General features: G+C 51.3%; 9 protein-coding genes, 3 non-coding genes and 3 pseudogenes across 34 annotated transcripts in view; 11 read left to right on the forward strand and 4 right to left on the reverse strand.

The window, feature by feature from the left end:
* Positions 1-22264: 22264 nt before the first annotated feature.
* Positions 22265-43396, reverse strand: LOC120360684 (histo-blood group ABO system transferase). 2 transcript variants are annotated; one of them, XM_039461241.2, is made up of 7 exons: positions 43101-43396; positions 29914-29983; positions 29172-29228; positions 27667-27714; positions 25847-25882; positions 25166-25300; positions 22265-23042 (listed from the first exon to the last, which is right to left on the reverse strand). In XM_039461241.2, exons 1-7 carry the CDS (start codon positions 43126-43128, stop codon positions 22352-22354), a joined length of 1065 nt encoding a protein of 354 aa, XP_039317175.2. In that variant the 5' UTR covers positions 43129-43396; the 3' UTR covers positions 22265-22351. The 2 variants fall into 2 exon arrangements, with proteins under 2 accessions (XP_039317175.2, XP_074250654.1); XM_074394553.1 differs by lacking the exon at positions 29914-29983.
* A 15230-nt stretch (positions 43397-58626) lies between these two features.
* LOC120360707 (histo-blood group ABO system transferase) lies at positions 58627-85443 on the forward strand. Of its 4 annotated transcripts, none has more exons than XM_074394555.1 (8): positions 58627-58710; positions 74258-74327; positions 75013-75069; positions 76531-76578; positions 77934-77969; positions 78516-78650; positions 79688-80332; positions 84912-85443. In XM_074394555.1, exons 1-8 carry the CDS (start codon positions 58683-58685, stop codon positions 84952-84954), a joined length of 1062 nt encoding a protein of 353 aa, XP_074250656.1. In that variant the 5' UTR covers positions 58627-58682; the 3' UTR covers positions 84955-85443. The 4 variants fall into 4 exon arrangements, with proteins under 4 accessions (XP_074250656.1, XP_074250657.1, XP_074250658.1 ...); XM_074394556.1 differs by having other exon boundaries at positions 78519-78650; XM_074394557.1 differs by lacking the exon at positions 76531-76578.
* Positions 85444-87170: 1727 nt separating this feature from the next.
* On the reverse strand, positions 87171-103927 carry LOC120360689 (surfeit locus protein 6-like). Of its 9 annotated transcripts, none has more exons than XR_012516496.1 (6): positions 103763-103927; positions 103035-103244; positions 102364-102452; positions 101024-101236; positions 93234-94047; positions 87171-92135 (listed from the first exon to the last, which is right to left on the reverse strand). XR_012516496.1 is itself a non-coding variant. In XM_074394554.1 (5 exons), the coding sequence occupies exons 1-5, from the start codon at positions 103854-103856 to the stop codon at positions 93679-93681; spliced, it is 975 nt and encodes a 324-aa protein (XP_074250655.1). In that variant the 5' UTR covers positions 103857-103927; the 3' UTR covers positions 87171-93678. The 9 variants fall into 9 exon arrangements, 2 of the variants coding, with proteins under 2 accessions (XP_074250655.1, XP_039317267.1); XR_012516493.1 differs by having other exon boundaries at positions 87171-92966; XR_012516492.1 differs by having other exon boundaries at positions 87171-92975.
* A 1709-nt stretch (positions 103928-105636) lies between these two features.
* LOC101053490 (mediator of RNA polymerase II transcription subunit 22) lies at positions 105637-113660 on the reverse strand. Of its 3 annotated transcripts, XM_039461336.2 has the most exons (6): positions 113562-113660; positions 112831-112970; positions 112217-112377; positions 110780-110860; positions 109770-109978; positions 105637-107382 (listed from the first exon to the last, which is right to left on the reverse strand). In XM_039461336.2, the coding sequence occupies exons 3-6, from the start codon at positions 112337-112339 to the stop codon at positions 107193-107195; spliced, it is 603 nt and encodes a 200-aa protein (XP_039317270.1). In that variant the 5' UTR covers positions 112340-112377; positions 112831-112970; positions 113562-113660; the 3' UTR covers positions 105637-107192. The 3 variants fall into 3 exon arrangements, with proteins under 3 accessions (XP_039317270.1, XP_039317269.1, XP_039317272.1); XM_039461335.2 differs by lacking the exon at positions 112831-112970; XM_039461338.2 differs by lacking the exons at positions 110780-110860; positions 112831-112970.
* Positions 113661-113812: 152 nt separating this feature from the next.
* Positions 113813-117513, forward strand: LOC120360690 (large ribosomal subunit protein eL8-like; annotated as a pseudogene).
* On the forward strand, positions 115044-115117 carry LOC120360745 (small nucleolar RNA SNORD24). Its single transcript, XR_005577171.1, has one exon. It is a non-coding gene; the product is annotated as a small nucleolar RNA SNORD24 (small nucleolar RNA).
* On the forward strand, positions 115830-115901 carry LOC120360736 (small nucleolar RNA SNORD36). Its single transcript, XR_005577164.1, has one exon. It is a non-coding gene; the product is annotated as a small nucleolar RNA SNORD36 (small nucleolar RNA).
* On the forward strand, positions 116191-116263 carry LOC120360738 (small nucleolar RNA SNORD36). Its single transcript, XR_005577166.1, has one exon. It is a non-coding gene; the product is annotated as a small nucleolar RNA SNORD36 (small nucleolar RNA).
* LOC120360740 (small nucleolar RNA SNORD36) lies at positions 116576-116642 on the forward strand (annotated as a pseudogene).
* A 52-nt stretch (positions 117514-117565) lies between the features above and the next one.
* Positions 117566-121829, reverse strand: LOC101028214 (surfeit locus protein 1). The gene is made up of 9 exons (XM_039461522.2): positions 121754-121829; positions 121617-121668; positions 120491-120624; positions 120327-120409; positions 119443-119625; positions 118424-118496; positions 118181-118343; positions 117820-117901; positions 117566-117742 (listed from the first exon to the last, which is right to left on the reverse strand). Exons 1-9 carry the CDS (start codon positions 121805-121807, stop codon positions 117673-117675), a joined length of 894 nt encoding a protein of 297 aa, XP_039317456.1. The 5' UTR covers positions 121808-121829; the 3' UTR covers positions 117566-117672.
* A 3866-nt stretch (positions 121830-125695) lies between these two features.
* LOC101028538 (transcriptional regulator Kaiso-like) lies at positions 125696-127991 on the forward strand (annotated as a pseudogene).
* A 14281-nt stretch (positions 127992-142272) lies between these two features.
* On the forward strand, positions 142273-154406 carry LOC120360702 (lipocalin-1-like). 5 transcript variants are annotated; one of them, XR_012516497.1, is made up of 8 exons: positions 146681-148427; positions 148537-148791; positions 149247-149377; positions 151294-151364; positions 151907-152017; positions 152868-152969; positions 153170-153859; positions 154246-154406. XR_012516497.1 is itself a non-coding variant. In XM_039461440.2 (8 exons), exons 2-7 carry the CDS (start codon positions 148702-148704, stop codon positions 153193-153195), a joined length of 531 nt encoding a protein of 176 aa, XP_039317374.1. In that variant the 5' UTR covers positions 146681-148427; positions 148537-148701; the 3' UTR covers position 153196; positions 154246-154406. The 5 variants fall into 5 exon arrangements, 4 of the variants coding, with proteins under 4 accessions (XP_074250661.1, XP_039317374.1, XP_074250662.1 ...); XM_039461440.2 differs by having other exon boundaries at positions 153170-153196; XM_074394561.1 differs by having other exon boundaries at positions 153170-153196; positions 154251-154406.
* Positions 154407-167990: 13584 nt separating this feature from the next.
* LOC101054092 (odorant-binding protein 2a-like) lies at positions 167991-171960 on the forward strand. The gene is made up of 6 exons (XM_074390174.1): positions 167991-168197; positions 168735-168868; positions 169138-169208; positions 169751-169861; positions 170509-170610; positions 171848-171960. Exons 1-6 carry the CDS (start codon positions 168126-168128, stop codon positions 171958-171960), a joined length of 603 nt encoding a protein of 200 aa, XP_074246275.1. The 5' UTR covers positions 167991-168125.
* Positions 171961-180482: 8522 nt separating this feature from the next.
* LOC104652636 (odorant-binding protein 2b) lies at positions 180483-185741 on the forward strand. Its single transcript, XM_074390178.1, has 6 exons — positions 180483-182321; positions 182779-182900; positions 183192-183262; positions 183540-183650; positions 184330-184431; positions 185566-185741. Exons 1-6 carry the CDS (start codon positions 182238-182240, stop codon positions 185739-185741), a joined length of 666 nt encoding a protein of 221 aa, XP_074246279.1. The 5' UTR covers positions 180483-182237.
* A 21346-nt stretch (positions 185742-207087) lies between these two features.
* The window catches only part of GBGT1 (globoside alpha-1,3-N-acetylgalactosaminyltransferase 1 (FORS blood group)), a 12947-nt gene continuing 8666 nt past the window's right edge, over positions 207088-211368 (forward strand). For 4 of the 5 annotated variants that reach the window (XM_010346403.3, XM_010346407.3, XM_010346406.3 and 1 more), the window contains exons 1-3: positions 207088-207251; positions 208768-208935; positions 209517-209582. In XM_010346403.3, coding sequence (XP_010344705.3) covers positions 208865-208935; positions 209517-209582 — 137 coding nt within the window. In that variant the 5' untranslated portion in view covers positions 207088-207251; positions 208768-208864. Of the gene's footprint in view, positions 207252-208753; positions 208936-209516; positions 209583-211368 lie in introns of all 5 variants that reach the window. The other variant, XM_010346404.3, reaches the window with a different exon arrangement.

Below are 211368 nucleotides of genomic sequence, written 5' to 3' on the forward strand. Positions count from 1 at the left end.
TCTTTGTCCCTGATCCCGCTGCAGAGCCTGTGTCTGCCATGGATTTACTTATGAAACAGGGTCTCTGTCACCCAGGCTGGAATGCAGTGGCACAGTGTTGGCTCACTGCAACCTCAGCGTCCCACACCCAAGTGATTCTCCTGCCTCCGCCTCTGGAGTAGCTGGGACTACAGGTGCATGCCATGATGCCTGGCTAACTTCTGTATTTTTAGCAGACACAGGGTTTCACCATGTTGTCCAGGCTAGTCTTGAACTGGCCTAAAGTGATCAGCCCACCTTAGCCTCACAGAGTGCTGGGATTCCAGACACGAGCCACCACACCCGGCCTAAAGCTCCCTTCTGAGGGACATAATAGTTTAAAATTGTTGTCTTCTTGATTAATTTATCCCTTATTGTGAGATGATCCTCTTGAATACTCTTTGCTCTGAAATCCACTTTCAGTGATTTCACTGAAAATGGCGTCACTGGTAAACCAAAGACCTGTGACCAAGGAGTCCACACAGGAGCCTGGCTGGACTGGCTGCGGATGCTCCGGTTTCTGCCCCACTTGCCCCAGGATGTGGGGGCTCCCTGTACCTAGTAGTATTACCTGAAAGGAGTCCCAATCCTGACCCCAGGACAGGGTTCTTGGATCTCAACTGAGTATATTTATGATTATTTCTTGATTATATACTAAACAAGGGGTGGATTGTTCAAGAGTTTCCCAAGAAAGGGGAGGGGATTTCCCTTAAATGGGCCCCTCTCTGTTTTAGACAGAGTCTAACTTCTGGACATTGCCATGGTATTTATAAACTGTCATGGCGCAGGTGGGAATGTCTTTTAGCAGCTAAAGCATTATAATTACCGCATAATGAGCAGTGTGGAGGACTGGAAATCACCTTTGTTGCCATCTGGGTTTCGGTGGGTTTCTTCACTGCATTCTGTTTGATCAAAGGGGTGTCGGTGACTTGTATCTTGTGATACCAATCCTGCCAACCTCCTGTCTTACCCTGTGACTAAGAATGCCTAACCTCCTGAGGATGCAGCCCCGTAAGTCTCAGCCTCCTGTGACCCAGCCCCTATTCAACATGGAGTCGCTCTAGTTCAATTGCCTCTGACAGTGATGATCTATCCTTCCCTGGGGCTCAGCCTTCACCCACTGAGGGGCCGTAGATGGGAGAATGTGTTTGGTTGGTGGAGATAACAGCTGAATTTCCCAGCCCCTGTGATCCAGAGGCTCCTTCAAGACACTGGGGCAGGAGAGGAGTGGGGGTCTATATGGGGGTGGGCAAGAGAGGCTGACGATGGCCTCTTTTTCAAGAGGGGAGAGGCACGCTTGCCAGGAAGAGGCTGAGTGCAGGAGAGAGCAGCGGGACTGATGTTTGAGGCAAGGTTCCCGTGGAGGGAGGAGGGAAGAAGCTGGGGGTGATGCCTGGAGGCCAAGGTGGCACCACTGGGCCCTTCCCCAGCTCCTGGGGGGAGCCCAGGATGGGCCCAGGTGAGCAGGAGGGAAGGAAGGTCCGGCGTGGGAGTGCAGGGTGGGTGCTGGTTTGGGGTGAGGACCTGGGGAAGCAGGCTAGGTTAGGAAACGCCCACGCTGAAAGTGAAACCGCCTTTGCAAAAATTCTATCAATGAGAAAAACCGAGTGAGTGAGCTGAGCTAACACACCCCCGGCTTTCCTTTCCCTTAATGATTCCTGGGCTTTTGGGCTGAGCTAACTTTTGAGAGACATTTAGTTCATAGTTTAAATAACAGGCCTCCCCCGACACTCTGCTGCCTGCGTAAAGCTAATGACAAGCCATGAGGCTAGAGGGAGGAGCCAAGGTGTGGACCCCTCTCACAAAATACGCCATTTCCCCAACGTCGATTGGTCTTGGAGACGTATTTCTGGGTTTTTTGCATGTCTGATACCCATGGTTCTACCTGGACCCACCAGTCTTGTTCCTGTGGTGCCCCCTAAGAAGCAGGAGGACAGCTTTGAGCCACTATGAGTTCATGTCTGCCCAACCAATCGCCTGTTACCTGGCCACCCCAACCCCCTAAACTGCCTTGAAAAACCCCTGCCTGTTGGGTACCAGCCCCAACCCCGTTCATGGGTGTCCCAAGCCCTGGTGGTGAGGAGGGATTGAGAAAGGAAATAAAGACAAAGACACAGAAATAGAGTGAAAGTGTGGGTCCAGGGGACCAAAGTAAAGTGCGAGGGCCACGTTCGCCCGAGTTCTGCTGTCTGCAGGTTTTTATTAGGGGCAATTACTGGTGAATTGAGGGGTGGAAAGCAGCGGGGGGCTTAAAAGGGGAGGCCTTGAAACTACTGTGGGGCAAGATAGCCGGGGGAGAAGCATGCATGATTACAATACACAACACAGCTGGTGTTTCTAAGAGACGCTGACGCAGTATGCCAGTTTTACCGCTGGTCATTAATGCGCAGCCGCAGCGGACACGGCGGGTGGGGGTGCCACCAGGTCTGACCACACACAGTGCGTCAAGGGGCTTTTGTCTCCCGGGTACTGTGGACACGGGGCAGCCATGTTACCTCGTATTCTGAGAACGCAGGCAGGCAGAGCGGCAGGTGTTCCCCTATCTCCACCCGCAAGGCCTTCCTGCCTTGCCAGCTCCCGTCTGCAAAGACCCTCCTGGATCCTGTGAGCAGGGGTCGCTGACGTTTCCTGGGTGCTTACACAAGCCCCCTTTATGTAACCGGGCGTAGACCCCATGTTGGAAAGGAGTTCCTGGGACCAAGGCGGTGTTTTCCTGCCCCGCGATCACACCCAGGATGTGCCATGCTTCATACGGCCTCCCCTTACCGCTTCTGCTCCTGCTTTTGCAAGCTACAGGCTGTTCCCTTTCGGGCTGTGCTTTTCATTCACTATTATTTCAGGGTATAAACCTCAGTGTACCGCGAACTCTATAATAAGCAAAATCAAACTGACATTTGTTTAATCAGTAACAGTAGAGACAGCGTATGTCTGCCCCTGGTCATCTGGGCCCACACCTACCTATGAGCCTTGGATGAGATGATTTGAGTTCAAACTCTCTCCTCCATGTGGCGTGGCCAGCCTCCTGTCTATTCAACGCTTTCTTTACTGGAATGCCGTGGTCTTTATTTTGGAGGGGGCAGGAAGAACCCCTTGGGTGGTTATCAAAAGGCAGGATGAAATCCCTTTGAAATAAGCAGTACAAAACTCCAAAGGAAGAGGTGGGGTCAGTGTTTCTTCTGCCACCTGAAATAATTGAAAGGCCCAGAATCCAATTTGATAGTTCATTCTGACTTTGAGGACCACCACTCGGAACACCCAGACTCCACAGGACTGGGCTCAGTGCTCTGAGGTGGAGGGGTTAGGGCTTCGCTTATATGGGCGAACACAAGGAGGTTTAGCATAATGACAACATTTCCCACATACGATTGGCTTCTGACTGGCAGCAATTTGCTTGGTTACATCTCATTCCCTTCAGGAAAAGTATATTTAACATCCGTCTTATGCAATTTGATAGTCGTGGGTCTTTTGTGTCATCTGGCCTGAGTTGGGGACAAGAAAAGTAAGAAGGAAGCTAATCCGTAACAAAAGGTCAGTTACTCCGGGAGGGGCGGGGTCTCAGAGCTGGTGCCATTTCGTCTTTCATAACATTTTACAAATCAGGAAAGGAAGAGGGTTAATGTATAACTGGAGAGGCAAAGTTCACAGCAACTCGCTGCTTGACTAGGGTCTCAGAATCACATTCCTTCAAGGCTCAGAGTCATTTAAAGTTCCAACAGCTTTAATTTGATCAGCCTATTGTCAACCAAAGGGTCAAACTCTAAAGTATTTCAGGAGGTTTTTTCTGTGACAAATCTGAGTGACCAATGGCCCGTGACCAAGCCCTCAGGAGGTCCTGAGCACAGGTGCCCAGGCGATCTGGGCACAGCCTAACTGTATACATTTTAGGGAGACATGAGGCATCAATCAAACACATGCGAGCTACCCATTGGTTCATCCAGACAGGTGGGGCGGGGAGCTTCCAGGTTATAGGTAGATTCAACAATTTTTTATTGGCAATTGGTTGAAAGAGTTATCACTAGAAAGGAAGGTCTAGGTTCTGATCAGGGGTTGTGGAGGCCAAAGTTACATCGCACAGATGAAGCCTCCAGGTAGCAGGCTTCAGAGAGAAAGGACTGTAAACGCCTCTTATCAGACGTAAGGCCTGTGTTGATGTTCAGTGCTGGTCAGCTTTTGCGGAATCCCAAAAGGGAGGAGGGTATAAATGAGGCATGTCCACCCCACCTTCTCTTCACAGCCTGAAGCAGTTTTTCAGGTTAACTTTGGAGTGCCCTGGCCTAGAGGAGGGGTCCATTCAGATGGTTGGGGGAGTGGGCTTAGAATTTTATTTTTGGTTTAGACTATTTTCAAGCTTCTAACATCATCAGCCATCTTCTGCCAGGTGTGGCCTGGGGAGGGGTCCCTTACCATGTGGGGGGAGGTGCTATCACAGCTAGGCAGCTGCCCGTCAGCAGGTCACAGGAGAGCCTCTTGGATCTGGGGAAGGACCTGTGAGAGTCTGTGAAGAGGAAAAGTCAGGTTCAAAACACTAGCTTTGAGTCAAACGCATTTCATAAATAAGAAAACTAGAAAACTCTTCTGGGTTGTGGGAAGAAGGGGACCCAGGGCACCTAAAGGCCAATTCTTGCTGGAGTCCTTTAAATTTTGACTTAGATTTTTTTTTTTTTTTTTTTTTTTTTTTGAGGCGGAGTTTCCCTCTTGTTACCCAGGCTGGAGTGCAATGGCGCGATCTCGGCTCACCGCAACCTCCGCCTCCTGGGTTCAGGCAATTCTCCTGCCTCAGCCTCCTGAGTAGCTGGGATTACAGGCACGCACCACCATGCCCAGCTAGTTTTTTGTATTTTTAGTAGAGACGGGGTTTCACCATGTTGACCGGGATGGTCTCGAACTCTCGACCTCGTGATCCACCCGCCTCGGCCTCCCAAAGTGCTGGGATTACAGGCTTGAGCCACTGCGCCCGGCTGACTTAGATTTTTTAAATGTTGAGAATAGATGTAATTCTCCATTCACAACTTTTTTTTTTTTTTTTTTTTTTTTTAGACAGAGTTTCGCTCTTGTTACCCAGGCTGGAGTGCAATGGCGTGATCTTGGCTCACCGCAACCTCCGCCTCCTGGGTTCAGGCAACTCTCCTGCCTCAGCCTCCTGATTAACTGGGATTACAGGCACGTGCCACCATGCCCAGCTGATTTTTTGTATTTTTAGTAGAGATGGGGTTTCACCATGTTGGCCAGGATGGTCTCGATCTCTTGACCTCGTGATCCACCTGCCTCGGCCTCCCAAAGTGCTGGGATTAGAGGCTTGAGCCACCGTGCCCGGCCCACAACTTTTTAAAATGGCTAAACATGGCCAGGCGTGGTGGCTCATACCTGAAGTCCCAGCACTTTGGGAGGACAACGCGGGTGGATCACTTGAGGTCAGGAGTTTGAGACCAGCCTGGCCAACATGGTGAAACTCCATCTCTGCTAAAAAATACAAAAATTAGTCGGGTGTGGTGGTGGGCACCTGTAATTCCAACTATTCAGGAGGCTGAGGCAAGAGAGTCGCTTAAACCTGGAGGTGGAGGTTGTAGTGAGCCCAGATTTTATCACTGAACTCTAGCCTGGGTGACAGAGTGAGACTCTGTCAACAACAAAATAAAGGAATGACTAAGCATTTTTTTTAAATCAAAGCCATTTTAAAACCCTCTTCTCACTGGATTCTCAGCCAGGGCTGCCCACAGAGCAGAAGGCAGCTGTGGGAAGCAGATGGATGGTCCCACCTTCACCTGGAGGGTTCCTGCTTAGATCCTGGGTCACCTGCCCCACTCATGACACCTGAGCTGCTCCTGCTGGAAAACGGTACCTGGAACCCCCTTGGGTCTGGTCCCCACTCCACCCCCAGCACCCCTAGGGCAGTCACATGGGAGAATGGAGCCCCCGAGGCTGCAGGGGCAGAGCGGGGCAGGTCAAGGCTCGCCTAGTCCCACCCGCAGGTGTTGGTTTTTTTTTTTTTTTTTTTTTTTTTTTGAGACGGAGTTTTGCTCTTCTTACCCAGTCTGGAGTGCAATGGCACGATCTCGGCTCACCGCAACCTCCGCCTCCTGGGTTCAGGCAATTCTCCTGCCTCAGCCTCCTAGGTAGCTGGGATTACAGGCATGCGCCACCACGCCCAGCTAGTCTTTTGTATTTTTAGTAGAGACGGGGTTTCACCATGTTGACCAGGATGGTCTTGATCTCTCGACCTCGTGATCCACCCGCCTCAGCCTCCCAAAGTGCTGGGATTACAGGCTTGAGCCACCGCGCCCGGCTGGTTTTTGTTTTTTTTTACACCAAACAGAGCAGAGAGGGGCCAGGAAGTAAAAATAACTCCAATTCCAGGTGAGCCAGAGCCCACAGAGGCTGCAGCTCTAACCGTGCTGGGCACACACCCAAGGCTGGTTTTGGACAAAGAATTATCAAAGATGGCACTAAGGCTGCCCTCTCCCTGCCCCTCCTGGGCAAAGTCTGTGCGTTTGAGGAGTTAGCCTGGACTTGAACTTCTGGAACCGCAACTGCCGCTTGCCCTGATGCTGGGACTCTAGGGGTGCAGGACACAGGGAGGAGCGTGGAGGGGGAGAGCAGCTGGACTCCGGCCACGCTATGTAGGTGCCTGCCTCGTCTGTGGTCCGCACAACCCCGCTCACTAAGCCGCGGAAAGCCCCAGGGAGGCGGGGACCCGGGATCTCAGGGAAACCCTGCGCCCAGACCGGGTGCACCCCACCTGCAGTTATTCACTCCAGTCCCTGTGGGCTGGTCCAGGTGCAACCACAGGAGGACGCAGGTCGTCTCCAGGGAAACACAGAGGGAGGAAGGCTGCCCTCCCTCTTCCTTCTCCTCCCTCTCTGGGAGGGGAGGTTGCCCTGAGCAATGTGGCTCCCACGTAGGATACTGGAAGTCTCAGCTTCCCCCTTCCCTCCAGGGGCAAGGGGCTACTCAGAGCTGTCAGACCTCCGCAGCAACACACGAAATGTTCTGGAAACTGGGAGGAACAGCACTGCTATACAAAGGTCAGGAATAGCCATCCTGTCCTCCTGAGTCCTGGATAAAACCAACTTCTGGGAAGGAGCACAGGATGGGGCCTGGCCTTTGGAGTCAGGAAGAACCAGGCGTAAGTAACAGAACTGCCTGACCTCCCGTTTGTCACTTCAGCTCCCGGTCCGCGCCCGACTTGGGATGACTGGGTGGGCACATAAGAGGCTACGTGACTCATTCTTTCCTGCACCTCAGACTTCCTGTGCACTCGGGGCGCTGGGCGCTGTTTCAGGTCCCCGTACGCAGGACAGAAGGAAGAGAGTACCTGATTGCATGGTGATCGCTCTTAGTGGGGACATCTAGACACTAAACTAGTAGTTCTGTCATGCCAGTTGGTGATAAATTGGCTTGAAGAAGCTTCTGCTTCCAGGCAAGGTAGAGTAGATGCACCTGTCCCCATGCCCGACACTAAAGACAGTTGAAATCCCCGTACAGTTCCCTGGATGTGACACATACATCAACGAGCACATACAGAACTGTATACGTACAAAACACTGAAAGCTGGAGAGAGGAAGGCAGACCCGGTAGGGACCTTGGGACCTGAGGAATGACATGGCAGGAGTTCCCTGGGTTTTCTTTCTGCCTCATGTATCTGTGACTGGGTGCTGGAGAAGCCAGCAACACAAAACACAAGGGCCCAGACAACAAACCCAACAAGTCGGCTCTCAGCCAAAGCAGTTAGGCAAGAGAAAGATATACAGGCTCTCCAAATTGCAGAGGAGGACGTTAAATTGTCCCTGTTTACAGATGACATGATCTTATAGAAAACCCTAAACATTCTATCAATAAGTGGTTAGAATAAATGGAATCAGTAACGTTGTAGAATATAAAATTCACATAAATCAGTAGCATTTCTATACACTAACAAATCAAGAAAACAATCTTCTTTGCAATAGCTACAAAAAATAAAATATTTGTGAATAAATTTAACCAAGGAAGTGAAAATCTGTATACTGAAAACTAGAAAACATTTGCAAAAGAAATTGACGATATAAATAATTAGAAAGATATGCCATGTCTGAGATCAGGTGTCAAAAAAAAAAAAGACATCCTATATTCATGAATTGGAAGAATTAATATTGTCCAAATGTCCATACAGCCCAAACAATCTACAGATTCAATCAATCCCTGTCAACATTTCAATGACATTTTCCCCCAAAATAATCCTAAAATTCATAAAGAACCACAAAAGACCCTGAATAGCCAAAACAATCCTAAGCAAAAAGAACAAAGCTGGATCAATACACTACCTGACTTCAAAATATACTACAAAGCTATAATAATTAAAACAGCATGATACTGGCATAAAAACAGACTAATGGAACAGAATACAGAGCCCAGAGGTGAATGTATGCATTTATGCTCAACTCATTTTCAACAAAAATGCCAAGAATACACAGTGGAGAAAGGACTCTTCAATAAATGGTGTTGGTGCAGGTGTAGTGGTTCAAGCCTATAATCCTAGCACTTTGAGAGGCTGAGATGGAAGGATCATGTGAGGCCAGGAGTTAGAGACCAACCTGGGAAACATGGTAAGACCCCTATCTCTATTTTAAAAAAAGAAAGGAAGAAAGAAAAAAAAAAGTGGTATTAAAAACTGCATAGCTACATGCAGAAGAATGAAATTAGATTCTTCTATCACATTGTGGCAAGCCAGGTTTCCATTAGCAACCACAGCAATACGTTTCCACTAATTCTTTACTATGACTCTGATGAATGTATAAGTGAAATATAAAAGAACTAGAGAAACTGGTGTTTGAGTATGAGAGCTGAAATGTGGAAACAAGCCCATTAAGACCCCTCGTGGGTGTTTGCAGATCTTAACTACAATTCATCTGATAGAAGAATATAAGAATTCTGGCCTGACGAGGTGGCTCACACGTATAATCCCAGCATTTTGGGAGGCTGAGGTGGGTGGATCACTTGAGCTCAGGAGTTTGAGACCAGTCTGGACAACAGAGCAAAACACCATCTCTACAAAAATATGAAAAATCTGGCATGGTGCCATGCACCTGGGGTCCCAGCTACTTGGGAGGCTCAGGTGCAAGAATCAGTTGAGCCTGGGAGATGGAGGCCGCAAGAATCTGAAATTGTGCCATTGCACTCCAGCCAGGGAGACAGAATGAGAGCTTATCTTAAAAAAAAAAAAAAAAAAAAGGCTAGTCATGGTGGCTCACGCCTGTAATTCCAGCATTTTGGGAGGCTGAGGCAGGCAGATCACCTGAGGTCAGGAGTTCAAGACCAGTCTGGCCAATATGGCAAAACCCCATCTCTACTAAAAGTACAAAGAATTAGCCAGGCATGGTGGTGGGCACCTGTAACCTCAGCTATTCAGGAAGCTGAGGCTGGAGAATCACTTGAACCCAGGAGGTGGACGTTGCAATGAGCCAGGATTGCATCACTGCATCCCAGCCTGGGCAACAAGAGCAAAACTTTGTCAAAAGAAAGAAAAGAAAAAGAAAGGAAGGAAGGAAGGGCTGGGCACGGTGGCTCATGCCTGTAATCCCAGCACTTTGGGAGGCTGAGGTGGCCAGATCACCTGAGGTCAGGAGTTCAAGGCTAGCCTGGCCAACATGGTGAAACTCCGTCTCTACTAAAAATACAAATATTTAGCTGGATGTGGTAGCAGGAGCCTGTAATCCCAGCTACTCAGGAGGCTGAGGCAGGAGAATTGCTTGGACCTGGGAGGTGGAGGCTTCAGTGAGCCAAGATCATGCCATTGCACTCCAGCCCAGGCAACAATAGTGAAACAACCTCCGCCTCCTGGGTTCAAGCAATTCTCCTGCCTCAGCCTCCTGAGTAGCTGGGATTACAGGCACGCGCCACCATGCCCAGCTAATTTTTTGTATTTTTTTTTTTTTTAGTAGAGACGGGGTTTCACCACGTTCACCAGGATGGTCTCAATCTGTTGACCTCGTGATCCACCCGCCTCGGCCTCCCAAAGTGCTGGGATGACAGGCTTGAGCCACCACGCCTGGCCCTTAAGTATAATTTTTGATGCCGCCAAAGAAGTAGCAGTTGAATGTAAATTTCCTCAGCAAGTCAATTTACTTCTCTAGAAGGGTGTGGCTCACACATGGAGCAATGGCAGGTGCACACCTGGACGAGGAGGGGAAGGGGTACTTATGCCCCGACAGAGGTCACCCCTACTGCTGTGTTGTTCTTCTATTGGCTAGGGTTAGACGGCACAGGCTAGTCTAATTCTGATTGGCTATTTTAAAGGGAGCAGGGGTAGGAGCTGAGTGTCGGGGTGGGTAGTTTGGTGGGAAGGACGGTTATGGGCAGGTCAGAGGAGGTGACTGGCATGAATCAGGGTGGGGCAGGGGATGGGGAACAGATGTGAACTACTGATTAGAACTGGTGGAAAAAGTTGTTTACTGAAACTACAAGGGAATTAAACTTTAAAACAGAGAAAGAATAAGAGAGCTGAACATACTGACATACTGATTCTTTGAAGAGAAATTTGAGGTTCATTATATTTAACAGCTCACCTAAGATTAAGAAGTTTACCAAGAAAAAGAAAGAGGCATCCTTTTTTTTTTCTTTTTTTCTTTTTTTTTTTTTTGTGAGACAGAGTCTTGCACTGTCACCTGGGCTGGAGTGCAGTGGTGCAATGTTGGCTCACTGCAACCTCTGCCTTCCAGATTCAAGCAATTCTCCTGCCTCAGCCTCCTGAGTAGCTGGGATTACAGGCGTGTGCCACCACGCCTGACTAATTTTTTGTTTTTTTTTTTTTTTAGTAGAGATGGGGTTTCACCATGTTAGCTAGGCTGGTCTTAAACTCCTAGCCTCAAGTGATCCACCTGCCTCTCTCTGGCCGGGCGCGGTGGCTCATGCCTGTAATCCCAGCACCTTGAACTTCCAAAGTGCTGGGATTACAGGCATGAGCCACCATGCCCAGCCAGAGAGAGGCATTCTTATACATCTCGTACCAAGGCTCACTTAGGATTAAGAAACTTGCCCGGCCGGGCGCGGTGGCTCACGCCTGTAATCCCAACACTTCAGGAGGCCGAAACGGGTGGATCACGAGGTCAAGAGATCGAGACCATCCTGGTCAACATGGTGAAACCCCATCTCTACTAAAAGAAATACAAAAATTAGCTGGGTATAGTGGCGCACGCCTGTAATCCCAGCTACTCAGGAGGTTGAGGCAGGAGAATTGCTTGAACCCAGGAGACGGAGGTTGTGGTGAGCCGAGATCGTGCCATTGCACTCCAGCCTGGGTAACAAGAGTGAAACTCCATCTCAAAAAAAAAAAAAAAAAAAGAAAGAAAGAAAGAAAAAAACTTGCCAAGGCTCAAGAGAAAGCTTTCCAGACCCCAGACCCTAGTTAGATATAGAGTGAATGAAACACACCTCCTTGTAAGTGCACACGCAGGCATGGATCTTAAAATGTGGATAAAAACCGGTAGAAAGCTTGTGACTTTGAGTCGATCTGGTGAGTTGCTCTGACCTCCCTGAAACAGGTTTTGCAGAAAAAAACTCTCCTCTTTCCCAGCCTGTCTGTGTCTCCTGATTGGACCATGGGAACAAGTAGCCAGACCTTATTCCGTGTGGGAACATCCCATTCAAAAGTAAGCTCAAAATGGATTGAAGACTTAAATGTAAGACCTGCAAAACTACTAGATGTAGTCTTTAAGTCTTTACATAAACTGTAAAGCTACTAGATGAAAACACAGAGGAAAAATTCCACAATATCAATCTGGACAATGATTTGTTTTTGGCTATGGCCCTGTTGACGAAAAGAGTCAAACTCTGTCAAATATTTGAAGAGATTTATGGCCCGTGACATAGCCCTCAGGAGGTCCTGAGAACATGTGCCCAAGATGGTCGGGCATGGCTTGGGTTTATACATGTTAGGGAGGCATGAGACATCAATCAATCAAATATATTTCAGAAATACGTTGGTTTGGTTCAGAAAGGCGGGACAACCCAAAGCAGGGGCTTCTAGGTTATAGGCAAATTTAAATATTTTCTGATTGACAATTGGTTGAGTTTGTCTAACGACCTGGGCTCTATAGAAAGAAAATGTTTAGGTTAAGATAAAAGACTTGGGGCCGGGCGCGGTGGCTCAAGCCTGTAATCCCAGCACTTTGGGAGGCCGAGGTGGGTGGATCACAAGGTCAAGAGATCGAGACCATCCTGGTCAACATGGTGAAACCCCGTCTCTACTAAAAGTACAAAAAATTAGCTGGGCATGGTGGTGCGTGCCTGCAATCCCAGCTACTCAGGAGGCTGAGGCAGGAGAATTGCCTGAACCCAGGAGGCGGAGGTTGCGGTGAGCCGAGATCGCGCCATTGCACTCCAGCCTGGGTAACAAGAGTGAAACTCCGTCTCAAAAAAAAAAAAAAAAAGATAAAAGACTTGGAGACCAAGGTTCTTTTGAAGTCTTATAGCGGCTGCCGTAGAGACAATAGATGAAAAATGTTTCCTATTCAGATCTCTCTTTTTTTTTTTTTTTTTTTTTTTTTTTTTTTTTTTTTTTGAGTCAGAGTCTTGCTCTGTCGCCAGGCTGGAGTGCAGTGGCATGATCTCAGCTCACTGCAACCTCCGCCTCCCGAGTTCAAGCGATTCTCCTGCCTCAGGCTCCTGAGTTAGATGGGATTACAGGCATGCGCCACCATGCCCAGCTAATTTTGTATTTTTAGTAGAGACGAGGTTTCTCCATGCTGGTCAGGCTGGTGCCAAACTCCCGACCTCAGGTGATCTGCCCACTTCGGCCCCCAAAAGTGTTGGGATTACAGGCGTGAGCCACCGCGCCCGGTCTCTTATTCAGATCTTAAAAATGGCTAGACTCTTAATTAATCTCCTCAGGATTGGGAGGGCCTGGAAGCAAAAGATCTAGCTATGTTAATATTAAGATTCTTTTTTTTTTTTTTTTTAAAGAAGAGGAAAAAAGAGAAAGAGAAAGAGGGAGAGAGGATGGGGGTATTGCTTTATTGCCCAGGCTAGAATGCAGTCTAAATATGGGTATGCCTATAATTGTCTTTAATAATGGAGACATGAAAGAAAATGTGGGAAGAGAATAACAAACAAGGAGCCAACCAAGATTTCATTTAAACTTCTAAATTGATATGATGTGGTACTGATAAGAGTGTATATTTTGTGTATTTAAAGTGGAGAGTTCTATAAATGTTAATTACATTTACTTGTTCCAGATCTAAGTTCAAGACCTGAATATCGTTGTTAATTTTCTGTCTCATTGATCTGTCTAATATTAATGTTGAAGTCTCCCACTATTATTATGTGGGAGTCTAAGTCTCTTTATAAGTCCTATATGTCTAGGTATTCCTGTATTGGGTGCGTATATATTTAGGATCTTTAGCTCTTCTTGTTGTTGCATTGATCCTTTTATCATTATATAATGTCCTTCTTTGCTTCTTTTGATCTTTGTTGCTTAATTGTAACTTCTGCTTTTTATTTATTTATTTTAGCTCTCTGGTTGGTTGGTAAATCTTTCTCCATCCCTTGTTTAGAGTCTTTGTGTATCCTTGAATGTGAGATGGATCTGGATGCAGCATACTGATGGGTTTTGGTTTTTTATTCAAATTGCCTGTCTTTGGATTGGGGGATTTAGTCAATTTAAATTTAGAATTAATAATAATATATGTGAGTTTAATACTGTCTTTAGCTGGCTATTTTGTCCATTAGTTGATGTAAATTCTTCATTATATTGATGCTCTTTTTGATAATTTTTTTAGAAAGGCTGATACTGTTTGTTCCTTTCATATGTGTAGTGGTTCTTTCAGAAGCTCTTGCAAAGCAGGCCTGGTGGTGATGAAATCTCTGAGTGCTTGCTTATTCACAAAAAACTTTATTTTTCCTTCACATGTGAAGCTTAGCTTGGCTGGATGTGAAATTCTGGGTTGAAAATTCTTTTCTTTAAGGATGTTGAATATTGGCCCCCACTCTCTTCTGGCTTGTAGGGTTTCTGCTGAGAGATCTGCTGTAAGTCTGATAGGCTTCCCTTTGTGGGTAACCTGACCTTTCTCTCTGGCTGCCCTTAGTATTTTCTCCTTCATTTCAACCCTGGTGAATCTGACGATTATGTGCCTTGGAGTTGCTCTTCTTGAGGAATATCTCTGTGGTGTTCTCTGTATTACCTGGAGTTGAATATTATCCTGCCTTACTAGGCTGGGAAAATTTTCCTGAATAATGTCCTGAAGCGTATTTTTCAGCTTGGATTCATTCTCTTCGTCACATTCACGTACACCTATCAAGCGTAGATTAGGTCTTTTCACATAGTCCCATATTTCTTGGAGACTTTGCTCGTTCCTTTTTATCCTTTTTTCTCTCGTCTTGTCTTCTTGTTTTATTTCATTGAGTTGATCTTCGACCTCTGATATCCTTTCTTCTGCTTGATCAATTCGGCTGTTAAAACTTGTACATACTTCACGTAGTTCTCGTATTGTGTTTTTCAGCTCCATCAATTCACTTATTTTCCTCTCTAAATTTTGTATTCTTGTTGACATTTCGTCAAACCTTTTTTCAAAGTTCTTAGTTTCTTTAGATTGTGTTATAACAAGTTCTTTTAATTCAGAGAAGTTTCTTATTATCCACGTTTTGAAGCCTGCTTCTGTAATTGGAACCCACTCGTTCTCCATCAAGCCTTGTTTCGTTGCTGATGAGGAACTGGGATCCTCAGCTGAGGAAGAGGCGTTCTGATCTTGGGTATTCTCAGCCTTTTTTGACCGTTTTCCTCCCTTCGTTGTAGATTTATTCATCTGTGGTCTTTATAATTACCGTCTTTGTAATTGGGTTTCTGAGTGGACGTCCAACTTACTGATTCTCAGCGCCGAAATCTGAGCAACCCACTGCGCCGACTAAATCAGCGGCGTTAAGATTGGTGGTGCTTTTCCGACTCTGCACCGAGAACCGATGCTCCGAGGCGCCGGCAAAACCGCCTCGCCGGTCACAGGAGTCGCGCTGGCGACCCGTGGGGCTCCTCCGCTGGGAATCTCCTGGTGCGTGAGCAACAAGAATTCATGTGAAGGTGTGGCGTCCTCTCCTTCTTTGCGCTTTCAGTGGGAGCTACAATCCCGAGCTGCTAGTGATCAGCCATCTTGGATCTCTCTCCAATATTAAGATTCTTAACAGATGCCCATGTTCCCCCGCAAAGGACAGCTTTGCAGGACCAAAGAAACATGTTTTGGGGTAAAATATTTTTATTTTCTTCCTTGTCCTGCAATGTAAGTCATGATATATAGTGTTAAATAAAACCCATCTGATGAGAATTCATGGTTTTTAGGGCATGAACTCCCAGATCCCTTAGACGGGAATTTGGGTAAGATTAAAAAATCAGAGTTTAGTCCTCAGCCCCAAAGCACAGTCGACACAATTGAAAACAGAGAAATAAGATTACATCGAACTAAAAAGGTTACATGCAGGAAAGAAATCAATCAACAGGGTAAAGAGACAGCCTACAGAATGGGAGGAAATATTTGCAAATCTTACATCTGATAAGGGCTTAATGTGATAACCTGCTTTTTGTTAGCTTCAACTGACTCTCTCTTAGCTGACAGCTGCTCAGGCCTCATGTTAGCTTCTCCAGCCAGACAGACTCCATCTCAGCTTCGTCATTTTAGGTACTCCCCTCGTTAAGTATGTAACTGTAGTATGCAGCTGGGGCAGGCTGACACTGGGCGCATCCCGGAGTGCCTTTGCTGATAAGATGCCAAGTTAAGTGGCACCAGCAGAGCCTGGGAATGCAGGCGCTATCCAGTGCCCAGAGCCCTCCTATCTATAAGTTGTATGTCTTTTTATGACAGCTCTAGCCTTCGTGCCTGGTACTGTTTTATTTCTCATGTACTGGCTTATCTTTTAACTTTTTGCTTACTCTGCTTCTGTGAAAAAATGGCTTCAGCTAGGTTCCCCCTCCCTTTTCAAGCTAGGGTATAAGAAGCCTCTTAACTCTTTCTTCCAGGCCGAGAGAATTTGGGGCGTTAGCCACCTCTCGGTCGCCAGTTAAAATGAAGGACTCATAATTCAATCTCAGAGTGTGGCCCATTCCTTGACTCGCTCGGGGATAATATTAATATCCAAAATATATAAGAAACTCAACTCCATAGCACACCATCACTCTCAGCTTGTTATCTTTCTGCTATTAATTTCTACTTTGATTCATTTTAATCAGAAAACACTTTCTGTTAGTCTGCTGGGTAGAGAGAGCAGGGTTTAGGTGCAGTGGCTCATGCCCGGGATCCCAGCTTATTTTCTCAAGCTCAACATAAAATTGTATTTTTTTAATATGAGAAGCATTGAACATATGGAGAGCAAAACTTACAATATCATTTACAATTGCTTTTTTTGAAATGAAAAGACTGGCCGGGCGTGTTGGCTCATGCCTGTAATCCCAGCACTTTGGGAGGCCGAGGCTGATAGATCGCCTGAGGTCAGGAGTTTGAGACCAGCCTGGCTAAAGTGGTGAAACCCTGTTTCTACTAAAAATACAAAAATGAGCCGGGTGTCGTGGTGGGCGCCTGTAATCCCAGTTACTTGGGAGGCTGAGGCAGGAGAATCAGTTGAACTTGGGAGGCAGAGGTTGCAGTGAGCCAAGATCGCACCATTATACTCCAGCCTGGGCGACAGAGCAAGACTCTGTCTCAAAAAAAAAAAAAAAAAGATAGACTAAAAAACAATAGGTTCTTTTTTAATCTAATAAACTATGTATAGTTGTATGCTGTACATGTAAACTGTAAAGTGCTTATTAAAAATATCAAAGATCGAAATGCATGGAGAAAGATGTTGTGTTCACGGATTGCAAGACTCAACATAGTGTGAAAGGAAAAGAAAATCTCTGGACACCAAGTTCACTATGCCGAGGGGAAAAGTTAGGCTTGGAAACTGAGTCTCAGAAAAAAGCAAAAACCCCTGCATGTCCTTCTGTTCCTAAACCGGTAGTTACAGATAGAAGGAAGGCCATGTGTCTCCACGGGGCCCCCCCAGCCCTGGCAATGTAAATTAACAGTTTGTCTTCATGAGTATGGGATAGGAGGGCACTAGAAATGGTCCCCACACACGCCCACTCCAAGATGAATGCATATTGACTGACTCTTCTCTTTTTTTTCTAAGACAGACTCCTGCTCTGTCACCCAGGCTGGACTATAGTGACACAAACACAGCTCCCTTTAGCCTCGAATTCCTGGGCTCAAGTGATCCTCCTACCTCAGCCTCCTAAGTAGCTGGGACCCCAGGCATGCGCCACTGCACAGGGCCAAGTTTTTAATTTTTGGTAGCAATGGAGTGTTACCGTGTTGCCCAGCTGGTCTCAAACCCCTGGCCCCAGTCGATCCTCCCATCTCAGCCTCCCAAAGTGCCCAGATTACGGGCATGCGCCACCCTGCCTGCTTCCTCTAATCCATGTTCACTGTATCTTTTGTAAAGTGCAGATTGACTGAGCGTGAGACAAACACACATGGACTGTTCCCGCTGCTTCCTTGTTTCCACATGCTGTGGATTCACGAGAACATGGCCATACTCTCTGTTTTCTCTTTCCACTTTCCCCTCCTATCTACTTTTTCCCATTTAATACTGAAGCCCTCAAAATCCTCTTCAGCAAAAGTACCAGCCACAGATCCTCCTGTATTCGGGTTTCTTTTTCCAGGCCCTTCCTCAACCATGGCCACATCAACTTCTAAATTGAGACCTACCTGTCTCAGATACTTTTTGGTTTACGATGGTAAAGAGAATCCGTTCTCCCCACATTGGTCTATTAAAATCTCAGCATGATTTAAATTTGACATAAACAAGTTTTTTCTTTTTGAGATGGAATCACTCTGTTGCTCAGGCTGGAGTGCAGTGGTGCAATCTCAGCTCACTGCAATCTTCACCTCCTGGCTCAAGCGATTTTCTGTGTCAGCCTCCCAAGTAGCTGGAATTACAGGCACGCACCACCACACCCAGCTAATTTTTATAATTTTAGTAGATACGAGGTTTCACCATGTCGGCAAGGCTGGTCTTGAACTCCTTACCTCAGGTGATTCAGCTGCCTCAGCCTCCCAACCTGCTGGGATTACAGGCGTGAGCCACCACGCCTCACCATAAACAAGTTTTTTTTTTTGTTTTTTTGTTTTTTTTATATTTACTTGGAAAGGCCAAGGAATTAGAATAGGTGAAACACAATACTAAAAGAGAGTAATACAGTTGCAGAAACCGCTCTACCTACTTTTTGTTTTGTTTTGTTTTGTTTTAGAGACAAGGTGGTTGTTCTGTGGCCCAAACTGGAGTGCAGCGGTGCGATCACAGCTCACTGAAGGCTCTGCATCCTGAGCTCAAGTGATCTCCCACCTCATCCTCCCAAGTAGCTGGGACTACAGGTACACGCCATCACACCCAGATCACTTTTTTATTTCAATAAATTTTGGGGAACAGGTGGTGTTTGGCTACATGAATAAGTTCCTTAGTGGTAATTTCTGAGATTTTGGTGCAGCCATCACTGATCAGGGTTCCCTGCACCCAGTGTGTACTCTTTCAGCCCTCTCCCCTCCCATCTCTTCCCCCAAGTCCCCAAAGCCCATTGTATCATTCTTATGCCTTTTATGTCCTCATAGCTTAGCTCCCCCAGCTAATTTTTAATTCTTTTGTAAAGACAGTGTCTCATTATGTTGCCCAAGCTGGTCTTAAACTCCTGCGTCCAAGTGATCCTCCTGCCTCCCAGTGTGCTGAGATTACAGGCGTGAGCCACCACACCTGGCCATACCTAATTTTTTACTTGTATTTCTCATAGAAAAAAAAAATCCCATAATCGAAAACACCATTTTCATCCTTGCCAGGTGTACAATTATGTGATTTTTAGTATAGTCACAATTCAGCACAGCCATCACCACTGTCTATTCTGAATATTTTCATCACAGAAGAAACTGCTGACTGACAGTCACTCCCCAGTTCCCCTATGCCCAGCCCCAGCGACCATTCATTTACTTCCCATGGATTTGCCTGTTCGGGACGTTTATCATAGAGATACAATCATACGATCCTATGATGCCTTTTGTGCTTGGTTTCTCTCACTTAGCATAACAGTCCCAACTTTCATCCCTGTTATAGCATGTATCAACATCTCATTGCTTTGAACAATTAAATCCTATTCCATGCTATAGATAGACCACAACTCACTTATCTAGCCGTGAGTCGATATCCATCAACTCATCCATTTGGGTTGGTTTCACTTTACTCAACATATATGACGTGGAAAAGGGTTTTTTTCCTAGATTTCTACATATAACATCATGTCATCTGCAAACAAAGATGGTTTTACTTCTTCCTTTCTCATCTGGATGTGTTTCATTTTCCTTGCATAACTGTCCAGGCTGAAACCAACACGGTGTTGAGTGGAGGTTGTGCCAGAAGACAGTGTCCTTCAACAGGTGGACGGGCACACACTGTGGGTCGCGGACATCCAAGATCGTGCTCGCTAGTCAGCAACACAGAGGAGCTGGGACTGCGGAACACGCACCACAGAAGGCCCCGTACCGAATGGCCCCGTGAACAGTCTCAAAATGACGAACCAGAGATGGAGAACAGATGGTGAGCCTGAGAACAGGCATGACTAATGGTACGGCACTGGGAGCTCTCTGTGCGGACGGTCCTGTATCCTATCAGGGTGGCAGTCACAGGTATCCACGCTTGGGACAAGATGGTTCAGAACTGTATGCACTGGGCCGGTGTTAATTTCCAGATTTTCATAGGGTGCTATTGTGAAGTAAGAGGTGATGAATGGAGAAAATGGGTGAAGGGAACATGGGACCATTCTCTGTGCTCTTTCCTTCTTACTCCTTTTTTATTGTTTTTAGAGACAAGCTCTTGCTCTGTCATCCAGGCTGTACAGTGGTGCGATCAGAGCTCACTGGAACCGCAAACTCCCAGGCTCAGGGGATTCTCCCACCTCAGCCTTCGAAGTAACTGAGACAAAAGGCACGTGCCACCACACTCAGCTAATCCTTTTACTTTTTGTAGAGGTGGAGTCTCCCTGTGTTGCCCAGGCTGGTCTCAAACTCCTGGGCTCAAGCAGTCTTCCTGCCTTGGCTTCCCAAGGCACTGGGGCCGTAGGCGTGAGCTACCGTGCCTGGCCTATGCTCTTCATTCACCTTCTTGTGAATCTATCATGATTTCAAAATAAAAATGTTTTAAATGCTATGCTGAAAGACAAAGCGTACCCAAGGCAGCAGCATGGGGCAGGGCTGCTGGTCCCATCTGCCGGTGGCTGGCCGGAGAACTCTGTGACTCGGCCACATGAGCACAGACCTGCGGAAGTGTGTGTGATCTGGGGAAGGGCCTCTGGGCAGAGATGATGGAAAGGCCTGGTGCAGGAGTATGCCAGGGACTGGAGAAAAAGCTGGCACCCCAGGCGCTGGTCGCAAATTCCTGTGTCCAAGCAATCCTCCTGCCTGCTCCCAAAGTGCTGAGATTATAGGCGTGAGCCACCGCACCTAGCCATACCTAATTTTTTTCTTGTATTTTTCATAGAAAAAAAAAATCCCATGATATAAAATTCACCATTTTCATCCTTACCAGGTGTACAATTATATGATTTTTAGTCACAATTCAGCACAGCCATCACCACTGTCTCTTCTGAACATTTTCCTTATATGTTCACTGGTGGGAGGGAGAGCGTGCACCTGTGCTTCCCATTCTTCCCTCTACCTTCACACCCGAGACGGAGTCTCACTCTGTTGCTAGGCTGGAGTGCAGTGATGCAATCTCGGCTCACTTCAACCTCCACCTCCAGTGTTCAAGTGATTCTCCTGCCTCAGTCTCCCGAGTAGCTGGAACTACAGGTGCATGACACCATGGCCAGCTAACTTTTGTATTGTTAGTATCGACAGGATGTCACCATGTTGGCCAGGATGGTTTTGATCTCTTGACCTCATGATCTTCCTGCCTCGACTTCCCAGAGTGCTGGGATTACAGGCGTGAGCCACCACGCCCGGCCCTGTCTTTCCCATTCTATGTATTCAGGTTTGTAACTAAATTTTTATCCTTTCCTTAAAAAGCCCCCCAAACTGTAGCCTCTCATGCAACCTGGGCCATCCCTGAGTGGGAAGGAGAATGGGGAGGAGGTGGGAGGCTGGCCCATGGGGCCACGGGAAACACTGTGACTCCAGGTGGTACCTGGGCCCCCAGTGTTCCCAGCAGAAGAGCAACTTCACAGGGGATTAACAGGATCCCAGTGGCTGCAGAGGGGAGTGTGAACTACGGGGGCCCAGTGCGAAAGTGGGGCCAGGGGAGGTGATTCCACCATCCAGGCAAAATGACGCTGGCTGGGACTGGGTTGGAAGAAGTGCAGGTTGATTGAAAATGGCTGGGGAAGGCAGAGCCGGCGGGGTTGTGAGCAGTCTGAGATAGTCTCAGAGAGGTCACAGATGACTCTCAGGGTCTGGCTGGAGCATCTCCTGAGAGGCTGGGGCTGGGGAAACTCAGGGAGAGCAGGGTGGGGCAGTGCAGGAGCTCTGAGAGGAGGGAGCACCCTCGGGACTGTCCTTGCCTCCCTCCAGGCTCTCTCCAAGAGACCTCCTCCATGATACCCTGTCTAAGCGGAAGGTGTCCCAGGAGCTCACCATGGGGGCTGAAGGTGGCAGCCCCTCCAGGAACTTATGCCCCAGGCCCTGAATTCAGGATGCCTCAGTCTGTGTGCATGCATCTGTGTTTGTACGCATGTCTGCATGGCTGTCTGTGTGTGTGCACGTCTGTGTATCTGTGTATGCATGTCTGTATGTCTATGTGGTCTGTGTGTGCATTTCTCTATATGTCTTTCTCTGCATGTTTGCATGTGTCTCCATGTGTCTCTGTGCATTTCTGTGTGTCTATATCGATATGTTTCTGTCTTTGTATCTGTGTGTATGTGTCTTCGTATGTCTGTGTCTTTGTGTGTGTCTTTCTATGTCTGTGTGTCTGTCTCTGTGTGTGTCTCTGTGTGCATGCCTGTGTATCTGTGTGTCTACGTGTCTGTGTGTACATTTCTAAACATGTCTGTCTCTGTGTTTGCATGTGTGTCTCCGTGTGTCTCTGTGCATGTCTGTCTGTATTTCTGTACATCTTTGTGTTTGTGCGTCTGTGCATCTGTGTGTCTGCATGTATGTTTTTCTGTGTATGTCTTTGTCTGTGTGTATGTCTGTGTATGTAATGGTGTGTCTCTGTGGTGGGGAGGCGGGGTGTGATTTGAGGTGGGGGCAGGGCCTAGGCTTCAATTGCTCTCAACAGGAGGGAAAAAAGAAGCAGACTTTACCCATTCTTCTAAAACCAAGGGTGGGAGGGAGAGGGGGCTGCCAGCAGCCCCCCAGAGCCCACCCACTCATGGGTTCCGGATTGCCTGGTGGTTCTTGGGCACAGCCACAAACCTCAGCTTCTTCAGGATGGGGGGCCAGCCCAGCAGCTGCTGGTCCCACAGGTACTCGGGGGACAGCACCTTGGTGGGTTTGTGGCGCAGCAGGTACTTGTTCAGGTGGCTCTCGTCGTGCCACACGGCCTCGATGCCATTGGCCTGGTCGATCATTATGGCCTGGTGGCAGGCCCTGGTGAGCCGCTGCACCTCTTGCACTGATCCCCCGAAGAACCCCCCCAGGTAGTAGAAATCGCCCTCGTCCCTGGGGATGTAGGCCTGGGACTGGGGCCGGCGCTCGTACGTGAAGGCCGCCCTGCTGCTTCCGTAGAAGCTGGGATGCAGGGTCCCGAACAGCGGGGACAGGATCTCCACGCCCACGTGGTCGCTGAACTTCATGTCCACGTCGGTGCACACCAGGTAATCCACCTCGCGGAGGAAGCGCCGCTCGCAGAAGTCGCTGATCATCTCCATGCGGTGCATGGACACATCCTGCCAGCGCTGGTAGGCGGGCACCTCGAGCACCGACAGCTGCCGGCCAGCCCCCAGCGCCACGTGCGGCACCGCGGCCGCCTGGTCAGTGAAGACATAGTAGTTGACCCGGTGGCCCACCATGAAGTGCTTCTCCGCCGTCTCCAGGAACAGCTTCACGAAGGCCACGTATCTGCAAGGCAGGAGGACAGGGCCTGGGGGAGCGACCGGCCGTGCACCTCTGGACTGCAGGAGGCCTGCCCTGCGCGCTCCCGCCAGCGGCCATTAGAAGGCTCAGAGGAGCAAAGGCACCACGTTCTCCTGCACTGTCCTGAGCGAGTCCTCGGGCTGCGACTCACTTCATCATCTTCCCAGGACAGGCAGGCTGGTGCCAGCTCACTTGTCCTCAGCCTGAACTGAGCCACCAGACAGCTGCCCCTCTTATGCCCGGGCCAGCCACGTGCCCCTCATTAGAAGCTGCGCTTGGGGCCCCACACACCTGCCTCTGCACCCTAGAACTTCCTCTGTCCTAGGCTTGAACCGCACATATTCCTAGGAGTGGGTCATTCCTGGACTCCACCACTGGATCAGGAACCAGGCCCACCATGTGGGGGAAGGCAAAAAGGGGACCCCAGAAAGAATAGGGGTAAAGGTTTGTTGAGGCCACAAACCCCGAGTCCAAAGGTAGAACCTCTAGACCCAGGTCTGGCATCCCCACCACCCCAGGATGTTTTTTCCAACTGCCTCAGATGGTTGGCCCCTCCTTCAGGTCCCTCAGGGCCGTGTGCCACCATCATGGGGGAGGGGGCCGCGTCTACCCCCATTCAGCAAGTGTGCCACGCCCCCTGAAGCCCCGAGTTTATGAAGCAGGCACCATGGCTGCTTTGCTCCATCTGGCTCATTGGTAAACCACTCACAAGGGCCCTACAGATACCTGGGGGACACCCATGTCCCAGGGAGCCAGCGAGCCCAGTGGGGAGCCCAGGCATGGCAGTCAGGCTCTGGGATGCAAGTCCAGGACCAGCTGTGGGCTCAAGGCTCAGCTCTGTAGGGCTGCTTCTCCCCACAGGCACTGGGGGTGTGGGGACCACCTCAGGGTCCAGAGAGGACACAGCCAGCCAGCCCACAGCAGCGAGGTGGTGCCCTGACACAGCCCCCAGGGGCAACTCCCCAGCCCTTTGTCCCTAGGAACTGGAGCGTGAATTATCTGGCTATCCCCATGCCCTTATCAGTCCCTGCAAATCAGGACACACCATCCCAGTGGCCTGACTCCCATGCCTGGGTGCCTTGCTGGGTTCACTTCCTCCCAGGGCGTGTGTGTCCCCAGGTATTCGTAGGGCCTGTACCCCCTTGTGAGAGGTTTGCCAGTGAGCTGGGTATGGCAAAGCCGCCACGGTGCCTGCTCCATAAACTTGGGGCCTCGAGGTCACAGCACACGTGCTGAATGGTGGGAAAGCCTATGTCCCACGGTGGTGGCACATGGCCCTGGGGGACCTCAACGAGGGACCAGCCATCTGTGGCAGTTGGAGAAAACGTTTTGTGGTTAGGGAGACACCTGACCTGGGTCTAGAAACTCTACCTTTGGATTCAGGGTTTGTGGCCACACCTCTCCCACATCTGATTGTGAAGGCCACAGGGCCGTCCTGCAGGCTGCACACTGCGGGGAAGGATGCTCTTCCTTCCATGTGCAGATGCCGCTTACATGCCTTCCATCTGTGCCCCACAGAAGTCCCAGAAGCAGTCACTGTCACTGGCTCCTCTGCCCACAGGTGCTGAGAGGTCAAGTACGTATCTGCGTTCACCTCGTTAGCTCCCTGTGAAGCTGGCCTGGCCCAGAGTCCAAGGGTGTTATGGGTCAGCCACTTCCCTTGAGGTCTGGGGCCAACTGCCTTGCCTGCTTCACCTCATCTGAGGACACAGAGTGACCACGGCTCTGCCAGCATCCTCTTTCTAGGGTCCAAGGACAGTAAACAGGTGTCCCCCTCCTACCATCTCTGGTCAGTGAGCAGAGTCCACCTGGAGCCTTGTATGGAGGTGGTGGCTCAGCAGGAGGGAAGCCACAGGCACAGAGAGGAGGGGGCAGCAGGAGCCGCCATCCCTGGGTGAGATGCAGCCTCTGGAGAAGGAGCTCAGTTTTATCCCCAGGGAGCCCACGTGAGCTCAGTAAGATGCTGTGCGAATGGCCTTTCCCATCTACCCTCTGGGAGGACAAGGCTGGCTGCCCCCCTACTCTGTCCTGAACACAAAGAGAGACCTCGATGTTCCCGGCCATTCCCCACAGCCCAGTCTCTGCCCTCGGCCCCCTCACTGACTTACTTCTTGATGGCAAACACAGTTAACCCGATGGTGGTGTTCCGAAGCCTGAACTGCTCGTTGAGGATGTCGATGTTGAAGGTGCCCTCCCAGACGATGGGAGCCAACCAAGGGGTCACCACAAGGACGTCTTTCCTACTGCACATGGAGAGAGGCGTGCAGTAGCATGGAGCTGGCAGGGCGCCACCCACACACACCTCTGGCACACGGCCATACCCACCTGGAAACCCCAATCAGCTTCCGCCTCCTCTGACCACCCTTCCAGAGGCAGCCTCCATTCCCCCGAAACCAACCAGAGGCAAATGCAGACTCCAACTGGGCCAGTCATTCCCAACCCTCCCTCAACATCGGATCTGCCGGACCACAGAGGGAGCTGAGCTTTGTTGGCAAAGAGACAGGAACCCCCCTCCCCACCGGCACCCTCCCCCAGCCCCCTCCCCAGGAGGGAGGTACCTATCAGGCCTCTGCAGGGGCTTTGGTGAACAAAGACAGAAAACAAGAGACCAAGTCAAAGTAAGCAAACGGAGTGAGAACAGCCACGTGGGCCTCCGAACTCAGATGTCAGGGAACCTGAGAGGAGAGAATGGCGAAGCAGCCCCAGCTGAGATTTCCATCAGGGAAACCGCCCTCTAATGCCCTCAGAACAGCCCCTGGAGCCGCGTGCAGCTTCAGTAACTTACTCACCAGGGTGTCAGCGTCTTTGGCTGGGGGTAGACCATCCTGCAAGCACAAAGTGCCATCCCGTGAGTTTGGAGTTTGCATGGGAAGCGTGGGATGCAGTAGGCAGGGGGCGCGTAAAGCTGCTGCCCCGTGACCGGGCGTCCACCCTCCCGCCAAGGCCACCCTCCCAGGCTGGAATCGCTGTGGCTGCTCCGGGCTGTGTCAGCCCACAACCCCAGGACCCCCGGGCAGGGCTGAAGCTCAGAGTCTCCGATCCAGCACTTGTAGACTGGGAATAGGGACGAAGTGACCTCAGGCCCATTGCTTTCCACTTCACTTAAGGCTGGGAGGGACGTAAGGGTCCTGTCTTAATTCACTGTGAGCAGAGAGGAGGCTGCGTGTGTGGCCTCTGTCCCTGGTCATTCCCAGGGAAAGGGCCTGAGACGTGCAGACGCCCCACCTGGCCCTGAAGCCTGCTGGGCCTTTGTGGGCTGGTGGCGTCCACAGCCCGGCTTCCTCTCTGAGAAGTCGGGGAGTAACACCTGCTCCAACAGTGACACAAAGCACCATCAGATGCCACACACAGCCTGTGGGACGTGCGGGCCACAGTGATGTCCCACCTAAAGTCCTGGAGAGGTCCAGGACACATGAGCCGGGGCCATTTTAACTGTCAGTAATGGCCCCAATTTGTTTTTGTTTTTTTTGAGACAGAGTCTCACTCTTGTTGCCCAGGCTGGAGTGAAGTGGTGTGACTTCGTCTCACTGCAGCCTCCGCCTCCGCCTCCAGTAATCAAGTGATTCTCCTGCCTCAGTCTCCCGAATAGCTGGGATTACAGGTACTTGCCACTACACCAGGCTAATTTTTATATTTTCAGTAGAGACAGCGTTTCACCAGGTTGGCCAGGCTGGTCTCGAACTCCTGACCTCAGGTGATCTGCCCACTTCGGCCTCTCAAAGTGCTGGGATTACAGGCGTGAGTCCCCACGCCTGGTAATGGCCACAATTTTAATATCCCATGATGGCCTCTAAAAGCAGGTAATCAGCCGAAATAGGAAGGAAATTCTGACACATGCTACAGCCTGGATGGACTGTGAGGACATCATGCTCGTGAATTAAGCTCATCATAAAAAGACAGCTACCAGCCGGGCACAGTGGCTCACGCCTGTAATCCCAGCACTTTGAGAGGCCGAGGTGGGCAGATCATGAGGTCAGCAGTTTGAGACCAGCCTGACCAACATGGTGAAACCCTGTCTCTACTAACAATACAAAAATTAGCCGGGCATGGTGACAGGCACCTGTAATCCCAGCTACTCAGGAGGCTGAGGCAAGAGAATTGCTTGAACCTGGGGGGCATAGGTTGCAGCGAGCCGAGATCACGCCGTTTTACTCCAGCCTGGTGGCAGAGTAAGACTCTGTCTCTAAATAAATACATAAGTAAAAATAAAAATAAAAATGATTAAAATAGCAAATTTTATGTTAAGTGTATTTGAACAAAATTTAAAAAAACAAAATCAAAGCAGTGTGGGCAGCGTGGCCTTGGTTGCCTGGACTCCCACAGTCTGAGCACTGATAAAGGCCCACATCCCGGGAAACAGCCCCCGAGGCCCAGACAGAGCAGACCACTGGTCCTCCTCTTTCAAAGCCAGTGACAGGCAGCTGGTGAAAGCTGCAGCCCCGGCTGCATCGTGCTCTCTGAGTGGCTGCAAGACCAGGGCAGAGTCAGAGCAGAGATTGGCGAAGGAGGAAAGAGGAGCGGCTCCCACACGCCTCTGCCCACACACACGCAGGTACCCCGCTGCAGGACAATTCTGTGACATGGGAGCCACTGAAGGAAGACACTGTACCTTGGCAATGTGACACTCTGCAGACCGCCCGGTTCCCTAAGAGGTGTGCTGCAGAATGAGAACACAGGAGATGAAGTTTACTCCAGCAGCAGGGATTGAGGGCACAAATATATGGAAGCCAGCAGAGGGTCCCAGTGGAAGGGACACAGCGTCAGCCTGGAGCGCGGAGCAGAGTCCACCAGAAACAGCCACAGAACAGCGATCACTATGCTGATGGGCCTGGCGTGGGCCCGTGTGCCAGACCCCGTAAGGCCAACGCTGCTGTCTGAGGTCTGCATTTGGGGGACCGCACAGCCCACAGGTTCACCAGACACGTCGAAGCCAAGGCTGGGCGGAGTGGAGTTTCAGAACATGTCTGCAAACCCCAAGGCCCCTCCCATCAAGAGATGGGGTCTGATACTCCTGTTTCTATGAAAGAACATGTGGCAGAAGTGACACTGGGTGACTTCTGAAGCCAGGCCCTAGAAGGCCATCTGGCTTCTGTATCTTCCTTCTTGGGATATTGGTCTTGGAGCTTCCAAACCAAGCTGAGCAGGAACCCAGGCCCCAGGGAGAGGCCGTGGGTAGGTGTCTCAGCTGACAGGCAGCATCAACTGCCAGAGATGCAGGGAAGTCCTTGCGATGACCCCAGCCACCCACCATCTGCCCACAACTGCCTGCGGCCCCGAAGTGAACCAGCCAGGTGAGCCCCGTGCACCCCGGGAAGCCCAGGGACAGCTGTGGTCAGTGGCTGATCATTTCCCATGGATGGGGTGGTGCTCTGCAGCCAGGGGTCGCTGACACGAGTGGGAATTAGCAGACACAGCAGGGGGCACAGCACGGGCACAGGCCCGGAGTCAGGACCGCACGGCACGTGGACGAGCCACAGGCCACTCTGAAGCACAGAGGGCGAGGCAGAGGTGGGAGAGATGAGGCTGGGGAGGTCAGGCAGGCAGGATCAGACCGTGGAGAGCCTCCTACCTCCTGTTCTGGAAAGATCACTCCAGCTACTGTGAGGACGCGGGGAACAGCGCTGATGGGGATGGGGAGACAAGCCTGAGGCTGTTTCAGAGCTGAGGCAGCCCCACCGGACCGATGGAGCAGGGCTGCGAAGGCAGAGGCCGGTGGGCGTGTGAGCGGCTGAACAGCAGGGCTGGCGGGACTTGAGAACCCAGCGTAGGGCTGAGGGCAAAGCGAGAGTTGAGGATGGCAGGTGGAAGGCGACTCAGGAGGAGGGGCGTGGGCAGGGAGCAGAGACCATGTGTGCGAACTCTAAGCTGGACTCGGGGACTGGAGGTCAGAAGGAGGGCAAGGCTGACTCCAGAGATGTGGAGGCAGACGTGTCAGGTGACCCTTCAAGGCCACAGAGCTGGCCACATCGACGCTGGGCATAGGATAAAGAGGGGGCCCAGGCCAACCCATGGGTGTGCCCGGGAGGGACAGGGGGAGTTCCCAGAGTGGGACCCCAGCCAACAGCCAGCACCCTGGCCAGCACAGACGGTCCGCCTGCCCTTCCCCTCACTCACCGGGCCTCCAGTTCCAGGCGTCCTGGCGTTAGGCTTCTGGGGCTTAGGACCCCGTAACTGCAGGAAGGAAGTGTGTCAAGGTTCAGGACACAGAATCAAGACTGCCCATCGATCCCTTCCTCCAAACTGCACGTGCTGGGGCCAGCCCTGAGCACAGGAGTCCCCGATGAGCTGCAAGGCCTCCAGGCAGGCAGGAGACAGTCTCAGCAAAGCCCTGGCGCCTCCCACATACCACACCAGGAGGTGGGCAGGAGGGGGTCCCTGGGGATATTGCTCACGTATGGGCACCTGCAGCAGCTGCAGAAGGCCCCCCGCCCCCATGCCTTTGTCAGTGCAGCCCCCGAGGCCACCTCAGGGAGCATTCCAGGCCATGTCCACAGATGCCCCACTCTGTGGTTCTGGGACCTTCTGTGTCTGGAAGCGGCTAACAGCTCGGAACCCAGGCTTGCCTTCCCCAGCCCCAGCCACGCAACTGTGGGCAAGGGGCTCGCTCTCCCAGCCCAAGACGCCCCACTTATGAAAATTTTAAATGGGAGAGTGAGGAGCCCATTGCCCGGGGAGACTTAAATAAGGGAGCAAGTAAACATGCCTCCCCCACAGCCGGACGTGGGCAACAGCTGTCCTCAGGACCCTGATGGCTACTGTGATGCCTGGTGGCTGACAGGGTCCCCATGGGTCTGAATAGCTGCTGTGGCCACTTCTCCCCAAACCGGGCCAGCACCAATGGGCAAATGCGTCTTACCCAAACAAGACCAAGACAAGCATTGTTAGGAAAAGGATCATGGGTAGAGGTGCGGAGCATTTTGGTTTTCCTGGAAAACAGGTGTGGAAAAATCACATCACTCACCCTCCTCCGCTCACCTGCCCCACTCTCCGTGTCCCGTCTTGTGATTCAGGAACCAGACCCTGCGAGGGCCCTTCATCTGCCAAGGCCGTCCCTCTGCCCACAGGGAATGTTCTGAGACCCCCCTGAGCATCTGCAAACCCAGTCCAGACCCGGCCCTCCTCCCGCTCAGAGAACAGGGAGGTGGTCTGCTCCTCCCAGCTCATCAGCCCGACTGCTCCCACAGACTCTGAGCGTCACGCTGGCTTCCTAATGACGTCCTTCTACGCAGCACCCTCTTCCCATGGGAGACCGAAGGGGGCCACACTGAAATGAGCACCTCACTGTTGAACCCATGGGGGAGGCCAGGACAGCCTCACGGCCAGGCTGAGCCAGGAGGCCAGACCAGTTCCTGCCACGGAGAGGAGCCTCCAACCTCCCCCGGTGTCTCCCTGCCCTCTCAGAGGCCCGTGTCCCGGAAACAATCAGTGGGGTTTCTGTTAAGGTGATTTTGATGTATGTTCAAGTCACGTGCTGTAGTTCCCCGTTATCCACGCCTTCCCTTGCTGGAGTTTCAGTGACCCGTGGTCAACCAAAGGCCAATAATAGGTGAGTGCAGTGCAGCAAGGTCTTTTGAGGACAAGTCTGGGGGCTCATGCCTGTGATCCCAGCACTTCGGAGGCTAAGCCAGGAGAACTGCCTGAAGCCAGGAGTTCTAGACTGGCCTGGGCAACATAGTGAGAGCTCACTTCTATCAAAGAAAAAAAAATTAGCTGGGCATAGTGGTGCACCCCTACGGTCCCAGGAGGCTGAGGTGGAAGGATCACTTGAGCCTAGGAGGTCAAGGCTGCAGTGAGTCACGAATGCACCACTGCACTCCAGCCTGGGTGACAGAGCAAGACCCTGTCTCTAAAAAAAAAAAAAAAAAAAAACCCACAAACTAAATATGTATATGTATATGTATAGTTTTGAGAGCGATCACATTCACATAACCTTTATTACAGTATACTGTTTTGTGTTGCTTTTGAGATGGAGTTTGCTCTTGTTGCCCAGGCTGGGAGTGCAATGGGGCAACCTTGGCTCACTGCAACCTCCCGGGTTCAAGCGATTCTCCTCCCTCAGTCTCCAGAGTAACTGGATTTACAGGTGCCCACCACCACACTCAGCTAATTGTTTGTATTTTTAGTAGAGACAGGATTTCACCATGTTGGCCAGGCTGGTCTCGAACCCCTGACCTCAAGTGATCCGCCTGCCTTGGACAATATATTGTTATAATTGTTCTATATTATGATGATGGTTGTTAGTTCCATCCTGTGCCTAATTTATAAATTAGACTCTGTCATAGATATGTGTGGATAGGGGAAGACATAGTCTGTATAGGGTTTGGTACTAGCTGTGGTGTCAGACATCCAGCAGGGATCTCGGAACGTATCCCCCGCAGGTCAGAGGGGACTGCCATTTTCACAAGGTCAAGCCTAGAAGGCTTCTGTCTTCCGGCCCGGTTCCTATTCCTTCCCCTGAAATCAGTCCCTTTCACCTCATTGTTCTGCTGCTTCTTATCCCATAAAGCTCATCTGTATTTACCTCCACCCTTCTAAATCCTGTGAGCATGGAACAATTTATCTCGAATAGCTTCCTGAAACAGAAACGTGGGAGGCAAAATTTCAACTTTACACGTCTCAAATTATTTTTTCCACTTTTGCGGTCGGTAGATTGTAGGGAAATCTAGATGAAAATAATTGTCCTGCAATTTGGCAGAAATTATTCCATTTTGAAAAACTTTGAAAATCAACTTCATTTGAGGGATAACTTACATCCAGTAAAATCTATGCTCTTCAGCTATACGGTTTTGAGGCGTTTTGAACAATGCACACATGTAATCACCCCCGAAACAAGTTAGACAACATTTTCTTCACCCCAATAAGGTCCCTCCTGACCCCGGATCTGGTTCCCTGGTGTTTCCCATAAACAGAGTCGCCTGCCACGTGCTCTTTTCTGTCTGGCTACATCACACAGCAGGACGTTTTGAAGATTCACCTACACTGTCTCGTGTATCAGGTGTTCGTTCTTTTTTATTGCGGAGAAACGCCATTATTAATACACCACAATTAGTTTATCCCAGGTGTCCCCAAACTACGGCCCCCGGGCTGCATGCGGCCCCCTGAGGCCATTTATCCGGCCCCCCGCCACACTTCAGGAAGGGGCACCTCTTTCATTGGTGGTCAGTGAGAGGAGCACAGTATGTGGCGGCCCTCCAACAGTCTGAGGGACAGTGAACTGGTCTCCTGTGTAAAAAGTTTGGGGACGCCTGGTTTATCCTGTCTCCTATTGACAGATATTTTGGTTTTTACGGTTTGGGGCCCCTAGCAACAAAGCTTCTATAAACACTCGTGTGCAGGGATCTGTGGACCTTTGTTTTCATTTTCCTTGAGTAAATACCAAGGAGCAGAAAAGATGAATCTTACGGTAAGCATGGGTTTAACTTCTTTCCAAAGCGGTTACTGAGCTCTCCATTCCCACCAGCAATGCCAGAGAGCCACGGTGCTCCACACTCCTGCAGACACCTGATGGTCACTCCTTTACGTTTTAGCCTCCTAGTGGGTGTGTAGTGGTATCTGATTGTGGCCAGTGACTAAGCAGGACAGTCATCTTTTCATGTATTTATTGGCCATCTGTTTGCTTCTTATGAAGCCTGTCCAAATGTTTTGCTCATTTTATTATTTTATTTTATCTTATTTTGAGACAGAGTCTTACTCTGTCACCAGGCTGGAGTGCAGTGAAGCGATCTCGGCTCACTGCAACCTCCGACTCCCTGGTTCAAGCGATTCTCTTGCCTCAGCCTCCTGAGCAGCTGGGATACAGGCAGGCACCACTAAGCCCAGCTAATTTTTGCATTTTTAGTAGAAACGCGGTTTCACCATGTTGGCCAGGATGGTCTCCATCTGTTGACCTCATGATCTGCCTGCCTTGGCCTCCCAAAGTGCTGGGATTACAGGTGTGAGCCACCACGCCCAGCCCATTTCATATTTATTTATTTACTTATATATATTTTAGGGGACACCGTCCCATTCCAGTTGCCCAGGCTGGAGTGCGGTGGCAGGATCCCAGCTCACTGGAGCCTCCACTTCCTGGGCTCACATGATCCTCCCGCCTCGGCCTTTTGAGTAGCTGGGACTACAGGAGTGCACCACCATACCTAGCTAATTTTGGGGGATTTTGATAGAAATGGGGTTTTACCCTGTAGCCCAAGCTGGTCTTAAACTCCTGGGCTGAAGCAATCCACCTGCCTCAGCCTCTCAACATGCTGGGACTACAGGCATGAGCCACCTCACCCGGACATTCGTTTTTATTTTCTTTTAGAGACAGGGTCTTACTCTGTCACCCAGGCTGGAGTGCAGTGTCATGATCACAGCTCACTGCAACCTCGAATACCTGTGGTTAGGCCATCTTCCCCCCTCAGCCTCCTGATTAGCTGGGACTACAGACATGCACCAACGTATCTGGCTAATTATTCTACTGTTTGTAGACACTGGGTCTCGTTTTAAATTGAGTTGTTTCTGTTTTATTATTGAGCAGTAGAATTTACTTTTATATTTTGGATATAGGTCCTTCGCTAAATACAAATATTACAAACATTTTCTCGCCAGGCACAGAAAGACAGACACCGCATGTTCTCACTTATGTGTAGTATCGAAACATCAAAACAATTAACTCATGGAGATAGAGAATAGGAGGATGGTTAGCGGAGACTGGGAGGGGCCGTGGCAGGGGTGGGAGGGTATGTGGGATGGTTAATGGGTACAAAAGAATAGAAGGAATAAGACCTAGTATTTGATAGCATAACAGGGAGACTATAGTCACTAATAACTTAATTGTACATTTAAAAATAACTAAAAGAGAGGCTGAGCACAGTGGCTCACGCCTACAATCCCAGCACTTTGGGAGGCTGAGGCAGGTGGATCACCTGAGGTCAGGAATTTAAGACCAGCCTGGCCAACATGGTGAAACTTCACCTCTTCTAAAAACACAAGAACTAGACAGGTGTGGTGGTAAGTGCCTGTAGTTCTAGCTACTCAGGAGGCTGAGACAGGAGAATCACTTGAACCTAGGAGGTGGAGGTTGCAGTGAGTTCAGATGACACCACTGCACTCCAGCTTGGGTGACAGAGCAAGACTCCATCTCAAAAAAATAAAATAACTAAAAGAATATAATTGGATTGTTTGTAACACAAAGGATAATTGCTCAAGGGGATGGATACCAGTTCTCCGTGATGTGAATTTTCCATTGTATGCCTGAACCAAAATATCTCATGGACCCTGTAAATATATACACCTACTATGAACCCATAAAAATTAAAAACCAAATACTTCTTTAAAAGCAAATATTTTCTCTCTGTGGCTTGTTTATTCATATATTCATTTTTCCTTAATTTTTTCCTTTTTTTTTTTTTTTTTTTTTGAGATGGAGTTTCACTCTTGTTACCCAGGCTGGAGTGCAATGGTGTGATTTTGGTTCACCGCAACCTCTGCCTCCTGGGTTCAGGCAATTCTCCTGCCTCAGCCTCCTGAGTAGCTGGGATTACAGGCACGCGCCACCATGCCCAGCTAATTTTTTTTTTCTGTATTTTTAGTAGAGACGGGGTTTCACCATGTTGCCCAGGATGGTCTCGATCTCTTGACCTTGTGATCCACCCGCCTCGGCCTCCCAAAGTGCTGGGATTACAGGCTTGAGCCACCGCGCCCGGCCCTAATTTTTTCTTTTGAAAGGAAGTGTTAATTTTGATAAACTAATTTATCCTTATAAAAATGAAATCATTTTATGGTTTGAGCTTTTTTGTCTCATGTATTAAATTTTTGCCTGCCACAAATTTATGAATATTTTCTCTTATTTTCTTCAGAATTTCATAATTTTTATACATGGTGTGAAAGGCTAAAGTCCCCTTTTTCCCTCGAATGCATATCCAGTCATGTCAGCCATTTGAATTGAAAATATTTTCCTTCTCCATCACATTATCTTAGCACCATTATCAAAAAGCAACTATTTAAAAAATCAATTGACGATCTGTGTGGGTTTATTTCTAAACTCTGCATTCTATTCCATTGAGCTATCTGTCTATCCTAATCAGCCTATTCTGATTACTGTAGCTGTGTAATCTACCTTGAAATCCAGCTTGGAAGGTAAGTCTTCCAACTCTGTTTCTCTTTTTCTAATTGTCTTGACTTTTCTGAGACCTTTGCATAGCTATATAAATTTTAGAATCAGCTGTCTGTAAGCTTTACAAAAACTTCTTCTGGAGTTTCAAGTTAGATTATGTAGACTCTACAGATTCATCTGGGGAGAAGTGACCGTTTAGCGGTATACGTCTTCCAATCCATGAGCATGGTATATCTCTCCATTTATTTGTGTCTTCTTTAATTTTTTCAGTAATATTTGGCAGTGTTGGTTTTTTTGTGGCTTTCTTTCCTTGCTCTGCTCTGCTCTGCTTTGCTTTGTCATGGTCTTGCTCTGTAACCCAGGCTGGAGTGCACTGCAATCTGTGCCTGCTGGGCTCCAGGCATCCTCTGACCTCAGACTCCTGAGTAGCTGGGATTACAGGCATGAACCACTGCACCTGGCCTTATTTATTCATTGACTTTGAATCTTGAGACCTCCCTGCTAAGTTGACTTAGTTGATGAGCTCATAGTGTAAATATATGTAACATACATGGCAATAATAGCACAAAGGAGCAAGGAGGAAATGAAGCTATTACATATACCAGAGCAAGGTAAGGCCACCAGACAATAACTTGAATATACAGGAAGAAATCAAGAGTAAAGTCAATGGTAAATACACAGTGTAATATAAAATACTTGAAAAGTATTTTTCTCCTTACTTGTCTTACTGAATTTAAAAGAAATAAAATTGTGTGAAACAATAATTATGACACAGTATTGTTGAGTTTATAACATATATAGATGAATATATATGACAATAATACCACAAACAAGGCGGTGGGGGGGGAGAATGGAATTATATTAAAGTTTCTGTATTTTACTAAAATTGGTATTAATCTGAAGTACATTATGATAAATTAAAATGCATATTGTTATCCCCGAAGTAAACAGAAAATAACTTTTAAATATACACTTATAAAGGAAAAAGGAATCTAAATGGCATACTAGAAATATTTAATACAAAAGAAGGCAGTAAAGGATTAATAGAAGAACAAAAAGGCACGAAAGAGAAAACAAACTGTGAGCTGTCAGATGGAAATCCAACCACAGCAACAATAACACTGAATGTGAATAGACTGAACATGCCAATCAAAAGGCAGAGATCATTAGACTGGATTTTTTTTTTAAAGCTTTGACTATAAGCTGTCTATGAGAAACATACTTCAGAAACAAAGATACAAATAGGTCAAAGCAAAAAGTAGATTTGCTATGCAAACAGTAACTGCAAGAGAGCTTGAGGAGCAATACTAATATCAGACCAAATAGATTTTTTTTTTTTTTTTTTGAGACAGAGTCTTGCTCTGTTTCCCAGGCTGGAGTGCAGTGGCGTGATCTCGGCTCACTGTAACCTCACCTCCTGGGTTCAAGCACTTCTCATGCTCAGCCTCCTGAATAGCTGGGATTAGAGGTGTGTGCCATCATGCCTGGCTAATTACATGTGTGAGCCACTGTGCCCAGCCAGATTTTTTAAGATGAAAAATCTTACCAGAGAGAAAGAGAAACATTCTGCAATGATATAAAGTTAATATATTAGGAAAATACAGTAAGTAGACATATATACACACCTGACAACTAGTCCCAAAATATGTGAAACCAAAACTCACAGATGAAGGAAGAAATAGTCAACCCAACAATAATGGTTGGGCTGGGCACGGTGACTCATGCCTGTAATCCCAGCACTTTGGGAGGCGGAGGTGGGTGGATCACTTGAGCATAGGAGTTCGTGACCAGTCTGGGTAACATGGCAAAACCCTGTTTCTACAAAAAATAGAGAAATTATCCAGGCATGATGCTGCTTGTGTGCAGTTGCAGTTAGGAGGCCGAGGTGACCTGAGCCTTGGGAGGTGGGGACTGCAGTGAGCTGTGATCACACCCCTGCACTCCAGCCTGGGTGACCAAGTGAGACCCTGTCTCAAAAAAAAATCCAAAAAAACCAGTAATGGGACACCAAAATCCTACCCCACTCTCAATAATGGAGAGAATAATTAGAAAATCAGTAGATAGAGATGACTTGACATCACTAGACCCCAGCTAGATGTAACTGATGTGTTTAGAACACTCCACCTAGCAAGAGCTGAAGACACATTCTCCTCAAGTGCATGTGGAACAGTCTCCAGGATCGATCTTATGCTGGACCAGAAAACAAGTCCTGAGAAATGCAAAAGGACTGATATCCACAAAGTTTCTTCTCTCACCATAAGGGAATGAAATTAGAAATTAACAAAGGAAATTTGGGAAATCTATGAATACGTAGAAATTAACACACTTCTACATAAGCAATGGGTCCAAGAAGAAACTCAAAAGATACTCCGAGCTGAATGAAAATGCAAACACCACATACCAAAATTCATGGGCTATAACTAAAGCTCTGTTTCAGGGAAAATTTATATCTGTAAATGCCTAGATTAGAAAAAACTCAAATCAGTGTGTAAGCTTTCATTGTAAGTAACTACAAAAAGAAGAAACAGAGCAAATTAAACCCCAAATGAGAAGAAGATAAATTAATAAATATTAGAGTGGAAACCAATGAAATAGAAAACAGAAAGAAAAACAGAAAGAAAAAGAGTAAAAAAAAAACAACAAATGTCAGTACTCTGAAAAAATCGAGAGAGAGAGAGAGAGAGAACACAGATAACTAAAATCAGAAATAAAAGAGGAGACACCAGCTCCAATCTTACAGAAATTAAAAGAATTTCAAGGAAATACTATGAACAAGTGTTTGCCCTACAACTTACGTAACATGGACAGATTCTTACACATAAACTAGAAAGAGGTTAGAAGAAAATATGATTCAATTTTTGTGACATTGGATTAAGATTTCTTAGATATGATACCAGATGCACAATAAAAGAAAAAATTAGTAAATTTGAATGACTTAAAATGTAAAACTTTTGTACTTCAAAAACACCAATAAGAAAGTGTTAAGACAAACTCTTGATGGAGAGAAAATATTTTCAAATCATATATCTAAGCGCATATTCAGAACATGTAAAGAACTGTCAAAACTGAACAAAGGAGACAACTCAGTTTTGTTTTGTTTTTAATTTTTTTTGAGACAGAGTTTCGTTCTTGTTGCCCAGGCTGGAGTGCAGTGGCAATATCTCAGCTCACCACAACCTCCACCTCCTGGGTTTAAACAACTCTCCTGCATCAGCTTCCTAGGATTATAGGCACCATGCCCAGCTAATTTTGTGTGTGTGTGTGTGTGTGTGTGTGTGTGTGTGTGTATGTGTGTGTATTTTTAGTAGTGAAAGGGTTTCACCATGTTGGCCCAGCTGGTCTCTAGCTCCTGACCTGATGTGACCCACCACCTCAGCCTCTCAAAGTGCTGGGATTACAAGCAAGAGCCACTGCACCTGGCCCAATTCAATTTTTTTTTTTTTTTTTTTTGAGACGGAGTCTCGCTCTGTTGCCCAGGCTGGACTGCAGTGGTGTGATCTTGGCTCACTGCAACCTCTGCCTCCCGTGTTCAAGCAATTCAATGCCTCAGCTTCCCAGGTAGCTGAATTACAGGTTCCCACCATGATGCCCATCTAATTTTTGTATTTTTAGTAAGATGGGGTTTCACCATCTTGGTCAGGCTGGTCTTGAAATCCTGACCTCGTGATCCACCCACCTTGGCCTCCCAAAGTGCTGGGATTACAGGCGTGAGCCACCACGCTTGGCCCCAATTCAATTTTTTTTTGAGACCAAGTTTCACTCTTGTTACCCAGGCTGGAGTGCAGTGGCACGATCCCGGCTCACCACAACCTCCACTTCCTGGGTTCAAGCAATGCTCCTGCCTCAGCCGCCCGAGTAGCTGGGACTACAGGTGCGCACCACCATGCCCTGCTAATTTTTTGTATTTTTAGTAGAGACAGGGTTTCACCATGTTGACCAGGATGGTCTCGATCTCTTGACTTCATTATCCACCCGCCTCAGCCTCCCAAAGTGCTGGGATTACAGGCATGAGCCACCGCGCCTGGCCCCAATTCAATTTTTAAAAAGGCAAAAAGTTTGAACAGGCATTTCACCACAAAAAGATATATAAATAGCTAACAAGCACAAAAAACACTTGCCATCATTTGTCATTGGGGAAATGTAAATCAAAACTATGAGATACCACTTTATACCCACAAGACTGGCTATGTGTTGCTGCAGATGTACAGAAAGTGAGACCCTCACCCAGGCACAGTGGCTCACGCCTGTAATCCCAGCACTTTGGGAGGCTGAGGCAGGCAGATCACTTGAGCCTAGGAGTTTGAGACCAGCCTGGGCAACATGGCAAAACCCCATCTCTACAAAAAATACAAAAATTAGCTGGATGTGGTGGTACACACCTGTAGTCCTAGATGCTCAGGAGTCTGAGGTGGGAAGATTGATTGAGCCCAAGAGATTGAGGCTGCAGTGAGCCAAATCATGCCACTGCACTCCAGCCTGGGTGACAGAGCAAGACCTTGTCTCAAAAAAGAAAAAGAAATAAGAACCGTCATACAATGCTGATGGGAATCTAAAATGGGGCAGTCACTCTGGAAAACAGTTGGCTAATTTCTTTTTTTTTTTTTTCTTTTTTTTTTTTTGAGACGGAGTTTCGCTCTTGGTACCCAGGCTGGAGTGCAATGGTGCGATCTTGGCTCACCGCAACCTCTGCCTCCTGGGTTCAGGCAATTCTCCTGCCTCAGCCTCCTGAGTAACTGGGATTACAGGCACGCGCCACAATGCCCAGCTAATTTTTTGTATTTTTAGTAGAGACGGGGTTTCACCATGTTGACCAGGATGGTCTCGATCTCTTGACCTCGTGATCCACCCGCCTCGGCCTCCCAAAGTGCTGGGATTACAGGCTTGAGCCACCGCGCCCGGCCGGCTAATTTCTTAACATGTTAATGCTGCATATCAACCCAAGAGAAATGAAACATATGCCCACACAAAGTCTCATACACAAATGTTCATAGCAGTGTTGTTCAGTTCAAAATAGCTAAAAAAGTAAAAACAGCCATAATGTCCATCAGCTGATGAATAAACAAAATGTGGTCTATCCGTACAGTGGATTACTCAGAAATAAAAAGGAATTAAATACTGATACATACTACAACACACAGGAGTCTCAGAAACATTATTCCAAGTGAAGGAAGTCAGATGCAAAACACCATGTAACACGGGACTCTATTCACATGAATTGTCCAGAAAAGGCAAAACTCCGGAGCTTCTATACCTTCTAAGCTATATGTCTACATGTATGTGCACATTCATCTAAAGACATAAGTGATGCCGGGCGCCGTGGCTCACGCGGTGGTGGCTCCCAGCACTTTGGGAGGCCGAGGCAGGTGGATTCACAAGGTCAAGAGATCGAGACCATCCTGGCCAACATGGTGAAACCTGGTCTCTACTAAAAATACAAAAAATTTAGCCAGGCGTGGTGGCACGCACCTGTGGTGCCAGCTACTTGGGAGGCTGAGGTGGAAGAATTGCTTGAACCCAGGAGGCAGAGGTTGCAGTGAGCCGAGATTCCGCCACTGCACTCCAGCCTGGTGACAGAGCAAGACTCCGTCTCAAAAAAAAAAAAAAAAAAAAAAAAAAAAAGACGTTTAAGTGGTTAACTTCTTTCAAACTATTAACTAAGGTCTGAGTCCTTTCTCTAGAGCTTCTGTCAATTTACTTAATCTAAATGGGTCCAGGTGCTGGACCCCTTAGCCTTATCTTTTCTCTTTCTGTGCAGCTGGCAGCACAGGCCTGCTTGTTCTCATCAGCGTTCAACCAGCATTGATTGGGTGACTCAATCAACATGCATGAATGTCAACAACCTGAGAATGGGCACTCGTTTGCCAGGTTCCTCAAAAGACCTAACTTCTTCTTCAAGATGTTTGTCTTGGAGCCAGTCGTGGGCCACACCCAGTGCCAGAACCCCAGGGGTGTGGAGACCACTGCCAAGTCCCTGGTCCAGACGGACTCCTGGGGTGGCAGCTGTGTTCATAATCTTGACTGGGGGACCATTCCACAGGTGTGGACATGGGTCAAAATGTATCCACCTGTGCCTTTTATGTGCCTTATTGTATACATCTGTTGAGACATATTAAGAAGACAAAAGGGAACAACAAAAACAAAAAGAATGGAAAATAAAAAACCACAAAGGAGGAACAGGGAAGAACCCGGAAGGAGTTGGCAGCACAGGGCAAAGGCAGGTGTTCTCAGTCAGACCTGAGTCCCAGCCCCACTCAGCCCTTCCTGCCTGAGACCGGAGCAAAATCACAAAATTGCAGTCAGACCTGAGTCCCAGCCCCACTCAGCCCAGCCTGCCTGGGACCAGAGCGAAGTTTCTTTTCCCATGGGTGAAAGAAACACCTGGGAGGTATTTACTGTTCCTTCCTGAGAACTCAGCGGTACTGAACCCAGTGCTGCCTCACAGCAAACCCTGACAAATGGTGAGGATTGCTGAGGGCAGGGCCACGACCTACCACACACCCACGCGGTTTTCTTTATGAATTTTCCACTTCTCTCCCTCCCGCACCTCCGGGGCTGCACCTCCCGGGCAGGACCCTCACCAACTCCGGCCTCGCCAGGCCTTATCCCCCACCTGACTGCGAGTCAAAGTCAAACATTTCTCTCCCCAGACGTGTGCGCAGCAGTCCTCTAAATTAAAGGACTGTGTGACAGCTCTGGGCGCCCCACTTGGCTCCCCCTGGCCTTTGGCACTGGGGTTCACTGGCCTGCAGCCGACGCCCCATGCCCTGCCTCCTGTGTCCCTCCCTCTGAAGCGACGTCCTTGTCTGGGGTGAATTTGTTTTCTGGCGCCAAGAAAAGGACAGGGACATACACAAGGAATGAGTTTAGGAGCAGAGGTTTAACAGGCAGAAGAAAGAGAAAGAACAGCTGTCTCTCTTGTGAGAGGGGACACCCCAGTGGGAATTCAGGCCTGGGGCGTGTGCACTGGATTTTATAGACAGGCTTGAGAAGCGGGTGTCTGAGTTACATAGGGCCCAAGCTTGGTTGGACCGGGTGTGACGTGTACATAGCATGGGGAAGGCTGGCCACCCCACCCTAATTTTATTAGGATCAGGGATTTTCCACGTGGCCCCGCCCTGTGGTCTGCTCCTTACTGTACACCTGGCTGGCAAGGAGAAGGGAAGATGGAACCGCTGTGTTGAACAGGCCTAGTCCCAAACAGCCTTTTCCTGTTGGCGTAGGCCCCCCATTCACCTGTCCAAAATTCCAGCTTGCTTCTGCAGCTCATTGTTACCGGCTGCTCATTGTTAGAACAGAAAATGATTTGGGGGCTGCTTTTCATTAAAAGGAAAACATTACCAAGGACTCCAGTACCCTCACTATCTGCCTCAATTATTTCTTCTTAACTCCTACATCACCTGAGCGCCTGGGGCACAGGCCCCGGTCACGCTTGGCATTGAACTTGCCCACCTCCTTCCGGAGGCGCCTCCGCGTTTGGGGTCTGGAGGCTGTTCCCGGCTGACCCGGCACCTGGTCACCGTGCCCGAGGGGAGGGCTGGGGGGCGGGCAGGGCAGCCCCGAGCCTCGTCCTCGTCCAGGGTCCGTCGATCTGTGCTGAAAATCGCAGCTCAGGGAAGGCGGGGAGCGTGGAGGGGCGAGGAGAGGCCGGAGACCGCACGGCGTCGGGGGACCCCGCCCTCCCCAGGACCCGGGCACCCCGGAGACGAGCCCCCCGCCAGGCAGCGCCACCGCGCCCACCCGACCTGCGGGTCCCGACATCGCGGCCGCGCCCACCTGCCGCCGGCTCCCCAGGGCGCAGGGTCTCGGAGGCTGGGGCGGCGGCGGGCCCGAGTCCTCCCAATCCTGGGCGCCCCCTGCCCCCGACGCTCGCCCCGGCCCGGCTTTCGGGCGCACCCCTGATTCCCAGCCGCAGCGCCTCCCTCGCTGCACCCGGGGCCGAGGCCGGCACTCACCCGCCAGCGTCCGCAGCAGCTCAGCCATGGCTCCGCGCCTGGTCTCAGCCGCCGCCTTCCGCCAGCCAGGCCGCCCTGGGGCGGGGTCAGCCCGAGGCGCCTCCCGGCCCGCGTCGCTCGACGCCCCGACTTTCCGAGGCCAGACCCGGGAGGGGACAGTGGGGCGCAGGAGGCGGCCGGGATCCCCAGGGACCGCCGCTAGGAAAGGACGGCGCGTCCTCGCGCGAGCCACCGATGGCACCCACGCCCCTGGCAGCCCTGGTCCCCTGGGGCCCTGTCCCTACATCCCGCCCGGGGCCAAGCAGCTCCAGGTCCTCTTAAAGCCCCGCCCCCGGGGGTGACCCCGTGACACCCTGTCCTCGAGCAGGGGTGAGTGGGGGCGACCCCTTGATATCCTGCTCCCAGAGAGCAGGGGAGACGAAACCCTGAAGCGCCGGCCCCAGAACCCACGACCCCCGGCCTCCGGGTTTGCGCGCCGCAGCCTGTAGCCCTCCAGCCCCGCAGGACCCTGCGCCCTGCGTCCGCGACGTCCCCCGGTGGACAGAGTCGCCTCCCCAGCTCGGGCCCACGTCCCCACGGAGCTCCGCGCCCCGCAGACTGAGAAGCCTTCGCGTCCTGCTTGAGATCGAGTCCCCTCCGGCGCCCGCCCCGACCCTGAAGCCTCTTCGCTGTTCCGCGGGCTGAGCCCTGCTCGGCCCCGCCACGACCCCCGCCCCTGCTTGGCCTCCGCCCGAGGAAGCCCGGGAGCCGGCGGCGGCGGCGGCAGGGACTCGGGACACCGCGAGGAGGAGGAACCTCCCGAAGGCTCCAGGCGACGTCCCAGAGGCTTCTTCCCCCCTTCCCTGGTATCGCTCAGAGGGTATTACACTGATATCCCATCCACAGGACCCTGATCCCCTCCCACCCTCACGGGCCCGTTCTCATCTCAGTGAAAGCTGGGGGCATCTTCAGTGTTTTCCTCTTTTTATAAAGAGCCCCAGCTGGAAACCTAAGAGGAGCAGAGGGAAAGTTTCATCCCCTACCGCAGCACAGTGGGCTGCCATGTTCAGGGCTGGGGGCTAGTCTGGGTTCTCATACCTTTCGGCTGACTTTCTAGCCCCCACTCCTCTTCCCATCAGCTCACTGTTTCCATAAAACATTTGTCATGGCGATGTGCAAGGAGCTCCCTCCGCTGCCCTGAACTTCTTTCCTGAAAACAGCCAGCCATTGCTCAAGGGAAGGGAAGGAATGAAAGGCTCCGAAAAGGAGAGCCCAGTCAGACCAAGAGGTGTGAGCATGAAACCGATGTGTTACTCACAAGCGGCTGGGCCAGGGAAGGATGTGGTTCAGAAGAGGGAACAATCTTGCCCAAGGTCCTGCAGAATTCAGGGCAATGCTGTAGCCCAAACCCAGGTCCAGGGAGAGCACCATTCTGGTTTGCATGGGACTATCGGTGTCCATAGGACAGGAAACTTTTAGTGCTCACACCAAGACAGGCTTATGCACATGGGGGTGAGTTGATCACCGTCCCAGGTCCCTGACCTTCAGACCAGGGTTGTTGCTGCTGCCTGTGGAATTCTAAAAAGAGGGGTCCTCCTGGGAGGGGGGCAGGTTGGAAGGCCAAACTGTGGCTTCCAACCTTGTCTTCTTTGGGACACTTGGCATCAGAACCAACACATGCCCTGTGGAAGTCAACAGCTCGGAGGAACGGCAAGAGATGAGTGGGCCTCCCCCATCTTAAGAAAACTTCCAAAAAATAAAATTTCTGCATATCCCCCATTCACCAGAACCTGGTCACATGTTGAGACCTCACTTTATGGGCGGTTGAACAATGTAGCATACATCTAATGTGACCATATACCGAGCGAAAAATTGGAGGGTTTATTATCAAGGAAGGAGAATGTGTGGAGAGTTAACTAGCAGCCTCTACCGCCCCATCTATTCGTAGTTTATTAGCAATTTCGTTTTAAAATCAAGAAGAAAATCAGGCCGGGCATGGTGGCTCACGCTGTAATCCCAACACTTTGGGAGCACCAGGCGGGCAGATCACTTGAGGTCAGGAGTTGGAGCCCAGCCTGATCAACATGGTGAAGCCCCGTCTCTACTAAAAATGCAAAAACTAGCCAGGTGTCATGGTGGGTGCCTGTAATCGCAGGTACTCGGGAGCTAGAGGCAGGAGAATCACTTGAATTCAGGAGGTGGAGGTTGCAGTGAGCTGAGATCATGCCACTGCACTCCAGCCCAGGGAACAGAGCAAGACTCCATCACAAAAATTAAAAAAAGAGGCTGACAAATCCAGTTTCTCAGAAAGAAACATCTAACAGGGACTTAGGAACAGAAGCTGTACAGGTTCTGGGGTGGCAGAGATGAGATGCTGCAACCCTGGCGGTTAGACGGTAGGGGAAGGGCACACTGGCTGCAGGGAGAATGGGGAGCAGTTTGCCCGAAGGGCAGGATTTATGGTAAGTACTTGCTCTTACATAGGAACAGTAGATCAACTGGAAATCTCAGAGGCCTTTCCCGAACCAGCGGTAAGCAGAAACCAACGCTGCAGATCAGCAGACCCTTCAGCTCGGCAGGCCAGGTGTGCAAGGCCCTGTGATTGTCAGCGAGGCTGGTGTGCTGAACTAGACAAGCCGACCCCTAGGGATCTTTGCAGACAGTGGTCAAAAAGGCATAGGTCACCAAAGTGACGCTTGGTCTCCACCACACTCCTCTCTTTCTGTCTCTCTCACTTCCCCCTGCTCCGGTCTGGAGAAGGGGGGCTTCACTCGAGCCACCCCATTGGTCACAGCCCCTTGCTGCATCCCTAAACATGTATTAGTGTCGCCAGATAGAGGGATAAGAGTCTTGGTGTGGTGAACAAAGAATTGAATAAAATGCACAAAGTAACAAAAGAACAACGCGACCAAGCAAGGAAAGACCTGGAAGGCACAGCTTTATTGAAAATAATTCACAGCGTGGAGGGGCTGGAGGAGATAGCTCAAGAGCCTCCTCAATTAGGGTTTTTATTAAGCTAAAGGAACCCGGCAACACCCCCTCGGTGCCCTTTAGAAGCCCCTGATTGGCTGCCATCTATCTTGCTGCTATGTCATCAAAATATGTCTTATTTTAACAAGAAGTGGAGTATAATCTCTTTATGCAATCGCCTCATGCTGGACTTTGAGGATATTTTTAAATTTTTTTAAAAAATTGTTTTTGTTTCGTTTTGCTTTTTTTTTTTGAGACAGTCTGGCTGTATTGCCTAGACTGCAGTGCAGTGGTGCAATCATAACTCACTGCAGCCTCCAGCTTCTGGGCTCAAGTAATCCTCCCATCTCAGCCTCCCAGGTCACTGGGACTATAAGGTATACACCACCAGACCCGGCTAATTTTTTTGATTTTAAGTAGAGACGGGGTCTCACTATGTTGCCCAGGCTGATCTTGAACTCCTGGCCTTAAGTGATCCTCCTACCTCATGCTTGTGAGCCATCGTGCTCAGCTGTTAGAGGTTCTATTAAAAAAAAAAAAAAAAAAGTCACATAGTATTTTCCCAGAAAGTTCATTGGCACCAGTAAGCTTCTGGGGTGTTGGCAAACTCTGATTGGTGAGTGATGGTGGTGGGTAAAGTTCTGACTGGTGAGCAATGGCGGCCAGTAAAGCTCTGATTGGTGGGTGATGGTGGTGACTACAGCTCTCATTGGTGAGTGACAGGGGTGGCTAAAGCTCTGATTGGTGAGTGATGGCAGAGGGTAAATCTAGTCTTAAGAGTTCCCACATGTTGTAATGAAGCAGGAGCAGCATTAAGAAACAGACCTGTCAAACACGGAACTGGGAAGGAAGCCAGGTGACAATTTGTTTATTACGGGCTGGGAGCCAGGTGACAATTTGTCGAAATGACCCAGCTCCCCTAACAAAGAGAAGCTCTGCCTTTATATAGGCTTACACTCCAGATATTACACGTGAAAGGTTTCTGGTCTCCAGATGGAGCAGTTGGGTGGGGGTTTGATCTTGTTTAAGTAAAAGCAGTGCCTTCTGGAGAGATTCCCCCACACCGTGCCTGCTATTTACAGGAAGGTGGTTTAGGAGGCACCAGTCGGCCAGCCTTTTCTTCTATTGAAATGTGGTGTGGAAGTCAAGGGAGAGGTGATCCTAGATGCCTGGGTCTCCTTCCTCAGTTTCAGTAGCCATAAGTTAAAATTGGCTAAACCCTATGAAGGATGGGCCTGCGACCAATCAGAGGCTGAAGTAGAGAGTTGGGCCACGGTCATTCAGAGGCGGAAGTGGAAACTTCTGTCTTGTTATCACAAGGGTGCGGATGTGGCCTGTATGCTGCCTAGAACTTTGTGGGCAAGTGGTTAAATCTCAGTCCCTCTGGCTGACAGCTGATTGAAAGGCACAGTGGGTAGAGGCTGGAGGCCAGGTAGGAGGGTTGCGTGGAACCCAGATAAAGGTTATGTGTATATTCGCACCCCTGGGCTGTGAGCCTGGCACCTATAGATGCCTATAAACCACCAGGGAGCAGAGTACAGTGCTGTCTGGGAGCCTGTGTCCCAGCCCTGCCCCGTCGAATGATGTGACCTGTGGCCAGGAATCATCACAGCCCCTCAATTTCCTCATCTGCAAAATGGGGATAACAATGCTGGCCATTCCTTCTCCCAGATCAGTGATGTAGTCCAAAAGTACTAAACAGTGTTACTAAGTTAGATGAAGTCTAATAAGTCATAAATCCTAGCCTGCCATAGGGACCTACAAGCTGTCCCCCTCCACCTTCCCTGTGGAAGCCAGGACACAGCAAGGAGCAGAACCAGACATAGGAGGCATAGCTGGAAGGCAAAGACAGATCCCCAAAATTAGGGTGCCATTTTATATATATCCTGGATCTTTAAAAGGAGGGAAATACTGTGGGAGAAGACAGTGCAGTGCTTCCAACGCACATGTCATTGCAAGGCCACCCAAAGCCAGTCAGCCCGTTTTGTAATCAGCCCCTCCTCTGTGGGAGTCTCATCTCTTAGTGGGGGTTGGGGATGCTTCCATATCTTCCAGTTGGCCAAGAGCATGTTTCTCTCATCCAAGCATGCAAAGAGCTAAGTATGTCTTCATAACTGACATTAGCCCTTTCTTAAAGTATACGTATTTTTTTTTACCTAGTTATTTATCAAGGCTAAAAGCTCTCTTATAATGCAAAGTAATTTTTTATATCCCCAAGACTCAAAACCATTAGATAGCGCAATGCAAAACAACAGAGACTTCGATTTTTTTTTCAGACGGAGTCTCACTCTGTCGCTCAGGCTGGAGTGCAATGGCATGCTTTCGGCTCACCGCAAACTCTGCCTCCCAGGTTCAAGCAATCCTCCTGCCTCAGCCTCCCAAGTAGCTGGGATTACAGGTGTGTGCCACCACGCCCAGCTAATTTTTGTATTTTTAGGTAGAGACAGGGTTTCACCATGTTGGTCAGGCTGGTCTCAAACCCCCTGATCTTGTGATCTGCCCACCTCAGCCTCCCAAAATGCTGGGGTTACAGGGGTGAGCCACTAGGCCTGGCTGAGACTTAGATTTTGAGAGGGACCTATCTGCTTTTAATTCCTGGGGTTTTATGAGGGAAACAGAGGTTGGTTTGTTTTCCTAAAATGGGGTCTGTGGTGCCTCCTCTGTTTTTCTCAAGAAATCTTAGGCTACCAGAAGTTATCTTAGGGCCTTTCATGTGTGCATTAAGATTGGCAAGAAAAAACAGAGAAAAATAATTTAGTCTACTGAAAAGAAAAAAAAAAAACCTTTTTCCAGAAAAACAAGATCCAAGAAGAGAAAAATATAAAGGCCTTTTCTTTTTCTTTTTTTTTTTTTTTTGGAGACGGAGTTTCGCTCTTGTTACCCAGGCTGGAGTGCAATGGCGCGATCTCGGCTCACCGCAACCGCCGTCTCCTGGGTTCAAGCAATTCTCCTGCCTCAGCCTCCTGAGTAGCTGGGATTACAGGCACGCGCCACCATGCCCAGCTAATTTTTGTATTTTTAGTAGTGACGGGGTTTCACCATGTTGACCAGCATGGTCTCGATCTTTTGACCTCGTGATCCACCCGTCTCGGCCTCCCAAAGTGCTGGGATAATAGGTGTGAGCCACCGCGCCCAGCCCAAGGCCTTTTCAATATGCCTATAGCTTGCTTATGAACTTTTAATTAAGTTGACTTTTAACCAAGTGCTCTTTAAAAAAAAATCCTTTCAAATCTCTTATAACCTGACTTTATTCACACAGCCAATATTTCTGGCTTTTGAACTTTACCAAAAGTAACCAGCCTCCCAGGTGCTCCAAAGACATGGCAAACAGTTTCTTTTTTACAAGATTTAGAATCTTCCCAAGGTAGTTCAGAGGAAGAAAAATTCAATAGCAGAAATCAGAAGCTACCTATAAAAACCGCAATAAATGGCAAAGTTACACAAATAACAAACCAGAAAGGAATCATTCCAGAAGCCAAGAATTGAACCCAGGCCACCACTGTCCCAAGATAAAGTCTTAGTTACTGAACTGTACAGCACTGAGCAGCTTCTATTGCTGTTTCCAGAAGGAGCCTAGCGAAGCCAATTTTGAGTTTGAGAAGGCTTTCAACTGCTAAAGAGAATTCTTAGGGCTAACTGTGACACCAACCTCAAAAATTTCTGTCCTCTGGATGGCAGAAACCAAGAGAAAGTATCCCCACATGGTCACAAAGTTAAGCTCTTAAGGACAGAAAACAAGACCAATCTTATCCAGTATTGTTTTCAGGGACTGTAGCATAGTTTGTAACTGATCAGGCTGCTGGGTTGGCTTGAAAAGTGGGCTTACAGGGGTCCTAAACCCACATTCTCTCCTGTGATACAGAAAGACAAATTCTTAGTACAAAGCACATCAGATTTGATACAGCCTAAGACCAGTCTCACAAATCCATTTTTCTATTAATCAAACCCTTGCAGAGGAGACAAAAAGTGACATTTATCATTTATGCAGACAGAGAGAGAGAGAGAGAGAGAGAGAGAGAGAGAGAGAGACCAGAAACTTGGCTGGTAAGAATTTCTTACCTTTTGTGTTGGCATACCAGGTCTCTGGGTTCCCTTTCTCAGCAGCCTCCAGAAGAACAGAGCAGCTTCTGATGACCCTGCTCGCTGTGCCATAGCTGTGGGGTTCAAGCCACTTTATAAAAGAAAATCCCCCTTTTCTATTTTATGGAACCACAGGCAAAAGATTCTGAATTTTGCAAGATGTTGCCCAGTGGGCAGCATGGGGGACCAAATGAACATTTTCCGTCCCAGCAAAATACAGAAAACGAAACAGACACTAGTCACCTCATTTGGTACCCAATATCAACCTGGCAAAGCTCAAACTTTCTCCGGATGGTCCCTGTTGTCTTTGATCCATTCCAGGTGGGGAGGGACAACCTCCAAATGATAATTCATAACAGGGTCTCTGAGCAAGGCAACGAGCCAATAGTCACAGCAAGACAGGCCTACTGAGCTTTCTTCAGGGCTCACCAAATGTGACCAGATAAATAAGGAGGATTCTCCGAGTTAGGCCTGCTGGACTTCCATCAGCAATTTCTTCTGAGATCCTCTTCACATGTACAAACACACACCAAGACAAGATGGACAGAAGGCCTTCCAAATCAGGTCCTCAGTGAGAACTTGAGTATCCCTCCCAAACCATCCTCCTATTATCTGTCTGAGAAATCTCCCCAACATCTTCTTGATTGAGGAGAAGACCCCCCAACCAAGACTCTTCCTACTAGTTAGGGAGAGCCAACAGAGACCTCCCTAGGAGCCAAACTGAGACAGACACCCCACAATGGGGCTACAGATACCCCACCCCACCAGGGGGCTATAGACAGACACCCACCCCACCACGTGGCTACAGATACCCCAACAAGGGGGCTACAGACACCCCACCATGGAGCTATAGACAGACACCTTGTGATAGGGCTGCAGTTAAGGGACGTCTCCCCAAGACTATTTTTCCATTGCAATTAAATCCATGCACATTGGGTTGGGAGTGCCCTGCCGGTAGAGAGTACCAGAGTCAGCCCCTAGTCCAAGAGATCTAGGCAGATGCTCGGACTGGCCTCTGGACCCATCGCTGGAGGGGGGCTACCAAACCATGGGCAGGTAGCTACAAGGGCTATCCCGGATGAGCCTCTAAATTTGTAACCACCCAGTGGGTTTCCCTTGCCCACTGCCCAGACAGAGTAGATTTATCAAGACGGGAATTGTAGCAGAGATAGAGCAATTCACACAGAGCTGGCTGTGTGGGACACTGGAATTTTATTATTACTCAAATCATCTCCTGGAGCATTCAGGGATCAGAGTTTTTAAGGACAACTTGGTGGGTCAGGGGAAGCTAGTGAGCCAGGAGTGCTGATTGTTTAGGTAAGAATGAAATCGTGGGATGTTTGAAGCTGTTCTCTTGCACTGACAGTTCCTGGGTAGGGGCCACAAGATCAGATGAACCAATTTTATTGACCTGAGTGGTACCAGCTGATCCATCAAGCACAGGGTCCACAAAATATCTCAAACACTGACCTGAAGAACAATTTAGGGAGAGAGATCCAAGATGACTGATCACTAGCAGCTCGGGATTGTAACTCCCAGTGAAAGCACAAAGAACGAGAGGACGCCACACCTTCACATGAATTCTTGTTGCTCATGCACCAGGAGATTCCCAGTGGAGGAGCCCCACGGGTCGCCAGTGCAACTCTTGTGACCGGCGAGGTGGTTTTGCCAGTGCCTTGGAGCATCGGTTCTTGGTGCAGAGTCAGAAAAGCACCATCAATCTTAACGCCTCTGATTTAGTCGGCGCAGTGGGTTGCTCAGATTTCGGCGCTGAGAATCAATAAGTTGGACGTCCACTCAGAAACCCAATTACAAAGACGGTAATTATAAAGACCACAGATGGATAAATCTACAATGAAGGAAAGAAAATAGCCAAAAAGGGCTGAGAATACCCAAGATCAGAACGCCTCTCCCTCAGCAGGGGATCACAGTTCTTCATCAGCAACGAAACAAGGCTTGATGGAGAACGAGTGTGTTCCAATTACAGAAGCAGGCTTCAAAATGTGGATAATGAGAAACTTCTGTGAATTAAAAGAACTTGTTCTAACCCAATCCAAAGAAACTAAGAACTTTGAAAAAACGTTTGACGAAATGTTAACAAGAATACACAATTTAGAGAGGAATATAAGTGAATTGATGGAGCTGAAAAATAATACGAGAACTACGTGAAGTATGCACAAGTTTTAACAGCCAAATTGATCAAGCAGAAGAAAGGATATCAGAGGTCGAAGACCAACTCAATGAAATAAAACAAGAAGACAAGATTAGAGAAAAAAGGATTAAAAGGAACGAGCAAAGTCTCCAAGAAATATGGGACTATGTGAAAAGACCTAATCTATGCTTGATAGGTGTACGTGAATGTGACGAAGAGAATGAATCCAAGCTGGAAAATATGCTTCAGGATATTATTCAGGAAAATTTTCCCAACCTAGTAAGGTAGGATAATATTCAACTCCAGGTAATACAGAGAACACCACAGAGATATTCCTCAAGAAGAGCAACTCCAAGGCACATAATCGTCAGATTCACCAGGGTTGAAATGAAGGAGAAAATACTAAGGGCAGCCAGAGAGAAAGGTCAGGTTACCCACAAAGGGAAACCTATCAGACTCACAGCAGATCTCTCAGCAGAAACCCTACAAGCTAGAAGAGAGTGGGGACCAATATTCAACATCCTTAAAGAAAAGAACTTTCAACCCAGAATTTCACATTGAGCCAAACTAAGCTTCACAAGTGAAGGAAAAATAAAGTTTTTTGTGAATAAGCAAGCACTCAGAGATTTCATCACCACCAGGCCTGCTTTACAAGAGCTTCTGAAAGAACCACTACACATAGAAAGGAACAAACAGTATCAGCCTTTCTAAAAAAAATACCAAAAAAGAGCATCAATATAATGAAGAATTTACATCAACTAATGGGCAAAATAGCCAGCTAATATTAAATGGCTCTATTAAACTCACATGTATTATTATTAATTCTTTTTTTTTTTTTTTTTTTTTTTTTTTTGAGACGGAGTTTTGCTCTTGTTACCCAGGCTGGAGTGCAATGGCGCGATCTCGGCTCACCGCAACCTCCGCCTCCTGGGTTCAGGCAATTCTCCTGCCTCAGCCTCCTGAGTAGCTGGGATTACAGGCACGTGCCACCATGCCCGGCTAATTTTTTGTATTTTTAGTAGAGACGGGGTTTCACCATGTTGACCAGGATGGTCTTGATCTCTCGACCTTGTGATCCACCCGCTTCGGCCTCCCAAAGTGCTGGGATTACAGGCTTGAGCCACTGCGCCCGGCCTTATTATTATTAATTCTAAATTTAAACTGACTAAATCCCCCAATCCAAAGACAGACAGGCAATTTGAATAAAAAACTAAAACCCATTGGTATGCTGCATCCAGACCCATCTCACATTCAAGGATACACAAAGACTCAAAACAAGGTATGGAGAAGGATTTACCAACCAAACAGAGAGCTAAAATAAATAAATAAAAAGCAGAAGTTATAATTAAGCAACAAAGATGAAAAGAAGCAAAGAAGGACATTATATAATGATAAAAGGATCAATGCAACAACAAGAAGAGCTAAAGATCCTAAATATATACACATCCAATACAGGAATACGCAGACATACAAGACTTATAAAGAGACTTAGACTCCCACATAATAACAGTGGGAGACTCAACATTAATATTAGACAGATCAATGAGACAGAAAATTAACAACGATATCCAGAACTTGAACTCAGATATGGAACAAGTAAATGTAATTAACATTTATAGAACTCTCCACTTTAAATATACAAAATATACACTTTTATCAGTACCACATCATATCAACTTAGAAGTTTAAACGAAATGTTGGTTGGCTCCTTGTTTGTTATTCTCTTCCCTCATTTTCTTTCATGTCTCCATTATTAAGGACAATTATAGGCATACCCATATTTAGACTGCATTCCAGCCCGGGCAATAAAGCAATACCCCCATCCTCTCTCCCTCTTCCTCTTTCTCTTTCTTCCTCTTCTTTATTCTTTTTCTTATTTAAAAAAAAAAAAAAAAAAGAACAATTTAGGGAGGGTCAGAGTCTTGGTGCCTCCAACTATGTGACTCCAAAACCATACATTCTAAACTTGTGGCTAATTGATTAGTTCTATAAAGACAGTGTGGTCCCCAGACAAGAAAGAAGTTTATTTTGGGAAAGAGCTATTATTGTCTTTGTTTTAAACTATAAACTATAAACTAATTTCCTCTTAAAGTTAGTGCAACCTACACCCAGGAAGCAATAAGGACAATTTAAAGATTAAAACCCAAATAGAGTCAGTTAGGTTAAGTCTCTTTCACTGCCTCAATCATAATTTTGCAAAGGTGATTTCAGGATCAACTCAAAGAGAACACCACCAAGACTCATTAAAGAATCAAACTTTCGAAAGGCAAAGTCAAAGACAGTCCTGAAAGCTGCATGAGCCCTGTTACTTCTCACATGTAAGTGATCCTCAATAAGATTAACAGCCAATTTCCTAGCAAAAATCATGGGGTTCAGAAGGCAGTGGGATAACATATTTAAAGTGCTGAAATTATTATTATTTTTTTAACTATCAACCAAGAATGCTACATTCGGAAAAGCTAGCCTTCTTAAATGAAGGATAAATTAGGACATTGATAAGTAAACAGAAGCCAACTGAGTTCATTGCTGGCTGACCTGCCCTGTAAGAAATGTTAAAGGAAATTATTTGGACTGAAATGGAGAAGAACAAACAGTAACTCTAAGCCATAGAAGAAGATAAAGAACACTGGTAAAAGTAGCCACATAAATAAATATAAAAGCCAGTATTGTTGTACTTCTAGTTTGTAAGTCCTCTTTTTAAAATACGATTTAAAAGACAAATGCCTTGCTTTGCTTTTTATATATAAATAAAAAGAAAGAAAGACAAACGCCTTCAGGTGTGGTGGCTCACGCCTATAATCCCAGCACTTTGGGAGGTGAAGGCTGGTGGATTACTTAAGGTCAGGAGTTCAAGACCAGCTGGCCAACATGGCAAAACCCCCATCTCTACTAAAAATACAAAAATAAAACAGCTATGGTGGCAGGCGCCTGTAATCCCAGCTGCTTGGGAGGCTGAGGCAGTAAAATCTCATGAACCTGGGAAGTGGAGGTTGCAGTGAGCCGAGATTGCACCCCTGCACTCCAGCCTGGGTGACAGAGTGAGTCTCCATCTAAAAAAGAAAAAAAAAAAAAAAGACAAAAGCCTAAAACAATGATCATAAGGCTATGTTTCTGGGCACAGAACGTAAAAAGATGTAATGTGTGATACTAACAATGTAAAGGGGGAAGGACAGAGAAGTACAGGAGCAGAATTTTTGTCTACTGTTGAAACTAAGTTGAAATTAATTTAAAATAGGTTGTTACTAATTTAAGTGGTTAATTGTAATCCCCATGGTCACCACTAAGAAAATAACTTTAAAATATACAGAAAAGTCAATGAAAAGGGAAACAAAATGGCACACCACCAAAAGACACTTCAACACAACAGACCACTGAAACACAACAGACCACTCAACACAACAGACCACTGAAACACAACAGACCACTCAACACAACAGACCACTGAAACACAACAGACCACTGAAATACAACAGACCACTCAACACAACAGACTACTGAAACACAACAGACCACTGAAATACAACAGACCACTCAACACAACAGACCACTGAAACACAACAGACACTCAACACAACAGACCACTGAAACACAACAGACCACTCAACACAACAGACCACTGAAACACAACAGACCACTCAACACAACAGACCACTTCAACACAAAAGACACTTCAACACAAAAGACACTTCAACACAACAGACCACTGAAACACAACAGACCACTCAACACAACAGACCACTTCAACACAAAAGACAGTTCAACACAACAGACCACTGAAACACAACAGACCACTCAACACAACAGACCACTTCAACACAACGGACCACTTCAACACAAAAGACACTTCAACACAAAAGACACTTCAACACAACAGACCACTGAAACACAACAGACCACTCAACACAACAGACCACTTCAACACAAAAGACAGTTCAACACAACAGACCACTGAAACACAACAGACCACTGAAACACAACAGACCACTAGACACAACAGACCACTGAAACACAACAGACCACTTCAACACAAAAGAAGGCAGCACTGGAGGGTTAGAGCGGAAAACAAATACCTCATGCACACGGGCAGAATGGATTATTTTATTTTATTTTATGTTTTTGAGACAGAGTTTTGCTCTGCTGCCCAGGCTGGAGTGCAGTGGCACAATCTTGGCTCACTGCAACCTCCACCTCCCAAGTTCAAGCGATTCTCCTGCCTCAACCTCCTGAGTAGCTGGGATTACAGGCACCCGCCACCACAGCCAGCCAATTTTTGTATTTTTAGTAGAAATGAGGTTTCACCATGTTGGACAGGCTGGTCTTGAACTCCCAACCTCAGGTGATCCAGCTGTGTCAGCCTCCTAAAGTGCTAGGATTAGAGGTATGAGGTACTGCACCTGGCCTAATTTTCTTTTTTGAGACAGAGTCTTGCTTTGTCACCCAGGCTGGAGTATAATGGTGCTCAGCTCACTGCAACCTCTGTCTCCCGGGTTCAAGTCTCCTGCCTCAGCCTCCTACTGAGTAGCTAGGATTACAGGTATGTGCCACCACTCCCGGCTAATTTTTTTTTTTTGAGACATAGTTTTGCTCTTATTACCCAGGCTGGAGTGCAATGGCGTGATCTCGGCTCACCACAACCTCCGCCTCCTGGGTTCAGGCAATTCTCCTGCCTCAGCCTCCTAAGTAGCTGGGATTATAAGCACGCACCACCACGCCCAGCTCATTTTTGGTATTTTTAGTAGAGATGGGGTTTCACCATGTTGACCAGGATGGTCTCGATCTCTTGACCTCATGATCCACCTGCCTCAGCCTCCCAAAGTGCTGGGATTACAGGCTTGAGCCACCGCGCCCGGCCTCCGGCTAATTTTTTATATTATTTTTGTAGAGATGGGGTTTCACCATGTTGGCCAGGCTGGTCTCAAGCTTGTTCTCCAGCACTGTTGGGCAGGGCTAAAGCAGCGGTTCTAAGGCTAATTTGGAACAGCTGAGGCTATACTCTTTTTTTTTCTGATTACCCAGATACTGTGAGATGTTTCTAGGCTGGCTGGTGGAACTATTTCCAGCCTTATGGAAGCACTGAGTTGTTCTTCCTTCCTGCTCTTGTCTTGTGGTCCTTTCCCTGGCCTTCAGTATTTTTTTTTTATATCAAGCTTGTTGGGAAGAATCAAACCATTGACAAGTAACTTCACTGCACTCAGAACAAGAATATTTAAAGAAAGGAGAAAATATCAAGCAAGGTGAAATTCACAATGCCTGGCATCTAATCCAAAATTACTAGGTGTGGCTGGGGGAGGCGGCTCACGCCTGTAATCCCAGCACTTCGAGAGGCCAAGATGGGCAGATCATTTGAGGTCAGCAGTTCAAAACCAGCCTGGGCAACATGGTGAAACCACATCTCTACTAATATATTTACTAGGTGAAAAAGCAGCAGGAAAATAAGACTCCTAACAAGCATAAAAATCAATTAGTGGTGGGGTGCAGTGACTTAACACCTGTAATACCAGCACTTTGGGAGGCCAAGGCAAGCATATCACCTGAGGTCGAGAGTTCGAGCCCAGCCTGGCCAACACGGTGAAAACCCACCTGTACTAAAAATACAAAAATTAGCTGGGTGTGGTAGCAGGTGCCTGTAACCCCAGCTCACTGCAACCTCCACCTCCCAGATTCAAGAGATTCTCTTGCCTCAGGCTCCCAAGCAGCTGGGATTACAGGCGAGAGCCACTACTCCCGGCTGATTTTATTTTTTTTATTTTTTTTTAGTTTTTTTTAAGATGGAGTTTCACCATGTTGGTCAGGCTGGTCTTGAACTCCCGGCCTCAGGTGATCCACCCGCCTCGGCCTCCAAAGTGCTGGGATTACAGGCGTGGGCAACCCCGCCCAGCCTCGTATGGTCATTCTAGGCTTGATACTCTGAGGAATTGCCACACTGTTTTTCCTGCGCCTCCACCAGGGACACGTCTGGGAGCTGGTGAACTGGACTTGGGGTGGGAGGGAAAGGCAGCATTAAAGATGCCCCCAGCTTTCACTGAGATGAGAACGGGGCCCCAGGAGGGCAGGTCAGGATCAGGGGCCCGTGAACCAGACACGAGTGTATCAGGTTGTCAAGGGGTCACCCCCGGGGGCGGGGCTTCAAGGGCACCTGGGCGGGATGCAGGGTCAGAGCCCCAGGGGACCAGGGCTGCGAGGGGCGCGCAGGTGCCATCGGGGGTGCTCGAGAAGAAGAGCCATCCCTTCAGAGGTCCCTGGGGATCCCGGCCGCCTCCGCGCCCCACTGTCCACTCCGGGTCCGGCTTCGGCAAGTCGGGGCGTCGGGCTGCGCCTGCCGGGAGCGGGGGCCTCGGGCTGACCCCGCCCCAGGGCTACCGGGCGGGCGGAAGGCGGCGGCGGAGACCAGGCGCGGAGCCATGGCGGAGCAGCTGCGGACGCTGGCGGGTGAGTGCCGGCCTCGGCCCCAGGTACCCGCGAGGGAGCCGCTGCGGCCGGGAATCCGGGGTGCGCTCCACAGCTGGGTCGGGGCAAGGGGGGCGCCCAGGACTGGGAGGACTCGGGCCCGCCGCCGCCCCAGCCTTCGAGACCCTGCGCCCTGGGGAGCCGGCGGCAGGTGGGCGCGGCCGCGATGTCGGGACCCGCAGGTCGGGTGGGCGCGGTGGCGCTGCCTGGCGGGGGGCTCGTCTCCGAGGTGCCCGGTCCTGGGGAGGGCGGGGTCCCCCGACGCCGTGCGATCTCCGGCCTCTCCTCGCCCCTCCACGCTCCCCGCCTTCCCTGAGCTGCGATTTTCAGCACAGATCGACGGACCCTGGACGAGGACGAGGCTCGGGGCTGCCCTGCCCGCCCCCCAGCCCTCCCCTCGGGCACGGTGACCAGGTGCCGGGTCAGCCGGGAACAGCCTCCAGACCCCAAACGCGGAGGCGCCTCCGGAAGGAGGTGGGCAAGTTCAATGCCAAGCGTGACCCGGGGCCTGTGCCCCAGGCGCTCAGGTGATGTAGGAAATAAGAAATTATTGAGGCAGCCGGCCCCGAGGCTCAGGCCTATAGTCCCAGCACACTAGGAGGCCGAGAGTGGATCACCTGTCCTTAATTTTCTTGGCGCCAGAAGACAAATTGGGTATTTACCCAGAAAACGGCGTCGGTTCAGAGGGAGGGACGCAGACCAGCGAACGCCGCCGCCGAAGGCCGGGGAGAGCCAGAGCCCAGAGCCGCACACAGTCCTTTAATTTAGAGGACTGCTGCGCACACGTCTGGGGAGAGAAATGTTTGACTTTGACTCGCAGTCAGGTGGGGGATAAGGCCTGGCGAGGCCAGAGTTGGTGAGGGTCCTGCCCGGGAGGTGCAGCCCCGGAGGTGCGGGAGGGAGAGGAGTGGAAAATTCATAAAGAAAACCGCGTGGGTGTGTGGTAGGTCGCGGCCCTGCCCTCAGCAATCCTCACCATTTGCCAGGGTTTGCTGTGTCAGTACCGCTGAGTTCTCAGGATGGAACAGCAAATACCTCCCAGGTGGTTCTTTCGCCCATGGGAAAACAGGTTTGGGGCAGTGCTCAGTTCCCAGGCAGGAAGGGCTGAGTGGGGCCGGGGACTCAGGTCTGCCTGTGAGCACCTGCCTCTCAGCGCTTTCCAGCTTCTTCCCTGTTCCTCCTTTGTTGTCTTTTTTCCTCCCCCCCCCCCCTTTTTTTTCCTCAATATGTTTCAACAGATCTATACAACAAACGGCACATAAAATGTACAGTTGGATACATTTTGATCCATATAGACACAGCTGCCATCCCAGGAGTCAGTCCTGCTCCAAGGGTTTTGCTGTCTTAGCTGGTCTCATGTCAGGGAGCCTGGGAGGGCCAGGGACTCGGCAGTTGCTCTTCATACCGCTGGGGTTCTGGCACTGGGGCTGGCTCATAACTGAACCCAAGACAAATATCCTGAAGACTAAAAAGTTAGGTCTTTCAAGAAACCTGGCAAATGAGTTCCCGTTCACAGGTTACCCACATTCATGCATATTGATTTACTCATCCAACCATGCTGGTTGAACGCTGATGAGAACAAGCAGACCTGTGCCAGAAGGTGCCTGCAGCTGGGGACTGCAGAGTGGGTGTCCTTAGGGACACCAATGGCGAGGGACACAGTGTGTGGAAATCTGGGAGAGGAGCATGTCAGGGAGAATAGCTTACATGGGGAAGGCCCTGCTCCAGAAATCAGTCAGGCTTGTTGGGAAGGGCAGCGTGGCCCCAAGAAAGCTGGGAAGAGGACATGAGAGAGCCTCGGAGATGACCGTGAGGCTGTGGTTGGTGGGCGGTGAGCTGGGTGTCATGTGCTGGCTCCTCGGAGAACGCTCAGCTCCTTTACACCCATCAGAATCCCTGGAGGATTGAGATCACGTGCCGTTCTGGAAGCTGGCAGTGCTCTGGGTCCCAGCTCTCCCTTCTGGTGGGTTTCACCAGTGATTGGCCAGGAAGAGATCAAACCGTTCCTGGACCAAACTGAGGGTTGGGCTGCGATTTCTTGTGGCCCGATAACAAGATGTAGATGAACTGAAGAGGAAGAAAGTTTTTATTTCTGTAACTGGTTACAGGGAGAAGGCCTGGAAATTATCTCCAGACCAACTCAAAATTACAAAGTTTTCCAGAGCTTAGATACCTTCTAAGCTATATGTCTACGTGTAAATGTGCATTCATCTAAAGACGTTAAGTGATTGACTTCTTCTAACCTATAACTAAAGTCTGAGTCCTGAAGACCTTCCTCTGGAGCCTCAGTAAATTTACTTAAACTAAAACCCTTATCTTGTTTCCTGCTAAATCATGGGGGTTTGGGGAGTTCCTTCAGACCCCCACTAAACTTACTTGTGGAGGCCTGGGAAGTTTCTGTGAACCCCCAATAAAATTTGTTTAATCCTAAATGGGTCCTGTTAAGAATTCCTTCATTATTCTGTCATGCTTTAAGGCCTAGGAAAGGTCTAGGCAAAACTCTTGGTGGGCTTTTGTTACATTCCAGCCTTTGTATAAGAGCACTGGCTTTTAATATTTAAGTTAACCACATAGTACTGAAACAGTCGTTACGGAGGCCTGCGTTATAGCGAGACCTGGCCTACCACAAAACATCTTACTCAGAATGGTGCCCTTAACTTCAAACAATCAGCTTTGACAGAGCACTCCTGAGTACACCCAACATTTCTTCCTTCAGCTTAGGGTCACAGGGCTGGGATTTATGGCACTGTTAAAAGAAACAGCCTTATTGAAGTGTCATTGATATGCCATAACATTCACCTGTTTCAAGTGAATTATTTTCTGTCAGTTTAGAGTTGGTTTCCATCCCCAGGCCCCAATACTCCCTGGAGCTCCTTTGCAGTCACTCCCCATTCCCAACTGGCCTCAGACAACCACTTCTGTCTCTCTAGTATGAAAGTTTTACATTTTGATCCATTTATTAATTTTTTCTTTTATTAATTGTGTGTCTGGTGTCATATCTAAGAAATCTTAATCCAATGTCACAAAATTTTAATCTTATATTTTCTTCTAACCACTTTCTAGTTTATGTGTAAGAATCTGTCCATTTTACCTAAGTTGCGTAATTTGTTGGCCAACAGTTATTCATAGTAATTCCTTGAAATCCTTTTAATTTCTGTAAGATTGGAATTGGTGTCTTCTCTTGTATTACTGATTTTAGTTATCTGTGTGTTCTCTCTCTCTCTCTCGTCAATCTAACTAAAACTTCGTCAATTCTGTTAATCTTTTCTTAGAACTGACATTTGACATTTTTTATTTTATCTTTTTCTTTCTGTTCTCTATTCTTCCGCTCTAATATTTATTAATTTCCCTTCTTCTTATCACTTTGGATTTAATTTGTTCTGTCTTTTCTTTTTGTAGTTATTTACGATGGAAGCTTACCGACTGATTTAAGATTTTTCTTTTCTAATCTAGACATTTACAGCTATAACTTTCCCTTGAAACAGAGCTTTAGTTATATCCCATAAATTTTGGTATGTGGCGTTTGCATTTTCATTCAGTTCAGAGTATCTTTGGATTTTCTTCTTTGACCCATTGCTTATGTAGAAGTGTGTTAATTTCTTTTCTTTTTTAATAAGAAAAAGAATAAAGAAGAGGAGGAAAGAGAAAGAGGAAGAGGGAGAGAGGATGGGGGTATTGCTTTACTGTCCGGGCTAGAATCCAATCTAAATATGGGTATGCCTATAATTGTCCTTACTAATGGAGACATAAAAGAAAATGAGGGAAGAGAATAACAAACAGGGAGCCAGCCAACATTTCGTTTAAACTTCTAAGTTGAAGGCCGGGCGCGGTGGCTCAAGCTTGTAATCCCAGCACTTTGGGAGGCCGAGGCGGGTGGATCACGAGGTCGAGAGATCGAGACCATCCTGGTCAACATGGTGAAACCCCGTCTCTACTAAAAATGCAAAAAAATAGCTGGGCATGGTGGCACGTGCCTGTAATCCCAGCTACTCAGGAGGCTGAGGCAGGAGAATTGCCTGAACCCAGGAGGTGGAGGTTGCAGTGAGCCGAGATCGTGCCATTCCACTCCAGCCTGGGTAACAAGAGCGAAACTCCGTCTCAAAAAAAAAAAAAAACAAACAAACAAACAAAAAAAACTTCTAAGTTGATATGATGTGGTACTGATAAGAGTGTATATTTTGTGTATGTAAAGCAGAGAGTTTTATAAATGTTAATTATGTTTACTTGTTCCAGATCTGAGTTCAAGTCCTGGATATCATTGTTAATTTTCTGTCTCATTGATCTGTCTAATATTAATGTTGAAGTCTCCCACTACTATTGTGTGGGAGTCTAAGTCTCTTTATTAGTTTTGTATGTCTGGGTATTCCTGTATTGGGTGTGTATATATTTAGGATCTTTAGCTCTTCTTGTTGTTGCATTGATCCTTTTATCATTATATAATGTCCTTCTTTGCTTCTTTTGATCTTCATTGCTTTAATGACTATTTTATCAGAGGCAAAAATTGTAACTTCTGCTTTTTATTTATATATTTTAGCTCTCTGTTTGGTTGGTAAATCTTTCTCCATCCCTTGTTTTGAGTCTTTGTGTATCCTTGAATATAAGATGGGTCTGGATGCAGCATACTGATGGGTTTTAGTTTTTTACTCAAATTGCCTGTCTTTGGATTGGGGGATTTAGTCAATTTAAATTTAGAATTAATAATGATATATGTGAGTTTAATACTGCCATTTAATATTAGCTGGCTATTTTGCCCATTAGTTGATGTAAATTCTTCATTATATTGATGCTCTTTTTGGTATTTTTTAGAAAGGCTGATACTGTTTGTTCCTTTCTATGTGTAGTGGTTCTTTCAGAAGCTCTTGTAAAGCAGGTCTGGTGGTGATGAAATCTCTGAGTGCTTGCTTATTCACAAAAAACTTTATTTTTCCTTCACTTGTGAAGCTTAGTTTGGCTCAATGTGAAATTCTGGGTTGAAAGTTCTTTTCTTTAAGGATGTTGAATACTGGTCCCCACTCTGTTCTGGCTTGTAAGGTTTCTGCTGAGAGATCTGCTGTGAGTCTGATAGGCTTCCCTTTGTGGGTAACCTGACCTTTCTCTCTGGCTGCCCTTAGCATTTTCTCCTTCATTTCAACCCTGGTGAATCTGACGATTATGTGCCTTGGAGTTGCTCTTCTTGAGGAATATCTCTGTGGTGTTCTCTGTATTACCTGGAGTTGAATATTATCCTGCCTTACTAGGTTGGGAAAATTTTCCTGAATAATATCCTGAAGCATATTTTCCAGCTTGGATTCATTCTCTTCGTCACATTCAGGTACATCTATCAAGCGTAGATTAGGTCTTTTCACGTAGTCCCATATTTCTTGGAGACTTTGCTCGTTCCTTTTTATCCTTTTTTCTATAATCTTGTCTTTTTGTTTTATTTCATTGAGTTGGTCTTCGACCTCTGATATCCTTTCTTCTGCTTGATCAATTCGGCTGTTAAAACTTGTGCATACTTCACGTAGTTCTCGTATTGTGTTTTTCAGCTCCATCAATTCACTTATTTTCCTCTCTAAATTGTGTATTCTTGTTGACATTTCGTCAAACGTTTTTTCAAAGTTCTTAGTTTCTTTGGATTGGGTTAGAACAAGTTCTTTTAATTCACAGAAGTTTCTCATTATCCACATTTTGAAGCCTGCTTCTGTAATTGGAACACACTCGTTCTCCATCAAGCCTTGTTTCGTTGCTGATGAGGAACCGTGATCCCCTGCTGAGGGAGAGGCATTCTGATCTTGGGTATTCTCAGCCTTTTTTGGCTGTTTTCTTCCCTTCGTTGTAGATTTATCCATCTGTGGTCTTTATAACTACCATCTTTGTAATTGGGTTTCCGAGTGGATGTCCAACTTATTGATTCTCAGCGCCGAAATCTGAGCAACCCACTGCGTCGACTAAATCAGAGGCGTTAAGATTGATGGTGCTTTTCTGACTCTGCACCAAGAACCGAAGCTCTGAGGTGCCGGCAAAACTGCCTCACCGGTCACAAGAGTCGCGCTGGCGACCCGTGGGGCTCCTCCGCTGGGAATCTCCTGGTGCATGAGCAACAAGAATTCATGTGAAGGTGTGGTGTCCTCTCGTTCTTTGTGCTTTCTTTCTCGGGAGCTACAATCCCGAGCTGCTAGTGATCAGCCATCTTGGATCTCTGTCCGCATTTTTCTCAGAAGTGTGTTAATTTCTATGTATTTGTAGATTTCCCAAATTTCCTTTGTAATTTCTAATCTCTTTCCCTTGTGGTGAGAGAAGAAACTTTGTGGATATCAGTCCTTTTGCATTTCTCAAGACTTGTTTTATGGTCCAGCATAAGATCGATCGTGGAGATTGTTCCACGTGCACTTGAGGAGAAGGTGTCTTCAGCTCTTGCTAGGTGGAGTGTTCTAAACACATCAGTTACGTCTAGCTGGGGTCTAGTGATGTCAAGTCATCTCTATCTACTGATTTTCTAATTATTCTCTCCATTATTGAGAGTAGGGTAGGATTTTGGTGTCCCGTTATTGGTTTTTTTGGATTTTTTTTTTTTTTTGAGACAGGGTCTCACTTGGTCACCCAGGCTGGAGTGCAGGGGTGTGATCGCAGCTCACTGCAGTCCCCACCTCCCAAGGCTCAGGTCACCTCAGCCTCCTAACTGCAACTGCACACAAGCAGTATCATGCCTGGATAATTTCTCTATTTTTTGTGGAGACAGGGTTTTGCCATGTTACTCAGGCTGGGCACGAACTCCTAGGCTCAAGTGATCACCCACCTCTGCCTCCCAAAGTGCTGGGATTACAGGCATGAGTCACCGTGCCCAGCCCAACAATTATTGTTGAGTTGACTATTTCTCCCTTTGTGAGTTTTTGCTTCCTGTATTTTGGGGCAAGGTTGTCAGGTGTGTGTATATTTCTACTTTTTATATTGTCCTCATGGATTGACTTTATATCATTGCAGAATGTTTCTCTTTATCTCTAATAAGATTTTTCATCCTAAAAAATCTGGCTGGGCACGGTGGCTCATGTAATCCCAGCACTCTGGGAGGCCGAGGAGGTTGGATCACCTGAAATTAGGAGTTGGAAACTGGCCTGGCCAAATGGTGAAACTCTATCTCGACTAAAAACACAAAAAATTAGCCAGGTGTGGCGGCACATGTCTGAAATCCCAGCTACTCGGGAGGCTGAGGCATGAGAATTGCTTGAACCAGGGAGGTAGAGGTTAAAGTGAGACAAGTGGCTCATGCCTGTAATCCCAGCACTTTGGGAGGCCAAGGCAGGCAGGTCACCTGAGGTCAGGAGTTCAAGACCAACCTGGCCAACATGGTGAAACCCCATCTCTACTAAACATACAAAAAAATTAGCCAGTTGTGGTGACTCGTGTCTGTAATTCCAGCTACTGTACTTGGGAGGCTGAAGCATGAGAATTACTTGAACCCAGGAGGCCGAGGTTACAGTCAGCTGAGATTGTGCCACTGCACTCCAGCCTGGGTGACAGAATGAGACTCTCTATTAAAAAAAAAAAATCTATTTGACCTGATTGGTATTGCTTGTCAAACTCCCTTACGGTTATTGTTTGCATAGAAAATCTATCCTTTTGCTTTGACCTATTTGTATCTTTGTTTCTGAAGTATGTCTCTCATAGACAGCTCATAGTCAAAGCCTTAGAAAAAAAAATCCAGTCTAATGATCTCTGCCTTTTGATTGGTGTATTCGGTCTATTCAGATTCAGTCTTATTATTGCTATGGCTGGATTTTCATCTATCAGCTCACAGTTTGTTTTCTATATTTTGTGTCTTTTTGTTCTGTTAATCCTTTACTGCCTTCTTTTGTATTAAATATTTTCTAGTATACCATTTAGGTTCCTTTTTTCTTTTTTCTTTCTTTTTTTTTTTTTTTTTTTTTGAGACGGAGTTTCGCTCTTGTTACCCAGGCTGGAGTGCAATGGCGCTATCTCGGCTCACCGCAACCTCCGCCTCCTGGGTTCAGACAATTCTCCTGCCTCGGCCTCCTGAGTAGCTGGGATTACAGGCACGTGCCACCACGCCCAGCTAATGTTTTGTATTTTTAGTAGAGACGGGGTTTCACCATGTTGACCAGGATGGTCTCGATCTCTCGACCTCGTGATCCACCCGCCTCGGCCTCCCAAAGTGCTGGGATTACAGGCTTGAGCCACCGCGCCGGCCCCTTTTTTCTTTTTAAGTGTGTATTTTAAAGTTACTTTCTTCCTGTTTGCTCCAGGGATTACAATGTGTATTTTAATTGATCACGATCTACTTCAGATTAATACTAATTTTAGTAAAATACAGAAACTTTAATATAACTCCATTCCCCACCCCCACCTTGTTTGTGGTTTGTAGTGTTATTGTCATATATATTCATCTATATATATTATAACCTCAACAATACTGTGTTATAATTATTGTGTCCCACAATCTTATTTCTTGTAAATTCAGTAAGACAAGGAGAAAAATACTTTTCAAGTCTTTTATATTACACTGTGTATTTACCATTGGCTTTACTCTTGATTTCTTTCTGTACATTCAAGTTATTGTCTGGTGGCCTTTCCTTGCTCCGGTATATGTAACAGCTTCATTTCCTCCTTGCTCCTGTGTGCTATTGTTGTCATATATATTATATATGTTTATGCTATGAGCCCATTAATTAAGACAGCTTAGCAAGGTCTCAAGATACAAAGTCAATGAATAAATCAGGCCGGTGCAGTGGCTCACGCCTGTAATCCCAGCACTTTGTGAGGCTGATGTGGGCAGATCACTTGAGGCCAGGAGTTTGAGAGCAGCCTGACCCACATAGCAAAACTCCATCTCTATAAAAATACAAAAAAAAAAAAAAAAAAAAAAAAGCTGGGTGTAGTGGCACATGCCTATAGTCCCAGCTACTCGGGAGGCTGAGGCACAACAATCACTTGAACCGGGAGGTGAGATTGCAGTAAGCCGAGATCACGCCACTGCACTCCAGACTGGGTGACAGAGCAAAACTCCATCTCAAAAAAAAAAAAGAAAGAAAGAAAAGAAAGAAAGAGAATAAATCAATAGTTTTTCTATAATACTTGCAACAATCAATTGAACAATGAAAAATTTAAAATACCATTTACAGTAGCATCATAAAACATAAAATACAGAATAATTTAGCAAATTAGGAGAAATGCATATACAATTAAAACTGCAATACAGGCCAAACACCGTGGCTTATGCCTGTAATCCCAGCACTTTGGGAGGTCAAGATAGGCAGATCACTTGAGCCCAGAAGTTTGAGACAAGCCTGGGCAACATAGTGAGACCCTATCTCTTAAAAAAAAAAATTAACTGGGCATGGTGGCATGCTGGCACCTGTAGCTCCAGTTACTCAGGAGGCTGAGGTGAGAGGATGGCTGGAGCCCAGGAGACAGCGATTGTAGTCTACACCAGCCTGGGCTACAGAGTGTGACCCTGATGAGACAGAGAGAGAGAGAAGAGCGGGAGAGGAGGAGAAGAGGAGAGGGGAAGAGGGAGAAAGGGAGAGGGGAAGAGGGAGAAAGGGAGAGGGGAAGAGGGAGAAAGGGAGAGGGGAAGAGAGAGAAAGGGAGAGAGAGGGGGAAAGAGGAAAAGAGGGACAGAGGGAGACAGGGGAAGAGGGGAGGGGGAGGGAGGGAGAGAGGGGGGAGGGAAATAGAGGGACGGTGGGAGGGAGAGGGAAAGAGGGAGAGGGAGAGGGAAAGAGGGAGAGGGAGACAGGGAGAGAGAGAGAGGGAGGGAGAGAGAGAGGGAGAGAGGCCAGGCCGACAGGCAGGCAGTCCACAAAAAACCATGTGAGACCCTGTCTCTACAAAAAAAAAAATTAGCCAGGCATGGTGGCATGCACCTATACCCCAGCTACTCAGGAGTCTGAGGTCAGAGGATGCCTGGAGCCCAGCAGGCACAGATTGCAGTGCACTCCAGCTTGGGTTACAGAGCAAGACCCCGACAAAGCAAAGCAGAGCAGAGCAGAGCAAAGCAAGGAAAGAAAGCCACAAAAAAACCAACACTGCGGCCGAGCGCGGTGGCTCAAGCCTGTAATCCCAGCACTTTGGGAGGCCGAGGCGGGTGGATCACGAGGTCGAGAGATCGAGACCATCCTGGTCGACATGGTGAAACCCCGTCTCTAACTTGAAACTCCAGAAGTTTTTGTAAAGTTGACAGAGCTGATTCTAAAATTTATATAGAAATGCAAAGGTCTCAGAATAGTCAAGACAATTTGAAAAAGAGAAACAGAGTTGGAAGACTTACCTTCCAAGCTGGATTTCAAGGTAGATTACACAGCTACAGTAATCACAATAGGCTGATTAGGATAGATAGATAGATCAATGGAATAGAATGCAGAGTTTAGAAACAGACCCACACAGATAGTCAATTGATTTTTTTTAATAGTTGCTTTTCAGTAAGGCTGCTAAGATAATGTGATGGAGAAACGAAGGTATTATCAATTCAAATGGCTGATATGACTGGATATCCATTTGGGGAACAAAAAGGGACTTTATAGCCTTTCACATGATACACAAAAATTATGAAACTATGAAGAAAATATGAGAAAATACTCATAAACTTATGGCAGGAATTTAATAGATGAGACAAAAAAGCTCAAACCATAAAAATGGTTTCATTTTCATAAGGATAAATTAGTTTATCAAAATTAACACTTCCCTTCAAAAGAAAAAATTAAGGAAAAATGAATATACGAATAAACAAGCCACAGACAGAATATATTTGTTTTTTAAGAAGTATTTGGTTTTTAATTTTTATGGGTTCATAGTGTATATATTTATGGGGTCCATGAGATATTTTGGTTCAGGTATACAATGGAAAATTCACATCATGGAGAACTGGTATCCATCCCCTTAAGCAATTATCCTTGGTTTTACAAACAATCCAATTATACTCTTTTAGTTATTTTAATTTAATTTTTTTCTCAGACAGAGTCTCGCTCAGTCACCCAGGCTGGAGTGCAGTGATGTGATCTCTACTCACTGCAACCTCCACCTCCCAGGTTCAAGCAATTCTCCTGCCTTAGCCTCCCGAGTAGCTGGGACTACAGGTGCATGCCACCACACCTGGCTAACTTTTGTGTATTTAGTAGTGATGGGGTTACACCATGTGGACCAGGCTGGTCTCCAACTCCTGACCTCAGGTGATCCACCTGCCTCAGCCTCCCAAAGTGCTGGGATTGTAGGCGTGAGCCACTGTGCCCAGCCTCTCTTTTAGTTATTTTTAAATGTACAATTAAGTTATTAGTGACTATAGTCTCCCTGGTATGCTATCAAATACTAGGTCTTATTCCTTCTATTCTTTTGTACCCATTAACCATCCCACATATCCTCCCACCCCTGCCACGGCCCCTCCCAGTCTCCGCTAACCATCCTCCTATTCTCTATCTCCATGAGTTAATTGTTTTGATGTTTCGATACTACACATAAGTGAGAACATGCGGTGTCTGTCTTTCTGTGCCTGGCGAGAAAATGTTTGTAATATTTGTATTTAGCGAAGGACCTATATCCAAAATATAAAAGTAAATTCTACTGCTCAATAATAAAACAGAAACAACTCAATTTAAAACGAGACCCAGTGTCTACAAACAGTAGAATAATTAGCCAGATACGTTGGTGCATGTCTGTAGTCCCAGCTAATCAGGAGGCTGAGGGGGGAAGATGGCCTAACCACAGGAATTCGAGGTTGCAGTGAGCTGTGATCATGACACTGCACTCCAGCCTGGGTGACAGAGTAAGACCCTGTCTCTAAAAGAAAATAAAAACGAATGTCTGGGTGAGGTGGCTCATGCCTGTAATCCCAGCATGTTGAGAGGCGGAGGCAAGTGGATTGCTTCAGCCCAGGAGTTCAAGACCAGCTTGGGCAACAGGGTAAAACCCCATTTCTATCAAAATCCCCCAAAATTAGCTAGGTATGGTGGTGCACTCCTGTAGTCCCAGCTACTCAAAAGGCCGAGGCGGGAGGATCATGTGAGCCCAGGAAGTGGAGGCTCCAGTGAGCTGGGATCCTGCCACCGCACTCCAGCCTGGGCAACTGGAATGGGACGGTGTCCCCTAAAATATATATAAGTAAATAAATAAATATGAAATGGGCTGGGCGTGGTGGCTCACACCTGTAATCCCAGCACTTTGGGAGGCCAAGGCAGGCAGATCATGAGGTCAACAGATGGAGACCATCCTGGCCAACATGGTGAAACCGCGTTTCTACTAAAAATGCAAAAATTAGCTGGGCTTAGTGGTGCCTGCCTGTATCCCAGCTGCTCAGGAGGCTGAGGCAAGAGAATCGCTTGAACCAGGGAGTCGGAGGTTGCAGTGAGCCGAGATCGCTTCACTGCACTCCAGCCTGGTGACAGAGTAAGACTCTGTCTCAAAATAAGATAAAATAAAATAATAAAATGAGCAAAACATTTGGACAGGCTTCGTAAGAAGCAAACAAATGGCCAATACATGAAAAGATGACTGTCCTGCTTAGTCACTGGCCACAATCAGATACCACTACACACCCACTAGGAGGCTAAAACGTAAAGGAGTGACCATCAGGTGTCTGCAGGAGTGTGGAGCACCGTGGCTCTCTGGCATTGCTGGTGGGAATGGAGAGCTCAGTAACCGCTTTGGAAAGAAGTTAAACCCATGCTTACCGTAAGATTCATCTTTTCTGCTCCTTAGTATTTACTCAAGGAAAATGAAAACAAAGGTCCACAGATCCCTGCACACGAGTGTTTATAGAAGCTTTGTTGCTAGGGGCCCCAAACCGTAAAAACCAAAATATCTGTCAATAGGAGACAGGATAAACCAGGCGTCCCCAAACTTTTTACACAGGAGACCAGTTCACTGTCCCTCAGACCGTTGGAGGGCCGCCACATACTGTGCTCCTCTCACTGACCACCAATGAAAGGGGTGCCCCTTCCTGAAGTGCGGCGGGGGGCCGGATAAATGGCCTCAGGGGGCCGCATGCGGCCCGGGGGCCGTAGTTTGGGGACACCTGGGATAAACTAATTGTGGTGTATTAATAATGGCGTTTCTCCGCAATAAAAAAGAACGAACACCTGATACACGAGACAGTGTAGGTGAATCTTCAAAACGTCCTGCTGTGTGATGTAGCCAGACAGAAAAGAGCATGTGGCAGGCGACTCTGTTTATGGGAAACACCAGGGAACCAGATCAGGGGTCAGGAGGGACCTTATTGGGGTGAAGAAAATGTTGTCTAACTTGTTTTGGGGGTGATTACATGTGTGCATTGTTCAAAACGCCTCAAAACCGTGTAGCTAAAGAGCATAGATTTTACTGGATGTAAGTTATCCCTCAAATGAAGTTGATTTTCAAAGTTTTTCAAAATGGAATAATTTCTGCCAAATTGCAGGACAATTATTTTCATCTAGATTTCCCTACAATCTACCGACCGCAAAAGTGGAAAAAATAATTTGAGACGTGTAAAGTTGAAATTTTGTCTCCCACGTTTCTGTTTCAGGAAGCTATTCGAGATAAATTGTTCCATGCTCACAGGATTTAGAAGGGTGGAGGTAAATACAGATGAGCTTTATGGGATAAGAAGTAGCAGAACAATTAGGTGAAAGGGACTGATTTCAGGGGAAGGAATAGGAACCGGGCCGGAAGACAGAAGCCTTCTAGGCTTGACCTTGTGAAAATGGCAGTCCCCTCTGACCTGCGGGGGATACGTTCCGAGATCCCTGCTGGATGTCTGACACCACAGCTAGTACCAAACCCTATACAGACTATGTCTTCCCCTATCCACACATTCCTATGACAGAGTTTCATTTATAAATTAGGCACAGGATGGAACTAACAACCATCATCATAATATAGAACAATTATAACAATATATTGTCCAAGGCAGGCGGATCACCTGAGGTCAGGGGTTCGAGACCAGCCTGGCCAACATGGTGAAATCCTGTCTCTACTAAAAATACAAACAATTAGCTGAGTGTGGTGGTGGGCACCTGTAAATCCAGTTACTCTGGAGACTGAGGGAGGAGAATCGCTTGAACCCGGGAGGTTGCAGTGAGCCAAGGTTGCCCCATTGCACTCCCAGCCTGGGCAACAAGAGCAAACTCCATCTCAAAAGCAACACAAAACAGTATACTGTAATAAAGGTTATGTGAATGTGATCGCTCTCAAAACTATATATATATATATATATATATATTATATATATATATGTATGTATATATATACATATATACGTATATATATATATATATTTATATTTAGTTTGTGGGTTTTTTCTTTTTTTTAGAGACGGTCTTGCTCTGTCACCCAGGCTGGAGTGTAGTGGTGCATTCGTGACTCACTGCAGCCTTGACCTCCTAGGCTCAAGTGATCCTTCCACCTCAGCCTCCTGGGACCGTAGGGGTGCACCACTATGCCCAGCTAATTTTTTTTTCTTTGATAGAAGTGAGCTCTCACTATGTTGCCCAGGCCGGACTAGAACTCCTGGCTTCCAGCAGTTCTCCTGGCTTAGCCTCCGAAGTGCTGGGATTGCAGGCATGAGCCCCCAGACTTGTCCTCAAAAGACCTTGCTGCACTGCACTCACCTATTATTGGCCTTTGGTTGACCACGGGTCACTGAAACTCCAGCAAGGGAAGGCGTGGATAACGGGGAACTACAGCACGTGACTTGAACATACATCAAAATCACCTTAACAGAAACCCCACTGATTGTTTCCGGGACACGGTGTCCCGACCTGCAGGACGACAACAGGAGCCCAAAGGGAGGGAGTGGGGATGGATGGGCAGGAGACGCGAGAAATGGAGACAAGACAGGAGTCTGATCAAGTCTCGTTTATTGTTGCTGAGCTCACAGCTTAAATAGGCCAGGCAGGGGGGCGGGGCAAAGGAAGCTTGCAGTTGGGAAATTGCGGCCAGGTGTGCCTCGTGCCGTTACCAGCCTCGTGCCGCCTCGTGCCGTCCACGGGCTGGACCTGAATCATCAGGACTTGAGCCTTCCACAAGCGGCACCTGGGCTCTCTTGGCCCCAGGATTTGGCCTGCTGCTCACAGCCTCCCACAACACGGGCCTCTGAGAGGGCAGGGAGACACCGGGGGAGGTTGGAGGCTCCTCTCCGTGGCAGGAACTGGTCTGGCCTCCTGGCTCAGCCTGGCCGTGAGGCTGTCCTGGCCTCCCCCATGGGTTCAACAGTGAGGTGCTCATTTCAGTGTGGCCCCCTTCGGTCTCCCATGGGAAGAGGGTGCTGCGTAGAAGGACGTCATTGGGAAGACAGGGTGACGCTCAGAGTCTGTGGGAGCAGTCGGGCTGATGAGCTGGGAGGAGCAGACCACCTCCCTGTTCTCTGAGCGGGAGGAGGGCCGGGTCTGGACTGGGTTTGCAGATGCTCAGGGGGGTCTCAGAACATTCCCTGTGGGCAGAGGGACGGCCTTGGCAGATGAAGGGCCCTCGCAGGGTCTGGTTTCTGAATCACAAGACGGGACACGGAGACTGGGGCAGGTGAGCGGAGGAGGGTGAGTGATGTGATTTTTCCACACCTGTTTTCCAGGAAAACCAAAATGCTCCGCACCTCTACCCATGATCCTTTTCCTAACAATGCTTGTCTTGGTCTTGTTTGGGTAAGACGCATTTGCCCATTGGTGCTGGCCCGGTTTGGGGAGAAGTGGCCACAGCAGCTATTCAGACCCATGGGGACCCTGTCAGCCACCAGGCATCACGGTAGCCATCAGGGTCCTGATGACAGCTGTTGCCCACGTCCGGCTGTGGGGGAGGCATGTTTACTTGCTCCCTTATTTAAGTCTCCCCGGGCAATGGGCTCCTCACTCTCCCATTTAAAATTTTCATAAGTGGGGCGTCTTGGGCTGGGAGAGCGAGCCCCTTACCCACAGTTGCGTGGCTGGGGCTGGGGAAGGCAAGCCTGGGTTCCGAGCTGTTAGCCGTTTCCAGACACAGAAGGTCCCAGAACCACAGAGTGGGGCATCTGTGGACATGGCCTGGAATGCTCCCTGAGGTGGCCTCGGGGGCTGCACTGACCAAGGCATGGGGGCGAGGGGCCTTCTGCAGCTGCTGCAGGTGCCCATACGTGAGCAATATCCCCAGGGACCCCCTCCTGCCCACCTCCTGGTGTGGTATGTGGGAGGCGCCAGGGCTTTGCTGAGAATGTCTCCTACCTGCCTGGAGGCCTTGCAGCTCATTGGGGACTCCTGTGCTCAGGGCTGGCCCCAGCACGTGCAGTTTGGAGGAAGGGATCGATGGGCAGTCTTGATTCTGTGTCCTGAACCTTGACACACTTCCTTCCTGCAGTTACGGGGTCCTAAGCCCCAGAAGCCTAACGCCAGGAAGCCCGGAACTGGAGGCCCGGTGAGTGAGGGGAAGGGCAGGCGGACCGTCTGTGCTGGCCAGGGTGCTGGCTGTTGGCTGGGGTCCCACTCTGGGAACTCCCCCTGTCCCTCCCGGGCACACCCATGGGTTGGCCTGGGCCCCCTCTTTATCCTATGCCCAGCGTCGATGTGGCCAGCTCTGTGGCCTTGAAGGGTCACCTGACACGTCTGCCTCCACATCTCTGGAGTCAGCCTTGCCCTCCTTCTGACCCCCAGTCCCCGAGTCCAGCTTACTCAGAGTTCGCACACATGGTCTCTTCTCCCTGCCCATGCCTCTCCTCCTGAGTCGCCTTCCACCTGCCATCCTCAACTCTCGCTTTGCCCTCAGCCCTACGCTGGGTTTTCAAGTCCCGCCAGCCCTGCTGTTCAGCCGCTCACATGCCCACCGGCCTCTGCCTTCGCAGCCCTGCTCCATCGGTCCGGTGGGGCTGCCTCAGCTCTGAAACAGCCTCAGGCTTGTCTCCCCATCCCCATCAGCCCTGTTCCCCGCGTCCTCACAGTAGCTGGAGTGATCTTTCCAGAGCAGGAGGTAGGAGGCTCTCCACGGTCTGATCCTGCCTGCCTGACCTCCCCAGCCTCATCTCTCCCACCTCTGCCTCGCCCTCTGTGCTTCAGAGTGGCCTGTGGCTCGTCCACGTGCCGTGCGGTCCTGACTCCGGGCCTGTGCCCGTGCTGTGCCCCCTGCTGTGTCTGCTAACTCCCACTCGTGTCAGAGACCCCTGGCTGCAGAGCACCACCCCATCCATGGAAAATGATCAGCCACTGACCACAGCTGTCCCTGGGCTTCCCGGGGTGCACGGGGCTCACCTGGCTGGTTCACTTCGGGGCCGCAGGCAGTTGTGGGCAGACGGTGGGTGGCTGGTGTCATTGCAAGGACTTCCCTGCGTCTCTGGCAGTTGATGCTGCCTGTCAGCTGAGACACCTACCCACGGCCTCTCCCTGAGGCCTGGGCTCCTGCTCAGCTTGGTTTGGAAGTTCCAAAACCAATATCCCAAGAAGGAAGATACAGAAGCCCGATGGCCTTCTAGGGCCTGGCTTCAGAAGTCACCCAGTGTCACTTCTGCCACATGTTCTTTCTTAGAAACAGGAGTATCAGACCCCATCTCTTGATGGGAGGGGCCTCGGGGTTTGCAGACATGTTCTGAAACTCCACTCCACCCAGCCTTGGCTTTGACGTGTCTGGTGAACCTGTGGGCTGTGAGGTCCCCCAAATGCAGACCTCAGACAGCAGCATTGGCCTTATGGGGTCTGGCACACGGGCCCACGCCAGGCCCATCAGCATAGTGATTGCTGTTCTGTGGCTGTTTCTGGTGGACTCTGCTCCGCGCTCCAGGCTGACGCTGTGTCCCTTCCACTGGGACCCTCTGCTGGCTTCCATGCATTTGTGCCCTCAATCCCTGCTGCTGGAGTAAACTTCATCTCCTGTGTTCTCATTCTGCAGCACACCTCTTAGGGAACCGGGCGGTCTGCAGAGTGTCGCATTGCCAAGGTACAGTGTCTTCCTTCAGTGGCTCCCATGTCACAGAATTGTCCTGCAGCGGGGTACCTGCGTGTGTGTGGGCAGAGGCGTGTGGGAGCCGCTCCTCTTTCCTCCTTCGCCAGTCTCTGCTCTGACTCTGCCCTGGTCCTGCAGCCACTCAGAGAGCACGATGCAGCCGGGGCTGCAGTTTTCACCAGCTGCCTGTCACTGGCTTTGAAAGAGGAGGACCAGTGGTCTGCTCTGTCTGGGCCTCGGGGGCTGTTTCCCGGGATGTGGGCCTTTATCAGTGCTCAGATTGCGGGAGTCCAGGCAACCAAGGCCACGCTGCCCACACTGCTTTTGACTATTTTTTAAAATTGTGGTCAAATACACTTAACATAAAATTTGCCACCTGGATCATTGTTAAGTGTTCAGTGGTGCTAAGTCCATTCACGTTACTGTGCCGCCGTCACCAGGACTCTGTTCATCTTACAAAACTGAAGCTCTGTCGCCATGAAACAACCACTGCTGTGTCCCCTCCCGCAGCTCCTGGCACTCAACGTTCCATGGTCTGTGGCTCTGAGTCTGACCGCTACAACTACCTTTTATGAGTGGAATCAGTGGTAGCTATGTTTTTATGATGAGCTTAATTCACTGAGCTTGATGTCCTCACAGTCCACCCAGGCTGTAGCAAGTGTCAGAATTTCCTTCTATTGTCAGCTGATTCCCTGCTTTTAAAAGCCATCATAGGACATTCAAATTGTGGTTATTACTGACAATTTCAGTGGGTCCGGCTCATGTCTCCTAGGCCTCTCCAGGACTTTAGATGGGACATCACTGTGGCCCGCATGTCCCACAGGCTGTGTGTGGCACCTGATGGTGCTTTGTGTCACTGTCGGAGCAGGTGTTACTCCCTGACTTCTCAGAGAAGCCGGGCTGTGGATGGCAGCAGCCCACAAGGAGGCCCAGCAGGCTTCGGGCCCAGGTGGGGCGTCTGCACGTCTCAGGCCCTTTCCCTGGGAATGACCGGGGACAGGGGCCACACACGCAGCCTCCTCTCTGCCCACAGTGAATTAAGACATGACCCTTACATCCCTCCCAGCCTTAAGTGAAGTGGAAAGCAATGGGCCTGAGGTCACTTCGTCCCTATCCCCAGTCTACAAGTGCTGGATCGGAGACTCTGAGCTTCGGCCCTGCCCCAGGGTCCTGGGGTTGTGGGCTGACACAGCCCGGAGCAGCCACAGTGATTCCAGCCTGGGAGGGTGGCCTTGGCGGGAGGGTGGACGCCCGGTCACAGGGCAGCAGCTTTACGCGCCCCCTGCCTACTGCATCCCACGCTTCCCATGCAAACTCCAAACTCACGGGATGGCGCTTTGTGCTTGCAGGATGGTCTACCCCCAGCCAAAGACGCTGACACCCTGGTGAGTAAGTTATTGAAGCTGCACGAAGCTCCAGGGGCTGTTCTGAGGGCATTAGAGGGCGGTTTCCCTGATGGAAATCTCAGCTGGGGCTGCTTCGCCATTCTCTCCTCTCAGCTTCCCCGACATCTGAATTCAGAGGCCCACGTGGCTGTTCTCACTCCCTTTGCTTTCTTTGACTTGGTCTCTTGTTTTCTATCTTTGTTCACCAAAGCCCCTGCAGAGGCCTGATAGGTACCTCCCTCCTGGGGAGGGGGCTGGGGGAGGGTGCCGGTGGGGAGGGAGGTTCCTGTCTCTTTGCCAACAAAGCTGAGCTCCCTCTGTGGTCCGGCAGATCCAATGTTGAGGGAGGGTTGGGAATGACTGGCCCAGTTGGAGTCTGCATTTGCCTCTGGTTGGTTTCGGGGGAATGGAGGCTGCCTCTGGAAGGGTGGTCAGAGGAGGCGGAAGCTGATTGGGGTTTCCAGGTGGGTATGGCCGTGTGCCAGAGGTGTGTGTGGGTGGCGCCCTGCCAGCTCCATGCTACTGCACGCCTCTCTCCATGTGCAGTAGGAAAGACGTCCTTGTGGTGACCCCTTGGTTGGCTCCCATCGTCTGGGAGGGCACCTTCAACATCGACATCCTCAACGAGCAGTTCAGGCTCCGGAACACCACCATCGGGTTAACTGTGTTTGCCATCAAGAAGTAAGTCAGTGAGGGGGCCGAGGGCAGAGACTGGGCTGTGGGGAATGGCCGGGAACATCGAAGTCTCTCTTTGTGTTCAGGACAGAGTGGGGCAGCGGCCAGCCTTGTCCTCCCAGAGGGTAGATGGGAAAGGCCATTCGCACAGCATCTTACTGAGCTCACGTGGGCTCCCTGGGGGTAAAACTGAGCTCCTTATCCAGAAGCTGCATCTCACCGAGGGATGGCGGCTCCTGCTGCCCCCTCCTCTCTGTGCCTGTGGCTTCCCTCCTGCTGAGCCACCACCTCCATACAAGGCTCCAGGTGGACTCTGCTCACTGACCAGAGATGGTAGGAGGGGGACACCTGTTTACTGTCCTTGGACCCTAGAAAGAGGATGCTGGCAGAGCTGTGGTCACTCTGTGTCCTCAGATGAGGTGAAGCAGGCAAGGCAGTTGGCCCCAGACCTCAAGGGAAGCGGCTGACCCATAACGCCCTTGGACTGTGGGCCAGGCCAGCTTCATGGGGAGCTAGCGAGGTGAACGCAGACACGTACTTGCCCTCTCAGCACCTGTGGGCAGAGGGGCCAGTGACAGTGGAGGAGTCCAGAAATGACCTACTCTTAGAAATATGTGCAGTTCAAGCCTGGGAGGGAGGTAGCTGTAAGGTGCAGAAGCGGGCATGTGGAGCCCCGAGCACATTTTATGTGAGGGGGCACCTAGCTGATCCGGGCATAAGAGGGGCAGCCGTGTGGGGAGGCATGGCTCAGGCCATGCTAAGGGTGAGTGAGCTGGAGCCAGCCTGGGGCCCGCTGGGAGCCTCCAGCCGCCTGCCCTCAGCCCTCCTTACTATGAGGGGGTACTGGTGGTCCCTGCATTGCTGGGAAGATGATGAAGTGAGTCGCAGCCCGAGGACTCGCTCAGGACAGTGCAGGACAACGTGGTGCCTCTGCTCCTCTGAGCCTTCTAATGGCCACTGGCGGGAGCGCGCAGGGCAGGCCTCCTGCAGTCCAGAGGTGCACGGCCGGCCGCTCCCCCAGGCCCTGTCCTCCCGCCTTGCAGATACGTGGCCTTTGTGAAGCTGTTCCTGGAGACGGCGGAGAAGCACTTCATGGTGGGCCACCGGGTCAACTACTACGTCTTCACCGACCAGACGGCCGCGGTGCCGCACATGGCGCTGGGGGCTGGCCGGCAGCTGTCGGTGCTCGAGGTGCCCGCCTACCAGCGCTGGCAGGACGTGTCCATGCGCCGCATGGAGATGATCAGCGACTTCTGCGAGCGGCGCTTCCTCCGCGAGGTGGATTACCTGGTGTGCACCGACGTGGACATGAAGTTCAGCGACCACGTGGGTGTGGAGATCCTGTCCCCGCTGTTCGGGACCCTGCATCCCGGCTTCTACGGAAGCAGCAGGGCGGCCTTCACGTACGAGCGCCGGCCCCAGTCCCAGGCCTACATCCCCAGGGACGAGGGCGATTTCTACTACCTGGGGGGATTCTTCGGGGGATCAGTGCAAGAGGTGCAGCGGCTCACCAGGGCCTGCCACCAGGCCATGATGATCGACCAGGCCAATGGCATCGAGGCCGTGTGGCACGACGAGAGCCACCTGAACAAGTATCTGCTGCGCCACAAACCCACCAAGGTGCTGTCCCCTGAGTACCTGTGGGACCAGCAGCTGCTGGGCTGGCCCCCCATCCTGAAGAAGCTGAGGTAGGTGGCGGTGCCTGAGAACCACCGGGCAGTCCACAGCCTGTCAGCGGCTGCCAGGGGCTCTGGGAGGGCTGCCAGCATCCCTGTCTCCTTCCCTCCCTTGGTTTTAACAGAACTGGCAAAGTCGGCTTCCTTTTTCCATCCTGTTGAGAGTAACTGAAGCCTAAGTCCTGCCCCACGTCAAATCACACACACCCCCTCCCTGCCACAGAGACACACCATTACATACACAGACATACACCAACACAAAGAGACACAGACACGCGGACACAGATACACACACAAAGACACGCAGACACAGACACAGATACGGAGATACATGCAAAAAAGCAGAGACAGACAAGCATATAGAAATGCACAGACACACATACCACATATTCACACAGATATGCATGCAGATATACAGACATGCACACACACAGACAGACATGCATACAAACACAGATGCATGCACACAGACATAGGCAGCCAGAATTCAGGGCCTGGGGCATAAGCTTCTGGAGGTGCCACCACCTTCAGCCCCCACGGGGAGGTCCTGAGTCACCTTCTCCTTAGACAAGGGATCACGGAGGCAGTCTGCCAGAACCTGGAGGGAGGCCTCAAGTGGTCCTTCCACCTCAGCCTTCCAAAGTGCTACGATTATAGTCATGAGCCACTGCACCTGGCCCCAATATCATTTATTGCAGAGATTGTCCATTCCCCGTTGTATACTCTTGGCATTTTGGTTAAAAATCAGTTAACCATAAATGCATGGATTCACTTCTAGGCTCTGTATTCAGTTCAATTGGTCTGTTTCATGTCAATACCATGCTGTTTTGCTGTTTCGATTATTATAGTTTTGTAGCATACTTTGAAGTCAGGTACTGTATTGTCTTCAACTTTATTCTTTTGCCTAAGATTCCCTTGGCTATTCAGGGGTCTTTTGTGGTTCTACATGAATTTTAGGATTGTTTTCAGAGAAAAATGTCATAGAAATTTTGATAGGAATTGCATTGAATCTGTAGATTATTTTGGGTTGTATGGACAGTAGAACAATATTAGTTCTTCCAATTCATGAACATGGGATGTCTCTTTTTTTTTTTTTTTTTGTAGCGGGGGAAAGGTGGGGGTGCGGGCACATGGGATCTCTTTCCAGTTATTTGTAGCTTCAATTTCTTTCACAAATGTTTTCTAGTTTTCAGCATACAGATCTTTCATTTCCTTGGTTAGATTTATTCACAAGTATTTTTTGGTAGCTATTATAAATTAGATCGTTTTCTTGATTTCTTCGCTAGTATGTAGAAATGCTACTGATTTTTGTATGTGAATTTTATATCCTGCAACGTTACTGATTCCATTTATTCTAACCACTTATTGATAGAATGTTTAGGGTTTTCTATAAGATCATGTCATCTGTAAACAGGGACAATTTAACGTCCTCCTCTGCAATTTGGAGAGCCTGTATATCTTTCTCTTGCCTAACTGCTTTGGCTGAGAGCCGACTTGTTGGGTTTGTTGTCTGGGCCCTTGTGTTTTGTGTTGCTGGCTTCTCCAGCACCCAGTCACAGATACATGAGGCAGAAAGAAAACCCAGGGAACTCCTGCCATGTCATTCCTCAGGTCCCAAGGTCCCTACCGGGTCTGCCTTCCTCTCTCCAGCTTTCAGTGTTTTGTACGTATACAGTTCTGTATGTGCTCGTTGATGTATGTGTCACATCCAGGGAACTGTACGGGGATTTCAACTGTCTTTAGTGTCGGGCATGGGGACAGGTGCATCTACTCTACCTTGCCTGGAAGCAGAAGCTTCTTCAAGCCAATTTATCACCAACTGGCATGACAGAACTACTAGTTTAGTGTCTAGATGTCCCCACTAAGAGCGATCACCATGCAATCAGGTACTCTCTTCCTTCTGTCCTGTGTACGGGGACCTGAAACAGCGCCCAGTGCCCCGAGTGCACAGGAAGTCTGAGGTGCAGGAAAGAATGAGTCACGTAGCCTCTTATGTGCCCACCCAGTCATCCCAAGTCGGGCGCGGACCGGGAGCTGAAGTGACAAACGGGAGGTCAGGCAGTTCTGTTACTTACGCCTGGTTCTTCCTGACTCCAAAGGCCGGGCCCCACCCTGTGCTCCTTCCCAGCAGAAGTTGGTTTTATCCGGGTCTCAGGAGGACAGGATGGCTATTCCCGACCTTTGTATAGCAGTGCCGTTTCTCCCAGTTTCCAGAACATTTCGTGTGTTGCTGCGGAGGTCTGACAACTCTGAGTAGCCCCTTGCCCCTGGAGGGAAGTGGGAGGCTGAGACTTCCAGTATCCTACGTGGGAGCCACATTGCTCAGGGCAACCTCCCCTCCCAGAGAGGGAGGAGAAGGAAGAGGGAGGGCAGCCTTCCTCCCTCTGTGTTTCCCTGGAGACGACCTGCGTCCTGCTGTGGTTGCACCTGGACCAGCCCACAGGGACTGGAGTGAATAACTGCAGGTGGGGTGCACCCGGTCTGGGCGCAGGGTTTCCCTGAGATCCCGGGTCCCCGCCTCCCTGGGGCTTTCCGCGGCTTAGTGAGCAGGGTTGTGCGGACCACAGACGAGGCAGGCACCTACATAGCGTGGCCGGAGTCCAGCTGCTCTCCCCCTCCACGCCCCTCCCTGTGTCCTGCACCCCTAGAGTCCCAGCATCAGGGCAAGCGGCAGTTGCGGTTCCAGAAGTTCAAGTCCAGGCTAACTCCTCAAACGCACAGACTTTGCCCAGGAGGGGCAGGGAGAGGGCAGCCTTAGTGCCATCTTTGATAATTCTTTGTCCAAAACCAGCCTTGGGTGTGTGCCCAGCACGGTCAGAGCTGCAGCCTCTGTGGGCTCTGGCTCACCTGGAGTTGGAGTGACTTTTACTTCCTGGCCCCTCTCTGCTCTGTTTGGTGTAAAAAAAACAAAAACCAACACCTGCGGGTGGGACTAGGCGAGCCTTGACCTGCCCCGCTCTGCCCCTGCAGCCTCAGGGGCTCCATTCTCCCATGTGACTGCCCTAGGGGTGCTGGGGGTGGAGTGGGGACCAGACCCAAGGGGGTTCCAGGTACCGTTTTCCAGCAGGAGCAGCTCAGGTGTCACGAGTGGGGCAGGTGACCCAGGATCTGAGCAGGAACCCTCCAGGTGGAGGTGGGACCATCCATCTGCTTCCCACAGCTGCCTTCTGCTCTGTGGGCAGCCCCGGCTGAGAATCCAGTGAGAAGAGGGTTTTAAAATGGCTTTGATTTTAAAAAATGCTTAGTCATTCCTTTATTTTGTTGTTGACAGAGTCCCACTCTGTCACCCAGGCTAGAGTTGAGTGATAAAATCTGGGCTCACTACAACCTCCACCTCCAGGTTTAAGCGACTCTCTTGCCTCAGCCTCCTGAAAAGTTGGAATTACAGGTGCCCACCACCACACCCGACTAATTTTTGTATTTTTTAGCAGAGATGGAGTTTCACCATGTTGGCCAGGCTGGTCTCAAACTCCTGACCTCAAGTGATCCACCCGCGTTGTCCTCCCAAAGTGCTGGGATTTCAGGCATGAGCCACCACGCCTGGCCATGTTTAGCCATTTTAAAAAGTTGTGGGCCGGGCACGGTGGTCAAGCCTCTAATCCCAGCACTTTGGGAGGCCCAGGCAGGTGGATCACGAGGTCAAGAGATCGAGACCATCCTGGCCAACATGGTGAAACCCCGTCTCTACTAAAAATACAAAAAATCAGCTGGGCATGGTGGCACGTGCCTGTAATCCCAGCTACTCAGGAGGCTGAGGCAGGAGAATTGCCTGAACCCAGGAGGCAGAGGTTGCGGTGAGCCAAGATCGCGCCATTGCACTCCAGCCTGGGTAACAAGAACGAAACTCTCAAAAAAAAAAAAACAAATTGTTTTGGGCGGGGCACAGTGGTTCAGGCCTGTAATTCCAGCACTTTGGGAAGCCAAGGCAGGAGGATCACTTGAGCCCAAGAGATGGAGACCAGCCTGGGCAACACAGTGAGACCCTATTCCTACAAAAAAATTTTAAAATTAGCTGAACGTGGGGGCCTGCCCCTGTGTCCCAAGTACTCAGGAGGCTTAGAGAGGATCGCTTGGCCGGGCGCGGTGGCTCACGCCTGTAATCCCAGCACTTTGGGAGGCCGAGGCGGGTGGATCACGAGGTCAAGAGATCAAGACCATCCTGGCCAACATGGTGAAACCCCGTCCCTACTAAAAATACAAAAAATCAACTGGGCATGGTGGCACATGCCTGTAATCTCAGCTACTCAGGAGGCTGAGGCAGGAGAATTGCCTGAACCCAGGAGGCGGAGGTTGCGGTGAGCCAAGATCACGCCATTGCACTCCAGCCTGGGTAACAAGAGCGAAACTCTGTCTCAAAAAAAAAAAAAAAAAAAAAAAAAAAAAAAAAAAAAAAGTTGTAAATGGAGAATTACGTCTATTCTCAACATTAAAAAAACCTAAGTCAAAATTTAAAGGACTCCAGCAAGAATTGGCCTTTAGGTGCCCTGGGTCCCCTTCTTCCCACAACCCAGAAGAGTTTTCTAGTTTTCTTATTTATGAAATGCGTTTGACTCAAAGCTAGTGTTTTGAACCTGACTTTTCCTCTTCACAGACTCTCACAGGTCCTTCCCCAGATCCAAGAGGCTCTCCTGTGACCTGCTGACGGGCAGCTGCCTAGCTGTGATAGCACCTCCCCCCACATGGTAAGGGACCCCTCCCCAGGCCACACCTGGCAGAAGATGGCTGATGATGTTAGAAGCTTGAAAATAGTCTAAACCAAAAATAAAATTCTAAGCCCACTCCCCCAACCATCTGAATGGACCCCTCCTCTAGGCCAGGGCACTCCAAAGTTAACCTGAAAAACTGCTTCAGGCTGTGAAGAGAAGGTGGGGTGGACATGCCTCATTTATACCCTCCTCCCTTTTGGGATTCCGCAAAAGCTGACCAGCACTGAACATCAACACAGGCCTTACGTCTGATAAGAGGCGTTTACAGTCCTTTCTCTCTGAAGCCTGCTACCTGGAGGCTTCATCTGTGCGATGTAACTTTGGCCTCCACAACCCCTGATCAGAACCTAGACCTTCCTTTCTAGTGATAACTCTTTCAACCAATTGCCAATAAAAAATTGTTGAATCTACCTATAACCTGGAAGCTCCCCGCCCCACCTGTCTGGATGAACCAATGGGTGTCTCGCATGTGTTTGATTGATGCCTCATGTCTCCCTAAAATGTATACAGTTAGGCTGTGCCCAGATCGCCTGGGCACCTGTGCTCAGGACCTCCTGAGGGCTTGGTCACGGGCCATTGGTCACTCAGATTTGTCACAGAAAAAACCTCCTGAAATACTTTAGAGTTTGACCCTTTGGTTGACAATAGGCTGATCAAATTAAAGCTGTTGGAACTTTAAATGACTCTGAGCCTTGAAGGAATGTGATTCTGAGACCCTAGTCAAGCAGCGAGTCGCTGTGAACTTTGCCTCTCCAGTTATACATTAACCCTCTTCCTTTCCTGATTTGTAAAATGTTATGAAAGACGCAATGGCACCAGCTCTGAGACCCCGCCCCTCCCGGAGTAACTGACCTTTTGTTATGGATTAGCTTCCTTCTTACTTTTCTTGCCCCCAACTCAGGCCAGATGACACAAAAGACCCACGACTATCAAATTGCATAAGATGGATGTTAAATATACTTTTCCTGAAGGGAATGAGATGTAACCAAGCAAATTGCTGCCAGTCAGAAGCCAATCGTATGTGGGAAATGTTGTAATTATGCTAAACCTCCTTGTGTTTGCCCATATAAGTGAAGCCCTAACCCCTCCACCTCAGAGCACTGAGCCCAGTCCTGTGGAGTCTGGGTGTTCCGAGTGGTGGTCCTCAAAGTTAGAATGAACTATCAAAAATTGGATTCTGGGCCTTTCAATTATTTCAGGTGGCAGAAGAAACACTGACCCCACCTCTTCCTTTGGAGTTTTGTACTGCTTATTTCAAAGGGATTTCATCCTGCCTTTTGATAACCACCCAAGGGGTTCTTCCTGCCCCCCCAAAATAAAGACCACAGCATTCCAGTAAAGAAAGCGTTGAATAGACAGGAGGCTGGCCACGCCACATGGAGGAGAGAGTTTGAACTCAAATCATCTCATCCAAGGCTCATAGGTAGGTGTGGGCCCAGATGACCAGGGGCAGACATACGCTGTCTCTACTGTTACTGATTAAACAAATGTCAGTTTGATTTTGCTTATTATAGAGTTCGCGGTACACTGAGGTTTATACCCTGAAATAATAGTGAATGAAAAACACAGCACGAAAGGGAACAGCCTGTAGCTTGCAAAAGCAGGAGCAGAAGCGGTAACGGGAGGCCGTATTAAGCATGGCACATCCTGGGTGTGATCGCGGGGCAGGAAAACACCGCCTTGGTCCCAGGAACTCCTTTCCAACATGGGGTCTATGCCCGGTTACATAAAGGGGGCTTGTGTAAGCACCCAGGAAATGTCAGCGACCCCTGCTCACAGGATCCAGGAGGGTCTTTGCAGACGGGAGCTGGCAAGGCAGGAAGGCCTTTCGGGTGGAGATAGGGGAACACCTGCCGCTCTGCCTGCGTTCTCAGAATACGGGGTAACATGGCTGCCCCGTGTCCACAGTGCTCGGGAGACATAAGCCCCTTGACGCACTGTGTGTGGTCAGACCTGGTGGCACCCCCACCCGCCGTGTCCGCTGCGGCTGCGCATTAATGACCAGCGGTAAAACTGGTGTACTGCGTGAGCGTCTCTTAGAAACACCAGCTGTGTTGTGTATTGTAATCATGCATGCTTCTCCCCCGGCTATCTTGCCCCACAGTAGTTTCAAGGCCTCCCCTTTTAAACCCCCCGCTGCTTTCCACCCCTCAATTCACCAGTAATTGCCCCTAATAAAAACCTGCAGACACCAGAACTCAGGCGAACGTGGCCCTCGCACTTTACTTTGGTCCCCTGGACCCACACTTTCACTCTATTTCTGTGTCTTTGTCTTTATTTCCTTTCTCAATCCCTCGTCACCACCAGGGCTTGGGACACCCATGAACGGGGTTGGGGCTAGTACCCAACAGGCAGGGGTTTTTCAAGGCAGCTTAGGGGGTTGGGGTGGCCAGGTAACAGGCGATTGGTTGGGGCAGACATGAACTCATAGGTGCTCAAAGCTGTCCTCCTGCTTCTTAGGGGGCACCACAGGAGCGAGACTGGTGGGTCCAGGTAGAATCATGGGTATCAGACATGCAAAAAACCCAGAAATACGTCTCCAAGGCCAATCGACGTTGGGGAAATGGCGTATTTTGTGAGAGGGGTCCACACCTTGGCTCCTCCCTCTAGCCTCATGGCTTGTCATTAGCTTTACGCAGGCAGCAGAGTGTCGGGGGAGGCCTGTTACTTAAACTATGAACTAAATGTCTCTCAAAAGTTAGCTCAGCCCAAAAGCCCGGCAATCATTAAGGGAAAGGAAAGCCGGGGGTGTGTTAGCTCAGCTCACTCACTCGGTTTTTCTCATTGATAGAATTTTTGCAAAGGCGGTTTCACTTTCAGCGTGGGCGTTTCCTAACCTAGCCTGCTTCCCCAGGTCCTCACCCCAAACCAGCACCCACCCTGCACTCCCACGCCGGACCTTCCTTCCCTCCTGCTCACCTGGGCCCATCCTGGGCTCCCCCCAGGAGCTGGGGAAAGGCCCAGTGGTGCCACCTTGGCCTCCAGGCATCACCCCCAGCTTCTTCCCTCCTCCCTCCACGGGAACCTTGCCTCAAACATCAGTCCCGCTGCTCTCTCCTGCACTCAGCCTCTTCCTGGCAAGCGTGCCTCTCCCCTCTTGAAAAAGAGGCCATCGTCAGCCTCTCTTGCCCACCCCTATATAGACCCCCACTCCTCTCCAGCCCCAGTGTCTTGAAGGAGCCTCTGGATCACAGGGGCTGGGAAAATCAGCTGTTATCTCCACCAACCAAACACATTTTCCCATCCACGGCCCCTCAGTGGGTGAAGGCTGAGCCCCAGGGAAGGATAGATCATCACTGTCAGAGGCAATTGAACTAGAGTGACTCCATGTTGAATAGGGGCTGGGTCACAGGAGGCTGAGACTTACAGGGCTGCATCCTCAGGATGTTAGGCATTCTTAGTCACAGGGTAAGACAGGAGGTTGGCAGGATTGGTATCACAAGATACAAGTCACCGACACCCCTTTGATAAAACAGAATGCAGTGAAGAAACCCACCGAAACCCAGATGGCAACAAAGGTGATTTCCAGTCCTCCACACTGCTCATTATGCGGTAATTCTAATGCTTTAGCTGCTGAAAGACATTCCCACGTGCGCCATGACAGTTTATAAATACCATGGCAATGTCCAGAAGTTAGACTCTTTGTCTAAAACAGAGAGGGGCCCAGTTAAGGGAAATCCCCTCCCCTTTCTTGGGAAACTCTCGAACAATCCACCCCTTGTTTAGTATATAATCAAGAAATAATCATAAATATACTCAGTTGAGATCCAAGAACCCTGTCCCGGGGTCGGGATTGGGACTCCTTTCAGGTAACACTACTAGGTACAGGGAGCCCCCACATCCCCGGGCAAGTGGGGCAGAAACCGGAGCATCCGCAGCCAGTGCAGCGAGGCTCCTGTGTGGACTCCTTGGCCGCGGGTGTTTGGTTTACCAGTGGCGCCATTTTCAGTGAAATCACTGAAAGTAGATTTCAGAGCAAAGAGTATTCAAGAGGATCATCTCACAATAAGGGATAAACTAATCAAGAAGACAACAATTTTAAACTATTATGTCCCTCAGAAGGGAGCTTTAGGCCGGGTGTGGTGGCTCGTGCCTGGAATCCCAGCACTCTGTGAGGCTAAGGTGGGCTGATCACTTTAGGCCAGTTCAAGACTAGCCTGGACAACATGGTGAAACCCTGTATCTGCTAAAAATACAGAAGTTAGCCAGGCATTGTGGCATGCATCTGTAGTCCAAGCTACTCCAGAGGCGGAGGCAGGAGAATCACTTGGGTGTGGGACGCTGAGGTTGCAGTGAGCCAACACTGTGCCACTGCATTCCAGCCCGGGTGACAGAGACCCTGTTTCATAAGTAAATCCATGGCAGACACAGGCTCTGCAGTGGGATCAGGGTCAAAGGGCAGCATCTGGGACCTCAGATGTGTCACATCGTTGCTCATGATGGCATCATCATTGACCACACAGGCAGTCATTCATTTAAGAGACAGTTGCTGGCCGGGAGAAGTGGCCCACACCTGTAATCCCTCCGGCTCACCTTGGGAGGCCACCTCCCAGCTTCAAGCAATTCTCTTGCCTCAGCGTCCCAAGTAGCTGGGATTACATGCACCCGCCACCACGTCCAGCTAATATTTGTATCTTTAGTAGATACGGGGTTTCACCATGATGGCCAGGCTGCTTTCAAACTCCCGACTACCGGCTGAGTCATGAGACTCCCACCCAGGCGGGCCGAAGGTATTTGAGAGGCAGACACCCAGAAAGAACAGAGCGGATGTATCCTGGGGACCAACAGCCCGAAAGCCTGTCGGGCTGACAGCTCTCCAGACTGAAGGTCCCGAGCAGATTTTCATCCGTGTATTTACTCTTTGGCAGGTGATTCTCAGTAATACACAGGTGTTCTACATAGACACATAGCTCAAGAATCTACCAAGTAGGCAGCTGTTACCCCCCTACCACTAGTTACAAACGAAAAGATCTTCCGCAAGGGAACCCTGGGGCGGGGGAACAGTGTTCCTCAGTATCTCCCCATTTCAAAGCTAGGTAAGCAACACAGCTCTAGCTTGGTGGACCATTTCTCGGACGCTTCTGGATCCATACTTGCAAACCACACAATAGCAGACTAGTAACATCATCACAGCAGCAATCACACGTGCTCCAAGTGTTTTCATCTCAATTTTAGGGCTGTTAATCCATCAGTAGCTTCCTCAAGCACCCCGGAACCTGACTACCTACTCTTACATTTCTTAAGGAGTTGGGACCCAGAAATCTTTTGGGAAATAGGCCGGAGGCTGTTCTTCTGTAACTACCTCCTGCTGAAAAGGGGCATCCTCCTTGCTTGCCATCTAAAGGCCTTTCCAGGTGCTGTTTTATTCTCTCCCAATTATGTTCAGTCTCACACCTTTTAGACTTACTAATTTATGACTCTGCCACCACCAAAAGTTTTGGGGGGTTTAACACAGCTCTCAATCTAACGAGTTTACTTAGGAACTTCTAATGAATAAGAATTGGGGCCTGATTCCCTGTTATATTGTCCTTCCCAGACTTATCAGCTTTAGGGCCATAGGTATTTTTCAAAGTTCCTTTTTATTCAGCTCTTAACGTTGGCCATACTATTTTTGGTCACGGTCCTACTAGTTCCCCATCTCTCCAAACAAGAGAGTTGTTAATGACGGTATGTGTAAGTTCTCAATTGTAGTTTTTTATCCGCCATCTGAATTCCACGTTACTACAAGAGGACTCATTGGTACAGTCGATGCTAAGTGTCCCCTTAGGGGACCAATAATAATCACGTAAGAATTCTTGCGCAGCACCTCAGCCTCTACCACAACACAATCTCTCCAGGTTCACGTTTTTAACTTAGGGACCGTTCTTTTATTTGCATGCAAGTTTTGATGGCCAAAACATTGTTACTTTATTTTCTAAATTACAGAGAATACTAAGACCAGAGATCATTAAAGGAAGGAAAGAGTATATGCCCAATGTGTGAAACTTTTACTTCTATCCCAACTCCGGAAACACTCACTTTAATCGTGATAGCCATCACCATCACTACCAAAAGCTGTCCTGCTTTCTTCGGGTTTTCCTCTGCTATTTGTGAAAGCTTTAGTTTGACCCCAAGTCGGTGGTGACGTCCGGCGCTTTCTCTGTGGGAACAGTACGAGCCCTTGATGTTAGTCTCGTCATCTCTGCAATTGGGGGTTCCTCTGCAAGTCTATTTTCTTCATCTGGCTCCTAGTGCGGCTTTACACGTCTGGATGGTACCCACAGCGGTTGTTGATGTGGATCTGCAGAAACACAAGCAAAGCCTCTCCCCAGGTTATTACATTACCTCTTTCCCGATTCTTTGCAGTAGATCTCACCACCAGATCAATTGCCTTAGTTTCTTCGCTGGATTGTTCATTCAGGTGTTGTTCAGTAACCACGTTTTCTAAAGCCTCCAGTTTTTCTTTGGTCAGCTGCCATGGCTCTATCCATATAGGTTTGTCATCCATTTCGAAACAATAGGCTCTGGAGGCTTCACAATGGCTGCCATCAAAAAGAACATCCTAAATCCTGGCAAGAATTTTGTCCTGTAATTTCTGAAGTTTCCCTTGGGCTCTGCAAATTTTCTTCCAATCCCATCCCAGGCACATAGCCCTTGTCCTGCATCATTTGGTGGTCTGGGGGCTATGATTGTTCAAGTGTGAAAACCTCAGCTCCCCACTGCTGTAACAAATCTCTTCCTCCACAAGTTATCAAGGATTTGCATCACAATAGGCTGAGTAGGTCCAAGCTGTCCCTCATGCCCTTGCCAGGTTAAAATGCCACTACTTTGATACACTTCAGAGGTCTGCCCTACTCCAAGCACTTTGAGTATTTTCCAGGGGCCAAGAAAGTGGCCAATGTTGGAAAGAAATCATAGAAACATCTGCTCCGGTGTCTACCAACCCGGTAAATTTCTTTCCTTGACTCGTCATCTCACACGTAGGATGTTTACCTGTAGTTTGACTTACCGAATATGCTGCTGTCTCATTTGTTTGTACCTCCAAGCCCTGTCGTTCCTGTAGTGTCACTTTTTCCGGTTTTGTCACGTGGTTTAACTAAAAGCTGCGCGATGCTTCCCCAGGCTCAGCACTGCAGGGAAGAAAGTAGAGACTACAGTTTTAAGTTTCCCCTGTAAAGTCCGCATCAGTAACTCCTGTGTGAACTCCATCTCCTTGAGCAGTGAGACTACGTCTTCCTAGAAGCCAGCCCGCAGTTCTGGGGGTAAAGGGCTCAAACTCCTGGAGATAATTTTTTGCGGTGGCTCTCCTGGTAAAATGATTACCCTTTGAGAGCTGCACAAATCTACTGCTGCGCTCCCAGCTGTGGCAGGGAAGGAGCATTGCATAGGGATGAGGGACTAGGTCCTACTGGATAGGCCCCGGTTTGGATCAGAGCCTGAGAAAGGCCCCCAACCAGCTACCCAAAATCACATCTATTGGAATCAAGAAATAAGCTACGGTCAGAAATAGCTACGTTCTTTAATAGTCCAAGCACAAATGGATCAGGCCCATGCTGACTGATGGCCTCTTTAAACTCCTTCAGCTGTTTGAAGGGAAGGGGTTCAAAAGCAACCCGTCCTTGCCCTTGCTGATCTTGAGGGTGTACAACAGCGGGAAATTGCCCTGCCTCCAAATCTTCCTCCTTTCTCACTTGCTGAATTCTGGCTTGGGCGAAACCACTTACTGTAACTCTGGGAATACAAACGCATGAAGTGGTTACCGTAGCTCTAGGAATAGAAACGCCACCAGAAGCAGAGGTAGAAATATCGCGAGTACCTGCCATCCCTCAGCAAGACACTGGGAGGGGGAGCTGACGGGCACACCTTTTCCTCATTTGGCTTTTCATCTTTTTTGCTCTGTAATTTCTTTACATACTTTATCACACTCCTCCTCTCCCGAATCATCTTCCTTCTCATCGGGTCTGAAACAGCTCCAGCGCAAAACACATCAAAGCCCAAAGAGACCAAATAAGCCCCGTGTGCACTTGATTTTGTCCCATGTTACCCCAATATGACCGAGCTCCCCCAGCTGCCACCCTGGGAGATCTTTTCAAAGGTTCTCGGGCTAATCCCGAGCTCCCCCAGCTAACCCCGGGAGACTTTTTCTCTAGCATTCTCGGCCTAAACCCAGGTTCTCCCTAACTCACCCGGGAGTCTCCCCCGGGTTCCCTGGGCTCCCCCTAACTCACCTGGGGGAGTTTTTCAAACATTCCCAGGATTCCTTCCGAGCTCCTCAATTTGCCCCGGGGATTCTTTCCAAATGTACTCAGGATACCTTCAGCTTAGCCTCTCCTTTCTCCGTTGCTCTGGCAACTCTTCATCCTGGGTTTGAGTCCCCACACTTGGGTGCCACTTACCGAGAACCAGCTCAGTCAGAAGACTCCCACCCAGGCGGGCCGAAGGTATTTGAGAGGCAGACACTCAGATAGCACAACACAGTGGATGGATCCTGGGGACCAACAGCCTGAGAGCCTGCGGGGCTGACAGCTCTCCAGACTAAAGGTCCTGATCGGATTTTCAGCCACATATTTATTTACTCTTGGAGAGGTGATTCTCATTAATACACAGGTGTTCTACATATACACATAACTCAATAATATACCAAGTAGGCAGCTGTTACCCACCTACCACTAATCACAAACTAAAAGTATCTTCCACAAGGGAACCCTGGGGGCAGGGTAAACAATGTTCCTCAACACCCAACCTCAAGTGATCTGCCTGCCTCAGCCTCTCAAAGTGCTGGGATTGCAGGTGTGAGCCACCACGCCCAGCCAATTCTTCCTTTCTTGAATGCCCTTTCCTGCCATCCCAATTTTCCCATTGTTCGGGGTCAAGGTTGATGCTCACCTTCCCCGGTAAGTCCTCCACTATCTTCTCCGAATTCTCGTGGGGTAAGCAGGGCCGCTCAGTGGCTGGAGGGACAGGCCTCATAGCCAGGAAGCCCCGGCTTACGCTGTGACCCCGCTGCTTCTGGCTGACCCTGGAGAAGCCGTCCACGCTGAGCTGCAGAAGGGCCACAGCATGAATAGGAAGTATGAACAGTAGGTAACCACCAGACCGAAAACATCCGGCCTTCCTAAAAACCAGAAGAGCTACATTTTTAAAAAGCAAAGAATGTAGATCAAGTAGTCACTACGTGTAGTAAATGTGAAATAAAACACTGTCGAACAGAACAAAGTTGGAAGACTCATGCTACCTGATTGCAACACTTCCTATAGAGCTACAGTGACAGTGTGGCACTGCTGAAAGGATCAGGGGAACAGAACACACAGTTTAGAAAGAGACCTACACAGACCCATGGCCAATCGATTTCAGATAACGGTGTAAAGGCAATCTGCGGAGATGGTCTTTTCAGCAACTGGTGCTGGAGGACTGAACATCGTTATGCAAAAACAAACGAACCTCCAAAACGGTTTCGCCCATTTATTTATTTATTTGTTTGCTTATCTGACAGAGTTTCGCTATTGTTGCCCAGGCTGGAGTGCTATGGCGCAATCTCGGCTCACTGCAATCTCCACCTCCCGCGTTCAAGTGATTCTCTTGCCTCAATGTCCCAAGTAGCTGGGATTACAGGCATATGCCACCACACCCGGCTGTTTTTGTATTTTAGTAGAGATGGGTTTCTCCATATTGGTCAGGCTGGTCTTGAACACCCAACCTCAGGTGACTGCCCACCTTGGCCTCCGAAGTGCTGGGATTATAGGCATGAGCCACCACACCTGGATGCCATTTATTTATTTATTTGAGAGGGAGTCTCACTCTGTTGTCCAGGCTGGGTGGAGTGCAGTGGCGACATCTCAGCTCACTGCAACCTCTGTCTTCCAGGTTCAAACGATTCTCCTGTCTCAGCCGCCCAAGTAGCTGGGATTACAGGCATGTGCCACCATGCCTGGCTAATTTTTGTATTTTTAGTAGAAATGGGGTTTCAACATGTTGGCCTCTAGTCTTGAACTCCTGACCTCAAGTGATCCGCCTGCCTCAGCCTCCCAAAGTGCTGGGATTACAGGCATGAACCACCGTGCCTGGCCACAAGTCCTTTATTACACTGTATGTTTTACAAATATTTTCTCCCATTGTGAGCCTTTTTATCTTTTTGTTTTCTTAATTTTTAATTTTTGATGAAGTGCAATAATTGGCAGGATGGGTAGTTAGAAAATTGGCAAGGATATGGAATTGAAATACACTGGACCTAAAACACTTGACCCCACAAGAGCAGAATACATTCTCCTCAAGCACACACACAACATTTACCAAGAGAGATCATAGTCAGGGCTATGAAACAAACCCCGTTAACTTCAAAAGGATTCAAGTGGTTTTCTCTTTTTTGTGTGTTTTTGATACAGGGTCTTACTCTGTTGTCCAGGCTGGAGTGCAGTGGCAGGAACATGGCTTACTGCAGCCTCAACCTCCTGGGCTCAAGTGATCCTCCCACTTCAGCTTTCCCAGTAGCTGGGACTCTAAACCACTCCAGGGTAATTTTTCTGTAGAGACAGGGTCCTGCTGCATTGCCCTGGCTCAAGTGATCTTCCTGCTTCAGCTTCCCATTGTTGGGAGTACAGGTGTGAGCCACCATGCCCCAGGCAAGGACTCAGGTTACACAAAATATGTTCTGTGACCCCAGTGGAATTCAACTAGAAATCAGTAACAGAAAGATCTCTGGAAAATGCCCAAATATTTGGAAGCTAAATAACACACCTCCAAATAACTCATGAGTCAAAGAATAAATCAAAGGGAAATAAGAAAGTATTTTGAACTGAATGAAAACACAACATAACAAAATTTGTCAGGTATCACTCAACTTTTTAGACCTTGGAAATGCCTGACTGTCCCTCTTGCCTCTGGTCTTCTGCCGGGGGATTGCCCTTCCCGTCTTTGTTCACTGTGCTGAATCCTAAATGACACTGTCAACCTACAAAGAAATCCAGAGACAGACTCTCTAAAATAAATGGGATTTATTTGGGCATAGCATCTTATCTGGAATAATGCAACTGTGAGGATGGTTTGTGCTGAGTCCTGCCATCGGTCTGTCTGCAGACACGTCTTGTGCCGAGTCCTGCCATCGGTCTGTCTGCAGACACAGTCTTGTGCAGAGTCCCGTTCTTGGTCTGTTTGTACAAATGTCTTAAGTCCTGCTATTGGCCTGTCTGTAGGATGTTTTGTGCTAAGTCCTGCTATTGGCCTGTCTGTAGAAATGTCTTGCGCTAAGTCCTGTTACAGCAACGGGTACATGAGGGCTGCTTCATCACCTCCGTTTTATTAGAGTTTGACATAAGTGACTCCTTGCTGGTACCGGCAACATTCACAACTTTCTATGTGACTTCAGGGCCCTGCACCCTGAGCTGTCCCCTGGCCATTTTGCAGGACGACTATGAGACTGAGTTCCTTGAGCGGTAGGACCGGGTCTCATTCCCTCCCGAAACTCACCCGGGACAGCGACGGCCCATGCTACCCATTGCTGAATGACTGCATCCACTCTCCCAGCCAGTGTGCCAGTCCCCACCGAGCCTCGCTCTCAACCTCCCTGGCTGGCACAGGTGCCTTGCACAGACATCCAGTGGCACTAAAAGATTGCTGTGCTCTCAGCTTCCTCCACCTGCAGCCCTCACTGGCCCACCCAGCTGTCCTGTCTCTGCTCAGGATGAGATCATCCACCCACCCACCCCCACCCCCACCCTCCTCTCGGTCTCCATGGCCAGTTGATGGTCGTTCCCCCATGGTCTTCTCCAGACCCTCACTGGCCCCTTAGTTCACTATGATGACCTCACCTCTTGGGACTGCATGTGGGCATCTTTCCCTCAAACACATCTACATTTGCCTGACCAAGAATGTGGTTTCAAGGTGGGTCCCGTATCTGGCTCCAAATCCCCTCGTCAGATTAAAAAATTCCCCTGAATTCCCAGCTTGCTAAGAATTCTTTTTTTTTTTTTTTTTTTTTTTTTTTTTTTTTTTTTTGAGACGGAGTTTCGCTCTTGTTACCCAGGCTGGAGTGCAATGGCGTGATCTCGGCTCACCGCAACCTCCGCCTCCTGGGTTCAGGCAATTCTCCTGCCTCAGCCTCCTGAGCAGCTGGGATTACAGGCACACGCCACCATGCCCAGCTGATTTTTTGTATTTTTAGTAGAGACGGGGTTTCACCATGTCGACCAGGATGGTCTCGAACTCTCGACCTCGTGATCCACCCGCCTCGGCCTCCCAAAGTGCTGGGATTACAGGCTTGAGCCACCGTGCCCGGCCGGGAGGAATTCTTATTATAAATGTCTGTTGGGCGACTTCCTGAGTGCGTGTTCTGCAACCACTGAGATGGTCACATGGGTTTTACTCCTCTACTAATGTGAATTACACTCGTAGATACTCTGGCGTTGAAACCGCTTTGCAATTACGAATTAAATCCAGTGTGGCACTCTGCTAAACTTGGTTTATTATTATCGTTTAAAATCATGACATCGGTATTTGGTTTGTAAGTTCCTTCCCCTTACCTAGTTTTTCTTCTTTTCTAGTTTTGCTATCAAAGTTAAATTTATGAAGTGTTCTCTGACTTCTCTGTTAGAATTTGTCTAAGTCTGGAATTACCTGTTCCGTTTCATGGAACTTCCCTGTAAAACTGTTGAGGGGAACATTAACTATTGACTCCATTTCATCAGTGATTACAACTCAGGCTTTCTGTTAGTCAGTTTTGGAGATTTTTCTTCCATTTACTTTGAGTTGTTAAGTAGCACACTTAGTTTATCTTTGGCCCTCAAAAATACGGACACACATGCCAAGCGTGGTGGCTCACACCTGTAATCCCAGCACTTTGGGAGGCCGAGGCAGGCAGATCACAAGGTCAAGAAATTGAGACCATCCTGGCCAACATGGTGAAACCCTGTCTCTACTAAAAATACACAAATAAGCTGGGCGTGGTTATGCACGCCTGTAGTCCCAGCTGCTCTGGAGGCTGAGGCAGGAGAACCGCTTGAACTCGGGAGGTGGAGGTTGCAGTGAGCCGAAATTGCACCACTGCACTGCAGACTGGCGACAGAGTGAGACTCGTCTTAAAATAAAAATATAGAGACATGCAGCACACGTGTGTGAACGGCACTATTTGTCTACCTGTAGACGCACATGCATTTAGGGAACACGAGTTGTTTTTTGGGCAGGTTTGGCTCTGTTCCACAAATGTCTTCTTTTTGAGACAGAGTCTCACTGTCATCCAGGCTGGAGCGCAGTGGCGCAATCTCGGCTCACTGCAACCTCCACCTCCCAGGTTCAAGCAATTCTCCTGCATCAGCCTCCCCAGTAGCTGGGACTACAGGACAGGCACGTGCCACCACACCCGGCTAATATTTGTATTCTTTTGTTTTTTCTTCAGAAGTGAAAGGTCTCACATATTTATTACTGAGCCCAGGCAACCGAAACCTTTTTTTTTTTTTTTTTCAACATGAATAATGGAAGCACTGTGGGTTGTACTAATGCCCTCATAACAGATACAGAAACTGTTCAAACTTCTCCAGATAGCGGTGACATTTGTCAGCTTGATTTGGTAACACGGTTGTGACCTCCAGGCAGCGTCAGCATGCCAACGCATGTGTAATTTCTTACAGACCAAGCTTGGTTCTTCTCCAGCATCTCCTTTTGGAGTTGTACCTGATTTTATTACCAGTTTTCATCCGAATCCACTGGGAAATGGGACGATTTTGCTTTTGCTTGTTGGCCAGGAATCGCTGAATCTGGAAAGTCTTATGAGAAGACATGGCGAGAAACGGAGTAAAGCACTCGCCACGATGGTGAACGGGACAGAGAAGGAAGGCAGACGCTAATATTGGTATTTTTAGGAGAGATGAGGGTTCGCCATGTTGGCCAGGCTGATCTCCAACTCCTGACCTCAAGTGATCCACCCACCTCCACCCTGTAAAGTGCTGGGATTACAGGCGTGAGCCACCACACCAGGCCATGCTTCACAAATGTTAATATACAGTATTTTCATTATCTTTTAGTCCCAAATATTTCTAACATCCATTAGGCATTCTTTACCTCATAGAGGTAACTTACAAGTCTGTTTTAAAAATTCCAACTATGAAATTCTAAAAATTAAAATAAGTTGTTTTTGAGATGGAGTTTCACTCTTGTTGCCTGGGCTGGAGTGCAGTGGCATGATCTTGGCTCACTACACCCTCTGCCTCCCAGATTCAAGCAATTCTCCTGTCCCAGCCTCCCGAGTAGCTGGGATTACAGGATTGTGCCACCATGCCTGGCTAATTTTTGTATTTTTAGTAGAGATGGAGTTTCTCTATGTTGGTCAGGCTGGTCTTGAACCCTCGACTTCAGGTGATCCACCCACCTCGGCCTCCCAAAGTGCTGGGATTACAGGTGTGACCCACCGCACCTGGTCTACCTCGAAACTTGTTTAATGACAATGGGATATGGCCAGATGATGATACTGATTCCTTGAAATATCTTAAGACTTCTTTTCAGATCCTGTTGTGTCTGTCCCTTAGATGAAGCTCACACGCATCTGACGTTTGATCTTTCAGTGCTTTTCCATCTCAGTCTACTGTCTCATAACAGACACGCAGCTCCCTTTCGGTTACAATCTTTGTCTCATAACCGGAGACCAAAGAATTTTATTTACAGCTTTATCATCCATATACCACTGAAATTCACCTGAGCTGATTCAGCCTGCATTCATCCGACTGCCTGTAGCTTTGGCTTTAATTCTTCCATCACACTATCTTCCATTTGCCTCACGCTCTCTAGTTTCATTCTTTCTTTTTTCCTTTGGCCAATGCACGTGGCCCAACTCACATGCATGGACTCTGGGAAGGTACAGCTCCCTGCCTCCCTCTCAATTCTGAGCAGTGAAGAAGAGAAAGGAATGAGACCCCCACAGGCAGAAGCCAAGAGAGGGGGGCAGGAGCCATGGCGTTCTGCCCCAGGATGCCCCATGCCGGGACATGCTCCTGCCACTCCCGAGTGCCAGGTGCCCATACGCTCCACCTCAGGGCCGTCCTTGTGAGCTGTGAGCTAAGGTGGCCTGGCAATAGAGGCCACCCTCTTCCGTGCTGTGGCTCCTGCGAACACAGGCAGGGGAGAAGAGGCATCGACTGCCCACCCCCACCACCCCTCCTCCCTGACCCTGCAAACTTCGGGGAAGCCTTCAGGCCCGGGAAAGACCGGGCCCCAGTCTGGCTCCCCCTTTCCCTGGGTCTGAAGGCCCCGGGCCCCATTTTCAAGGATGACGCTGAAACATCCCCACAACTCAGCAGAGCACGACTCTGTCCCCTTCACACGGAGGGGCCACCATGAAGGACTCAGAGGGTCCCCGGGAGCCTCCCAGGCGGGAAAGGCTCAGGCCAGGCCCGCGCGCTCCAGGTCCTGCGGCAGGATGCGGCCCTTCCTGCGGGCCTTGAGCAGGCGTTGCTCGGCGCGGGCCGCCTTCTTCCTGCGCAGGTTCTGCCGCCGCCGGTCCTGGCGCTGCCGCATCTTCTCCACCACGCCAGCCGTGCGCTTCTCCCACCGGCGCCGCCGCTGCGCCCTGCGCTTCTCCTTGCGCTTCAGGGCCTCCTGCAGCAGGCGCTCGTCGTCCCGGACCTTCACGCCCTCCGCCTTGTACAGGAGGCTGGTCCACTTCATCTTGGCCTCCAGCTCCCGCGCCTTCCCCTCGTCCTGGCCGCGCAGCTCGTCCAGCCGGCTCTGCCGCGCCCGCAGGCGCTCCAGCAGCTGCCGGTAGTTCCTCCCGGTCAGCGGCGCGAGGTTCCCCTTCACCCTCCGCCTCTTCTCCTTCCTGCGCTGCGCCCTGCTGGCCGGCTCGTCTTCACGCACCTCCACCTGGGAAGGCGACACGACGGCAGCTCTCGCCAGCCCCGCACCCCATGGGCCCTGCGCTGTCCCTGTCGCCACCTTACAGACGTCATGGGGTCTGTGGGGAGGTCACGAAGCTAACAAAGGGCAAGGCTGAGGCCCGAGGCGGACCCGGCCACCCGGGGCCCGGGCTTCCACTCACCTTATTGAAGATCAGCCCCGCCGGCTCCCGAGGCGCCCCGACGGCCCCCTCCGGAACCGGCTCCACGGGCTCCTGGGCCTCCGCGGCCTCCTCGGCCTTCCTGGCCTTCTCTTTCGCCCGCAGCTCCTTTCGCTTCCTCTTCTTCCGGTCCCGTTCCTGCTTTCTCCGCTGCCTTTTCTCCAGGGCAGCAGGGGACAGCTCCGCGGCACTGCCCTGTGGGAAACAGGCGCTGGCTCATCAAAGTTCTCTGGACCCCGGGGTCCCCAAGCCTGGCCCATGGTCGACAAGAATCAGGGCTGGAAGACAGGTGAGGAAATCCTCACGCCGAACAAGGGGCCCACTGAGTTCAGAGTTCCACAGCGGGAATGGTGCTCCCCAAAATGCAAATGACCCCAAAAGGGAGAAGGGACCCCCAAAATTAAGAATCACAGCTGCCAACGGCCGGGCGTGGTGGCTCAAGCCTGTAATCCCAGCACTTTGGGAGGCCGAGGCGGGTGGATCACGAGGTCGAGAGATCGAGACCATCCTGGTCAACATGGTGAAACCCCGTCTCTACTAAAAATACAAAAAAAAAAAAAAAAAAAAAAAAAAAAAAAGAATCACAGCTGCCAATTCCCAGGCAGTTATCAAGTGCCGGGATACGTTACGAACATGGTTTCACCTGTCACACAGCGTTTTATGGATGAGGAGGGTCGAGACCACTGCCTAGAACTCTGGGAGTTGGGGACTGAACACCCAGGCACCTGTCCCGACTCCTACCCGCTCTGCTCATGAGCTTCCCAAACGAAGCTCTCCCCAGTGGCCTTTCTCCTCCCCAGGCCAACAAGAGCACTACACCAGCCTGAAGGAGACCTGCGCTACGAGAATGGGGGCCGCGAGCCTCTCGGGAACCACACACCGCACCTCGGGATGGCAGAGGAGAGAAGTGGGGACTGTCCCCACACAGCACGAGGCTTTAAGGAAGGGCCCCAGGGAAAGGGTGGGTACGGCGGGCACCACCATTCAGCACAAAGAGCTGCACTGGCACTCCGTGTGCCTGGCCACTCAGCTCAGGTCCCTCTCAACTCACAGGACTATCGCGGCATGCAGAGAAACAGACACGGGAGGGGCCCATCGCAGTGTCGTGCTCAGCAAAGGTAGCCTCCCAGAAGGAAGGAGGCTGATGACGCTAGGGACTGAGGTTCTCCAAGAAACGAGCAACTGCTCTCCCCGGGCCCAGCTGTGGGGCCCAGGCAGGGTCACTGCAGAGGGAGAACAGGGCTGCAGCTCCTGCTGACAGCCGACCCCAGGGAGAACACAGGCAGGGCAGAGACAGCGCTCCAGCACGCCTGCCCGCCTACCTGGCCCCGGGCCTCCTGGATCTTCTCATGCAGTCGCTGTCGCAGAACATCCAGGGCAAACAGAGACTCAGGCTGTGTGGCCGGGCCACCTGCAGGGAAGGAGCCAGGACTGCAGGGGGCGCTCTCTCGCCCTTCCTTCCCTCCCTAGGGCCCAGCACCCCTGTCCCACTGCGGCCACTCATGGATCTGCAGGACAATTCCCGTAAATTCTACGCCACCGCTTCCACCTGGACTGGTTCCTACAGCATCCTCCAGGATAGGAAACTGAGCGCCTCTCCAGGTAGGTCAATGTGCGGAGAAAACACTTCCTAGGGCACAAGCCAAACACCTCCTCCAAATTCTGCAGCCTGGGCCCCTGAACAAGTTGGCTCTCACGACACCCCTGCAGAGACCCGAGGGCAGTGCAGCTCTTCAAGCCAAGCTGCTCCAGGTGCTCAGAGAGACACAACGTCACCCCCTGCCATTCTGCTCGCCATGTGGCTTGGAACACCATACAGTTCCTTCGGTCCCATCCACGCTAGTGCGCCTGTGAGCTTCTCTTGGGGAAATCTCCTGCTATCCCTGTGGGCCTCAGGCTGCTTTTTTTTTTTTTTTATTTTTTAAGAGCAGAGGGGACCAAGCCCAAGCCAGCCCTGCCCTGCACAGAACCAACACGGCCTGAAGCCTCTCACCTGCGGGGGTCTGTGCTGAGCTGGAAGCTGAAACTGCTTCCCCTTGGTCGGCCTCAGGCTTCCTGGCCCCAGAGGCTGCGGGCGACTTCTCCCCCAAGGACTTGGCCTTGCGCTCGGCAGCCTTTTCTTCTCGCTCCCGGAATTTCTTTTGTGTTTTCTTCCTTTTCTTTTTCGGGGGCCCTGCAGTTTCTGGGCCTTGAGTTTTGCCAGCTAAAATGTAAAATGCGAAAGAGTCGCTGTCACAACCCTGTGGCACATTCAACAGGCAAGAAAGGCTCACCAAGGCCTTGATCCCAGTAGGAGGCAGAAAGAGGATCAGGACTAGGGGCCAGAGACACTGAGCGGAGGTCGAGGGGGGCGGATCACTCGAGTCCAGAAGTTCAAGACCAGCCTGGGCAACAAGGCGAAACCCCGTCTCCACTAAAAATACAAAAATCAGCCAGGCGTGGTGGAGTGCGCCTGTATTCCCGGCTACTCGGGAGGCTGAGGCAGAATTGCTTGAACCCGGGAGTCGGAGGCTGCAATGAGCCCAGATCGCGCCACTACACTCCAGCCTGGGCGGCAGAGCGAGATTCTGTCTCAAAAAAAGAAAAAAAAAAAAAAGAAAGAAAATGGCGGTAGTTTCACATGTCACGGAGATTTTTTTCTAGTACTTCACAGACCCGACTACACGGACCGCGGCCGCGTCCCCCCTTCGCAGCCCCCCGAGTCCCGGCCCTGCGCATTACCCCGCGTGCGCGCCTGCGGCTGCGGGCCCGGCCGGGCGCAGATCTTCCTGGCCAGGCTCTGCAGGTAGGCGTCCTTGGCGAGCAGCGAGGCCATCGCGGAGGTCCGGGCAGTCCGCGACTCACACCGTCCCCGCGGCGGCGGCGGCCACCCTCCCCACCCCCGCCGGAAACCACCGCACGTGCAGGCGCCGCCAGACGAGCGCCGAGCCGCCAGCCCGCGCGCTCGATTAGTCAGGCCTGGCTCCTCCGGAAGCGGCGCGCGGGGCGGGCGCACAGCATTGTGGGCCGAGGGCAGCCGACCTCCGCCCGGAGTCGCTACAGCCCGAGATCCCGATTTCCGGCCTCGGGGGCTCCACCTCCTGGGCCCCTCACGTGTCCCTGCGCCCCCCTCACCCCCACCCCTGGCACAGCAGGCGCGCTGCAGTAGGGGCGAAATAAATGAATGACCGCCAGTATATTCATTCATTCCTTAAGGGGCCTCAGGTCTCCGGCGGACGCGGACTGAACGCCTGACACGTGGCAGGCCTTAGGTTCAGTCCCACCGGACACAAGCCGTGTGTCACACACAGGTGTTCTCGGCCAGTGTCTGCCCTATAGGTAACTGATAAGCCGGGCGAGCGTGGGATCGTCAGGTGAGGGGAGCGGCCGGGAAAGCCCCAGGGGAAAGGGAGAAGGGTTGGCTGGGAGGGAGCCAGCCTGTTCAAGGAAGACCCTGGGCAATGTTTTGCTCAGAAAAATATTACTACACACCACTATTTTTATCACAGGACCAGGCCTTTATAAGAACTCACCTGGGGCAGGAGAAAAGAGAAGTCATGGCCTGAGGCTTGGGACCCCCCATACCCCAATTCCTGCACAGGAAAATTACAGGCTCGTTAAGGACCCAGAGCCCCTTCCAGGGCAACCCTGTTGGTGAAGGGAGAACTTGGAAGTCTTAAATTACAATTGAAAAGGTGGCTGCTAATATATGTATATTAGAAACAGTGAGAACTAAACTTCCTTTCCCTAACTTCTTCCATGAGGCCAGTTAAAAAATGGTTTTGGGGCCAGGCGCATTGGCTCACGCCTGTAATCCCAGCACTTTGGGAGGCCGAGGCGGGTGGATCACGAGGTCAAGAGATCGAGACCATCCTTCTCAACATGGTGAAACCCCGTCTCTACTAAAAATACAAAAAATTAGCTGGGCATGGTGGCGCGTGCGTGTAATCCCAGCTACTCAGGAGGCTGAGGCAGGAGAATTGCCTGAACCCAGGAGGCGGAGGTTGCGGTGAGCCAAGATCGCGCCATTGCACTCCAGCCTGGGTAACAAGAACGAAACTGTCTCAAGAAAAAAACAAATTGTAGCCGGGCGCGGTGGCTCAAGCCTGTAATCCCAGCACTTTGGGAGGCCGAGGCGGGTGGATCATGAGGTCAAGAGATCGAGACCATCTTGGTCAACATGGTGAAACCCCGTCTCTACTAAAAATACAAAAAAAAATAGCTGGGCATGGTGGTGCGTGCCTGTAATCCCAGCTACTCAGGAGGCTGAGGCAGGAGAATTGCCTGAACCCAGGAGGCGGAGGTTGCGGTGAGCCGAGATCGCGCCATTGCACTCCAGCCTGGGTAACAAGAGCGAAACTCCGTCTCAAAAAAAAAAAAAAAAAGAAAAAGAAAAAGCTTGGGCTAAAAGAGTAGCATAGACTGGGGACTGGCCAGGGCTTAGCAACGTCGAGGCCGCTGGTGACCCTAATAGGTGTAGTTTTGCTCGAGTCGTGGACACAAAACCTGTCTGACGTAGGCTTGAGAGAACTGCAGATAGACATGTCAGCTGCTTCCCCGTGGAGCTCTGCTCCCAAGGGCCACGAGCTGGAGAGGAAAAGGGTCAGGAGAGCGGCTTGGCTTTAAGAAGGGAGAAAAACAACTTTATTTTCACATGGGAATGACGGTACTGGCCAAGCAGAAAAAGCTCATGGCAGAAGGTCTTATCGCTCAGGTTTTCAGAAACAGGACAAGTGGGATCCCACCAAAGTCTGGCCTGCTCCTTCCGGGCCTTCCCTTCGTATATGCTTCCATCTGGTTGTAATCTTTTTGCTCCTTAGTGTTTAAGTACAAGGCATTTCCACAACTAAAACAGTGCAGGAAGAGATCACCAGACTTCTCAATGGGGAAATTCTCCCTCAGAGGGGGAGCAACTTCCCTAGGACACCCCAGAAGCCAGGCCCAGAGTTGGGGCTGGGCCTCAGGCTCCTGTCCGTCTGGTGCCTTCTGCTTGGCTGCGGGGTCCTCTGGTCCAGGTGGTGACGGGTCAGCTGTGTCCTTGCCTGTCCACAAGGACATCCCTGGGCTGTCACCTCATCCATACATCGGGGAAGATGATGGTCTCCCCCGTGAGAAGATGAAGCACAGGGATGGTAGTGGAGGAACTGGGGGGTGCAGGAGTTAGGGGCAGGTGTGCCCCCCCACACTTCCTGCCCAGTGCTGTGATTTCTGCATTTCTAAGGTGAGCCTGGCACCAAGAGACACCGGATCTAGAGTTCCATGAGGGTTCTGCCACTTCACTTCCTATCTCTGTGGCCACAGGTACACCTCATCCCTTCTAAGTCCATATTCTCTCCTCTCTGAAATGCTGGCACCAGGAGCACCGGCTCGGGTTGCAGTGAGGATGAGATGCCATCACAGGCACTGGTGCCTGGATGTGGCATGATGCGGCAGGTCCATTCACTGAATACTGGGGACCTACTAGGTGCCGGTGGGGAGAGGGTGACCTCGGGCCAGGCTGTCCTGGCAGAGCTGAGGAGCTGCTGCTCGGACAGCTGCTGGGAGACTGAGCGTGGTTCTGGACTCACGAGGAAGGAGGAAGAAAGAGGAGCAATGCAAAAGGGTGGCGGTGTTTTAATCAAGTCTCATTACAGAGGCAGAGTTAGGAATGAGTCGCACGTAGCTTCCATATGTCGGGGCAACCCCTCTCATACGGCCCTGCCGTAACACTCAGCCAGGGCGCGAACATGTGCAGCTCAGGGCAAGCAGCAGCAGGTGGGGCTCCGCACAGGAAACCCGGCCTGCCCAACACCGTCTGCTCGGAGCCCCTCCCAACTCTAACAGGCTCGAGTTGGGGCTCCCCCATATCAGGCACCCTCCTGCCCCACTGCTGAGGTCCCCAGCAGGACAGACCTATGTTGAAAACCTTCTTCTACCTGGCCGGCCAGAAAGACAGCAAAAAGAGATGATGACTCAGGGAATGATGGGCTGTTCAGAAATGGCTAGGAAACCACTTTCCCAACCGTCCTGGCTGGACCGGCCCTGGGCTACCGAGCTTCGCAAGGAAGTCCCAGAGGCTCTGGTGTCCTGAAGTCCCCAAATGGGAACCTAGGCTGAAAGAAGCGAGGCTGTGGCAGCATCCAGAGGGCGACCTCTGGTTCTGTTCCTAACAATGAGGGGTGGCCCCAGAGGCTCAGGCATGCTCAGTGGGGCCCGGGCCGCCGGCATGGGAATGGGCAGGGGCTGCCGCCTGCAGGGGGCCAGCACTGGGCTCCGGGGACGCCAGCAGAGGGGCCGAGAGGCCATCAGCAGAGTCTGTGTCGAGGTCCAGCCTCCCGTAAGCTTCGCACAGAGGCAGGTCATTAGCTTCGCAAAGGCTTGAGCTTTTCCACCACCAGAAACCCCAGGGAGACAGGAGCAGGCAGAGAGGAAAGCCAGGGGAGGGGAAAGCAAGACAGAAGCAGAGTTAAGAAAACGCGACCACACCCAGCCCTGCCTTTCCCTTTTTCTACTCCTGCTCCAGCTGGCCCGAGTCGGCAGGCCTGGCAGAGAGAGGGGCCGGTGGTGAGAGCCACCCTAGCATCCTTAAAGGAAGAAGCCACCCTGGCCCAGCCACCAACAGCTGTGTGACCTCAGCAGGCTCTTCCTGTCCAGCCTCCACATGGGCCTGTCCTAACCCCTGCCTCCCAGCTGGTGCTGGGCCCCTCCTCTTGCAAGAAGCTGTCAGCCTGGCGGCCCTCCCTCCTCCCTGACTGCAGAAACCAGGCTCACTACACTGCAGAGAGCTCTGAGGGTGAACTCTGTCTTCTTTCTGAGTCTGTCCCTGTCTGACACAGCCTGAAGGGGGCGAAGTTGAGAACACAGGCCCTGGCACTTCCCTGTAGCTCTGTCAGCCAGGTTGCGTCCCTCAGACGTCCCCACCTCTAACATGGGGAATCCTCAGGGCGGCCAGGATGCAGGTGAAGGGCACAGCTAGCCCTTCCCGTGCCCGCAGCTGTGATGGTCCACGCCCCCCTCCTTCTAACCTGCAGGCAGGGGCCCTGGCTTTCCCACGTCCTGCCTCCCTTGCTCCTGCCCTTGTTCAGTCTCAGAACCGTCCTGGGCACAGAGCAGCATCCGGAGGAGAGCGGAGGAGGAGAGGCAGAGCCAGAAAGAGAAATAACCAGCGGAGAGTGGGCAGGCGGGTGCGGAGGGGGGGCACATGCGGGGCGGGGCGGGGGCGCAGCGCCCTTTGGGGCACCAGCAGGCAGGGACCGAGGAAACTCTTCCCAGCCCTGGCTGCTTAAAGGCGATTTACAGAGGAGGGGCAGCTGCCTCTGCCACAGGAGCTGCGTGAGGCACCGGGGGCGCTGGTGTGGACAGGATGCCTGCGGGAGGGGACACAGGCCGGCCTGGAAGCCCCTCTGGATGAAGCCGAGGGACTGTTGGGGAGGGCGTGGGAAGCCTGGCACATCTGTCCTGGGTGTGCACCCTACTCTGCTGCAGGGCTGTGGGCAGGTCCCCTCCCTCCCCACCCCAGGGCAAGGCAGGCTGTATTTCGGCCTGACAGCTGCTCTGTCCAGGGGCCCTCGGGATAGTGGCTGCCCCAAGAGACAAAGCAAACAGTTGTGGAAGGAGACACCGGAAGGGTCTGACACACCCCAGGACCCCTCTCGGCCACCCTGCTGTGTAGGAACTGCTGTCTCCGGTCTGCTGAGTTAACAGTACTGGGGACCAAAGATTCTCCCCCCGGCGCCCTGGAAAACTCTAGAACTGCTGCAGCGGGGCAGCGCCACCGAGCGCAGGGCAGGGAAACCAAGCCCCAGCCACGCTGGCTCTAGACGTCTGTGGCTCCCAGCGTGGCCACTGGGCAGAAAGGGGCATTTTCAGTCCCCCACCAGGAAGGAAAGTTTTGTCCAGCGGCGGGCACAAGACGGACACGGACTCTGCGTCTGCTGGACTGAATCTCGAGTTTCTGAGCTAATGGGGGCAGAGAGGACGGCCTCCCTGTCTCAGCCTAAGATTCCCCCTAGGTAAAAACCTGTGGACTCTGATTTCTCAGACCCTGCCAGCTCAAAAGGTTTCAGGTTTCCGGCTTCTTAACGCGGCCCCAAGAGGGTCCAGATGATGGCTTTTGACCCTTTTGCATCCCTGGGGCCCGGCATGGGCCTGGCACGTAGGCTGGCTCCAGCTCTGTGGATAAGGCTGAGTGTGTCAGAAATTGGAACTCCAACAGCTTTCAAGGCCATTCCCTGCCTGGGCTTCGTCCCCCCCAGTCCCATGACTGTCCCTGCCTCCACACTGGGGTTTGGTGACATCCCCATGGAATTGCATCCCTGAAGCCCTGGACATAGGCGTGGACTCCAGTGCCCAGGAGGGGCTGGCCCAGCCTTGGCCAAAATCTCTGAATATGGATTCAGACGCTAACAGGCGCAGCGCTGGCCCAGAGGCACTGCCCGAGGAGGGAGGCTCTCAGGAAGACCCTGCAGGGGATGCCGGCCAGGCCCTCCCTTCTCCAGACTCGGCCTGTCCCACTGGCGTGAGTCCTGCGGCTTTCATCACACTGCACTGTGGGAAAGGCCCAGGGCCCCGGCAGATGCTGGTGAACCGTCTGTCGATGAAACGCTCTGGCCAGGAGCTCTGCTCTGAAACCCAGGCACGGCTCCACTGCCAAGAGCAGCAAGGATTTGAAAAAGCAGAAGGCCCTTGAGAGTCAGGCCGGCCTTGCCTGCGGGCCAGGCCCAGGTAGGCAGGCTCCCACTCTGCACGGGGTGTCCAGCACTATTTGTACCTGGACGAGTAATACTCCTCCTCCAGCTCGTAGAGGTCAATGGAGATCTCGTCCCGCAGCGTGATGAGCTTCCGGTCGCACTCCTCCTGCAGCGCGCGCAGCTGCTGGTTGCGCTGGTCGATGGCCTCGTTCACGGAGGGGAAGTCGTTGAGGATCAGGAACTGCTTGAGGTCGGACACCAGCTTCATCAGGGACTCACCGGCTCGGACCTGTGGCCATCAGAACCAGGGCGGGCACAGGGTGAGGGGGGACGGCGGCCCTGCCGCAGGTGGCTGATGCTGGGCAAGTGATGGCCTCTCTGGGAGCCTCTGCTTCACTGCAAAGTGGGACTCTATCCCTGACCTCCACAGGTTCACTTGTGAGAAGTGAGAAAACTGGGATGGCAGTTCCGGAGGCAGGCCCTCCCCTCCCATCAGCCTCTGGCTTCCACTCTCGCAGGACCGGCCTCCAGCCCAATGACGCAGGTGCACACTCCGCTCAGCAAGAACGCAAACCCCACAGATAAAACTGCAGTCCCTCTTGCCTCCTGCCCCGGGTAGGGGTATCACAGCCGCCAGCAGGGCAGGGCTCCTGGGGAACCTTTTCCCACGCATTTGCTGCCTCGGACGTGAGGCTGCAGGAGTATCTGCTGGCTGTGTTTCTCCTGCGGTCCGAGGGAATCCACTGGTGCCTACGGTTCCGTCTGGCTGTCTGCCTTTTCACTCCCAGCTCACCTTAGGAGCTCGTGAGTTAGCAGGCAGGGCTGCCCTCTTCCTGGCACCTGCACAGCCACAGGACGGCATGGCTGGCTCTCTGCCAACCTTCCTCCAGGTGCCCCACGTGCGGACCGTCTCCTGGGAAATGATTTGCCCCCACCTCATTCTTTAAAGCATCTCTACATTCGCCTCCTTCTGCTCCTTCTCGGGGGAAGAGCAGACCGGCCCCAGAGCCCCCGACCCTCCACCAGGAAACCCCAGCAGGGACTGATGCTCCTGGAGCCTGGGCGGTGCCCTCCCACCCTGGCCACTCACGATGTTGGCGGCGCGCACGTGCATCTCGTAATTGTCCTGTTCACCTTGAGTGGCCCGTGACACCTGCGTCTCGTCCTCAATCTGGGGGCAAACGAGAAAACCTAGAATCCACCCAGCCACGGTGTCCCAGCCCTGGCTCGGCCCGGCCCAGCTGATGGTAACTGTCATCTCTGCCCTGGATGCCCACACTGGCCACGACCTGTCTGTGGTGCCTTCTACAGACCTGAGCGCTGGCCGCCAAACCCCTGGATAGTTCAATTCCACCCTCTCTTGTTCTGGCCGTGGGAGACAACAGGCGCCCTGCTCATGACAGACGGAGGCCGACCCTCGCCGCTTGCCATGCTCGGTGCAGGGTGGGGGTCTTAGCTGGGTCGGGTCTTTCTGGGCCGTGGGAGCTCTGTTTGGTAGGAACTGTCCTCACTTGCTTGGTATTTGGTAAACCGTTAGATGGATGAGTGAAGGGACGATGTATTCTTTCTTTCAGCGACCATTTCCTGATCACTTCCCAAGTGCCAGCACTGTGTCACACATTTGACCACCATTAGCCCACGACATTCTCACAGAAGCCTGGCCTGCCACCCCTGGTTAATAGGTGGGCAGGCGAGGCTGGGACACCCGGTGCAGTCAAGGAGTCTCCGACAGTGAACAGAGGGACCAGGAGCCCAGCCAGTGCATTCGGCTAACCTGAACGGGGATTTCCAGTGGGCCTTTCGAGGGCTCAGCTCAGGGTGGGTGTCAGGTACCCTCAGTAGTTAAGAGCCACACTTCGTGGGTTCAAATCTGGCTCAGCCAGCTATTAGCCGAGTGAGCTTGGGCAAGTCACTAAGTCTCTGAGGCCTGGGTTTCCTCCTAAAATGGAGAGGACAATGGTGGCCACCTCTGAGTCCCCATGAAGATTCAGTGGAACGGGCACTGACAGCCGCACAACGTGGCTTGACACATGACGAGCACAAAGTACATGCTGGCTTCCAGGCTGACATCACTGCTTACTGAGCCTGCCAGGCCTGCACAGCCAGAAGGGATACAGCCCAATCTGGTGCAGCTGCAGCCATCAGCAGGCTTGCAGGCCCAGTGCTGCCCCAGGGGCCTGCCTGTCTCCTGTTCACTGGCTCTGTGCCAAGCCCCGAGGTAATTGTTTAACACAGGTAAACGCAACAATGCAGGACCCCACCATGCAGGAGAAACTGAGGCACTAAAAAGTGAAATGTCCAAACCCACATGGACGCGGGGCCCCGGCAGTCCAGCAAGAGTCCCCCGCACTGCTTCGCAGGATGTGCTGTTACTTGGTTGACTTATCTGCTGCTGGCCCGCGCCCTGTGCGCTCGGTGTTTCCTGCCTGGAACACCATTCACTCACACTGCTCAGTCCCTGGCCTCTCCTGTCTGCACCCCTCCCCAGACCCTGCTTCCCTTTGTGACCCCCATTCCCCCGGCCCACCTTGGCGGTCTTGATGATCTCGGTGAAGTTGTCCATGACGGACTTGATGTCATCCTTCAGCCGCTTGTTGTAAGACTGCAGCAGTGTCTCCTTGCTCTGGGGCAGGGCTCTCTGCTGGGCCATGGCAGAGCCTCAGGCGGCGCAGGGGCGGTGACCTGGACCTAGAGTGCAGGACAGACCCCTGAGTGCAGGCAGAGCCCTCGGCCACCCACTATGCCCCCAGCTTAGCAGAACACCCAGATTTCCGGGGATCCCCTTTCTGCCAAATAAAGTCAATCACTGAAACACAGATGAACTCATTCCATCAGCAGGCACTGCAGTGGGTGCCAGGACTCTCCTCGGCCCCGCCTCTGCCAGAGCAAGCAAGCTCATCCTAGAACTCCTGGCCAGCCCTCCAAGCCCTGTCTAGGGCTCCAGTCCATCCTTCACGTCCAGGCCCACAGCGTGCCCCATGAAGGCCTGCAAGCCCACCTCCAGCTCCCTGGCACTGGCCCTGGCCGAACTTCTTAGCCCGCTGCCGCCCTCGCCGCGCCCTCCCATCTGAGGAGTCCTTCCAGTCCCACCCCTCTGCACCGCCTGCGTCCACTCATTCCACTCCCACTCCGGCTCCTGACCTCATCTCTGCACTGCGCCCAGCTCCCTCCGGTTTCCGCGCGGCAGGGAAGAGTTCCTAAAAAGTGGTCATTCTGGCCGGGCCCGCGGTGGCTCACGCCTGTAATCCTAGCACTTTGGGAGGTCGAGGCGGGCCGATCACCTGAGAGGTCAGAAGTTCGAGACCAGCCTGACCGACATGGTGAAACCCCGTCTGTACCAAAAATACGAAAAGTAGCTGGGCGTAGTGGCGCGCGTATGGAATCCCAGCTACTCGGGAGACTGAGACAAGAGAGTCGCTTGAACCCGGGAGGCGGAGGCTGCAGAGACGAGGTCGCGCCGCTGCACTCCAGCCTGGGTGACAGGGCGAGACTCTTGCCTCTAAAAGAAAAAGTGGTCATTCCACTCCTTCGCTTAACAGCCCTCACGGCTCCTCTGGACGCCGGGACGCGTGCCTCTCGGCCTCTGCCCTGCAGCCGCACTGGGCGGCCTCGGCGCTGGCCCTGCTGGCCCTGGGGCCGGGTCTTTGCGCACGGTGCTCGGGGAGGGCCTGGGGCACCCTGGGTTCGGGGCCTGGCGCGAGGCCCAGCGGACTCCTGGGCGCACTCCCGTTCTTCGAGCCCATATTTGGGGGGATGGGGGAAATAAGTCACGCGTAGTAAAGTAGATCCTGACCCCAGCCCCCACGGCCCACCCACCCACCTCCGTCCCCAGCCGCCACCACACCCTCACCCCCAACCCAGCGCCCACGCACCAGACGCCGCGTCCGCGGGGTCGGCCCGGGGCGGGGTGGACACGTGCCTCCGGAACCCGCACTTTCCCGTGCCTCTCCCCAGGCCGGGCCCGCCCGCCGCAGTCTCTCGGCCGAGATGGAGTCTTCCCGGTCGCTCCGCAGTCCGAAAACCGAGTCCGCCGCCGTAGCTTCGCCGCCGCGCGTGGCTTTTTAGGTTTATAGGTGTCCTGTTGCTTTAAATCTGAAATCCCGCGCCGGCATCAACTCTCGCGATCCTCCCCGCGGCATACGTATTCCCCAGAATTCCCTTTCCTTTCTCTGTCTTCCCGCCGACCAAGATGGTGAGTGAGGTCTCCTTCTGCGACACGGTAGCCGGGTTCCGACTTTATCCGCTGCCATCCTCCTCTAGGCGCGGCCTCACAGGGCCTCCTGCTCCGCCTAGCTCTAGGAGAGCCGTACCGGTGTGGCACGGAGACATTGAGACGGACTAAAGCCCCGGGCAGCCGGAAGCGGGATGCGTGGGTCCCGATGCCGCTGGGCTGGAGGAGGAGGGCCGGGAGCGCCCGGGTGCGGGGCTCGGACGGGGCGGAGGCGCTCGGAAAACTACGGAGCGGCGTCTGGTTTTTCTGAGGGCCGCCGCAGAGGCTTTGACCAACGAGTTCCGAGCCGCACCTGCTGCTCCTGGAGCTGGCGGGGCCGCGGCTCAGGCGCCCCGAGTCCCGTCCGGGACGTCTCCTGGGTGGGCGACGCGAAGAGCGTGGCGTCGGCCTTAGCCGGGCTCCGGCCACTCGGGGTTCCGTGGGCTGCGTGCTGGTGCGGCTGTTGGGAGACGCTCCTGCCGCGGCATGGCGAGGACGTTCCCGGCAGCCAAGGCCGCAGCTGCACAGGCTGGGGTGGCCCTGGGGGGCTTCGGGACGCAGCTCGCCGGCTGGTTGGGACAGGGGCCGTCGGCGCCCCTTGTTTTGAAGGAGCCAACCTGAGACCTCCCGGCGAAGGAGGCGGCGGTTTCACCGGGATTTTCTTTCTGTCCAGCCAAAAGGAGAGAAGGCCAAGAGGAAGAAGATGGCTCCGGGCCCTGCTGTTGTGAAGAAGCAGGAGGCCGAGAAAGTGGCGAATCCCCTGTTTGAGCCCAGGCCGAAGAATTTCGGCATTGGTGAGTAACAAACGGCAGGATGAAAACGGTCTTTTTCCCAAGGAAAAGTGGTAATGGGGTTGAGTCGGATCTTGCAGGTTTTAGGGGGTGTGAAGTGGTGTCAGTCCTCAACTTGTGTCCCTTAGAGACGGGCAGTGATGGTGCCTATCTCTTGCTTTCGTTGGGAGTTTCTGAGTGAGCGTTCGGCTGAATAGGGTAGGGGCCTTGGATTCAGCTTGGCCATCCGAAAACAAGTTGAATAGTGTTGTCCCAGCGAGGCCCTCGGACTGCAATTCTACTGTAGTTGGTGGCACCTTGGCTTCTTGTTAGGAAGGGCATCGTGCTCTCGCTGGCGTTCTCAAGTGTTTGTGTGCAGATGATGTAAAAGAATATTTGCTATCTGAAGATGGTGATGACATTTTAAACCACCAAGATCTCTGATGCACCAACACCCTTCTGAGTGGCCCCAGACATGAACTTGACACGGAATTTGAGCCTCACTCAGTCGATGTCGCCCTTTATTTCTCAGGAGGGGACATGCAACCGAAAAGAGACCTCACCCGCTTTGTTAAATGGCCCCGCTGTCAGGTTGCAGCGGCAGAGAGGCACCCTGTACAAGCGGCTGAAAGTGCCTCCTGCCATCAACCAGTTCACCCAGGCCCTGGACCGCCAAACAGGTGAGGTTGTGTGGCCTGGAAAGGAGTTTCTCAGGCAAAGACGAGACTCTTGACAGTTTTATATCTCAGGCTTCTGGGGGTGGGGGGTGGGGGGTGGGGTGGGCTTTTGAGGTTGATGAGTTTGTTAAAATCAATGATTACTTACTTCATCCAGAACAGGAGGGTGAGTGGCCTTCAGTCTCTTGAACTGCAGTTGTCATTAGAGTCCTTATATACCGGGACAGCAATCTAGCATTTATATAAGTGATACGGAGTAGAACCTTGACTACAAGCCTAAACTGAAGAGTGTTTTCCCAGCTATTGAGCTGTTAAAGCTGGCCCAGAAGTATAGGCCCGAGAGACGGCAAGAAAAGCAGCAGAGGCTGTTGGCCCGTGCCGAGAAGAAAGCTGCTGGCAAAGGGGACGTCCCCACCAAGAGACCACCTGTACTTCGATCGGGTGAGTGGGCCCCACCTTAGGGTGAACACTGGGGGCCAGCTGTTGCAGTGATGTAGAATTTCTTCACCTGAAATGACTGAAGAGTAAAAGCGAGCTTTTTAACACTGAGTCAGCAGCTGGGCCCAGCAGCTTCTTGTGACCAGAGCAGGCCCCGTGAATGCTCACAGTGATTGTGTGTTCTAGGAATCAACACAGTCACTGCGTTGGTTGAACAGAAGAAAGCCCAGCTGGTGGTGATTGCACACGACACGGATCCCATCGAGGTGTGTTTGCCTGTTGACTGCTAATCCAAGGGCTTCTGTCAGTACCGGGAAGAGAGTAGGCCTAATGACGAGTCAGTGATGAGACCAAAGTGGGTGGGTGAGGACAGTACTGCCAAGGGATCCAGCTCAATGCGTCGCTCTTGCGGTGATGCGAATCTCTCACTGAATTTAACCTTGAAGTGGAAATCCATGAGCTTTTTCACCCTGAGCAGTTGCTGCCGAGCTAGCTTTGAGATGCACTGCTTTTGGTCCAAATACACGCTTCAGCTAATGCTTTCTTCCAGCTGGTGGTCTTCTTGCCTGCCCTGTGTCAGAAAATGGGAGTCCCTTATTGCGTCATCAGGGGGAAGGCAAGACTGGGACGTCTAGTCCACAGGAAGACGTGCACCACTGTTGCATTCACGCAAGTTAATGAGTGAGTACACAGCCTGGCCGCAGACTTCCCCAGTGCATTTAATGCATGCGTCCCAGTTGTTTTCCTTAAAGGCCAATCTTTTCATTTAAGAAATAGATCTATCTGAACTTTTGCCAATGATGGGTAAGAATTTCTTCACCTGAATAAACCATGTGGTCACATTGCATCTGAAGTAAAAGACTGTCTTGAGCTAAAGATGAAGACATGCATTCTAAAAGGGAAACTGAGAGGCCAAAAACCCACTTTTGTTTTCCCTCCTGCCGTGTTAGGGAAGACAGAGGTGCCTTGGCCAAGGTGGTGGAAGCTGTCAGGACAAACAGTGACAGATATGAGGAGGTAAGAGCAGCTTCACACACAGTACTGTCACGTGCTAATCGTTTCCGAAACAAGTGGCTGGCTTAACGTATGAGCAGTTGTTTGTGGCGATCAGCTTGGAACAGCCCCACAGAACGACGCAATAACCTTGAAAAACTCAGAAAACAAGAGGCTAAACTGACTCCCTCTTTTTGTCTTTTCAGATACGCCGACACTGGGGAGACAAAGTCCTGGGTCCCAAGTCTGTGGCTTACATGGCCAGGCCTGGAAAAAGCAAAGGCCAAAGAACTTGAAAGTGATTCGGGGTGAAATGTACAGTTTGCTGTAAATAAAAATAATTTAAACGATACAAATGTTTCCTTCAGCCAGTGTCTATTGGTATCTTGGGTTGAATCATACTTGGGGTTAGCAACTATCTTTTTTTTTTTTTTTTTTTGAAACGTAGGACCCTCACTGTCTTCCAGGCTGGAGTGCAGAGGTGTGATGTCAGCAACCTTTGCCTCCCAGGTTCAAGATACTCCCTGAGTGGCTGGAATTGCAGGCCCACACCTGGCTGAGTTTTGTGTTTTGGGTAGAGGCGGGGTTTTGTAATGTTAGGCTGGTCTCGGCTCTTGACCTCAAGTGAGCTGCTGCACCCAGCCCTTCTTTCTCACCCTTATACATTCTTAAATGAGGCATTTTGTTCCTTAGACACGTAGTTTTCATGTTAAGTTTTGGGAAAGTTCTTTGAACTGAATGAAACAAAGTCAGGATTTTATGATCAACCAGTCATGCATGAGCTCGTGCAAGGTAGAAGGCCCAGAACTTTTATTTATCTCAAGAGCACATGATCCAGCATAAAGGTGCTTTTCAAATACGTCATTATTCAGCGATAGGGCTTTAGCAGCTGGTCTCACACACCAGGTGTTCCACGTACAAATTTCTTAATCCATAGGTATGATGTAGCTGCAGAGAGTCCATACCTGGGGTTGAAAGCAATCCAGTGTTAATGCGCTGCTGGGCTGAAGTGGAGGGAGCCGGAGGGCCACCGGGGACTCACCAGGTGACGAGGTACTGCAGATGCTCATTCCTCAGAGTGACTCTGGTTTGCCCTCCAATGGGTCCTCCGGGGACTGTGCTTTCTGCAAAGACAGTTGACTCAAATCCACCCTCTGCTGTCTGCCAGCCAGCCTCTGCACTACTTCCTAGTGGCTGCCATTTTAATTGGAAATCCTGAGTGGCCTTTACGTTGGCCTTGACCCCTCAGTACTTGCCTAGCTAGGTTCCCTTTGCTGAGTTGCCACGTCCCCCATAACGCACGTGCGAGAATGGATGCCACAGCAGGGACTGGATAATGAGGGTTAGGAGCAGGAAGGACAGTCCACAAAAGCTACTTGTGGGGTCAGCTGGTCACAACATACTGAAGTCGGCATCAATGAAGATGGGCTCTGCGCCTGTGATTCTGGCCATAGCCTCCAAGTCCCGGTAATACCAGTGGTTCCTTTCTGGATTGTTCTCGGGGACAAAAGGCTTCCTGGTTTCTGTCAGCCTCACCGTCCCAACGAGGTCCACTTCTCCCTCAATCTATAAAGGAAGGTGAGAGACCATGGACCTGGCTGGCTCCCAGAGCCTTCCCTAAAGTAGGAAGGGTCCATGTCCCTTACCTGGCCTTTCTGCCGGGTGTCAGGATTTACTTTCTTCCTGGGAACGAACCCTCTATTTACCAGGATGGTGATTCTAGGGTAACGAAAGTGCTGTTTAGGTGGGGAGGGTTTCTGAATAAAAGTCGTCACTCATGGTTACTCAGGCACCCATAGGAACAACTATAGCAGCAAGGAAGGCTTTTAAAAGAGGACTGGCTCAGTGGAGCCCTGGCAGTGCCACACACAGTCTTCCTCTTGAGGTCCTTTGGTTGGTAAAAGCTTCCCTGCCACCTCACTACTTTCTACCAGTGTGGCTTTCCCCTCCATCTCTGCTTCTTTCCTTGTGCTCTCCCACTGCAACGTGCAACTAGTGACCAACACTGCCATGCCAGAGTTGAGACCCCACACCTCTCCCCTGAACTAGCAATGGCTGCCTCCAATGACGCCCTGGCACTCTAGCCTGCTGGAGACAGCATTTTGGACCGAACCATGCCGGGCCTAAAACCGGAACCCATGGGCTAACAAGAGCCCCAGGTATTTTCATTTGTACATTAATCCTCCAGTTCCTCAGTGAATCACACAGGTGCTCCTGTACCTGTCATTTGCTTTGCCTGGAATGTTCTTCCCATCTCTTAACTCCCAAATGGCCTCCTAGGGAGCCATTCCTGATTCCACTCCCTCAAGGTGGGGCTGGGATCCCTTCTCGTGAGTTCCTCTCGTTGACCCCCCCTCATACCCTGCCATCATCTAATGTGTGGGCCACTAGAGAGTTTCTCCAGAGAAGGGGCCCCCGTTTCATGAATCCCTCCTTCCCCTTCAGAGGTCAACACACAGAAATTGTTCAGTCATAAATGAGCTGGCTGAGTGGGTCAATGTCACAATTAAGGATTTTAACAACCACGCAAGGAATTGAATCTTCTGGGTATCTTGGGTTTCCCGGGGTCTTACCCAGGTTAGGGACTGTGTAGGAAATAGTGATGTAAATTAGTATACCCTGACTGGCTCTGCCAGGACAGCCAGCTCCCACATGCCCTACTCACCCCAGGTCCGCACAGTGGAAGGGAGTGACCACACAGGCCCCAGTCTCAGCTGAGGAGGAGATGCGGCCGGCCTCCCGGGCAGGGTCCACCATAGTCCGGGGCATCATATACAGCTCCTTGGAGTGGTCAAAGCATCCCCTGACTTTCACTGGCCTATACTCCAGATTTTTCAGTTCCACTGGGCTGCATGGAGACAAGAACAGTGCCCGAGCAAAGTCTGGCCGGAAAACGAATCCGCTAATGAGGGTGGCAGACTACACAGCCCACCAGGGCCAGACAAGGAAAGGAGAAAGGTAAAGGGCTTCCTCGCCAAAGGGAAACCGGCCCTTTGATGCCACGTGGGAGTGTGAATCTGCACTCCCAGGGTCCAACTTTACAAGAGAAGCTAAGAATCTGGGCTCCTCAATGCATACTTCACGTGAAATTTTTAAAACATGTGGGCCAAAACCTCATCCACAAGCCAAATCTGGCATCCCGTCTGCTACGCTGAATGGAACATTTACTTGGATATACCTGTCTCTGAGGGTATATTCTAGGGAGAGAGCAGTCAAATCATTTAGGGCACTCTTTCAAAAGACTGCCCTCACGGTGAGACCTACAGGGCCTTGGGCCCTGTGGAGGATAAGTTCACTACACCTGAAGAGTGACACGCAGGACCCCAAATAAGACTTTCCTCCCTATGTCAGGAGGCGGCCTCAGGTAGCTTCACAAGGGCAGTCAGGTGTCAACAACAAGCCCAACAGGATGACTGATATTGACAGCGCTCATCCGAGGTGAAGGAAGTGACTAAGTCCTGCCAAGATGGGGAGGCCGCCCAGCAGAAGCCAGGGCTCCGCTGTTGAACTCAAGCGAGATCGGCCCTCGGGGCGCAACCACACACTTACTCTGCGGGCAGAGGGACGGGCTCGGCCAGAACTCTGGACTCCAACTCTGCAATCAGGTTCAGCTTCCACTTCCGACGCTGGACCTACAGTGACAGAACCTAAGCCCAAGCAGATGGCAGCAGGGTCAAGGGCCCAGAGTTACCCCACCAGGTGCGGGTCTTTACCTGCCATGTCCCCAAGCCAAAAGCAGTCACGGGGATGAGGAGCAGGACCCACCGGAGAAAAGAGTCATCTTCTGCTTTTGTGGCAGATGCTTCTGCTGCAGAACTGCCACACCTGCTTGGCCTCCAGGTCACCCCTGGAGAAAGTTTCACAACACTGACACGGAGGCAGAAGCCCTTGAACAGAGACCTGGGGCAGCCAGTTCCAAACAAGACTCCAGTACTGCCTGAGAGAATATGGCACAGGAGGGAACAAAACCTGCTGCCTGGAGCCTACTAGGAGCCCAGTGCCCGGGACACGGCACACACCGAGTATGCTTGCCGACTGAGTGAGATCTAGGGCTCCGTGTTGGCTTGACCAACTACGACCCTGGGTAACTCACGCCTTTTTACTCAAGAATATGCTGAGATGTATTCCACTGGACTAAGACGCACCATTCATCCACTCAAAATGCATTTAAGAAGCGGCTAGTTACTAAGTCGCTTAGCCAGGCGCTCGTGGTTGTGTTATGCAGAGAAACATATCGACTCAAGAGTAATGGTTCACAGAGCTCTTAACAGCGTTCAGTTTTTACAACTAATCGTGACGACACGGAAGAATGTACACAGAAGGTGCCTTTAAGCTCTCAGAGGGCGAGTCCCATCGGCTGAAAAGCACCATGGGCCTTGCAGATACTGAAAAAGAGCAGTAATAAAAAGGCAGGCCTGAAGCAGGCTTGCACGGCACTCTCTACACATGGCAAAGTACCCTGTGCTGCAGAGAGGCAACACGTAACCCATGGTGGTTCGATGCCCTTTACTTTCAAAACCCTGAGCTTTCAGCCTGGGCTGGCCACCCATTAGCCGGAAGGGACGTTGGGAAGTAACTCTCGAGCCTTCTCTGTAACACAGGAACGACAAAGGAGTCACCCCTCGCGTTGTTGTGAGGACAAAGCGCCTGCTACATGCCCGGTACACGACCACGGTTCCACTAAAAGCATTTTAATACGGAACCTGTCACTCCCAGGGAACCTCAGTTCTGCCGGCAGTGGGTTCATTTCAATCCCCACGACACCCCTTCAAAGTGCAGGGCAGAGGGCAGGTGGCTCTACCGAGGCGCCTGGATCACAGCCCGGCCTGCGGCCCTCACCTGGGCGAGGGGAGACCCCAAGGACGCTCCTCCAGGCGGCGCTGGCCGGGGCCTGCGGACACGGACGGGCGGGCTGAGCCCTGGGTCCCTACCCCGCTCCCCGCGCCGCCCTCTCGTCCTCCGGGCCCCGCGCTCACCCGTCCCAGCCCCGCCGCCCGCAGCCCCAGCTGCAGTGCAGCCACCGCCGCCATCGCATCCAGCCCCGCGGGCGCTTCCGGGACGTGGGAGGCATCTGCTTCCGGGGCGCCGCCGAGTCCCGCGCAGAGCCCCGCCCCCGGCCCCACGTGCTGCGAGCGGCGTCCGCGGGGTTACTCCGCCTGTTGGAGGGCCATGAGCGAGCTGCCCGCCGACGTGCGGGCCTTCCTGCGCGAGCACCCGAGCCTGCGGCTGCAGCCGGACGCCCGCAAGGTTCGCGGCGCAGGAGGGGAACGGAGTGGGGGAGAAGGGTACAGTTAGGACGAGGGGCTGAGCGGAGGGCAGGGGAGAGAGGAAGCCAGAGGGGAGGGGAGGGGAGGAGGGGGCGCGGCTGGAGGGGGCACCGGGGAGCGGGCATGGCGGGAGCCTGGGCCCTCGCGACCGGCCGCCGCCCCCGCAGGTGAGGTGCATCCTGACGGGTCACGAGCTGCCCTGCCGCCTGCCGGAGCTCCGGTCTACACCCGCGGCAAGAAGTACCAGCGGCTGGTCCGCGCCTCCCCGGCGTTCGACTATGCAGAGTTTGAACCGCACATCGTGCCCAGCACCAAGAACCCGTAGGTGGTCCGCAGCGGCGCGGGGAGGCCAGGGCAGTAGGGACAGCCCCTCCGCTGGTGCCCCCGGTGCCTGAGTCTTTTCTAAGGGAATCTCCGCGAGGGGTCCGCTGAGGACAGGTTCTGGGTGGTAAACTCCAAAGTTCCCTCCTTCTGAGGACTCCGCCCTTGCTGCAGCCCCCACTCTCTCAGAGCTGGGAGCTTTGGGATCCAGGTGGGCACCCGGATACTGGAGTCACCTGCGATCCCCGTGAGGCCCCTCCGTGAGCTCGTTTGCTTTTCGGTAAACGTGAGGTTTGTCCTGTGGGGTGTGGCTGCTTCACAGAAGAGTAGGGGCTTGTGCTTTGTCAGCTGAGGCTGTGCACAGCGTTGGGTTCTCCTCTTGACCCCAGAAGGGATCTTTGATTTAGCTGGGAGCTAGGGTTGGCAGTAACCGTCAAAACGGATGGGATGTTCCCTTTCATTGAGCCCTTGGCCAGGCGGAGCCTTCCTCTTGCATGGACTCATCCTGGAGCAGTCAGTGAGGCTGCTATGCCTACTTTTCCAGTAAACATTAAGAGGCCGCCGTCGGCCTGGATCAGCAGTTCCCTGCCCAGCGAAAGAGTGGAATTGCTCCGAGAGCCTTTAAAAAAGCCCAATACTCAGGTCGCATGGTGGACCATCCCGGGTAGACCGTCCAGGGATGAGTCCAAGACGCAGCCACCGGTCTGGATCCTTGCTGTGAACTGACCCTGCAAACTTCGTCTCTCTGCTCCGTAGGCACCAGTTGTTCTGCAAACTCACCCTGCGGCACATCAACAGGTGCCCGGAACACGTGCTGCGGCACATCCAGGGCCGGCGGTACCAGCGAGCTCTGTGTAAATGTAAGTCTCTTTGGGCCCCCATCAGAGGGCATCGCCGTTTGGATGCATGCCCGCCCTGCCCCGGATGGAGCGTGCGTGAAGGCAGGTCATTCTTCAGCGATCCGTGTGGATGCACCATGCCTGTTTCTGGCACAGTGAAGAGAGGGATGAGGGCCCCTGACCCCACAGCTTCTAGTACGGGCAGGTGCAGGGCCAGAAGCAGTCTCCGGAGTGAGTGAGTGCACGTGGTGATGTGAGGTGTGGAAGAAACTGGGCGAGAGATGTGGGCTTGGACCTGGGGCTTGGACTTTCTCCAGCCAGTGTGTTAGCTGCTCAGGGGTGGGCAGGAAGGTTCTAAGTGCAGGGGGCCACAGGGTCCCCATGAGAGTGGTTATGATGACGGACCGTGGAGCTGAGACGGGACTGGGTCGGTGAAGTCACTACAGGGCAGTGGTCCACAGAAGTCCGAACGTGGCTGTGAGGGGCTCTGCCTTCAAGTTGTGGTGGTACCAAGGCTGCTGTGTGGCCATGGGGGTGGGTGGCAGAGACAAGGAGGGAAGGAGCCCTGGAGATGGGCCACCACATTAGCAGCCGGGGCCCAGCAGGGCTCCTGCAGTGCATGAGGGGTGATGGCGGGAGCTGCGCCGGACTGGAGGGCAAGCCCCAGCTGACCCTCTAATATATGAGGGGACCGTAGTGGACACTCGAGGTCCTTCCATGGAAGGCTTGTCCCAACTCCCCTCTCACCCTCTAAGGGGCAGCAAAGGACAGGCAGCCAACCTCCACTGAGTCCCGCCCTCCCGGACAGGGCCTCCCATGCGCTGAGGGAGGACTTTGGGCTGCTGGGGAGAGGGTGGCATCACTGCCAGCCCAAGCTGCCTTTGAGATGCCATGCCAGGCTGACTGGGGCAGGGCTCGCCTTGGGCCTGCTCAGTGCCCTCCTAACCATGGCTTCCCAGGCCTGGCTGGGTCTGGGATGAGTGGTCCAGGCCCAGCAGACCTGCCCCATCTTCTTACCTCCCAGCTACAGCCCTGCCCCACCACCCTCTGGATCACAGGGGCTGGGAAATTCAGCTGTTATCCCCACCAACCAAACACATTCTCCCATTTCTCCCATCCCTGGCCCCACTGGCCCCTCAGTGGGTGAAGACTAAGCCCCAGGAAATGATAGATCATCACTGTCAGAGGCAACTGAACTACAGCAACTCCATGTTGAATAGGGGCTGGGTCACAGGAGGCTGAGACTTACGGGGCTGCATTCTCAGGATGTTAGGCATTCTTAGTCACAGGGTAAGACAGGAGGTTGGCAGGATTGGTATCACAAGATACAAGTCACCGACACCCCTTTGATAAAACAGAATGCAGTGAAGAAACCCACCGAAACCCAGCAAAACCCACCCAAACCCACCAAAACCGAAACGGCAACAAAGGTGATTTCCAGTCCTCCACACTGCTCATTATGCGGTAATTCTAATGCTTTAGCTGCTAAAAGACATTCCCACGTGCGCCATGACAGTTTATAAATATCATGGCAATGTCCAGAAGTTAGACTCTTTGTCTATAAAGGAGAGGGACCCAGTTAAGGGAAATCCCCTCCCCTTTCTTGGGAAACTCTTGAACAATCCACCCCTTGTTTAGTATATAATCAAGAAATAACCATAAATATACTCAGTCGAGATCCCAGAACCCTGTCCTGGGGTCGGGATTGGGACTCCTTTCAGGTAAGACTGCTAGATACAGGGAGCCCCCACATCCCCGGGCAAGTGGGGCAGAAACCGGAGCAACGGCAGCCAGTCCAGCCAGGCTCCTGTGTCGACTCCTTGGTACAGGTCATTTGGTTTACCAGGCCTGAGAACCCCACACCTGAAGCGCTAGTGCAGCCCCACCACTGCAGCCTGGAGACACCACTGCAGCCCAGGGACACCACTGCAGCCTGGAGACACCACTGCAGCCCAGCCCCACCACTGCAGCCTGGAGACACCACTGCAGCCCAGCCCCACCACTGCAGCCCAGCCCCAACCCTGTAGCCCAGGCCCTGCGGTTGTCATCCCTGCTAGTTCTGTGGGGAGCAATCAGAGAGAAAACTCTAGAAAGTGCTGGACATGAGAGGCCCTGAAAGAACGGTGGCTGCCACTGTGAGCTTTGTTTCTGTGGCGCTTACTGGACAGATGGCTCCTCTGCAGGTTTTTATTCCAAAACTAAGCTCTCATCACCCAGTCCTGTCCTCCCCACTGGCAGAGCTTGTTTCTGGATCCAAGCTCTCTCCTGTGCACCAAATCTGGTGGCCCTGAGTCCCAGCTCTGCTTTGCTCGGGGACTTTCCAAAGCCCTTTTGCCCTGTTGTGAGATGGGGTCACCCAGCTGCCCCCCAGGGGGTGGTGTTGCTGATAGAGCAGGTGAGAACACATGCCAAGAGCTTCACATGGCCTGGCTTTCCCAGGCTGGACGTGCCCCTGCGATCCTCAGTTTTCCTCAGTTTCCTCACATGGACGATGGCTGATGCCAACCACCCACACTTGGTTTGCCCCATAGCCAGGGTGAGCTCCTTGAGGACAGGGATCCGGCTCCCACACAGGGCCCCCCAAAATCTGCGTGACGGGTGCCAGGCAGTTCTCCTGGAAGGCCAGGCATGTCCTCAGGGCTCTCTGGGGTTGGGTGGGGCTGGGCTATCACCACCTCTGCCCATGGTCTTTCTAGAGGCTTCCCCAAGTGCCAGAGCTGCCCTGGAGGGCTAGGGTTATCAGAAAGCCCAAAGGGAGAACATCAGAGAGACAGTGGCACATCCAAGAAGTCCAGGGCCTCGGGGACACCAAGGGATAACTGTGCTGTGAAAGGCAGGCCTGGCCAGGAGAGGGGGTGGGCCTGTGGAGGAGGCAGGGATCTCCTGGGGCTCTTCTGAGGAAGCCCCCGATCTCCCACTGTGCTCTGCTCTCCTGGGCGGGCAGGTGTCAGGATGGCACCTGGTACAGCTGGGTTTTGGCGGAAGCCCCGCCCATGGTGTGCACTTTGGGTATCTGTGTGTTGGGTCCGTGCTCTGCAGCCTCAGCAGGTGCCGTGATGGGGGGATGGTGGGGCAGGGACCTGGCCAGCTCCTTAGCTGCCTTCACGCTGCGGGGTTTGCTTTGCACATCACATCCCTGTGAACATACAGGTACGATTAGTTTGCTGGTTTGTGGCAGAGTGGTTTTTTGTTCTTCCTAAAAATGGGATTTAGTGGATTTTTAGCTTCCCAGGTTTCATCCGAACCAATGACTTGGAATTTAAGACAATGGCTACGTGCTTTTGGCTGGGTTTGGGATTTGTGATCCAAAAGAGTTCTTGGTTCATTTTGTTATATGACTTGAATATGACATGATTTTTAGTGTCTTTTAAAAAATATAATGAGGCAGTGGTCGCATCAACGTTAACCAAGACTAGGGCAATGTTTAAGGAAGGGGCAGAAGCACTGGGGAGTGCCCGTCTTGTTGCTGGGGGACTCCCAGCCTCCCTCGGGCCCGAAGAGAAGAAGTGGCAGTGCCAGGAAGCAGGCATGGAGAGTAGAAAACTGATTTCTGCTACAATCAATACTCTGGCAGTCTGCTGACCTCCTTGAATGAGGAACGTGGCCATGGACTCTTCTGTGACGTTACTGTGATTGTGTAAGACTAAAAATTCCGGGCCCACAAGAATAGTCTTTCAGCTTCTAGTACCTGCCTCCATCAGCTCTTCACAGTTGCCGGGCTGATACCTCCCAAAATACCAGATTGATGGATCATGAATACAGAAGATGCAGATTCCTACACTTCTTCAAGAACTACTTTCCAATTCCTTAATAATTTCAAGTATAATTACCGGAAATACTAATGATCCATCTTCTCACGGAGGGTGAGAAGATCATTACTTTAGATACAGCTACTAAAATGGAAGGCTTATCGACTGGTTGCAAGGTTTATGCAAATATCAGTGAAGATACTTATGACATAGTGATTCCTGTCAAAGATGACCCTGATGAAGGGGAGGCCAGCCTTGAGAATGAAATTCCAAAAACATCTGGCAGCGAGTTGGCAAACAAACATGAAAGTAAAACATGATGGTGACTGTGAGTTCAGAGCAGATGGAAGGGTCGATTCTATCTCTGTTGTATGCAAAAGGTTGTATGTCTGACACGCTTGCAGAGACATTTTCACATTCATTCTTGGGAGAAGTATCTGTGCCATTATTGTGAGAAGATATTTCCTCTTACAGAAAGATCGCACAAAGCATGAAATTCATCACACAAGGAGAGTGAAGGTATCAGCGTTTGGCCTGTGGTAAATCTTTCATCAACTCTCTGTTCATATCTTCACATAAAAAGTCAGTTCATACTCAAGATCCTTCTAGGACTCAAAACTTTATCGTTTCCATCCATCCAGGTCTTTACAGATCAGACAATATGTATATCTTTCTGATAGATCAGGAACTATGGCTGCAAAGAAGGCGTATGGTTTTGGGTAAAAGGTTGATACTGGTCCGGGCGCGGTGGCTCAAGCCTGTAATCCCAGCACTTTGGGAGGCTGAGGCGGGTGGATCACGAGGTCGAGAGATCGAGACCATCCTGGTCAACATGGTGAAACCCCGTCTCTACTAAAAATACAAAAAATTAGCCGGGCATGGTGGTGCATGCCTGTAATCCCAGCTACTCGGGAGGCTGAGGCAAGAGAATTGCTTGAATCCAGGAGGCGGAGGTTGCGGTGAGCCGAGATCGCGCCATTGCACTCCAGCCTGGGTAACGAGCGAAACTCCGTCTCAAAAAAAAAAAAAAAAGAAAAAGGTTGACACTGGAGAAGAACCCCTGTAGGGACCACCACATCTACTCAGAAGAAGCCAGTGACCTGGGAAGATATTTTTTTTCAGCAGGAAGATGATTCCATTTTTAAACAGAATGTAACAGATGGCAGTACTGAGTTTGAATTTATAAAACCAGAATCTTAAACTCCTTTGAAATACTAGCAAGTTTCATTTTGGATGATGAGGCAGGGGTTTCAAATCGGTTAAACAAATTAAGGTGTGAACAAGTTAATTTGATCTGCCACATTATCTGAAGGTAGTGAAGTGGGATTATTTGTTGATGATTTTTTGAAGCAAATTTTTCTGAAAGTTTGAATAGAGGTGAGACCCTTCCCCCACTCACTAAGTATCCGTTTATATAATAAGCTTCCAGCTCAGTTAAAAGAGGCAAATATCAAAAGCTTGGAGAGAGAGTTTTTCTGAATAGAATTTGAAGCAGTCTCCGTGTTCTCTGAACGTAACTGGAATTATTAGCATACCCTAGTACCTCTTAGAGCTTTCCCCTTCCATGTTAGCACTTTACTGCTGAATTCTCTATTTTCTTAATATTGAGGCAATAAATGTGTGCTTTGTCTTGTACATGGCATAAAGAGTAAATACGTTTTAGGGTTGTTCCGGAAAATGTCAGAGTAAGTCTCCACGTGGGTTGTGTGTTCTGCTAGTCCAAGTGGACAGCAACTTCCTGCTCTCCCCTCCCTCCCTGAAAATAGCCATGGAGACAAGTCTCTCATCTGAAGAACCAGTTAGATTTAGCTAAATAGAATTAATCCTTGCTTTCATTGCCATCGTCTGTAAAAATACTTTGGTGGCTAGACCACTTTATACCTGTGCAGTATGGTCTCTGTGGGCAAAAAACAAATCTCCATAATGCAGACAGGAGGATGTGAAAAGCTCTGTTGAACGTGTTTTCAGTTCTGTGGCTGTCACTTGATAGACAATAGAACTGAATGGAGATTTCCTTTTTGCTTCATAGGGTTAAAAATATTCCCATGAAAATTTCAAATTTTGAATCTGAAAGCCAGCAAATGAATCTTCATGTATAAATCCTTGTAAATGATGGATTCCATAGGTGAGACTTTTACATATTTTGGGTGGGAGGTTACTGGCACATATTTTTAAATGTTCACACTATCCGGATCTCCAATAGGAAGTTTTTATTTGAAATAGTTGAATCAGTGATCTAGCATTTTCTTTTCAGCAAGATCTGTTAGGTTTTTACCCCTTCTAAGATAAGTTTTATTCCATCTGCAAATTGTTGCAATATTATAGCGATCAGAAACAATGTGCAGAATGTTCTATAGGCTTGTCAGTTCCCATTTGTCTTGACAACAAAAAATACCACCTTTCAGCCGGGCACGGTGGCTCAAGCCTGTAATCCCAGCACTTTGGGAGGCCGAGGCGGGTGGATCACGAGGTCGAGAGACCGAGACCATCCTGGTCAACATGGTGAAACCTCGTCTCTACTAAAAATACAAAAAATTAGCTGGGCATGTTGGTGCGTGCCTGTAATCCCAGCTACTCAGGAGGCTGAGGCAGGAGAATTGCCTGAACCCGGGAGGCGGAGGTTGCGGTGAGCCGAGATCGCGCCATTGCACTCCAGCCTGGGTAACAAGAGTGAAACTCCGTCTCAAAAAAAAAAAAAAAAATACCACCTTTCTTCTTTTTAAAATGACACATATTTAAACACTTAGAAAGTAAAATTAACACTCACTGAAGTGCTAGTACTAAACTGTGCTGGTACCAAAAGGAAGCAGGTTGGGACATATGTATAGCCTAGCATTTATAACAGAATTCACTTGTTGAATGTCTGTAAATGATTTTTGTTTTTGCAAAGAAAAAAATTGACACTGGAAAAGATTGTTGTGTATAGTTATTTGTCATTTGTAACCTTGCTTAAGCATTTCTGAGTTCAACATAGATATGTTCTCTCTCCTTACTATGTACTTTAAAAAATAGTCTATTTTTTGACTTTGAACTTAAAGCTTTAATTGTAATTTCTCACTTATACATCGTTCTTCTGATGGTAAGCTGGATTTGAAGATAGTGGTTTCGGTGTTTCTTAAGTTGGTATCTGAGGTTATCAGGCAGCAGTACATGCAATAATATAAGAAAAAAATCATTGTTTTATTATATATCCTAATATAAGAAAAAAAAAATCCTTGGTTTTCCAAGGGGTAGAGTGATGTGCATTTATCTCTTTTCTGTTCTGTAAGTCTACACCTTCAAACCATTTTGTAAACTAACCTTTGGGAAATTTGAAATTACCTTTTAACTTAAGACCCTGTGATCTCTGGAATCACCCTATCTGTTTCCTTTCTGTGGCGATATTGATGACATTGCTGTTTGACTGTAGCGTGCACTCTGAAATGTTCTCAGTGGAAATTTGTACAAGTTTCGTTACTGCAGTTTCACCAGTTAGACATAATTACGTCTAGCAATGCGAGTGACACTCGTACCAGCAGAACTTCCAGATCTTTCAGACTCAGCTGCTAGGGCAGTTAGTTTGTCGTAATACAACTTGGCAGTTCTATAAGCCTATTATGAGAAACCAGGAACTAATTCTGTAATGGAAAACTATCCATTCTGAATAATAGGGATGTAATTATTTGCTGCTGCTGTGCTCTGTAAATTCTGAATATGACATATAAACTCTGTGCCCACTAAAGGTATCTTCTGGAGTTTTCTGACAGGAGGGAAACTGGAAAATTAATTGTATTTTTGCCAGGAGACTCTGACTCAGGCTCTTTAGTTTTTCTAGAAGTTTTCATATCCAAGGTTTGGAGTTCATGTGAAATACTTCCGTGGGGGCAAAAATCCTTCATTCCTGTTACTTACTGGTTTAGAAATCTGTAGCAAGATGTTGTTTAAAGTTATCATATGGTTTTTCTATCTTACACTTAGCTCTCTGGCTATTAAACTTCCTTTTCTTCTTTGAAGTTAGCTTTAAATTTGCCCCTTTGCTAAATTACCTGTAAATATTCTGGATAGTAACTATTTGAAATAGTAATTTGTTAAAAGAAATGCTAAAAGGAAAATGCTCAAACTACAGAGATTTTATTTTATTTTTATTTATTTATTTTTTCTTTTTCATCACAGGACCAAGATGGGATACCGAGATTTTTAAATGATAAAATGAAAATGTTCAAACTATAGAGATTTAAAAATGCATAGAAATCTTGCAAGACTAACTTCAGAATATGCTTTTTTTTTTTTTTTTTTTTTTTTTTTTTTTGAGACAGAGTTTCGCTCGTTACCCAGGCTGGAGTGCAATGGCGCGATCTCGGCTCACCGCAACCTCCGCCTCCTGGGTTCAGGCAATTCTCCTGCCTCAGTCTCCTGAGTAGCTGGGATTACAGGCACACACCACCATGCCCAGCTAATTTTTTGTATTTTTAGTAGAGACGGGGTTTCACCATGTTGACCAGGATGGTCTCGATCTCTTGACCTCGTGATCCACCCACCTCGGCCTCCCAAAGTACTGGTATTACAGGCTTGAGCCACTGCGCCCGGCTGGGCTTTTTTTTTTTTTTTTTTTTTGAGACAGAGTCTCACTCTGTTACCTAGGCTGGAGTGCAGTGGTGTGATCTCGGCTCACTGCAAACCTCCACCTCCTGGGTTCAAGCAATTCTCCTGCCTCAGCCTCTTGAGTAGTTGGGACTACAGATGCGTGCCACCATGCCTGGCTAATTTTTGTTTTTTTTTTTTTGTTTTTTTTTTTTTTGGAGACAGAGTTTCGCTCTTGTTACCCAGGCTGGAGTGCAATGGCGCCATCCCAGCTCACCGAAACCTCCGCCTCCCGGGCTCAGGCAATTCTCCTGTCCCAGCCTCCTGAGTAGCTGGGATTACAGGCATGCACCACCATGCCCAGCTAATTTTTTGTATTTTTAGTAGAGACGGGGTTTCACCATGTTGACCAGGATGGTCTCGATCTCTTGACCTCGTGATCCACCCGCCTCAGCCTCCCAAAGTGCTGGGATTACAGGCTTGAGCCACCGCGCCTGGCTAATTTTTGTATTTTTAGTAGAGATGGGGTTTCACCATGTTAGCCAGGATGATCTCAATCTCCTGACCTCGTGATCCACCCGCCTTGGCCTCCCAAAGTGCTGGGAGCCTCCGTGCCTGGCTTAAAATACACTTTAAATGATTATTATGATTTTGGTCGTAATGATCCCCCTCACAAAATCACTATGAAGAAATAATGCCACATTTCCCCCCATTGTACCAAAAAGATAAAGATGGTAAACATTGATCAAGGTATTTTGTATTGTCAAGGCATGCATATTCTAAAGAGTTAAATGCCAGCTCAACAGCAGCTGCTTCCTGGCTGGTCAACCACGTGAAACCTTGTTCATTTCTCTCAATACTGTCATGCTCATGTGTCTACAGTCTTCCCTGTCATTACTGTAACTTCCATGTTTCATTAACCATTGCCCGATATTAGTTCTTAGAGCTTCTTATGGCAAAAATAAAATAATTTAATTCTGAAAAATAGAAATAAATAAATAATAAAAATATAACAAACCTGAAGGACTGCATGATGTCCTGTAGTGTGATGGTTGAAAGCTTGGGCTTTGGAGCCAGCAGCCGGCCTTGAAATTGCAGCTTTGCTGCTGCCTGGGGCACTGGACCTTCTGAGCCTCGTTTCCTCCCGTGTCAACTGGGGGTGGTGACTTGGGCTCCCGCTCAGGGATCGAAAGAGGTTCTGCAGCCTCTGGAGCTGCCACTTAGCACATTGTCACTGGGTCTGCTGTTCTCGGTCCCCGCCTGGGTGGAGGTTTCTGTGGCCTCTCAACAGGAGGTCTCAGGCGAGCTCTGTAACAATGACCATCTCTTGAGGTGCCTGTTTCCTGCTCTGTTTTTATTTAAAGATCTGTGCAAGTGTTGAACAGGAAAAATGAACTGGAGTATTCGGAATGAAAATGAATTAGGCTAAGTATTCCTGATTTAAAAAAAAAAAAACTTTTAGGTGTAGGGGAAGCTGTGCAGGATTGTTCTAGAGGTCAGCTGCGTGTCTCGGGGGTTTGGTGTACAGGTTATTTAGTCACCCAGTTAATAAGCATGGTGCTCAATCGGTATTTTTTTTCACCTCTCCCTCCTTCCTCCTCCAAGTAGGCCCTGGTATCTTGTTCTCTTCTTGTGTCCAAGCATTGCTGATTAATGAGTCTAAAGAAACAGTGAAGAACAAGTGAAACAAACCTGGTCTCGTTCCTGCTGCCCTCTCTGCTCCAGGAAACAGCGGGTTTTCACCTCGGCTGCACATTATAGCCAGCTGGGGTGCTTTTACAGTTCCTTTGCCAGGCCCCACACTTGAACATTGTGATTTAATTGCCTGGCCCAGGCATCTTTTCCTTCATGATTAAAAGATAAATAATGGGAGAAAAATAAAGTTATATAGAAGCAGGTAGGCTGGCCACAGTGGCTCATGCCTGTAATCTCAGCACTTTGGAAGGCTGAGGTGGGTGAATTACTGGAGCTTAGGAGTTTGAAGCCAGCCTGGGAACATGGCAATACCCCATCTTTACAAACAATGCAAGAAAAAAAAAATTAGCCAGTTGTGGTGGCGCGCATCTATAATCCCAGCTACTCAGGAGGGTGAGGTGGGAGGATCATTTGAGCCTGGGAGTTCAAGGCTGCAGTGAGCCATGATCAGGCCACTGCATTCCAGCCTGGGGAACAAAACCAGACCATGTATTTATATTAAAAAAAAAAAAAAAAAAAAAAGGAAATGAGCAGAAAGTAACCACCCACCCCTCAGAAGCTCCTCTGCCTGAGACAGTCGATGGGGGGAGCATGGCACCCTGGAGTCACAAGGCCCAGGCTCCTGTCCCACTCTGCCACTGGCTGTCTCTGCTCTCTAACCCCAAGCCTGAGTTTCCTTGCCTATAAAATGGAGAGGACAGCAGAGCCTGCCCCTGGGCCTGGGAATGAGTAAGGGAGCTTTAAAGGCAGGTGGGGCGGGGCAGAAGTGCTGCGTGCTGTTTTCACAACATGTGCAGCTGTAAAATGTTTACATGTGCAGCTGTAAAATGTTTTTTTTTTTTTTTTTTTTTTTTTGAGACGGAGTTTTGCTCTTGTTAACCAAGCTGGAGTGCAATGGCGCGATCTCGGCTCACCGCAACCTCCGCCTCCAGGGTTCAGGCGATTCTCCTGCCTCAGCCTCCTGAGTAGCTGGGATTACAGGCACGTGCCACCATGCCCAGTTAATGTTTTGTATTTTTAGTAGAGACGGGGTTTCACCATGTTGACCAGGATGGTCTCGATCTTTTGACCTCGTGATCCACCCGCCTCGGCCTCCCAAAGTGCTGGGATTACAGGCTTGAGCCACCGCGCCCGGCTATAAAATGGTTTTTAAAAACACAAAATGTGTCATTGTATGCACACCATTTTGCTTTCGCGACTTTGTGCCCATGGCTGAGTTTGCCAGACAAGCAACCCCCAGTCAGCGCAGTGGGCTCCAGAGAGGGCAGCCTCAGAATCTCAGATGACTAGGCTCGGAGATGGCCCTTCTGTCCTGGACAACTCATGTCTCATACAAATCACAACAGTTACCTCCCCCGTAAGCAGCAGGCCTCTGGGAAGGTTCTAGAAAGAATGAGTCCCTGTGTCTGGAGCTGTGCTTCTGAGCAACTGTCCGGCTGGGGCAGGAGGGGAGGGAAGGGTCCCTAAAGGCCGCAAGGACTCCTCTCCCCTACACTGACCAGAGTGAAAGCTCCAGAAACAGCTCAGGCCCTGAGCTAGGAATCCCTGATCCGTAAAGGAGAGTAACAGAACTCTCAGGGATGTGGGAGGATGATGAAAGGGGCTCCAGGCAGCAGCCCCGTTGAGTCAAGGGGGAGTGACATTTTATCCACAGGAGGCCCGGAAGTGCAAGGTCCCATCATGCTTCCGTCTGGCTTTCCTGCCGTTTGCTCCTTGTGCCTTTAACTCCTGCCCTTTTGGAGTCCTGGTGCTGTAAGCAGCACTGCCCTCCGGTAAGGGTGAGTGAGCACTCACCCACTGTTAAGTATGGCAGTCACTGAGCCTCGGTGGCACGGAAAGCACCACTGGGATTTCTACCCGCTGAGCTGGGCAGGTCTTTCCTCTGCCCAGGGCACTGTCCTGCCCCCAGAGGGCTTTGGGAAATGTGGGTTGGCTCTTGTGGCTGTTGCTATGTCTGGGGAATTTGGGGCAGACCAATGACAGTGGGAGGGAGAGAAAGTACCACGCACTGAAGCACGTGCCCCCCCCCCCCGCAACCACGCACCCAGGGTGCTCAGAAGAGGACCACTGGGAAGACTGCGGATGAATGTTCTAGATTTGTCTCACTGGGCGATGGGAGAAAAGACCCCCTAGCCCGCTGGTCCTTGAGCACAGGCGCACTTTGCGTTGGAGTCATTTAGAATAAACATTCAGGCTGGTGCGGTGGCTCACGCCTGTAATCCCAGCACTTTGGGAGGCTGAGGCGGGTGGATAACCTGAGGTCAGGAGTTCAAGACCAACCTGACCAACGTGGAGACACTTGTCTCTACTAAAAATACAAATGTAGCTGGGACGTGGTGACACATGCCTGTAATCCCAGCAACTCGGGAGGCTGAGGCAGGAGAATAGCTTGAACCAGGGAGGTGGGAGGTTGCAGTGAGTCGAGATCCCGCCATTGTTCTCCAGCCTGGGCAACAAGAGTGAAACAACATCTCAAAAAAAAAAAAAAAAAAAAAGGCCAGGCGCAGTGGCTCACGCCTGTAATCCCAGCACTTTGGGAGGCCGAGGCGGGCAGATCACGAGGTCAAGAGATCGAGACCATCCTGGCCAACATGGTGATACCCCGTCTCTACTAAAAATAAAAAAAATTAGCTGGGCGTGGTGGCGTGCGCCTGTAGTCCCAGCTACTTGGGAGGCTGAGGCAGAAGAATTGCTTAAACCCAGGAGGAGGAGGTTGCAGTGAGCCAAGATTATGCCACTGCACTCCAGCCTGGCACCTGGCGACAGAGTGAGACTCTGTCTCAAAAAAAATAAAAAATAAAAAAATAAACATTCAAACCCTTAGAGCCCACTGGTTGGCACAGGGCCATTCACCTTGGCTAAGAAACGAACCCCATAGCCTTAAAGCTGGGTGGAAGCTCAGGTAGGTAGTCAGGGTCCCTGGGTGAGCCTGTCTGCCCAGCCCCAGGCAGCTTCCCGGATTCTTAAAGACTCCAGGCATGGGCCGGGCGCGGTGGTTCACGCCTGTAATCCCAGCATTCTGGGAGGCCGAGGCGGGTGGATCACGAGGTCAAGAGATTGAGACCATCCTGGTCAATATGGTGAAACCCCATCTCTACTAAAAATACAAAACATTAGCTGGGCATGGTGGCACGTGCCTGTAATCCCAGCTACTCAGGAGGCTGAGGCAGGAGAATTGCCTGAACCCAGGAGGCGGAGGTTGCGGTGAGCCGAGATCGCGCCATTGCACTCCAGCCTGGGTAACAAGAGCGAAACTCCGTCTCAAAAAAAATAAAAATAAAAAGACTCGGGTGCAGCGTCGCACCTCCGGGCCCCGCCCTGGACCTGGCTCCAATCTCCGCCACAACCAAGCCCGCTTCTCCCACCTCCGCCCCGCTCCGCTGAGCTCAGCCCCTGTGGGCTTGGGCCTCCTGGTCCCCCTCTATCCTCCCCCACCACTCTGCCCTCTAACTGAGAGGTTAGGGCTCTAGATGGGGCCAGAGTTCATAGATCATAAGCCAGGCCCTGCTAGTCACCTGGAGACCTCGGGCAACCGCCCTTCGCCCTGGCAGGGCCTCCCTGCCAAGAGCTGACTGGCCCTGGAGGCGGGGATCGGGGGCTGAGTTTGGGGTCACTGCTCCCCATGCCTAGGGTTCTTCCCACAGCCACAGTCCTGGGGCTGGCTCTGCTGGGGGCGCATTCTCTCATCTGTCTCTCTTGTCGTCGCTCAAAAATACTGCTGTTTTTCTCATGGTTAAGTTATAAATGCTCTTAAAAAGTAGTACCTGTCAGGGAGGCTCACCTGTAATCCCAACACTCAGGGAGGTCAAGGCGGGAGGATCACTTGAGCCCAGGAGTTCGAAACCAGCCTGGGCAACAAAGTGAGACGCCGTCTCTGTCAACAAACAAATAAATAGTAAGAACTTGATAAAGGTATGAAGAAGAAACTAGAGATCACTGCGAATTCTTTTCACAGCTGACATTTTGGCACATTTCCCCAGGCTGCGTGAGGCCCGGGCTGAATGTGTACATTTACATCTTGTTTTCTTTATTAACATCACTTCACAGCATTTTCTGAGATGAGTACAAACTGAACATTCTTCCGAACACCTGCATAAATCCCTTTTCATACATGACCCTGTGACAGGCAGGCTGGGCTTTGGATTAAAAAAAAAGAAGAAAAAGTGATCAGAGGTGATCCGGAAGGGATGCTTCCCTCAACTGAGGCAAAGGAAGAAGAAAGAACTTTAAAATGTTCCAAAAACAGCTGTTTTCTACCAAATGGCCCCATGATTGATTCAAGTTGAAGAGCCCCCCTGTGGAATGACAGCTTTGTCACCATCTAGTTCGGGAATAGTTTCTATAGTAACCTATGACAGGACCCCCTTCCCCCCCAAAAAAAAACAAAAAACAAAGACAATGAATCCCTGAGAACAGTGAGAAAGAGAAGGAACTATTGCTTCCTTTGGCCTATGAAAGGGTGCGGCTGTTGAGCTGAGCCTTGGAAGTTTCTGGGTTTGCCGGGTTCCCCGTCTGGCAGTGCCGGGGGCTTCGAGCCAGCGACCTCAAAGAACAGCCAAGCCAGGGAGGCCAGCGTGCACGCAGGTGTTGATGTTGGCTTTCCACAGGTGCAGTGAGCCACATAATGGTTTGGGGTGAGGACTTAAACATTTTGAGACAGGCACGGCTTGCCTCTGTTTTAAAGGTCAGCTGCTGCCATTTCGAAGATACATCCTGTTGCTTTGCCAAGGGGCCTCGTTCTGTGTTGCTGGAAATCAGCAGCAGTGCTGCTCTGACCTGGGCGGGGGCCAGGATGGCGGTGGCCATCCCAAGCCCCCACACCTCCCTGACCTCTCGCTGCCCAGCATCCCCCTCTCCAGGGTCGCTCACACCAGCTGTCACTCCCCCTCCCAGTGCTCACAACCCCCACCTGTCCACAGTGCCCTGTCCACAGCACAGCTGGCTCACACACATGGTGTCCACGCCGGGCACCAGGCTTCACCTGATGCTGCTGAGCCCACCTGGCTCTGCGTGCCCACGTGCCTGGAGTCCAGGCATGGGGCAGGCTTCCATGATGGCATCAAGGACTGGGCACTTCCTGCCTCTCTCCTCGAGGTCCCCAGGGCTGGCTCATCCCAACTGGGGCCCCTGCTATGGGTCTCAGATGCCCTTTGTGTGTTTCTTCTCTGGCCTCCCCATTCTAGAGCAATCACAGACCAGAGGGACGGAGCCCCGTTAGATCAGTCAGACGCCCCCTGAAGTGAGGAGGGCGATCCCCGTCCATGAGGATGTTGGTGTGTTGCGGGGATGCAGGGAGGGGAATGGATGACATGTCAGCCACCAACAGCCACAGTGGGCCCCTGACTTCCTGCACTAACATCCTGCCAGTGCATACATCTGCCCAGTACCACTGGGGTCATTCTCACCTATGGGTCTACCGAATAGGCAAAGACCACCTGCCCTGAAGGACGTGGGGGCCACAGGGTAATGGAAAGCAAAGGGATGGAGGATTATCCCCAAATCAGTTACACACCTGAGGGCAACCCAGTCAAAATCCCTAAGGAGTTTTGTGTGTGCGTGTGTGTGGGGGGGGTGACTTTGTAGAAAAATTACGTTTTTTTCTTAAAAATGTAAAATTATCTGCAATTCAAATATACTGTGTTCTGTTTAGGACAAATAGCCTCTTCTGATTTTGAGTCTACCAATAATTAGAAAGCACTGAAAATTCAAAAGCAGGAATTAAAATCCTCAGCAGCACTTGGGTGCATGGTGGGGTTTGTGACAGACAGCCGCAACCGTGAGCTCCAAAGGCCAACACGGGAAGGAAGGAGACAGCCTCAGAGGAGTGGGCAGATTGGACCCTGTCCACCCCCATTGTGGCGCCCACAGCCCTTCTCAGCTCTTGGTCCCTCTTAACATTGCTGGTGATGTGAGCCCGAGGTCGTGCCAGCCTCCAAGCGAGCTCAGCCCCTTACTCTTTCCAGCCTCACCTTCCTCTCCCGTGAAAGGGGCACAAGGGTTACAGCTCTCTCGTGGGAGTGTAAGGCTGGTGTAGTCTTCAGCTGCATCTCTGACCCCTTTCGCCAAAAAGGACTCACCGAACCAAACAGCTGCACAGAACATTAGCATCCACCCCCACCCCAGAGAGGGGCTTCCTGGTGCTCGCCTGGGGGATGGCAGGTGTGCAGGTGGGAGGATGGGGAGCGTGGCCTCCCTCCATGTGGCTCCTGGTTTGAAGCCCCCACCTTGGACATCTCCAGCCTCCAGCTGCCTAAGTGGCAGGTGGTGTCTGGGGCCAGGAGACCTGGTCCTGCCTGGCTGGGCCTGTTTCCCAGGAGGCGACCTGGACAGGGTCATGCCACCCCCCCTCAGTGGCACCTGGCTTGGGACTCCCTCCCTCCCTCCCTCCCTACTGTTCTTCCTCCTCCTTACTCCTGGGGTCTTCCAGGAAAGTGCCGATCCCAGATAAGATTTGAGGGGCGGTTCCGGCGCTGGCCTTAAGCCCCCTGTGCACCCCTTCCCCAGCTGCAGAGAGAGGGCGTCCTGTCCTCCAGGAAGAAGAGCTGGGCTGGGAGCTTAGGGTGTTCCCTGAGTCACAGGGTCTCTTTCCACCCCCTGGCTCATGGGCCCCATGCTGGCTGCGCTGCGGAGGCCTGCTGGGATTCCAGACGCCAGCGACTCCACTCTCGCGACCAGCCTTCTGGAATGGGGGTGCTGAGCCCATGAGGGGCTCGTGAGTGGGGAAGCAGGTGGGGACGACCATGTCCACAGCATCACCTTGGCAGCTGATGGGCAGGAGGACTGGTCCAGGTGGCCTCCAGGCACGTTCCTGTTTGTGTGGCATTCACCGTGACGGGGGGCAGGCCGTGGCACAAAGGGTCCTGTGTTCAGATAAGCCAGGGCCTTGGAGGAACTCAGGCAGAAGAAAGAGCCGGAACACAAACGTAATGCGACCTTTCCCGGGAAGCAGCCCCTCCACGAAAGCCCTAGGCCCCCTGCCACACCCTTGGCCCCCATGGCCAAGTGCAGATGCCCTCACTTCCATCACCCATGACTCCGCTCAGCTTGGCTGAGCCTGGAGAGCCTCTGCTGGGCCCAGACCGGAAGGGTGAGGGAGCCTGGGTGGCCAGAGGAGCTGAGACCTGTCAGGATGACTGGGCTTCTTCAGGACAGGCACCCACCTGTGACAGGGCCAGGCAGAGACCGCTGTGGCTGCCCTGGCCCAAGACGCCCTGGAGGCCAGATGGTCAGGGCCTCTTCCTCCCCCAGGAGGTGGGACTGCACTGGGCTTTGAAGGATGGCAGCAGCCGGGTGGACGAAGGGCACGGACAGGGAAGGCCACGCGGGCCTAAAACACAGACTCAGGCGGACAGGATTCAAGGTCAAATTCCAGAGCCCTCACAGGGGGGACTCAGGAAATCAGATGCTCAGTGGGGGTCAGAGTTTGGAGCCTCGGCCTTGGGGCAGGAGGCGCTGCGTCCAGCAGAGGGGCTGCTGCCCACCACGGCTGGCCTTGCCCTTGGTGTTGGTGCTGGGGACATGTGGAGCGCAGGCAAGACGCCTCAAAACCCTTGGGTGTCCTTCCTGTGGCTTCCTTTGGTCACAGGCAGGTGACGCATCTATGTCACCGCATCCACGCAAGACCCACCCTCCCACAGTGGCACCTGGCTTGGTACTCTCTCCCTCCCCTCTGCTCTTCCTTCTCCTTACTTCTGGGGTCTTCCAGGAAAGTGCAGATCCCACAGTAAGATTTGGGGGGCAGTTCCGGTGCTGGCCTCAAGCCCCCTGCACACCTCTTAGAAAAAAGAGAGGAAGGAAACCATTCCAACTAGCGAGTGAGTCACTGAGGAGGTAACATTGAAAGTAATTTTCTCCCCTCTTCCATCTTTCTAGGAATTTTTTTTTTTTTGAGATGGAGTCTCACTCTGTTACCCAGGCTGGAGTGCAGTGGCATGATCTCAGCTCACTGCAACCTCCGCCTCCTGGGTGCAAGCGATTCTCCTGCCTCAGCCGAGTAGCTGGGATTACAGGCACGTGCCACCATGCCCAGCTAATTTTTATATTTTTAGTGCAGACGGGGTTTCACCATCTTGGCCAGGCTAGCCTCGAACTTCTGACCTTATGATCCACCCACGTCTGCCTCCCAAAGTGCTGGGATTACAGGTGTGAGCCACCACACCCCACTGGCTTTCTAGGATTTGTAACATGTGCATCCTTTAAACACGTGTCAGGAAGTGACCTCACTAGGGCATGTGTCTGAGCAGGAAGAATCCCGGGATTCCCTGGTTTGCCTCATTTGAGCGCCAGCCTCCAGGTGACGGGGCGAGGGGCTGTTCATCTTGCATGACTGGGAGCAGCTCTGCCTTTGTTTCATGGGTGGTCAGCGGGGTGGCTGAAAGGCTCACATGTTCCTCCAGCCCGGGGGCCCGAGGAGCCTGACCGTCACCGTCTCTCCGTAGCCTGGCCAGCGGCCCAGCAGTGGACAGAGGCCCTGCAAGCCACCGAGGAGGATGGAACCCCAGGCACCGAGGCAGAGCCGAGGTGCGGGGTCCAGGCGCTGCCCACAGCCCCACCCTTGGGGCACCCCCACCCCTGCACTCGCTGCGCTTGCCTTGGGCATCTGCTTTTCAAACTCCACGGAAAATATTGTGACAGTAACGTGGGAGCAGCAAGAACCCAAATAAAAGAACGTGCAATTCACGCGGCCTCCCTTTCTCCTGATCTGCAGGTACCAGCACATCCCGGCACTTTCTCCGTGGTACGCTGTCCTAATCCTGACGATTTCAGCGCCCAGAGAACAAGCCGAGAATAAAAACACCCATCGTCCATGCGCGGGCATTAGAAAATCTCGACGTGTGTATGTGTTCAGATGACTTTAAAAGGAAATTGAACTCACAGATATAGCCAGGGGTAGATGGATTTTGTGGGGCTTAAAATATATGTAAAATTTAGGGGTTACTTTAAATAAATAATAATAGAAACTATGAATCCAAATTAGATATGAAAATATTTATTTGGTTTTCATCCTCGCCATCTTCATGTTGAGTAGGCTGAGGAAGACAATGGTCTTGCCATCTCAGGGTGGAAGAAAACACGTGTGTGAGTGGACCCACACAGTTCAAACCCATGTTGTTCGAGGGTCGACTGTAATTACATGTAATTACACAGTTTGTGCTGTGCTTAAGCAATGGGAAGGAGAAACAGTATAAGCGAGAATACTTAGCCAAGAACCTACATTTCAGTCCTCTAGTAACCTGCCACGCAACCTGGATTTTTCTGAATAATTGCTTTGTATTTTGTCTTAAATAGTATAGTATTTAAAAACCCTAGGAATTCCCATCTATTAAAGTGGACTGCATTCTGTAGCCACTAAAATGGATGGTAAGCCAAAGCGAAAACACATGAAGACCTTTATGATGATCCACTAATTAAATAGTAGAAATATTTTTCTTATTTTCTTTTCTCTAGCTTATTTTATTTATGAGAATATATCATGTAACACACAAAATGAGTTAATTGTTTGTTATTGGTATGTCTCTAGTCAGCATTGGGTTATTGGTGATTAAGTTTTCGGGGAGTCGAAAGTTATATGCAGATTTTTGACTGTGCGAGGTGTCGGCATCCCTAATCCCATGTTGTTCAAGGGTCAACTGTAGTTTGAAATGACTCCTGTCCTCAAGAAACCAAAGGAAAACCTTTAAGGCATTGATAACTTTGAGTCTAAACTGCTTTGTAATCCTTTTTTCACAATGTACTGAAAAGTGTGGCTAGTTATGTTTGGTCCACATTCTAGAGAAATCCGTAGGTTTTAATTTTTGTTCTTGGTCCTCTCTTCATGTGTAATGGTTACTTTTAACAACTATTCACTGCTGTGATCCTGCTCTGTCCCAGTCTAGCAGCTTAAGTGTATAGAAAAACTGAACTAGGAGTTGAGTTTTGAAGAAATAAAGGTGTAAGAGAGAAAAAATATATATATTTATTTGAAGTGATAAAAAAAAATCACAAAGCTCACACATGAAAAAAGCTGATAGGTGCCATAAACATCATCAACTGGAAGAAAAAAAAACCTAAGAAGACCTGATTGGTTACTTCCCGGCATACCTCTATAAAGCTGATTTTTTCTATATCTCTTGGCTGCTACCCCTTGATTATTGATTCCTATGAAAATTATCTCCTATAAATAGAATAGAAAGGTAATTCAGCCTTCCCTCCAACGTGGGGTTCAGATTCGCTTATCATCATCGGTTGGGGGCTGCAGGACACACGTGGTCCCTGTCGCGGATGTGCATGTGATGATGCTTCCACAGGCATCTGTGCGGTAAGCAGCAGCTCTGATCAATTCTCCTTTGTGAGGTGACCGCCAAAGTAGCGCAGAGCTGGCCGGGGCATTCGTGTGTGACCGAGTACTTTTCACACAGAGAGGACTTCAGTGCTGAAGGAAGTCAGTGAGAACCGATTCCAGGTTATAGGCATGCACGTCAGGGGATGACAGACATTGGTTAGGACTGATCCCAGGTTACAAGCATTCACATCGGGGGCTGAGGGACATTGGTGAGGACTGATCCCAGCTCACAGGCGTTCACGTCAGGGGCTGACAGTCACTGGTGAGGACAGAATCCTAGCTTACAGGCGTGTAGATTGGGAGCTCAGAACAGCTGACCATGACTCATTTCTGGTTTACCCCGGGATGAAACCCACCTCTCCTTCCTGACCGGCTGACTTCCATTCATGTCCTGCTGTGACATGTAGTCCAGCATCCTTGGGTCATGACACCAGGTGCACTGGCACAGGGAACGGTGGGGCATATTCCTGGGAATGAAGAGGACCCCGGGAGGCAGGAGCTTCTAAGCTAGAGTGACCGTCAGCTTCAGCAGGCCCCGCTGCACCTGAACCAGCCCGGGGCCTCCCAACACCACGGAAAGAGACCGCTGTGGCAAAGTTTACAAAATCCTGCCCGGGGAGCTCCCCGCTTGCGCATGGCAAGGACCAGGCAGGAGCCTCTCAGGGTCTGCGGGAGGCAGCGGCACCGCGGAGGCCCGGGGCACGCTGTCTCCAGCCTCGCTAGCTGGGCCATTGCTCTGCAGCGCCTGCACCCACGGATGCTTCCTGTCACACCTCATGCTACCCACGTTACCGCCAGAGCGAGGAATGCGCTCAGCCTCGGCCCTGAGATGGTCGTCTCCTTACTCAGCCCCTCTTCCCGTCCCTGCGGCGTCCAGGTGGCCTCTTCCCCGGACTGCCTTCTCCCCTCCTCTGCCCGCCCTTCCCTGCCGCCGTCCATCCTCCTCTCTGTCACCGGCAGGCGTTCCTCGTGCGCTCTGCGTGCTGACACCGTGCAGCTGGATGCAGCGCACGTCTCCCCCTCCGTCTGGCTCGCCTCCTGCCTCTGTGAAAGACGTGACTCTTCGCAGCCTTCGGACGTACCTTCTGGTCGCCGCAGAGGGATTGTCCCGTTTCTTCCACCGGTTTTTAAAGTTTTGCTTTTCATATTAAGCCTTTTAATCTGCCTGGAATCAACTGTGCGCCGTGTGAGGTAGGGAGCTCAATGGGTATGTCCTTTTTGTATGGATAAAAGCTTCATTGATTCAATATTTCCCCTCAAATGTGTTGGCTCTGCCCCTAATTTTCCGATTCCATTTCCGGTCTGCGTCTGGGCTCCCTCCTGTCCTGGTGATCTATCCGTGCAGCCTCGTGACAACACCACAGGCTTAATGACAGTGGCAAAGGGCGCCCAGCCCGGCCGGCCGTGTGCCCCGCTCAGCGTCCCTCAGTCCCGTGAGCTTCTCTTTGGCCTCCGTCCGCAGCGTCTGTCACCTCGCCTTTCCTGACGGTGTTGAACGGCTGCTTTTCTCATTGTTTTATTCAGCAGGCTTGCCAGAGGTCTACCCACCGCACTGCATTTTCCTCTACGAGCCAGTTTTGCGTTTCTGGGTGATCTCACTTTTTCTGTGTTCTCTGGGCCACGGATTTCTCTCCTTTATTATTTCTGTCTTCTGATTTCTTTAGGCTATGTGTTGTTTTTACTTAAATGCCCAGCTTACTTTTTCATCGTATAATAGATGCATCTAAGGCTGTAGACTTGAACTTTTCTCTTTATGTAACACTCCGCTCGTTGCTGATTCTAGTTTTATTGCCTTGTAGCTGAAAAGGGCAGGCTCTGCTGTGCTGGTTCTGTGAAATTCCCCGTATTGCCTGGTGTGTGGCCCAATTTTTAAATGATTCCATGTGTCCTTAATAAGAATTAACAATTAGGAATTGTTCATTGTAACAATCATAGCAATGTAACTGTCCAGCTGTTGGGGCAGGGTCTTTGTATACTTTACAATTTTGGTTCCAAATCTTCTACGTTAGTATGAACTTTAAAAACTCGGGCTTTTTGTGTCGATGGAGAAGTGCTGGCGTTTCCTGTCCCGACTGTGGATTTCGCCCCTTTGTTCTTCAGTCTGTTTTGGTTTCTTGCATTTTTATTCAGTGTGCCTTCAAAGTCATGAATATTCATCTTCTTGTGATTGTGCTTTCAATTGTTTTCATGTTAATGAAACTTTTCATCCTCACTGATGAAAAATAAATCATGCTTTTGTCTAACAGCCTTCTTCATTTGTTTTGAAAATTTATTATCCCTGCCTGCCCCTTTCTGCTTCCCTCTTACCATAGCTCACTATTTTCCTGTGCTTAATGTGCGTCTTTTCATTCCTATGAACCCATGCATATGGGCACAAGTGTGTTTTGTGTGAATTTAACACTCTTTAAATATCCACTAAAATAGAACCTTCATCCCTGCATCAAAGTCTGCACCATTCGTGTTTGTACAGCCAGCAGGTAGTTTGCTTTGCTGACATCACTTATCCCCCCTGCCACGGTCTGCTACAGACTTGCTAAAATTCTCCCTTTCAAAGCTCCTTTAATGGAGGCCAGTGAGTGGGAAACACTCTCAGCTGTTTTTCAGTGTCTGAGATATCTTTATTTTGCCTTCAGCATTTTATGAAAGTTGCACTGGGAGTAACATTCAAAGGTAAATGTCTTCCCTGGGTTTGTTAAAGACGTCACTCCATTGCCTTCCAGGAGGCAGTGTTGCTGCTGAGAAGTCTGCCGTCAGCTCACATCTGTATTTTGGGTATGCTGTGTGGCTCTTCTTCCTGGCCATTTTGACTTTTTTCTCCTTTTCTGGATGATCTGCATTTCACTTTAATATGCTAGGAGTGGATTTCTCAATTTTGATCATTCCTTGGTTTGTAAGTGAGATCTGAGATCTCATGTCTTTTCAATTCTGGAGAATCCTGATCCATTATGTTGCTTTGTTGCCATTTTTAAAATGCTTTTCTTTGAGAACTCCTATTCCATTTATATTGAAACTTCTTTTTTTTTTTTTTCTTTCTTTTTTTCTTTCTTTTTTTTTTTTTGAGATGGAGTTTCGCTCTTGTTACCCAGGCTGGAGTGCAATGGCGCGATCTCGGCTCACCGCAACCTCCGCCTCCTGGGTTCAGGCAATTCTCCTGCCTCAGCCTCCTGAGTAGCTGGGATTACAGGCACGTGCCACCATGCCCAGCTACTTTTTTTTTTTTTTTTGTATTTTTAGTAGAGATGGGGTTTCACCATGTTGACCAGGATGGTCTTGATCTCTTGACCTTGTGATCCACCTGCCTCAGCCTCCCTAAGTGCTGGGATTACAGGCTTTAGCCACCGCACCCGGCTATATTGAAGCTTCTTGATCTATTCTCCATGTGTCCTAACTTTGTGCATGTGTGTGTGTGTGCATATGTGTGTACATGTGTGTATGTGTGCGTGCCTGTGTGTATATGTATGCATATGTATGTGAGTGTGGGTGCGTGTGTATGTGCATGAGTGCATGCATATGTGCATGAATGTGTGCATGTGTGTATGTGCATGTGTGCATGTGTGTGTGCACACGTGTGTGTGTGTGTGAGAGAGAGAGTTGTGTTTTCAGAGCTGCTGCACTCTGGTTGGTTTCCTCCACTCATTTTGTTACTAGCTGCAGGCTGGAGACTGAATCTACCTGTAACACCCCAATTCTCTTCCAGATTGCTCTGTCTTCAGTGACTTTGTTAGTAGTATCTTCCACAACACTAAGTCTCTTCCACTACGTCAAGTCTGGAATTGATCCTGTCTGTTGAGTTTTTTATTCACTTTATTATTCATCTTCAAGATTTGTAATGATTTCTATTTCATCTCTCGTGTTTCTTTTATTCTGGCCAGTTCTAATTTCATACTTTATATATTTTTAAATCGCTAGATATTTCAATCATACTCCTGCAGTTTTAAGGTAAGTGTCAGACTTTCCTTAGCTGGTATGAGTTCCTGCACCAACTGCTCATTTTAAGCCTGCCTTTCTCAGAGTGGTGTTGCCTTGGGTGATCTGGAACCTTGCCCTGCTAGCTCATTTCAAGGTGAGGACGTCAGGCCTCTGCATGTCTGCCTTTCTCCGCCATCTTGTTGAGCAGTGTTTCGTAGCCTCTGCCCCATTCCTGGGTCCCAGGCTTCTTCTCTGCGGTGATGTGGAGAGTGTCACAGATAAAGTCACCCTTTCTGAGGACGGCTCATCTCAGCTTCTGCTCTTGCAGCTGTGTCGCTGTCCTCTTGCCTTCCTGTGCCACGGAGTCCACTCAGTTATAAGAAGTTACAGCCCTGGATGTGTCAGGAAGGGTTTCCAGCCTCCTGCCTGGACTCAGGAAAGCCATACCCATCACTCCCAGGAGCTGGAGCCTGGCCTTCTCTGCCTTCCTTGGGACTTGGAGCCAACAGGCCCACCTCAGCCCCATCACCAGCCTGCGCTTCTCCTCCATTCCTGGTTTTATGTGAGTGTGTGCACATGCACGTGTGTGTGTGCATGTGTGTATGTATGCACATGCATGTACACACTCACCTGTCTTGGTCTTCTGTCTGTCTGACCTATTGCTGCTCTGTGTGTGGAGCAGAGAAGGTCCTATTGCACACCTTGCTGAGGAGTGTGGACACCCTCCTTAAATGCACATGATACCATGTTCACACAGGAGGGTCCCTCTTTTTCCAGGATGAATCTGAGGCCAAGTAACCTGCCCAGAGATGCAGGAAGTTCAGCTGAGCATCAAGCCCACGGCCCCCGGACTCCAACCCAAAACTCCAACCCAAAACCCCTTCAGTGGTGTGCACAGCAGCGTGTGTGGGATGGCTGGAGGGCACCTGTTACTGCCACACATCCCCAGGAGGCCTGCACACCCTTCACTCCCTTCAGTTTCCTCCCAGGTGAAATCTGTAGACTCGCTCCTCTGCACATGGCCCTGTCCGGATGATCCTGTGGGATTAACAAACTGTTCCAGCCTCCAACAATGGCACGTTATCTGCTCCATTGCAGAACTGGCTGTGTTTACATCCAGGAAGGGATTGGTCAGTCACCTGTGCCAGGTACCCAGGGGACCCTGAGCCCAGCGGTATAAAGGGCAGCCACGGGAGAAGCAGCACAGCCTCTCCCAGCCCCAGCAAGCCACCTGTCAGGCTGCCGTGAACTCAGACCCCGGAGATGAAGGTCCTGCTCCTGGCTGTCAGCCTCAGCCTCATTGCTGCCCTGCAGGCCCACCACCTCCTGGCCTCGGACGAGGAGATTCAGGATGTGAGGCTCGGATGAGAAGGGTGGGCTGGAGTGGGTGTGGGGTGAGGCTGAGACTGCTGGATGGAGACCCCATCCCTCCCCCTTTCAAGGAGACCCTCATTGTCGGGTTGGGCGTTAAAGCCCTGTCCCAAGGGAATGGTGAGAAGGGGCAGCAGGAGTCTAGGCTGGGGGGCAGGGGGCACAGAGGGGCAAGGCTGGGAGGGTGGGGGTCTGGCTGACTTCACTTCTCCCCTGGCGGTGAGGGCTCCTGTGGTCCTGGCTGAATTGCAGGGACTGGAACCACCTTCAGGTGGGCCTGGCAAGGTGCTGTGTGTTTTCTGGGTGGGTCAGATTGGGGGTAGAGTATGAGGGGGTAGAGTACCATGTGGGGTAGAGTATGAGGGCTACAGGCCAGGGAAGCGCGGAGAGGCTCTGGAGCGGTCGGCCTGAGGCTGATATAGAGGAACCTTCTCCAGGTGTCAGGGACATGGTATCTAAAGGCCATTATGGTGGACTGGGAGCTTCCTGAGATGAATCTGGAATCGGTGACACCCATGACCCTCACGACCCTGGAAGGGGGCAACCTGGAAGCCAAGGTCACCATGCTGTGAGTGTCGCCAGCTGGCCGGGCAGCCTGCAACCTGGTCTATGACCTTCGTTTCCCCACCTGGGAGCACTCTGGTGCTGGGGAGGTGGGCAGACCTGCTGGGAGGACCCTCTCAGCCCCTCCTGTAATGCTTGAGGGCAAACTGTGCCACTGAGATTCCTCGGCTGGAGGGGGCCTGGGGGGCAGAGGACCCAGATCAGACCCCGTGGGCTACCAGGGGCAGTGCTGGGTACTGCCCACTTCATTCGCCCACTGGGGAATGTCTGGTGCTATGCAGGACCCTTCGGGAAAAGGTATTTACCTTAGACCAGAGTCAGGCCTGCAGGCAGGGCCTATGGACTGTGGACTCGTAGCCCTGGCAGTAAATTTCTGCTTTGGAGAAGCGCAGGGATGAGGCTTGCAGAATGACCAAGAGGGGACGTAGGACTTCATGGAGAAGACCCCTTTGAAGTCCCTGTGTAGTGCTCACCTGTGCCACTTCCACCCACGTGGCTCACATCTGTAACTTCCCTCCTGTGTGGCCCCCACCTGTGCCACTTCCCACCTGTGTGATTTCACCCACGTGGCTCCCACCTGCACATCTTCCTACCTGTGTGATTTCACCCACGTGGCTCCCACCTGCACAGCTTCCCACCTGTGTGATTTCACCTGCATGGCTCCCACCTGCACATTTTCCCACCTGTGTGATTTCACCCACGTGGCTCCCACTTGTTCAGCTTCCCACTTGTGTGATTTCACCTGCATGGCTCCCACCTGCACCATTTCCCACCTGTGTGATTTCACCCACATGTCTCCCACCTGTGCAGCTTCCCACCTGTGTGATTTCACCCACGTGTCTCCCACCTGTGCAGCTTCCCACCTGTGTGATTTCACCCACATGGCTCCCACCTGTGCAGCTTCCCACCTGTGTGATTTCAACATGTGTGGCTCCCACCTGTGCCACTTCCCACCTGTGTGATTTCACCCACATGGCTCCCACCTATGCCACTTCCCACCTGTGTGACTCCCACCTGCGCCACTTCCCACCTCTGTGATTTCACTCACATAGCTCCCACCTGTGCATCTTCTCACCTGTGTGATTTCACCCACGTGTCTCCCACCCGTGCAGCTTCCCACCTGTGTGATTTCAGTATGTGTGATTCCTACTTGTGCCACTTCCCACCAGTGTGATTTCACCTGCGTGGCTCCCACCTGTGCAGCTTCCCACCTATGTGGCTCTCACCTGTGCCACTTCCCACCTGTGTGATTTCACCCACGTGTCTCCCACCTGTGCAGCTTCCCACCTGTGTGATTTCACCTGCATGGCTCCCACCTGCACATCTTCCCACCTGTGTGATTTCACCTGCGTGGCTCCCACCTGCACATCTTCCCACCTGTGTGATTTCACCCCCGCGTAGCTTCCCCCTGAGTGGCATACAGTGCCTGTGCTCCGGTCCTGGGGACCAGTTCTTAGGAAGTCACTGACCCTGGCAATGACCCTGATGTTTGTCTGTTTGTTTTCCCGAAAGCCCTTAACTCAACCTTTCCCTCTCTGGGCCAGACGATGGTGGACGTGGGGCTTGACCCTGAATATCTCCAAAAGGAAGCAAGCAGCTGGTAGGATGAGGGCTCAGCGCCATGCCACAGACACTGCCTGCAAACCAAGCAGCCAAGTCCCTCTGGCAGCAAACATGGCGGGGGGGCTAGGAGGGCAGCCACCGGGAGTGGTGCAGAGCTCCTGGCCACCTTGGGACACGCAGGAACTCCAGTGTGGCCTGGAGGGGCTACTGGCGCCTGGTCTGAGATGCAGAGAAGCACCCTCCTCCATGGGCGTGTGGCAGGCCCAGGGCCACCTTTGCAGGGCATTGTGGTGTGGCTGCTCCCAGGCCGAGGGAGGCACAGGCCAGGAATGCTTTGTCAGGGAGCTTGTTTTCCAGGATAAGTGGCCAGTGCCATGAGTTGAAGGTCATTCTGGAGAAAACTGACGAGCCAGGAAAATACACAGTTGGTGAGTCCTGGAGCCCAGGCCGGAACCTGAGCTCAGACACATGCTAAAAGTGGTGGTGGGAGGCAGCCAGTGCCTTTTGGGGTGGCCTTTTGGCCTGCTGCCTTCTGATCCCATTAAAAGCCCACTCTCCCCTCCTGCCGATCAATTTGTGTTAGAGACGTGAACCCTTGACCCCAAACACTAGGTGTGGCGGGACGGACCCTCTGGACTTTCCCTATAGCTCTTGCTGAGGCCCAGGTGGGGCCAGGAGCACAGTCATATTTGGCTGTGGGGGCTGTACCCCAACTCCCACCTCCGCAGACCTCACACCTGGAACCTCCCATGCCTCATTGGTCTGGGATGTGGCCGCCTCTCGGGTGCATTGGTTTCCTGGGAAGTGGGGGGTCCCATGGCCTGGGACTCAGGCCTGTTGGGAGACCTCTGGGAAGTTGGGAGGGTGCAGAAGCTGCGGGTCTTGCTGGGCCCAGCACTGCACGCTGTCCCAGGATCGTCTCTGAAGGCTCCAGTGGCTAATTCAGAACTGTGCTGCTGTCCTTCTGCAGACGGGGGCAAGCATGTGATGTACATCATCAGGTCGCACGTGAAGGACCACTACATCCTCTACTGTGAGGACGAGCTGCACAGGAAGTCGATCAGAGTGGTGGAGCTTGTGGGTGGGTCCCGAACCCCCACCCCGCGGCCCGAGCCTCTCTCCTGCCCTCCCTCCTCCCTCGGTCTCCTGCACCCTCTTTCCATGGGAGAAGCCACTGGGACCCAGGAACCTACTGCAGTTTCCTTAGGATGGGTTTTCCTGATAAAAGCCCCAGTTCCCAGCCCTGGAGTTCAGGATTCAGGATGCCCCAGCCTAGGTCTGCGGCAGAGGCAGGAAGGAGCCGCGGCTGTTGGCACAGGAGCTTAGAGGTCACACGTGTCACCAGGTGGACCGGGCCCTCCCCCGGGGCAGCTCCCTGCAGCGTCATCCTTGGGCGCGTTCCTGCGGGGTGTCCAGCAGGGGAGAGGAGTGGGGATGTGAGCAGGAGTCTGCGTGGAAAGGACCTTCCAGCTCCTGGGGTTGAATTCTGGCGCCTGCGGACAGTGGCGTGTCAGTGCCGTCCCTGCCTGAGGACGAAGCCCGAGGAGGCTCCTGAGTTCTCCCTGGAGCCAGGGGTGTGCGAATCACAGAGGAGTGGGACAGGCAGTGCCCTGCTGCCCCAGAGGGGAGAGGCGCTTCCCTCAAGGTGGGCCCGTCCTGCCATCCATCCATCCTCACTCTGGGAGATGCTCTGGCACAGACGGAGAGCCCTTCCCACTTCTCCCAGTTCTGCTGCCGTGGGAGTCTCCACGGTGAGCTGTCCACGGTGCCCTGGTCCCACTTTGCCAGCCAGAGGGCCTCTGGGTTCAAGTCCCCCCGTGGTGGGTGAGGTCCCCCTCCCCAGCCCAGCTGAGGCCTCCAGGCTGGGACAAGCATGCCGGCTACTGCCCAGTGCTGCCGGGAGCACCCACATCTCATCCTGGCACCCACAGGGAGAGACCCCGAGAACAACGCGGAAGCCTTGGAGGACTTTGAGAAGGCCGCAGGAGCCCGTGGGCTCAGCACAGAGAGCATCTTCATCCCCAGGCAGAGCGGTAGGAAGGATGGCCCTGTGGAGTCCCCATGTCCCTGCGTGGGGACATCAGCAGAGTCGCATTGCTCGGGCGCATAGTTGCGCTGCGTGTAATTCTGGCTTTGTCCTTCCTGGGGTGGTGGAGCTGGTGGCCGATGAGAGCCCCAGTCCTGACTACATTTCTGGGGTCTCCTGACTCACCTGTGCTTCCTTTTCCTGCAGAAACCTGCTCTCCAGGGAGCGATTAGGGTGAGTGAACAGCTTTAGAGGACGCTTGAGAAAATCCAGCCCTGGGGCTCAGTGGGGCTTCAAGAGGCCGAGGGGTCTCTCCCACCCACCCCACTCCTACCTGGGTGGGAGACGCCCCGCGTGGGCCAGGCAGGTGCGAACTCTGCTCCTGAGCTGCCTGCACTCGGGCACCCGCCTCTGCTCTTGCCCTGGGCATGACTCCTGGGCAGCTGGGAAGCCCGCAGTGCCAATCCCGCCTTTGCTGGATGCTGGCGGGGACAGTGTCTACCCTGCAGCCCCGTGCATGGGAGTAGACGGGAGATTCAGGTTCCTCCTCAGCACCCCTCACCCTCAGCCGTCCTTGTGACCCCGCTCACCCCATGAATTGCTCAAAGATTCATCAAAGTGGCAGGCGTGCCTGTGCTCGCGGCGTCAGATGGGCCCCTAGTTGGCTGCACGAGAGAACCAGAGGTTCAGAGACTCACCTGAGGTCACCTGCCCAGGTGTAGGCAGAACCAGAATCCCGACCGCATCGCTGTCCTTCCCACATCCTCCCGCTGGTCTGCAGCCACCCGACGCCTCTTCACTCAGCAGGGAGCTCTGTGGGCAGCCTGCGGGGGGGTCCCTGCACCATCTGCTCCAATCTGGAGGCTGGAGCCCCCACCTGCAGCCCCCGAAAGCTCAGTATGTGCCCCCCCACACCATAGCCACCGAGGGCCGGGCATGTAACCCCCACCATAGCCCCCAAGAGCCCACATGTGTCCCCCACACCATAGCCCCTGAGAGCCCTGCGTGTGCCCCCACACCCTAGCCCCTGAGAACATGCATGTGCCCCCCAAACAATAGCCCCTGAGAGCCCGCATGTGCCTCTGCCCGGCAGTCCCCTAGAGCCCACATGTGCACCCCACACCATAGCCCCTGAGAGCCTGGCATGTCCCCCCACACTGTAGCCCCTGAGAGCTCACATGCACCCCCACACTGCAGCACCCAAGAGCCTGCATTCGCCCCCACGAAGCATCCCCTTCCCACCCTCCCTGTCCTGGTCTCACTCACCCTCCCCCCCTTTCTAGGGCAGAGGGCACCTTGGCTCCTCAGCAGCCCAAGGACGGCACTACCCAGCACCTGCGTCGTTCACAGGGACATGGAGAAAGTCCCCTCCCCCTGCAGAACCCGGGAAGCTGCACCCCTTCCTACCAGCTCCCGCCTTCCTCCTGCTCTGTGTCCCCCCCCCCAGTTCTTCATAAAGAGCTTCAGCAGTTCCTGGTGACTCCGCCTATCTGTGGGGTCCTCTGGGGTGGGGGCTGGCTGGGTGCTCCCTTGGGTGCAGGGAGAGGGTGGGAAGTGGGAGGAAGGACAGGGGACCAGCCTCGGCCCAGTTCTCCGTGGTGGGTGCCACAGGCCAACGGTGTGAGGGGCCTGGTGGGCGGGTGGGTGCGGGGGGCTGGGCCTGAGGGTCCCGGGGTGCTTCCTGCAGGTCAGCCGCCCACGGAGCTCAGGCTCTGGTGGAGGGCAGGGTGGGACAGGGCTCTGCTCCTCGGTCCCGCACAAGTAAGACCCACAGGCCTAAGACCCAGCAGTAAGACCCGCAGGACCAGGCAGGGCCACCTGGGCCCTCAGCACGGACCCTGAGTCTGGATGTGGGGGGAGGGGACAGCAGCTCCAGGCTGGATCTTACCAGCCCTGTCCTCAGGCGAACCTCACCAGCTCTGTCCCCCAGGGCCTGGCCCGACGCTGTCCCTCTCTGTGCATGGGCAGCTTTGGGACAGCACGTTCCCAGCTTGGGGGCAGCCACCACAGGTGCCACCTCATGCAGGTGCCTTTCCTGAGCCTGGCAGTTTGTAGGATTTAAAGTTTCCTTAGACGGCACAGCGCCACAGTCATGCTGGGAGGGAGGAGAGGCAGACTCTTAGTGACTCGCTGCTCCGCAGGAGAGGGCGGCGGCCCAGAAGGGCCACACGGGTTGGCTTGTGCCCGGGACAGGACAGTAGCCGTTGGAGCTCAGGGGCAGCCTATGTAGAGGGAGCGGAGGGGGTAGTGGGTGAGGACGCGGCTGCCCGTGGCCAGCTAACAGGAGTCATTTCTCTGATCCAGGGCATAGGGGCCGTCCCTGATTGTCTGGTACCTGGCCTTAGGGCTGGTGGGGAGTGGCCCCCAAGAGGGCCTATCTGACTAGGGCAGAGCTGCTGTGTGGACCAATCAGCTGCTCAGGAAGAGGGGGGTGCCCTTAGCCAGGCCTGAACACTGCTTCAAGGCTGCATTTTCAAAAAAGTCGATTCTGGCTGGGCATGGTGGTTCGTACCCATGTTCCCAGCACTTTGGGAGGCCGAGGTGAGAGAATCACTTGAAGCTGGGAGTTGGAGACCAGCCTGGGCAACAGAGCGAGCCCCCATCTCTACCCCCCTGCCAAAAATTAGCTGGGCTTAATGGCACACACCTGTCGTCCCAGCTACTTGGGAGACTGAGGTGGGAGTGAAGAGGGAGACCCAGGCATCTCAGATCAACTTCCCCTTTTCATTCCTAAGGCTAGAAACCGAAGCCCTTTTCATATGTAATTCCTAAGACTGTAAACCGAAGCCCTTTTCATATGTTAAGCTATGAACCTAAGATTCTTCCACGTGTAACATCTAAAGTATAAGCCTATATAAAGAAGGAAACTTTTGTTAGGCGAGCTTGGATATTAGGCAAATATGCCACCTTGCTCCTGGCCGAACAGACTCCTTCCTCCAATATTCAGTGTCTGAGAGTCTGTTTCCTGCGGCCAGTCTTGCAACAGGAGTATTGTTTGAGCCCAGGAGATGAAGGCTGCAGTGAGCTATGAACACGTCACAGCATTTCAGCATGGGAGACAGAGAGACACCCTGTCTCAAAAAATAAGATGAAAAATAAAAGAAACCTGATTCCGCTTGGGCTCCGCTTTCTGTATCTCAAGATGAAGCTTGGTTCTTACAAGGGACCTGAGGTTCTCGTAGCTGATGCCACCCATGCCCAGCTCCATCTCCCATCTGCCAGGCTCCAGGAGTGACATGGCTGCAGCGGGTGGATGTGACCACGCGGGCCGGCACCGCACCAGTCTTCAGACGCCGCGCCGATGAGGGCGAAGAACCCGTGCACGCACGTGTAGCTCAGAAAGTGCTGCGTGCCCTGTACGACCTCCACGGGGAAGCCAGCACCCGCCTCTCCCATAGAGCCAGTGCCAGAGCCGAGGCCGGGTAGCAGTCTGGGTGACTATGCAGAGAGGAGAGCGTGAAGGGGCAGCAGTGATGGAGGAAGACAGATGCCCCACCTGGGGGGCACCCCAGCAGGGAGCAGCCCTCACTACGTGCGGAGATTTGAACTCTCACATGGACCAGAGCGTGACTGCGCCGGAGCTGGACAGGGAGCTCTGGACCCAAATTGACGCCTCCATCAGTCCCTTCCAAAGGGAGTTTGGGAGGCCCTGGACCGGAATGGACACCTCAGGGAGGCGCAGGGTCTGGTGCAGAGGGGCCGTCTGGAGAGGAGGTGTAGAGAATGGTGGGGAGGAAAGTGGCTGTGACGAACGCGGTGAAGAAGGAGGACCGGGCGGGGTGGGGCGGCGCCTTGGAAGATGTGGCGGAAGTCCGGGGCCACCCGTCAGCCCCAACGGCTCCGTTCATCCCAATTTTATCTCAAGCACGTGCTGGATTTTTCCTTATCCCTCTCTGCATTATTTTACAAGTGGCTGCTCTAGGGGTGACGGTGACGTCCTTAATTCACGGTGGACTTGGAAAGAGCACTGCATCCCTGACTTAAAACGTGACGACCTTGTGATCGCACAGGTGCGTCCTCCCCACTCTGCCTCGTGCCACTGCTTTTACTTTTGAAGGATGTTTTCAGCAGATACAGAATTCTCGCTGGGGCACGATGGCTCACTCCTGTAATCCCAGCAGTTTGGGAGGCCGAGGCGGGAGATCACCTGAGGTCAGGAATTCGAGACCAGCCTGGCCAACATGGTGAAACCCCATCTCTACTAAAAATATTAAAATTAGCCAGGCGTGGTGGCACAAGCTTGTAATCCCAGCTACTTGAGAGGCTGAAGCAGGAGAATCGCTTGAACCTGGGAGGCGGAGGTTGCAGTGAGCTGAGATAACACCACTGCACTCCAGCCTGATCAGATCCAGAAATGACCAAATTACGTCTAAAGAAAGTAGAAGAAAGGAAATAAAGAAACTGACAATGGAGGAGGCAGATGGGGTGGCGAGTGTGCACCCCCACATTCGGAATCCCTGGCCGTTTGGGTTCTATGCCAGCTCTGGGCTTATTGCCTTCGGTTTCTAATGGTGCTTGATTATCCTGTGTGCGCCTGGAGCGGGACCCTCAGACGCTTCTCCTTCGTAGCGGGTGCACTGTTGGGTCTCGGTGGCCGAGGGCGCTGGGGCTCGCTGGAAGAAGGGGCTTCCCTTTACATTCAGGGGTCTTGTTCTTCCTTCTCTGTCCTGAGGAGCTTGGCTGGCAAGCGGGATGCCAGGTGAGCTCAGCCCCAGTGAAGTCAGCAGCAGCCCCATGGGTGGCATTTGGTGAGTTCTTGGGTTCCCAAAGTCAGCGAACTTCTCTGCGATCCCGGCGGCCACAGACACACCCTCTCCAGGGAGGCCTGAGCGCCTTCCAGGTTGTTCCTCCCCGGGTGCTCGGCCTCAGCCCCGGGGTAGAGCTGGCTCCGTTTCTGCTTTTGCTGTGGGTTTAGGGTCCTCTTTACCGGTGGCAGCCCCTTTTCTTTCCCCAGTCGGGAGTTCTTTACGGTAAGCTTTGCCTTTCGAATGACGGCACCACCTGTCTCTGACACCCTCCCTCTGTGCGAACCACGGCCTTTACTTTCTGAATTTGGACGCACTGACGTCTGGGGCCTTCCCCAGCCTGGAGGAAGTGCTTCTCCTGGAGCTGGCGAATTTCTAGAAATAGCAGATGGCTTGTCTGTAAGGGTGCCTTCCATAGGCAAACCAGCCAGTCCAGAGCCCACACCCTCGCCAGGGCAGGTACCAGACACTAGGGACAGCCAGTCCCCACACCCCAGGGCCGGGACATGATGGAAACCAGCCCGCCCTGAGCGTGTTCGCCCTGCTTCCTCCATTCCTTCCCGTGGAAACGTGGCAACTGCAGTGCAGGCTCTGCCCACACTGTCCTCCTGCCCGCCCCCTCCCCGTGCCTCCCCACAGGCCCTGGTGCTTCCTCGAGCCCCGCCCCTCCTGTTTCTAGGGGCCTGAGTATCATAAGCCTTCGTCCTCAGTCATCCCATGGCTGTGTCTTCCCCTCCCAGCCTAAAGCAAATCCTGGGAGCTCTTCAAACGCTTGCGGCCCAGAGTCCTTTCTCCTTGTTACGTGGAGCCATCCCAGCGTCCCAGCCCCTGTGAAGGAGGTGGCAATGCCCGCTCAGCCAGTCCTGGAGCCACAGTTAGAGCTGCTCTCCCATTAAGCCAATGCGTGAATCCGGCATTTTGGATTCAACGTCAACCATGAGCCACGCTGGACGCTAGTTACCGTGCTGAGGGCAGCTTTTATTCAGCAGCTTCTGAGAGCCAGGGACTGGGTTCCATGCCACTTTGTGCAGGGGTGAAGGGGTGCTGTGAAGGGAGAGTGGGGGTGCAGAAGAGAGTGGGGGCTCCAGTGAAAAGTCACAGGGCTGGTCAGGGTGAGTGCAGCGGGGTCAGCTGTGTGGCAGTTATGGAAGGCAAGACTCTTCCGCCGACAGAGTCTGGGACACGGAGGCCCACTCTTCCCGAAGATCACATTTCTAAGGAATGGCTCGCAGGTCCTTGAGAATAACCTTTTTTTTTTTTTTTTTTTTTTTGGAGACAGAGTTTTGCTCTGTCATCCAGGCTGGGTGCAGTGGTGCTATCTTGGCTCACTGCGACCTCCTCCACCTCCCAGGTTCAAGCAATTTTCCTGTCCCAGCCTCCCGAGTAGCTGGGATTACAGGCACCTGCCACCACACCTGGCTAATTTTTGTATTTTTAGTAGAGACAGGGTTTCACCATGTTAACCAGGCTGGTCTCAAACTCCTGACCTCAAGTGATCTACCCACCTCAGCCTCCCAAAGTGCTGGGATTGCAGACGTGAGCCACCGCGCCCAGCCTGAGAGAGACTTCTGCATTGTAGGAGAAACATGGACTTCTCAAGGGGCAGAGGAAGGAGGCACAGGTGTAAGCCCTTTTTAGCAAATGCTCTAAGAAGGGGCGGCTGAGTGCTGGCCAGGACACACAGCAAATTCTCCTGCAGTGCTGAGCTCTCAGGTAGGCATTCATGGGGCTGGGGCCTCCCCAGGGATGTGCCTCGTGCTGCTGTGATTCGATAGAGCTTGGTCTCCTGGTGCAGGGGCTTGGGCGGAGCCGTCCCGTGCTGAGAGCTCTGTTGTGCTCAGTACACACGCACTGACACGCTGAGCTTGGGTCCACATTTAAGAGTGGTTCTCTTTGCATCAAGCCCGTAGAATCCGTCCCCACATAAATGCCTCGGGGAAAGACGTCTGAGAATGGGGAGTCTCGTCTCCTCATGCAATGGAGGAGGGGGTGATTCTGCCCAGGTAGGTTCGAGGAGATTGGGAAGGGGATCAAGATTCTTGCTTTCATCTGAGCTCACATAAAGGTCCCAGTTCTGTGTGTCACGGTTCCACTCCTTAATCAGTGACACAACTTTCACATAAAGCACTTGGTGACTTTTGAACCCAACTCACTGTGCAACCCACACTATTAAATGCGGGGTCTGATTTTCAGCCATTTCTGCTCCGTGGCTGCAAGAATGAAATACGATTCTAAGGCCAGGACAGAGTGTCTCCAGCGTTTTGACCGTGACTCAAGCTCAGATCTTGGCGTTTCCTTTCTGAAAGCCCAGAGCAGTCAGGGCAGCCCCGCTCCAGGTTCCTTACAGTCGTCATCACCATGGTTGTGGGCGAGCACAGCAGCCAGGTGGCTTCCCAGAGCTTTGCTTCCGGCCGGTGCCATGTCCCAGTGAGCAACCTCAGCAGACAGCTTAGGGAATTGTGGTGTCACTTCATGCCGTGGCCGTGAATATCCCATTGTCCATTGACGAGATGCCCTCCCTGCATCTGTGCACACCTCACAACCTGCACACGCACCCGCAGACAGGGGAAAGCCCTGTGCTTGGCAAGGGTGGGAAGCATGACTCCAAAGTTCCATTGAGTGAGGGGAGAAGTAAAATAATTCCAAATGCGTTCCCTCCTTGAGCTGGAGGAGAGAGCCGTGAGGAAACGCACTCTCTGGTTGTGGGACTGGGGCTGGGAACAGATATTTGCACCCACTTCAGCCGATTGTGCCTGGGGTCTTAGGATGCTTTCATCTGTTGGTCAAAAAAGCACAACCACAGCTGAGAGCACAGGTGTTACTGAGACAGCTTCAGACACTTCATGCCAGCTCTGCTTTTCAGTGTGTTTCCTGGGGCTAAAACCAAGGCTGGTTCCTTCCGGAGGCTCGTGGCGGGGAATCTGTCCCTGCCTTTTCCAGCTTCCAGAGGCCTTCACATTCCTTGGCTCATGGCCCCTCCTCCACCTTCAAAACCAGCAGCGCAGCCTCCTCTGCTTCTGTCGTAAATATTCTCTCTCCCTGCCTCCCTCGCTCACACCCCAGCCCCTCTCCTATAAGGACCCCTGTGATAACAGTGAGCACACCCAGATAATCCGCGGTAATTGCTCATCTCAGATCCTTAACTGAATTATATCTGCGAAGTCCCTTTTACCATACACAGTGGGTTTTAATAAATTCACAAGGCTGTGAAACCATCACCACTATCTAATTCCAGGAGATGGCCATCATCTTACAAAGGTCCCCGCGCCTGTCAGCTCTCACCCCTGGTCCTTCCCTCCCCGCCCCAGAACCTCTCGTCCACTTCCCATCTCCGTGGACTTGCCTGTTTGGGCGTTCCGTCGAAATGGAATCATATACACGTGTTTCTTGTGACTGCGTCTTTCCCTTAGCATACTGTTTCCTGGTTTGCCCAGGCAGTAGCATGTGTTGGCATTTTATTTCTTTTTATGGCAACATTTCATTGTGTGGATAATTCCACCTTTTTTTATCCATTCATCCAAAGGTAGACATTTGAGTTGTTTCTACTTCCTGGGTTTTATGATGCAGCTAGGGACACTGCATATAAATGTTTTCATAGAAACATATGTTTTCATTTCTCCGGGGGGTGGAATTGCTGGGTCATATGGTATTAAATAATTCTAAGCATAACTGTTGGATAAACTGCTAGACTATGGTTCTCGGAGCTGTGCCATTTTACCTTCCCCCAGGCAGTGCATGAGGGGTCTAGTTGCTCCGCATCCTGGCGAACCCTTGTTATTATCTGGCTTTGCGATTCTAGCCATCCTAATGAGTATGAAGTGCTATTTCACTGTAGTTTTGATTTGCACTTCCCTAACGACAAGGGACATTGAGCATATTTTCATGTGCTTATTGGCCACTTTTATATCTTCCCTGAGGAACATCTGTTCAAGTCATCTCCCTTTTTAAAATTGAGCTATTTGCTTTTTTGTGTTGAGTTACAAGTGTATTTTATATATTGTTGATACCAGACTCTCATCAGATATGTGCTTTGCGAGTCTTTTCTCACGTGTCTTTTCATTTCCTTGATAGTGTCCACTGAGGTACCAAAGTTTTAACTTTGATGAAGCTCAATTTGTCTGTTCCTTTGGTTGCATACTATCTGGGTGTATAGAGAAGAATTCATTGTCAAAGCCAGGGACACAGAGATTTGCATATCTTCTAAGAGCTGCAAAGTTTTAGCTCTTACATTTAGGTCTTTGATCCACTTTGGGTAAAGCCTTGTGTGTGGCGTGAGGACCCACTTTATCTTTTGCATGTGGACATCCAATATCCTAAAGCCATTTGTTGAAGACTATTCTTTCCCCATTGTTTGGCGTCTCAACTCATTCTGGCATCTGTGTTTGTGGGATGCTGATTTCCTTCATTTCCTTGGAATCCTTCTTTACTCAAACATTCTTTTCTCTGGCCCTGCGGAGTTCCTCCCTCTTCCTGCTTGGCCCAGTATTTAGCTGTGGTCTTGAGGACCCCTGCACGTTTCTGGAGCTCTTCCTCTGCGGAGTGCCCTCCTGTCTGCTTCCTTGTCTCCCACATTCTAGTCGTCTGCGATGCCCGGAGTCCAGTCTGTGTCCCGTCCACACCATGTGACCCCATGCTCTGTCGGGTTCCCCTCTCTGCAGTGGGTTGAAATTCCCTCCAGGCTTAAGGCTGCCATGATCCTGCTGAGCTCCTTAGCTGCCCCTCTCGGGGATCACAGCCTGCGCTGTCTGAGTCCCGTGTCTAAACACAAGCGTTTCACACCTGGGGCCGGTTTCCCTCTGTGGTTGGACAGGGAAGTCCATACCCCATTCTCTTGGAGTCCCAGGTAGAAATGAGTGCACCATCCTGGGTGATTGCCACATCTTCCTAACTGGTTTCTCTGCTTCTATATTTGCTCCCGAAATCTGTTCTCAGTGCAGCAACTGGAGTGATCCCTTAAATACGCAAGTCACAGCTTGCCTTTGTCAGAGCTTCCCAGAGTCTTTCACTCAGAGCAGAAGCTGAAGTCCTCGTGGTGGTCCTCAAGCCCTACGTGGCAGTTCTGCCCTGTTTCCCCAGCCTCACATGTGTCCAGTGTCCCTGGATCGTTTGCTGTGGCTGCTCTGTGGTGTGTTCCTGGAAACTGCCAACGTGCTCCCACCTCCAGGCTGGCACTGGATGCTCCTGCCACCTGGACGCTCCTGCCACCTGGACGCCTCTTCCAGCTGACAAGCTCATGGCTCGCTTCCTCCGTGTCTTAAATTTGGTGTTTGAATGCCACCTTGGTGAGGCTGTTCCTCATCTTTTCATTTAAAGGACAAACAACCCCTTGTCCCAACACTCCCTGCCAACTTGTCCACTTTGCTTTTTCCATAGCATGAGCATCGTTTGAAATAATATATAATGATATGAACCAGTGACCCATCAGGATCCAGAGATGACAGATGGAACAGGCATTGCTTACACAGTGAACAGTCAGCTGTAGAGGTTTAAAGTCAACCACAAAGAATGGCTCAGGATTGCAGGAGAGCAGCTAAGGAAGAAATAAACCGCGGTGGGGTCCCTTCCACAGGCTGGGTTCAGACTTCGTGGATCAGAAGCTGCGTTCAGATCCCCATGCGGCCGAGGGATGCTGGAGAAGCTTGCTGGGTTGCCCCGGCCAGAGCTGGTCCATGGTCAGGGCAGAGGCCAGCAGGTAGGAAAACGCAGGCTGGGCCTGGCAGGCAGGAAGCCTCTCTTCCCTCCCGGAGGCAGGTGAGCTGGGCTGGGAAACCTACAAGAGTCACTGGGAACCCACATGTGTGGGTGCCACTGAATCTCAATAGGAAGCCATCTGGGGGGGGTTCCCTGAATTCAAGGTAGTGAATGCCCCCAGATGTTCCTGACTTGTGCCATGTCATTTGTATAGTAAGGGAAAGAAAAAGAAAGAAATGGAAGCATCCTGGACCCAGGCATCCTGGACCCAGGCTGGGAGGCACTTCCCCCTACGTCCCTACCAGCAAAGCTTAGCATCACGCCAGGTGCACCAGAGAAGTGCCTGCTGGCTCCGGCTCCATTGCCTGGGAACTGGCCATAGAGGGTACACGTGGAGCTGGAGGTGAGACATTGACAGCTGGCACCACAATTCACTTATTTATTTTCTTCACTTTATGTCCCCTGCACCTAGAATATAAGCCTCATGAGAGCAGGACATTTGTTTGTTTGATTCATTGATGTAATCCTTGTGCCCCAAAGAATGAGCGACGTATTGAAAGGGCACAAAGATCCATTGTTAAGCACAATTATTGGCATAAAAGAGGTTTTTAGTACCCATTTTTAGACTGCATTCTAGCCTGGGCAATAAAGCAAGACTCCCGTTCTCTCTCCCTCTTTCTCTTCCTCTTTCTCTTTTTCGTTCTCTTTTTTTCTTTCTTTCTCTCTTTATTTTTTCTTTCTTTTTTCCCTTAAAAAATAATAATAATAAAACAGAAAGTGTGCAAGATCAAACATAAAATGAACCTTTATTCAGTCATTGTTATTCTGATGGACACCTGAGGCATTTCCAAGATTTGTAAGTAACGACTGAACCCATCTACTGGGTCATATGGGGGAATGTAGCTGCTGAATTTATGCTTTTCAGTGGACTTGCTGAGTCTTTGGCTCAAGGTGTTTAAAAAAAATTTGTGGCCAGGCATGGTGGCTCACGCCTGTACTCCCAGCACTTCGGGAGGCTGAGGTGAGTGGATCACCTGAGGTTTAGAAGTTTGAGACCGGCCTGGCCAACAGAGCAAAAATCCCATCTCTACTAAAAATACTTTTAAAAATTAGCTGAGTGTGGTGGCATGCACCTGTAATCCCGGCTACTTGGAAGGCAGAGGCATAAGAATCCTTTTAACCCAGGTGGCAGAGGTTGTGGTGAGCTGAAATTGCTCCTCCGCATTTCAGCCTGGGCAACAGAGCGAGATTCCGTCTCAAATAATAATATAATAATAAGAAGAAAACATTTATGTTCATTTTGGTTTTTAAACTTTTAATCTTGAGACATTGTAGATCCCCACGGAGTTGTAAGAAGCTGCACAGAGTGGTCATGTGTATCTTTACCTGGCTTGCCCCAGCCTCAACCCCAGCAATGACAGACCTGTTCTCCACCCCTACAATCTGCTCATTTCAGGAATGCAATCTACTGCAATCATAAAATCGTGGGATTGGCTTTTTCCCATGCAGCATCATTCTCTGGAGGTTCATCCCGTTGTTGCATTTATCCACAGTTCATTCCGTTTTACTTCTGAGCAGTGTTCCGTGCTATGGCTGCACCACAGTCTGTTTAACTGTTCACCTGCTGGAGGACATTGTGTTTGTAGGTCTGGGTTATGACACATGTACAGGTTTTTGCATGGACATCACTTTTCATTTCTCTGGGACAAAGGCCCAGGGGTGCTATTGTGGGGTTCTATGCTTGTTGCAGGTTTAGTTTTTGGTTTTCTTTTAAACCTGTCAAGCCATTTTCCAGAAGCCGTCCCGTTTCCATGCATCCTCACCAGACTTCAGTGCAATCGCTGTGATCTTATCCCAGCCACCTTGATAGGTGTGTACTGATACATCACGGCTTTTATCTGCGTTTCGCTGATGACTCATGACGTTGAACACTTTTCCGTGTGTTTCTTTGCCATCTGTATATTCTCTCTAGTCAAGTGCACCTTCTGGTCTTTTGTTTACATTCTATTTTTGAAACTGTTAAGTTTTGAAAATTTCTTTATAAAGTATAAAAACGAATTCTTTGTTGAATATGTACTTTGTCAATGTTTTCTTTCCATCTTTAGCTTGTCTTTTTATTCTCTTAACAGCATCTCTTACGGAACAAAAGTTTTTTTATTTTGATGAAGTCTATTTAAAAATTTTTCCTTTTATAGATCATATTTTTGGGGACAAATCTAAAACCTGACCCAGCTCCATATCACAAAGATTTTCTTTATGTTTTGTAAAAGTTTTCTAGTTTTAAGACTATGATCCATTTTGAGTTAATTTTCATAAAGCGTGTGAGACCTCGCTTGGGGTTCTTTTTTTGTTTGTTTGGTGGTTTTGTCTGTGGATGTCCAGCTGCTCCAGCCCATTTGCTACAAAATCTGTCTTTCCTCCATTGAATTGCTTTTGCATCTTTGTAAAAATGTAATTGGTTGTATTTGTGCAGGTCTGTTTCAGGATTCTTTATTGTCTGTCTCATTAATCTAAGCATTTGTCTGTATGCTAGCAATATAATAAGTCTTGAAAGAATAGACTGTAGCTGGGTGTGGTGGTGAGCACCTATAATCCCAGCTACTCAGGAGGCAGAGGCAGGAGAATCACTTGAACCTGGGAGGTGGAGGTTGCAATGAGTAAAGATTATACCACTGCACTCCAGCCTGGGCAACAGAGTGAGACTCCATCTCAAAAGAAAAAAAAAAAAAATAGCCTGATTCCTCCCACTTTATTCTTTAAAAAAAAAAAATTAGTTATTCTAGTTCCTTTCTCTTTCCATATAAATTTTAAAATAATCTTGTCTATATCTACCAGAATTCCTTCCGGAATTTTGATAGAAATTGTATTTAAATCTTTATATTATTTGAGAGAAATGACATTTTTACCATGTTGAGTCTCCTAATCCATGGATAGAGCTTGTTTTGGTCTTCTTTGATTTATTTTATAATCGTTGCATTGTTTTCAGCATACAGATCCAGCACATGGGTTGTTAGACTTATGCCTAGGTATCTCATTTTTTTAGCTATTATAAATAGTATTGTGTTTTTAAGTTTAGGGTCCATTACTAGTATGTAGACGCACAATTCATCTTTGTATATTTATCTTGTGTCCTGCAACCTTGCTGTACTTGCTTATTAGTTCTAGGACATATACTGTTTTGTTTTGTTTTTCAATTTCTTGTGATTTTTCCAAAGAGAAAATCATGTCATCTGCAGATGCAGACAGTTTTCTTCCTTCCTTTCCAATGTGAATGTCTTTTATTTCCTTTTTAAGAAACCGTTGCTGCTCTGACTAGAACTTTCTGTACTATGGCAAACACAAGTGGTGAGAGTGGACATCCTTACCTTGTCCCTGGTATGAAGGAGAAAGCGTCTGTAACTGAGTATCCCAGCCTCAAAATGTCCTTTAAAGCTTTTTTTCCTTTCTTGCTTTCAGCCTTGACACATACTTTGTTTCTCTCTTTCCCACCAGGCACTTCTGTAAGCAGTGCTCGCTTATCTAATTACGTGCTTACTTAGAAATTCCAGGGGCCAGTTTTGAAACAAACCAGGCAGAGAGACCCAGCTGCAGAATCCTCCCACTTAGGGGGAGTTACAGGCAGCCCCCCACTGCCGGGCTGAAGTCAGGATGACGCAAAGCAGACCTCAGGACAGGCAAGTGATGACTCAGGAGAATCATCAGGCCCGGGAACTACAGGGTCCAGGAGGAGAAGGCACAGTCCTTGCTCAGGTTGTCTGGGGATGAGGCCAGTGGAGCCAGGTGCCCACAGGAGCTCAGCACTCACGAACGCTGAGCACAGGCTGGCAGGCGGCTCTTGGTGCCTCATGCCACCCATTTATCTAAAGGGATGAGATTCAAGGCCTGTCCTGCGGGCCGGGGCCGTCAAAGCTGATGGGAGAGGGGAATGTAAATTCTAACGGGGAGATGGCCGATGACCACGTGCAGGAAGAAGTGGACAGAACCGTCCAGAGAGACCACATGCTCTGAGGACAGCATGGCCCAGCTCGGGTACGGAGTGAAGCGGGGTCGGGGAGGCAGCGTGGTCCCTCGTATGGCCCGAGGAGGCCGTGCATAAACTGACCCTGAGCCACACAGTGGTATCCTCCTCTGCCCCTAGGAGGCTCTAGTGCAGGGTCCGGGGCAGGGAAGATCAGTGAAGTGTGGGTCCCGGAGCGGGCAGAAGCTTGGGCTCTAGGGCGTGTGGGAGTCAGGGGGCAGCAGCCCCACGTCTCTGTGGTCCTAAAGCCCAGTCCCTTTCTCCTCAGTAGGGGAGATGCCCAGTTCCCCAGAGAACTTGCCCAGGGTCCTAGCCACAGCACTGGGAGGGCTCAGGGGCTGGGGAGGGACGTCCCAAGGCCGTGGGTTCTCCCTCTGCGGCTCGGGGTGCAGATACACCCCATCCTGCACCATCCTGGCGAGTCCTCCGGGCTGGTCTGAGTGGGTGCGTTCTGGTGGTGCAAACCCTGGGCACATCATGTGTCTTTTCTTCTCTGGCTGGCACTGAACTGCTGCTCACCAGATGCCAGCAATGATGACACTCCCCCTCCCGGATGCAGGACTGGCTCCCACCGCGGGGAGGGGCGACCCGTGCCACGTGCTCCCAGGACACTGGCTAGGGGGCTATAAAGAACACCTTGAGAGAAGCCGGCGCAGACTTGTTCAGACTCCCAGTGGCCCGCTGAGGTCGTGAGCATAGAGCTCTGGAGATGAAGAGCCTGCTCCTGGGTGTCACACTCGGCCTGGCCGCTGCCCTGTCCTTCGCCCTGGAGGAAGAGGATGTGAGCTGGGCTGGTGTGGGCGGGTGGAGGAGCCAGGCTGACTCCTGGGTGGGGGGCAGCGCCAGGGGCCCTGCTTTAGGAGGTATCACTCAAGGCTGGGTTCTGACCCCGAGCTCCCAGCCTAGGGTTGAGGGGAGGGGTCCTATTGTTCCTCCAGCAGACATGGCCCCTCCTGGGGCCCAGAGCCGGAGCAGGCTCAGCTCAGGGGGTCCTGCTGCACTGACACCTGATCCCTGAAGGTCTCGCGGGGTTGGGCCCTTGGGAGGGAGGGCTTACCCGGTGCTGGGGCCCGGCGTCCATGGGGTGCAGACACGCTTTCCCTCCACCAGAGGCTGGGAGCCCTGGGCGGGTAGGGAGGGATCGGCTGGCTCTAACCAACTCTAACTGAGCTCTAACTATGGTGCAGGAACCCAGTCAGCCTCTAGGGGTGGCAGCCGGGCAGCATGGCTGTCTGATTATAGCTGCAGGCCTGAGTGCCGCCGTCAGGGTAGACTCTGGGCCAGCCCATGGTGGGCTCACGGCCTCGGCCTGCTCCAGATCACAGGGACCTGGCATGTGAAGGCCGTGGTGACCGATAAGGACCTTCCGGAGGAGAAAAGGCCCAGGAAGATGTCCTCAGTGACAGTGACGGCCCTGGACCGGGGGGACTTGGAAGCCACATTCACCTTCATGTGAGTGTCGCCCACTGCGGGGCCCCTCAGGCCGCTTTCTCTCCCCTCCCCAGACCCACCGGTGCCCATCCCCCATCCACGTTTCGGGCGTTGGTAAGAATCACCCCCTGCCTTGGAGGGAAACAGCTGGGCATCTTAAAGCTTGGTGGGGGGAGTGGGAGGGGGCAGTGGAATTTTCAGGTCGCTGGGTCAGGACCATGCACCAGGTGAGCTGAGGACGGCCCAGGTGTGTCCTGGGAGCCACGGCCCATGTGTCTCCTGTTTTCCAGGAGGAATGATCGGTGCTTCCAGAAGAAAATCTTCATGCGGAAAATGGAGGAGCCTGGCAAATTCAGCACCTGTGAGCCTCCCCCAGCCCCCTGAGGGCGGAGAGCACCCGGGCCGCCCTTCTACCAGGGTCCCAGCTGTGCCCACCTATGAGGACTGGCTGGCCTCTCCTTCCTGGGGGTCTGGTGGCCCTGACTTCAGACACCAGGTGTGACCGGCTTGTCCACAGCAGAGATGGACCAGATCACACCTTCCCTCTGGGAGGCCGCAGCCATTGACACACTGAGGAAGCCAAGGGTTAGGGACATGGAGGGTGAGGATTAGAGTTAAGGACAGAAGAGTAGGGCAGGGGCAGCTGCTGGAGCTGGGAAGGTGGAACTCTAGTCCTGGACGTGCTCTGGCCTCTGTGGCTCCATTGCTTGGGTTGGGACCGTCCCCAGAGGAAGCTCCAGCCTCGGTGTCGGGGAACACGCTGTGGAGAGCAGCCAGGCCCAGCTCAGGCTGTCCGGGGCACCTGGGTGACCACTGAAACATTCCCGAGTGTTCCTTCATGTGGTCGCAAGTGCTTTCTCTGGGAATGAGGGCACTGAAGCCCACCTTCTCTGTCATCTACAGATGGGGGCAGGAAGCTCGTATACCTGCAGGAGCTGCCCGGGACGGACCACTACGTCTTTTACTGCAAAGACCAGCGCCATGGGGGTCTGTTCCGCATGGGAGAGCTCATGGGTGAGGGCCCGCTGGGGCCTGCGTGTCCTGCCCCACAGTCTCTGCCTCCAGAAGCCGGTGGAACCGGCATCACCACGCCCTGGCATGGGGGAAAGGGGAAGCCCCCTGCACTGGCCTTCATGTGCCAGGCCCTGAGCGCTGCCCTTGGCGGCTGGTCCAAGTACCTGAAGTGGGAATGGGGTGGGCCAGGCAGGGACAGACACGGCCCTTGGTGACATGAACCTGCCAAGAGCCACTTCTGGGGTCTTGGGTATAGGGGTGTCATCTTACGGGGGAGGTAGTGTCCTGACAGAGCCCTTCATGGGCAGGGACCCTCCAGGGCAGGAGGGCAGCCAGTCCCTCCAGGACACAAGGTTCCTCCCAGTAAGGGCTGTGACCCTACAGGGTGGCTTTGGGAGCTGCCCAGGTCCCCTGGGGTTGCTCAGTGGCTTGGATAGTCCCCGCCACTGTCCCCCTTCCTGGGGACCTTTCAGCTGGGCCACGGCCGTCTCCTCTGTCCCCAGCCCCACCCTCAAACTCTGGTCCCCTCTCGGGCCTCCCCTCCCCGCGTCCCAGTGCTGGGCCGTGGCCGTCTCCTTTCCGCATCTGCTACCTGCAGGGCCGGGCCGCCGTCCCCACCTCGGCTGACCTGGCCACCTCACCTGCAGGTCGGAATCCCGACACCAACCTGGAGGCCCTGGAAGAATTTAAGAAATTCGTGCAGCGCAAGGGACTCTCGGAGGGGAATATTTTCATGCCCCTGCCGATGGGTGAGAGGACTGCTGTGCCCCGTCCCCCGTGTGCCCCCGTGTGCCCCCGTGTGCCCCCTGGCCTCTACCCTGTGACCTCCAGTGTCCCATGACCCCCGTGTCGCCGTGTGTCCCGAGTCTCCTCACAGAGGCTCCTGCTTAGGGTCCTTGTCACGGCAGGGTCTGAGCTCTGGGCTGTGATGGGGTCTGGGCCCTGAGCCAGGGCGTCTTCTCATCACTGGGTTTTTCTGGGTCTCTGCAGGAAGCTGCGTTCCCGAACACTAGGGTGAGTGGGCCTTGCTCCCGGGGTTTGAGGGTCCGTCTGCTCTGGCTCCTGCCATCCCACACAGGCAGGGGGACCCCCCGGCCCAGGCAGGAGGTCGGCACCTCGGAGTGTGCTCGCCCGCAATTCCCGGGACTTTCGGGAAGTCCTTCCTTTCACCTGCCCCTGAGCCTGCCAGCCCGAGCGAGGGTCCTCCTCAGCCCGTCCACAGCGAGGCCACCCCCGGGTTCCTCAGGTGTCAGCTCGGCCCATTGCCCCCTGCACCTGTCCCCACTCGGTCCACTCCCCCTCCCCCACCCACTGAGGATGCTCAGAGGCCTGCTCAGGTGTTGGAGGAGCTGAGGTCGCTCTGAAGCCCCGAGGCTGCCCAGCAGTGGCCGACGTGGGGGCTGTGGAGCCTGGGGAGGGAGCTCTGGGCCTGGCCTCTGCCGCACCCTGCAGCCTCCCTGACCTCTACCCTGCAGCTTCCCTAGCCTCTACCCTGCAGCCTCCCTGACCTCTACCCTGCAGCCCCCCTGGCCTCTACCCTGCAGCCTCCCTGACCTCTACCCTGCAGCCTCCCTGGCCTCTACCCTGCAGCCTCCCTGACCTCTACCCTGCAGCCTCCCTGGCCTCTACCCTGCAGCCTCCCTGACCTCTACCCTGCAGCCTCCCTGACCTCTACCCTGCAGCCTCCCTGGCTTCTACCCTGCAGCCTCCCTGGCCTCTACCCTGCAGCCTCCCTGACCTCTACCCTGCAGCCTCCCTGGCCTCTACCCTGCAGCCTCCCTGACCTCTACCCTGCAGCCTCCCTGGCTTCTACCCTGCAGCCTCCCTGGCCTCTACCCTGCAGCCTCCCTGACCTCTACCCTGCGGCCTCCCTGGCCTCTACCCTGCAGCCTCCCTGGCCTCTACCCTGCGGCCTCCCTGGCCTCTACCCTGCGGCCTCCCTGGCCTCTACCCTAAAGCCTCCCTGACCTCTGCTCCTCTTCCCAGCACAGCGGCCCCCGGGTCTACACCTCCAGAGCCCACCCTACCGCCAGACACGGAGCCCTGCCCGCCTGGACCTACCCTCCAGCCATGAGCCTTCCCTGCCCCCACCCGCCTGACTCCAAATAAAGAGCTTCTGCCCCAGCTCTGGGTGGCCTATCTGTGGGGATGGAGGAGCTTGTGCCGGCTCCCTGGGAGGCCTGCTGGGAGGGGGAGCCACCAGGGAAGCTGGGGAGATGTTGCCAACAACAAGAGGTATGACATTCAACAGGACTGTGGGGCCGCGTGGTGTCCTGGAGGGGCTTCCTGCAGAGCCGCCCTGGGGTCTCAGGTTCATCTTGGGACGGGCAGGGCCCTGGGCAGGAGTGTTTGGGAAGACAGCGGGGAGGGCAGGAGTGGGGACACAGCATCAGGGCTGCAGCCGTGGGGCCACCGCATGGCTCCTGCCCTAGGATGATCTCTGGGATCCTCCGAGCTGCCCCCTTTAGCAGCCTGGGCTCAGTGGCAGCGCTGGGGAGAGGGGCACTGGCGCCTCTGTCATCACCCCCAGAGAAAGGCAGAGCGGGCCCCGGTCTCTGAGATCCTTGCCCCCACCCTGGCTTTCCCATGGGCACATTCCCAAGGCCATGGTATATGCAGACACTGGGGTTGCTGGGACATGGGGAGGCCGGCCACAGTGATAGGGGAGAGGCCACCACACCGGAGTGATAAACATGCCCCAGGAGCCGCAAACTCAAGCTGGACAGGCCTCCAGGGGGATGAGCCTGCAAAGTGATAGCCTCTCCCCAGGGCTGCACCAAGGAGCCACTGCCCGCCTCCCGCCCACACCAGCATCCTCACCTCCTCCTCTCCCGCCTGGACATGATTCTTGGCTGAGGCTACAGGGTGGTCCTGAAGTGAGCCAGGCCAGTAGGGCCCACGTGAGCCAAGGCGGAGCCAGCCTGGATGTCCATGGACCACACGTGGAGGGCAGGGAGACCCCATCCTACAAAGACGTGTGAGTGGTGGGGCATTGCCCTCACCTTGTGCTGCCATGCAGGTTCCAGAAGGGTTAGGACGTCTGTGTAACAATTCAAGATTGGTTGGTTATTCGCTATTGGGTAAAAAAATTAAAAAGTTGAAAAAAAAAAAGAGACATATGAAATGGGCTTGGTGCAGTGGCTCACATCTGCAAGCATTTGAGTGGCCGAGGAGAGAGGACACTTGAGGCCAGGTGTTTGAGACCAGCCTGGGAAACACAGTGATACCTCACCTCTGTTTGTAAAAAGAAGAAAAAAGAAGAACTAGTAAAAATATTTACCTAAGATGGAGATGGGACTGCAGAGCGCTGAGCATGGGTGCAGGGGTGATGTGGGCGGGCACACGAGAAGCCGGGAAGTCTCTTCCTGCCCATGCAGAGGGCCTGGCATGGGCAGCTGTGGGTTTCCCTGCGTCCCTGCCTGGGCTGTTCCTCCATTCATCTGCCCTATCCATCCAATGTCCTGGCCACCTTGTGATGGGTGAGCCAAAGACCGCTAGCCCTGGGAACGTAGCCCTCGCGCCAGGAGACGCAGGCTCTATCCCAGCAGACATAGCCCCAACCATCATCAGCTTTTGCTCCCAAGAGCCCTGGCCCCCTGAAGCTTCCCTTTCTGAGCTCAGCAGCCCCCAATTCCACCCACAAACTCTGTGTCCACTGAGTCACATGAAGCCTCTTTCCATGGCTCATAACCATGGGACCCTCACAGACACCCAACATCCGAAACATTTGAGGACAGTGTCCTAAATCAGGAAAACTTTCACTCCCAACCCAAGCACAGCAGAGGGGCCAAACAGAATCTCTCCAGGAGCAAAACAAGCCATTCAGTGCTTGAAAATCGAGAAATCACAGACGTGAAGGAGGGCAGTGGAGCTTTTTTGTTCCTTTTAAAATGAATTTTTTAATATATGTACAAAGGAACACACGTATCCTGGAGATGGGGCACCAGACGGGTTCTCCCTGACGTGACTTATTCACCAGGGGCCGAGTGTCCAGGCTGAGAGTGAGGACTCCAGGCAGAGAAGTGACGCGGGACTCATGGGTCACCAGCCTTCCAGAAAGTGCTTAACCTCTGTTTCTTTCTTTGTAAAATGAGGACCACAGGAGCACCCACCAGCAGGGTTGCTGTGAGTAATGGGCATACATCTACACACAACCTCACACATGCACATGCACATGCACACACCCCTACACATACACCTATACATGCTCTCACACATGCACACACACCTACACATACCTACATATGCTCTCACACATGCACACACACACCTATACATGCTCTCACACATGCACACACACCTACACATACCTACACATGCTCTCACACATGCACACACACCTATACATACACTATACATACACCTAAACATGCTCACACATGCACACACACACCTATACATGCTCTCACACATGCACGCACACCTACACATACCTACACATGCTCTCACACATGCACACACACCTATACATACACTATACATACACCTAAACATGCTCACACATGCACACACACCTACACATACACCTATACATGCTCACACATGCACACACCTATACATACACCTATACATGCTCACACATGCACACACACACCTATACATGCTCTCACACATGCACACACACCTATACATACCTACACATGCTCTCACACATGCACACACACCTACACATACCTACACATGCTCTCACACATGCACACACACCTACACATACCTACACATGCTCTCACACATGCACACACACACCTATGCATACACTATACATACACGTAAACATGCTCACACATGCACACACACCTACACATACACCTATACATGCTCTCACACATGCACACACACATACACATACCTACACATGCTCTCACACATGCACACACACACCTATACATACACTACATATACCTAAACATGCTCACACATGCACACACACCTACACATACACCTATACATGCTCACACATGCACACACCTATACATACACCTATACATGCTCACACATGCACACACACACCTATACACGCTCACACATGCACACACCTACACATAGACCTATACATGCTCTCACACATGCACACACACACCTATACATGCTCTCACACATACACACATGCACACACACACCTACACATAGACCTATACATGCTCTCACACATGCACACACACACCTATACATACACCTATACATGCTCACACATGCACACACATGCACACACACATCCCTATACATCTACACCTACACATGCTCTCACACATGCACACACACCTACACACACCTATACATGCTCACACATGTACACATGCACACACACACCTATACATGCTCACACACATATTCACACACACACACACCTATACATGCTCACACATGCACACACACACCTACACACACACTGCCACATGCTCTCTCTCTCAGTCACACCTGCACACACACCTGCTCGTGAAGCACCCCCGTACATGCCTGGTATAGTCTTAAGTCTGCAGTGTGTCGGTGATGCTCCTTGCCGGGGAGTGTAATCCTCATGCACGTTAACACGAAGGCTGTGACTGCCTAACTCCATGTCTGGACTCGATATTTGGAGAACAAAGATGCTGGAGCTGGGCATGGTGGCGTGCCCCTGTAGTCCCAGCTACTCAGGACGCTGACGTGGGAGAATCACTTGAGCCTAGGAGTTTGAGACCAGCCTGGGCAGCATAGCGAAACTCTGTCTCAAAAAATAAATAAATAAAAAATAAAAAGTTTTTAAAGACATAAGCCTATCCATAGAAGGATTTCAAACCACACCACTCCATATAACAAAAATTAATTTTTGTTTTTCTAGCGTGAATCCCCAGAAGCAGATGAGACAGATCCAAGCTCAAGTGGTTTACTTAGGAGGTGGTCCCAGGAGACACTGGTGGTGGGGGATGGGTGACATCGGCAGGGAAGGCTGCCAGTGAAGGGTCCAGCATCAAGGTGACCACTGCGACCCACTGGGGCTCAGTCCCTGGTGCTGCCATGGTTTATACCAGCTCTAGCTGGTTATGGGAGGGGATGCTTCTAAGGGACACTAATTCCTGGCACTTCCCGCTGCTGCAGGGCAGGTGGCTTTGGTGAAAAGACGGTCCACATGGCCTGCAACGGCAAGACCCAAGGGGCTCTGATGGCCCCCCGGCACTGCTGCAGTCCACCCGTGGCAGCTTCAGACACACTCATGCCCACACTGGGCTCACATTTTGCTGTCTCTGGGTCTTCAAGGTGACACTTGCCTGCGATAATTTCTAAAAAACAATAAATAATTTCTAAACAAGAAATAATTTCTAAAAAACAGAAAGAAGTCTTAGAGCAGAAACATTCTTGGGCTGGGCGAGGCTGCGGCTATGGCAGTTGGTGCCAGGCGTGGCTGGCGTTCCTCTCCTACCCCTCGCCGCTGGCCAGGGCCTCTGCTGGTTGCTTCTCCAGTGGGATAGCACCGACCTTCACCCCCGGGGTTCTGAGCACCCTCTCCCTCCGTGTACGCCTTGCAGGTCTGTGGTGCTGCACCAATTCACAGGCCTAGAAGCACCAGAGGGTGCCCAGAGAACCCCTTAGTTCTGGACATCCACTCCCTGCTCCACTCATGGGACAGTGCACCTGTTGCTTGGTGGCAGGAGGACTCGCTCATCTGCAAGTAGGTTAGCAAGACTATCATACTGTAGGGCAAAAGAGAGATGGGCAGAAGTTTTAAAAGTTTGAATTTTGCCGACAAAAGTAAAGGCAGCGTCTGGCTTGGTCCTGGCCCTGGGAAACGCTGAGCACCTGCCCAGAGGACCCAGTGATGGTTCGACGGTGGGGCTGCAGCTGCCCATCTCACCTGGCATTGCCAGAGGCTGGGTTGGCAGAAACGGTCAGCCATCTGAAGAAGTGGTGCATTTCAGATCAGGCCACACAGGAAAGTCCCATGAGGCCCAGGTGAGAACCGGGCAGAAGACACGCGGTCCAGGCCACCTGTTGGATACGTTGGTGTGGGCAGGTCTGGGAAGCTTTTCTCCTTTTTCTTTTTCTTTTTTGAGACACTGTCTTTCTCTGTTGCCTAGGCTGGAGTGTAGTAGTGCAATCATAGCTCACTGCAGCCTTGATCTCTCAGGCTCAGACAATCCTACCTCAGCCTCCTGAGTAACTGGCACTACAAGTGTGCACCACCATGCCCAGGTAATTTTTTTTTTAAAAGAAACTCCCTATGTTGCCCAGGTTGGTCTCAAACTCCTAGGCTCAGGTGATCCTCCTGCCTTGGCCTCCCAAAGTGCTGGGATCCCAGGCATGAGCCACCACCTGTGCCCGGCCCCTTCTCTTGTTGGTGTTTGACTATTACACATAGTGAACAGGAGAAATATACTCGGGGGCTGGTGGCATTGCCCTCCCCCTAACTCACCCCTAACCCCCACCAACAGACACAGAACAGAACCAGAGCCGGGAGGCTTATTCTCTCAATACAGGCGGATTCCAGGAGGTTTCCTCTTTCAATGCAGGGGGATTCCGTTGTCACTTGCTGCCATCTCTGCTCAGTCCCTTGGACTTGACTCTATGCTCAGCGCCAGGCCCCCTCCCACCGGGTCCCTGCTGTGATGCGCCTGCCTGGTGAGCACCTCTCACTGGCCCTTCTCCTTGGAGGGTGCTTGTCTGCTCCTGGGGCACTTTCTTCCGTTGCTGGCCGGGATACTGCCCTCTTGGATATCAGCCTTTTTCTCCGAACAATCCATGGATGGATGCTTGTCCTTCCTTTCTGGCAGCGTTTAGAAGTTGGCTTTATATTCTCGATCTTTCAAGATCTTTCCAGGATCATTTATTTTCATCTTTCAAGTCCAAGAGCTTTCCAGGATGCGCAGTGCCTGCAATCTCACGCTCACACTCAGCGGCGTTCCTACCGCTCGAGGACATTTTACGCTATTCTTGGTCTCCTGTCCTCCACGTGTGCGCCCCGCTGCTCCTGGAACGCCCGGGATTTGCAGGGAAGGCTGCCGCGCGCCCGGCCACCCCGCAGCCCGCCCGCGGCCTCTCACTCGGCTCTGGCTGCGAGCTTCCTCTTCGCGGCGGTCTTCACCTCCTGCGCCCGGCTGCGGTCTTTGTCTCGGGCATCGTCTCTCACATTTACCCATTTGTAAAGCACGTGTTTCCGAGCCCCGCCTGCTTCTGCGCTGCGGCCGCCGGTCCGCAGGGGGCGCTACTGCTTCGGCGCCCGCGGTGGCCTCCGTTGGCGTCCGGGCGCTCTGGTTCCGCGCTCTGGTTCCGGCTCGCTGGTTCCGGCTGTCTGGGCCGCCCGTGGGCCGCGTGCGTTTGCAGGTTCCTGGGCTCGGGTCCAGGTGCTGCAGGTGTGACCCGAGACTTCGTGGGTGCTCCGTGGACGTGCTGCTCATCTCCTGCCGAGACTCCCGGAGGAAGCCTGTCTGTTTGCAGCCTCCTTGGGGCAAGGCCGGGGTCCCCGGGCCTCAGGCTGCAGGGCATTGCCTGTGTGCCGCTGTCTGGGGCAGGGCAGGGCCGGCCAGGGGGGCCTTGTGGAATGTCACGGGGGTGGCACTGTCTTCCCGTGGGGCCTGTGGGTCTCTGTGGGTCACGCTCCCTCCAAGAAGGGGAACGGACTCACCCCTGGCGGAGTCCTGGGCCTCCGTCCGTGGCCCCCGGGAAGTCCGGCTGGGAACCGAGGTTCCCACGCCCCGCTCCTCCAGAACTCGCCCCGCCGCGGATTTGGAGCCGGGGACGTTAGTTTTGCCTCTGCTGCCATCCGCAGTATTTATTTCCGCCTCCTGTGTTTCTGTTCTCCGGTCTCCCCAGAGTCGGCTTCTTTTCTTTCCACCGCTGTAAGGAACCAGCTTCTGCCTCCGAGGAGCGTCTGTGCCTCTCCCTGTGCTGACCACCAGCTCGCACTCCTGTCTCATGCTCCCTCCGCATTTTGGTTTTGCTGTTATTTATTTATTTATTGAGGCGGAGTCTTGCTCCATCCCCCAGGCTGGAGTGCGGTGTTGCCATCTCGGCTCACTGCAACCTCTGCCTCCTTTTCATTGCTGCTTGCTCCTTGTGATTGCTGAGAAGTGTTCCGTTGCACGGATGTACCACAGTTTGCCCTACTGATGGCGAAGGCGTTTGCTTCCAGTTTCTGGCAGTTATGAATGGAGCTGCTACACACATTTGTGTACAAATTTTTTTTTTTTTTTCGACACGGACTTTTGCTCTTGTTACCCAGGCTGGAGTGCAATGGCGCGATCTCGGCTCACCGCAACCTCCGCCTCCTGGGTTCAAGCAATTCTCCTGCCTCAGCCTCCTGAGTAGCTGGGATTACAGGCACACGCCACCATGCCCAGCTAATTTTTTGTATTTTTAGTAGAGACGGTTTCACCATGTTGACCATGATGGTCTCGATCTCTCGACCTCGTGATCTACCCGCCTCGGCCTCCCAAAGTGCTGGGATTACAGGCTTGAGCCACCGCGCCCGGCTCCTGTGTACAAGTTTTAACCGTAAAGATGCGCGTCCTGTGTTTTCACTTCATTTGCACAAATACCAACAAGACAAATACCTTACTGGGTCGTATGGTAAGCACGTACCCAAATTTATAAGAAATCGACCGACAGTTTTCTCAGATTGTGGCGCCATTTTGCATTCACGGCAGCGACGTGTGAGTTGCAGATGCTCCACGTGTTTGCCAGCATTTTGTACGGTGAGGTTTCCTGGAAAATAGTTTTGCCATCTATTGGGCGTCCGTACAGCGGCGTCTCCTGGTGGTCGGTGCGCGTTTCCCTGGTGGCTGGCGATGTCGCGGATCAGCCCAGGTGCCTACTTGCCGTCCGATCGTCTTCTTGGGTGAAGTGTCTGTTCAAGGATTTTATTTTCTTGTATTGAGCTGTTTTCTTTCTTAATCTTGAGGTTTGACATTTCTTTGTGTGTTCTTTTGTTGGGATATGTAATTTGCAGATACACTTTTTTCAGCGTATAGCTTTAAAAAATTCGCAGCATCTTTTGCAGAGTAGTTTTTAGTGCTGATGACGTCCAATCCATCCGTTCTCCTTGAATGAGTCGTCCTCTGGTGCTCTAGCTGAGAATTCTTTGCCTCACCCCAGTTCCTGACGGTCTCTCTTTGTTTTCTTCTGAATGTGTTGTGGGCTTACCTTCCGTGGACACCTGTGGTGGTGTGGGAGCTGGTTTTGTGTGAGGCAGGCACGTCACTTGTGTCAAGGACCGTCTGTCTGTCTGTGGCACAGCAGCTCTTCCAACCCCAGTGGGTGAAAAGACCATCCTTTCTCCATAGAATTGAGCCGGGGGTTCCATTAATAAATGACCCGTCTGTGCGGCTCTGTTTCTGAATGCTCTATCCCGTTCCATCATGTGTGTGTACAGCCCTTTCCAACACACGTACTCACACCCCTATGTATACACGTGTGGAGGAAATGATTTCCTAGCCGCCCATGGGGCTGCTGCCAGCCTCCATCCACACATTTCCTCCCACAGAGGCTGCTGGGCTGTGGACAGACACTGCCTCTACAGCCCCACAGGTGTCCCTGAGTGTCCAGGCTCCTGCCGAGAAGAGGGCAGCTGTGGAGTCTGCTTCAGGGGCTGGATGGTCAAGGGGCCTGGCAGGGAACACTGGAGCCTTTCTCTGTGGCCCTTAGGGGCTGGGACCTGCCCACTTGTCTCTGGCCCAAAAGGGCACTGGCCCTGCCTCTCCCCACCCCCAGGATGGCAGGACACCACCCAGCTGCCCCCTCTGCAGGTAATTACAGGGTCGAGCTGACACCTACGGTGCCGCCCCCCAGGGTAATTGGTAGTGGGCGGGAGAGGCAGCACCAGGGCCTGGGAGGCACAAGGGTGCCATTGTGAGCCCGCATCACCTGCAGCCCTGGCCTCCTGCTGGGGTCAGCCCTGGGTGGCAGGGCAGATGCTTCAAGCTCAGGAGCTTCCCCAGTCCCAGGAAAGAACCTGAGACCCCTGCCTCAGAGAGCAGTGGGGCCTCAGGTCAACAAGGTGCCCTTTTGAGCCCAACTGCTGAGTCCAGCCTCTGGTGTCTGTGCCTTTCACCTTGCCTGCATGTGACATGGTGACAGCTGGAAGATGCTGGAAGGCCTGAGGTCAGTCAGACAGGGAGGCTGGAGTCACCGGAGCAATAACAGAGCCCCTCTTGGAGGGCTGGGTCCTCCCCTCATGGACCTGTGGCTGTGAGCAAGGGAACCAAGTCCTTACCCTCGGGGACTTAAATGCTGCCAGAGGAAGACAGCAACAAGCCACACAAAAGCGTGAATGGAGTTGTTCCAGAGGGCTCTCTGCTGGAGTGGGATGCACGGTGCCCCCAAAGACATGTCCACCCAGAGCCTGTGAATGTCAGCGTGTTTGGGAAAAGGATGTTTGCTGAGGGGATTGAGTTAAGGCTCTCTAGATGAAATCTGCATCCGGGTGGGCTGGAAATCAGGAGTCTTTCTAACAGAAAGGCAGAGGGAAATTTGGGACACGGAAGGTCCCATGAAGACAGAGGCAGAGATCAGAACCATGGGGCCACAGCCAAGGAATGCCTGGGGCCACCAGGAGCTGGACGAGGCAAGAAGGACCCTTCCTCCAGAGCCGTCAGAGGGAGCCGGGTCTGCCTACACCTGGAGCTCAGATCCCCGGCCTCCGAGCTCAGAGAGGTTGTGTTTCTTTTGTGCTTGGGCCCAGGGGTGGCCCATTGCAAACAAAGATGTCCTCCGGGCACTCACACAGACCCCCTACCGAAAACCAAGTGGGGATCGGGAGGAGGATGGGATGGCTTAGGGGGCTTTTCCATCCTGCCTCGGGGAGTGCTCGCTAAGGAGGCTGTAGGGAAGTTGGGCCCTGAATCACAAGACGGGACACTGCAGGACAATGCAGCGTGGAATGTCCCAGGCACAGGACGGCGGGGGCCCAGGCCACCAAAGCTGAGTTGGGAGGCCCAGGAGAAGCTGAATTGAAAACACGCCTCTCTCCAAAATCCTGAACCTTCTCCATCAACCCGCAGCTCAGATCTCCCCCGAAAGGCCTTGCAGGGGCAAGGGAGAGCCGTGGGGGTTGCTGGCAGCGTGGAGAGCGAAGCCAGCCATTTGTCCTGGAGGCTCCAAGTGCAGAAAATGTCCATTCCTGCATGTGGTCAGTGTCCTACTCCAAGCACACCAAGGTGGGAATGAGCCGTGGAGAAAGCAGGGCCTGCTGATGCCTCCAGGGCTTAATGAGTTGTTATTCAAAATGTCGACTGTCCCTGCCAGTTGGCTGCAGGTCCTGTGGGAAGGGACTGGGCGGTCCTTGTGCCAGGCTCCCCAGGGGACCCTGAGCTGAGGGCTATAAAGGGCAGCCAGGGGAGACGCCGGCACAGCCTCTCCCAGCCGCAGCAATTCGCTGGTCAGGCAGCTGTGAACGCAGACCCCGGAGATGAAGACCCTGCTCCTGGCCGTTGGCCTCATCCTGATCACTGCCCTGGAGGCCCAGGACCTCTTTGCCTCAGAGGAGCCAGATGTGAGGCTGGGCAGGTGCCCTGGACGGGTGGCCTGGGCGTGAGTGGCCTAGGCAGGTGACCAGGGCAGGTGGGTCAGGAACGAGCTGAGGCTGAGGCTGAGCCCTTCCCGCTTCATGGGGAGCACCGCGTTGTGGTCAGAGATAGATCCAATTTGGGTCCCTGGCCTGTCCCTCCCAACAGCTGTGGCCAGAGACAGCGGAAGACATGGAGCCCAAGGAATCCATTTTATGGCATCTGTCCTGCCAGGCAGAGTGAGGGGCTGAGAGGAGGGACTAGAGGAAGGGACCCGAAGCCCTGGGAGGGAGCAGGTCTCCTCAGAGGGAGTTGGGGGCGTAGGGGGCAGGAGAAGGGGCGCACCCTGGGTACTCGTGGTATGTGGCAGGGGGCAGGGTCACATGTGCAGCCTGGATGGTAGGGCAAGGACAGCAGCGGCTGCAAAGAAAACCCGTTTTCCAGATTTCAGGGACATGGTATATCAAGGCCATTGCAGCAAGAAAGGGCATCTTAGCAAAGAAGGTGTCCCCTGTCACGCTCTCATTGCTGAGCAGCGGTAACGTACAGGCCTCCTTCACGAAGAGGTGAGCATCTGCCCAGATCCACGTGCTCCCTCTGTCCCAGGCCAGTCGGGGGCCACAGAGCTGGGGTCCTTCTGCTCTCTCATTGGCGTGGAGTGCCACTAAATGTCCCCTAACTCTGGAGGGGAAGGACACCCAGGGGCGGCTCAGCTGGAAGGTGGGGGCCGTGGACCCCTGGCACGGTTGGGGTTCCTATGCTGCTTCCAGGTCTGGGGTGGGGAGGTCCTGGCACGTCTCCCAAAACAGAGATGGAGGCTAGGCCACACCCCTGCGCACCTGATTTCTGCTTTCCAGGAGCAATGGTCAGTGCCACAAGATAGACATCATTCTGGAGAAAACTGGGGTACCTGGCAGATACAGAGTCTGTGAGTTCCAGGTAGGGGGTGGCAGGTGTACCCCCAGAGAGGAAGCCCTTCCTCCCCTTGTGTCTCCTACTCAGTTCCCCTCCCTGTCCTGGGGGTGGCTCTGTGCCCAGGAGGGGCAGTTGCAGAACGTGGGTCCCTACATGTGGAGATCCCAGTGCCCGGGGCACAAGGCAGTTGGTGCACCTGGGACAAGTGAGGCACCTGGCAGGCAAGGTGGGTGAGACCGGCACTGTAGGGCTGGGGGACTCACGTGCCCTTCCTCTGTGGCTCTCCACAGCTGGGGCCCTGCACTTCCTACACATGGAGGGCTCCTCTGTGAGGGACCACCGCCTGTTTTTCTCTGAATTGCAATTTGAGGGGGAAAGATTCCAAGTGGCCAAGCTCATGGGTAAGTCTCCCACAGTTCCCAGGGCCCTGCCCGCTCCATGGCTTCCTGCCCCGGCCCCACCAGCTCTGCTCTCAGAATCCACCGGAACCAGCATCAGCCCTTCTCTGGGTGTAGGTCCCGCACCTCCAGGGAAGCAGCGTTTGAGTCCACGTGTGCTGGGTTGTGTGTGCTGCCTGGAGTCCAGCCCAGCACCCTGAGCTCCGCCATGGGAATAGAGTGGGGTGGGCAGGGCAGACACAGCCCTCGGCGACACAAATCTGGGGTCTGGGATGTGGGGAGGTCACCTCATGGTGCTGATAGAGGCCTTTGTGGGGCAGGGCACCCCAGGGTGGGAGGGCAGCCCAGTGCCTCTGGCACACAGGGTCCTTCCAGGTCGGGCCCTGACCCTGCAGGTGATTTAAGGAGCTCCCGGGCCCAGCAGGGTTGCTCAGTGGCTCTCAGAGTCTCCACCACTATCCCTCTTCCCAAGGACCTGCCAGTTGGGTGGTGGCTTCTCCTGTGTCCCCGACCTCTACTCCAGAGCTCCACATCCCTCCTTGGGCCAGGCCTCTCCTGTCCCTGGCCGGCCTCTCCAGGGTGAAGCCCTGGGCATGGGTGGCAGCCGTCTCTCAAGGCATCCGCCCCCTGCAGAGGCATGCAGCCATCCCCACCTTGGCTCACCTGGCCCCTTCACCTGCAGGTAGGAATCCCGATGTCAACACAGAGGCCCTGGAAGAATTTAAGAAATTCGCTCAGCGCAAGGGATTCCTGGAAGATGACATCTTTATACCCCTGCAGACAGGTGAGGGGATGGCTCTGCCTGAGCTCCCCATGTCCCCTCCTATCTTTCTGTGATCTGGGGGTGCCCCAAGGCTTCCCACATCCCTTTCCCAGGTCCCTCACATCCTTCATGTTCCCCTGTGGGACTCCAGTCTCTCACAGGGACTCCAAGACCCTACTTTGGGTCTTAGTCATCAGGGGGTCTGAGCTCTGGACGTCTTCTCATCCCTGGGTTTTTCTTGCTCTCTGTAGAAAGCTGCAGTCCTGAACCACACTAGGGTAAGTGACCCTTAAAGCAAACAAGAGCCCTGGGGTTTCAAGGGCATCAGCATGCACCAGGGCACCCTCAAGTTGCAGACAGGAGGGACCCCTCCCTGCTCTGAGATCCTATCTGTCCTAAAACATCAATTCCAGGACATTTATAGACTTCTTTCTTGGCCCTGTCACCTGGGTTCCCTATTTGTGTAACTTGGGAACAATGGACAGGATCTGGCCCCCACCATGCCCAGGCACCCGTGGAAGCCCTGTGGCTCCCCATTCTCTGGGCATGCTGTCACCTGGGGCTCCCCAGCCCCTCCGCATCCTGTGTGGGGCAGTAACATTGGTCCTGCTATGAGCAGAGCCAGGTGCTTTTTTTTTTTTTTTTTTTTTTTTTTTTTTTTTTTTGAGACAGCGTCTCATTCTTTTGCCCAAGCTGAAGAGCAATGGCACAATTATAGCTCACTGAAACCTTCACCTCCCAGGCTCAAGTGATCCTCCCACCTCAGCCTCCACAGCAGCTGGGACTACAGGCACGTGCCACCACACCCAGTTAATTTTTGTGTGTTTCTGTACAGATGGGGTTTCACCATGTTCCCCAGGCTGGCCTCAAACTCCCAGGCTCAAGCAATGGGCTAGCCTCTGTCTCCCGAGTGCTGGGGTTATAGGCATGAGCCACTGCCCAGCCCAGGTGCCTTCTGGTCCTGAGAAGGCCCCTTCTCCCAGGCACACCCTCACTGGCTCTCCCATGTGGACAAACTGATTGTGGGGAGACAGCAGAACCCTTCTGCTCACGCCAGCTCCGCAGTCCCCCAGAGCCCGCATGTGCCCTTCACACCACAACAGCCCCCTCCCACCGTCCCTGTCCTGGCTTCACTGATCTTCCATTCTTTTTCAGGGCAAGGGACACCTTGGCTCTTCAGAAGCCCCAGAGCAGCACCACCTGGCACCTCTGTCCTGCCTAGGGACTTGAGAAAATGCCCCCCCCAGCCCAGCCAGCTGCCCCCTACCACCACCCCCTTCCCTGTGCCCCCTCTCCTGGTTCTCCATAAAGAGCTTCAGCAGTCCCTGTGACTCTGTCTGTCTGTGGGGTCCTTGGGCAGGGGCTGGCTGGGCACTCCCTTGGGGGTCTGCTGGGTACAGGGAGTTAGTGGAAAGTGGGAGGAAGGACAGAGGACCCAGCCTCAGCCTGGTTCTCTCTGGTGGGTGCCACAGACCAACAGTATGAAGGGCCTAGTGGAGGGTGGCTGCTGGCAGCTCAGCCGAGGGTCCTGGGGTCCCTCCTGCAGGTCAGGCACCCCTCGGAGCTCAGGCTCTGGGGAGAGGGTGTGATGGAAGAGGGGTGTGAGGATGAGCTTCTGGGATCAAACTCAACAAACAGAAATGACCCCCCAGCAGAGGGCTGGCTCCAGAGGGCCCACCCACCTCCACCCACTGCTTCCTCTGGGGTCAGACTTGAGGGGCCCTGACCTCCTGCTGGGGAACACAAAGACCTGCCCTTGCTGCTAAGGACACAGACCACCACTCCTCCCCACCTGGGCAGGTTCAGAAACTACAGGTGACCTTGCCCTTTCCCTTCCAAGAAGCACAGCCCCCACCTGGCAGCGCCCCCTCCCACCTCCACCCTGCCCACATCCCAGCTGGGTGTGCCCTCCCCCTTCTCAGCCCCCAGTTCCTCCGACAGTCCTCAGGGAGCTGGCCCAGACCTGACCCGACCTCAGCAGCGCTGTCCTCCCTTAGTCTCCATCATTCCCTCAGCGATAATGCATTTGTTCTGCCTCTCCAATCCTACCACATGAGTTTTTTTCTTAATAATTTATTAAGGGAAAATTCACAGAAGATCAACATTTTAAAGTGAACAGACCAGTGGCAGTGCATTCACAGTGCTGTGCGGCCATCTAATTTATTTATTTTTGAGATGGAGCCTTGCACTGGCCCAATCTCAGCTCACGACAACCACCTCCGCCTCCTGGGTTCAAACGAGTCTCCTCCCTCAGCCTCCCAAGTAGCTGGGACTACAGGCGCACACCGCCACACCTGACTAACTTTTTGTATTTTTAATAGAGGCTGGGTTTCATCATGTTAGCCAGGGTGGTCTTGAACTCCTGACCTCAAGTGATCCTCCCACCTCGGCCTCTGAAAGTTTTGGTATTACAGGCGTGAGCCACTGCACCCAGCCTTCATGTCCCCTATCTAGTCCAGGATACACATCACTCCAGAGGAAAACCCATACCCAGGCCACTCCCCTCCCATCCCTGGCCCTGGTGGCCTCTCAGCGCCTCTCTATCTCTGTGGATTTGCCTCTTCTGTGCGTTTCCGATTGTCACCTGTGGAGGGTGTCCAGGTTCTTAGCGTTTTGAACAAAGAATTGGACAAAACACACAAAGCAAGAAAAGAAAAGCAACAAAAGCAGAGATTTATTGAAAACAAAAGTACACTTTGCAGCGTGGGAGCAGGCCCAAGGACAGGGCTCCAACAGCCTAGTTGTAGAATTTTTTGAAGTTTACCCTCTGTAGAGGTTTCCCATTGACCACTGGGTATACACCCCATCCAAATGAAGTAGTGACCTACAATCAGTCTGGTTTCAGAAAGCAACCAATCAGAGGCTGAAGTGAAGTTACAAAGGCTACTCCTGTGCAAACCTCTGATTGGTTGCGGAAAGCAATCAGAGGCTGAAGTGAAGTTACACAGGCTACACCTATGCAAACCTCTGATTGGTTGTGGAAAGCAACCAATCAGAGGCTGAAGTTACAAAAGCTACTCCTGTGCAAACCTCTGATTGGTTGTGGAAAGCAACCAATCAGAGGCTGAAGTGAATTTACAAAGTTACACTTAAGGCGAAGGAAGACTTGGCCTGCAGTCAGTCTGATAGGTTGGGGAAAGCAACCAATCACAGGCCGAAAAGAAGTTACGAAGTTACACTCCTATGCAAACGTCTGATTGGCTGTGGAGAGCTATAAATCAGAGGTACAGTTTTCCCTCAGCCAGGCAGTAACAGCGGCGGTGGGTTGCAAAGGGAGTAGCCTCTCTTTTGTTACTGTGGAAAGTTGGGGTTTTCCTTTTGATTTAGTTCTAGGAAGTGAGCATGAAAAACAAAACAAAACAAAAAACCTTGGGGAGGGATAGGAGGTGAGACTCCTGTTTCTGAGGCGCCTGGAATGGTTAGAATCTCAGCCCTATCGTTTGGAGCCCCAGGTGGATGTTGGCTGGTGTCCCTTTGCTTGTGTCTTTGATGAGTGTGCCTGACAGAGGAGGGCGTGCTGAGTGGCACCCAGACAAAGCCACTCCCTGTGGGAGAGCACAGCATCTTCCTGACTCTGGGAGCCAGGAGCTTAGTGTGGCCTTGGTTTGACATATTTCCTTTGAAAATTGGTCCCTCCCAGCCCCCGACTCATGGTGAAATTGTGGGCAAAATCCGTAGCTTCTCTAAAGCTTAGTTCCTTCAGAGGTCAAAGTCATTTTCTGGTAGAAACTTTGCATATTTTAAGTCCCTCTAAAAATGTGAGGAGGCATGCACGTAAGTTGGTTTTGAAGCAAAGAGAACACTGGTTACAGGGTCTTACCACAGGAGTTGACTTGAGCTGATTGGTGGAGATGGCATGTTGGGCAAGGGTTTAGTGCATCTGGCGAGCTGTCCTCGTGACTCCTATAGCAAGCTGCAGGCTGGAATGTCCTTGGGAAATGTTCTTGTTAAAGGCAGTTTTAGGGAAGAGCCCTTCAGGGAGCTTTTGTAATCGTTCTTATCACAGGCAGGTATGGGTGAAGGCCCTTTCTTCTTAACCTCCTGACTCTTATTTTGTCAGTTTGACACAACTGACTCCGGTTTATAATATTGACAGTGTTTACATTTCCCTCTTTTTATCAAGGTCTTCCTCCAAAAGCATCAGTGCTCAATTGTCCCGTGATTAGATTCTGATTGTCCCTTGTGGATGGGTTGGACCTTTTCCAGCTGCTCTGGTCCCACATAGCTGGGAAGTGCAGCTGGGAGTCAGTGTCAAGACCCTTTTGGCCATGTTTGAGCAACAAAGGAGTCAGAAAGAGTGGCTCTCAGGCCAAGGGAGCCTGGAATTCCTTGTAAGTTCAATTGTATCAGTTCCATAGGTGTTGGTTATCATTTCAAAGTGCAGGGCCAGCATTACTCTGTTGGGCACTGTATTTCTGCAGAAATTTAACAGACAGTAGTTACAAATTTTAAAAAACAATCATAAGGAGCAGAATTAATAGTAATATGGTAAACACGGTTTGCATCATGATTCTAAATCACGAAGCCTGTAAATAATCAGCTGAGTAAATCAAATCTCCATGGGGAATTGGGTGAGACTTGCTGTAGCCAGATTTTAGAGAAAACTAGAAGAGTTCAGGATTCAGTGCAGCCTATAGGTAGATAATCGCAACTTGAAGACAATGAACAGTCTAATCACAGGTGAAGTACAGTTTTTCTCCTGAAATAATATTTTTCTTTTGAAACATATTTTTTCTCTGTAGTTTCCTTCATCTTTACCAAAGGTAATAAGGCCGATTTGTTTGCACAAGTTTCACCTTATCAAACTTGGCCGGATTATTTACATAAATGCTGTAAGACTAGCAATTGACCATACAGGAATCTCAGATTTAAAAACCTCTTTGGGGCTAGGAAGCCAAATCAAGTCAGATTTTAGACTTCGTTTGCAGTACCTACAAGCAATTTCAAATATGACAGCCCAGTCAAAACCTTATTAATAGGACCAATGTTTCCAATTGTATCCTGTTATGTAAAGGGAGCAGATTCCTACTGAACGTATGTTTAATAACTATTTACCATAAAAATAAGAATACCCATGAATAGTTTCCAAATTGGGAGGCATCAGGTAGGAAGACATGTAACAATCTTAAATAAAAAGGTATAAACACATTATCTTCATCAGTCATTTAGTTTCATGCAGTGAGTTCTTGTTCTGCTTGATTTTGATTAGCAGTTTCATGAACCCATCAGTTTCTTCGTTAGCGTTCTGGAATTTTTTACTTAGTCTATTGATCTTAAAGTCATTAGAAACCTATATTCAAGACTACTTGTCAGAGGTTTTTTCATGCTTTCCAAGAAGGAAGAAGCGATTTTGGACTGTAACTGATTACAAATGCTTTTAAAGATTAATCAAAACTGGATAACAAAACAGAATGGCCATGGTTAAGAAATCTAATGAAATTTCATTATAACAATAATGCAACTGGCAAGAAAATTCCATCATGTCTATTGTGCATAGCATTTTAGATTAACAACCAGAATCATGACTGATGACATCACACCAGGACCATCAGATTTCTATAAATTTTGTATAATCTGTTATATCAATAACATATCCATAACCAATATTACTTTAAAAAATTTAGCATCATTTTTGTATTAGCAAGGGTTCCCTAGAGAGACAGACCTAATAGGATAGCTATATAAAGGAGTTTATTATATATTAACTTACATGACCACAAGGTCCCACAATAGGCCATCTGCAAGTTTGAGGAGTAGGAGAGCCAGTCTGAGTCTTGAAACTGAAGAATTTGGAGTCTGATGTTTGAGAGCAGGAAGCATCCTGCACAGGAGAAAGATGTAGGCTGGGAGGCTAGGCCAGTCTCTCCTTTTCACATTTTTCTGCCTGCTTTATAGTCATTGGAAGCTGATTAAACTGTGGCCACCAGATTAAGGATGGATCTGCCTTCCCCAGCCGACTGACTCAAATGTTAATCTCTTTTGGCAACACTCTCACAGACATACCCAGGATTATTACTTTGTATCCTTCAGTCCAATTGAATTGACACTTAGTATTAACCATCACAACTTTATTGTTTGACAGTGCTTTCCATACAATTTAATGTATCAAACAAGCCTAATTAGTTTAATATCACTCTTGTACAAAGTGAGAGACACATCCTTTGGGGTTTCCAGGGGCTCAACAGGGAAATCCCAAAGTCAGTTCTAGGTCAAAGAGACTTACTTGAGAATTCGATTTTTGTGAAGTTTGTCAAAAGGATGACACTGTGCTCATAACATAAAGGGCTTGACAGAAAAGAGAAAAAGGCTTTTATAGTTCCAAGAAGGATGTAGAGTCCTTTACTAATGTGACCTTATCCAAACTAGATTCCAGATAAAGTCAAAGAGCTCTTACCAAAAAGAAAGAGCTCAGTCTCACTAAGACTCACCAGGGCAGAAAAATTGAGCCATGGAAGTGGAAACCTCTAAAGGGCTCAGGAAGGGTACCGCACTCCATTCCAAAAATCACTGATTTCTTCTAAAGGTAATCTGATTTCAGATCCCACTTCTGACACCAAATTATTTCAACCTAAATAACAGAGAAATCCTGCAAATATAATGAGTTTATTCAGGAAGGAGCAGAAGATTGCAGTCTGGAATGTTCAGCCTATGTGAAAACATAGGCATATCCTAGGAGGCTGAGGCATAGGGAAGCTTTTAAACACAGAAGGAGTGCACATAAATTGTTTTGAAAAGAGAACAGACTGGGTGCAGTGGCTCATGCCTGTAATCCCAGCTCTTTGAGAAACCAAGGCAGGCAGATCTCTTGAGGTCAGGAGTGTGAGATCATCCTGGCCAACATACTGAAACCCTGTCTCTACTAAAAATACAAAGATTAGCTGGGTGTGGTGGCAGGCACCTATAATCCTGGTTATTACTTAGGAGGCTGAGGCAGGACAATCGCTTGAACCCAGGAGGCAGAGGTTGCAGTGAGCTGAGATTATGCCACTGCACTCCAGCCTGGGTGACAGAGCAAGACTCCATCTCAAAGGAAAAAGAAGAGAACATTTGTTACAGGGTCTTATTACAGGAGTTGCCATCAGTTCATTAGTGAAGGAAGTGTCTTATGCAAGTGTTCCCATACATCTGGCCAGCTGTCCTCATGACTCATGTAGCAAGCTGCAGTTTGGAAAGTCTTTGGGAAAAGTTATTTTATGGGCATATGTGCATAAGAGCCCTTCAGGGAGCCTTTGTGATAGTTCTTATCACTGGTGTGTGTGAGTGAAAGCCCTTTCTTTTTAACCCCCTGACTCTGTTTTGTTTGGGTTTGACACAGATGACTCTGTCTTGACATTGACAGCTTTCACAGAAGCATGTTATTTCTATTATGTGTTTATTTTTGAAGACTGCTGCATTAGGGTCAATATTAAAAATCAAATATGTCATTACCAAACATGTTATACACTTTCAAAATCCACAGTACTTTTGGAACAATATTTAACACCTGCATATGTCCCAGTGCCCCCCAGTCCTTGGTCACTAACCTTCCAGGGGCCATCAGGGCCTTATCTTCTTGGGACCTCCTTGTGCCTCTTGTTGAGGTAAAGTATCCTGGTCACAAAAACATCCTGTTGGCCGGCGTGGTGGCTCACACCTGTAATCCCAGCACTTTGGGAGGCTGAGAAAGGCATATCACTTAAGTCCAGGAGTTTTGAGACTAGCCTGGGTAACACAGTGAGACCTCATCTCTACAAAAAAAAAACAAAAATTAGCCAGGCATGATGATGCACACCTGTAGTCCCAGTTACTTGGGAGGCTGAGGTGGGAGGATCCATTGAACCCAGAAGGCAGAGGTTGCAGTGAGCCAAGATCACACCACCGCACTCCAGCCTGGGTGACAGAGTGAGACTGTCTCCAAAAAAAAATCCCCCAAATTAAAAATTCAAAACAAAACATTCTGATGCTTAGGCCTGTGGACCAGGTATCTCCAGCAGCACCTGGGCCCCCAATGCTGAATCCAAGATTCCCACAGTTTTGCACCCACTGTGCCTCCACACCCTCATTTCCCTCTCAGAGAACTGGTCAGCTTCGAGCCACACTCATGTCCACCTGGGCCAGAAGACCTGAGCTCCCTTCTCTCTGCCTGTCCTCTGGTAAACACCCCTGCCTGGGCCCTCTTTCTTTCTCCCCTCCTGAAGGGACAAGGCTCATTCCATCCTGAGCGTTATCCTAGTCTCTGGGCCCAGGGATTCCTCTCTTTTGGCATGGGAGACCCCTGAGGTCAAGGAAAATGAGTCCCATGAGGCCCGGGGACAAGGCAGGAGCTGATGCTGGGAAGACAGATCCCGGTGGGCAGTCAGTTCAGCACCGGACTGGGACAAACCCGAGGAAGGTATTGAAGACCCCTCCAAAAGCGCCTCATAAGAAGGACAAATTCCTGAAAACCTTTTAAATTCAATCCCTAAAATTTTTCCACAAAAAAATAAACGGGTCCATCATTCAATCTTGCTTCAGATTACAGGACTCATTTAGAAATACTGTTTGTGAAACACTGTGGGCTCAAAGTACAGCAAGAAGTATTTCCTGCAGGGGCTGCAATGGGATTAAGTGCTCTGTTTGTAAATGGACTCCATCTCCACCTTAGCAGTTTAATTAAAAGACATAAGTTGGGATAGGAAGCTACAGATATGACTGAATTGGTGGCCTTAGCTGAACATTTTGAGAGGACTCTAGAGCAAGAAAAAAACTCAAAAGGCTAACAAGCTTATGGTCCTTCAGTTGCAACAGTTACAGGGACTAGAACCCAAGGGACCAGTCATTTTATTTATTTATTTATTTAGAGACGGAGTTTCGCTCTTGTTGCCCAGGCTGGAGTGCAGTGGTGCGATCTCGGCTCACTGCAATCTCCACCCCCCAAGTTCAATCGCGTCTCGCTCCTCAGCCTCCTGAGTAGCGGGGATTACAGACGCGTGCCACCGTGCCTAGCTGATGTTTGCATTTTTTTTTTTTTTTTTTTTTTTTGAGACGGAGTTTCGCTCTTGTTACCCAGGCTGGAGTGCAATGGCGCGATCTCGGCTCACCGCAACCTCCGCCTCCTGGGTTCAGGCAATTCTCCTGCCTCAGCCTCCTGAGTAGCTGGGATTATAGGCACGCGCCACCATGCCCAGCTAATTTTTTGTATTTTTAGTAGAGACGGGGTTTCACCATGTTGACCAGGATGGTCTCGATCTCTTGACCTCGTGATCCACCCGCCTCGGCCTCCCAAAGTGCTGGGATTACAGGCTTGAGCCACCGCGCCCGGCCATGTTTGCATTTTTAGTAGAGACGAGGATTCACCATGTTCGCCAGGCTGGTCTCGAACTCCTGATCTCAAATGATCCACGTGCCTTGGCCTCCCAAGTTGCTGAAATTACAGGTGTGAGCCGCCATGCCCCGCTCCTTCTCATTTTAAATCACAACCAAGAGGTCCTAGAACAAGAAGTTATTTACTCCAAGATGTCTGCCTGTATGGCAGACAACCAGGGCACTGCAAAAGGGATTGTCCGCTTTTATATCAGTCTGCCAATGAGCCTCCCTTTAGGTCAAACTGTCTCCCCACTAGAGAGAGCCCACGAGACCTTAGTCCTCCTGATAAAAGTCAACATTGATGAGGATCCCAGGGGTTCTCCCTAACACGTTTAAATCAACGTGGAGAAACAGTTTAAAATAAACAGGGAGTTGTGTACAGTCCTCCTGGAAACGAGCTACTCTGTCTACCATAAACCCCACCTTCATAAGCCAACAAACCCCTCGGGCTAAAAAGGTCATTTGTGACAGTTTTCAAATCAAGTTCAAGAGGTTCCCATATCTGAACCAATCCAATTACCTTTGGGCCCCTCTTCAGAAAAACACTTTTTTACTCTGTTATACTGCTCCGGTAAACTTGTAAGGGCGAGATTTACTGTCAAAACTAAAAGGGCACATAAAATTTTTCTCAGGAGAAATAATCTTAGGGTTTCCTGATTCTCCTGAACGAGAATTGTTACGTTGCCTACAGACAGAAATCGGTAAGACTGAAACTCAGCCCTGTAATACCCCTGATCTTTCAAAAATACCTAAATGTTTTTGAGCCTCTTCTCCAACTGATGTGGTAAGAAATAAAAGTGTATAACCTATAAAGGTACAAACAGATCATTCTAAACCTTTGCCTAAATTACCCCAATATCCTCTAAAACCTGAAGCAATTCAAGGGCTCTTGCCAATTGAAGAAGATTTAATTAAACAAGGACCCATAATCCCATGCACCCGCCCTTGTAACACCCCAATCCTACCATTTAAAAAACCAAATGGACAAGGCTGGAGATTTGTTCAAGATTTATGGGCAATTAATAAAATTGTAATACATACCAAGATTTCCTGTAGTTCCAAATCCTGATACTTTATTACCTAACATAACAACTAGTTCCAAGTGGTCCACATTAATAGATCTCTGCTTAGCCTTCTTTAGCATTCCAGTTCATAAAGAAAGTTTGGTGGCTCACACCTATAATCCCAACACTTTGAAAGGCCAAGGTGGGCGAATCACCTGCGGCCAAGAGTTCGAGACCAGCCTGGCCAACATGGTGAAACCCCCATCTCTACTAAAAATATAAAAGTTAGGCATGGTGGTGACACCTGTAATCCCAGCTACTCAGGAGGCTAAGGCAGGAGAATCACTTGAACCCGGGAGGCGGAGGTTGCAGTGAGCCAGAACCTGCCATTGCACTCCAGCCTGAGCGACAAGAGTGAAATTCCATCTCAAAAAAAAAAAAAAAAAAAAGGTCAATACTTGTTTACCTTTACTTGGAAAACTCGGGAATACACCTGGGCAGTAATGCCACTAGGGTCTACAAAACCACTTCATATTTTTCCCAGGCATTGCATCAGGACTTAATCACACTACAACTTCCTCAAAATTCTACCCTCCTTCTGTACGCAGCTGATCTATTGTTATGCTATCCCACCAAGAAGTACTCTGAAATGGCTCGATTCACCTTTTACAGAAACTTGCATATAAAGGTCACAAGGCTTCCGGGGAAAAACTTCCGTTTTCGGCCGGGCGCAGTGGCTCACGCCTGTAATCCCAGCACTTTGGGAGGCCGAGGCGGGTGGATCACGAGGTCAAGAGATCGAGACCATCCCGGTCAACATGGTGAAACCCCGTCTCTACCAAAAATACAAAAAATTAGCTGGGCATGGTGGTGTGTGCCTGTAATCCCAGCTACTCAGGAGGCTGAGGCAGGAGAATTGCCTGAACCCGGGAGGCGGAAGTTGCGGTGAGCCGAGATCGCGCCATTGCACTCCAGCCTGGGCAACAAGAGCGAAACTCCGTCTCAAAAAAAAAAAAAAAAAAAAAAAAAAAAAACTTCCGTTTTCAAAAGAAAAAAAATCCACTATTTGGAACATGACTTGACTGCCGAAGAGATTTCCTTTCATCCGAGAGGATAAAAACTATTCAAAGTGTTCCTTGACCTGCAGCCAACAGACAATTAAGAGGCTTTCTTGGACTTGCAGGATATTGCAGATCCTGGGTTCTGAATTTTTCCTTGATAGCTTCACCATTGTATGAGCTCACTAAAAAGGCTATACCTTGGGTTCACATCTCATAACTCAAATGGGCCCCTTTAGACTCCTGGAACAGTACACTTGTTGGAAACTTTGAAGTAAAGCTGAGCAGGGAAATCCCTCCTCAGAGGCAGACAGCACCCTAGTTTTGGACATGGATCGTGGACCAAGACTTCTCTGTCATCATGAAAGCCTTATGTGTCTATCTGTTTTCCTCATCTTCTGTCCTAATCTTGTTCTTTTCCCTGCAGGAAAACCCATGGCACCATAATGAGTGGATGGCTTTAGCTCGAGTTTATGCTCTAGCACAAAACCAGAGTTAATTGTCGGGTTTGCGGGTTAATGCCAAAAAAAATCAGAAACTAATTCCACTGGTGCCAGTGCCCCGCCGTGCTCTCGATGAGAGTTACCCTGAAACTCCAAGGGAAGAACAGAAAGTTATTCTTGATATTCCAGACATCGCTGCCGCTTGCTTCCTACACTCACTAAAAATAACTCTCTACCTTTTTCAATTGATAACTCGATCGTTACCAAATATAAAAAACCAATCCAAGACTAGGTGCAATGGCTCACACCTGTAATCCCAGCACTTTGGGAGGCCGACACGTGGATCACCTGAGGTCAGGAGTTAGAGACCAGCCTGGCCAATATGGTGAAACCAAGCCTCCACTAAGAATACAAAAATCAGCCGGGGGTGGTGGTGGGGGCCTGTAATCCCAGCTACTTAGGAAACTGAAGCAGGAGAATCACTTGAACCTGGGAGGTGGAGGTTGCAGTGAGCCGAGATGACGCCATTGCACGCCAGCCTGGACAACAAGAGCGAAACTTCGTCTCAAAAAAAAAAAAAAAAAAAAAAAAAAAATCCAAGCAACACCAGCAAAAGGTATATTGTGCTTCCAGGCATCACGCACTCAAGATTTGGGAATTACTTATGTTGGTTCAAGTGATTGCTTGTATAATATAACTGAATTAAATTCAGTAGGGTCTCTTTTTACTAGATGTGGTTATACTTTACAACATGCTATAAAGAGGCCACAGAAAAGCAAATTTCCCACTGGACGTTGTTCAGGAGCTATGGATTTATGGTGGAACAAACCTGACTGATCCCTGCTCAAATGCAACTGGATGGCTCTCTTTTCCAGTCCCTGAGGGTCTATACTGAGTCTGTGGAGAACCTGCATACGCTGTTCTGCCTCCTCATGGGTTTGGTTCTTGGTATTTGGCCTGGCTTGCTCCTGCCTTTCTAATAGCTTCCCCTGAAAATTCCCATGATAGTCCTTATGGTCCGAGGGCAAAATGATCAATAACTGAAATTAGCACTAGCCTTGAAATAGATGAAGATAAGCTAGTTCCTACTGAGGAAAGATTCCACTGGGGTTCCTGGGTACGAACTCTTGGTGGTAGTGAGGTACCAGTTGTGCGGAATTTAAAGGTGATTCATAAATGGGGAAAAATCTTGGATGTTGTAATCAATCAGACCTCCCAGGGTTTCAGACGGGTAGAAGCTACTCCCAGAAAGGCAGATGACAGGGCCGGGCATGGTGGCTTACTCCTGTAATCCCAACACTTTGGGAGGCTGAGGCGGGTGGATCTCTTGAGGCCAGGAGTTGGAGACCAGCCTGGGCAATTATTTTGTAATTTTTGTAAAAATAGAAAAATTAGCCAGGCATGGTGGCTCATGCCTGTAATCCCAGCTACTTGGGAGGCTGAGGCAGGGGAATCGCTTTAACCCTGGAGGTGGTGGTTGCAGTGAGCCAAGATCGCCCCATGGCACTCCAGCCTGGGCAACAGAGTAAGACTCCATCTCAAAAAAAAAAAAAAAAGAGAGAGAGAGAAAAGAAAGGTAGATGACAACACACCTATTCAACAAAAACCCTTAATGGAACATCATGCAGCCTTAGATCTTCTCTATCATCGTGAAAGCCTTATGTGTTTTTTCTGTTTTCCTCATTTTCTGCCTTAATTCTCTCCTTTCCCCTACAGGAAAACTCATGGTACCATAATCAGTGGATTATGGCTCAAACCAGAAGCCCACCCAAGTTTGGTTTTAAACTAAACTGAATGTCATACTTATCTCTCACCTGATTTTGTTACTACAGGAAGCTTAATTTAAAAGGTGCCGATACAGCTGTTTCCTTAGACACTGCCACCAAATACATTAAAGATATCTCTCAAGGGAAAGGAACCCATGGCGTGTTGACAGAAGCCACTGACAGCCTGCAGGCATCCTAAGTGGTGGATGGCAAGCTTGGGTTTTCCGAGGGCTTCTAATCTTTATATTTCTTTTAGTAGGTTTCCAAGTTATAATGGCTTGTATTACCAGTGGAACAATGAAAATGAGTAGTTCTTTAAGTCAAGCTACTTTACAGAGATCCATGGTCCTTAATCACTGTCATACTCCAAACGAGGACGGTGACCAATTAGACCCGGATATTGTTGAATTGCCTGTATTGTCTGAACCTTAACGTGGCTAATTTGGTTCAGTTCATTTCATAAGAACTCTTATTAAGGAATGTACACCTTGGCATTTTGATAGTATCCTCTTGATAGTCGTAATAATAGTCCCCCTTCACACTGTATCCTCTCGAGTCTTTCTTTTTCTTTTTTCTTTCTTTTTTTTTTTTTAGGTGGAGTTTCGCTCTTATTGACTAGGCTGGAGTGCAGTGGTGCAATCATGGCTCACTGTAATCGCCAGGTTTAAGCAATTCTCCTGCCTCAGCCTCCCGAGTAGCTGGGATTACAGGTGCCCACCACCATTCCCAACTAATTTTTATATTTTTAGTAGAGATGGGTTTCACCATGTTGGTCAGGCTGGTCTTGAACTCCTGGCTTCAGGACATATGCTGTGTCTCCTTTAATGACTTCATGAGTTAAGACTTTTGTCCACATTTTACAGATGAGGACACTCAAATCCAGAAGGTGGAGACCCCTGCTGAAGTCCTGCAGCCAGTGTGGAACCCTGGCAGAGTTTGCGTCCCTGAAAGCAGAACAAGGACTTTGGGACATGTCATTTGTTACAGATGATCCCAGGATGCCTGAGTGAGGACATGGGACGGTGAGCTCGGAGGAGGGAAGCCAGAGAGTGGCCTTGATGCGCGAGCTTTTTGGTGGGCACCTGGGCTCAGTCTCGGCTCAGTGTCCTGGTGTCCCACCTGGATGAGCTCCATCTCCACAGTAGAGGGTTGTCCCCGGGCATTAATGCTCTTGCTCTGCTGGCTGGTGCTGGCGTGCAAAGGAGGAAGCTCCCATGGGGTTTGAGATACCTGACACCATCCCAGCTAGGAGCAAGGGTTGTCACTGTGGATCCCTTCTGCTGTAAACAAGGAAGCTGATGCTCAGAGAGGGAAACGGTCGTGACTAAGGCCACTCAGCCAGAGAGTGGTACAGCTGTGGTTCCTGCCCAGCTTGGGCTGTCTCAGCAGAGAGCCTGAAGCCAATGCACCAGGAGCTTTCGAAGTAGAAAAACCCCAGCCTAGGTCAGGAGCGGTGGCTCAGGCCTGTAATCCCAGCACTTTGGGAGGCTGAGGAGAGCGGATCACAAGATCAGGAGATTAAGACCATCCTGGCCAACATGGTGAAACATTGTCTCTACTAAAAAATACAAAAGTTAGCTGGATGTGGCAGTGTGCCCCTCTAGTCCCAGCTACTCAGGAAGCTGAGGAAAATTGCTTGAACCTGGGAGATGGAAGCTGCAGTGAGCCGAGATCATGACACTGCATTCCAGCCTGGGCGACAGAGAGACTGTGTCTTTAAAAAAAAAAAAAAAAAAAATCAGGACAGCCGGGGAGCCAGGGGCTACATCCTCTCTGCCTCCCTGGGGTCTTCACACGCATCCCCCTGTGAGAGGCAGGTGGAAGTGGCCTCCTTGGGCCAGGCCAGCTCAGCCGGGAGGGCACCTGGTGCCTGAGAGGTAACCATAGTGCCTGGCCAAGCTCAGAGCAGTGGGCTGGGTGAGGTAGCTGCCTAGCATACCCAGGCCAGACACAGGTGCAGCCATCGACAAGGCACCATCAGTGTGCACCAAGGGCTGGAGAGCAAGCCGTGTGTCATCTGCCTCCGAGCCTCTGAGGTGGGGGCCACGGTTCCCCCATGCTCTGCGTGGGAAGTGGAAGAAGCTCCTGTTCAGTAAGTAGCAGCGCTGGGGTTTCAGCCAGGTCTGTCTGGCTTAAAGAAAAGGCTCCCCATTCTCCTGGGAATGGGGAGCACTGAGCAGGGATGTCAGAGGCCAGGAGGCACCTACACAGGTGCCCTGGGCTACCCCCACCCCCTCCCACACCAGCCACACCTGGCCCGTCCCCGATCTGGAACACTTCACGTCTGACAGCGTCTGCACGCACACAGCTGAGACCAGCAGTCCATGAAACTCTGGCCCTTCCTGGGAGACCACTCTCTAAGGGTCTCTACTTTGTTTAAAATCCCAGCCTACCCCACTAGGTCCACTGAGGGGTGTGCTGACAGAGGTCTGATAGAGCTTTTTTTTTTTTTTTTGAGACAGGGTCTTGCTCTGTTGCCCAGGCTGGAGAGCAGTGGCACCATCATGGCTCACTGTAATCTTGACCTCTTGGGCTCAAGCTATCCTCCTGCCTCAGCCTCCCAAGTAGCTGGAACTACAGGTGCACCACAGTCAGCTAATTTTTTTATAGAGATGGGGTTTTCCTATGTTACCCAGGCTTGTCTTGAAATCCTGGGCTCAAGCAATCCACCCACCTTGGCCTCCCAAAGTTCTAGGATTACAGGTGTGAGCCACCGTGCCTGGTCTGACACCAGCATTTTGTTTGTTTGGTTTTTGGCAGAGTCTCGCTCTGTCACCCAGGCTGGGGTGCAGTGGCACCATATCAGCTCGCCAAACTTCTGCCTCCCAGGTTCAAGTGATTTTCCAGCCTCAGCCTCCTAAGTAGCTGGGACTATAGGTGCATGCCAGCATGTACGGCTAATTTTTTTTTTTTTTTTTTTTTTTTTGTATTTTTAGTAGAGATGGGCTTTCACTATATGGCCAGGCTGGTCTCGAACTTCTGACCTCATGATCTGCCCACCTCAGCCTCCCAAAGTTCTGGGATTACAGGTGAGCCACTGTACTTGGCCTGACACCAGCATATATATATATATATATATATATATATTTTTTTTTTTTTTTTTTTTTGAGGCAGAGTGTCACTCTGTTGCCCAGGTTGCAGTATGGTAGTGCCATATCAGCTCACTGCAACCTCTGCCTTCCGGGTTCAAGTGATTCTCCTGCCTCAGCCTCTCAAGTAGCCGGGACCACAGGCACATGCCACCAAGCCCTGCTAATTTTTTTTAATTTTTATTTTTAGTAGAGATGAAGTTTCACTATGTGCCCAGGCTGGTCTCAAACTCCTGACCTCATGATCTGCCCGTCTTGGGCTTCCAAAGTGCTGGGATTACAGGCGTGAGCCACCGTGCCCAACCAACAGCAGCACTTTTAATGACTGTGGCATGTTCCCTCCTCCAGGGACACCAGACCCCCTGCTCAAGGCTGGAGGGGGTGTGCCAAGCAGGGCTCTGAGATGGGCAGAGGTGACCATCCATGAACTTGAACCCTTTGTTCACGTCTCAAAACCTTTCCCATTTTCTAGAAGTAGAGAAACTGAATCCAAGGGGGGTGTGCTGGGGTCTCAGTGCCAACTCACCCTCCAGGAAGAAAGTCCAGACCCCCTCCCACTGCCAGGGGAAAAATGTCCATCCCACTCAGCCACTCCAAGGGTTTCGAATTTCAGGGGTGAGATATCATGCCATATATATATATATATATATATATATATATATATATATATATATTTCCCTCCATGAGTCCCACAGCCCTTGGTATAATGTTGGGGTGTTTTAGGCCTCAGGAGCAGCCTCAGAAAACAGAGTATTTCTATCTCTGTGTCTCCCTCTCTCTGACCTTCTTCTCTCCTTTCACCTGCTCTTTTTTCTCCCCAAGGCAAGAACCTTCCCCTTCCTTTCTGTCTGGCCATAAATTCTCTGACTTACCTTGTCTTATTGGAGGTCACCAGAACCCCATCTTAGGAGTCCTGCCCCATACCCTAGATCAGGTGTCCCCAAACTTTTTACACAGGGGGCCAGTTCACTGTCCCTTAGACCGTTGGAGGGCCGCCACATACTGTGCTCCTCTCACTGACCACCAATGAAAGAGGTGCCCCTTCCTGAAGTGCGGCGGGGGGCCGGATAAATGGCCTCAGGGGGCCGCATGCGGCCCACGGGCCATAGTTTGGGGACGCCTGCCCTAGGGGAAGGAGTGCCGCAGGGAGAATCCAAGAAGAACTGGCACAGACAGGCCCGTGAGGTGTCCCGCTCCGTCAATGCCAGAGCATGCCCTGTCCGTCCAGCCACCTTTCCACACGGTTCCATGCTTCAGTCATGCCTATCCCATCAACCAGTGAAGCCTCCATAAGACACCCAACAGGACAGGGTTTGGGGAGCTTCCAGAGGGCTGACCACGTGGAGGTTCCTGGAGGGTGGCCGCCCAGCTTCGCACCCCTCCCCCATACCTCACCCTATACCTCTCTTCATCTGTATCCCTTGTAATATCTTTTATGATAAACCCGTAAACATGATTCCCTGAGTTCTGTGAGCTGCTCTAGCAAACTAATTAATTAAACCCAAAGAGGAGGCTGTGGGAACCCCAGTTTGCAGCATGTGAGTCGAAAGCTCTGGAAGCCCAGATTTGTGTGTTTATTTTGGAGACGGAGTCTCACGCTATCACCCAGGCTGGACTGCGGTGGAATGATCTCGGCTCACTGCAACCTCTGCCTCCCGGGTTCAAGTGATTCTCCTGGGAAGCCCAGATTTGTGTGTTTATTTTGGAGACGGAATCTGACGCTATCACCCAGGCTGGACTGCAGTGGAATGTTCTCGGCTTACTGCAATCTCTGCCTCCCGGGTTCAAGTGATTCTCCTGGGAAGCCCAGATTTGTGATGGTGTCTGTGGGAAGCAGGGGAGCAGATAATCCCATGGGACTGAGACCTCAACCTGGGGGATCTGACACTCAAACTAGAGGACACCCAGCTTGTGTCTGTTGCTTGGCCTGTGGGAAACCCCCACACATTTGGTCACGGAAGTCCTCTGTGTTGACTGTTGTTGAATGAAAGAAGAGAAAAAGCCCTCTGAGAGTGTGTGTGTGTGTGTGTGTGTGTACATGTGTGTGTGTATGTGTGTGAGTGTATGTTTCCACTCGTGGGGTTTTTAGGGGAAATAACGGCACATTTGGTAGGTGAGACATGCTGTCTAACTCACTGTCTTATTTCATTGTCCTGATAAAGACGGAGGCTGGACTTTCCTCTTTCCACCATTTCTGAAGTGTGGCCCCTTCTGCTCTCAGGGGAGCCTGCTGAACATGTGTTCTCTGGCCATCCCTGGGGTCAAGGCCTGGGTGTGGCTTCCAGTACAGCCAGGAAGCTCCTCCCCCAAGTGCTGGGGGCTCAGGAGCTAGCCCTGGGATCCCTCCTCCCGGCCTAGCATGTTGGTTTCAGTAAGTGCTTGGATTTGCTCCCCTGGGACAGGGTGTGGTGGGTTCTGCTGGTGCCCAGACAAGCCTTAGCTAGTGCGGGATGGTGGGCTTGGAGCAGAGACTGGCTCCTGGTGGCTGCTGGGTTCTGCGTGGCCCAGGTGTGTGGCTGTGAAGGCACTTGTCCTCCTGAACCACCAGGTCAAAGAGGAATAGAGTGCAGGAAGCCCCAGAGGGCCAGGGCCAGCCCAGAATCCCCCAGCCCTGTAGTCTTTAAACCCCACTTTTTGGGGTCAGTGATACATTGTTCTGATAATATAGATTAGAATCCCAGTGTGTCAAACACAGGAGACAGCTGCTCAGGGTGGATCTGGGATGAGGCCTGGACTCCCTACCCCCAACCCAGATACACTCCGAGAACCTCCTCCCTGACACCCTCACTCCCAGGCCACCGAGAGGCACAGTTTGACAAGCACTAAAGGAAACTGTCCCCATGATGCATAGTGGAAAAAACAGAGGCTTTATCCAAGGTCACCCAGCAAAGCAGGGGCAGAACCTCGAGTGGTGGGCTGAGTCTTGGGGTCTGTGCTCAGGACCCTCCTATTGCTGCCCACCCCCCAATTCCAAGGCCAAGGGGAGCCAAAGTCAACATCTACCTGCGAATTCAGCTTTGCAGGGTGGCTCTTGCTCCAGAAAGAAACTTCTCCTAAGGTGAGGAGAGTTAGGTCCACATGGGAGCCCACGGGGCCTGAGCCCACTCCATCTCGTCCCTCCACCCCAGCTCCACAGCCAGCGAAGCTCTGCAGACTCTGCCCACCTCCTCTTAGAGATGAAAGGTCTGGGGAGTTCTGCCACCGCTGCTCACCTAAGAGTTCCCAGATTTGACCATGAACTCCCTTATTTCTGAGAAACACTCCAGAGCATTCTCTGGCATCCCAGAGGTAGGTTACAGCTGGGGATCAATTACAGAGGAGTAATTGAGGTGGGGAGCCCAAGGACTAGCTTTGGAGCCAAGGGTTCCCAGTCCAGTCCTGCTGCTAACCAGAAGGGGACTGTAGCCAGTCCCCTAGGAGAGGACTGTTCCTGTTCCCTTCATGAATGCAAACCTCAGCCCTCGGGAATTACCAGTGGGAAGACAGGCCACTTCTTTGTCTGCCTCAGAGGACTGAGACCAATTTATGGAGAAACTGAGAGATGGATGTCCTCACAAGCCCGTATTCCAGATGAAAAGCTGACGCCCAGTGAGGGGAATGGCCACATAGGGACACTGGATAGCCTGGGAGTTCAGACCAAGGATCCTACATCCCCTCCACCGCAGACCCCACCCAGGCTGGCCGAGCTGCTGCACAGAAACATGTGGGTGACCTCCCGATTCCAGCAGCTGCTCTCACTGAGCTGGGACCACGTGACTGAGACTCGCCTTTCCTCATTTCAACCCTGCTTGTGGGGCTCCACATCAGCGGAGAACATGCTTGTTCACTGTGTGTTCCCAGACTCTGAAACAGAGTACTTCACACTTACTGAATGAATACATGAATGAATCAGTGCCATCCCCCCAATAGCCCCTTTCAGTAAGTACTCTTTTTTTTTAAGACAGAGTTTTGATCTTGTTGCCCATTCATGAGTGCAATGGCACCACAACCTCCACCTCCCGAGTTCAAGTGATTCTCCTGCCTCAGCCTCCCGAGTAGCTGGGATTACAGGTGTGCGCCACCACACCTGGCTAATTTTTTTGGATTTTTTAGTAGAGATGGGGTTTCACCATGTTGACCAGGATGGTCTCGATCTCTTGACCTCGTGATCCACCCGCCTCGGCCTCCCAAAGTGGTGGGATTACAGGCTTGAGCCACCGCGCCCGGCTGGCAGTGACCCTTCTCCCCTTCTGCCTGGCTTGGATTTGCTCTTTCTGGTCCCTTGAACACTGCAGTCTCTGCCTGCGTTCCTACTTCAGCCCACTTAACTCTCCGATGAGAAAGATGTCCAAATGCATCTGTGGTGTTTTCTCCCATCTTCCTTTTACCTCCCTTGCCTTTGTTTATTATATTTTTAAGTCATGGAGGTCTCTTTTGTCTTTCTTTACCTTTGCACCCAGCCCCTTCCAAGCCAGTGCTGTCTTTTGGCCAATTTTTTTCTCCTCTGGGGTGCAGAGGGGAGTGATGGAGAAACTGCTGGTTGGGCCAAGAGAGGACTGTGGCCAGTAGGCAGGGCCACAGGGCTAGGTCGGCCCTGTCTTGGTTGCCTTAAAGCTTTATTAGAAAACAGGGCCGGGCGCGGTGGCTCAAGCCTGTAATCCCAGCACTTTGGGAGGCCGAGGCGGGTGGATCACGAGGTGGAGAGATCGAGACCATCCTGGTCAACATGGTGAAACCCCGTCTCTACTAAAAATACAAAAAACTAGCTGGGCGTGGTGGCGCGTGCCTGTAATCCCAGCTACTTAGGAGGCTGAGGCAGGAGAATTGCCTGAGCCCGGGAGGCGGAGGTTGCGGTGAGCCGAGATCGCGCCATTGCACTCCAGCCTGGGCAGCAAGAGCGAAAAGAGCGAAACTCCGTCTCAAAAAAAAAAAAAAAAAGCTTTATTAGAAAACAACTCCCAGAGAGGCATCAGTGTCTGGAAGGCAGACCAGGGAACTTCGCAAACATAAGCTGAGTAAGGAAAATGAATCAGCAGATCGCAGAACAGGTCCCAGGGAGCCAGCGTTTGCAGCTAAAAGGTGAAAGCGTGACCTTTAGAACAGCACTCACCAGCTCCCAGGGCTGGTGCCAGGCACCTCCAGACTGAGAAAACAGTCCCTGCCTTTCGGGAACCTGTGGTCCTCTAAAGAAACCCCAAGGACACAGGTATTCACACCCCTGAGGGACCTGGGAGGCTGTGCCCAGCCACTAGGCGGCTCTGGGTTTCCAGCTTCCAGCTGCACTGTTACCCGGAGCACACCCGGGGCCTCTCTGAGCCCCTCTTTGCCCGCGGTCTCTGTCTGGGTCCCCGCCCCCTATCCCTTTGATGACTCTCTCCTTTCTTTTCCCTTAGGGCCCCTTTCTTTTCCCTTAGGGCCCCTTCCTTTTGCCCCCTCCCCTCCTGTAAGGTTTCGGCTATGAAAACCTTCTACCCCATGTGCTGGCCGGCCTCTACTGAGCTGCAAGAGAGTCTCTCCTGAGGTCCCAGAGTCCCTGGGGTGGACAAGAGCAGCCCCTTCCTGGAAGGGAAAACGCAACCCCGACAGGCCGTGGGAAGAAAGTGTGACCAACCCCATTCCACAGAATAGGAGGCTCCAGGTAATTCTGGGAGCCACTCGCTGGTGTCCCCTCGCTGGGCAGGGGCGCCTGGCTCAGAGGCCGCGAGAAAAGGAGGACAGATCCTAAAGCGGACAGCAAGCGGCGTCCAGCTGGTTCTCCCTTTCCGTGACTGCTTCAGAGCTCTTCCAGACACGCACTTTTCCCCTCCCTGGGCCCTCGAGCTGGTCCTGCTGCATCCCAGACCAAGTCGTAGAAGCCAGGCCCAGGGTCCGCTCAGGCGCTCGGCCCCCGCAGGACCCGGTTCCAGAGACCCGGGGCGGGGGCTCTCGGGCCGCAGGGGCGGGGCCTGCGCTAGGTGGGCGGGGCCTGTGCTGGGTGGGCGGGGCTGCGCTCCCTCTTCCGGGTGTGACTTCACCAGCCACACCCGCGCCCTCCATCCGCCTCCCGCCTGCCCAGCTCTAGGCTGCACCTGAGCCTCCACTCGCGCGGGTATCGCTGGCGTGCCCAGGCCAGCCGAGTCCGTTTTCCGCACCAGGGTGCGCCCATCCGTCCATCCTAACGCCGATCCGGCGGCAAGGAGTAAGTCTGCACCCCGCAGGGACAGTCGCGCTCCCTCGGCCCCACCCAGACCCCGCCGCGAGGGGGAGGGAGGAGGAGCGCCCGAGCCCAGGAGGTGCACACCTCTCCCGGGTCCCGACCCTGGACTGGGGTCGGCAGCGCTCGGGATGGGCTCTGTGTTCACGGGAGGCGAAGCGAGACGGGGCTTGGAAACCCAGGTGGAGAAACTGAGGCCCCAGAGGTAGAGGGAGAGGGCTTGCCGGACACTCCCGAGTGAGCAGCGGCCTAACCCCCAGAACCCCTGCCCTCCGCTCACTGTGGCCGGGGCTATGCACCGCTTTGCAGCCGTTCCCGCGCACCCTCCACCCGGCGCAGTCCCCCATCCACTGAGGCTGGGGGCAGGGGATGACTGGCCCAAGGTCACCGACAGCGGGTTGAGGCGCATTTCCACCGTTCCCTGGAGGACCCGGGTCCAGTCTCCCAGAGAAGTGGACAGCGGCCACCTCACTACTTTCCGGGAATCCTGGGCGCCCCTCCCCGCGCATCCTGCGCTGGGACTGCGTGTGTTCTCGCTGTGCCTCGGGGCTTGATTCCAGCAAAGGGTGATTCCCTCCCTCGTGCTGCTATCCTGGGCTCTTGGCCGGAGGCCTCCGCCCAAATCGGAGAATGGACCGAGGGAGGGAGATGCGGGAGCCAAGGCAGGGGCCACCGCCTCCATGAATTGGGCCCCAGCCTCTCTCCGAAAGGACAGCTGGAAGCAACAGCTGAGCACCGAGCTGTGCGCCTCCCAGAGCTGCCAGAGCTGAGCCCGGGGATCCAGCGGGACCTAGCGTCCACATGACCCCGGTGGGTGACAGAGGGGAGGGCAGGGCTGCAGGGCTGGGGTCACCGTCTCCAGATAAAGAGCGTTCCTGGCCTGGCACAGTGGCTCACGCCTGTAATCCCAGCACTTTGGGAGGCCGAGGCGGGGCGTCACCTGAGGTCAAGAATTTGAGGCCGGGCGCAGTGGCTCACGCCTGTAATCCCAGCACTTTGGGAGGCCAAGGCGGGTGGATCACGAGGTCAAGAGATCGAGACCATCCTGGTCAACATGGTGAAACCCCGTCTCTACTAAAAATACAAAAAATTAGCTGGGCATGGTGGCGCGTGCCTGTAATCCCAGCTACTCAGGAGGCTGGGGCAGGAGAATTGCCTGAACCCAGGAGGCGGAGGTTGCGGTGAGCCGAGATCGCACCATTGCACTCCAGCCTGGGTAACAAGAGCGAAACTCCATCTCAAAAAAAAAAAAAAAAAAAAAAATTTGAGACCAGCCTAGCCAACATGGTGAAACTCCCGTCTCTACTAAAAATACAAAAATTGGCTGGACGTGGTGGCTCATGCCTGTAACTCCAGCTTCTCAGGAGCCTGAGGCAGGAGAATCTCTTGAACCCAAGAGGTGGAGGTTGCAGTGAACTGAGACCACACCACTGCACTCCAGCCTGGGTGACAAGAGTGAAACTCTGTCTCAAAAAAAAAAAAAAAAGGCGTTCCTTTGCAGGTGTTTCCAGGACCTCAGAGACCAGGCTTAGAGCCTGACACCCCTGGGAGGGGACAGCCCGATCCGCCCAGGCCGGTGGGGCCTCTGCAGGTGCCCGATGCATCGCCAGAGACTGGCCCTGGGTCTGGGGATCTGCCTGTTGGTGGGCACAAGCCTCAGTGTCCTGTGGTGAGTCTGCCCCACGGAGCTCTCCCTGTCTCTATCCCCACCCAGGACTCCCCCTGTCTCTGCAGATCAATCCCAAAATCTTGATCTCCTCATAGGGTTCCAGGTCCACCAACCCCTCCTGGCTCACCTGTTTCCTAACCCCAGCCCCAGCGAGACCCAACTAGTGTCGCTTGCTTCTGAATTCTGCCTTGTACGGGCCTCCTGGCCTTTGACTTGCTCTTTTCTCTGCGTGGACCATCCATCAACCCATGTTGATAGGGAATTCCTGTTTTGCTCCCAAATTCACCCTCTGCGTCTGTCCTTCCACGAAGCTCGTGGGGCTGCCCCTCACCCTGCTTGTGTGTGGTGCCTAGCATCAAGAATATGCACTCCCTAGGAATGAATGCCTGCCTGCCAGGCCCTGTGACACATGCCAGAAATACCAGGAGGCTTTGTCCTTTGAGGTCAGCCAGACCTACAGAATCACAGGGGACCTTCCTCCCTAATGCACCGTGGGAGACCTTCACTCCCAATGATGTGCATGAGGTGTGTTTTCAGCCTCCGGAGCAGAGTGGATCAACAGATTTTTTTTTTCTTCCCAGGGTGTATGTTGAAAACTGGCTACCGGTCTCCTATGTGCCCTATTATCTCCCCTGCCCAGAGATCTTGTAAGTATGGGTGGGGCTAGGAGAATTGGGAGCCCTGTGGGCTGTTCACAAAGTTCACTTCGTCTGCCACTTCCTCATTCATATTTCTGAGAAATGCAGCGGCATTTCGGTAATTTAAAGGCTGTGACAAACATGAAGTGAAATTCCCATTTCGGTCTTCAGCATCCCTGCAGCCCCCTGCATGGTCTGATCTTCTACGAGTTGCACAGCTCTGAGCCTCACTTGCTGTGTCTGTAAAATGGGATGGTAGCAGCCCTCCCTGGCCACTGGGAACATGGAGTGCAGTGATGCCCATAAATAGCCTGCTGCTGCTCCCAGTGAACAGCGCGTGCTCGGCGCTTTTAGGACTTCACCTTGTTGCTCACTTTTGTGTTCTGTGGATTCAAGGAACAAATGAACATGTGACCAAGGCCCTCCTCACCTGAGAAGTCTGACTTTGTTTTACTTTTTTAAGTCTCACTCTGTCGTCCTTTCTGCAGTACAGTGGCACGATCTCAACTCACTGCAACCCCGCCTCCCTCCTTCTCCTGTCTCAGCCTCTGAGTAGCTGGGATTACAGCCACATGCCACCACACCTGGCTAAGTTTTGTATTTTCACTTGAGACAGTGTTTCACCATGTTGGTCAGGCCGGTCTCGAACTCCTGACCTCATGATCCACCTGCCTTGGCCTCCCAGGGTGCTGAAATTATAGGCATGAGCCTATAATTGAGTCTGACTTTTTAACAGTTAAGACTGAAAAAATGGGTTGGGACAATGTCAGAGGAGCATCTGGACCCATGGTTTTTTGTTTTTTATGACAACTCAAGGAAAGTTAAACATCTGAAAAAAAAAAAAAAATCTGAATCACAGGCCACTAATTAACAGCAAGGAATATTTTATATTGTAAACATAGAATATAGTAAATTAGGAAGCCAGGAAGGAGAAAAGACAAAAGAAAAAGAAACCCTTGTCAGGTTCACCTGTCCAAAATTACACTGCACTCCCAAAGTTCGTGGTTTGCGTTGCATGTTTGCTCTGCTTTTCAATGGAACAGATTAGGCATTCACATAGCTTCTAAATGCCGAATGGCTTCTTGCTATTGATAACAGTTGTGATCATACTGTGTTTGCAGTTCTTATCCTGTTTTCCCAGGATGAACTTTGTTTTTCAATGTAGGTCCCATCATCTTTTTTAAAAAATGAGATAAGGTCAGACTCCTGGGCTCAAGTGATCCTCCTGCCTCAGCCTCCCAAAGTGCTGAGATCACAGGCATGAGCTACCACATCTGTCCGGTCACCATCATCTTATTCCACCGAGGGGCTGGTACATAATTCTTGAGCCCCTCTCCCTTTCCCACCACCAGTTGCTGGGCATTTAGGTTGCTCTCAACTTCCCAGAGCTCTGAGTTAGTTTGTGATGAGCAGCATAACCCTTTCTCCATTTCAAAGATCATTTTGTTCCTACATGTTCCCTTAGTGGCTGGAGGATGCGGGTAGGTTCTGAGCCGTCCCATCAGGTTGCTTCCAGATGGACCACAGCACATCAGTCATTCAGGGATGCCCTGCCTGAGCAGCCCAGCAAGGCCACCCTGAATTACACCCGGGCTGCTGCTGGGGATACCAGGAGTTACGAAGACAAAAATGAACCTACCTTGCTGGCTGAGAGAGGGAAAATGCTATCCTCTTTGGCATAAATTTTATTTATTTATTATTATATTGAGACAGAGTCTCACTCTGCTGCCCAGGCTGGAGTGCAGTGGCGCAATCATAGCTCACTGCAACCTCTACCTCCCGGGTTCAAGCAACT

The sequence above is a fragment of the Saimiri boliviensis genome, chromosome 2 (assembly GCF_048565385.1).
Source record: "Saimiri boliviensis isolate mSaiBol1 chromosome 2, mSaiBol1.pri, whole genome shotgun sequence".
In the NCBI taxonomy this organism is placed as follows: domain Eukaryota; kingdom Metazoa; phylum Chordata; class Mammalia; order Primates; family Cebidae; genus Saimiri; species Saimiri boliviensis.

What these genes read in the sequence shown, in the direction of transcription:
- LOC120360702 (XM_074394560.1), top strand. Translation starts at nt 148,702, where the DNA reads ATGAAGGTCCTGCTCCTGGCTGTCAGCCTCAGCCTCATTGCTGCCCTG. An exon ending in CGGACGAGGAGATTCAGGAT is followed by an intron (nt 148,792 to 149,246) that starts GTGAGGCTCGGA and finishes AACCTTCTCCAG; the next exon opens with GTGTCAGGGACATGGTATCT. An exon ending in GAAGCCAAGGTCACCATGCT is followed by an intron (nt 149,378 to 151,293) that starts GTGAGTGTCGCC and finishes CTTGTTTTCCAG; the next exon opens with GATAAGTGGCCAGTGCCATG.
- LOC120360684 (XM_039461241.2), bottom strand. Translation starts at nt 43,128, where the DNA reads ATGGCTGAGCTGCTGCGGACGCTGGCGG. An exon ending in GCTGCTGCGGACGCTGGCGG is followed by an intron (nt 29,984 to 43,100) that starts GTGAGTGCCGGC and finishes CCTGTTTTCCAG; the next exon opens with GAAAACCAAAATGCTCCGCA. An exon ending in CTTGTCTTGGTCTTGTTTGG is followed by an intron (nt 29,229 to 29,913) that starts GTAAGACGCATT and finishes TCCTTCCTGCAG; the next exon opens with TTACGGGGTCCTAAGCCCCA.
- LOC104652636 (XM_074390178.1), top strand. Translation starts at nt 182,238, where the DNA reads ATGAAGACCCTGCTCCTGGCCGTTGGCCTCATCCTGATCACTGCCCTG. An exon ending in CAGGCCTCCTTCACGAAGAG is followed by an intron (nt 182,901 to 183,191) that starts GTGAGCATCTGC and finishes TCTGCTTTCCAG; the next exon opens with GAGCAATGGTCAGTGCCACA. An exon ending in CCAAGTGGCCAAGCTCATGG is followed by an intron (nt 183,651 to 184,329) that starts GTAAGTCTCCCA and finishes CTTCACCTGCAG; the next exon opens with GTAGGAATCCCGATGTCAAC.
- LOC120360707 (XM_074394555.1), top strand. Translation starts at nt 58,683, where the DNA reads ATGGCGGAGCAGCTGCGGACGCTGGCGG. An exon ending in CAGAGTGTCGCATTGCCAAG is followed by an intron (nt 76,579 to 77,933) that starts GTACAGTGTCTT and finishes TTGTGCTTGCAG; the next exon opens with GATGGTCTACCCCCAGCCAA. An exon ending in CCAAAGACGCTGACACCCTG is followed by an intron (nt 77,970 to 78,515) that starts GTGAGTAAGTTA and finishes CTCCATGTGCAG; the next exon opens with TAGGAAAGACGTCCTTGTGG.
- LOC120360689 (XM_039461333.2), bottom strand. Translation starts at nt 103,856, where the DNA reads ATGGCCTCGCTGCTCGCCAAGGACGCCTACCTGCAGAGCCTGGCCAGG. An exon ending in CTCAGCACAGACCCCCGCAG is followed by an intron (nt 102,453 to 103,034) that starts GTGAGAGGCTTC and finishes CCTTCCCTGCAG; the next exon opens with GTGGCCCGGCCACACAGCCT. An exon ending in CGGGGCTGATCTTCAATAAG is followed by an intron (nt 100,849 to 101,023) that starts GTGAGTGGAAGC and finishes TCGCCTTCCCAG; the next exon opens with GTGGAGGTGCGTGAAGACGA.
- LOC101028214 (XM_039461522.2), bottom strand. Translation starts at nt 121,807, where the DNA reads ATGGCGGCGGTGGCTGCACTGCAGCTGGGGCTGCGGGCGGCGGGGCTG. An exon ending in GGGCGGCGGGGCTGGGACGG is followed by an intron (nt 121,669 to 121,753) that starts GTGAGCGCGGGG and finishes CCGTGTCCGCAG; the next exon opens with GCCCCGGCCAGCGCCGCCTG. An exon ending in CCCGTCCCTCTGCCCGCAGA is followed by an intron (nt 119,626 to 120,326) that starts GTAAGTGTGTGG and finishes GTCTCCATGCAG; the next exon opens with CCCAGTGGAACTGAAAAATC.
- LOC101053490 (XM_039461335.2), bottom strand. Translation starts at nt 112,339, where the DNA reads ATGGCCCAGCAGAGAGCCCTGCCCCAGAGCAAGGAGACACTGCTGCAG. An exon ending in ACGTGCGCGCCGCCAACATC is followed by an intron (nt 109,979 to 110,779) that starts GTGAGTGGCCAG and finishes TGATGGCCACAG; the next exon opens with GTCCGAGCCGGTGAGTCCCT. An exon ending in GAGGAGTATTACTCGTCCAG is followed by an intron (nt 107,383 to 109,769) that starts GTACAAATAGTG and finishes GTGGTGGAAAAG; the next exon opens with CTCAAGCCTTTGCGAAGCTA.
- LOC101054092 (XM_074390174.1), top strand. Translation starts at nt 168,126, where the DNA reads ATGAAGAGCCTGCTCCTGGGTGTCACACTCGGCCTGGCCGCTGCCCTG. An exon ending in GAAGCCACATTCACCTTCAT is followed by an intron (nt 168,869 to 169,137) that starts GTGAGTGTCGCC and finishes CCTGTTTTCCAG; the next exon opens with GAGGAATGATCGGTGCTTCC. An exon ending in TTTCATGCCCCTGCCGATGG is followed by an intron (nt 170,611 to 171,847) that starts GTGAGAGGACTG and finishes TCCTCTTCCCAG; the next exon opens with CACAGCGGCCCCCGGGTCTA.